Source organism: Balaenoptera ricei, chromosome 5 (assembly GCF_028023285.1).
Source record: "Balaenoptera ricei isolate mBalRic1 chromosome 5, mBalRic1.hap2, whole genome shotgun sequence".
Taxonomy (NCBI): domain Eukaryota; kingdom Metazoa; phylum Chordata; class Mammalia; order Artiodactyla; family Balaenopteridae; genus Balaenoptera; species Balaenoptera ricei.
The window spans coordinates 72,801,239-73,041,881 of record NC_082643.1 but is presented as its reverse complement, the minus strand read 5'-3'; the positions used below and the strand labels follow the sequence as shown (position 1 = coordinate 73,041,881).

General features: G+C 35.5%; 1 protein-coding gene and 1 pseudogene across 1 annotated transcript; both read right to left on the bottom strand.

Moving 5' to 3' along the window:
• Window positions 1–18,459: 18,459 nt before the first annotated feature.
• Window positions 18,460–19,737, bottom strand: LOC132366524 (heterogeneous nuclear ribonucleoprotein A3-like; annotated as a pseudogene).
• Window positions 19,738–103,722: 83,985 nt separating this feature from the next.
• On the bottom strand, window positions 103,723–224,034 carry GABRA2 (gamma-aminobutyric acid type A receptor subunit alpha2). Its single transcript, XM_059924125.1, has 11 exons — window positions 223,850–224,034; window positions 222,767–222,844; window positions 220,132–220,247; window positions 169,907–169,974; window positions 152,395–152,615; window positions 150,503–150,585; window positions 145,857–146,000; window positions 144,668–144,820; window positions 113,713–113,915; window positions 108,006–108,185; window positions 103,723–104,019 (listed from the first exon to the last, which is right to left on the bottom strand). The coding sequence occupies exons 2-11, from the start codon at window positions 222,835–222,837 to the stop codon at window positions 103,723–103,725; spliced, it is 1,536 nt and encodes a 511-aa protein (XP_059780108.1). The 5' UTR covers window positions 222,838–222,844; window positions 223,850–224,034.
• Window positions 224,035–240,643: the final 16,609 nt, after the last annotated feature.

Below are 240,643 nucleotides of genomic sequence, written 5' to 3'. Positions count from 1 at the left end.
GGAAAGACGGCTTCCCTCTTCCCTCTAGCCTTCCCTCCTGCCTGACTCTATTTCGGGGATCTGTTTCCTCTCCCGTGTTTGTATTCTGAATCTGTCTTCCAAGAGGGATCCGTGGGGAGCTTGCCGTGCCTAATTGGTTTTCCCCGGGCTCGCGAAGGTTCTGCTAATTTTTGTTAATTATTGTTAATTTTGTGTGGGGGGGAGAGGGAGCGGTGTCTCATTTCTCTTTGCAGACCCAGCACCTGGCACGGTGCCCAGCACAAATATGTTCTCGGGAGATGCTGAAATATATAACTGAATGAATGAATGAGCGGGCTGGGTGCATTCCTGGTAATCACGTTTCCTACCCACCCCCCTTCTGCTGTCTTATAAGAGAGGATTTGCAGTCTCCTCTCTCTGGGCACCAGAAGATGATACTAATGAACAATACCAGACAAGAATAATCTCCTTTTACAAAAACATAAACAAAAATCCGATTTTAAAAAGGTTATTTTAGTCATAGGAGCTGGAGATCGATTACATGTGTAATCCTTGTTCTCCCCTTTGCGTTTGTTGAGCTCCAGTGTTTGGTACCTAACTTCAGAGGCTATGCTTTGAGTTTGCAGCAGAGCCCAACAGTTGCCATGGCAACTAGAAAGCCTCTGGCTGCTCGAACAAACTGTATAGGCTAAGACAGTGGTGGTGGTGGTGGAAACAGGCTTGCTCTGCCCAGCCATCTTCCGCCTCTATGCCCTCCTAAATCGCTGCTTCCCACCGAAGCCCTGGGGTTGGGGTCTTTGGCTGTCATTAATCATCTCACAACCACCTGGAATTGACCAGATTCAGGGGTGAACTGCAATTTACCACCGAGTTACCTTAGAGTACTTGTCTCCCAGGAAATAGTTCAAGGTAGAAGTAACAGTGTTTGTGCATGAGTAGTTGTTGCTACCCTGCCGTCTGAAATCACTTAAAGGAACTGGATGGAGGTAACAAGGTCACAGGTATTTTCTTGCCCAGAATAACAGATGGTGCAGTGCTGGGCTTTTCTCCCCTCTCTTTGATTCTGCATCTTTTTAGTCTTCTCTGAAAATAGGTATTGACTTCCTTGTTTTTCTTCTACTACCAGTTAATTAGGAAGCATTATTCTCTACCACAAAGTATGTTAGTCAAGGTAGCTCATACCAAATAATTTGTATAACAATAAAGTTTCATTATGATAGATTTTGAAGTGAATAAATTTAAAGTTGATTTCAATATGAATCTGGATAGTTTTTTTTTTTTTCTGGCCAATTAAGAATATGCTTTGCATAGCTATTTAACTGTTTCACTGGGTGCACACACTAAATCACCGTTCTGATTAGCCAGTGAACTAGGAATGAATTCACTAGACGTATGTAGTGAATAACAAATACTCGTCTAGGTACTCTTTGCATTTTGCTAAGATTAGGTAAGTTTTCTGCATCTAATCAGTGGCAATATGATACTGCATATTTTTATACAACAGTAGTTTATAGTTCTCCCATCAAAAATTGTTAACAAGATTTTACTCTTATTGTTCTCATACATAACTGAAAGATGCTGAGAACTGTTAAGAGAAATTAATGAAGAGAAAAGGTGAAGGATATATCCTTAGGCAGTTACACATTGTCTGTTTATTCTTGTAAAACTAAAGGACAGGAGTAATTTCCAAACTGGGAAAGTTTCTGTATTTTCTGAAATATATGTTTTTGCCAATTTGGGGCTGAAATTGTTCAAACTTATTTAAATTCTTTCTTTCAAGAAATTTTATCTGACTTTTTATTTCTGTGTTTCTTCCTTTGATTTATTTTTCCTTCTTATAATATTTGTCTTCTGGGAAACTGATCCTATTCTGCTGTCGTAGTTAACTATAATTCCCTGTAAACTATGTTAAAGGGATCTGAACCCTCTGGAACCTGAAGAAGGAATGATGATTTTGTATATCAGCCATGTATTGACGCTGACAGTCTGTCTCACTTGATTTACTGAATCAGTTGTGTGTGTGTGTGTGTATGGTGGGAGGGGGGATGACACATAGTGTGAGCTCTGAAAAAAAGCCAAGAAGGTACACTGTGCTAATCAAACAAGCCGTAGTGTCTCACAGAGGAACACTTATGGAGAAACAGATCAGGTGTCTTATACTGTATACAAATCTAGATTAGAAGGCCAGAAGTTGCTGTAGGAAAGTGTCTGGAGACAGCTCTCTGTCTTCCACTATGGCAGTGGTTTCCAATTCTAGGCAATTTGACCTCATGAGACATTTTTCAATGTCTGGAGATATTTTCAGTTGTCACAACTTGGAGGATGGACGAGCTACTGGCATCTAGTAAGTAGAGTCCGGAGTTGCTGCTACACATTCTAAAATGCAAAAGAAAGCCATCCCACAACAAAGAATTATCGAGTCCAAACTCTCAATAGTGCCCAAAATGAGAAGCCCTGCAATATGGATGAAAAGGATCAGTAGAATGATTCCATTGCAGCTGATGATTTCTTCATATTGTCATTGAAGTCACCATACCCCTTCTCCTTCCTTTGACAGGCTGAGCCATAACCATTATTTATTAATTTCATACCTAGTTGTAATGATTATCAACTCATATTTCACAGCATTTTTTTCAAAATGTATCCAAGTATCACCTTAGAATAAAATGCTTGGAGTATCTATTAAAAATGCAAAGACATGGGCTTCTCCCCAGACCAAATGAATTAGAATCTTTAGCAAGAACCTCTGGAGGTTCTCATGCATCAAAACATTTGAAAACCATTGTCCCACAAAATGACCAGTGAGACAGTGACCTGATTATGAATGTGCAACCCTGGCCTAGCAAAGCTAGATTTCAATATGATTCACTTGTCCATTATTAATGTATTCATTCAAATATTTATGAATAAATTATGATGTCAGACACTGTACCAGCCACTGAGAATACAATGGTGAACAAGACTTACCACTTTTTGCCTTGCTTTCTTCATCTATAGAAAGGTTATAAGAATTTTTAGTTTACTGAGTTGCTTTAAAGATCAAATGGATGAAGACATGGGGATTGCTTTAAACAGTACATGGATAATAGAGATCACTCAAAAAATGTTATTTGTCATTGTTGTTTACTTGTTGAGAGTAGGTTTCAAATCTAATTCATTCACTCCAGTGCTTGGTTACAGAATCTGGCACAGAGTAGTAATTTCTAGAATGTACAGTCTAACAGGGAGAATGGAGAAGATTAGGAGACACTGATGTTCTCACCCCACCCTCAACATTGTCCTGAAACCCGGCTTCTCCAGAGGACATTTGGAGTCATTTTCTAGTTCTCCACAAACTCTATACTTCAGTCAAAATCTCAATTGTAGGTTCCTAAACTTATCACTCAATATCATACTTTTGTGTGTTTGTTTGTTTTGTCCTGTCATATGCTATTCCTTCAGTTTAGAAGGCCCTTCCCTCTTCTTCATCTGCCTCGTCTCTCTTCATTCTTTCTGATTAAGTTTAGGTGTCATTTTTTCCCCCAAGGAGCCTTTATTGCTTGTTCACTGCATGCTAGTCTGTGGTACAGTCTGTCCTATAATAATAGTTAATATTTATTGAGTTCTGACTATGTGTCACCAGGCATTATTCTTAATGGTTCTACATTATAGGTGCATGTAATACTCTCTCCACTTAAAGCAACCATTTCATATTTGTATCATAGAACATAACACATTTTTTAAAAGTATCTGTATTTCTACCCAAATTATCACTTCTGTGTTTTAAAATTTTATATATTAAAAATTTATAGTACTTAGCAAACCGTGTATTGTTATGTATATATTTAATGTTATTATAGCTTATCTATATTTAATATTACGTGTACATTTGGTCAGTACCTTTCTGTCCCTATAATTTAGCTCTGTGAAGTCAAGGATTTCATTTGTTTTCATCCACTCACCCCTTTTGTCCAAAGCAATGGCTAGCAAGTAATAGGTACTAGATAAATATCTGTAGAATGAATAAGTATTCAGTGTATAATTAAATAAATAAACACATGCATAGCTTTATTCCTTTTATATACTTCTGGAGCCATTAAGGGATCTCTTTCAACAGCATAGATTCCAAGTGCCCATCTCTAATTAGACAAAATCCAGACCTTGTTACTTGACTTATTCCTTCTTATCACACCATGGGAATTAACTATTTTTCCTATTTACATATTGCCATGATAAAAATTAACAAACCCAAGCACTTTAATTTATGCAATAAGATTATTATTTAAATCAAACAAAAGAGAGGTCCAGCTCAAAGAGATTTCACAAAACTGAAGACACACACCCTTTCTTTGTTCAATCTCCTTAATCCTGTACCTGGCCTCTAGAGTACAGCAAAGAGAGGGAGTACTGATCATTGGTGGCAGGCAGCCATGGATCTAAAGCATCTAAGTCCATCCCATTTTTTGGTTTCTGTATAGTACTTTCTGAATCTGACCTTTTGCCACTGGTTATCTCTGTTCTTTCTTGTATCTTTCATGCTTTCTTTTCTAGCTGATTTCCTCTCCAACATACAAATATGTTCATGTATAACATTAAACCTTACACATATACTACATTAACCTTATTACCCCCTCTGTCTTTTATGCCTATTCCTTACTCCCACTAATAGCCATTCTTCTCTATTTCATCACCATCCATTCACTCACCAAACTTAGGGGTCTGGCCTCTGTGCCATGACATTGATGGCTCCAGGTTGCTAAATCCAGTAGATGTTTCCCATAATCACCTTGTATGATCTTTCATCTGTGTTGGAACCAGTTGACCCTCTTTATCAAAACACTCAATATCATGATACCATGCTTTCCTGGTTTTTCTTATGAACCTTTTGCTAACTCTTTTTAGACTTCTTTGCATGCTTGTTCTACCAGACCCTAACATTTTTAAGTTCCTCAAATATGAGTTCAACTTCTTTTCTTTTTGCACCACACTTTCACATTGGGTAATCTTGTCTATTTCCTAAGCTATATATACAATATATATATTGCATATACAGTTTGCAGAGTTGATGTAATAGTATTAGATAGATAAAACAAAAATGCCTAGCACATAATAGCCCTCAATATATGGAAAAGATTTGGAATCAGGTGGGTAAACTCTTGTAAACATCAGGAAGTATAAGATTAAATTATATTTGGAAAAGTAAGGAATGTAGAGTCAGCTAACATAAATTTAAATCCTGTCTACACTAATTATTTTTCTGACCTTTGGCAAACCACATCTCTCTGAACCTCAGATTTCTGTTACAAAATGGAGATGACAACCCCCATCAAAATAGTATGAAAATCAAATACAATAACCTTATTATAACTCTTTGTAAATTATTAAACAACATAGAAATATTAGTTGTTGATATCACTGTTATTACTTTTTGATGATCAGTACAAAATTATAGTAATTAAAGAAGGTATGACAGGGAAATACAAAATATCAAGAACTAACCATTTTATAGTCCTCATAGTTTTCTAAACATTGGATATCTTAATTGATTTGGATATCTTAACTTATTCAAAGCCTAAAACAATTCTGTGAGACAGTTACTATTATAATTCCTTTATTTTATAGATGAGGAAATTGATCTAGTAGATTTAGCAACTTTCCCAGGTCACACAGCAAGTAAGTGGCAGAGCTGGGATTTGAATCCAGGGAGTCAGGGTTCAGAGCCCATGTTTGAGCTGCTACGTGATATTGTCTTTACGATGACAGATGAGTCATGATCTCTGCTTTAAAGAAGATAATTTATATTTCTGCCCAGGACACCTTTTCCCACCTCAGGTTAACCAACACTGTTATTTTAGTGACTACATACCAGGGCATCACTGTCGTGAAAACCTTCCATATTTTACTTTAAAGGGCCATCCCATAAAAATGTCAAAGGTGGGAAAGAGTTTTTGAAGAATGACCCTTTAACAGCCATGATTCAAAGGAATACAGTCCTGTTCAGAATATGAGACACTTACAGGAAAAGGTACAGCACTTGGAGATATATCAGAGCCTGACATTTAATGAAAACCTTAAAGATCTTGATGGAGCTTTATATCAATTACTCATTCACCTTGTATATGGACTAATATATTTTATTTTTAAAAAGTCTCACTAGCAGGACTGGCATTGAAATGCCCCAGCCCCAAGGGCGTCTTTGAATAGGTCCTATCTAGTACCTAACTCCCTACTCATCTAGTTAATAGCCTGCAATATGTCTATTTATATGGTTTTGACTAGCAGCTAAAGAATAATATAGTTTCCCATGGCCATTTAAGCTCCACAGAGAGAGAACGTCCTTCTACTTGCATATTTCCTCCCTAATTTGTCTTACAATAGCTCTTGGTCCAACAAAGTATGCAGTGACAACATGTATGTACCAGAAAAGCATTTATAGTCCTCAAGTCTCCTTTTAGACCACAAGGAGGTGCCATGAACACCAAAAGAATTGTTCTTATTGACAGAAATCTGGGGAGCCTTTATGAAAATAAATTCTAAGTATATTGGATCAGGGTAGAAGGATTATAATGCTGGATGGGTCAAAATGCGTTGAAATGGGTACATTCCACTAAGCGAAGATTCTGGATTCAATATGTTTAATCAAGAGTATTTCTAGCAGTTTGCTTTAATGGCTGACTGATCCTTTACCCAAAAGTAGCAAGTTATGAAGTTAAAACATCCATGATACTGAAAAGTAGGTATCCGAAGTTTTAAGAATAAATAGATGTTAGCATGGATTTGTCCTGCTCACCAACTCCAACCTATGCCCCTAAATTTGTCCAAGCAAATGTCCCTTAATGTATTCATCAGGGAACCTCCAGCAGCCTTGAAGAACTCTTGTGTGGCTATTGTCTGTAGGCCAGAGATGATAGTGGGAAATGCTGCCATCAAACTGGATTCCCAAATCCAATGGAGATAATGGGATCTCAGGGATTCTCTGTATTCAATGGGCATGATAAAATCCTAGAATAATATCAGGGGTCAAGTGGCGGCACTTAATCACCAGAGTAACGGTGGGCATGGGTACAGAAATGTACACCAGAGGCAGCATAGTAATCAGCATAGTCTGAGCTGCAGAGATCTTTGGTGTTTGTTAAATGATAATGGTGTCCTTGGAACTGAAGTAGATGATCAGCCTACAGAAACTTACTGATGTGTATAGTCAGAAAAGCATTAGGTCTGGTGAAGAAAGATGTGATTTGAATTATCACAAAAGAGTTCAAGCCCCTCAAACCAGTTTCTAGTCTTGAGTCTAGAGCCTCTTAATGAAGGGGAGATGGGTTTTGCTTAAGGAAGATTGTAGCTACACAGACAAAAATTTATTCTGTAAATTTATGTCCTATCCTTCCTCCAAGAAGTCCTGCCACTATTTATCAGAGTGACTGTAGAAGCTGAATAACCAGATTCTTTGAGATTATAAGGCCCTGGTTTTAATTTACAGCAATTCCTGGAGATCCAAAATGCCACTGTGGTCCAGTGTAGCCATAGTAGACATCTATAGACATGAGATGATTTATGGTTTGGGGTGATTCTAAGGTAGGCCTACGTGCACCTGAACCCATCATGTGATTTTATCCCAGGTATACAATGCATAGTTGTGAGGGACATACTCAGCAACTTGTAGAATACCAAATTAATTCTTTGACCTGTGGGGAAAAAACCCAAGAAAAGCCCCAGGACTCTCTTTACGTACCAATATAATAAACAAAATGTAATGCTACATCTCTGCCACACCAAGGACATAAAAGATGAAGGAGTGGTACTTCTTACTAAAGATACATTTAGTTTGTCTATTTGGCTTATACACAATGCAGATGGGTATAAGAGAATAAGAGTAGATTATCAAAAATTTAATTAGGTAATGATTCCAATTGCAGCTGTTATCCCAGATGTGTTTTTATTACTGCAGTTCCCAGAGTCTCTTGATACCTGATGTGTAGCAAACATTTCAGTGGTGAAACTCATTAGACATTTACTTTCAGAGGAGAGGATCAGGATACACTGTTGCTGACTTACCTCAGGGCTAAATCAAACATCCAGCCAGTGACATAGTCTAGTCTAAATGGACCTTGACTGTCTTTTTATTTTATAAGACATCATGCTCTTCCATTAAGTTGACGACACCGTTCTGATTGGATCTGGCAGACAGGAAGAAGAAACTACTCTAGACACCTTGGTAAGACACACGCTTACCAAAATGTGGGAAAAGAACTCCACAAAAATTCAGGGCCTTGTTTACACATTGATGAAATTACTAGGGGTTCAGTGACCTGGGCGTGGAGATATTCCTGTGAAGGTGAAGGAAAATTTGATGCATCGGGTCCTTCCTACCATTAAAGAAGGAGCATTATGTCTCTTTGGATTGTAGAAACAACATACCCCTTATTTAGGTTTATTACTCCAATCCATTTACTGAGTAACCTTAAAGTCTGTTTTTTATTAGGGCTTTTATTATTTTTATTAGGACTCAGAAAAAGAAAAAACCTCTGCAATAGGTTTAGACTACTGCATAAGAGCCTCTACCACTTGGGCCAAGAGAGAATACTAATGCAATTATGTTTGAAATGATTGTAGCATATAGGGATGCTGTGTGGCACTTATGAACAGACTCCTGTTAATGAATCACAAAGAAGACTTTTAAAATTTTAGAGCAAAGCTGTGCCATCCTCTTCAGATTATTATTTTCCTTTTAAGAAATAGATACTGGCTTGCTACAGGTCTCTAGTACAGACTGAACACTTCACATGAGCCACCAAGTTACCATACAGCCTGAGTTACCTTTCATGAACTGGTATTGTTGGCATGGGCAGAAGTCCATAGTCAAATGATAGCAGCACATAAGCGATCAGACTTGAGTGAGGCATAGACTGAGACACACAAGCAAATAGCTAAAATGCCTATGGCCCTTACTCCAGCTCCTTTGCCCATGTCTCTCAATCTTCACCTAGAGTCTCATTAGGAATTTCCTATGAGTAGTTAACAAGATGAAAAAAAAAAAATCAGGCCTTATTTACAAATGATTCTGTAGACAAAAGTAGACAACTTCAGCTTACTCCAGGACCTCCAGAATAAAGTGAAGAAAACTCCCATTAGGCAGAACTTTGAGTAGTATAACTGTTTTGTTGAATTCTTTTTTTTTTTTAATGAGAGATTGTCAGAAGTAGAATCTTAATTGATTTATAGTTCGTGTCTAAAGGTCAGAGACTTGGAAGAGACACACTTGGAAAATTGGTGGCAAGAGAATGGGGAAGAGATATTTGAATAGACCTCTCTGAAGAAACACAGAATGTCGACATATTTTTCATTCCATCTATGATTCTCACCAAAGATAGCCTCACCAGAACAAGACCTTTGTATTCAAGTGAACAAGATGATGTGCTGTGTGACTATCAGTTACCCTCTTTCTCCAGCCACCCATGTCCTTATGGACTGTCCTTTTACAACAAGTGATGAATGTTATACATAGAGTCAGTAATATAGATACACCAAGTATGGTCTGACTTGGCAAATTTCCAACCAGTCAATAACAGATACTAACACCTAGCTCCAAATATGATACCATTGCACAAGGGCATTAATTAGCCACCTGGTAGCAGGTGGATTGAATTGGACCCTTCCATGGATGCCATTTTCTTCTGCAAATTACCTGAGTTGTCAAGATTGGAGGTTGTGAGAAACATCCCAGTTTCTAGTTTTTCCTTGCTCTCTATCCTTTCACAGCCAGCTTTCTTCCACAACTGCTACCCCTGCTGACCTATAGCCATTTATCACCAACCACCACCCATGAAATTCTATAGAAGTCTGACTCATTTTGAACAAAAGGGTGGTCTGAGAGAAGTCCAAATTACAAAGTCTCCAAGAATATTAGTGTCTAAATTTGGGAGAATAAATATGGCCTAATGTGTTGATTCACAATGTAAAATGTATTTTTACATTAAATCTTTTTGGACAGATTCTACATATACACAATCATCATCAGATATTGACATCTATTTTTCTGTATTTCTACACTGTATATGTGTTCCATTTATAGCAGTAAGTATTTTATATTATGGTGTTTGTCATAACACCATATGGCACACTCTCTGTAGCTGGGACTCTCTCTTTTGTCTTTGTGTCCCTAATAATACCTAGCTATAGTAGGTACACTGTAATTGTTGGATGAAAAAGAGTGAATTTGTGAATTATCTGTCACTCAGTCTATCTATTTAGATAACCTGCTGTAGAAATAAGACCAGCATTTAAGTCATGAAAACATAATCAAGAATTGAAGACTTGTCACAAATTTGGGTACACAGGATGGGATGTCAGGGTTAATATGGGGAAAGGTTTCTCAGCAGAAATTGAGATGGTGCAAGGATCTGGTGCAAGTTAATTTTTGCTGATCAAAACAAGACTTAAAAAGTTAATCAGGTAAATTATGTCATATCTCATGGGTAAAAGAGAGGAATATATTTGTCCGGATATCCAGGGTAGAACAGGAGTATGGACAATTAATCTCTGAAACAAATTATGAGGCAGAGAAGTGAGGAATATAAAACAACATCAAATTCATATTAAAATATTTTACAAGTGGAATAGATGGAGAGGAGAAAGCATCTACAAATTTACACAACACATATGCGTAATACTGTATTTCCCCAATATTAAGTATTTGATTAGTAGAGCTGATTCTTAAAAGTCTTTACAATATTAATTTCTGTCATATTTTCCCATCAGAAGAATTATGAACATCAGTGTGCTATTCTCTGAAAACTGGATTTTGTTTTAGTATTACAGTATTATTTCTTCAGTCAGTAGTTCACTTCGTAATGGTTCCTTCATTATTGCTAAAAACACCCATAAATTATTCTGCCCAGAACAAATGTTTGAAATGGTTATGAACGCATGGAATTAACTGCTATGGTCTTTAGGAATACATTTATCGTCACTAATTTGTTTTCATTGAGAAGAAGTTTAACTTAAAGAGCATGTTAGATAATTTCATGTCTCTATAAACATTGAAAAGTAGCCCAGGACTTAGTAATTTTTGAACCATATTTCCAAACCAGGCTATTGAACAGAAAGGCCTAGTGGAGCCTTTAAAAATAGAAATTCTACCACCCTGTACAACCTGATTCAGAGTTTCAGTAGGTAAAATCCTGAAATTTGTATTTTTAACAAGCTTCTCAGGAGATGCTTAAACAAATGATATATAGACTTCCATTGAAATCGCTGATACCATATACAATGGCAAAATGCAGTCAATACATATTTGCTCACTGAATATATGTGACCAGCTTTGCAGCTTTGCTAAATGCATCACATTCCAAGGAATGTTAAAATACTTCCAAGAACTTAACAAGTATTTATAAGACAACATAATGGTGATGCTTCTCTTAGGGTTTGATGACCTCTTAATGAAAAGATGATTGGGATTCATAGTCTTTGAACTCCATTTTACATGAATAATATACATGTTTTTTTTTCTGAGAAGAAGCTTCATCTCATTCTCATTGATTCAGCAAATATTTGACTATCTATAAGGGATTCTTTCTTCTCTCCCCCAAAGGTTAAGAACTATTGCTCTAAATTACTCTTATTGCCGTTGATTTGCATGCACGCTGATCTTTCTTCCAGGCTCACAACCAACATCATTTAAATTTTAAGCAAAGTGTAATTATCAAGAATCTATATACACTTAGAATAAAAAGGAAGACGTGTGATCAGAAAAAAAAAGGCAAATAATATCATTTTTCCACATTAATTTACATGTGGAATAGCCTCAGAGGTTTAATTTTTTCATCTTGGAATTCAAGACAGAGATTGTTCCTTTGAGATAACTTCATCAACCCTCTCAGTTGACTACGTTGCAGGAACTTGCTGCCAACAGACATGGTGGAGGGTCATAGCTTTGAAGTCCTTGGGGTCCATGTTGTTTCAATCTGTTTAGTAGCTGTAGTCTGTGTGGATTTAAAGTTGGTTAGTCAACCAAACAAGAACAGAATAGATTTAGTTGATCAATGTCACCTTGAAAGAAAATTAAAAGGCATTTTTTGCAAAACTGAAAAATAGGAAGCTAGAAGAGAAAGCTTACTTATATGCTGGATGACGGAATTTAGCTTTGGGAAATCTTGATGCAGATAAAACCTAACAGAAATGAGTGTAAAGAACATTGCTTATATCTCATGATTATTGAGATATAATTTACAATTGGTAAAATTTACCCTGTTTAGGAATACTATTCCATAGGTTCTGACACTTGTCACTATGAAGATATAGAATATTTCTACTATCCGAAAATTTTCAACATACTCCTTTGTAGTCAATCCATCTCATACTCAGTCCTGGCAATCACTGTCTTGATATCTATCTCTATTCTTTGCCTTTTCCAGAACGTGATATAAACAGAATCATAAAGTATGCAATTTTGTGTTCTTGTGTCTTTCATTTAGCATAATAAATTTAAGATTCTACTCTATTAGATGTTATCAATATTATGTTCCTTTTATTGGGGAACAATATTTAATTGTACGGATGTACCAAGATTGATTGATTGATTGATTGATTGATTTAGACGTATCTTTTTCTTGCTTCCAGTTGCTGCTATAAACCTTTGTATACAGTTTTTTGTGGACATATGTCTTCATTCTCTTGGTTAGATGCCTGGGGTGGGGATTACTGGGTTGCATATTATATTAAAATATACTATATTATATATTATATTATATTCATAGATGCATCTTATATATTATATATGAACTGTTAAACTGTTCTCCAAAGAGGCTGCACCACTTGCTCTCCTGGAGGCAGTGTATGGCAGTTGCTCTGCATTCAGGTCAACACTAGGCATTGCCTATTTTTAGCCATGTTAATATGTGTGTAATGAAATCTCATTTTGGTCTTTATTTGCATTTCCCAAATAAATAAGGATGTTGAACCTCTTGGATGTGCTTGTTTGCCATCCATATCTCTTTCATGGTGAAGAATTTGTTCAAAACTTTTTTTTCCCATTTTTAATGGTTTATTTTTGTTACTATTATTATTATTGAATTGTTTTAAATGGACATATGAGTTGCAAATACTTTCTCCAAGTCTGCAGTTTGTCTTTTAATTTTCTTCAGTGTCTTAAAGACCAAAAGTTTTTAATTTTGATGAAGTACAGGTATCAATTTGGTTTCTTTCATGGTTTGTGCTTGGGATGATCTAAAAGCATTTTTCCTAATCCAAGCTCGGAAAGATTTTCTCTTATGACTTCTTCTAAAGTTTTGTAGTTGTATGTGTTGTGTTTAATTTTATGATCCAATTAGTGTTGATTTCTATGTATTGTGCAAAGTATGCATCAAAGTCTCCTTTCGTTCATGTAGATATCCAAATGGTGCATCACCATTTGTTGAGAAGACTATTCTTTCTCCATTGTATTACCTTGTCAACTTTTGTTGAAAATTAGTTACTGTTATATATGTAAGCCTATGTTTGGACTCTTCTGGTCCAATGATCCTTACACCAATATCACACTATCTGGATTAGTATAGATTTGTTGTAAGTCTTGAAATCAGAAATTGGGAGTTCTCATACTTTATTCTTTGTTTTCAAAATTGTTTTGACTACTTTAGCTTCTTTACATATCCATAAATATTTTCAAATAAACTTATTAATCTATAACAAAACAAAAAGCAAAAAAAACTGCTGGGATTGTGTCTGAAATTGCTTTGGATGCACAAATCAATTTGGAAATAATTGATATTTTAATAATATTGAGTCTTCCAAATAAACTTTTCATTTAGTTAAATTTTCTTTGATTTCTCTCATTGATGTGTTAGTTTTCATCATATTCATTTTATAAAGACTTTGTTAGATTTTTCCCTAAGTGCTTCACATGTTTTGATCCTATTATAAGTAAAATTTTTAAAATTTTGATTTTCAGTTGTTTACTGCAAGTATAATTTTTATTTCCCCATTTATTTAGTTTTTATTTTTTAAATCAAATATATTTTGTTAAAATTATTCCTATAGATGTCATTTTTCATACTGTATTAAATAGTCTCTTAAAATTTAAATTAAAAGACTTTTTATCACTGGTATATATAAAAAATGATTTTAGTAGGCCTTGTATCCTGCAACCCTACTAAATACATTCATTGGCACTGGAGAAAATTTGTAAATTCTTTGGGATTTTTCTATGTAGACAATTATATCAAAGTATGAATAAAATAAATTTTAGTTATTTCTTTCTCATCTCTATACTTTTACTGTTTTGGGGTGTTTTTTTTGCCTTATTTTACTGGTTAAGACTTTTATTATGATATTGAGTAATAATGGTTAGAGAGGACATCACTGCCTTACTCTCCATCTTAGCAAGAATGCATTTGTCAATATTACTGTACACATATGTATAGATATATATATGATATTAGCTGCTTTTTTTTTGGTAAATGCCTTTAACCAGGTTGAGAATGTTCCCTTGTATTCCTCCTTTGCTGACAGTTTTTATCATAAAGGTCAAATTATTTTTGGAAAAGGCAAGGAATGAAGTGTTCCTAAAAGCCTCTGGAGAGGGTGCAGCTTTGCCAACTCATGATTTACACCCACTTATACTGATTTCAGGTTTTTGGTCTCCAGAAATGTGAGAGAATAAATTTCTTTTGTTTTAATCCACCAGATTTGTAGTAATTTGTTATAGCAACCAGAAGAAACTAATACAATGTTCTTGAGGGATATTTAGTAGGATTTTTCTTCCTCCTCATAAAATGAGTTGGAAATTCTCAACTTTCTTCTATTTCCTGGAAGAATTTGTGTATAACTGGTACATTCTTCCTTTAATGTTTGTTAGTATTTGCCAGTGAAGTTATCTGGGCATGGAGTTCTCTTTGTTGGGAGGTTTTTAACTAGAAACTCAATTCCTTTAATAGACATGTAATCAGCCCTGTTATCTATTTCTTCCTGAGTGAACGTTGGAAGTTTCTATATTTTGAGGAAATTGTACATTTTATGTAAATTACTAATTTAGTGACTTAAAATTGTTCATAATTTTGCCTTAATGTCCTTTTAACTGGGGTTTGGCAAACTATAGCCTGAGAGCCAAATCTGGCCCTGTTTTTATACACCCCACGAAGTGAAAATGTTTTTTACATTTTTAAATTGTCGCAAAAAGAGTCAAACAACAAGAATATGCTACAGAGGCTGTATTGTGGCATGGAAATTCTGAAGTATTTATTATTGGTCCATATAAAGAAAAAAAATTACCAATACTTGCTATGATGTCTGTAGGATCTAAAGATGTCACTTCTTTCGTTCCTGATTTTGGTAATTTGTGTTGTTTTTTTTTTAAATCGATTTTGTGATCAATCAGGCTGAGGATTATTAATTGTATTGATCTGCTCAAAGAACCACCTTTTTTGCTTCATTGGTGTTCTTTAGTGTCTTTCTGTTTTTAATTTAAATGATTTCTGTTCTTATCTTTATGTTTTTATTTCTTCTTTCCTTCTTTTTTTACTTTTAATCTATATATACCTTTATAAATAAAGTAGTTTCTTTATAGGTCATACGTAGCTCAGTCTTGTTTTTTATTCAATCTGATAAGCGCATCATTTTATCTGGGGTGTTTAGACCATTTCAGTTTAACTTGATCTGGGATATGATTAGTCTTAATCTATGATACTAATCCTTATTTTCTGTTTGTTCCATCTATTCTTTGTTCTTTTTCATCCTTTTTCATGTCCTTTTGTATTAATTATTTTCATGATTTCATTTATTTTCACTACTACTTATATCTCTTTTTGAAGTTTATTTAGTAAATATTTAGTTTGAAATAATTTCAGACTTACAGAAAATAGTAATAAAAAGAAATATAGGGACACCCTTCTGTGATAGTCCCAACTGTAAAAATTTCCCCACACCTTTGATTATTTTTTCCGTATATACATATTCTTCTTCATAATATTGTTACTAATCATTATCATTATTATTGAACCATTTGAGGGTAAGTTGTAGACATGATATCTCTCAACTCTAAATACTTCTGTGTGTATTTCCTAGGAACAATGATCCAAATTAGGAATTTAAGATTTTTACAATACTACTATATAATTTATAGACATTATTCATACTTTGACATTTGTTCCAATAATGTTGTTTATAGTGAATCTATCTTTGTCTATTTTACCCTTGATATTTTTTAAGAGAGTAGGCAAGTTATTTTGTAGAATGTTCCTCTGTCTGGAGTTTTCTGACATTTCCTTCTGACTAGATTTAGGTTACATGATTTTGGCAAGAACACAAACGAAAACATTTTTTGTCCTTCTCCAAGCATCATACCAGGAGGCACAGGTCATTTTTTTTTCACCCATTTCTCCCACAACGCCATTCCTCACCTCTAGCAACCACCAGTATGTTCTCTGTATCTATGAGCTTGGTTTTGCTTTTTGTTTTCTTTTTTTTTAGATTCCATGTAAAAGAGAGATCATACAGTATTTGTCTTTCTCTGACTTATTTCACTTAGCATAATACTGTCTAGGTCCATCCATGTTGTCACAAATGGTAGGATTTTATTCTTTTTTGTGCCTGAGTAATATACTCACAACTCGTATCACAATTTCTTTATCCATTCATCCATCGATGAACACTTAAATCGTTTTCATATCTTGGCTATTGTAAACAATGCTGCAATGAACATGTAGTTGTATATCTTTTTGAGTTAGTATTTTCATTTCTTTGCATAAGTGGATTTGCTGGACCATATGCTAGTTTCATTTTTAACTTTTTTAGGAACTTCCATACTGTTTTCCAGAGTGACTGCACCAATTCACATTTCCATCAACAATGTACTCGAGTTCCCTTTTCTCACATCCTCACCAACACTTATTTGTTGTTGTTTTTTTGTAACACCCATTCTAACAGGTGTGGGGTGGTATCTCATTGAGGTTTTGATTTGTATTTACTGGAAGATTAATGATGTAGAGCATCTTTTCATGTAAATGTTGGACATCTGTGTGTCTTCTTTGGAAAAATGTCTATTCAGATCTTCTGCCCGTTTTTTAATCTGATTGTTTGTTTTGTTATTGAGTTGTATGTGTTCTTTATATATTTGGGATATTAGCTTCTTATCAAATATATGATTTGCCAATATTTTCTCCCATTCATTGGGTTGCCTTTTCATTTTGTTGATGGTTCCCTTTGCTATTCAGAAGTTTTTAGTTTGATGTAGTTCTACTTGTTTATTTTTGCTTTTGGTGTCAGATTATAAAAATCGTTGCCAAGACCTATGTCAAGATGATTACTGCTTATATTTTATTGTAGGAGTTTTATGATTTTAGGTCTTATGTTCAAGGCTTTAATCCAATTTGCGTGTATGTTACTCATATTTCTTTTTCTTAGTAGTAGCCATAGGGCTTACAATATTCTTCTTTAACTTATCACATTTCACATGCAAATAACATTATACCAATTCACAAAGAATTTAAGAATATTATAACAATATAATTCCAATTATGCATTCCCATCCATTCTACTATTGTTCTCATAATTTTACTTTTATATATGCTGTAAGGTCCACATTATATTTTCACATTTTTGCTTTAGAGAATCAAATATGTTTTAAAGTATTAAAAATAAGAAAGTATGTAATTTCTATTTGCATCTTTTTTGTGTATATTATTTCCCACATTCTTTTTTCTTTGCCTAGATTCAAGTTTCTATCTGGTATCATATTACTTAACATGGTCTGAAAAATTTCTTAACATGGCATGCTGTCAGTGAAAAATGTTCTTTATTTCATCTTAGTTTCTTGTAAGATATATTCTTTGGATGTACAATTCCACTTTGAGTGTTTTTATTTTTTGCCCAGTGCTTTGAAGATGTAAAACTCTTGTATTCTGGCTTGCATAATTTCTGATCAATAAGATTATTTTTATTTTTTCTTGGTGTGTAATGTTTTCTTTTCTTCCCTGATTGCATTCAAAATTTTGAAAATCTTTTTTCCCCCCACACATTTTGACTATGATGTATCTAAGTGGGTAGTTTTTTTATGTTTGTTTCTCTTTGTATATATACTGATTAAGATTCTATGGGCATTTTGATCATTATCTCTTCAAATTTTTCTTCTGCACCCAAATTTTCTCTTCTCCTTCTGGGACCCCAATTATACATATACTTGACTGTTCCATGTTTTTTCTCTGCTCTTGGATTCTCTCTTTTTTCTTCTTTCTCTCTTTTATGTCCATCTACTAATAAATCCATTAAAGGAATTCTTTATATCTGGTAGCATTTTTAGAATTCTAGTATTCTTTTTTTTTTTTAAAGTTAAAAATTCCTTAATTTTTTATTCCTGGTACCACTACCACAATTTACAGGGCAATATACCTCATGTAATGAAAAGAAAAAGAAAAAGAAAAAGCTACAAAAGATAAAAGACCTCAGGAATGTACATCTAATTGACACTGCATTGCATTAATCAATAGCTGCACTTTTTGCAAACTGGCTATGACAGTCCTGAACAAGAAGGGTTTCCTGTTTAAGCTGCAGTAACTTTTCTGACTGTGGATCATCGTTCCTTCTGTGGCAGATTTTTACAGTTCCTCTAATGCATTTGGGACGACTGTCTCAAAGTAACCTGCAGCTTTCCTGACAATTCCTCACTCTCTCTCCTGCTAAGAACTGTAGCCCTTTTATTCTGAGTTTTTAGAACCTTCTGCTACCATATCCACCACTTCCACCACCAGATCCATAACCACCACCATAGGGACTTCCCGAGCTTCTTCCACCAAAACTGCCCCCCTTCATGGGTCCATAATTTGATTGCTGTTGTACACTATAATTTCCAAAATCATTATAGCTCCCACCACCACCATAGTTACCTCCAAAATTTCCTCCTTCATTGTAACCATCATATCCTCCACCACCGCCACCATATCCACCACCTTGGTTTCCATATCCTGGTCCACTACCACCATAGCCTCCTCTACTACTGTAACCAGGACCACCGCCATAGTTACCACCGTCGCCTCCAAATCCATTATATCCACCATCACCTCCTCCATAACTACCTCTGCTGCCACCACCTACACCACCATAGCCTCCTCTTCCACCAAAGTTTCCACCACAGCCAAAGTTTCCTCCACGACCCATAAAATTGCCAGATCCACCTCCACGACCTCTTTGTGATCCAGCAGATTGCATTTCTTGTTTAGAAAGGGCCTTTTTCACTTCACAATTATGCCCATTAATAGTGTGGTATTTCTGAACAACAATTTTATCAACTGTATCATGATCATCAAAAGTTACAAAAGCAAATCCTCTCTTTTTTCCACTCTGCCTGTCTTCCATAACTTCTATGGTTTCAATCTTGCCATACTTTTCAAAGTAGTCTCTCAAGTTATATTCTTCTGTATTTCTTTAATACCACCAACAAAAATTTTCTTCACTGTTAGATGGGCACCAGGCTTTACAGAATCCTCTCTAGAAACAGCTCTCTTTGGTTCCACTACACGCCCATCAACCTTGTGTGGTCGAGCACACATTGCTGCATCCACCTCTTCAACACAAGAGTAACTCACAAAACCAAAGCCCCTGGAACGTTTTGTTTGGGGGTCTCTCATCACCACACAATCTGTAAGTGTGCCCCATTTCTCAAAATGTTCTCTTAAGCTATCATCTGTAGTTCCAAAGCTCAGACCACCAATAAACAGTTTTCTCAACTGTTCTGGTTCCTTTGGATCATGGCCCTCCATTTTGAGACCGGACTCGCCTCTTCCAACTCTAGTTCAATATCTAGAATTCTAGTATTATTATTTTACCTTATTATGTTATCTATCTTTTTACTAAACTTTCCCCACACATGTATGTTGTCTACTTTTTCCAGTAGATCCTCTAACATATTAATTTTAGTTATGTAAATGTCCCTATCTCATAATCCAAGACCAGGGCCATCTCTGAGTCTGATTTTGTTGATTGCTTTATCTCTTGACAATAATTGTAATTTTTTGTCTTACATTTTTCAATGTCTCATAATTTTCTTGAGTATCAGGAATTGTATGTAAAATAATACAGACTGAAGTAAATAGTGTTTATGCTTGTAAATGGTCATGTCTCTTTTGTTATGCCGTTAGTGTAGGGGGATGAGCTAATTTAGTTTGTAGTTGAACTCTATTTGGGTTTTGTTATTGCTATTATTATCTTCAGGGATACTATGATGGTTAATTTTCTGTGTCATCTTGACTAGGCTAAGGGATACCAAGATAGCTGGTAAAAATAGCTTGCTTGTCTGTGAGGGTATTTCCAGAAGAGATTAGCATTTGAATTAGTAGATTTAGTAAAGAAGATTGCCCTCACCAATTCATCATTCAATCTGTTGAGGGCCTGATTAGAAGAAAGAGGCAGAGGAAGGGCAAATCTACTTGCTCTTCTTGAATGGTGATATCCATATTCTCCTGCCCTAGGACAGCAGGGCTTCTGTTTCCTGGGTTTTTGGACTCAGACTGGAACTCATATCTCTGGCCTCCTGGTTCTCAGTCATCTGGGTTTGGACAGGAACTACACCAGCTTTCCTGGGCCTCCAGTTAGAGATGGCTGATCATGGGACTTCTCAGCCTCCCTAATAAGATGAGACAATCCCTTATAATAAATCTTTTTCTACATGTTTGTACGTATATATCCTATTGGTTTTATTTCTCTAAAGAACCTGACTCATACTGATACATATTCTTCAAATTCTTCTAGTAATGGGCTGTTGTTTCCTTGTGTAGAAAGTAGGGAGTAGAGAAACAGACTTTTTTTTAATGGCCCTCCTCCTCTTTCAACTTTAGTCATTTCTGCACACCTGCAACCACAGATAGGCTCTTTCTACGTGACTTCACCCTTCCTAATGCCAGGCTATTGCTGCTTGTTACTGTTGCTTGAACTAAGTGGGATGTGGAGATAGTGGTTTGCTATTGCCCTGGTCCAGCCTCAGTCAGAGACTAACCTGGTGTTATCAGACTTGGGAATAGGACTTTCTCTGCATTTATTCTCTTCCTCCTCATGGCAGCCAAGCTCTTCTTTATGACTTCAGTTGGTCTTGGGTGAAAGCTTCTACAATATTCTAAATAAAAATCAGTTCAAATTAAGTATATTATTCTAAAATATTTTCATATGCAAAGTAAGCTGTTAAAATTGAGAAATACATCAGCATATAAAATTGGTGATAGCTGCCATTAAATGAATAATTACTTTTTATTGGGATCTGTGTTGTGTTTTTGCATATATTTAGTATTTCATTTAATCCCTGGAAGAAATCTTCCACTTTATAGTATTATACTTACTTTATAGATAGAGTAATGAAAACTCAGAGAAGTTAAATAACTTGCCCAGGGTTACACAGCTACTAAATGGCAGAGCTGGTATTTAAATCCCAGATCTTCCTAACTCCAAAACCCTGCTGCTTTCCACTATACTTCAAAAGAATTTAAGTAGCTACTTAAAGCTAAGAGCATAATTGCTTCATTTAACTAACATGATGCTAGCAAAACATCAAAGAAGGAAATTGCAAATTGGATACCAATGGTAAAAAAGCATTGATTTCTTTAATCATAAAAGAAACTTGGGACTTGAATATCCAAAATAACTAAAGTGACTTTTTCCACCTAAATTTAAAGATATCTTCTCAAAGTTTTTCTTTTCATCTTAATTTAGTAGATGCATGGGTTTATTGACGGTGATTTATGATTATAAATTAAACTCAGGGTATCAGAATCTGTTAATGAAATCAGTCTCAGAAGCCTCAGCTCAAGTGTCTTTGTTATAGCCTCTCATTAAAGAGATCATAAGCTTACTCAAAGACAAGATTAAATAATCATGATGTTATAGAAGGAACATAATTTATCAGATATAGAAGTACAAGCAGTAAAGGTGACTACAGAGAAATACTAGAAAGTAAAAATCATTCATATAAGCAATATGACCCATGATCTCTGAAGTTTAAAGTTACTCTCTGGTAATAAAATAGATGTTTGTTAGTATCCCAAATATATTTAAAGTTAGCATTATGTATAACACAAAGCAGAGAAGAGTTCTGTCAACTTATGATATCATTTCTTGGTAAGACATTGTTTACAGTGAAGTCTGCAGCAAAGTCTGATAATTTAAGCTTCATGATTGAGCTTCATCTCATGCATGACCATGTGATATTGACAAGTAAATAAGTAAAGAGTTAGGTCCTGAGCTATTGTTGATGATGATTCACTGTATGTGTCATCAGTGCAAATGGAGGCTCTGTTTTAAGTTGAACAGAGGAAGTCTTGTAGCCAAAGAAATTTAAAATACAACCTGTCTCTAGTTACCAGGCAGAAGACCATTGATACTTTGGGAACACATGGATTCAATGGAGACTCCAGAGACACCATTATTCAGACTGGAGATGGATGTGGGTCGTTGCAGTTGGGGGTGGGGGAGGGGAGATGGAGAAAAAACTTCAGTAACCAGAGGAAAAAAAACTTCAGTTTATATTTCACTAAAGTGAAATATAAACATCTCAGAATTGACCAGAAGATGTGGAAAAGGACAATATGGTGAATCCCAGGAAAAAACACAAATTGGATCACAGCTTCTCTTTTATAAAAAGGTTAAATATTATTACCTGTTACTTAATGAAGAGAAACTAAAAATTAATAATAAAAGCCACTCTCCTTTGGAATTCATTGTGTATAAGTATAGTTTAGGAAATTCTACATAGTATTCATAAATGAGTGTAGATTTACTTATGCTCAATAAGTCCTTTTGTCAACTTCAAAACTTTCTGAGTTAAATGAAAACACTTTAATATTGTTTCATACTGATATATGAAACGTGAATATTTTCTGAATATTAGAATTAAGATTTTGGTACCCAGAATGAACAAAATCAGGAATAAAAGCCCATCCTCAAACAATCCTGCATTAATGAGCCTTAATTTTACTTGGGTATGATACACCTCATAGTAGCATTTACTCCTGTATTCTGAAATCTGTATGTACTGTTTGTCTCCTAAGTAAACTGAGATTTTGGAGGGAAGGAAATCATGAATTATCCATCTTCATGTCTCCAGTGCCTAATATATGCATGGCATACAGGAGGGGCATAATATGTTTATTGAAATAAACTGAATTAAGTAGAATGAATAAAGACTAGGATAAGAGAAGCAATGTGTCATTGCCTAAAGAGGACTGGCACGTGGATTAGGAAGTGGTCTTAAATGGTGACTTTGGCATTAATCAAAGGATGTTTAAAGGATTGAGTTCCTTCATCTAACAATGCAAACTTTGAACTAGATCACTTGTTTTTAAACATTTGGGTTTTGTTTTGTTTTGGTTTTGATTTTATTTATAGTCCTGTTCTCAGATTATAAACTTACCACAAATCCCAATATACAAAAAAACTAAAAAAAGACGTGAACTGGATAAATCAGGGGCACAGGTTATAGAGCCCCGCTTGCTCCTTCCACTGCTGTTTGCTCTCATCTCATACCATACAACAAGAGCAATCCTTAATCAGTCTCCTCAGTAAGAGTTGGAAAGAGTAGAGTTTGAAAACCAGCATTCTACTATGTGATCTTTAAGCAATGAGTAGGTATAAAAAGCACTATATATATAAAATGTGTGTATGTGTAAATAATAAAATATATAAGTATACATAATATATAAATAAAATATATAACAGAATAAAATAGAAGTATAAATAAATAAAATAGAAATATATAAATATAAATAAAATAAAAATATAAAAATAAAATATAATATATAAAAATAATAAAATAGTGTTTTATAGTTACGATAACATGCTATCACCATACCCTGCTCTTGCCATGCCTGCCTTGCTATGATTGAGTCAAGGCTTTCCTATATAAACAATTAAAATGATCATTTGTGCTTGTTCTTACAATTCTGTATGACTCCTTTTAATATATCTTCTTTTTAATATCTAATCTAGCTGTAATTGCTAAAGAAGTATATAAAACAAGAAAGGTGATTCAGTATTAAGGATTCTTCCTCAAGTGTGATTCATTTTGAATTCCATATTTTACTCCTCAGCTGCTTTGTAAAAATAATTTCCTTAATCTAAATTATTGCCATACTCATGAATTTAATGAGTACAAAATTATATAGTAAATATTTTCTATTAATTACATGTTTGAAATATAAATGAAAACTTATTTTAAAATTGCTATAACAGGTTTATCATAATTTAAAATGGTATAGGTTGTGTTTTACTTTGTAAATATCAAAGTAATTTGATAATTACTTTGTAATATTGCCTTGATGTGATCATACATAGTTCGCTTGTCTCCATCAGTGCCCTTTATACTAATAGTATGTCCTGATTAATATATTTTAAAATATTGTCTAACTTTTATGAAAATGCAAGATAAAAATTCTTCCAAAGTTATTCACTGCCAAGGAAATAGAATAAAATCTCTGTTGTATGCTTCAAACCTACAATTTAAACACAACATAGGTTTTATAATTTACACTTGTAGATAAAAACAATTATTTTGACTAGGATTCATATATTCCTTTTGTGCTTATGTATTCTGCAAGAGAACATTTGTGTAGAAGATCAAGCCAAACACAAGCCCTTGCTTTTATGCAGGCTATGTATATAGTAAGCAAAAAAGCAAAAATTCCATTAATACCCTAAGTTTCTTGAGTGTTTAACTTATGTCAGTCTCTGTTCTAATATCTTTAAAGATGTTAAACAGAAAAGAATTTAGGAACAGACTCATGGCTAAGCCCCTTGGAAATGACTCCCTGAACCTGTCACATCAGGAAATTGAAGGATCAGAAAGCTGCCTCTGCAATTTTTAGCTACAAGAGCACATTGGCTTGCAGTTATAATCAGGAACTAGGAATTCCCCCTCCAGAATGTTGGATTCAGAGTCATATCATTAATCCCTCAGCAGAAGGAAATAATAATAATTTGAACACTTCTCACTCCACTTAATTCATTTCCAAATTCAAATCTTATACTAATTTATTAACTCTAAGATCCTAGCTCCTAAGAAATCTGGGAAACAGTTTCAGCATGCTAGAAGGAGATTGGAATAGGGGTTCAAGTGGGCCAATCTACTAAATCCAACAACCACAAATACTACTTTTGTGTGCTAAGATTGTGAATTATTTTACAGATTGAGATTGGTTATTTTTAAAATTGGATCATGACAGAGGATCAAGAAAACCTATTTCTCTCCTCCAAACCTATCCATCATGATTTGGCATAAATGCTATTTTTGTTAAAGGAAAACCATTAATAGCCCTGGAAACCAAAACTGTACCATAAATAGGCTGTGTATTTTGAAAAACTTCTAGGAGATAGACTAGAATTACAATGATGAAGAAAGAAGATTGAAGAAAGCCCATCACAATGTAAAATACATATAAGAGCAAGTCACTGAAAGGTTATTGTAATTCCATGATATTCCAAAATTAGCGTCAAGAAATAAGTAATCAAGAGGGACTCCTTAGTCAATTCTCAGAGTTAATATTTAATTAATAATGCACCTTCCCTTGAAGTTAAATTTATTACAATAGCACAACTGTCTAAATAGGTTTATAATAGTATGTGTGGGGGGATGCTAAACTAGGTACCTATATAAATAAATCTGTATTTTCATTCGGTAATACAATGAATTTTCTATAATTGGGGGGAATAAGTAATAGACCTAAGGAAAAGGACCAAAGTGAGTGACCAAAATAACTGAACCCAAAAGAAACAGAATGAGTCAAAGAAAATTCCGAGACTGTCATACAGAGTGAAGTAAGTCAGGAAGAGAAAAACAAATATTTGTGGAACCTAGAAGATTGGTACAGATGAACTTATTTGCAAAGCAGAAATAGAGACACAGATGTAGAGAACAAACTTACGGATACCAAGGGGTGAAGGGGGAATGGGATGAACTGGGAGATTGGGATTGACATATATACACTACTATGTATAAAATAGATAACTAATGAGAACCTACTGTATAGCACAGGCAACTCTACTCAGTGCTCTGTGGTGACCTAAATTGGAAGGAAATCTAAAAAAGAGGGGATATATGTATACATATAACTGATTCACTTTGCTGTACAGCAGAAATTAACACAACATTGTAAAGCAACTATACTCCAATAAAAATTAATTAAAAAAAGAAAAAGAAAATTCTGAGTACTAGAAATGCTAAGAGCAGTTTTTGGGAAAAATAATCCCAGAGAAAAAGCCTGTTGTGAAAGAGGAGAAAATATTAAACAGTACAACACACTTGTAATTTTTAAATATAAGCTAAGTAAGTTTGAATTTGGCTAAAAATAAAATTCATTGTCTGAAAGGGAGAATCAGAGAAATCTTCCAGTACCAAGAGGATCAGTCTAAAGGAGATATTTAGAAGTCTGTCTAATGTGTTTTCCTTAAGATGAGAACAAAGAAAATGGAATAGGAGAAATGTTTGTTGCTTTTTTTTTTGCTTTTGCTTGTTGTCCTTATTAGGATTTTTAAGAGGATAATTTGTCTAAAACTAGTCCTTAGATTGCATCTATCAAATGCTGAGAAACAGTTCATTCTTTCCTTAACTTTGACCTATTAATAAACTAGTAAAATTATAGAAATCTTAAGATAAAATAAAATTTAAAAGGGGGAGGGAAAGAAAGGAAAGAGGGAAAGAAAATAGTAACTTTAAAGGAATAATAAAATTTGCATTAAATTTCTCCTTTTCAATATTGGACACTAGACACATAATAATTTCTTTAAATTTCTGAATGAAATTTATTTTCAACTCAGAGTTATATTCCCAGTAATAAATAAAATCTGGAAAATGAAACAGATATATTTTTAGTCAAAAATTACTCACCAAATAATAATTGATACTTGGTCAGTTTGTCATTTGGAGAGTTTTGAAAGAATTTTATAAGAATGTAAGGCAGAATTTTTTTACAAATGTATTTAAATAAAAAGATAGATATAGAATACAATAAACATTACCTACAAAATAAAATGGTTAAAGTGATATTTAAAATCTAAATTATTTTTTATGCATAGTGAAAGACATTAAGTTATGGATCACAGTTTGTATCTTTAAAAAGTTGAGAGGAGCTTCAAGATGGCGGAAGAGTAAGACGCGGAGATCACCTTCCTCCCCACAAATACATCAGAAATACATCTACATGTGGAACAACTCCTACAGAACACTTACTGAACGCTGGCAGAAGACCTCAGACCTCCCAAAAAGGCAAGAAACTCCCCACATACCTGGGTAGGGATGGACTTGCACCAGAGGGAGGGAGCTGTGAGGGAGAAAAGGTTTCCACACACTAGGAAGGCCCTTCGCAGGCGGAGACTGCGGGTGGCGGAGGGGGGAAGCTTCGGAGCCGCGGAGGAGAGCGCAGCCACAGGGGTGCGGAGGGCAAAGCGGAGAGACTCCCGCACAGAGGCTCGGCGCCGAGCAGCACTCACCCGCCCGAGAGGCTTGTCTGCTCAGCCGCCGGGGCGGGCGGGGCTGGGAGCTGAGGCTCGGGCTTCGGTCGGATCCCAGGGAGAGGACTGGGGTTGGCGGCGTGAACACAGCCTGAAGGGGTTAGTGCGCCACAGCTAGCCGGGAGGGAGTCCGGGAAAAAGTCTGCAGCTGCCGAAGAGGCAAGAGACTTTCTCTTGCCTCTTTGTTTCCTGGTGCGCGAGGAGAGGGGATTAAGGGCGCTGCTTAAAGGAGCTCCAGAGACGGGCATGAGCCGCGACTATCAGCGCAGACCCCAGAGACGGGCATGGGACGCTAAGGCTGCTGCTGCGCCACCAAGAAGCCTGTGTGCGAGCACAGGTCACTCTCCACACCGCCTCTCCCGGGAGCCGGTGCAGCCCGCCACTGCCGGGGTCCCGTGATCCAGGGACAACTTCCCCGGGAGAACGCACGGCATGCCTCAGGCTGCTGCAACGTCACGCCAGCCTCTGCTGCCACAGGCTCGCCCCGCATCCGTACCCCTCCCTCCCCGTGCCTGAGTGAGCCAGAGCCCCCGAAGCAGCTGCTCCTTTAACCCCGTACTGTCTGAACGAAGAACAGATGCCCTCAGGCGACCTCCACGCAGAGGTGGGTCCAAATCCAAAGCTGAACCCCAGGAGCTGTGCGAACAAAGAAGAGGAAGGGAAATCTCTCCCAGCAGCCTCAGGAGCAGCGGATTAAATCTCCACAATCAACTTGATGTACCTGCATCTATGGAACACCTGAATAGACAATGAATCATCCCAAATTGAGGAGGTGGACTTTGGGAGCAATGATGTATATATATTTTTCCCTTTTTCTCTTTTTCTGAGTGTGTATGTGTATGCTTCTATGTGCAATTTTGCCTGTATAGCTTTGCTTTTACCATTTGTCCTAGGGTTCTGTCTGTCTGTCTTTTTCTTTATTACTTAAAAAAATTTTTTTTCTTACTAGTTATTTTTTATTTTAATAACTTTATATTATTTTATTTTACTATTTTATTTTATTTTATCTTCTTCTTTCTTTCTTTTTTTTTTTTTCTCCCTTTTATTCTGAGCCGTGTGGAAGACAGGCTCTTGGTTCTCCAGCCAGGTGTGAGGGCTGTGCCTCTGAGGCGGGAGAGCCAAGTTCAGGACACTGGTCCACAAGAGACCTCCCAGATACACGTAATATCAAACGGCGCAAATCTCCCAGAGATCTCCATCTCAACGTCAAGACCCAGCTCCGCTCAACGACCAGCAAGCTACAGTGCAGGACACCCTATGCCAAACAACTAGGAAGACAGGAACACAGCCCCATCCATTAGCACAGAGGCTGCCTAAAATCATAGTAAGGCCACAGACACCCCAAAACACACCACCAGACGGGGACCTTCCCACCAGAAAGACAAGATCCAGCCTCATCCACCAGAACACAGGTGCTAGTCCCCTCCACCAGGAAGCCTACACAACCCACTGAACCAACCTTAGCCCCTGGGGGCAGACACCAAAAACAACAGAAACTACGAACTTGCAGCCTGCGAAAAGGAGACCCCAAACACAGTAAGTTAAGCAAAATGAGAAGACAGAGAAAGACAAAGCAGATGAAGGAGCAAGGCAAAAACCCACCAGACCTAACAAATGAAGAGGAAATAGGCAGTCTGCCTGAAAAAGAATTCAGAATAATGAGAGTAAAGATGATCCAAAATCTTGGAAATAGAATGGAGAAAATACAAGAAATGTTTAACAAGGACCTAGAAGAACTAAAGAGCAAACAAACAATGATGAACAACACAATAAATGAAATTAAAAATTCTCTAGAAGGGATCAATAGCAGAATAACTGAGGCAGGAGAACGGATAAGTGACCTGGAAGATAAAATAGTGGAAATAACTACTGCAGACCGGAATAAAGAAAAAAGAATGAAAAGAATTGAGGACAGTCTAAGAGACCTCTGGGACAACATTAAACACACCAACATTCGAATTATAGGGGTGCCAGAAAAAGAAGAGAAAAAGAAAGGGACTGAGAATTTATTTGAAGAGATTATAGTTGAAAACTTCTCTAATATAGGAAAGGAAACAGTTAATCAAGTCCAGGAAGCACAGAGAGTCCCATACAGGATAAATCTAAGGAGAAACACGCCAACACACATATTAATCAAACTATCAAAAATTAAATACAAAGAACAAATATTAAAAGCAGCAAGGGAAAAACAACAAATAACACATAAGGGAATCCCCAAAAGGTGAACAACTGATCTTTCAGCAAAAACTCTGCAAGCCAGAAGGGAGTGGCAGGACGTATTTAAAGTGAGGAAGGAGAAAAACCTAAAACCAAGGTTTCTCTACCCAGCAAGCATTTCATTCAGATTTGAAGGAGAAATTAAAAGCTTTACAGACAAGCAAAAGCTAAGAGAATTCAGCACCACCAAACCAGCTTTACAACAAATGCTAAAGGAACTTCTCTAGGCAGGAAACACAAGAGAAGGAAAAGACCTACTATAATAAACCCAAAACAATTAAGAAAATGGTAATAGGAATATACATATCGATAATTACCTTAAATGTAAATGGATTAAGTACTCCAACCAAAAGACATAGACTGGCTGAATGGATACAAAAACAAGACCCATATATATGCTGTCTACAAGAGACCCACTTCAGACCTAGAGACACATACAGACTGAAAGTGAGGGGATGGAAAAAGATATTCCATGCAAATGGAAATCAAAAGAAAGCTGGAGCAGCAATTCTCATATCAGACAAAATAGACTTTAAAACAAAGACTATTAAAAGAGACAAAGAAGGACACTACATAATGATCAAGGGATCAATCCAAAAAGAAGATATAACAATTGTAAATATTTATACACCCAACATAGGAGCAACTCAATACATAAGGCAAATACTAACAGCCATAAAAGGGGAAATCGACAGTAACACAATCATAGTAGGGGACTTTAACACCCCACTTTCACCAATGGACAGATCATCCAAAATGAAAATAAATAAGGAAACACAAGCTTTAAATGATACATTAAACAAGATGGACTTAATTGATATTTATAGGACATTACATCCAAAAACAACAGAATACACATTCTTCTCAAGTGCTCATGGAACATTCTCCAGGATAGATCATATCTTGGGTCACAAATCAAGCCTTTGTAAATTTAAGAAAACTGAAATCATATCAAATATCTTTTCTGATCACAACCCTATGAGACTAGATATCAATTACAGGAAAAAATCTGTAAGAAATACAAACACATGGAGGCTAAACAAGACACTACTTAATAACCAAGAGATCACTGAAGAAATCAAAGAGGAAATCAAAAAATACCTAGAAACAACTGACAATGAAAACACAATGACCCAAAACCTATGGGATGCAGCAAAAGCAGTTCTAAGAGGGAAGTTTATAGCACTACAATCCTACCTAAGAAAAAAGAAACATCTCTGATTAACAACCTAACATTACACCTAAAACAATTAGAGAAAGAAGAACAAAAAAACCCCAAAGTTAGCGAAGGAAAGAAATCATAAAGATCAGATCAGAAATAAATGAAAAAGAAATGAAGGAAAAGTTAGCAAAGATCAATAAAACTAAAAACTGGTTCTTTGAGAAGATAAACCAAATTGATAAACCATTAGCCAGATGTATCAAGAAAAAAAGGGAGACGACCCAAATCAATAGAATTAGAAATGAAAAAGGAGAAGTAACAACTGACACTGCAGAAATAAAAAGGATCATGAGAGATTACTATAAGCAACTCTATGCCAATAAAATGGACAACCTGGAAGAAATGGACACATTCTTAGAAATGCACAACCTTCCAAGACTGAACCAAGAAGAAATAGAAAATATGAACAGACCAATCACAAGCACTGAAATTGAAACTGTGATTAAAAATCTGACAATAAACAAAAGCCCAGGACCAGATGGCTTCACAGGCGAATTCTATCAAACATTTAGAGAAGAGCTAACACCTATCCTTCTCAAACTCTTCCAAAATATAGCAGAGGGAGGAACACTCCCAAACTCATTCTACGAGGCCACCATCACTCTGATACCAAAACCAGACAAAGATGTCACAAAGAAAACTACAGGCCAATATCCCTGAGGAACACAGACAGAAAAATCCTCAACAAAAGACTAGCAAACAGAATCCAACATCACATTAAAAGGATCATACACCATTATCAAGTGGGGTTTATCCCAGGAATGCAAGGATTCTTCAATATACGCAAATCAATCAACGTGATACACCATATTAACAAATTGAAGGAGAAAACCCATATGATCATATCAATAGATTCAGAGAAAGCTTTTGACAAAATTCAACACCCATTTACGATAAAAACCCTCCAGAAAGTAGGCATAGAGGGAACTTTCCTCAACATAATACAGGCCATATATGACAAACCCACAGCCAGCATCATCCTCAATTGTGAAAAACTGAAACCATTTCCACTAAGATCAGGAAGAAGACAAGGTTGCCCACTCTCACCACTATTATTCAACATAGTTTTGGAAGTTTTAGCCACAGCAATCAGAGAAGACAAAGAAATAAAAGGAATCCAAATTGGAAAAGAAGAAGTAAAGCTGTCACTCTTTGCAGATGACATGATACTATATATAGAGAATTCTAAAGATGCTACCAGAAAACTCCTAGAGCTAACCAATGAATTTGGTAAAGTAGCAGGATACAAAATTAATACACAGAAATCTCTTGCATTCCTATACACTAATGATGAAAAATCTGAAAGTGAAATTAAGAAAACACTCCCATTTACCATTGCAACAAAAAGAATAAAATATCTAGGAATAAACCTACCTCAGGAGACAAAACACCTGTATGCAGAAAATTATAAGACACTGATGAAAGAAATTAAAGGTGATACAAATAGATGGAGAGATATACCCTGTTCTTGGATTGGAAGAATCAACATTGTGAAAATGACTCTACTACCCAAAGCAATCTACGGATTCAATGCAATCCCTATCAGACTACCACTGGCATTTTTCACAGAACTAGAACAAAAAATTTCACAATTTGTATGGAAACACAAAAGACCCCGAATAGCCAAAGCAATCTTGAGAATGAAAAACGGACCTGGAGTAATCAGGCTCCCTGACTTCAGACTATGCTACAAAGCTACAGTAATAAAGACAGTATGGTACTGGCACAAAAACAGAAATATAGATCAATTGAAGAGTATAGAAACCCAGCGATAAACCCATGCACATATGGTCACCTTATCTCTGATAAAGGAGGCAAGAATATACAGTGGAGAGAAGACAGTTTCTTCAATAAGTGGTGCTTGGAAAACTGGACAGCTACATGTAAAGGAATGAAATTAGAACACTCCCTAACACCATACACAAAAATAAACTCAAAATGGGTTAAAGACCTAAATGTAAGGCCAGACACCATCAAACTCTTAGAGGAAAACATAGGTAGAACACTCTATGACATAAATCACAGCAAGATCCTTTTTGACCCAACTCCTATAGAAATAGAAATAAAAACAAAAATAAACAAATGGGACCTAATGAAGCTGAAAAGCTTTTGCACAGCAAAGGAAACCATAAACGAGACCAAAAAAAACCCTCAGAATGGGAGAAAATATTTGTAAATGAAGCAACTGACAAAGGATTAATCTCCAAAACATACAAGCAACTCATGCAGCTCAATATCAAAAAAACCAAACAACCCAATCTAAAAATGGGCAGAAGACCTAAATAGACACTTCTCCAAAGAAGATATACAGATTGCCAACAAACACATGAAAGAATGCTCAACATCATTAATCATTAGAGAAATACAAATCGAAACTACAATGAGATATCATCTCACACTGGTGAGAATGGCCATCATCAAAAAGTCTGCACACAATGAATGCTGGAGAGGGTGTGGAGAAAAGGGAACCCTCTTGCACTGTTGGTGGGAATGTAAATTGATACAACCACTGTGGAGAACAGTATGGAGATTCCTTAAAAAACTAAAAATAGAACTACCATACGACCCAGCAATCCCACTACTGGGCATATACCCAGAGAAAACCATAATTCAGAAAGAGTCATGTACCAAAATGTTCATTGCAGCTCTATTTACAATAGCCAGGACATGGAAGCAACCTAAGTGTCCATGAACAGATGAATAGATAAAGAAGATGTGGCACATATATACAATGGAATATTACTCAGCCATAAAAAGGAACAAAACTGAGTTATTTGTAATGAGGTGGATAGACCTAGAGACTTTCATACAGAGTGAAGTAAGTCAGAAAGAGAAAAACAAATGCCGTACGCTAACACATATATATGGAATCTAAAAAAAAAAGAAAAAGAAAAAAAAGAAAAAAAAATGTTCAGAAGAACCTAGAGGCAAGACGGGAATAAAGATGCAGACCTACTAGAGAATGGACTTGAGGATAAGGGGAGGGGGAAGGGTAAGCGGGGACAAAGTGAGAGAGTGGCATGGACATATATACACTATCAAACGTAAAATAGATAGCTAGTAGGAAGCAGCCGCATAGCACAGGGAGATCAGCTCGGTGGTTTGTGACCACCTAGAGGGGTGGGATAGAGAGTGTGGGAGGGAGGGAGATGCAAGAGGGAAGAGATATGGGGACATATGTATAAGTATAACTGATTCACTTTGTTATAAAGCAGAAACTAGCACACCATTGTAAAGCAATTATATTCCAATAAAGATGTTAAAAAATAAAAAAAATTTAAAAACATCACATGTATTATCTCATCTAATTCTTAAAAAAAAGTTGATAATTATAACATAAGGGCTAGAACTGATTAAAGTGATAATATACTATGACAATTTGATTAATTACATGAACAACTTGCAGGATCAATTACCCTTATTGAATAAGGTGAAAAATCCCACCATAATCTTGATTGATAATGAAAAAGCATTCAAGAAAATTTAACATGCATTTGTGATTACAAAGAAAGAATAACAAATTTATATTATACAATAAATTTTTAGTTAATATATATCTATCAGAAATCTATCAAAAACTTCAAAGTTAATGGTGAAAGATTAGATACATTTTCTATTATGGTCAAGGACTGGACAAGAATGATGTTATTACTCAGTACTGTACTAGTCATTTTTTTATTGACTTTATTTTTTTAGAGTAATTTAAGTTTCACACTAAATTGAGGGGAAACTGGAAGTATTTTGAGAAACACTCACACATTGTATCTTTTAAAAAGGAAGAATTGTAACTGTCATTAAATGCATCATATAAGCTGGATATGTAAACTCCATAAAAGCAAGGACTATTTTGTCCTCAGAGGCTAGAAATTGCATTGCATTTAGTGGGTACTTAATACATAAGTATTAAAGTAGCCAGACAAAATAATGATGTATAAATGTTGATAACCTTCTTATACAACATAGAGAAAATTAAACCAAAAAAAAAAAAAAAGCAACAAACTTATAGAAAATCTAGGAATAATACTTATAAATGTGTCGAATCCATATACAGTTATGCTGACACTTTAATTAAGGATATAAAAGACAACTAGAATAAATTTAGAATATTTCATATTGTGGACTGGAAAATCTTTGTAATATAAAGGTGTCAATACTTGTAAACTTTATGTTAAACTTAAAAAAAATGACAGACTATAAGAAAATAATTGAATATATGGAATGCATTAGTAGCAGAATGTATAAGGAGTTAAAGAATTTTTTTTAAATAAGTCATTGCAAATATGAAAGTTGCTAAGAAGGTAACTCTTCAAAGTTCTCATCACAAGAACAAGTTGTAGTTTTGTATGGTGACAGATGGTAACTAGACTTGTAGTGGGGATAACTTTGCAATGTATACTAATGTCAAATCATTATGTTGTACACCTGAAACTAAGTTGGGCCTTTAGCTGATCATCACCAAGATTCACCAGAGGTGAATCCTCTCCTTGGTTAAAGCCAGCAGAAAGGGAGATGATAGAATTGCCTTATAATCCCTCTCGGAAAGCATTTACTATGTGTTAGATTTAGTTCTAAGCTTTTTTGTTTTTTTTTAAGAGACTAAATTTGTTTGTGTTATCTCTCCAAAAGTCTCAAAATCAGGTCTATCTTCCTGGTACCAAACATTCACAAATATTAATCTGAAATGATTCTTTCTTTCTTCCTTTCTTTTTAAAATTTTCTTGGAGTACAGTTGATTTACAGTGTTGTATTAGTTTCATGTATGCAACAAAGTGATTCAGTTATACATATACATATATTCATTCTTTTTCAGATTCTTTTCTCATATAGGTTATCACAGAATATTGAGTAGAGTTTCCTGTGCTATACAGTAGGTCCTTGCTGGTTATCTACCTTATATGTAGTAGTGTGTGTATGTTCATCCCAAGCTCCTGATTTCTCTCTCCCCACAACATTTCCCCTTTGGTAACCATAAGTTTGTTTTCCATATCCGTAAGTCTGTTTCTGTTTTGTAAATATGTTCATTTGTATCATTTTTTAAATTAGATTCCACATATGAGTGATATCATATGATATTTGTCTTTCTCTGTCTGACTTACTTCACTTAGTATGATAATCTCTAGGTCCATCCAAGTTGCTGCAGATGGCATTATTTTATTCTTTTTTATGGCTAATATTCCATTGTATATATGTACCACATCTTCTTTAACCATTCCTCTGTCGATGGACATTTAGGTTGCTTCCACGTCTTGGCTATTATAAACAGTGCTGCAATGAACATTGGAGTGCATGTATCTTTGGATTATAGTTTTCTCCAAATATATGTCCAGTAGTGGGATTGCTGGATCATATGGTAGTTCTATGTTTAGCTTTTTAAGGAACTTCCATACTGTTCTCCATAGTGGTTGTACCAGTTTACGTTCCCACCAACAGTGTAGGAGGGTTCCATTTTCTTCACAAAAAGTCATCAAAAAGTCTGAAATGATTATTTCTTAAAGGTGATCTGGAAGAAAGAAAGGAGCTATGAGGCCATTTGTAGGATTCACCTTTTAATCTCTAGTACTGAAGCAAGATAATTATCTTTCTTCTTTCCACTGGTCTCCCAGATTCTTAGAGAAGTGAAGAAACTGACTTTCTGCTCATAAAACATTTTGGACTTTATAATTCTTAACTCTGCTGTTTTCTGTTCCCAGCTCTCTATAACCCATTGTGTGATTTTTAACTCCCCACACACTGGCAAAAATTTGGCTTGAAATTCTGTTTATGTTCCTTGAATTTTATGAATTCCCCTTATCTTTTTCAATATTTATTTTTGTGTCTAATTTTACAACTACATCTCTCAATGTTTCATTAACATGAAAGTTCCATTTGCTCACTGACAAATGCAATCTTTCACCACTTTATCTTTTGTTTGCTCTGAGAAAAGCAAACATTCTTCTTTTTTTTTTTTTTTTTTCTTACCACATTTCTCTTCTAAAAGATATTTTTGATATCGTTTTAAATTTTTTTTCCATCTTGGGATGATATTGTCATACTAAAATGGAAGTCACCTTGCTCCGATGATGATTTATAAATGTCAAAAACTGAAGGCTGGGCATTGGAGAGGAAAGACCAATTAATTCTCTTATTTAACTAGTTTTTCCAAAAGGGGATCTTGAAGACTACTAAAAGTTTCTGCATATTAGGAAATATTTGGTTTCTTTTTAAATCTCAGAATTTTTTTTTTAGTAATCTTGTTTCTCATTTTTGAGGTTAATTCTCATATAAATCCTTACTAAGGTGACAATTTTCAATGCTCTTTTTTAAAAAAGTAAATTAAGAATCAAACTGATAAATATCCATTAAATGTCATAGATATTTTGGGAGAAAACAAAACATGAGTATTCTCCACGAATTTAAAATTTAATTACAGAAATAACATGTGGACATAATACAAAGGAATTTACAATACTATGAAATGAATAATAAATACCAAATGAGGTTTATAGGATAAAAGTTATTCAAGGGTTTAGTGTGGGAACAAATTGCTTAAAATGGAACTTAATCTGCATTTGGAGAGACAAGCGCTTGCTGAAATACTGGTCAGCAACTGACTGCTCTAGTGAAATAGGGATGTTTGGCTCATAATACTTGGATATAGAAATATGAAAGAGGTTTAAAGGTACTCTTAAGAGTGCTGACTCCTGGTATTATTATGATTGTTTTGTTTTATTTGTACAGAGTAGAGACAGGAGGTTTACTCTAGTGATTTAATGCAGAATTAATGGAAGGAGGACTAGATGCAATAAGCCAGTTAAAAGTTGTTGTGGTCATTTCTGCGAAATGATAAAGGGCAAAATTAAAACGGTGGCTGGAGGAAATGTGGTAACAATTTGTCAGACTTTGGGTATTTCCTGGGTATAAATGGCCATTTTCACCACAGGAAAATTTATACTATGCAAATGTTAAACCCAATCAGGTTCAGTTGCTTCTTTCTGCCATTTCTATGTGTCAGACCCTATTTTGAACATTAAAGTATACAAAAGTTTTAATGAAACCTCTTACAAATTTAGAAAATCAGAATGTAGAGGGAAAAAAACGGGCATTTCCAGAAGAGTAACAACTCTATCTGATCACAATATGTGGTACTTTATTAGGCACTCAGTGAATACATGTTAAACATCATATGTAGGGCTTCCCTGGTGGCGCAGTGGTTGAGAATCTGCCTGCCAATGCAGGGGACACGGGTTCGAGCCCTGGTCTGGGAAGATCCCACATGCCGCGGAGTAACTGGGCCCGTGAGCCACAACTACTGAGCCTGAGCGTCTGGAGCCTCTGCTCCGCAACAAGAGAGGCCGCGATAGTGAGAGGCCCGCGCACCGCGATGAAGAGTGGCCCCCACTCGCCGCAACTGGAGAAAGCCCTCGCACAGAAACGAAGACCCAACACAGCCAAAAATAAAAATAATAAATAAATAATAAATTTAAAAATTAAAAAAAAAAAACATCATATGTATAAGCATGTAAATATTGGGAAACATGGCCTGTATCACATATCAACACTGTCATACCAACATTTTATGGCACATATACACATATGTTTCAGGATTTATATTAAGTGACTGACCAATACATACAAACCCATTTAGTATGATTATTTTATAGTAGAGAAAGTAGACCACTGATTATTTGGGGCTTTATTTTATTGCTTTGGTTAAAAACTATAACCCTTTGAGAGCAAGGGCTGAATTTTTATTAATGCAGTAATCTGGGAATTCAAAATTTCAAGTTTGCATGACTAATACTGATTTTAGTCAAATTCTAAATTCTTGTTTAAAATAACCTAGTTAATAGCCTTACCAGTTAAAAGCCAAAGAAAAAAGAAAACTATCTATAGAGTGCCTACTATGCCCCTATACTGTACTAGATGTATAATTATTGTCAGGTTGAATTCTCTCAGTGACTGTGAACTAGATTTTAATTAACATAGTCATAATCCACAACGAGTAATTATTTATTCCTAGGTACTATAGCACAATGCAACATATGTGTCTAGCTTTTTTTTAGATAAAACTATTTTATTATTTTAATGTGTGACTTTCTCTATGGTTTCAAATATGCATGCAAACCATTTGTATACGTAAACAATATTATTCCAAATAATAAAGTATCAGTCATAAGAGGCTAAATTATATTGCAGAAACAAACAAAAACAGAATTGGATAACAGGTACATTTATCAGGTGTGTTTCAAGTGCAATAAAGATCAGCAGAGTAGCTCTGCTCATTTTAGTCAGAGACCTGGCCTCACAAAGACTCCACCTAGACTCGTTCTCAAGGTTACTGTAGCAGGAGGAATAAAATATGTGGAACCACACACTGGATTTTAAAGTTTCCTGTCAGAAAAAACACATCCTATTAGCCAAATCAATGCACACAGCCACCTCAAACTTGGAAGGAGATTTACATTTATTTATTCACATTTATTTACATAAAAACTTAAATTTCTATGTTTTCTAGCTAGCAATGTAATAGTAAATTGTTTGTAATCAGGCTGAGAAGCATTCTTTATCTAATGGATTCGTCTCTCTTCTGAAAGATCTGTAATATTTTCATTATTGAAAAACTAAAGATGAATTAGTTTTCACTGTTGGCCCAGTATTTAGCCAAAAAAAAAAGACCTACAATCTCTTTCAGATGAACATGAATCACAATGAAGTATTTGAATTATTTATAAAGAATGAGTTCTGAAAATGATACACTGAGATATTTCCATATGCCTTACTAAGTAATGGACAATGTTAAGATGCCTAAATTTTAGAAGAACATCTTCTATATGACTTGATAAATACTTCCTCCAAGTACCCCTGAATTTCAAGTCATCATTTTTATGGATTTGTTTAACTACCATTTACATACTGACTTCATTTTCTTAACAACCTAAAACCTCTGAACACCCATTCCTTTCCAAAAGTAATTTTATTCAAAGTCTGTGGGGAAAGGTTAACACAATTAAAATGAATATATTACTTTAAATTTTGTATCTCCTTAGCTCTCTGATTCACTGTATCTGTCTTTTAAGCTCTTGGCCTTTTGACATCCCTAGACACAAATTCAAATAATGTGGAAAATATATTACATTGTAATTTGTGTGAAATACAGAGCAATGCCAGGTTTTTCATGGAAATGAATAAAGTTCTGAACAAGTGAGATGGCTATAATTTTTGAGACACAAAAGTCTTTTTCTAAGTCATTGGGAAGAAAGCTAGACAAATCAATTATATAAATGAGAGAAAAACAGAGGGGGAGAGAGAGAGAGAGAATACAGAGAAAGTTGTGCTTTTTAACTCACCTTATGAATTTATAGTATTATACAAAGCTAAATATTAGTTCATTCCCAGATTTTATTTAATCTGCATGTTAAATATAAGACCCTTAATAGGAGGAAAAGGAGATTTACATCTAATGAGCTTCCACTCTCTTCTAGACACGATGAGAGGCATGTGGCCAAGTAGGTAAGAAATAAGACAGATGATAGATATATGTGTATGCACACACGTTTCATGTATATATATATATATATATATATATATATATATATATATATATAATATACACATATATAATTTGAATATATGTATATAAATACATACGTACTTTGGGTGAGATATTTTCTAGCTATGCTTTCATTTTCTCATGTATAAAATGAAGATATTAATACCTACCTTCCTGACTTATTGAGAGGATTAAATAAGGTAATTACTAAAAGCATATAAATACTCTCTTCCTTCAATAAATGTCCCATTTTATGGCCATTATTAATTCATTCATTCCACATTGCATTTTTTTTTTAAGCACATGCCAGTTTCCAGGTACTGTGCAGGCCCTGGGAATTGCTTGTGCAATAACACACATACAAGATAACTGCTCTTGTGGAACTTGTATTCAACTGACTCCATATCACTTAAAAAGAAAGAAAACTTGCTTGGGAAACTTTTGATTTTATGGTTTTCACCCCACACTTTTGATACTAATTTTTGAAGGTAATGTCCAAATAAATAACCCTTCCTCTGTTGTTCAATGAAGTAAGTACCATATTATCTTCAGCCTTTCAGAATTTTATAGATATAACTTCATTTTAATCTTGAATAATCAAGCATCCAATGGAGTTATGGTTAAAAAAATATAGACAAGAAAAGCTTCTGTTTTTGTTTATAGTTTTGTCTTCTTATGGCTCAACACAACCAGTTTTCTGTTGGTCATTATTGCTATCACTGGGACACGGCCTCTGACTTGCTGTGATTCTTTAAATCCTAAAAGCCAGCATTGTGCCTAGAAGTCAAATAGCAAAACACAATTCACTGTGGTCTTTACAAGAAGAATAAGTTTCCAAACATTCAAGAAAAAATAATTCATACTTTCATATTCAAGAAAAAAAATATTGGCTTGGCCAAAAATTTCGTTCGGGTTTTTCCAGAAGATGGCATGGCAAACCCGAACGAACTTTTTGGCCAATCCAATAATTCATATTTTCAATGCACAATTTGAAGTAATGAACCACAGGTCTATAATTTTAGAATAGAAGTCTGAGGCCAGAAGGTACAATAGGATCCAATTTGCAGCCCCTGTATTTGTCACTTCTTTCCTCTACTTTAGCTCAATAGCTCATATTATCAATATTGTGAAAATAGCTATATATAATTTTTAATTTTTGGTTTCATTTTTTTCCTGTTTTATAGAGAAATAATTGACACTGTAAAAGTTTAAGGTCTATAGGATAATGATTTGACTTACATACATCAAGAAATGATTACTACAGTAAGTTTAGTGAACATCCATCACCTCATATATATATATATATATATAAAGAAAAATACTATTACAAAATACTTGTGATAACTATCAGGATTTACTCTTTTAACAACTTTCAAATATAACATCCAGCAGTGTTCATTATATTTATCATGATGATTATATTTATATATATTTATCATGATTTAGTACTTATTTATCTTATAACCGGAAATTTTTACATTTTGACTACCTTTATGCAATATCCCCTCCCACTACTCCCTGCCCATGACAACCACAAATCTCTTTCTATGAGTTTGTTTTTGAAATATAATTGACCTATAATATTATGTTAATTACTGGTACACAACATAGCTATATTTTAAATAGAATAAGGTTGAACAGTATATACAAAGTTTGTAAAAGGCAACAACATAGAGAATTTCTCCAGAGATCTAGATGTGATCATGTTTTCCTCTTTCATATTGCAGTAAAGGTTACTAATCCAGCTGTTCATATTGAAGATTGTCTAGTAAATCCTAATCTTAACCTTTCTCAGGGCAGTATTTTGAATTCTTTTAATACGCTTTCAAAATATTGCTAACAAAATTATTGCAAAGCATGATGTTCTGATCTTCAGTCGTCTTGATAATGACTTAGACATTTATTGTACCCTGGAATTTTTATAGTCACCTATTGAGACAAAAATAATTTTGTACTTCCTCCCTTATCCTTGTAAGAGGCAGAAATTGAGCAGTAGAATTTTCAGATGAGGAAACCAGAGTTTATAGAACCCAATCATCAAATAACTATGGTTAGTTAAATGTTAAATTTAAAGAAAATCTCAGGTTATGGGGCAATCCGTTGGAAGAGTCAGTCAATTAATATGGATGAAAAATTTATTCCTCTCAAGCACAGTTTCCCTTGCTCTTTGGAGTTCTCATTTACAAATGAAAAACTATGATTATTAATTAATCTCCAGGAGATACATCAATTGACTCTGACTCTTATTAATCTCCTCTCCTACCCATGCTTGTCACCAGGTGATCATACTGCTGCTGATTCCTCACACTCATCTAGCAGTTTCCGGCTTTCATGCCTTTGCTCACTAGCTCTGTCTTCTCAGTGCTCTCTCTTTGTAGAGCTAACAGCTTCTCCTCCTTCAACCCTCAGCTCAAATGTCTTTTTTTTTTCCTAGGAAGTGTTGCCAGAATCTCATAGGTGCTTCCTCAAAGCACTGTTAACACCCTGTGGATTTTTCACTATCAGAGCATAAATCTCTTTAAAGTGGATCCATGTCAATATTCTTGTTTTAACCACCGTGCTACAACTGATTCGAAGTCAGACTCTGTGTCTCATTCATTGTTGCATCAATGAATTTATGCAACAAATTTAATGCTCAGCAAGGCATTAAATAAATGTTAATGTGGCTGTTTATTTTGGTGTAGGGATGTTCTATCCAATACATTCATTCAGAGAAGCTGTAATAAATACCTGCTGAATACCTACCAGGTGCCAGGTACTATGTTGAATAAAAGAGCACACGTTTTACAGGCAAATAAAATAGTTCAAAAGTATTATGATGGGGTAAATGTAAGGCACAACTGCAGCACACAAGAGATATTTCTAATCAGTTTTGGAATACAGGGAAGGCTTTGACAAGAGGGTAATATTGAAGCTAAGGCCTAAACTGTAGTACAGTTCATGATCCCTTTTCTGAAATCCTGTAGCCAGATGCATTTCTGACTTCAGAATTTTTCACATTTTAGAAAGATAAGATGGTGCATACTTAATATATTATGTAACATCTCTAGTGAGATTTGGGATAGCACACCAGTATTCAAAACATTTATATTTCAGCAGAGAAATGAAAATATACACTTTAATTTTGTAAACAACATAATAGTATCACTTTAGTTCAGGTCATATCTTGTATCCAGATAAGCACAGGGTTAGGGTTGATTTTCTTGCCAAATAAATTCCAAAACTCTTTGTTTCCAGAGCTTTTTGTATTTTGTAATAAGAAATAAATAATTTTGGACCAAAAATAAGAGCAAACATTTATCGGGTTCTTACTTTTTGCCAGGCACCATTGCTTTATGTGTTTATGATTGAATCATTGTTACAGTCTTATAATGGATGTACCTGTACTACTTTATGAGGCAGAGAGGTTAAGTTCACAGAGAGACTCAAAATCACACTGCCAAATGACTGAATCAGATGTGAAAGAAGGCAGTCTTGTGCCAGAGTCCTCCATACCTTTAACCATACACTGAAATGTTTTCTGTAAGTTATGTAAATGAAGGGAGTTGACAATGGAGAAGCAGGAACGGGAAAATGAATGAGGAGAGAAAGTAGGGCAGAGCACAGTCCGTATCAATATGCCCCAGGTACGGCACAAAATGTTTTCTTTATAAGGCAGGTAACAGAGCTAGTATCTTGTAATTTATTTGGCAATGAATAGGCAAAAGGGCAGAGGAGTGTTAGGAGATAGAGTGTGGAAGAATTAACTCTATTCTGAACATTGTGCATTATTCCAAGGAATGTGTTCCTACACAGTTGGATAAGTGTGTAGCTTGGCAAGGGGTTGTACGGTGGATTTGTAGATATGAGGCTATTAACAAAAGGATAGAGATTAAGCCATGTGGTTGAGTAATACCTAGGGAAAATATACTAAGAGAGAGGCAGAGAGAGAGAGAAAGAATGAAAATAGGAAAAATAATAAATTCATCAGGAAACAATTATGTAAAAGAAGATCAGAGGAGCCTAAGAATAATGCAAAGAAAGGAAAATGATAAACTAGAAGACTGTGATGTTCTGGAAGCCTGAGAAATACAACACAATACAGTAAAAATAGAAGTTAATCTAGTAAATATTAAATAAAATCTAAAGTACATAACATGAAGGTGTTAGATATATCTTCTTTCTTAATTTAAAAAAAGAAAAACTTTGGTCAAAATAAAATCCCTAAAACTGCAGAATAACTAGAAAGTACTAACAATTAAAACATTAAGAAGCAAAATTGTATGATAAGGCTACAGGTACAGTGGAAAATCTGTAAAAAAAAAACTATTTTTTATCAAAAAGTAATATTATATTGGAATTTTGAAATATTCTAAGACTGATTTATGGTGATGAATGCACAATGTGGTAAAATCAATAATTGTTGAATTTTTACGCTTGAAATTGTGAATTTTATATGTAAAGTATATCTTAATAAAATTATAAAACAGTAATACTATGATGAAGTAATAATGTAATTATTATGAATTAATATTATATGAGCTAAACATCTAACTCAAGATATTGGAAAATAAAAAACCCATAAAACCAGGATAATATTAAATATGAGCATAAATTAAGCAATTAGATATATAAAATCAGTAGGCAGAAGTTAATCTCAAGGGATATTTCTTTTAAAAGACTAACACAGATGAACATAAAACTGAGCTTTAATTCATAATATTACAGAAGAAAAGTAAACAAATCCCTAGAGATGGAACATATTTTATTAGAATAATGAGTCTGCTCAACTTTTTCCTCATAGATTTTAAAACCTGGTATGAAAGAAAAAAATTAGAAAAATACAATTTCTAAACTTAACTCTAAAAAAGAAAAGCAAAAAATTTTCACAGACCAATTGTCATCAAAGTAACAGAGAAAATTTAACCTTGAAAAAAACTCTACAACTTGCCAAAGTGTGTTTCCAGGACCAGCTGCATCAGCATTATGTGGGAGCTTGTTAGAGATGTAGAATCATGGGTCCAATCCCACACTTAAGAAATCTGTCTGCATTCTAACAAAATTGTCAGTGATTCTGGGGGAATTCCCTGGTGGTCCAGTGGTTAGGACTCCGCGCTTCCACTTGCAGGGGCAGGGGTTCAATCCCTGGTCCAGGAACTAAGATTCCACATGCAGTGCGGTCAAAAAAAAAATCAGTGATTCATATTCACTATGAGGTTCAATACACATTGTTCTAGAGTTGAGAAAAATTCAGAAGTGAATTTTATTAAATGTTCCAGGAACAATCATTCTAGTGTCATTAAAGTGTTTTAAAGTATAAGGAGATGAGAAAAGCTTCCAGATTATGGAATTCTATGGAAAGTTATTTTAAAAAACAGCATAACTTTTAGATGAAAATATGGAAAAAATGTGACAAAAAATATCCTGATCTCGCCTATATATCCTGATACAAAAATTCAATATATAATTATTAGACTACAGCTGCACTTTAAAAATAATACACCATGAACAAGGGAAGTTTAATAATATTAGAAAATATTCACTATAATAATATGCTAGAATAAACATATAATCAACTTTATAGAATTTTAAAATATAACTGGTAAAGCACAATATCAAATTCTGCTTTAAGAAAGTGCTTCTTAAAATAGGTCAGGTGGTATTTATTTGGTTTCATAATATATAAATTCTAATTTCTAACTCAATGCTTTATTTTTTAAATTTTATTTATTTATTTATTTATTTATTTTTGGCTGTGTTGGGTCTTCATTGCTGCGCTCAGGCTTTCTCTAGCTGTGGTGAGCAGGGGCTACTCTTCATTGCGGTGTGCGTGCTTCTCATTGTGGTGGCTTTTCTTGTTGTGGAGCACGGGCTCTAGGCACGCAGGCTTCAGTAGTTGTGGCACGTGGGCTCAGTAGTTGTGGCTTGCAGACTCTGGAGTGCAGGCTCAGTAGTTGTGGCGCACAGCCTTAGTTGCTCCACGGCATGTGGGATCTTCCTGGACCAGGGCTCGAACCCCTGTCCCCTGCATTGGCAGGAGGATTCTTTTTTTTTTTTTTGGCAGGAGGATTCTTAACCACTGCACCACGAGGGAAGTCCCAATGCTTTATTTTTGACAAATAGCACCCCTAGTAAAATAATCCGTCAAGAATACTCACTATTATTATCATTATTTACTGTTTCTGGTGGCACTTTTCAATGTCATTAGTCAAGAGCAAATAAAGAAGGAATAAAACTGAAAAAGAAGGAGGCAAAAATATCAATATCTCCAATTGGTTTGATTATATACTTGGAAAATTCAAAATAATTAATCAAAACTATTAAAAATAAAATATTTAAATAATGATTTTTCTTTTAGATTTTTAATATTTATTTATTTATTTATTTATTTATTTATTTATTTATTTATTTATTTTTGGCTGCATTGGGTCTTCGTTGCTGTGCACGGGCTTTCTCTAGTTGCGGCGAGTGGGGGCTACTCTTCATTGAGATTCACGGGCTTCTCATTGTGGTCTCTTGTTGCAGAGCACAGGCTCTAAGGCACTCAGTCTTCAGCAGTTGTGGCATGTGGGCTCAGTAGTTGTGGCTTGCCGTCTCTAGAGCTCAGGCTCAGTTGTGGTGCACGGGCTTAGTTGCTCCGCGGCATGTGGGATCTTCTGGCACAGGGTTCGAACCTGTATCCCCTTCATTGGCAGGTGGATTCTTAACTGCTGTGCCACCAGGGAAGTCCCTTAAATAATGATTCTTGACACAAAGTCATTTTGCAGAAGTCAGTGGAAATAAACAGCTAATAAGTATTAGAAAAGAAAATATTTAATTTATAAAATCAAAGATGAAAGTAAAGTTTCAGACACCTGCTGAACCAAATATATAAAGATCTCTAAAATCAAAACTACTAAAGGACATAAAAAAAGAGTTAACTAAAGGAAATACATTATTCATCAGTAAAATATGAAATGTTGTTATGGTGTAAATTATTCCTAAATTAATGTCATAATCCTATTAAAATTACCAATATTATTTTGATTTAGGAAAACTGTTTCTGAAATATATATGAAAAATAAACATTTGGAAATATCCAAGAAAGTTCTGAATAATGTAAAAGAAACAAATGGACAGCATTCCTCCACGGAGTAGATACATGTATAAGAACGCAGAATTAAAAAGTATTTTGTTTTGGTGCAGAAAAAGAAAATTGACCCAATTAAACAGAATTAAGATTTTAGCAAGAGAATGAACTGTTCATAGTTTTTATTATGTGATAAAGGTAGCATTTACAATCAGTGGGTCAAAAATGGATTACTCCATAAATAGCACTAGGAGAACTAGCAAAATCTCTAACAGAACAAAACATAAAAAAACAAGAAAAATTTAGAAGTGTCAAAGAATTAATCCACAAAAGGCAAAAAGAAAAAAAAAATACAGGAAATAAAGCTGTAAAAGCACTTGAAAAAAAAATACACTAACCATATATATTGTTCTCATATTATTAGAATCGGGAAAGCTTTATTAAACAAGGCACAAATCCAAAAGATAGAAAGAAAAAGATTGATGAAATTGAGTTTACCTAAAATATTAGTATATCTTTAGAAAAACCTTCGTGAACAGACTCAAATGCAAACATTACACTGAGGAATCCTGGGTAAACAGAATTCTAAGGTGTCTCCCACGATTCCCTGCTCCTGATAACCACACAGTTGTATAATTCCCACCCCTTAAGTGTGAGTGGAATTTGTGACTTGCTTTTAACCAGTAGAATGTAGCCAAGGTAAATTAATGTTACAGGTGTAATTAAGGTCCTAGATGGCTGACTTTCATTAATCAAAAGGGAAATGAGCCTGTCCAGATTTTAAAGGTGAGCTCTTTTAAAAAAGATACAGACTTTCCCTGAAAAAAAGAGACACACAGCAGCAAAAATTCTCCTTCTCACCTTGAAGAATTAAGGTCTCAGGTTGTGAGAGGACCTGGGAGAGAGCCATGTGGCAGGGACAATGGGCAGCCTCCCGGACCTGAGACTGAAAATTTTACTTTGGGAAATGCGACTGAGACTCTGAGCTATACTTAAAAATTATTTTAAACTGTTTGAAATGTTTATCATTGCATATATTACTTTCACAATGGATTTTAAGAAAACATACTTGAAGAGGAAAGTAACTAGAGTCAGTGCCTATGGACAACAGTGTGAGGAGACTGTGAAAAGAAGATATTAGATAAGACAATAAGGCAATAATAAGATAGAAATGAGAAATTGAGGGTTTTCTTTATGAGATATTTAATGCTGTTAGAAAAGATACAGAAATTTAAAAAGAAGAGTTTGAACATAAAAGAAAGTAGGAAATGATACAATGAGAGCTCCAAGAATGAAGAAAGTAGTGGGTATGAAAATACAGTTGACCCTTGAACAACTTGAGGTTTAAGGATGTTAACCCTTTGCACAGTCAGAAATCCCCTTGTGGGACTTCCCTAGTGGTCCAGTGGTTAAGAAGTCACCTTCCAATGCAGGGGATGTTGGTTCCGTCCCTGGTCAGGGAACTAAGATCCCACATGCCGTGGGGCAACTAAGCCTGTGCGCTCTAGAGCCCGCGTGCCACAGCTAGAGGAAGCCCTTGCACCGCGATGAAGAGCTCATGTGCCACAAAGAAAGATCCTGCATGCCGCGACTAAGATCCGACGCAGCCAAGTAGATAAATAAATATTTTTTAAAAACCTCATCTGGTTTAAAAAAAAAAATCCACTTGTAACTTTTGATTCCCCCAAAACTTAACTCCTAATAGCTTACCATTGACCAGAAGCCTTACCAATAACATAAACAGTGATTAACCCATATTTTGTATGTTATATTTTTATATAATTAACTGTATTCTTACAGTAAAATAAGCTAGAGAAAAAGTATTAAGGAAATAATAAGAAAGAGAAAATACATTTACAGTACTGTACTGTATCAATACAGTAAGTTTATGTCATCTGTTTACAAGATGAATCACCTGTCAATACCTACATCAATATTGTCTTATATGATACAAAACACTGTAGATGTTATGCATATTACTAACACTAGACATTAAAAATTAAAAGACAATGTGAAAAATAAATTAATATTTATTTACAAGTATAACAATTCATGCATTTACAATATAATGAGGCAGCAATATGATTACTTCATGGCTGCCTAGTATAATTGATGTGATTGCTTCACTGTAGCCTAGCCTATACACTAATAAATAGGTCATTATAAAATTTTTATGGCATACAGTAAGTATCACAGTCATATTCATAATAGAGTATTAGAAACATTACATTTAAAAAAAAATACTTATTTTGATGATAGACTGATATACATTTTCTCTAATTACAAGACAGAGGCACATACTGTACAGTAATGTAATTCTTTGAAAGCAAAGTTATAAAACAGTAAGAAAACTTACACTTTATTAATTTTATATTAAATATCACTTACCTTATGCCTATGTAAGGATAGGCTCTCCACTTCAACACAAGTCTTGCACATGATGGTCTACATGGTAAATACTTTGATGATAATGATGATGATGACACCAAAACGTCTCATACAGTTCTTGCTGTACAGTTATTAGATATTCACATGAAAGCACACACGACACAACAGATAAGTTTATTAACTGTATAGCATGATGACAATTTACTCTTCATTTAACTGAAAGTGGATCATCATAAAAGTCTTCCTCCTTGTCGTCATCTTCACATTGAGTAGGCTAAGGAGGAGGGGAAAGAGGAGGGGTTGGTCTTGCTGTGTCAGGGGTGGAAGAGGTGGAGGAGGTGGAAGAGATTGAAGGGTAGGCAGAAGAGGCAGGCACACTCAGTGTAACGTTACTGGAATACATCATAATTTCTGTCTGGATTTTTTCACTTTTTTATTTCTCTAAAAATGTTCCTATATGCTATCAGTCCCTCATCTAGAAGCAGAATTAGAGACATTGTGATTGGGGGCAAGTAGATCAGTTCAGTGTCTACAGGGTTGAACGCATGGGGTTCTGGGTGGCCAGGGGTGTTGTCCAATATCAAAAGAACTTCAAAAGGCAGTCCCTTACTGACAAAGTACTTCCTGACTTCAGGGGCAAAGCATCAATGGAACCAATGCAGAAAAAGGGTTCTGGTTGTCCAAGCCTTCTTGTTGTACAACCAAAAGACAAGTAACTGGTGTTTATCTTTTCCCTTCAAAGCTCGGGGCTTAGCAGCTTTATAGATAAGGGCAGTCCTGATCATGAACCCAACTGCATTTGCACAAAACAGTAGAGTTAGCCTATCCCTTCCTGCCTCACATCCTGATGGTTGCTTCTCTTCCTTTCTAATAAGTGTCCTTTGTGGCATTTTTTTCTAAAGTAGAGAACTTTTGTCTGCATTAAAAAACCTGTTCAGACAGATATCCTCTCTCTTCAATGATTTTCTTAATGGCGTCTGGGAACTTGCCTGCTGTCTCTTGGTCTGGAGAAGCTGCTTTTCCTGTTAGGCTGACATTTTTTAAGCCAAATTTCTTTCTGAAATTATCAGACCATCCTTTGCTGACATTAAATTCTCCAGCTTTAGATCCTTAACCTTCTTTTTGTTTTAAGTTGTCTTATAATGACTTTGCTTTTTCTCAAATAATATTAGAGTCTATAGGTATGCCTTTGTTATAGCAATCGTGCACCCATATAAAAGCTTCATTTTCATTGTGAGATAAAAAGGTATTTGAAAAAATGTGCAAGCTTATTGCACCTGCTGGCATAGCTGCAGTGATGGATTCTTGAATTTCCTTTTCTGTTTTTACAATGGTCCTTACACTGGATTCACTGATCTTGAAACAGCAGATAACCACAGCTACAGACCTGAATTTACGGTACATGTCAAGCAACTCGACTTCTTCTTGTAATGTTGTGACTTTTCTCTGCTTCTTGGGAGCACTTCCAGCATCACCAGTGGCACTTCGTGTGGGTCCCCTGGTGTCATTCAGATTTACAAAGTTGCACTAAACATGGTGAAAAACATGGGAAAACCTCGAGAGATGACTTTTTACCTTGATATGCGATTTACTAGAGAGAAACTGCTCAGGCAGAGATGATTACATGACGTCTTAAGCAGATACACACAGCACTTGTGTTCACCACAATAGCAACAGGAGGTGGCTACAAAACTATCACAGTAATACAGTATGTACTACGGTTAATTTTATGTAATTATGATTTAATACTGCATCTTTATGTTTGTTTACCTTTCTCTCAACTGTGACATGTATGGTCTGTGTTTGTGTGTGTAAGTTTTGATAAATTTAATTTTTTATAATAGATTTGTGTGTATTTTATAGTAATCAATGATAAGATAGACTAGTATCTACATATATTTTATGCATTCATGGCATAACCAACTTTTTCTTAATTTTTCTATATTTCTAGGCTACTTGGTTCATCTGTAAGTTTTTTCAAATTGTTACAAATCTCCAAAAATTTTTCCAATATTTTTATTAAACAAAATCCACATATAAGTGGACCCATGCTGTTGAAACTTGTGTTGTTCAAAGGTCAACTGTAATTCAGTGCTTCATCATTTGGCAATCAATCTTACTACTCAGGGGAAATTCACAAGACTTGGAGAGATTAGACCAATGGCACAGTAAAGCATCAGAAGACAATATCTTTAAACTATTTTCCAGCATTTTCCTGTATGCCTTTTTTCCCCTAACAACAATGTCATTAATTTCTTCCCAGAAATCATAGCACCGACTCGGAAAGTAGCCTAGAGAGTATGTAGTCCTGTGATTTCTATGCTGTGTTGAAGAAGGAGACAAAGAGACACAGTGATTCTCAAGTGAGAAGAAAGGTCAGAGGGCAGAGTAACAGAATATAGTTGTGGGGAAGTGCTCAGCAAGAGAGAAGATATTTCAAAGAGCTTTCACATTTATAATCTAATTTTATCCTTAAACGTCCCTGAGGCAAGTAAGCTAGGGCTTATTATTTTTATATTTCAAAGGAGGATTTGAGGTGCCAGAAGGTTAAGTGACCTTGCTATATGTCGTTTTCTACACATATTTTGGTGATTTCTATCTATAACACCACGTGAAAACGAAGGGGCTTCAATGGTTTTTCTGATGATAAAAACACCTTTTGATTGTTTTTGAGAGCTTAAAGGGTTCTATACTCTCTAAACTTTCTTCTCTCTTACCATTAAGTGCAATTTTGTTTTGTGATCCAAAGATTTCTTGACACTAGTTATCTCAGAAAAGAAGGGATTATAAATGATTTTTTACTTTTCTTGTCTTCATTTTACTACAATAAGCATGTATGAGATTTATAATCCCTGAATTATAATTGTTATACACTTTCAAAATTTATTTTAATGCATTTAAGAGACTTCCTGACTAGACAACCATGTTTAATTTATCCTTAAAAATATATAATGCAACATGAAATAACTTTTTAAAAGAGGGATACATTTCTATTGAGGACTAGAGTAAACATTTAAAACCAGAGAGGAAGTCGCTTAGAGTATGGGTTATAAGCACGGTCTCTGAAACCAGACTCTTTGGGCTCCTATTCAAGCTCTGTGTAACGTAACAAAACTCAGTAAACATTTGCTGCTGATGACAATTAGGTGAAATGGTTAAGGTGCACAAACTTCAGCATCAGTAAAATTTATAGTGAAAAACTGGCCTCATCATTCTTGAATTTATGACCTTCTACAGAGTACTGAAGCTCAGTGTTATTATGTGTAGAAGAGGAAATATAGCACTTTGTTTACAAAGTTCATTGAACCAATAATGATTGCTATTCATTATTAATTAGATTGTCGATAACTATAAATTATTATTATTGCTATCTTTAATAACTGCAAAGCCTAATTATTTTATGTAACATAATGATATTTATATAGAATAATTTTGCACATTATGCTGACTAGGTGATTCTCTGAACCAGCATAATCAAAATTGTTAGAGATGCCAGGGATATAAACATAATTCTACCAGGATCAATTAGATATTAGAAAGAGAGCAGTTTCCTTGGTGAGCCACGTAGGTGCCTTACGTATTTTTTTAGCTTTGATGAGAAGATCCACAGTCTTCCATCCAAAGGGTATTTCAGGGGAAATGTGGAGTTCATTGATCAATTTCAGAACTAGCCTACATACTAAGAAGGACAAATATCAGCTTCTCTCACCCACATATCATTACCCACTGTCTTTTTCATTCAACATATATTGACTGTATACTTACCATATTCCAATCATTGTTGTTGGGTCTGGAAACACATCAGTAAATGAGCAAGACAGACAAGCTCACTTTCCTTGTCAAGCGTAGAAATCAGGGAGGAGAAAAAACAAATATGTAAATAAGATCATTTCAGATAGTTTAAGTACCATGAAGGGAAAAAACCCAAACAAATAAATTAATAAACCATAATTTGATAGAGAGTGACTTGGGCAGGGATGAAAAGCAAAATATTACATAGGATGGTCAGGAAAGACCTCTCTAATGCAATGACATTGGAGATGAGATCTGTATGACAGAAAGGAAAAATGCATGAACAGATCAGGGACAAAGAACCTTGCAAGTAGAAGGAAATACCATAAGCAGTGTAGTGAATGAGACTGAGAATGGTACACAGTGAGATTGTAGCAGTAAACAATGCCCAGATTCTGCACAGCCTAATGGAATTGGTCAGGCCTACAGGTACATTTTCCTTTGTTTCTGAGCAGCTTTGGGAAGAGTTTGCCTGTCAGTGGTGGTAACTAGCAGCTGGGGAATTCCACACTGGCTCTGGTCAGCAGTGCTGTAGGGACAGGACTCAAATCAATTGCAACCACATGCATTTGTTTGAATCGCAGACTTTGCTTTTTAACTGCTGCTATAACTAGTTTAAAGATGTCAGATATTTTGCACTGCTTACACTTTATTCTAAGCAAAGTGTATTATTTTAAAATTCAATAAATAAGTAGCTAATGATCCCTCTTAAACTAATTTTGTAGATTAATGGCTTGAGTCTAAAAGAAGAAATTTTATTGTTTTTCTAAGAATCCCATGGTCAACTATACTCCAATATAAAATAAAAATGAAATTAATTTTAAAAAAAGAACCCCATATTTGTACAATAAATATAATATTAAAAAATAATATATTATACTGTCTCCTCCTATGCTAGGGATTTAAAATGTTTCCTTTAACAAGTACCAAATCTTAAATTTAACTCTTTAAGAAAAATACATTTATCTGGAATGCCCCAGGAAAAAACAGAAGAATATGGGTATAGAATACCATCTCTTATTCTCTATTTTATGATCCATTCAGATGTGTCATTCAACATAAACACTAAGTATCATAGCACTAAGGCAAGGGACTATTCATTGAAATGTTGGGGGAAAAGAAGGCAATAGCAGACTGATTCTTCCCTTCCCCACAGTTTCCCCAATCTCCCAAGGCAAGAGCCTCTTGAGGAAAGAACATCATCCCCTACAATGGTTTTTGCTAACAGTAGATGCTGGGCTCTAACTCATTGGAACCACATTTTTTTTTTTAAACATCTTTATTGAAGTATAATTGCTTCACAATGGTGTGTTAGTTTCTGCTTTATAACAAAGTGAATCAGCTACAGATATACACACGTTCCCATATCTCCTCCCTCCCGCATCTCTCTCCCTCCCACCCTCCCCATCCCACCCCCCCAGGCGGTCACAAAGCACCGTGATCTCCCTGTGCTATGTGGCTGCTTCCCACTAGCTATCTATTTTATATTTGGTAGTGTATATATGTCCATGACACTCTCTCATCCTGTCACATCTCACCCCTCCCCCTCCCCATATCCTCAAGTCCATTCTTTAGTAGGTCTGTGTCTTTATTCCCATCTTGCCACTAGGTTCGTCATGGCCTTTTTTTTTTTTTTTTCCTTAGATTCCATATATATGTGTTAGCATACTGTATTTGTTTTTCTCTTTCTGACTTACTTCACTCTGTATGACAGACTCTAACTCCATCCACCTCATTACAAATACCTCCATTTCATTTCTTTTTATGGCTGAGTAATATTCCATTGTATATATGTGCCACATCTTCTTTATCCATTCATCCGATGATGGACACTTAGGTTGCTTCCATGTCCTGGCTATTGTAAATAGAGCTGCAATGAACATTTTGGTACATGACTCTTTTTGAACTATGGTTTTCTCAGGGTATATGCCCAGTAGTGGGATTGCTGGGTCGTATGGTAGTTCTATTTTTAGTTTTTTAAGGAACCTCCATACTGTTCTCCATAGTGGCTGTATCAATTTACATTCCCACCAACAGTGCAAGAGTGTTCCCTTTTCTCCACACCCTCTCCAGCATTTATTGTTTGTAGATTTTTTGATGATGGCCATTCTGACCGGTGTGAGATGATATCTCATTGTAGTTTTGATTTGCATTTCTCTAATGATTAATGATGTTGAGCATTCTTTCATGTGTCTGTTGGCCATCGGTATATCTTCTTTGGAGAAATGTCTATTTAGGTCTTCTGCCCATTTTTGGATTGGGTTGTTTGTTTTTTTGTTATTGAGCTGCATGAGCTGCTTGTAAATCTTGGAGATTAATCCTTTGTCAGTTGCTTCATTTGCAAATATTTTCTCCCATTCTGAGGGTTGTCTTTTGGTCTTGTTTATGGTTTCCTTTGCTGTGCAAAAGCTTTTAAGTTTCATTAGGTCCCATTTGTTTATTTGTGTTCTTATTTCCATTTCTCTGGGAGCTGGGTCAAAAAGGATCTTGCTGTGATTTATGTCATAGAGTGTTCTGCCTATGTTTTCCTCTAAGAGTTTGATAGTGTCTGGCCTTACACTTAGGTCTTTAATCCATTTTGAGTTTATTTTTGTGTATGGTGTCAGGGAGTGTTTTAATTTCATACTTTTACATGTACCTGTCCAATTTTCCCAGCACCACTTATTAAAGAGGCTGTCTTTTCTCCACTGTATATGCTTGCCTCCTTTATCAAAGATAAGGTGACCATATGTGCATGGGTTTATCTCTGGGCTTTCTATCCTGTTCTGTTGATCTATATTTCTGTTTTTGTGCCAGTACCAAACTGTCTTGATTACTGTAGCTTTGTAATATAGTCTGAAGTCAGGGAGCCTGATTCCTCCAGCTCCGTTTTTCGTTCTCAAGATTGCTTTGGCTATTCGGGGTCTTTTGTATCTCCATACAAATTGTGAAATTTTTTGTTATAGTTCTGTGAAAAATGCCTGTGGTAGTTTGATAGGGATTGCATTGAATCTGTAGATTGCTTTGGGTAGTAGAGTCATTTTCACAATGTTGATTCTTCCAATCCAAGAACATGGTATATCTTTCCATCTATTTGTATCATCTTTAATTTCTTTCATCAGTGTCTTATAATTTTCTGCATACAGGTCTTTTGTCTCCTTAGGTAGGTTTATTCCTAGATATTTTATTCTTTGTGTTGCAATGGTAAACGGGAGTGTTCTCTTAATTTCACTTTCAGATTTTTCATCATTAGTATATAGGAATGCAAGAGATTTCTGTGCATTAATTTTGTATCCTGCTACTTTACCAAATTCATTGATGAGCTCTATTAGTTTTCTGGTGCCAGTTTTAGAATTCTCTATGTATAGTATCATGTCATCTGCAAACAGTGACAGCTTTACTTCTTCTTTTCCAATTTGGATTCCTTTTATTTCTTTTTCTTCTCTGATTGCTGTGGCTAACACTTCCAAAACTATGTTGAATAATAGTGGTGAGAGTGGGCAACCTTGTCTTGTTCCTGATCTTAGTGGAAATGGTTTCAGTTTTTCACCATTGAGGACAATGTTGGCTGTGGGTTTGTCATATATGGCCTTTATTATGTTGAGGAAAGTTCCCTCTATGCCTACTTTCTGTAGGGCTTTTATCATAAATGGGTGTTGAATTTTGTCGAAAGCTTTCTCTGCATCTATTGAGATGATCATATGGTTTTTCTCCTTCAATTTGTTAATATGATGTATCACATTGATTGATTTGTGTATATTGAAGAATCCTTGCATTCCTGGGATAAATCCCACTTGATCATGGTGTATAATCCTTTTAATGTGCTGTTGGATTCTGTTTGCTAGTATTTTGTTGAGGATTTTTGCATCTATGTTCCTCAGTGATATTGGCCTGTAGTTTTCTTTCTTTGTGACATCTTTGTCTGGTTTTGGTATCAGGGTGATGGTGGCCTCGTAGAATGAGTTGGGGAGTGTTCCTCCCTCTGCTATATTTTGGAAGAGTTTGAGAAGGATAGGTGTTAGCTCTTCTCTAAATGTTTGATAGAATTCGCCTGTGAAGCCATCTGGTCCTGGGCTTTTGTTTGTTGGAAGATTTTTAATCACAGTTTCAATTTCAGTGCTTGTGATTGGTCTGTTCATAATTTCTATTTCTTCCTGGTTCAGTCTCGGTAGGTTGTGCATTTCTAAGAATGTGTCCATTTCTTCCATGTTGTCCATTTTATTGGCATAGAGTTGCTTGTAGTAATCTCTCATGATCGTTTGTATTTCTGCAGGGTCAGTGGTTACTTCTCCTTTTTCATTTCTAATTCTATTGATTTGAGTCTTCTCCCTTTTTCTCTTGATGAGTCTGGCTAATGGTTTATCAATTTTGTTTATCTTCTCGAAGAACCAGCTTTTAGTTTCATTGATTTTTGCTATTGTTTCCTTCATTTCTTTTTCATTTATTTCTGATCTGATCTTTATGATTTCTTTCCTTCTGCTAGCTTTGGGGTTTTTTTGCTCTTCTTTCTCTAATTGCTTTAGGTGCAAGGTTAGGTTGTTTATTCGAGATGTTTCCTGTTTCTTGATGTAGGCTTGTATTGCTATAAACTTCCCTCTTAGCACTGCTTTTGCTGCATCCCATAGGTTTTGGGTCGTCGTGTCTCCATTGTCATTTGTTTCTAGGTATTTTTTGATTTCCCCTTTGATTTCTTCAGTGATCACTTCGTTGTTAAGTAGTGTATTGTGTAGCCTCCATGTGTTTGTATTTTTTACAGACCTTTTCCTGTAATTGATATCTAGTCTCATAGTGTTGTGGTCAGAAAAGATACTTGATACGATTTCAATTTTCTTAAATTTACCAAGGCTTGATTTGTGACCCAAGATATGATCTATCCTGGAGAATGTTCCATGAGCACTTGAGAAAAATGTGTATTCTGTTGTTTTTGGGTGGAATGTCTTATAAATATCAATTAAGTCCATCTTGTTTAATGTATCATTTAAAGCTTGTGTTTCCTTATTTATTTTCATTTTGGATGATCTGTCCATTGGTGAAAGTGGGGTGTTAAAGTCCCCTACTATGATTGTGTTACTGTCGATTTCCCCTTTTATGGCTGTTAGTATTTGCCTTATGTACTGAGGTGCTCCTATGTTGGGTGCATAAATATTTACAATTGTTATATCTTCTTCTTGGATCGATCCCTTGATCATTATATAGTGTCCTTCTTTGTCTCTTGTAATAGTCTTTATTTTAAAGTCTATTTTGTCTGATATGAGAATTGCTACTCCAGCTTTCTTTTGATTTCCATTTGCATGGAATATCTTTTTCCATCCCCTCACTTTCAGTCTGTATGTGTCTCTAGGTCTGAAGTGGGTCTCTTGTAGACAGCATATATATGGGTCTTGCTTTTGTATCCATTCAGCCAGTCTATGTCTTTTGGTGGGAGCATTTAATCCATTTACATTTAAGGTAATTATCGATATGTATGTTCCTATTCCCATTTTCTTAAATAGTTTATGTTTGTTATTGTAGGTGTTTTCCTTCTCTTGTGTTTCTTGCCTAGAGAAGTTCCTTTAGCATTTGTTGTAAAGCTGGTTTGGTGGTGCTGAATTCTCTTAGCTTTTGCTTGTCTGTAAAGGTTTTAATTTCTCCATCAAATCTGAATGAGATCCTTGCTGGGTAGAGTAACCTTGGTTGTAGGTTTTTCTCCTTCATGACTTTAAGTATATCCTGCCACTCCCTTCTGGCTTGCAGAGTTTCTGCTGAAAGATCAGCTGTTAACTTTATGGGGATTCCCTTGTGTGTTATTTGTTGTTTTTCCTTTGCTGCTTTTAATATGTTTCCTTTATATTTAATTTTTGATAGTTTGATTAATATGTGTCTTGGCGTGTTTCTCCTTGAACTTATCCTGTATGGGACTCTCTGTGCTTCCAGGACTTGATTAACTATTTCCTTTCCCATGTTAGGGAAGTTTTCAACTATAATCTCTTCAAATATTTTCTCAGTCCCTTTCTTTTTCTCTTCTTCTTCTGGTAGTTATTTCCACTATTTTATTTTCCAGGTCACTTATCCATTCTTCTGCCTCAGTTATTCTGCTATTGATCCCGTCTAGAGTATTTTTAATTTCATTTATTGTGTTTTTCATCGTTGCTTGGTTCCTCTTTAGTTCTTCTACATCCTTGTTAAATGTTTCTTGCATTTTGTCTATTCTATTTCCAAGATTTTGGATCATCTTTACTAGCATTGTTCTGAATTCTCTTTCAGGTAGACTGCCTATTTCCTCTTCATTTGTTAGGTCTGGTGTGTTTTGACCCTGCTCCTTCACCTGCTGTGTGGTTTTTTGTCTTCTCACTTTGCTTATCTTACTGTGTTTGGGGTCTCCTTTACACAGGCTGCAGGTTCATAGTTCCCGTTGTTTTTGGTATCTGTCCCCAGTGGCTAAGGTTGGTTCAGTGGGTTGTGTAGGCTTCCTGGTGGAGGGGACTAGTGCCTGTGTTCTGGTGGATGAGGTTGGATCTTGTCTTTCTGGTGGGCACGTCCACGTCTAGTGGTGTGTTTTGGGGTGTCTATGGCCTTATTATGATTTTAGGCAGCCTCTCTGCTAATGGATGGGGCTGTATTCCTGTCTTGCTAGTTGTTTGGCATAGGGTGTCCACCACTGTAGCTTGCTGGTCATTGAGTGAAGCTGGGTATTGATGTTGAGATGGAGATCTCTGGGAGATTTTCACTGTTTGGTGTTACATGGAGCTGGGAGGTCTCTTGTGGACCAGTGTCCTGAAGTTGGCTCTCCCACCTCAGAGGCACAGCCCTGATGCCTGGCTGGAGCACCAAGAGCCTTTCGTCCACATGGCTCAGAATAAAAGGGAGAAAAAAATAGAAAGAAAGAAAGAAAGAGGATAAAATAAAATAAAATAAAGCTATTATAATAAAAAATAAGAAAAAAAATTATTAAGAATAAATGTATTCAGAAAAAAATTTTTTTAATTTTTAAAAATAGATTTATTAATTTTTTGTAGTAAAAATAAGAAAAAAATTATTAAGAAAAAAATGTTTAATTTTTTAAAATAAAAAATATGAAAAAACTTATTAAAAATTTGTTTTTAATTTCTAAACATAGATAATAAGGAAAAAATTATTAAGAAAACATTTATTAGGAAAAAAAATTTTTTTGAGTAAAAAAAAAAAACAAACACAGATGGACCTAACCCTAGGACTAATGGTGAAAGCAAAGCTATACATACAAAATCTCACCCAGAAGCATACACATATACACTCACAAAAAAAGGAAAAGGGGAAAAATTAATATATTCTGCTCCCAAAGTCCACCTCTTGAATTTGGGATGATTCGTTGTCTATTCAGGTATTCAACAGATGCAGGCACATCAAGTTGTTTGTGGAGCTTTAATCCGCTGCTTCTGAGGCTGCTGGGAGATATTTCCCTTTCTCTTCTTTGTTCGTACAGCTCCCGGGGTTCAGCTTTGGATTTGGACCTGCCTCTGCGTGTAGGTCGCCTGAGGGCGTCTGTTCCCCGCCCAGACAGGATGGGGTTAAAGGAGCAGCTGCTTCGGGGGCTCTGGCTCACTCAGGCCGGGGGGAGGGAGGGGTACGGAGGAGGCGGGGCGAGCCTGCGGCGTCAGAGGCCGGCGTGACGTTGCCCCAGCCTGAGGCACGCCGTGCGTTCTCCTGGGGAAGTTGTCCCTGGATCCTGAGACCCTGGCAGTGGCGGGCTGCACAGGCTCCCAGGAGGGGAGGTGTGGAGAGTGACCTGTGCTCGCACACAGGCTTCTTGGTGGCGGCAGCAGCAGCCTTAGCGTCTCCCGCCCATCTCTGGGGTCCGCGCTGTTAGCCACGGCTCGCGCCCGCCTCTGGGGTCCGCGCTGATCGCCGCGGCTCGCGCCCATCTCTGGAGTTCGTTTAGGCGGCGCTCTGAATCCCCTCTCCTTGCGCGCCACGAAACAAAGAGGCAAGAAAAAGTCTCTTGCCTCTTCGGCAGCTGCAGACTTTTTCCCGGACTCCCTCCCGGCTAGCACCGAAGCCCGAGCCTCAGCTCCCAGCCCCCGCCCGCCCTGGCGGCTGAGCAGACAAGCCTCTCGGGCTGGTGAGTGCCACTCAGCACTGATCCTCCGTGCGGAAATCTCTCCGCTTTGCCCTCCGCACCCCTGTGGCTGCGCTCTCCTCCATGGCTCCAAAGCTTCCCCCCTCTGCCACCCGCAGTCTCCGCCCGCGAAGGGACTTCCTAGTGTGTGGAAATCTTTCCTCCTTCACGGCTCCCTCCCACTGGTGCAGGTCCCGTCCCTATTCTTTTGTCTCTGTTATTTCTTTTTTCTTTTGCCCTACCCAAGTACGTGGGGAGTCTCTTGCCTTTTGGGAGGTCTGACGTCTTCTGCCAGCGTTCAGTGGGTGTTCTGTAGGAGCAGTTCCACGTGTAGATGTATTTCTACTGTATCTGTGGGAAGGAAGGTGATCTCCGCGTCTTTTCCGCCATCTTGCCCCTCTCCCCTGAACCACATTTTGACTGCTGCTAATCTCTCATTAATGAAATGAGGCTTGCTGTATGTGGATAAGTTTTCTTCCTCTAGTTATAGTAGGAAAGCATGGACTAATCCTATTCTAATTCTTTGCCCTTGGCAGTTTACACTATAATTTGAGTTCAAGAATGTGAGAGTGATTGGCAGTCTTTTACTTCTCTTTCCATGCATACTTGTAGACTATCTTTTCTAGTTTACCTTGCAGATAGAGTTGTCAGTTTCACATATTGGTAGTCATGGGATGTAAGCAAAAGTGGTATCTATCACTTTCTGAACTGACCTATAAACGTCTCCTATGTGCAGCTGGCCACACTGTTGCAAATGTCAGATTGATGAAGACAAGCACTGCAAACCTGAAAGCCATGTATTGAAGATGGTGCAGCCACAGGTGAAAAAGCCTCAATCCCAAATCATCTCATGGAGAGCCATTATTGGTCTGGAGCTTCATGTGAGTCAGAAACATGTTTCTCTTGTGTCTGAGCTATTTTTTGATACATTGGTCTTGGCAGTTATTGTTACCTTAGGGAAAAAACAAGTATTTTGATTCAGAAAAAGAAGATATGGAGAAGTTAACTCTCTTCTGCAGCATCAAATGAAGTGGTGTAAACAAAATCAGAAAGTATTTCTAAGAGGATTTGAAACATCTAAGATATCAGACACATAATCTTTCAATGAAAGCCTTCCTTTAGGAATAACAAATCTTCCACACTTGCTGGAAAGCCATCTTATAATTATCAGGCCATTGATTGTTGAGAGATTTAACAAGAACAGATGAAATTGGGTTATCAGAAAAGAAAAAGTAAAATAAAATTATTAATAACGTTTGTTTGACTAAATAAGAGAAATATGTTCACATTAACTAAAAAAATATATATGTTTTTCTTTTAACCTATTTCTAAATTCATGGAAGCATGATTTTACATTTTGGGATAATAAGAGGCGTTTAAGTCACGTTTATCTCTAATTATATTGAATAAAAATATTGCATGTGATATTATAGGCTTTGCAAGGGGTGTTTGTGATATTCAGTGGAGCGCATTATACAAGTGCTTACTTATTTGGCCTCTGAATTGAAATTTAGTCTTAATTTACAGCCACACACACTTCTATCTAAAAGCTGATATCTTATATAAAGGCAATGGAATAACATAAGAAATCAATAAAAAGAATGAGGGTTACCAGGGGATTAGAACCATAGACTCCAAATCAGGCTTTCTGGCAAATATACAGACGTAATATGGTTCTTCTTTTCTGACTAGCATGTCACAATTTCAAAAAATAGAAAAGTAAATTAAACAGTCATTCCACTACATCAACTCTATTCGCACCACAAAGAGCATCATCGATTGACACAAGATTGTATTATTTTGTTTGGGAGAAGGATTGGTGAGGTAACATAGCATAGCATAGTTATTAACAAAGTTTTGAAATTTGAATGGTCTAGATGTATTCTGTCCTTTAACAATTTATTTCACATCTTTGGATTTTACTAACCTCATATGTAATATTGACTAGAAATGATACATATCTCATAATACCTGTGAGATTTAAAAGATAAAATGCCTGCATGATACATCACACAATGTTTGGCACGTTGCAAGCTCTCAATAAATGTTAAACATATTTTCTAAATAATCTTTATTATTCTTTTTTTTTCTAATTACGAAGTAATACAGAAAACTTCATACAAGATGGGGAGTACATAAAAACACAATACAATAATAGCAATGAATCCTTGTTGAACATTTTCAAATTACCAGGTTCCTTTTAAAGAATTTCCCATGTTTAATTCATTTAATCTTTAAAAGGTATTCAATACAAATAGTATTCACTTTTCATCAATGAGAAAACTAAGGCTCAAGAAAGGTGAAGTACATTGACCAAAATCACAAAACTAGTATCCAAATAAATGTAAATAATTCTCAAGTGTAAGCTTTTAACCAACACACCACACAACTGTTCTCCATAATCCCAGTAACCAGAAAACTCACTGTCCACCTCTAAACCCTCTGACTAGAAATAAGCGCTAATATATTTGACATATGTCTTATTAGTATTTGTTTTGGTCAGATCGTTGATGACGATTTTTAACATACCCTTTGTATTAGTTTCCTAGGGCTGCCAGAACAAAGTACCGCAAACTGGATGTCTTAGAGCAATAGAAATGTTTTTCTCTCAAGGTTTTGGAGGGTAGAAATCTGAAATCAAGCTGTTTGGTGGGGCCGTGCTCCCTTGAAGCCTCTTGGGGATGGGGGATCCTTTCTTGCCTCTTCTAGCTCCTGGTAGCCTTAGGCATTCATTGCCTTATAGCAGCATAACTCTAAACTGCCTCAGTCTTTACACGGCTGTCTTCCCTCTGTACCTGCTTCTTCATATGGTGTTCTCTTTGTGTATGTCTTTCTTCTCTTCTTATGAGGACACTAGTCTATTGGATTAAGGGCCCACCTCAGTTCCTTATGACCTTATCTTAACTAATTACATCTGCAAAGACTCTTTCTCCAAATAAGATCACTCTCTGAAAAACTGAGAATTAGGACCTCACCATATCATTTTGAGGAGCACAAGTCAACCCATAACACCTATAATAATAACAGAAAGTAGACTCGTTTCTTAATTTACATACTTTTAAAGTGCTATCAATCATGTATCTGTTAGGAGAGTGAAAAAGAAGATTCTAACATTTAGGAGATTGTTTTAGACCAAAAATATGTTTTGTCCTAAAATATACCAGAGAACTGTAAACTGTATTAGTGTATGGATATTTTGATTTCCTATTTTCATGAGTTATCTGGATATATACTTTGTTTTCTCTTGGACTCTCCAGGCTACAGACTTTTGCTAATAGAATGGACTAGAAATGAAACCAAACCAAGGTTAATTTCTATCCCTTAGGGTATGAAATTAGATATTAATCAGATTAGAAAATAAGAATCCTAGACACCTTTCTTCAGCCAAACCAAAAGTTGCTGAGGAAAGAGAAAATAATTTGAAAGTATTTTTACATTTGTGGAAGTAAGAGAAACAGGTGATAAGGCTGTTCATTAAGTAAGAACTGGTGAGTCAGCATTTTCAGATCAGGCACACTTTCTGCTCTATATTTCCTTTGTAACTTCACTGAGATGCTTCCATATAATTGCTGTAGAACAGGAATATCACAGAAAGCATGGAACCTTGATTTTTATCAGGATATATATCTACAAACGAGGAAGGATCAAGAGTGTCCTTCCATTCACTGTCAATGATTCATTAAAACCTATTAAGCATAGAGCATTATACTAGGTACAGGAGGCGATTCCAAAATGAAGAAACTTTCCTAGATCTTAATAATCTCAGAAACAAACTGAGTAAAATTTCAGTCTTGTAACCATGTAATTTCATAACTCTGTAGATTTGTTTAGTTTTATACCAAAAAAAGGATTTATGGAACTCTTAAAATACATATTGTGTAGTAATATTGTTAAAAAAATAGTCTTTGGAAAAATAGTCTAAAATGATAGAATTTGAATACATTTTAATGATCACAAATATTCACATGTTAAATATTTCACAGATATTTTTGTTACAGGCTCTAGAGCATAGATTATCATATGTCTTTCCACTAAAATATAGCCATGCATATTTTTTTCATTTCTAGAACAAATAATAGACCTGGAAGTGATTATGTTTTGAAAATTAACTAGTGCTTAGTATTAGAATATTTATTAAAATAAAACAGCCTACCAGTGATTTTAGCTTTGGTGAGCATTCATTACTGACTAATGGGAAAGCATATTTCTCAAAACTCATCAATTTTATCATTTTTACCTATCTTTAAAATAAGATCCATACATCCAAGATGTTGAATATGTATATGTATATTTCTTTAATGTAAATTTTTTTCTGAAGAAGAATATACATACAGAAAAGCACAAATCACAAATGTACAACTCAATAAATTTTCACAAGTTAAATACACCTATGTGACCAGTAGCTAAGCCACAGAGAAGACTATCAGATTCTTCATATCCTTTCTAATTTATAATCTCACAAGTGTAAATACTTTTAGCATAATGGGTTAGTTTAATCAGGTTTTAACTAATGAAATCGTATGTATTTATCCACAGTATAGGATGTAATTTTGTTATTCTCAATCTATATATTGCTATGTAGTGTTATTCTCAATCTATATACTGCTATGTATATATTTTGTATATATTTGCTATATGTACAAAACATATACATTATAATACTACAATTATTTTATCCACTCATATTTGAGTATTGAACATATTAGACATAACTCTCACAGCTCTGATTTTTAAAATATTTTTTAAAAGTTAAAGATATATATTTAATGAATACTCTTAAAAACTATGAAAAACTTCATGTATGATTTAAAATATACTCAGTAAACAAATCTATTGCAAATAGTGGAATGAATCTTGACAAATCAGTATTTTGACATGTGGAAATCAGAGTTCTGTTGTACAATCTTCTATTTCAAACTTTTAACAAATAATTGTAAAACTTCTCCAAGGTATTCAGCTTAGAAATTGCTTGACTGTTAAAGGGCTTGTTCTGACATCTTATTCAGAGATGCTGTATTATTCATGATATGTGTAGAATTAATTTTCTTTGCCCTGGGGGATTGTAAAAAATCATGCATCATGATTGAAGAGAAATTGAACAGTTAAATCCTTAAATACATGTGACAAGAAGTAAGACTACTCCTCTACATTATCCAGACTATTTGGCTGGCTGCCAGTGATGTTCAACCAGATGGAGACCTCTGACAAGATGCACTGTCTCTGAATTAGAAGGTCTATATTATAGCTGATGATGAAAACACAAACGTCAGTTGAAATGACCCAAGTCTTCGAAACTGCTGACATTACTTTTCCTTTATAACTCAAATAAAATTAATATCTCTTCATCCACTCAGTTGGACATCCAAGACCCTTCTTTTATCTTCAGGATGCCTGGCTGCCTGCTGCAGACTGAGGGGAGGAACTATTTTTCTTCTCATCACCTGTGGCCCCAGTTGTCCCTCCTTTTAGGCCAAATGGGGTGCATCAAAGTATTTTGCTTAAACACAAGTACATTTAACTTAAAAGGAAAGAACACTTTGCATTTGTCCTGAAAACTGATTACGTCAGTTGTAGTTTTAAATTGCCATTTTTCTTTTTTGCTTCCTTTCTCCATTGCATTGCTTTTTAATAATCCTTTATATTAAACAGAAAATCTATAATATAGTTTAAATTCTGCCATAAATGTATTTATTACTTTGTTTTAAGGTTTGTTTAAGACCTATCTTCCAACCCCAGGATCGATTAACTCCTGTGGGGATTTAGTTCTGTGCAAACTTCAAAGATCCAAGAACTCCTAGAATTGTTTCCAAAATACTGTAGTAAATGTATTATTTTTTTAAAATTTTTATTTGAGTTTAGTTGATTTACAGTGTTGTGTTAGTTTCTGCTGTACAGCAAAATGTATCAGTTATACAAATACATATAGCCACTCGTTTTTAGATTCTTTTCCTATTATAGGTCATTACAGAGCATTGAGAAGAGTTCCCCGTGATATACAGTAGATCTTTATTAGTTATTTATTTTATAGGTAGTAGTGTGTATATGCCAATCCCAATCTCCCAGTTTATCCCTCACCCCCTTCATTCCCCCCTGGTAACCATAAGTTCGTTTTCTACATCTGTGACTCTATTTCTGTTTTGTAAATAAGTTCCTTCGTACGATTTTTTTTAGATTCCACATATAAGCGATATCATATGATATTTGTCTTTGTCTGACTTACTTCACTCCGTATGACCATCTCTAGGTCCATCCATGTTGCTGCAAATGGCATTATTTTGTTGTAGTAAATGTATTATTAAAGAGGTCCATGATCCTGACATAACTTACTTGGACTGAATGTCAGTTTTGCTCTTTATTAGCTGATGACTTTTGACAGATTATTTAAACTTTCTTCCTTACCTAAGAAATGGAAATAATAATAGGATCTATTTGATAGGGCTGTTTTGAGTTGATTTATGTAAGGTACTTAGTGCTTGGCACATAATAAACACCGGTGTGTATTGATTATTATATTAATATTATAATTATTACTAAATGGTCCTGAAATTCCATATAAAAATATTAGCTGTGAAATTCCAGAGTAAAAAAATCAGAGTAATGTGGTCTTGGAACCAGGAAGGTTTTGAATCCTACCTCCTTTACACCTGTGAGACTTTAGGCTATAATATAAGCCTTTTGGGTTTCAATTTCCTAATTTGTAAAATGGGCACATTATTCGCACCTTAAAGTGTTGTTTCAGGGATCCAATGATATAATTAGAGGCATGTTCCAACACATACATACAAAACTCCCAATAAGTATGCTTCCTTTACTCATTCTGTTTGCTTTGATACCCGAGTGGGGCTTGTTTTTTATAGCCTACAGTCACTTGACAAGGGTAAAATAACCAACGTTCAAGGAGTTGGTAGATTACAGGTAGAGAGACAAAATGAATCATCCCACCCTAACATGTCACATTTTATTTCATACTCCTGCTCAACAAAGCAACAGAAAAGCACACAGTATGGGATCTTTAAAAGAATGAAATCTATTGCACAAATAAAACATGACACATTTTATTCCTGACAGTTTCTCTACCGCAGCAAGATTTATTTTTACATTCAACCAAAAAGATAGATGTAACTCAGGTTAAGATTTACAAGCACTGTGAGACTGGATTAAAATAAAATTTAAGCAATGACTTGTAATCACAAGGATTAAACTTATTTCATATTAGAAAAAGATAGTTGAAAATATCATTTGATCTTCCAATTATTTTCTTTACTGATAGTTGCAGTTGTTGTAAAAGATATGATTGGAGAGAGCCAAAGAATGGTAAGAATTCAAAGCATAGTATTTACTTGTTCTACAATAATATTTTTTAAACTAAAAAAAATACATTTCTAGATATTTCAAAATTTTTATATATCTAATCATTTGTTGATTACTTACACTAATGGAAAAGAGGGAGAATTATACCAAATTTCATCTAAAACCTCATTTAAATATTCATTTTTTGCAAAAGAAATAAGAGGATAACCAAATATTCACAAATACACATTTTTGTTATATAACAGACAGATACAACTGAAAATCGGGCTTTGTTGTTTTTAAAAATTCAAATAAGTGAATGAGTAAATGAATGAATAAATATAAGCTAAGAACCACAACACTACTTATCCCTTTAAATTTCTAAAACTATAGCTAGTGTCATTTCTAGATGAGAGAAACAAAAGCAAGAATTAACTTTGGGGCTCTGAAGTTTCTGAAGATTTTGAATAATGAGAAATATTTACATATATGTAACATCTATACAATACATCATTTTTCCTTGAAGTATTTACCACCAAATGTAATTGTCGTTCAGATATCTTGAGATTGAAACTCATCTGAGGTTAAAATACAGAAATTTGACTGTCTTGATTCTAATGTAACATGGCACCAAACCAATTTGTAATTTCAAACTAATGGGACTCTTGTGTTCTAAAATTGTCCTAGATCTGGGTTCTTTGGAGTTGAATCCAACATATAAATTCCATTTTCTGTATGTCTTCCTGAGACTAGCAAAATTAACATGTTTGAGTAGTATAATTCTAGAACCAATCCATCCACCTAGGGGGAAATGTCAACTCAAGAATGTTGGGGAAGTGTAATAACTTTACTATCTTAAGATTTTTCTATCAACAATACATTTGTAAAAGACTTAGTGACCACTCTCAGTCTGGTTTTTGTTGTTGTTGTTATTAGGAGGCATCTATATTTATGTCCCTTTTGTAAATAACAGTGTTCCCCCATGTTAGAACTTGAGAATTCACTTCTGTCTCTGACATATCTTCTCCTGATGTCATCCACCTCTACTGCTTCAGGGAACACCCATTTTATGATTATTTCCAAACCTCTATCTCTAACTAAGATCCTTCAGACCCTCACAGACCTCAAACTCAATAAGACCAAACTCATCATTATCTTTCCCTTCCAACCTATGCCCTACTCCAATGTCCTTCCTTGCCTCTAGGATGCCTTTCCTGAATATTGTTCTCCATCATCCACCCCAAAGTCAGTGGTACGAGAGCAGAGTGGGAGAGTTCAGTACACAATTTGCCTTAGAGGGCTATTACAAAGTGATTAAAATGACTGCCTAAATTTACTGTAAATTGAATATAGCTAAAGAACAGAAAAATCTTTCTGCAACTTGAATTCAGTTTTATCATAAAGTAAGATTTTGATAAAGAGGAGTCACCATTTTTTTCAACATACCAGGTAATAGAACACTTATATGATTATTTAAAGTGAATCAAACATCATTAAGGCTGAATTACTTGAGGAAAAAAAAAAAATATATATATATATATATAAAGGCAGAGATGTTAAGTTCTAGCTATTATTTGCCAGATTGGTTTAAATTCCAGCTTCAGTATTTACTAGTGCTATGAATGTAGGAAGTAACTTTTAATTCATTTGAATTTCAGTGTCCTTGCTTGACAAAAGTAATAAAAAGGTGATAAAAAAGGGATAAAAATTTTAAAATAAACCAGGGGAAAATATTTAGAACACAAGTAGCAGGCAAAAGATCAATTTTTAAATCATAAATGTGTCATTCAAATTAGTAAGAACAATATAGTTATGTAAAGAATGAATAAGTAATGCACCAGAAATATATTTAATATATAAAATAGCCAGCAAAAATTGAAATTTTTGGCATATGCTATGCTGGAGTACTGTGCGTTATGCTTTACACACATTACTTCATTTAATTCTTCCAATAATCCCATGAGGATAGATATCATTATTAACCCTATTTTGTAGCGGAGGGATCTGAGGAACAGAGACGTTAATGAATTTGTTCAACATTAGACCACTTTAGCAGTATGCATAGATTCAAACCAAGAACTGTCTGAACAAAAGATCTAAATTACTATGGTAGATTGACGATTCCAAATTAGGGAAGTTTATAAAGGAAAAAAATACAGTTTTAAAGAATGTCCCTCTTTTCTGTCATTACTTTGACACACTTACTTGGGAATCCACAGCCTAGTTAAATCCAACCCTCCACCTGCTCTACTCCTTAGCTTGTGCAGCTGAACACATTCCTATCAGCGTATAAAATGATGAAACTTCTCCCATCATTTCCTATTAGTTGATGCTTCATTTATTGGTACTTTTTTTGAAACAAAACTCTGAAGATACTCCTTGTATCCAATTTCTTCTTTAATGTTTCTCTCTTAAATTTATTTATCCAGCTCTGACTTTTCCACTTTTCAGAAACTACTCTTATTCAGGTTGACCATGACCTTCACTTGTCTAAATTCAGTGGTAAAGTTCCAGTTGTCACCATATTAGACCAATCTGTAGCATTTAACACAGAAAGGTACTCCTTTTCTAGATGAATTTTCTATACACACTTGGCTTTCAGGGTACATCACACTCTTGATTTTTCTACTGCTTCCAACATTATTTCTTCTAATTCTCTTTTGTTGTTTGTTCTCCTTCTTATCAGTCACTTAATGGTTGAATGTCGCAGGGCTTAGTTTGGGAGCATCACCTTTTCTATCTAAATTCATCCCTTGGATATCGCATCTAGCCTCATCATTTATATGCTGACAACACCCAACTTAATATTTCCAGTCTAGACCTCTCCCCTGGATGCCAGATCATATAAAACTTCATTATCTTTACTGAGACATCTCATGGCTTTTCAAACTCAACATATCTACAACTCAAAAACAGTGATACCCTCCTTAATTTCCATATCAGGTGAGAGGAATTATATTCTTCAGTTGCTCAGATAAAAAAATCTCAGGGTCAGATTAATTCCATTCTTTTAAATTTTTTTTTTTTAATGTGACTTTATTTATTTATTTATTTATTTATGGCTGTGTTGGGTCTTCGTTTCTGTGCTAGGGCTTTCTTTAGTTGCGGCAAGTGGGGGCCACTCTTCATCGCGGTGCGTGGGCCTCTCACTATCGCGGCCTCTCTTGTTGCGGAGCACAGGCTCCAGACGCGCAGGCTCAGCAATTGTGGCTCACGGGCCCAGTTGCTCCGCGGCATGTGGGATCCTTCCAGACCAGGGCTCGAACCTGTGTCCCCTGCATTGGCAGGCAGATTCTCAACCACTGCGCCACCAGGGAAGCCCTCTTTTAAATTTTTTTGGTATTTATTTTATTATGTTAAGAACACAACATAAGATTTACTCTGAGTGTATTTTTTCAGTGTATTTATTGTTGACTGTAGGTACAATGTTGTGCAGCAGATGTCTTGAGCTCATTGTGCTTAACTGAAACTTTATGCCTATTTATTAGTAACTTCCAATTTTCCTCTTCTCTCAGCCCCTAGAAACCTTCATTCTACACTTTGATTCTATAAATTTAACTATTTTTGATACTTCATTTAACTGGAATCATGCAGTATTTATTTTCTGTGACTAGCTTATTTCACTTAACAAAACATCCTCAAAATTCATCCGGATTGTCAGTAATTGCAGAATCTCCTTCTTTTTAAGGATGAATGTATACATTCCATTGTATGTAAATATCACATTTTCTTCATTCAGCTGTCAATGGACATTTAGGTTGTTTCCACATCTTGGATATTGTGAATAGTGCTGCAATGGCCATGGAAAAGTTAATATTTCTTTGAAATCTTGATTTTGATTCTTTTGGATGAAAACCCAGAAAGAAGTGGAATTGCTGGATCATATGGTCCTTAACTCCATTCCTCTCAAATCCCACAACCAACCTATCAGGAAATCCACTTTAGCTGTACCTTCAAAATATATCCTGAGATTTGGGACCTGTGAATTTACAATTTTCATCAAATTTGGAAAGTTTTCAGTCATTATGTCTTCAGGTTTTTTTTTTTGGACCCTCTCTGTTTGAAGTTATCCCACAGCTCACTTCTGCTCTTTTAATTTTTAAATTCTTTTTTCTCTGTATGTTTTATTTTGCATAGTTTCTACTGCTATGTCTTTAATTTTGCTAAGCTTTTCTTCTGCCATGCCTACTTAATCCCTGTTATCCATTAATGCCCTTAATCCCATTCAGTGTATCTTTCATCTCAGTCATTGGAGTTTTTATATCTAGAAGTTTGATTTGGATTTTATTTATACCTTCTGTGTCCCTGTTTAACTATTTGACAGTATTTAGCATAGTTATAATGTCCCTTTCTGCTGATCTAAAATTCATTTCAATTTTTATTGGTTGATTATTCTCCTCATTGTAGGCTGTGTTTTATTGCCTTGAGTAATATTTGATTGAATGCCAGACATTATGAAGTTGTTAATCAAAATTTCAGAATCAAAGACCTGATCAAAGTAAAGAGGCATTTATTTGGGGTTTGTAAGGACTACAGCCTGGGAGACACGGATTCAAGAAACACTTGAATTATGTTCTGCTGGACTACAAAATGGAGAAAGCTTATAAAGGCAAAAACCCTAAGGTCACAGTTAGTTACTTGAGCTGTTTATAAAGAATTGTAATTGAAACTAGCAAGAAGTAAGAGTGCTTGTTAAGCAAGGATTGGTTGGGGCTTAAATGGTTGCATAGTTATAAGAGGCAACAACCTTGAGGCCACAAGGTCGAAGCTCGCGTATGTTCTTTTAAAAATGGTTGGTAGTGTCCTTGAGTTTGGTACAGTTCACAGAAAGTTCGAGTTCTCAGTGGTGCAGGGACATGTCTGAGACCAGATGCTCAACGGCCATCCAACTCCATTTTGTATGCCCGAACTATGATTACTCCATTATGATTTCAATCTGTCTAAATTTTACCTTGTAGAGTGCTGGATTTTTTTATATTCCTATAAATCTTAAGCTTTGTTCTGGGTTGTAGTTAATTTATTTGGAAACAGTTTAATCATTTCAGGTCTCGCTTCTATGATTTGTTAGGTAGGTCCTGAGCAGAGATCAGCCTATGGCTAATTATCCCCAAGTACTGAGGCAAGACCTACCTGAGTTCTCTATTCTTAAGTTCTGTGAATTATGAGTTTCCCTAGTCCAGCTCCTGAGAATAGACATTGAGATCATCCCTTTGTGAAAGCTGGGAAGTGTTCCCTCTGTCTATTTGAATGGTTCTGTCCCTAGACTTGAGTAGATTCCTCATACATTTACTCTGATGCGTAATTCTCAGAATACACCAGACTACCCTCTGCAGATTTCCAGAGTTCTCTCCCTCTGTGCAGCTCTCTCATTTCTGGTAGTCTATCCGATGAACTATAGTTAGCTTGGTTTCTCTGGAATCTCAGCTCTTTCTCCTCAATTCACAGAATCCTCCAGGCTCAGCTTTAGTGGTGCCTCCTGTACCTGGTGCCTGTAAACTCTCTCAAAGCTATAGAGCTCACCTCATTTGCTTCCCGTTTCTCAGGGATTACCGTCCTCCATTGCCTAATGCCTAATGTGTTTTAAAAAATGTTGCTTTATGTATTTTGTCTGATTTTTTTGGACCTTTCAGATATGGGAGCAAATCACATCCCTGTTACTCCAGTTTCAACAGAAGCAGAAGTTACCTTGTGACTTTTGTAAAAAGAGAAAACAAAAAGAGGGATATAATATTTTCAAATATAGCCACATAGCACAAATATGTGTTTCTTAATACAATACTGACTTCTTATACATTTTTAAACTATTTCATATAGCTTCATTTTCAAATTTATTCTTGCAATGTTTATATTATTTAAATTTTGCTGAACTATATCAAAAAAATTTACATTCCTTTGAATAAGTTATAGTAAATTAGAAATAAAAACGATTACATTTTCTTACCTTTATTGGATAGACCAATTACACTTGCTCCTTAAGGATAGAAAGGAAATATGTTATCACTTGCAATCTGAGATATTTAGATAGAAATAGTTTTTGAGATAATTAAAATTGACCTTCATCAAGAAATGATTCTTGTCACCTAATCTAGATATCTAATATTGCATGGCATTTGGGCAATTTACCAAAATCATGCCCAATTTAAATTATTTTGTCAAATCCCAGTTGACACTGATATGGACAAATATGAAAAAGGATGATTAATTTTAAATCAGCAACAATACTCCAATGTCTTGCTTCATTTGCCATGTTATTGACTCAGAAAAAAATTAAAAATGACTTCAGATAATTTCCTCATTCTTATGTAAGACTGTCTGAAAAATTATAAAAGAACTAAACAATACAGGCAATACAAACAATACAAGAAAATGAAAGTTAATTACCTACTTTGATTGGTGTTGTTAAAACAAATTAATATTTTATGAACTAAAAATGAAGTGCTTTCTGGAGATTCAGTGGGAAGTCCACTTAACTTGGAAGAGAAATATAAATTTGGGCACAGCATGTTTTTGAGCTTTGGCAGATTACTTAAATATTCTGAGCAGAAGTATCCTTATCTATAAAATCACATTAACGTTTATACAAATTTGCTGTGAAGATTAAATGAGGTAATACATTTTGCAGAGCTTTACACATGCACATTGATATAATCATTTGTATTATTAAATATTTCAATATTCATATTGTAATATAAAACATTAATTAAACATACTATGAGTCTGAAAGTTTATCTTCTCAGTGAAAGATTCACTTTAAATTCAATTTCCCTAGTTAAAAACAATTCTTTATGATATGAAGATTCAAATGTCGTTCTCACTGTCAATGAGTATTAAAGTACACGTTGTTCCAGTATTAAACTGTCATTCATAATTTAATAAGTAAGCAACCAATGTTCAATATTCTGCACTGTACACAGGAAGTTATTTATGTATATATACGATTTATACCACTATAGACTGTAATATATTTTAAGTTATTGTTGAATGTTTCTAGATGCTAAAACTACAAACTTTGCTCAAATAGAAATAAGGACTTTAAAAAAGAACTCATTCACAAAAGACAACCAATTCAATATAGGACAAAGTTGCCTGGGAATATGATAGGCTAGGAAATCTGAAGGGAATCTTAATATAACTAGATCTTACATAAAATATTTTTTTAATGTGTGCCTGGGCTCCCAAGAAGGAAGAAAATCCCTATGTAACAACATCTTCCCTACTTGAAAAGCAAACACAAACAAACAAAAACCAGTAAGCTAAAAGGTGAGGTAGCCTGGAAGAAATACTTATACAAACTCAGAGATTCAACTTGAATCTGAGTTAAACTGATGACATTGAACCTATGTATCCTCTATTTAGCCTCTTTAATAGGACCAAGGTTATCACAGGAAAGTAGTACACTTGGAGGCCTGCAGGACCAAATACAAATTTTCTCTGGAAAAAAGGATACCCAACATGGGTTCTCTGGATTTCCACAGATTAAAATGAATATTGTTGAACTCATAAACAAGATCACCAAACATATAAGAGAACATGGAACTATCAGGGTCAGAGAAACAAATTGAAGGAATATTCCTAATTAATTTATATCTTCTATAACACTTCAGATAACAGAATATAAAATAGGTAATAAAAGTAATTATATAGAAAACATTTTAAAAATAAAAGATAAAAATCACACAAAAAAGTAGGAAACTAGTAAGTATAAAAAATTCCCAGAGAGATATAAAAATGAAATGAGAATTTGAAAAACATAACCCATAAATATGGATATAAAAATATTAATAGGTGAGTTAAACTGATACAGTTGAAGAAAGATGTAGTGAACTGAAAGATCTGAGGAAATTACCCAGAATGCAATGCAGAGCAGTTAAGAGAGGAAATTATGAAGGGAAAATAAAAGAATCAATATAAAGAATAGAGTGTGGTATTCTAATGTATATCTAATCAGCCTATTAGAAAGGAGATTAGAGAAAGTGGGAGAAATCTGATATTTAAAGAGAAGATAACTGAGTAAACTCTAGTGATGGTGAAGGGTAAGAATCCACAGACATAGCACAAGATATTCTAAACAGGGTGAAAAAAAAAACATAAAAAATCCTGTATAAACTATAGAACATTAAGTACAAAGTGTTGATCCTAGAGAAATAAGTAATACTGAAGTCAGACTTCTTACCAGAAAGAGTGTAAGCCAGAGAACATAGGAAAGATTATAAAGAGTTTGAGAAACTTCTTTTAAGGAAAAAAAATATACTATTAGAGTAAAGGTGATATAAGTATACTTTTGGGAAAGTTACTACCGACAGAAATATATGAAAAGACATTCTACAAAATGGAGAAAAAGAGGAAATGAATTTGGAGGAGAAGAAGGGAGATATATAGATAGAAAGGATAGATATCCACTAAAAGAATAAAAATAGAATGCGTAAGAAAAAAGAAGGTATAACCTCTAAACATAAAACAGAAAAAAAATATGAAAAAAGAAAACTTCAGTTATTGCCAAAAAAAAGAGAAAAGGGCAGAAAAGAAAAAAAAGCACAAAAAGAGAAGGACAAATAGGAATCAAAAGAATTCACGTAGAAATAACTCCAAATATATTTTAAAAACTCTCAATAAACAAAAATGAATTAAGTTTAATATTTAAGAACAAATTGACAAAACAGATTAAAAATATCCAGCTACCTGCTGTTTAAAAGCAACTTATTTAAAACATAAGGATAGTTTAAAGTATAAAGTAAAAAGAAGAAAAAAGTTAAATCAGGAAAAATATTTACACAAAATTATATTAAATTCAGATAACATATTTAAAAATAATCTTTATTAGGGATAAATAGTATCATTACAAAGTTATCTGATGCTTATTTCGCCAAGAAGATACAATAATTCTAAATCCATATGCCTCTAATAAAATAAATAAATAAAATCTCAATTACAGAGAGAAAAATTGATAAAACTAAAGGGAAAAATTATACTCAGTGATAATTTTCTCACTTATTCTTAGATCAGGCAGAGAAAATTTTTATAAATATTTATAAATTTTGAATAATACAAGTAACAGTTTTGTTTGAAAAGGTTGAACTCCCCACCCAGTATTTAAATAACAAACATTCTTCTTACACACTTAGTCATAAAGCAAGTATCAACAAATTAAAAAGAAATCTGTATTAAACATAATATATCTTTCCTCAACTTGTTAGAAACCATTCCCCATTATTTTGTAAATTTTTAAAAAGTTTCCTTCTTAGTAATTATGAGTAAAGAAAGAAATCATCCTAAAGGAAATTTAAAATTAATTATAATGGAATAATAAAATTATTATACAGAAAATTTGTGGACTTCAGTAAAAGCGATATTTTGAAGGTAATATATGACCATCAATGTTTATATTAAAAGAGTGGAAAACCTTAAAATTAAAGAGTCCAATGATTAAATGAAGAAGATAGCAAAAGAACAAAAGAATAAAACCTGAGAATCACTGGAAAAAATAATGAAGATAATACAGAAATTAACAACAACAAAAAAAGAAATATAGTTGACCCTCCAGTTTCGGCAGATGTGGAACCCCAGATATGGAGGGACAACTGTAGGTATATGCATATAAAGAGATATCTTCTCCAAAGCCAGAAGGTATTTGTTCTTATAAAATATTAATAAAATTAGAAAACTCCCAGTTAGATTTCTATCGTATTAGAAACCTCATTACTGGCTCGGGACTTGGTTACCTAGAATAACTGCTACATTTTTCAACGTCTCTGGCAGCTAGTTTTGCCCATGTGATTAAGTTCTGAGCAATTAGACGAAAGTGGAATCTTCCTTATAAGGCACGAGCCACATCCTTTTTCTTTCTCCTTTTTGCCTTCCTTGGGCTGGATGGAAACTTGATGGCTGGGGGTGAAGGAGAATTCTTAGTCCGTGAAGTGCTTTTGGGAGTGGAGACGGAGGAAATAATGAGCTAGAAGGGGATGAATGCCTATAGACTTGGGGAGCAAAGCCCTTATATCTGTAGTGATCTACCTGCCTTCAGACCTAAACAGAAGTAAATTAATATATTTCTATCTCACTTGAGCCACCATTATTTTTAGTCATTGCTAATTTGCTGAAAAAGATAGAATTTTGCAGGAGGAAAAGACTCTCACATGAGATACCTTTTATTTTTTTTTTTTCGATTAAAATAAGATGAATCATTAATTGAGAATTAATTGGGTTGGGGGGATGAAGTTGAAGTTGTGATCAGAGAGGATAAATAATCATTTCAGAAAGTAAGCATATCAGGAAACAAGTTAGTATTGTCACCCTGGTAGTGGTGACAGTGATTTAAAATTGTACCAATTTGCCAAGTAGTATAACTTTTCTCCAAGATGTTTCAAATGTTTGGGTTGAAGCACGGAGAAGGGTGATAGTTGGAAAGAACCAGGTATGGGTTTTACCAGGAGAGTATTAAGGCAAAAAGTTGAGAGTGTTTGACAGATATTTATTATAATAAATAGGGCACAGGACCTAGATCAGTCAAAAGAAAAAATAAGTAAAAAGTGAGGAAGTGATGGATCTTAATGCAGTTTAAGAATTTTGTAGATAACTCAGGAAGAGATATGGAAGTTTGGAAGTTCATTGTCTGAGAGTGAAATTATTTCATTCAAGATGTTCTAACTTCTCTCCAAGTGTTCAGTTCAAAGACGTTTTTTCTCCACTGTAACTGGTAAAAACAAGACTGGATGGAAGTTGGGAAAAATTGCCTTATGCAGTTACAGGTAAAGGCAATGTTGTTTAATGAGAAAATTTTAAACATTTCAAAAAAAAAAAAGAAAGAAAGAAAATGGTCTTCAGAGAACCCCATTTCCAATGGCTATATATAAGATCTTCATGAGGTATAGAACCACTCGTGCCCGAAGAATTATCCTAGAAATTAATATGAACATACAAAATGCTAATAAAAATATAGGCATTCTCATTATCCAAACTCTCGTTAGGTGAACTCACAAACCCAATAGATTTCAATGTACTTTTTCAGATTCTTGTGGAGAAAACCATATCCCTTACTATCTAAATTCTTACTATTTGAACTCTCCTTGATATTTGAAACGGGGAACCAAATATATCCTCGTAGTAAGGGAATCCACTTAGGTATATATATTACATTTGTCTTTCAATCTTCAATCTAAATTTTGTATTCCAAATATTTTGTACTGTATTATTAATAAACTTTATAAAAGATTTTAACATTGTTCTCCACAGTTTTTTGTCACCGCTCCATTTCTTATACCTGATTAATTCAGTGATATTCTGCTGGCTTTTAAATTTTTATTTATTTATTTATTTTTGGCTGTGTTGGATCTTCGTTTCTGTGCGAGGGCCTCCTCCAGTTGCGGTGAGAAGGGGCCACTCCTCATCGCGGTGCGCGGGCCTCTCACTATCGTGGCCTCTCTTGTTGCGGAGCACAGGCTCCAGACGCGTAGGCTCAGTAGTTGAGGCTCACGGGCCTAGTTGCTCCACAGCATGTGGGATCCTCCCAGACCAGGGTTCGAACCTGTGTCCCCTGCATTGGCAGGCAGACTCTCAACCACTGCGCCACCAGGGAAGCCCTCCACTACAGATAGAGGATAAAGTGCTTAAAGGAAAGAGCAAAGAAAAATAGTAAAAAAAAAAAAAAAAAAATAGGGTCTGTAATTTAGGATATGGTCATATTATGAAGGATCTTCTATGCTTTGAAGTTTTCTTTGAAATGGTTAGCTACTAAACAGTACCCTGATGTGATTAGATTTGGATTTTGGAAAGAAACCTCTGCTGAGGAGATGGAGTGTGAATAGGAATGGAGGGAGACAAGGCATGGAATTTGTTCAAGAGCCAAAGGAAGGAGAGGCCTAAGTGAAGGCAGCAGCATTAAGGGTGAAGGAAAGGGGAAGGTCCAAGGGGCACTTCAGCAAAAGAAGCAACAATTTTTTTCAACTGGACCCAGGGTATTTTTTGTTGACAAGAACTGATGAAGGTTTGAACACGAGGGTGGGGAATAAAACAGAAACAGCAGTGACTATAAGCATTCCCTTTTGACCAGTAGTGTGGGCATGGCCTCCCAGACTGTCAGTAGATCAGTACCTCAGATACCTTTCTGAGTGGATGGGTGGTACCACACAGGTATTTGTATGGTGGTGAGTATAAGAATTTTCATGGACGTGAAGGTGTTAATGCATATGTTTCCACAGAGGCTTTCAGATGACATTCTCTTTGAAATGGCTTCTTAACAGATAACAAAATGAAACAAAACAGAACAATAAAACTAATTGGAGAGAAATAGAGTGAATACAAAAATCACTTTATGTTCACTGGCAAACCCTGGCAATCAATCATATGTTGTTCAGGCAAATCTATTTTGTTAAATGGAGACATTGGCTATAAATATAGAGCACTTTAATATATATGATTTTCCCTCTAAACTCCACCACTATTACTTATTAACAAAAATATTTCTAAAGCACTCACCTGGATATAAAATGTTGGGGATTGATCACATAAGTTATACAGACCACATCTTCCAGAGACTACTAAGGTGCATATACTTATGAAAGAACCAACAGCCTTCTGAAAGGTTTATCCTCAGTGAGTTTGGCACTATTCACCTGGCATTTATTAGTGACCATGCTGGATATGGACATTTTTGGGTTGATTTGTAAATAAGGTACCTCATGTAATCCATATCAAAGTTTACTGATCCAAAATCAAGATGTCAGATCAATTATTACCACCATCTTCACAAAACCACAAATCAGCTCATTATTTTATGATCTTCACCCATTATGTGAACTCTGGAAATTACCAAAATGATAGTGCTACAGAGTAATGCAAATATCCCTTGAGAAGGAGATGTCTAATGGGTGAATCATACACCTCAAGGGAACCACAAATACCCTTAGCTTATTAGTCATTGCTTTAGAAGCAAATGTGTCTCTGTAACTTGAAAATGATTTTTATTGTGTACTGGAAATTTTTCTCTCTTTATACTATAAGATGATATTCATGAATATAAAACACAAAATTAGATCATCATATTTGCATTTGTTCCCAGGTTTCCTTAACCTCCATATATGTGTGCGAATAAATCTTGAGAGTCTACTAAAATGCTTTTTCTAAGAGGAAAAGCATTTTAATAACATCACTATATTTTTAAAACAACTTCCAGTGTACAGCTAAATGAGTTAGTCCCATCGAACAGGAGCACTTTGTTAAATACTTATTAAAAAGGAAGACACAACAAAGATTATACATTAATCAGGAACTTAGGCAAATCAGTAAAAATCAGAATATTTTATATATTAAAATTATTCAATAAAGAATTTAGTACAATATGTGGTTGTAAGAATCTAGTATATTAAGTTGTGATTGAGTTTTAACTTGAAGTATTTATCCTGGTGTTTTCCGTACATCCTTCCTCTCAGGCATTTTCCCTTGTACCCTTTATATATTAGTAGAGTTTATATATTCACTTCATATGCAATCACAAAGATTGAAATCCATGTGTACAGAAATCCGTGTACAGAAAATCCAAGATTTTCCACCCTCAGAAAATAATCAGTCAGTGCTGCATGATGGTAGAGCTGGTGCTGAGGTCCCTTTCTTTACCTCTTCCTGGTCGTGTGACACTGGGAAGCTATTTAACTTCATTGTGCCTCAGGCTTCCTACTGGTAAAATGGGCATAATATTAGTACTTGCCTCATATTTTCTATGATAATTAAATGAGTACATTCATGGAAAATTCTTTGTGACTGCCAGAGTGAATCTAGCTCAATAAATGTTAGCTACTGTTGATAAGTATTGAACTATAGAGAAAGGAAGAGAAAATGAGATAGCCTAAAAAGCAAATAATGGAATGGATAACTTCCTGTTAGACCAGGAAGACCTCTCCATCAATACTACCTGAGAGCAGAATAGGAAGTCTACTCAGGGCCAGTTGCTTGAGGAACTCATTACCAAACCAGAGCCTGGAAATCAGATCCTGTGGATAGCCAATCATGTGATGTTGGAAGATACCCCCAAACACTTCTGATCAGTGCATGATCCTGGTAGAGGATCATGGTACATTGGATCAGCTTCATCCTGTGATCGAAGTAGGACTGGAGATGAGCAAATAGAGATTTAACTATGAGCATGAGCTAGGTCAGCAGTAGACGCCTCACTTCTGTTACACATGGTTGTGATTTGCAGGGTCTGACACGGTTCTCCACTCTTCAATTTGGATATCAACACATTTACACACAGTACAAAATAAATAAATAAGTAAATTTTATCACAATAGAAAAGGGTCTAACAATTAACCTACTGCTAGTCTTTAAAAGGCATTTTTGCTAATTGCAAGGATGATAGAACTTTATTTTAAAATAAAACATGGACCATTTACACAAGTCTGCCTGCCACCTGAAAGCAAGACCATTCTTTCCTCTACCACTGATATCTCCTCTGACTTAGAGATAGAAAGTCTATACTAATATTATCTGTCTATAGAGGAACTCCCCAGAAAGTTGGTTGGAAACTGGGAAATGGAAATGACACTTGTACAGTGCACCTTGAAAAACTTAATTCCCAAAACTTAAGTGTTGTGGATGAAGAGAAAAAGACCTGTTGTAACAGTCCCTTCTGGTGATTGGATTTAAAATAGTAACAATAACCATAACAATGCCAGTGAGGTGATTGGATTTAAAATAGTAACAATAACCATAACAATGCCAGTGATTTCTAACATTTCTTGAGCAGTCAATATGTACTGGGCACTGTATGTTACCTAATTCAGGGAGTATATGGTAATGAATATAAACTGCATTAAAGGTACTGAGGAAGTATAAGGAAGAAGTAATGGTATTGTGGTTAATCTCAACCTGGGAGAAAATAAATGTGTGACTGTTCTCTTCCTGATACAGTGATATAGAGGTGGGGGAAGTCCAGTGGGCTTTCTCCAGAAAGGACTCAGGATTTCCACATGCAAACTTCGTAATTTACCTGTATCCAATGTCTGATTCAGAAATAAGACATTTCAGCAAATCATTGGAAGTTCTTCTCTTGGTGACAGACTCATAGTAATCTAAATGTGGAAGTGATTTATAAAATCAGAACAACCATGATGCTAATCTGTAACAATAACAACTATTTATAGAGGCAAGAACATTCCTAGTCCATACACCCAGCACATTGTCTCACTGTAGGCAAACCTAAATGAGAAGCCAAATACTGATGAAGAGTTAGCTCAGTGTGTAAGTGTGATATTGTGATGTATAAGAAAAATAGATGTTTGGTCTTCAGATGACCAAAATATATTTCTCACATATATTTGGTCTTTTCCCATGGTTCTTGACTCACAACCCAAAACCCTTAGAGTTTCCTTAGTGCTGTGACAAATGTGTCTTTTGTCATGTTAATGAGGTGACTTTGGACCCCCACCTAAGGATGGGGGCTGGTTGCCAGGGGAGCCAACCCTGTGATTAGAGGGTTGGAACTTTCAGTCTTATGTCCCTGAGCTCCAGGGGGGGAAAGTGGGCCGGAGAGTGAATTGATTGCCAATGGCCAAAGCTGTAATCAGTAATGCCTATATAATGAAGCCTCCAAAAAAACCCCAAAGGAGACGGTTCAGAGAGCTTCAGGCTTGGTGAACACATGGAGATTTGGGGAGAGTGATGCCCTAGGAGAGAGCATGGAAGGTCCCTGCCCTTTCCTCATAACTTGCCTTGTGCATCTCTTACATCTGGATGTTCCTGAGCTATATTCTTTTATAATAAAACTGATAATCTGGTAAGTAAAATGTTTCTTTGAGCTGTTCTAGCAAATTAATGGACTATGTGGAGGAGGTCATGGGAACCTCTGGTTTATAGTCAGTTGATCAGAAGTACAGATAAAAAATGGACTTGGAACTGGCCTCTGAAGTCCAAGAAGGGGGTCATTGGAAACTCCAATCTATAGCTGGTCTGCCAGAAGTACAGGAGATAATCAGAGCTTGTGATTGGCATCTGAAATATGGGGACTGGGTGAGGGGGTAGTCTTGTAGGACTGAGCACTTAACCTGGGGAATCTGAAACTATCTCCTGATAAATAGTGTCAGAATTGAGTCAAATTATAGGACACTGGCTGGTGTACCAAACATTGCTTGAGGGTGTGTGGTGAAACCACGCCACTGCTAGCACACAATTTGCAACTGGTACCAAAACACCCAATTTAATAAGTAATCAGAACAAAGGAATATGATAAATTGAATATTAACCTAAATTAGGCTTACTTTGCCTGATGCAACCATCTGACAGTAGGGATGATTTTGTCCATACTCAAGGACCAGGGTATTCTGATGTATTTGCTAAGTCTCTCTGTTTTGGGGCAGAACTAGGATGGGCACTGTAGGTGCTTGCTTCTAAGGATCTACTTTTGTTAGGCTTCTGTGGCCAACCAACAACACTCTGATTGACATTTGTTATTTTGAAATGTTAAAACTTGTAATCAAGTTATATTCTTGTCCATATGATCTGGAAGATATTTTGTCTGCTAAATGTGAACTTGAAACTTCCTTTTTGGCTTTAGGGTTTAATTCTCAGGGAGAAAATTTAATTCTTTGATTTCTAGTATTTAAGAAGTTGGCATACATACCTAATTGAGTTTTTAAATTTTTGATGCAAAAAAATCTGGACCTAAAATAGAATATTAAGTCAATCATCTGATTAATAATATGCCTTTCAACTGAGAAGTTTATTGTGCCATATGTGAGTTTACTATGCAGTTCTTAGAATAGCCTAAGAATAATAATTACGATCACATAAAAAGTGAAAACACATGCAGCTGTGATCTGCTTCCTTAGAAGCTTAGCAAGATAAATCCCATTTATCTTGACTTTCAGTCTACAATTGTTATACCATAAATAACTTCTCTTTCTTTGTACATTAGCTTTAAATATGCATACCCATTCATCCCATTATTCTTAACCTGCATGAACAGCTGGATTCATTACATGAACAGAACTTTCCCTTTCTTCCGCCCAGAATGAGATGAGAGAATAATTTTAAACATTTACAGCAATATTTGAATGAAACAGCAAGTAGGCAAGATGTGGATGCCTTTCCGGCTTTCTGTTCCAGTAACTACTTGTTTTCCAGTCAGCAGAGTGCTGTGCTTTTCTTAATGAAACCCAAGTGTTCTGTATTGCTTGCCCTATAATTTTCTGGACTGAGTGAGCTGTTGTCTGTGCCAAGAGAGAACTACACACTTCATTATCTTTTCAACAGACCTGAAAATTATTTGTTTAAAAATATTTCCCACTGCCATTTTTAGAGGTGTTTGCAAGAGTGATTGTTATAGAGGTCCCAATAATTATAATTTAAGAGTTGCTTCATATTTATTCTCTCCTATATTTCAATAAGAAACAACTTGAGATTTAAATATCACCTGTCTTCCATGGCTTTGTTTCTTTTCCCAAGAGTTGTCCGTTCTTTATTCATCAATATTTTGATTCACAAACTACTCCCATCTCATGAATTCATTATTCCCTTTTCATTCTTATGAGAGCACTTCACAGTGCATCTTCTAAGGGACAGATTGTACCATGCCCTTGATTTCTCTCCTCACTACCCACAAAATCATCACATAACAGTGCTGGAAATTTATCTAGTACGTACAGCATTTCATTGCTGATGTCTTTTGAGCTTTTTCCCCCACATTTTCCCAGTGTACTTTTCTAAAGTACTTCATAACTCAGTTCTACAAACATGTCTACAATTTCAAGAGTTTTACAGAAATTCAACCATGGTCTGTGTATAGGCAATTTATATTTTTTTAAAAAACCTCTAGCCCAGAGTTCCCAATCCCCTCTTTATTCTAGATCTACATAACTGCTAATGACAAAGCCAATTTGAAATACTATTGATTCCTGACATTGTCATATTTTAATATCCAGGACATTACTTTTTTTTCACCAAATAGATTCCACTTCCTGCTATTATCCTTTCTTTCCTAGTCTTTCCACACTGTGGCAGATAAAAGTTCTTGTCCCTGCCTTAAAGAATTGGCATACGTCATCTCAAATCACTTTCTTTTTCATACCAGTTTACATTAAAGAGCTCAAAAGGCAGCGCCAAACTCACCCATCTGCATTAGGAGTAGCAGGAAGGCATCAGGAAATGAGTAGAGATGTAAGTGAAATCCTTTTTCTGCAGCTTACCAGCTTTTAATTTTAAAAAAAGACCTATTTGCATGTAATTGTGATTTTTTTAATGTCTTGTTTTATTTGGAGCAGACTTTATACTATATTAAAAATTAATGCTTTATCCAGAATTTGCTGGAATGGTTCTCAACATCTACTCTACTATCTTCTGAGCATCTTCATTTTCAGACTCTCCTGCAGCTAGAGTTCTAGATTTGATTTAGATTCAGACAAACAAACTCACACAAGAATTGAAAAGTGAAAACCAAAAGAATGAAAGGCATCTTCTGGCTCTGCTCTTTATTCCAGTGAAGCACAGTCTAGGAGATACGGAGTTTTCTACAGTAATATTAGCAGTAGTCCCACTCTTCCATCTCCACAGGACTTGAAAGCAGGGCACAGGTATTTTCCTGATAATGATAATGATAGTGATAATTAATGATAATGGCAGTTACTTGGTTATGATGGTTGATTGTGGCAGTGGTGTTAGTTCTGGCACCTGTAACTCTCTGATTATAGAAGAGGTAACAACTCCCTTGATAGCTGTTCTGCAGCACATCTTTGAGAGAATTTCCTAACCTAGAGCTTCTTTCTGCAGTCTTCCAATGAGTCTCTAAACAGTTCATATGCTATAAGATATCCATTCTTGTTTTCTTTGGTCTGCATCTTAATAATGATTGTTAAAATAACGAATGGCAAGATTGTTTGAAACTAACAGATTCTTAAGGGAATGAAAAATTGGAGTTGATTAGGTGACCTGGTTTAGTTTAGTTTTTTTTTTTTTGGTTTAGTTTTAAGTTGGCAATGTTTCTACTAACATGAGATGGGCTATAGGTAGTCTATGACATGCAATGTTAAATGGGTTACTTGAATTATGAGAGATAGTATATGAGATTGGTTGAGGTCATAGACTTTAGAGATTTATGGCTTATGATTGAATTCAGGTTCTACCATACCATTAGCCATGTGGTCTTTGGCAAGTTATTTAATTTATCTGCATCAATTTCCTCATCTGTATGATAGTACTAACTTAAAACTTTGTATGAAGATTATATATATATATATATATATATATATATATATATATATATATATATATATATATATAAAACGTGCCTAGAAAGATGTCTGGAAGAGAGTGCTTTTTTGTTATTTGTAAGTATTATCATTACTATCATTTTTGGTAGTTGTTATTTGTCAAGAACTGTGAAGTCTAAGATTATACCCTACCCTATATTATACCCTATAACTTGTTAGCCAGCCAGGTTTTCTGAATACTGGCAGGAGACATGAGATTCCTGGGTCAGAGACAGTGTTTTTACTCAAAGCAATAGCAATAGCCAGCATATCATGATGTTTGCATATATTTCTTGAGCCCCAATTCCTACAGAACAACAAAAAGAGTTTCAAAAAACACCTGCACGATGGGTTACATTATAAGAGAGGAACTTCAAGCTTAGAGAACCTGATATTTTTATAATGACTTATGCCTCAGTGAAAGACATTATCATTACCATACTGGATTGTAAACAACTAGACTTTTCTACTGTCCTTATCTTCCAAGGCTGTTTGTTATACAAATGTATTTGAAAAGAGTCTGGGACAAAGGCAGCCAGTGCCTTTGCTGATGAGATGTACAGAAATTTGAGCGACTCATGGAGAATTGTTTCAAAAAGATCTACCTCTTATTTCTACACCATCTTGGCTTCTGGTGAATTTTTCCATGAGTATATGCCACTTTATTGATTCTTCTGATAAATCTGACTGATCGAAGCTTGGATTATATCTGTTCAGCTTGTCTCGTACATCATTTAACTAGGGCTATCATCAATTCCTACTCCAAGACGGAGGATGAAACAAACCTGCACTATTGACCATAACCATGGTCTCCGAGGTTCTCACACATATCCAGCTGAACAAATCCCATAAAACACCAAGGCCTAACTTAAGAAGCCAAGAATTTTTCTCTGTAAATCTTTGTACTAACGTTTCCCCTTGTCCTGAGCCATTAATCTATGTAAAACAGAGTGTATTAACAATCACACAGACAATGGCCTAGCCCTCAGGGAGGAAATCTAGGATGGTTCTATCATTCCTAACATCTCTGGCCAGTGAGTTGAAGATTATCTGAATGTCTTCATGGGTCAAGGTAGTGTCACTTACCATTTCAGATAAAGTCAGGAGAAAAATTTCCTACCACCTTTTCTAACTGTATGACTCCCATTATAGGGATAAACTGTCCTCAGGATATCTATAAATAATGAGTCAGTTATCCCTCCAGGAAGTCCCCCTGAATAATCAAGGATAACCTTATTTTGGAAAGAGCTCTATAATCTGAGGGCTAAATGATCTACTGGCAATGGTTCCTTAAATAATTGAAAGTCTCTAAAGTGCAATTCACCATGTTTCAAGCAGGAAAGGAAGTTAGTGTCTGGTTTCCATGCAAGAATTATAGTCCTGAACCACATTTGTTCCCTTTGAAAAGAAAGTGTTATTTGCAATTATCAGGGCCCTCCAGCTGGGACCTATATAAATTGAGGGGCACAGGTTGCAATGTTTCCACTGTGGCTGAGAAGAGAAAAAACATGAAATTGTTAGAGGAGGAGAAAAGATATAATTATGAAACATAGCTTCATCATCAGTTGGAAAACAATGGACAGAAGTATTTACTCATCATTTCTCCCTTGCCCTATTATATACGGACTTTTTTGCTTTTTTTCTCTTCCTTTTGTCCATACTTCACATGCCTATGGTTGTAGGCATAGGCTTTATGTCATCATAGAATGTCAACACAGAATTGTGATTATACTAATGAATATTGAGACTGAACACCTCCCAGAGAAAGATTCTATGACTGCTAGAATTTGTTTTTGTTTTTTTTTCCTTTTGGAGAGTTGCTGAAAATATTTTTATTGTTCAGTGATGGTTTAATTATGTTTAATATTAGCTTATTATTATTTCTGTTGTGGGATTTTTTTTTTTTTTTTTTTTTTTGTAAATTTAAGTATGGAAAGAAGGGTACTTGTGGAAATAGAGTAGTCAAATGGGTAAACTGACAGTAGGGTGACTTCCTATATTTTGGAAGTTTGAAAGATAAATATTATATAATTCAGATTCTGGCTGATTTATGTTTCACCAATCAGATGCTATTCTGTGAGATTTGGAAGACCGATGCAATCTGAAGACTGTGTTTCTGTTGTTTCAGCTGTTTCTGCTGGTAAGAAGAGTGGTAATGGCAGTTGATTTTACTTTGGCAGTGTTAGCAGACATTCCAGTCACTAACCTCATAGATGTTAAGAAGAAGGACACAGCATGAATCTTCCATTAAAGACTGTATGTGACACAATGTGGTTCTGGACCGAGGAACATCATACTAGCTTCCTGATTGGGGGGTCTTCTTTTTTTTTTTTTTAAACACCTTTATTGGAGTATAATTGCTTTAAAATGGTGTGTTAGTTTCTTCTTTATAACAAAGTGAATCAGCTATACATATACATATATCCTCATGTCTCCTCCCTCTTGCCTCTCCCTCCCATCTGCCCTATCCCACCCCTCTAGGTGGTCACAAAGCACCGAGCTGATCTCCCTGTGTTATGCAGCTGCTTCCCACTAGCTATCTGTTTTACATTTGGTAGTGTATATATGTCCATGTGATTGTGGTGTTACAGATCTTGGACCAGTCATTTCTTAATTATAGAAGAGAGAACAGCCTTGCTGGCCTGGTCCACAGTGAAGATATTTTCCTGTAAATTCATCCCATATTCTATTTTATTAAATAGAATAACAATTCTAACAACAATAACAATTTAATAACAATAACAATTCCTAACAATTCTGTAGGCTCTTTTTAAAACTCTGTAATAATTTCCTGCTTAACATGGGTATAGTGGGCTGTTTTCTGCAACTGAAATCTGATTGATATAGTACCGTAGGTTTACTCTATAAAAATAATTATTTTTTTAATGAAGTAGACAGCTTTAATGCCCTATAAATTATGAGCACAACTCATATAAGATAAATTCCTCATGTTCCTATATATTTTCTTCTAAAGTAATCTGTAGTCATTCTAATTCCTTCAGACCTAAAATCAAAATCAATCCATTTACATTTGACTGCTTTGAGTTACTGTATTATTCAGGCACTGGATTTTTTTAATAGTTTCTTATTTCAGAAGTGGGCACAATGTTTACAGAGACACTTGCAGTTTTTCCATGAGTAGTTAATTACAAATAATTTTTTTAATAGCAAATACTAATATGATGGCCACAGCTGCATCTTGATGTATGCAATCTTAAGATGTTTTCTAGGCACTTATCTCTTTAATAAGGTAATTCTGTTTTATTATTCAGTTGAATAATAGAAGATACAATTATCACGGACAATGATGGAAGATTGAATGTTTTCACCACATTATCAAGATGAAGTCATTCCTCTTTGAGCTTTCAAGTAAAATCTGGCTGAAATCAATTGCCAGATTTTCTTTTTAGAAACTCATTCAGTCAGGAAATCTGTTATACATGTATTGAACATTTAGTATATACAGAGAACTGAAGTCTGCAATAGAGCACAGGAAAAGCAATTACCAGAACATTATTTTGAAATGGTGACACTCACTTGCCGATGCTGTTTTATATGACTGAGACTACATGCAGAAAATTAATCAAACAAAACCTCAGGGGTAGGACCTGAAGGCATCTACTTGACTCAGATTCCTGGGGTTCCTTCCCTACTGCTCTGCCACGGAGCATGGAGTTTCATCCTGGAACTTCCCAGTGGATTAACACGTGATTTTTGTAAAGTCTTACTAAATATCTAAGTAATTTATACTCATATTAATTCCTTACAAGGCAAGATAATTATAAAATTTAATGAAAAGACTATGGAATTTGAAATTCAAAATATTATAAATGTGGTTTTAGGAAAGTTATTTAGCCTTAGCCCAAAAGAAATTATCCAGAATGCAGCACAGAGAGTTAAAGGCATGGAAAACATGAAAGGGAGGCTAAAGAACATGGAGGATAAAGTGGGAAAATCTAACATATGTCTAATGGACACTCCAGAACGAGAGGGGAAAGAGAATAGAAGAGAAAGAATGTTATTTAAAGAGAGAATGATTGAAAATTTTTCAGCACTGATAAAAGACACAATCCACAGATTTGACAAATCTCACTGAATTTCAGTCAAAGCTGTGAAAAAGATGGGCATAATCCCCATAAGTGAGAATATTATAGACTAAAGGGGAAAACAAATATTGAGTAATCCTGGGTCAATAGGAGCCCAGTGATGAGCGCAGGGCATGCAATCAGGCACAGGTTTTCCACAACGGTGACTCGGATTTTCATGCAGAGTCTAGGTCAGTGGGAAGGATGTGGAAATAGTACTAGCTTCACTAGATAAAGAGTTGGGTATGAAACAGGACTTCTCTCCTCCAGTGCAATGCCTATTAGTGGGATAGCTGAGAAAGGCAAACAAGAAATGATGTGGAGCCTAATTTTGCTCAATATAGGTTTACAAAGTGTTATCAAAGTTTGTCTATGCTTTGCTCAAATCAAATAATAAATTATAAATTATTATCTAGTGTTTCAGTTCTATTGTTATTACGAAATTAGCTATAACTCCATCAAATTCAAAGTACTGAAGTTCAATATTATAGAAATTATAATAATGTATGTTCAATAACAAGTCATTAATAGTGACATCCTGTATAAATAGAACTTCATTCTTTTGTGCAGAAAGTGAAATTATAAAATCATTTTTTCAGAAATTAGTACTGTACTACCTTGAAATATGCTAATCAGATAAATTAAGCTTATATTAAACATGTAGGATGTGATCACTATTCCTGTATCAAAATTTCTTATATGGTATTAAAAGCACCCTAATTATAATCTTTGAATAAAGAAGCAGTAATATACCAAATACACATTTAGCTGTAAAATTTATATTAAGGGTAAATGGCAAGTCCTAGTTTGTGGAAACAGGGAAGACCAAGTCTTCAAATCTTGATTGCTACTTATCTCTTCTCAAATTCCAACTTTATTTCATTTTTGTCTATTATACCTATTACTACTGTTACCCAGCATGCATTATGAGCATAACGGGTAATGAAGATAGGAAGATATTCTAGTTCCATTCTTGGTCATCAACAGGGACTTGATTTCCATCATTTATAACACATGTTCCAATTCCACATCAGTTCTGCTCATCTCTTCACCCTTTTGTTTTGACCTTGTTCCTACAGTTTTGAATCTGTTGATTGTTTGTAATTGTCCTGGAATATTATTTGCCAGAATAATTTCTGTTTGACATTCATCCTCCTTCCAGTCCTGGATCATTTAAGATAGGAAACAGAGAAAGTAAAACTTCTAACTCCATAGAGCATCCTTTGAAACCTCAGTTCCTCCATTTCTGAATCTGTTAGAGCAAGGTGACATGAAAATTGTCTTATATTTGGAATCTAAAAAAAATAAAATAAAAATTTAAAAGCTGAACTTATGGTAATAGAGAATAGAATGGGGGTTACCAGAGGCTGGGACATGGTGGAAAAGGGGAGGTAAGACAAATAAGAGTGATGGTTGCCAGGGGTGGGGGGGAGGGAGTCATGGGGAGTTCTTGTTTAATGGATCCAGAGTTTCAGTTTTGCAAGATGAAAGGAGTTCTGGAGATGGATGGTGGTGACGACTGCACAACAGTGTGAATATACTTAATACCACTCAACTGTACACTTAAAAGTGGTTAAGATAGTAAATTTTACGTTACGTATATTTTGCGACAAAAAAAGAGGAAAAAACGGACACTTATGGAATATTCCTCTCCTACATCTTGTGATAAATACATACTTTGTTTTCACTTTTCTAATAAGAGGCACTTTTTCTATCAGAATATAAATTCTAATAAATTCCTTTGGTGATTAAAAAAAACCATTTCGTCCTCTAGGAGGACCCAACTTGTCAGTCCTGACGCATTTACCTGAGCCACCAATCAAATTACCTCCATACTTATTGAGACACTGTGCTGATGGGGCAATTGCGAATGTAGTAAAGTCGATGGCCTGTCAGCTCAGTGTAAATTAGACATGAGTAACTTTGATGATAAAGATGTATATAACAAAATATATGAAATACATGTGCTTTTTGTGCTTCTACATGTTAGTTTGTATTTTTATGTTATATACACTATGCAGACCAGACCTATAAATACTAACATTTCAATTATAAATTATATCATCCTTTAGTAGTTGAATTCTATCAATTGGAAAATACAGTCACTTACATGAGTATTGAGTGTGATAGTCTTTTTTCCCCTCTTTTTTTATATATTTTTAAATTTTATTTTCATTTTTGGAGATTTTCTAAGTAAAAAAAAAAAAATCTTGCTTAAATGTAATAGCCAATGTTTTGAGGTATATGCTGAAGCTTTGCCTCACTTCAATGGGCATAGCCTCTCTTCTTGCAGAGAGGTGGGCCCAGCAACTGTGCTTATTATCTTTTTTACTCTAAATCATATAGCTGATTGGATGAAACTGATCCCATCAAATTATTTTACTCAAGAATTTGAATTAAACTACATAGGCAGTGAGTCTTGTTACTCCAGTGCATTGGTAAAATCCAAAAGCCAGTCCTAACTTCTCTGAGTTCAGGGGCTTTACTGCTCACTATGGGACATCTTATATCCTTTCTCTGAGTTCCTTTTGTGCTCAGACTAGTTGGAAGTTGCTCTTGTTCTTAGTCAAAGAAATTGTGGCTAAGATACTGACTTGCCAGTAAGCAAGATACGATTTTCAGTAAAATACTCTCTTAACTTTGAAACTACCTAAACTTACCTAGAAAAAGTTCAATATAATTACTGGATAGGATACCAGAAAATAAAAAAGAGGAATGCAATGATCAGTATGAGGTAAAGTTTTTAAAAATTAGAGAATTATAAACATTTTTCTCCTCTGGTACAGATTCAGTTGTCTGGAATGGATTGGACTTTGAGAGAAGCCTTAGGGTGACCCTATACACACTCATAGTGAAATCTTCCTGTAAGCTGGTTTAGGGGATAGGCATAATGACTTTAAAATATTGATAAACTCTTTAATTTTTCTATTTATCTGGCATTCCATGTATATTTTAGTTAGAAAGTAAAACTAGCTTTCAAACAGTAAGTTCAAGAGCAATTCAAAACTGATATGCTTCAATTATTAGTTTACATTTTTTCATTATTCTACATCTTAAGACATGATTTAGAAATTCTCCATAAGGTTATTTTTATTGATTCATGGAAGAAATGTTGTAACATTTCAAGCCACTTATGGAATAAGCTGTTCCACAGGAGTGAATTTTCCAGGTAAATGAACCCTAAGTAATTAAGCTCCAATTTTTAATTAAATTTTAAAAATATCCATTTCCCTGATTTCTTAAACCAGAACGCTGGATATAATTCAACATTTTCTCAAGAGGCAATTGAGGGATTTAGTGCTATTTTTACTACTTGCATCTGGTTTCCCATTTTTCCAGCTTTCTATCTGTATCTGAGAACTTCCAAGAGTTAATATTGACCCAAGAATATAAAACCTTTTCCATTTGGCAGTGCAACACTCTTCAAGAATTACCATTTTTGAGTCTTACTACTTTCTCAGCAGTTTCCTTGGTTTTACAATTTAAAGATGAGGCAAAACTTCTAATGCCGTAGAAAACCATTTGAAACCTCCGTTCCTCCCTTTCTGAATTTTTCAGAGCAAAGATGACATAAATGCTTCCATTTATAGCATGCTTTCATTTACATGAATTTGACAAAGCCTGGACTATAAATTGATATTGGGGAAACTAGCTGAATGGTGTTGAAGAATGTGGCTTTGTGGCTATAATTTAACTGAGATGTGAATTTGAATATTTGATAAATATTCACCTCATTATTTAAGTGGAATATACTTCCCTCCAGGGAAATAGTTTAAAAAATGTTAGAATAAATAATTTTTTAAGTATTTGATTAAAAAATGTAGGCTGAAAATGACAATTAGAAAGTACCTTTTTAATACATATACTCACATTGTTCATAATTAACTGCAGGTCTATAGGGTAAAAATTAAGAATAAGAGTAATTTTAATTAATTGATTAAATAGTAAAATTTCAAGAATGCATACTTTATTACATAAGTTTGATAGCTTCACTTAAATTCACTATGTTTTGTAAAAAACTATTTGTTACATTCATTTAATTTTATGTTTGTTTCTTTTTTTCTTTACTAAGACTAAACTATAGACTAAACTAAGAGCTATAGGAAAAGCAAGCAGAAGTCTGCAAGAAAGAAACAGATTAGATAGAGTCCATGATAGGTTTATAAAATGGAAACATGTTGACACATGGCTGTAGAGTAGAATTATTTGGGGAGTTTAAAAAATTTCTCATAACCCCTCCTCTCTCAAGATTCTGACTAGGGTAGGACGAATGTTTTTGAAAAGTCCTCAGGTAATTATAAACTGTGTCTAGGGTTGAAAAATACTGTACGAGAACTTACCATGTTGATAAAAAATTGCCTTGTTATTATACCTTTTTGACATCCAAAAGCATTTAATTTCAGTGATATTAGCAATAATAGCAAAGGAACTCACGTCAACTATATTGCGTTAAATTAAGAGAATAGATCCAACAAGAAAACTGCAAGATTTCTGCTTAATAAATAGAATGATGAACTTGAGTCTATCTAAAAAAAAGAAAATCTTATTTATTTTATTTAGAAGTTTCATGTAAATGTGACACCTTTTATGATAGAAGGGAGCTAATTTTCTGGGTGAACTTTTATATTTTCCATAGCACCACTTTCTTAAAGTGTTAAAGAGATCAACATTAACAATTCATGATACCCCCCTAAAATTTCAGGGTAGGTTTGGACTTTTCCTCTCACCCTATAACCTTTTTATTTTAAAAAGAAATTTAAGAAACCAATAAAATTTAAAATCACTATTTTACACTATTACAAAATATTAGTGTTATATCCTAATATAAAAAAGTCACATTTACAATAAATTCTTGTAAGCAAACATGTAACGAATGATTAGAGTATAAAAAACACAATTTTCAGATCAAATATATTTAAATTAATTTTAATAAGTACAAAAAGATGTTTAGCATTAATCTGCATGTGATTAATTAAGAATGTTTAAACAGCAAGCATACTGACATATTCAATAAAGGTCAAGTTATCTTACATACATAAAAAATAATGACTTTTCCCAATTACAGCAAGGTCACAAATTACAAATATAATTAGCTTCAGAATGATTTTTTCAAACAAGAAAACTTACCATACAAGCGTACTGTCACCCTGAAAATTTAAAATTAATGAATTGTTTTGGAGCTTTATCATGCATTCTCTATGCATGTGATTGTATTATTAATGTGTAGCAAGAGGAAAACATTCCTTTCCTTTTTGTTTTTTACTTTTCTAATTTAGCAACAAGTATGAAGCTTTCTTAAGTTTCCATGCATGTGACCTCTAAAGGGAATATTTCATGAAAGGTCACATTGCTCTGTTTGAAGCACCCTAAAACCTGAATTTGTATCTGCTCAAGAGAATCTTGAAAAAAAATGAGATACCAATAAACCTGAAATCAATTATGGAGCAGACACCCAAGATCAACAATCAAGGACTTATCCATGGATGGTAATGTTTAATTCATGAAAACTGTAACTCAAAGTTCAGTTTCATTTAGGCCTTTCCAATCATACATTAAACTTGTTCACATATTATGCTGGGTTTAAAACACAGCCAACTGCTTCAACTACTGTGTTGAATATTTAAAAATAAATAATTGGGAACAAATCTTTAAGCCATTATCCCTAAAGTAATTCTGTGTCTAACACCTTTGTTTTTCTTTCCTAATACCATTTGTTTTCATAAATCAATTTTGTTGGAGTTACACTTATCTATCCAATAATATAGGCTTGCATTTGGCAACTTGTTGTGGTAAAATAAGTCTTCTAAAACAAAGCATGAAAAACAAATTTTTATACCAACTAAGCTAATTTAACACTTACAGTGCCAATACTGGTATTTATATGGTGTCAGATTAGACTTCTTTCTATAAACAGTAATTTGCAACAAACTAATGAAATCAATACATAATCTTTGAAGTTCATGTTTTAAAAGTTATAAAACCAACAATATGGCAAATAAAAACAAAATCTCTCCAACCCCTAACACAAAACTGTCAAAAATTTTTTTAAAAAAAGAAGAAAAATAAAATAAAGAGAGAAGTTCTTATTATTTTGTGTGCTTAATCAACTGTAATCATTTTTTATACATTATTATACCTATGGACCAAAGAAGAAAAATGTAATATATTCCCAGAAACTAAATTGTAAACAATATTAGTGAATAGCTAGTTTTACAAAAAGGGATTCTTGGTTGCTGTACAATTCAAAAAGATATAAAATTAACCAGAGACAAATATAGTAGATGACTTGGTATTTGCAAATGATCAGCAGGATATTAAATTTAATGGAGGCTTTAATAAACCTCAATTGAGAAACTTGGAATTCAAAGATTTTTCTATCTTACCTTACCAGCACAATTGTGATATCATTTTGAACTTAATGGCTCAAAAGAGCCAACCAGAAATACATCAGAAAAATGTTTACACCTTTGTAGGAAGGATATTTTTTAAGAATATATAGGGCTCAAGACTAAATTCCAATGAATAAGTTGGTTGGATCTATTGAAAAAAACTATTCTATTGACTAAATTAATCACTAGTTTAATAAGAGCTATGTTTGGAATTAGATCCATTATAAAATAAATTGTTTAGATTTCATAAATTTGTCTAAATTTCTCAAAATATTATTTTATACCTGGAAAATACACACACATACACACACACACACACACACACACACACACACCTACTTCTAATCAAAGCTAAGACCTTATTAAAGGTTCTTTGAGAGTATTACTTTAAACTGACATACAAACCTGTTCTTCGTTCTTCCCTACTGGCAATATTAACTGATGTTATGTATTAACTTCAACGTAAAATGGTTTGAAGTGGGGTATATAATTACATGTATTAAAAAAAGTTCTTCATAAAAACAGGCAAAAATACAATATTTTACCTAAATAAGGTTGAAAACTGTGGTCTAAATATGTTAGATAATTAAGAATTTTTGAGAAAAACGATATAAAATTCTTATAAGAAATAGATTTTCATTACCTTTCCCAAATGCCTTTCACATGAACTTAATCTATCTTAGTATTTTAATCATGATGCTTACCTTGATAGAATCATGACTGTTAAATATCTCTGTATATACTTATATATGTATAATTTCTCACCTTTCTTAGAAATTAAAAAGGAGAAATGCCTCATTAGGTTTAACTAGCAACAGACATTTTTCAAGTGGGTTTTTCTCTTTGATTTTTTCCCGTTTTTGAGGTCTTGAATTTGTTTTTGAATTTGATGAAAATATGAGTGCATAAATATTAATGGAAAAGATTAGTATCTTTCATATAAATGTTGATAACACAAGATTATGGATATTAAGAATTTTATTAAATGCTGAATTTCATTTCTTAAAGCATGAATTCAATAGAGAAAAATATCATAATTTGTCTTGTCCACACTGTTAGGATTTTGATTCAATGTCTCTGGTTCCTAAGCATGCAAGTGTTAAAAATAATCACACCCCACCCCAGTTTTAATTTTATGCTTCTGGATACTTTGGATTAAGAAAAGGTAAGCCCAAGGTTCCCATAAGACCTCAATTAAAAAGAAAATAAGTGCACTACAGGGTAGTAATCAGTCAACTCATAATTCTCTTGAAATTCTGAATCTTTTTATAGGGAAAAAATCTGAGAATTACTTCAAACATACGCAGATGGATATAGGAAAGCCAGAAGACTAATAACAAGAACACCAGTATAATAAAGCTATTAATATGGTCCCAAATTTCAAAATAAGTCATAAAAATGTTGATGTTTCACAGGCATTGTCTGAGGGTAACAAGTATGAAGCATTTGAAAAAAAATTCTTAATAGATAATGAAGAACCGTGACTTTGCAGAAGGTGGACCTGAGCTACTTCCCTTATCCTTCCATTGGAATGATGACAGGCTGTGTCAAAGTACAATATCCATAGGCTCCATAGAGCTTCTCTGCCCTTTTAGAACCTATGATATTATGGCAGAGTTGAGTTCCTTCAACCAGCAATATGAAAAGAGCCACATCATAAAAACTTTATATATATATACATATATATATATGTATATATACCAAAAACTGTGAGTGAAGTAATAGCTTTTGTGCTCTTTTTAAACAAACTATGAACTATTCAAAAAAATTGGAAATGTGACTCAAGGGGATCATTTATCCAAACCTGAGATAAATTCGAAATAGAGAGATCCCTGAAAAGATTGCTAAACATGAAGATCGGCACTTTAAAAATCGCTGAAGTTTAAAAAAAAATTATTAGATGGTTCTATATTAGTTCCATTTTATATTCAAACAAATAGAAACATAAATAGAAGAAAAGAGCAAAACAGTCACCATCTTAGCACACTCATGATCTCACAGCTCAATAAACAACTCTCAGTGCTAAATTAAGTTATATATTACATTTGGTCTTTTATTTAAAGTCTTTACAAGAATGAGATGCACTTTGATTTTCAACTGAATTCTGTGGATGTGATGTGAGTGGTAGTGACACCATCCAGATGGCATGGCTAATAGTAGGAGGTAAAAAATATTTGTTGAACAAATACGAGCTTAATCAGAGCAGTAACTATACAATAATCAGATTATATCTCTATATATGTACATGTATTTATCTACATTTTGTACATACCATAACTCTTTATGTCAATATACAGCTGCATAAAATAGTCATAATATTATAGGCCAAAGAGACCATTGTTAGTTTATTAAAAATGTTTCCCGAAAAATTAATCTTATTTTAATAAATCCATGTCACTTTTTTGTGTTTTTAAAATGATTTATAGAAGGGAGAATAATTGTAAAGACTCTGCTTCTATAATTTAAAATCCTTTTCTATGGACCATCCTCCCTCTCTCCAGCAAGACTAAAAGCTCCTTTAGATTTATCTAAACTTTAAAAGATTAAGAAGTGTGTAAGAAAAAATTCCACGAAAGTAAGAGAAATAATAGAAAATCCTGATCCACATTATTGGAATATCTCAACCGTCAGGATATCATTAGGCTCAAATTAGATTTTAACAGTTGAAAGTAAAAATAAAAATAACAATAATGATAACTTTTCTGGTCAATCTACCATAAATTTTAATAAAACAGGTACCATCAATGTAGGTGCAGCCTTTTGCCAAAAGTATAGATGAGTCTTTTCTGTTGTCCTACAGAAACTGCTATTCACAAATATTTTTACATATGTACATATTTATAAATTTATAATGTATAGTCACACATTAAGGGGGAAATGTAGAACTTATAAGAACAATATTTAAAGTGTCTAACAATACATACCATACAAATCATTTTTTATTGCTTGTCTTCAGGCATTGTGTACTGTCTTAGACTACCACACCCTTCCCTAAACAGCCCAGAAGAGCTATGATATATTTAAATGTGTAAGAAAATAGGATATCTTCCATTCCAGTGTATGAATAAAGTGCACTTTAAAAAACAATTTAGATGACAAAGAAGATGCTATTGGAAGGGAATTAAAGAAATACATTTATTGGCTCATGTAACAAATTTATTTTATTAAGGATTATGGATTACTTTTCGTGAGGGAATTTTTAATGTCAAGGCTGTCTTCACCGCCAATTCTGTTAATAAGATGCATTTGTGACCTTGGTATTAATACAGTCATGCAAAGCACATAACAGAATCACACTGAAACAAAGAAAATGAAAAAAAATAAAATTTAAACGAGGCAAAGAAATAGCAGTTTTTGTTGTGATTTTGCTTATTTCCATAAGATACTCCTTTTATTGATTTTATGAACATACCTATTTATGCACTATACTGAAATACTGTACAAAACTGCAAGAAATGCCACTATTTGACTACTTACGTTTCTACAAAAACACCGTCATATAGGTGTATCTGTTAGTAAAAGTCAACTAATAACTGCTAATGTATATGTGAGTCAAAAGGATTTTAAGTTTGCCCAAAATGTTGAATCTAGGCATGAGACACAACTATTAATTTCTATTAACATATTTCAGGGACATAAAGAGTATTTTTTAAATACTGAAAGGAAAATGAATTTTACTCATTAATAATTAGTAATTATATAAAATCGAAAATTCTGGTTTCTAATTTAGCTACATGTTTGTGTGTGTATCCTAATTGAGCTAATTGTGTGTGCGTGTGTGTTGTGTGTGTGTGTGTGTGTGTGTGTGTGATGTCTGTGCATGTGAACTAATCCGCAATCTGTTGGTGATGCTTTAAAGTTTCAGTTTAAAAATGTTCAACTCTTACCAAAACCTCTTCAGGTATACAAAGCTGCAAATTTGAGTCAGAGAAATTCAAAGTTGCAATTTACAAAAGCAGATTTACATTAATTCTTATCTGAAAGAGCTGCTTTCAAGACAGAAAAATGTGCCAATTAACTGCCCTTTCCTTTGTAATTAGTGGCTTCTGAGTCCTGATGAAAAGAAGCCTTAAGGCAGAATTTGCAGTAAACAGGAAAGGAGAGAATCGTATAAGTGCTTATAACATATTCTGTGACACCTATGAACTCTCATTGATGGGAGTTTTTGGCACAGTTTTCTAATCCAGTATGAATGTTGCTCCACAGCAGCCAAACTGGATGTTTTTGCCAGTCTCCAGCGCCAAGAAAATTTAGCTGATCGATTTCAGTACAACACATACTGGAAAGAGTAAGACCTATTTATTGTCTTTTTTTTAAATTTAAGGTAGTTTCCAATGATTAAAATAATCTGTAGGATTTCAATTATTACTTTCAAATAAACTCTGATGCTAAAAATGTGATGACCATGACATTCCAATGGTTATTAAATTCTAGGCATAATGAACATCCTGTCGGGGTGACTCATAATTATTTGAATTTGTCATGCTGTAATATGTACATGGCTATAGACACTATACAGAGTAATTAAAAGCTGATTTCAAATCTCTAGCTTTTCTTCTGATGTGTACTAAGCTTCCAATTATGCTAGCAGGGATTCTGAGCACCCGGGAAGGGAACTGATGTTGCAGATATGAGGTTCTGTTATTTAGAGGAATTCATCTTGGAACGACAATGTTACCTTACATTATAGTTAGGCAACAGTAAAAAATACTCCTATGTAAGACCTGTCCATAATATGTGGTGTAGGATCTCCATTTTCATCGCTGTTAGGAAAAGAGAAAATAAATCAGGTCATCTGAAATCCACTTTAAACCAGTTCCTAGGGTAAATCTTTTAAAAAGGCAATGGCTTTTTGGGCATGGGGTGCTTTCTGCCTGCAGTACCACAAGTTAGCAAATGCGTGTCTCTATTAGAGGTCTATAAGCTAGTTGCTATATACATACTGTACATGTTGGTTCACAAATTAGCAGTTATTAGTCAGACTGTACATGGCAAAACAAACCAAGTTTAATGTTGCTATACATCCCAAAGACAACCTGTGTCTAGATTCAAGGACTGACCCCTAATACAGGTTCTCTGTTTAAGTATGTAGCCCAGTAAACTAAATTAAATGTACCAAACAAAACTGGGAAAACTATTCTAGACATTCTGTCAATTTTGCTAACACTGTTGAAGGTTTTCTTGGCTTCGGCTGGCTTGTTTTCCGGCTTCTTGTTGGGTTCTGGCGTGGTTGCACTCTTGGAGATGGTGGAGAGAACTGGGTCTTTTGAAAGATTCGGGGCATAATTGGCAACTGCCACTGCATAAGCATTGTTCTGTATCATGACAGAGGCTTTTTCTTTTTTCTATTGAAAAATACAAGAATTAACAGAATGTGGGTTGAGACTGCTTCTTAACATTTTCCAAACTCCAGTTCAAATTCTGAAGAAAAGTATCTTGATAAGCATCATTATCCATTAGAAAGAAGGAATTTAGGGAAATAAATGTAGTTTATTAAGTCCTAAAACCATTAGGGAGAGGAAACCCCCAGAGTAAATCAATGATATCATTTTCCTGGAGAACCATTTTCTTGTTGTTTACATGGAACACTGACAATCAAAAATACAACTTTAACAAATGACACATTTTTGACTCTTACAAGTCACTCAAATATTTGTTGAATGAATGTGTGAATGAATACATGATATGAAGACATAATTTAACATGAGGAATGATCATCTACAGTGAACTATCTCAAATTTTGAATTAATAATTTAATTTCTTTAACTTGATAACAGGATTTCTCCCCTTCATGTCAAAATCATACAGTAATGTTTTACTCAGATGGTAGGAAATTGTATCCATATACAGATGTTAGTGTAATAAATACTAAGAACATAGAAGGAAGATGAAATACAAACTTTTGGATTTCTGCCTAGCTCATCCACAACATGTTTCTCCTTATACTTCCCAGTTCAGTTCTCACCCACTTTAGTCTGGGTCACAGTTTTCTCCTGCCTGGACCAAGCAGCATTCCTTTGTACTCTTCCACTTGGCTTGACCTCATCCAATCATTAGTCAAACTACAACCCCCATGGGGACTTTTTAAAGACATAAATTGGATGGAGTCACCTGTCTGCTTAAATCTCTTAAATACCATCTCATGGAACTTAGAATAAAATCAACACTTCCTGCCATGGTGTCTTTTTTTGTTCATTATATACCAGTCTCACTGAAATAACTTGCATTTGGAGGACTTCTTTGTTTGATGCCTTTGGCTATGCTACTTCCGATAGGGCCAGAGTAAAGGGACAAAGTAGGTAATTAAATAGTTAATCCCACTAGGGGACTGTAAGTAAAGAAAAAAGTATGGGAAACTCCTGTAAGTTAATGAACACTCTAGAAAGCAGGTTTGCTTAGCCACAAAGCCAAGCAGGCTTCCTTAGCAACAAAACCATGAAACAGAAGCATGAGACATGCCCCAAAACTATAAAACAATGGTGGCATGAGACCCACATCCTGCCCAGTGAGCTCAGTAAGTTACTGTTTCCTAGGACACATTCATATATGCGCACTAAAAACAAAAATATAAGGAAAGGTGACATACTAAAACCTGAGATGATTTCACATTTTTAGCATAAGTTACTGCCTTTTTGCTCATTTCCACTGAGGCATGACAGTCCCACCTTGACCATGTAAGGACAAGAAAACTCCCCTGCCTTACATGGAGGAGGAATTGATGATGGAAGCATGACATCTACACAAGAATGAGGAAGAAGGGGTTTTTTTCCCCTCCCACTGTTCCTTTGATTATAAAACTGTAGCCCACTAAGTTCTCGGGGCACAGCACCCTCTGGCCTGCCTACTTGTAAGCCTCACAAGCATCCTATTCTAATACATCACTTCTTATCCATCTCTTTGTCTCTCACTTAATTCTTTCTGCACTGAGACATAAAGAACCGGAGCTCGGAGTCCCCTGAAATGCCACCTAGTGGTTTCACTTCCTCATCCTGGAATGGCTTCCCTCCATCCCATTTTCCACGTGATCAATACCCTCTCATATTGTGATCTTGGTTGAAGTGTCATTTCCTCAGAAAGTACTTCCTAACCACTCTAATGTCGTCCTGGTTCCCCATCTATACTCTTTTAGAGCACCCAGTTTACTTCCATCATGTCATTTTTCAAAATGAGTAAATTCTTCCTTTAGTTGTGTGATTATTTGACTGACATCTTCCTTTCCTATTAGAATCTAAGTTCAATGAAGGCTGGTGCTATTTCTGTCTTGTTCACCATTATAACCTTAGCATGATTCCTTCCATGAGGTAGGCACATATTATGCAGCCAAATTAATGAAACCTGAAAATATTTACTCAACATTAAATAATAATATTTAATGAAACCTGGAAAACTATTTAACTGCACTTCTGTACTAATACACACTCATTGCTAGTTATCTAAATGCAAACAAATTTGAGCCAGCAATGAATTATCCAAAATAGTGAATAGTGTAAATCAACAGATTTATAGGACCAATTGACCTAGGACAGATTTTCAAGTATCAGTATTTTGAATAAGAATTCTCAAAATGTCCAAGTAAAATAAGATAACAAAGGGCCTCTGAAAGCCCAGGAAGATCTGTAAACAGGCCCACATTTCCTGTCCTTCACTGGCACTGGGTCTCCCCCTCACCTCTTTGCCTTGCTGATAAGGCATTCTTCCAGACCTGGCTGGAGCATAAGAGGAAAAGGGGTGAGGGATTACCATTTGTAGCTTTATGAAAGCTATAAAACAGCTTTTCCCATGTTACACATGGAGGGTAATCCTCAAGCATATAACTGGTAGCAATGATAACTAACACCTTGTGAGCCCTAGGATGTGTCAGGTTGAGTGTTAAGCCTAAGGGTGTCGTTGGTGACAAAATTCACTACTGGATAAGAAGTAAGTTCTATGTTGTAACCCCAAGTTACAAAATCAGAAACAGAAGCTAAAGAGGTTTTGTGACATGACCAGGTCTCCTGTCTAAGTGGCTAAAAAAGCACACAAACTCAAATGTGTGTGGTTTCCAAACCTCTGCTTTAAACAGCATGCCTCATGACTTTACCTCTGAGGAAGCTTGTGAATATCTTTTTCTCAAGATTTTCCAATTGAAGTTTATATTACTAGGTCAACCTTCTAAAAGGACTTTTTAACCCATAAAGTTCTGACATATAGTGTTTATATTATTATTATTTCAATTATACCTAAACATCTCTTAAACTGCAATATCGAATTGCAGAGATTGGGCAATGCAGAATTCCTAGCAAAGTTCCTGGCACAGGGCAGGCTCAAAAAATGTTTGCTTCATGATAAATGAATGACATCTACTAGAATGATTACTGTGATAATATACGTATATAGGTATATATAATGTATATAAGCATATAATGTATTTCATAGAATACAATAACCATTTATTAGATTAATAGAAATAGATTCTAATAGTGTATTCTGCAATTCTGTTATGTAATTATGCCGAAAGTCCTCAATTTCACCATCTATAGATGTAGGAGACTGAGAAATAATAAAATAAGCTCAACTGAAAAACAGTGCTGCGGAATTTCCACGTTTGTGGAAACTGTTTCACTTGTGATTGAGACATATAAGAGGGAAGTGGGAAAATATGGCTATACACTAAAACAGCAAATGATTTATTTTTATACATTATCTGGGGAAAAAAAGTAAATTATGCTGCTTTAGAATCAGTGGATGCTGTTACTTAAGTGGAATGAAAAGCGATATAACCCATACTAATTAAACTTTCTGTTTTTTAAATGACATTTTATAAGAATCAGAATATTCTGAGGTTATTACTTTATTAGAGTGTCCAAATATATAATTAAAATTTTAAGTCTGGAAAATTCCTGATTACAGAAATCAAAACATCTTACACCATTGGGGCAAACCAGTTTTGGCTTTCCTGGAGTATTAGATAAAATGAAGTGCTAGTAAATTGAGCAAATGCTCTAGCTAAAATATAGACACCTAGTAGTGAAGTGACCTAGGATATAAATGAAAATAACAATCACATAGTTTCAGAGTTGGAAAGAATCTCAGAGACTGAATAAGGCAATGGAGCTTAGAATAAGGAAATGGAGCTCTCATAAATACAACACTAAATACAACAGTCTTTGGAGAAAACCCCAGGTTTACAAAGTGGCAAATTTATGCTCTTTCTACGTACCATGTTGCTTTTTTACAGTCATTGTGGCTACTAGAAAGCCCATTACTTGTAAAACAACAACATGCTCCCTTGTCAGATAATGCTATTGTTAACTGTCTGCTAACCATCCTGACTGAGAAAAGTGATACTTACAGAAGATTGTTTGAAGATTATACAGTCCATCCACTTCTCTAAGTACTCTAAAGTCTTTCCTTGGATTAAACTGGGCCATGAGAAAGCTATATACTTGGACCATATTAGCTTAGCTCCTTGAAGAATTGCCTTCACTGAGTTGTATATTAATGTAATGCCTTCAGCTTTTATTGAAGGGGACTACAAGAAACATCAATATGAAATTCATTACTGCTTTTATTGGGAAAATGTTGACATTACTTGCAATAGCACCCAACTTTCCCTAATATAAAACCCATATGATATTGTTTAAAAAAGAGATTTTTAGCATAGGACAATCGTTCTTTCTGAGGAAATTTATACATCCATTTTTTGGTTAAAGAAAGATAAGTTTCCCCCATGGTTTACTCTCATAGCCAAGAAGCTCAAGATTTGAATCTCAGCATACTCTAGCTATGAACTACAGTTAATGTTCTGGCCCAAATGGTGGACATATTTGCAGTCTATTTTCCTTCATCCTGATTTTCTACTTCTATTTATATCTTATAATAATTTAAGTACATGCATTCTTTTGGTAAACTGCCTGAAATGCTTTTGGAACAAGGCATGATGTTTAAAAATGCGTATAAATGAATAAAAACACTTGAAATACGATGTTTTCTATGAATTGCATGGAGTGAATCACAAAACAATGGCACATTTCATGTTAGTTTGGATATTATGGTGCTATGCCTATATTTCAAGTAATTTAATATATAGTGTATTTCCAGAGAATATGCTTTTCTTGGCCAGTGTAGAACCACTGACTCAGATTTAGAAATAAAAACAATCTCAAGAGACAAAAGGTATTTTTAAAAATTTAATTCAAATAAACTATGTGCTAAATGCTATGTCAGGTATTGGCAGAGAAATAATGCATAAGACAAAACTATTATCCTCTTAGATCAGGTAACCTACTGTTAGAAACAGATTTGTTTATAATAAAAGTATAATTTAATGAGGTTACATAAAAGAAATTCATGCCAGGTACTGTAGAAAGATAGTGGGGGGATGGCAATTAGATACAATTGGAAAGATTTGAAGGAATAAGTAGTTCATCAGTTAGAAAAGAAAGGAGAGGGCATTTTAGCAAGAGGGATGAACACATCTAATGCCATGGAGATATGTAGGGGCATGGAATTGGGAGATGTTTTTAATGGCTAGAGGAAGCATATGAGCATGGACTTTAGATTTGTGTTCAATCTTGGATTCACCACTTATTAGATGTGTGATCCTGAGCAAGTAACTTTACTTGACCAATCTTGTATTTCCTCATTTCTAACATGGAGATATTCCCAGGCACATAGTAGTAAGTGCACAATAAATAACACACAAAAAAATTTCTTATTATTCATCATGTAAACAAATATATTAGAAGACTATATATTTGGACCATATTAGCTGAGCTGCTTGAAGAATTGCTTTCAAAAATTCATTAAAGAGCTGAAAATTAAATGAACAGATTTCTGTTTTAGAAAGATAACTCTGGCACTACTGTAGAGGATGGATTAAAGGGAGACATGATTTAGAGATAATGAGGAATAAAGAGTCTCAAAATAATGAGAGATGGCAAGGGCATGGTCTATGACATATAGGTAGGGGAATGGATACCATTCAATGACTGATTAGGTCTTAAGGGTAACTTCCAAGTTGTTGGTTTCTGAGATTAGGTTTTGCCATGAACTGAGGTATATATGAAAAAAAAATAGGCATTTAGGAGATTTTTTGTTTGTTTGTTTTTTCTTTCACTTTTTAAAAGAGATATGTAAAGACTGAAATGTCATATACATGTAGAAATGCCTAGGGAACAGGTTGGATATATGAGCTTGGAAGTTAAAAGAAAGGTATGGAGTATAGCTGTAGACAATAACCGTGGAAGGTAAGATAAAGGTGTTGGCTGTAGTTGTGATTTGGTTATACTTCATTAATTCATACCATATTTATTGAGCAACTAATATATACTAGGCCCTGTACGAAGGGACAAGGATAAATGATTTATTAAAATAAACATGGTCATTGTTAATCATGGTCAGTGAAGGAGGTGGGATATAAGCGTGCAATTACAAACTGTGATAAAGAATTAAATGCAAAAGAGCAGGATACTATACACACTTATAAGGTGATCTAATTATTCAGGGGTGTGGGGAGCAAGTGTTCAGAAAGTTCCTGAGGATTGGTATATGTGCTGAAGATGAGTAGGTTTTACCTATTTGGATATAATAAATAATGAACAGTGTGCTTAGTGTTGCTGACATTCCTACAAGTATGGTCAGTAAAATCCTTAAAGTGAGAATCACTTATGAATAGTAAAAACAAAAACATAAAATAAATTTATATGACTATCTTTGGGGATAAACAACAGCAGATGCTAAGGAGATTGGATCTACTCTGAACTCAGGCAAAGAATCTCAAAGAACAGAATGAATAGTGGTAGCTGTTTTAAAGGCCTAACAGAAGAGAAAAAGTTGTTTTAAAGGCCTAACAGAAGAGAAAAAGTTGCTGACTTGGGCCTGAAATGGAATCTTGGAGTATAACAGTATTCAATGGATTCAGTGGGGATCCCTTAAGAAAAATGGAAAATTATCTAATCTGAAAATGTAGAGGTCGTTGCTGTCCTTCAGTTACAGGACAATGAATGGAAAGAATTACAGTGAGCTGAGAATTAAACTAGAAGTGAGAACATACACATTGTAAGCAATGTTTTCAAAAAGCTTGAATGGAGAAAAAGAGGGTGGAATCTGATAATGGGAGAATGGGTGACATACAATCTGGAGAGAGTTTTGGTTTTGCCTTTATGGTAAATTAAACATATTAAGCATCTTCAGGAATGTAAAGCAAGGAGACACTTGAAAAGGAGAAGATAGCTTTGAAGAAGTAAGAGAAGAAAATAATAACTGATGCTTCAAGATTGAAGAAGGAACAAGAAGAAAAGAATCAAGAGATGGGGTGGAAGAATTAGTCTTGAGGAAGTGGAAGAACACTGGGTGTAAGAGAAGTTTCCAGAAGAACTTGGGAGGTTGCATAAGTAGATATTTTCTTATATGGAAGGGCATAAATATTTGAAGTTGGGTTATTTGATCCACCACTACATTTTTAGAATGATAAAATTTTGTTGACTAATTTCACACCTGAGACTAAAGGTATAGTGTACAAACTTGTGCAAGATCACAGAGCAAGGTAGGCTTTGTCTTCTAATAGAGGGCTCAAATGTGTTTTGAATATGAAGTGAGTGGATTTATTTATTTATTTTCAAAAACTAACTTTAAAGATCAACAGAGCACAATCTACATGAAAACTGTATGTTAAATACATATCTCTTTCTTTCAAACATATAATATTAATATGAATCTCTGAGTGATTATTCTTATGAGACAAATTAATACTTGCCAGTTAACAAACCTTTAATAACTTTTTATATACTCTTTGGATTGACAGATAATTTAAGTGCATTTACTCATGTTTACTAACTTCACAAAAGAGAACTTCCTCCAGTCTGGTTAAACTGAAAGGATGCCAATTTGGCCGATGGATAAAAACTTTGTATTTCAGGAAAATTATTGTTCTCCACTTAATTAAATCTAAGGATAACTAAAGCAGAGGTAAATTGCACTGAAATATTTTTTTTAGGCAGATGTGCTAGTCTGGGGCACTATACTAGATTTCCTTTTAGTTCTAAGGACCTGGTTATTTCCAAAGTAGGTTTAGGAAATACCTCCCCAGATTCATTTCAATCATGAAAATGGATTGAGTACCCATTGATAAATTCACCACTGTAAAGTTTTAAAAGACTTTCCATGAAGGCAAAGAAATCTTCTCATTGGTATTACATTGCCAGATTTAATATCAGAAACTTATTTATTCTTTTATTCAATGAAACTTTCTGAAGTGCCTACTAAGTGACTGGCACTGTGCTTGGCACTCTAGCTGTGGAAAAGTGACTAAGAACAAGCAAGGTGCCTGATATAATGTTCCCTTTAACTTATCCACTGAACTTGAACCACTTATTACTGAAATAATACAAATTTGTTAGTTGTTTTCCTGCAAATTAGGTTGGAACATAAATGATTTCAACCTAGATTTAGCTTCACTATGTGTGATCTGCTATGTGGGTAGAGTTAAATTCAGTATTCATCAGTAGTAGGTTATTGCTTTTAGAATGCATTATCAAGAATGTGTTTTTCACATTTATAGGTACTTCTCTTTTCCAAATTCAGGGGTTAAGAAGGCATATTATTTGATATGCCAAATCACAACATCAATTTGATTGACACCCTCATCGCATTAAAAATAATATATCAGTATATTTCTACACAGGGCATTTACACTACAAACCACTATTTATCTTTTGTGACATATTTACAAAGCATCTTATCTTCAAAAAAAGTTAGTATGAAAGTGCATGTGTAACTAATATAAAAAGAAATAATTGCATAGATAGCATGGAAAAGCAGTATATTTTATGGGGAATGAAAACATCAATCAACAGTAAAATGCAATGGAAATGGTAAAATAACCTAGAAGGTAAGCATGGAAAATCAATCAGATTCCCTTTAATATTTACTCATTGGCTATTAGCATACAAAACATAGCTTATAAAATGAAATAAACCAGCACTCTTATGAGAACTTTTACAGTTTACAAAATTAGGGAAAAAGAGCAAGACTTTTAAACTATAACATCAACTGTTTGTACACTTTAACTGCAATATTGTCGTAGAAATTTGAAAAAAAAATCTGTATTCAAATAACTGGAAAGGAAAATCAGCAAGTATATTATTCCAAATTTAATGGAAGGGTATTCAGGTAGATATTTTATAATAAAGGAGCCCTCCAAGTAGAATTTTTACTATTATTAAGACTACTTTCTATCTCATTGTGATATATACAAAGCCTCCTCATAAGACAGATGAATAATAATCTATAGACTAAGAAAGGAAACGGCTATTTATCAATGCACAAAACTCCCACTTCCTTCAGTACTTGAAACCTAAAAATAGACACCTGAAATAATTACCAAAGAAGTTAATCTTCAAAACAAATACTTTTTCTCTTATAGACTGCAGGAGCAACTTAAAATGTCTAGGCATTCCTACCTAGTTACTTATTCCATACCACATGGGAGAGATTACGATGCTGCCAGTCTTTTGCATCCAAGCAACAGAGATGGGGGTAGGTGAAGAGTAACTCAGCCCACTTGACTGATAGGGCCTGAAATTCTATAACTGGTAAAGTTAATGCCCACTTTTCTTTTCCAAATCTTTTTCCTATAAACCAGCGTGGTTAAGAGCATGAATTTAATGGTCAGGCAGATCTGGGTTTAAGTATGCTTATTAATTTGTGTGAGCTTGAGCAAGTAAATAACTTCACTAAGCCATCCATAGCTTCTTCATCAGAAAAAAAGGAGAATTAAAAAGAAACCCTAGTTATAAAGTTGTAAAGATTACACGAGAGAACATATATAAAAAACTTAGCACAGTGCCTGACACACAGAGCTCAAAAGATGCTAGGAAGTGGTTTTAACAGAAGTAATACTACCAGCACTCCTAAAGGATTTCAGGCAAGAGCGTACTTTGAAAGAAATCTTTTATGTTTGAATGTTCTTAATGTCAGTTTTGAGGAACAGTGTCTGTTGCAAGCTAAATCTGTTGGGGGATTCTCTTAATCACGGTGAGAAGGAAGTTCTCACTTACCTTGTCATTTACTACACTCTTTCCATCCCAAGCCCATCCTCTTTTGGTGAAGTAATTAACAGTTGCAAATTCAATTAGGGCAGAGAACACAAATGCATAACAAACAGCAATAAACCAGTCCATGGCAGTTGCATAAGCCACTTTGGGGAGAGAATTCCGAGCACTGATGCTTAGAGTGGTCATTGTGAGAACAGTTGTTACTCCTGCAGAAAGATAGGAAGCAAAAACATCAACAAATACCAGCAGGACAGCATTGGAAATACTTTTTTTTTTTTTTTTTCCCAAAGGTACTTTCAGTGCCACCTCTAGCCACTAAAAAACCAAAGAAAAATCTTCAGAAAGAAAACAGTGCAAAGTTAATTATCGTAAATGGTTATTATGCTTTTTGAAGTGATGACTCTGAAATGCTTTCATTTTTCATTTTTGTTTGTATGAATCTCCTTTTTCTCTTAAATACCATTGAGGTTAGAAAGACTGGTGAAACTGAAGTTGAATTTCCTATAAGGAAAGAAGGACTTGACATTGACCCATTGTCCATTAACATTAATTTTTAAAAAAATCTTTCACAAAGCCTCACATTAATTTGTTCATCATTTATTTGAATCATTCTAAGCAGACGACCAATCATCCACACTAGTAGTCACAATAGAACTATGATTAAGAAGTTCTTCATTCTAAGTATAGCTACCTAAGTATGAAATTAATTCTGGATTGCCTAGCATTGTGAGGACATAATTTCTTTCCTAATGAAGCTTAGAATCTGCAGAAAATAAAACAAGCATCTAAATCCCAAACCTTATAAAATTTAAATCACTAAAAAGGTATATTTTATACCTTTGTTGGTTTAAAAAATAATTTCGTTCCTTGCATTATAAAGCTTTTCTGCCTATAGTCAGGGAAGTCACAATGGTTAAGTAAAAAGAAAGCAATAACTCAGAAGCCAGTCACAGTATCAGCAGTCAAAATGTCTACAATTACCTGTTTTATCAGAGATTCAAGAGAGGATTAGTTATGTACATAGGGGATACATTAAATTAAAAGACAATTGAAATGTTAAAGAAATGTTCATTCATATACTGAAATTTTTTATATTTTATTTTTTACTTTCCCTTAGGATAAATGAAACAGTCTTTTTTCTCTCTTCCCATAGAGTTAGCAGTTCAAAATAGCAATAATTCTATTTAATCATGAGTGAATGCATCTGGGAATATGATGGTAGTAGTAAGAATAAAAGGTAGAAAAATAAATTTAGCTCACCTGCTGCCGAGTCAATATTAAAAAACACATTTACAGAAATACATTGTGTTTGCATGCATCAAACTGTGAAAGGTTTTAGATGGTGTCTTCTTTCGAGAATTTGGTAGAGGAGAATAATTAAATAGAATACAAGCCAGATACACCCACACATACCCATGAACACAACCATATCCACCTGTACACACACACACACATATATATATATACATGGCAATGCAAATGACGAATCAATATATGAAAATATATTTAACTTCACCAGCAGTTAAGGAAAAAAAAAAGCAATAATGAGATACCTTTTTAAAACAATTTTATCAGCAAAATGTTAGCAAAACTTTAAAAGAGTGATAACTATCCTGGCATTGAAGAGGATGTGGAGCAATTGACATCCTCTTTAATAGGGATTACAGATATCTAAGAGACTATTGCCTAATCTGAGGTCATAAAGATTTAGGCCTATATTTTCTTTTGAGTTTTATAGTTTTAGTTCTTACATTTAGGTCTTTGGTCCTTTTTGAGGTGATTTTTGTGTATGGTAGATGTCCAAATTCATTCTTTCGCATGTGGATAGCCAGTGGGCCCAGCAACATTTGCTGAAAAGACTTTTCTTTCCCCATTAAATGATCTTAGCACTTTTGATGAAATCAATTGATCATAGATATATGGGTTTACTCTGGACTTTCAATTCTATTCCATTAATCTACATGTCTGTCCTTATGCAAATTTCACAGTTTTGATAACTTATAGCTTTAGAGTAAGTGCTGAAATTGGGAAGCAGTTCTCCGAATTTCTTATTCTTTTTTCAGATTGTTTTAGCTTTTCAGGGTCCCTTACACTTTCCTATGATTTTATGGTCAGTTGCTCATTTTTTCAAAAAATGGTCATTGGAGTTTTGATAGGTATTGCATTGAATCCCTTGTTTGGGGAAGTATTACCATCTTAACTACATTAAGTCTTCCAATTCCCAAATATGGGATACATATCTATCCATTTTAATCACATATACATATATCATCTCCATTTATTTAGAACTTTAATTTCTTTCATCAACATTTTATAGTTCTCAGTATACAAGTTTTTCATCGTTAAACTTAAATTTATTTATAGGCATTTTATTCATTTGGCTGTTACATAAATAAAAATAGCTTCTTCTTAATTTCCTTTTCAGATTGTTCATTGCTAGTGTATACAAACAAAACTGATTTTTTTAATGTTGAGCTTGTACCCTGAAACTTTGCTGAATGTATTAGCTCTAATAGTTTTTATGTGGTTTAATAAAAGTTTTCTATGTATAAGAACATGTGATCATGTGATCTGCAAATAGAGTTTTACTTCTTCCTTTCCAAATTGGATGCCTTTTATTTGTTTTTCTTGCCTAACTGCCCTAACTAAAGCCTGAAGTATGATGTTGAATAGAATTAGTGAAAGCAGACATCCTTGTCTTGTTCCTGATGTTAGAGCAAAGACTTTTCATCTTTCACCTCTAAGTGTGATGTTAGCTGTGGGCTTTTCTTTGATCCTCTTTGTTGGGTTAAAAAAGTCCTTTTCTAGTGCCAGTTTGTTGACTGTTTTCATCATGAAACATGTTTCATTTTGTTTTTCAGAATCTACTGAGATGATTTTGTGTTTTTTCATATTTCATAAATATGTTTGGTAGTACATTGATTGCTTTTTGTGTGTTAAACCAACCTTACATTCCTGAGGTAAATTCTACTTGGTCACAATGTGCAATCCTTTTTATATGTGGCTGGTTTCAGTTTGTTAGTTTCTTGTTGAGGACATTAACATCTATATTCATAAGGGATGTTGATCTGCAGGGTTTTTTATTTCCCTTGTGATTTCTTTGTCTGGTTTTGGTATCTTGGCAAAACGGCTCCATAGAATGAGTCAAGAAGTTCCCTCATCTATTTTTTCAAAGAGTTTGAGAAAGAATGGTGTTAATTCTTTCAATATTTGGTAGAATTAACCAGGAAAGCCATCGGCCTTAGGCTTTTATTGATTTTTTTGATTACCCACTTCATGGCTTTACTTGTTATAGATTTATTCAGACTCTTCAGTCAGCTTTGGTAACTTTCTGATTTGAGGAATTCGTCCAGGTTATATAATTTTTTGGCATACAGTTGTTCACAGATTCCCTTATAATTCTTTTTATTTCTACAAGGTCAGTTGTAATGTGCCCTCTTATTTCCTGATTTTAAAATTTTGAGTCTTCTCTCTTTTTTTTCTTGATCAGTCTAACTAAAGACTTGACAATTTTGTTGACATTTTTAAAGACCAACTTATGGTTCTATGTTGATTTTCTCTATTGTTATTTATATTCTCTATTCCATTTATCTCTGTTCTAATTTTTATTAATTCCCCCCTTCTTGCTTTGGGTTGCATATGCACTTTTTTTCTTTTAGTTTTTAAGGTGGAAAATCAAGATATTAGTTTGAGATCTAAAAAAAATAATGTAGATGTTTACAACCATAAAATTCTCTTTGAGAAATGCCTTTGTTGTATCCCACAAGTTATGGTATGTTGTATTTTCATTTCCATTCATTCTAAAGTATTTTATACTATCTCTTGTGATTTCTTCTTTGACCCAATAGTTATTTAGAAGTTTCTTATTTAATTTCTACATATTTGTAAATTTTCAAATTTTTATCTATTATTGATTTCTAATTTCATTCCATTGTGGCCAGAGAACATGCATTGTATGATTTCAATCTTTAAATTTATTGAGAGTTGTTTGTGGGCTAATGCATTGTCTTCCTGAAGAATGTTCCATGTACATTTAAGAAGAATGTACATTCTGCTTTTTTTGGGTGGAGTATTCTATAGATGTCTGCTAGATATGGCTGGCTTATACTGACATTCAAGTCTTCTATCTTCTAGTTCTAGCCACTATTGAAAGTGAGGCATTGAACTCTTCAACTATTATTTTTGGACTGTTAATTTCTCCCTTCAATTTTGTCAATTTATAGTCATGTATTTTTAGGCTTTTTTGTTGGGTGCATATATATTTATAACTGTTATAACTTCTTGATTGACTCTTTTATCATTATTTTATATTCTTATTTGCCTCTGGGAAAGTTTATTGTTTCAAAATCCATTTTGTCTGTTATCAGTATGAACAATCAAGCTCTTTTTTTGGTTATATACTATTTCCATCCTTTTATTTTACCCTTATTTGTATCTTTGAATTTAAAGTTAGTTTCTTGTAGACAGCATATAGTAGGATCATGTTTTATTTTTTGTTTTTTATCCATTCAGCCAATTTCTGCATTTTAACTGATGGATTTAATCTATTCACATATAACATAATTTCTGATAAGAGAAAAGTTACTTCTGCCATTTTCTATTTATTCTCTATAGGTATTTTATATATTTGTTCCTTTGAGAACAAAGGAACAAATATATAAAATCTTTGAGAGTCTTTTTCTTTTGACACTTTGAATATGATATCCTACGGTCTCCCGGCCTCCATGCTTTCTGATGATTTGTTAGCTGTTAATCATATTGAGAGTTCTCTTTACATGAGGCATCCCTTTTCTCTAAATGGTTTCAAGATTCTCTTTTTTTCCAGTTTGATTCTGATGTATGTATTCGTGGGTCTCTTTAAATTTATTCTATTACTGGTTTACTGAGCTTCTTGAATGTGTTGATTTGTGTTTTTCATTAAATTTGAAAGTTTTTGGCCACTATTTCTTCGAATATTTTTAAAACCTTTATCTCTCTCCTTTCCTTCTGTGACTACCATTATACATATACTGACATGCTTGATAATATGCCTCAAGTGTCTTGGGCACTGATTATTTTTCCTCATTTTTTTTCCTTTCTGTTCCTCATACTTAAGAATCTTAATTGACCTATCTCTGAATTCATTGATTCCTTCTTCTGACTGCTTAAATCTAATGTTAAGCTCTTCTAGTAAATTTTTATTTTCAGTTATGGTACTTTTGAATTACAGAATTTCTACTTGTTTACTTTTTATAATTTCTATCTATTGATTTGATATTCTCTGGTGAGACATCATTATTATACTCTTCTTTCATTCTTTAGACATGGTTTCCTTTAGCTCTTCTATTTTAACTAATGTAGCTTATTTAAAGTCTTTGTCTACTTAGCCCAACATCTGGGCTTCCTTAGGTATAGTTTCTAATGAATCTTTTTTTTTTTTGGTAAATGGGCTATACTTTTTTTTTTAATTTGCGGAACTTATATTTTTATTGTAAACTGGACTTTTTGAATACTGCAATGTGGCAATTCTGGAAATCATATTCTTACCCTCTCCAGGGTCTTTTGTCAATTACTGCTTGTTGTATTTATTGTCTTTGTTTGTTTAGTGACTTTTCTTAACTAATTCTGTAAAGTCTGTATTCTTTTCATTTGGGACCATTAAGTCTCTGTTTTCTTAGCTTAGTAGTCATCTAATGATTGCATAGAGTTTTTCTGAAACACTTGAAACCAAAAAAATCTCTCAGTCTTTGTCCAGTGATTCTGTGTGCAGGTTGGGATATGTCTTCATCATTCAACCAGGCAGTTTACAACTCTGCCTTCTCATCCACTTCCTGCTTGTGTAGAGGCTCAAGGTCAACGAGAGGGGAGAGCTTTGGGCTTTCTCAGTCTTTTTTTGTGTATTCACATAGCTCTATGTATGCATGTGGCCTTCTAGATTCCAGGAAATATGTCAGTGCTTTTCAAATCACTTATGTACAATTCATTCACCAGCTTTTCCTCTCAAACCTTTTGGTTAGCCCACTGTTTGCCCCAGATGTTATCCACTGCCTCCGGCAGAAGCAGCTAAAGTATTTGCCTGGAAATGCTTTCAGTATGCATCCTTCAGGTGGTAGCTTTGGCACTGGGGGAATTCTGAGTCAAGTGAAATAAAAACAAGCTTTTTGAGAAGATCTTCCAGGGAGGCATCATACAGATGAAGTAATGATAATTCTTTTTGGATGAGCTCCATTTTTCTCCTTCTGGTACCAGGAATTCAGGCTTTATTTTCAAGACTACCACTTAGGTAGGGAGTGGGTATAGGACTAGTGTAAGTTGCAACACCATAAAGATTACTATTCTCTACCAAGATTCTACCATTTTTCTTGAATACATGTACTCAGGGTTGCAAGCTGTTGGCTAGTTTCCAAAGTTCTGAAAAAGCTGATTTTAACAGTTTTACCAGTTTCTTATTGCTTTTATGAAGATGTGGGATTTTAGTATTTCTTACTCCATAGTTTTTGGTAATGTCACTTCTAACATTTTGAGGGTCTACCCTGAGACCTAGGAGTTATCTTTCTAGATAAACCAGGGCAGTATTAAATACTGGATAACAGTATAGATATTTCCTCAGAAGGCCTTATCATCAGATGGCTTGGGTTTGAATTCTGGCTCCATTACTTGCTGCCTGTGTGATTTTGAGCAAGTTTCTCAACTATTCTCATTATGTTCATCTTCAAAATAGAATTTTAGACTATATCTACTTCAGAAGAATGTTGTGAAGGTTAAGTATGCATTTACCACAAAGCCTGGAACATTGTAGGAATTTATTAAATGTTACTTATTTTACTTCTCTTTTTCATTGTTATTACTATTACGTCTATCAGAAATCTGCTTTACTTAAATGATAGCAGAAAAATATTTAAAGGTAAATGGTACACAAGGCCCTTTACATGAACACTGCTTATAAAAGTAAGAAAGTGGCAAAAGTGGCACAGTCAGTATTTGGGAGATAGTTTAATAAATTGTTGAATACCTACATTAGTAATACCAATACAATATTGAAAAGAATAAAGTTGGGCTATACATTGATGGCAAAAAATCTACAATACATTTTGCTTAAAAATGTTTCACGATTCAAGATTCATGAAAATATACACAAATGAATTTGTGCATCAATATAGATATACTGCATGAACTTAGTTAAAAAAAAATCAGAAAAGACACTCATCTTAAGTTACCACTTTGGTAACTTTAGGGGAGAAGATAGCACATGGTTTGGAATGATGAAACAGAACTGGACTTGGGACTGATTTTTCATTGTTTTACTTTTTTTGGTATTTTATCAGGTAAACATAAAAGGACAAAATCTCTAAGGATACAATCTAAGACAATAATATTAGTTACTTTGGGGAATTAACATTGAAGGAAAGTCATTTTTAAAAATTTTTCCTGGAGTGAACCTGCTTTGCTTCTGTGATAAGAAAAAATACAAAATTTTTGATTTAAACAAGAGATACTTAATGACTTTTAATCTTTTCTAATTCAAGTGTGAATTCTTGGGAACAACGGATAGATACATTAGTGTTGACTAACTTAAGGAAAATCTACAAAAAATGCATGTTCAAGTTATGGCAAACTATAAATTTAACTATGATTCTAAGTCTATACTGCTAGCTTAAAATTAGATGTGAGTCTAGTAATTCAAGCCAATAAAACGTTATAGCAATTTCAATATGAATCTACTAGGAGGCTCTTTTTCACCATATTCAAATCTTCCCTATATCTAAACTTTATTTTCTTTCGTCTGATTGTGGAAACTTGACATTAAAATTGTTAACATGGACAATAAGCTCCTTTCTCCTTCCCTCCCATCCTTCCCTTTCTTCCTTTTACTGGTGGGCTAAGATTCTCATACGTCAGCTCTTCTGCCCGCTCGTTGAGTCTAGCCTGGTCCCATTACACTGTAGATAGAAGAGCTAAGAATTAAAGAGCTGCACTTAGCTAGAAACCTCACAAACCTTCCACAAGCCCATCTCCCAACAATGGGCATTTTTCTATACCTAGTAGGGCCTCCATAAATGAATATTCCCACAACATTACTTTAACAGACTTGTGTCTTCCCTTATCACCACTGTGTGACCACTGAATCCCAATGCTTCTTTGGGAAGCCTAAGTTTCTTTTTCAGTAAGATAAAAGGCAGGTATTTTAAAGTGCTTTCAGCACTAAAATTCTATGCATATACGTGAAAAATATGCGACCATTCCCCATACACAGACAATATCTAATGTATAGCTATTTTATATTCTGATTTTATTCTGTGTAATATTTATTTCAAGGTGTAGGTGCCAAAAACCTCAGCTCATAGTAGATGAGAAAATGGTGTCAAAGTAAAGAAATGCTTAGTATTGAGTGAAAATATACACTGAAAGGAGAAAATCAAATCAGGGGAAATGATTTCAGCACAGAGACTGAGACTGTGGGCTCCATGGCCCGATGCCTGAATTCTAATTTTGTGACCTTAGGGAAATTCCCTAGCCTCTTCGTTCCACAATTTCCTCATTTGTAAAGTGGGGATTAGGGATAGTGTTTTCCCATCCTGTTGTTATAGCAACCAAATGAGTTACTGCATGTAAAGCACTGCCTCTGTTATAAAAAAAGACACCTCAGTGTGTGTGCGAAAAAAAAACATCACTCTGAAAGCAAAGTCAGGACATAATTAAATCAGAAAAATAAAATACTCCTTGAGACCTTTATCCCCATCAAATGCTTGTTTGTGGTTAGGGTGTGGGAAGTTAGGAAGAAGTGTCAGAAACCAAACAGGCACAAAAACTGCAACAGAACAGAAATGTCAAATTGTTTGATACCACCTGCTGGCTACTGCTAGAAATGGCAGAAACAACAGACATCCTGGAAACAACATGGTGGATTCCCCACCCCACCCCTGCCTGCCCCTTCAGCCCCATGGACAAAGCAATAATCACCCCTTCCCCCCAAAAATGATAATAATAACATTTACAAATACAGTATAAGTGCAGTATGAAAGGTTGCTATTTTAGTTTATTTTTAAGGTTGAAATTTTAACGCATAACTGTACTACATCTGAATAACAAAAATGTTGAAACTTCTGTGTGTTAGAGACAGAAATTAGAACTTGGATAGCATATCATTGTCCTAAAACCTAATTATCTCAAATTCCACTAATTTAAAATTTGTGAACTATTGATCATAATCTAGAAGAACATGATCGAAAGGTTAATTATAATGTAGACAACACTGTGAGGGATTACAAAGTTTTCTTTATGCTTACCTGAATACATCATGGATTTAATAAATCCAAAACTCATATCCCTTTCCCCAAATATTGATGTCCCTTTCTCAATGAAAGGCCTCTGCAATCAGAATGAAGTCATTTTCATATTCTGTCAGTTTGGACAACACATGGTTTCCTCTCCCTAGAATCTTTTCCTTGTCACACATCCTTCTTTTTTACCTAGCTAAATCCTATTTCTTCTCTTAAGTTATTGAGTACCTACTTACTGCAGGTACTTTTTGTAGGCACTGGGAACATACCAATGAACAAAATAGCAAAGATTCCTGCACCTAAAGAATGCACATTGGACTAATGCTGCAGTACACACAGCTCAACTTGTTCTTTCTGCAGGATTTCATCCATAAAGGAAAAAAAATAGGCACCTATGACCTGGTCCTATGCATACCTCCATAGGTCGTGTCCTTTTTCAATTTTCTGTTGGTTTACATGACTGTATATCCCTAATAAACTATATGGATTAGAGTTTGTTTGTCTTCTCCCCAAAATGTAAAAGTGTGCATAACAGAGGGTAGGAGATCATTAAATAGTTTTTAAATTAAATAGTTTTTAAATAAATAGGGCATAGCAGAGTGCAGGAGGTCGTTAAATAGTTTTTTAATTGAAACTACTCCCCCAATGATCTGTAATTGATAAGCCTTTATTTATTAGGATAATGGCAAGAAATCTCTTCCTTCTTTTATAAAGCAAGTAGGCATTGAGTTCCTATTCTGTGCCGGGCTCTGTGGAGCTGTGAATGGAATGCGAGCCAAACCAAATCAGTTCTCTACGAGACATTTTTTCAAAAGAGCACAAAGTAACATAACATCACAAGTGGGCAGGGTCTATGATGAACTGTAACGGGGTGACCTACCTAGACGGGAATTTGGGTTAGACTTCCCCAAGGAATGAAGGGGTAAGTTAAATGGTCACCAGACAATGGAAGATAATACTAGACTGAGGAAAGAATATGCACAGGACCCAGCCCAGAGACATGGGGAAACACGGCATTGTGAGGCTTGGAGAGAATCCTGCAAGGTGGGAAGACAGAAGAGAAGGGTTTCGTGAAGAGGAGGCGAGAGGGGGAGACAAGAGCCAGACTATCCAGGGCCTGTTTGATGGTGTTCAGGTGATACAAATTCTTTTCAAGAGCAATGGGAAAGCTTTACAGAGTCCATTTTAAACTGGTTAGTGACATGGTCAGTATTTCTTGTTTAAAAGATTACTCTGGCTATTGTTCCTCTATAGTTAAGGTAGTTGCTTTTTTCTTTATTTTTTTCCAGCATTTTCTGTTTGCCTTTGGTTTACTGTAGTTTGAATACGATATGACTAGGTATGTTTATTGTTTGTTTTGATTTGTTTTGTATTTATCCTTCTTGGTGTTCTCTGAGCTTTTGGACCTATGGTTTGGCCATTAATATTTGGCAAGTTTCAGCCTGTTAATGTCAAATATTTCTTCTGTTCTTACTGTCTTCTTCTTCTGATATTCCAATTATGACTATGTTACACCCGTTAAAATGGTAGCAAAGTTCCTGAATGTTTTGTTGTTTTGTTTTTGTTGTTGTTTATTCAATTTTCTTTTCCTCTTTGAATTTCAGTCTGTGAGGTTTCTAATGATCTACAGACAAGCTCAGTGATTCATTCTTCAGCCTTATTGAGTTGATTGATGAGCCCACAAAAGGCATTTCTGTTATTGTGTTGTTGTTTTTTTAATTTCTATCATTCCTTTTGATTCTTAGAGTTTCCATCTCTCTGTTTATATAACTGATTTCTTCTTGGATGTTGTTTCCTTTTTCCATTAGAGACATTAACATATTAATCATAGTTATTTTAAATTCCTTGCCTAATAATTCCAACATCCCTGGCATGTCTGAGTCTGGCTCTGTTGTTTGCTTTTTCTCTTCCAACTGTGTTTTGGTTTTTATTTTTCCTTTTGGCATGCCTTCTAAATTTTTCCCCAGGTTTTATGAAGATATAATTGGCATGCATCACTGATAAATTTTTGTTGAAAGCTGATCATGTTGATTTGGGTAATAGGAACTGAGATAAATAGACCTTAAGGGTAGGATTTATGTTAACTTGGCTAGAGGTTGGCTGTGTTTAATGTTTGCTGTCATTATAGGTGCCGCAGGATTCAAGGTTTTTTTGTGTTCTTGCTGTGGCTTCACCTTTTGACTTTGGACTTCCCTAGCTACTCCGCCTCCCAGGGAGTCTGTGTCTTCAGCTCTTTCTGCTGTAAGCTGCTGCTATTCTACGGGCGTCACCTTGGCGTGGCGGTAAGGTGTACGGGAGGGAGACTGGTCTACAATCTTCCGATTAGATCTCAGGCTTTTAGGCAGCCCGTGTCTCAGACTGTAGCTTCACAAGTGTTTCTCCACTTGTACAGCTTTCTTCCCCATTCTGCTTACTCCTTGCAGTGGCTGTAGCATGCCCAATCTATTTCCTTGATGCTCTGATCTCTGTTGATAGTATTTCATTTCCTCAAACCTCCTTAGGTGAGAGAGTAAGACTAGAGGGCCTGGCGTGGGAGGTCTGGCCTTCTGTCAGCTGGGATGAGGCTCTGGCCAAGTCCCTTCCCCTGGACACGGGCTTTGGCTCTGGAGAAGGCTCTGGGTATATTTCAGAAAAGCTTCTTCTCCCTTGCCCTTTCCTCTGCCATTGTCAAGAATGGATATTTCTCACATCTTTCCCTTGAGAATCTAGTGGGGTTCCGGGGAGGTAAAGCCCATGAATATGTGGGGATCCCCCATAAGACTGTGGCCTTAGGAGTTTCTTACTTTCACATGAGTACACGCTCAGTTTCTAACAATTCATGACAATGACCATTCAAGTGCCTCTACCAGATGCTTAAGCAGCATCTCTTTCAGGTAAAAAGAAAATCTTAGCTGTGTCTCTCCGTGCGTCTGCCTCTTCACAATTTGGGATGGCAGTTTGCCTGTCACCTTGATTCTTGTACGAATGCAGTAAAAGCCCTTAATTTTCATTTGTTTAGCTTTCTCTTATTGTAAAGATGGGAGTGACAGCTTGCAAGCTCTTCACATGTCAGTGCTGAAACCTGAAGCTCAGCGCCTTGATTTTAATACATGATTTTTTATAACTTCCCATGTTATTAGTCATACGTATATTTTTTCTCTTCTGGGTTTCTGGTTGTGTCTGGGTAGTTGAGTTTGACAGTTAATCAGAAAAGCTAGGTAATATTTAGCAAGGTAATGAATCAATATAATATAGACAACCTTCTGGAAGTAAAGAATGAACTGATAATCAGCAGATGACTGATAGTCAACAAGGCAAATTCATAAATCTCTGCATTTGGCCAGCGCAATTAAATTTGAAACAGATGCTCTAGCAGTTCACTGTGTTCCTGCTAACTGCATCTTAAAAGAAGAACTTTGAAGACATATAAAAATGAATTAAAATGAATTATAATATAATGTCAGAGTATTGTTATATCACTATATCGACATCATTTAAAAATAACTTGTTAAAAACAGGAAAATTCAAGAAATCAACCAAGTTTCTAATCATATGTACCTGATTTATTCAATCAGCTTGCCTGATATTTGTTCCCCCACTAACTGGCTTCATTGTATTTTTGGCAAAAATATTACTTGTAAAATCTGGCCAAATTATTTAATGCTTCACTACAGGCATAAGCAAAATCATATTTTAAGATTGAAAGTAAGAAGAAAATTCATACAATAATGTTACTGACCCTAATTTAACATCTGTGCACACTAGTTGTTAAATTCATAAGATATTAAGAACCTTCATGGATACAGACTGCAATTTATTTGCAATCAGTGTATGTGAAAGTACATATACATACATGCATATGAATATTCAGGAACTCTGGGGCATCAGTGATGGAGCCTCAAGCTATGAGGATGAATTAATATACCAAGTCTGTGTTGAGTGCCCCTTCCAGGTTATCAGAGCGCACCCTGAATATTCCCAGAACATAACATATCATAATATGAACCATTGTTTACCTTCCCTTCTCCTCAAACAGACTGTAACCTCTGTGAGTGTAGGAATAACATCTTTTTTGTTTACCTTGTGTTGTTAAGGTCTAGCAAAGTGTCTGGCACATATTTTCTAACTGAATGGATTAATAAATATAGTTTTGAAGCAAATACACCTATTTGTGTGGATATAGACATATATTATAAATGAGTGGGTATGTTTGTGTATGTTTGGGGTTAAATACATAAATACACAAAAACATTCTGATACTAGCTATTTTTTTCCCAGAATTCAATGACTAGGGAAGTGGATACCTTGGAAGATTTGGGATTAAGAGATGTCCGATCATTTAAACAGTTTTAAGTAAATATTTTATGTGTTCCATAAGTCTAATCAAAATATTATATATGTAACATTATATATATATATATATATATATATATATATATACACACACACAAAATAGTGTGTACATAGTATATGGTGTACTATATACTATGGTGTACTATATACTAATATATAATGTGTATATATATATATAACATATATAGTTATACATGTAATATATACATATATAAAATTACATAAATATACTAATGTTATGGTTAATTCTTAGAAAAGTTATTAAGCTAAGCACCAACTAAAAACTGTTCTCTGGTGTGAGCAAGTAGGAAAGCAGACAAGATAAAATGAAAGTACCACCTCATCCTCTCTCACATTTAACAATTGTGGTGGAAGACATCCAAGGGTATGATTGTTGTGGTGTCAGAGACCTAGGCTTCCTCTTTCTTGTTTCTCTGCCATTTTTAAGGTAGTGCCCATGTCCTTGAGGTTGAAGAGGGCTTGCCAGCACTTGGCCTGCATTCCAGCAAACAAGAGGGGAGGGAGAAGGAGGGGCACATAAAATATTTAGGTTCTTAATATCTTATTAATTTAACAACTAGTGTGCATAGATGTTAAATTAGGGTCAGTAACATTACTGTATGAATTTTTTCTTCTTACTTTCAATCTTCAAATATGATTTTGCTTATACTTGTAGTGAAGCATTAAATAATTTGGCCAGATTTTACAAGTAATATTTTTGCCGAAAATATAATCAAGCCAGTTAGTGGGGGAACAAATATTAGGCAAGCTGATTGAATAAATCAGGTACATATGTCTTTGAGAACTTAGTCATATGGCCACATCTAGCAGTAAGGGAGGCAGGGAAATGAGTGGGTGTGTACATCAAGTCAGTGTAGTCTTCACTTGATATACACAGCTAGAATTGAGACTTCTAATGTTCTGTAAGTTATTAGGGAGTAACTAATCATCTCTGACAGATGGAGGCCTGTGATGCTCTAGGCACAGACTATATAAATTATCTGAAAAATTGGGAAAGGAAGAAAGGACTTTTATATTAACCCTCTAACGTATCAAACTACCTACTAAAGCAAAACTCTACATACCTACATACACTGGCCTCCTGCAAGTCATTCCAGTGGGCTTGCTTTGCAAATACAGCTTTGAGACAGTCCCAAGGCCCACTTCCCAATAGTTTGGTCCTATCGAAATAGAGATTCTAGACCTACTATTTCCATGCACATTCTGTCTTTTGATCACTCTCTTCTTTAGTTCTCTCTGTAGGCTGTTCGTTACCACTCGTAGCTCAATTGTTCAGATTCCACGAGGTAACATAATTGCTCTTCTACTCCTCTTACTTTACTGTTCTCTCTGGGCAATATAATTTACTCTCATTTCCTAACCTGTTCCCCCATGACAAATATCTTTAAGGATGTATCTTATGAACTCCAGTGCCAAATATCTCACTCTGGCCATCTTCTGGATATCTCTAATGGGCTCAATAAAAGTTTATTGAGCTTCCTATATGACATTAATTTTTTATTTTAGAATTTTTAAAATTAATTAATTAATTTATTTTTATTTTTGGCTGCGATGGGTCTTCATTGCTGCGTGTGGGCTTTCTCTAGTTGCGGCAAGCAGGGGCTACTCTTTGTTGCGGTATGCAGGCTTCTCGTTGCGGTGGCTTCTCTTGTTGCAGATCACAGGCTCTAGGCACACGGGCTTCAGTAGTTGTGGCATGCGGGCTCAGTAGTTGTGGCTCATGGGCTCTAGAGCACAGGCTCAGTAGTTGTGGCACATGGGCTTAGTTGCTCCATGGCATGTGGGATCTTCCCGGACCAGGGCTCGAACCTGTGTCCCCTGCATTGGCAGGCGGATTCTTAACCACTGTGCCACCAGGGAAGCCCGACATTAGTTTTTTAATTAAAAATCTATCCAGTCTACTACACGTCTGCACTTTGTTATACATGAGTATACAAAAAATACGAATTATATGCTCAGGGAGAATATAATCTACTGGAAGATGCAGATAATCAATAGGCAAATTTCGCAGATGCTGTAATAAATAACAGAGAAAATATGGGGTGCTCTGAAACTGCCTAAAAGGTACCTGTCCAAGATTTTGGGATCAGAGAAGTCTTCCTACAGGAAGTGATATATAAAAGGAAATTTGAAGAGTCTGAGGAATATGTTCAATGAAGAAAAAACATGTTCCTGGGTCTAATGTAGGTCAGTGTAGCAAAAGGTACCCTCACAACAGGTTAGGTTGGGGAGGCCCACGAAGGCCGCATAAACCTGGTTAAGTGTTTCAGTCAGTGGCTATAACGTACAGTCATGGAAGTTTCATGCAGGAGAGGGTTATGTGACTAGATTTGAGTTTTAGAAAGATCAATCTTGCCACACTGTGTAGAATGGAGTGAAGAATAGTAAGACTAAGGACAGAGAGACCAGAGAAACCTTTTATAATAATCCCACACTGTTAAGTCCCATAGAAATCTCAAATTTTAAGCCTTCACAACTGAATCTATAGTCTAAGCCAAAACCTACCACATCTCCCATAATTCTCTATTGTAGGGAATGATGTTACATTCATCTAGTCACTCAAGTAGAAATCTGGGAGTATTCTGCAATGCCTAATTTCTCTCCCCTTCAGATTCACTATGTCCTGCATATTCTTCCTCCCTAGCTTCTCTCAGATCTATAACTCTTTCTCCACCAGTATTCATTGTCCTATTCAGGCCTTCATTATTTCTCACCCAGATAATATCAATTGCCTCTTAACTAGTATTATTCCCCATGATAGTCTTCCCCTAAACACAAATGTCTTCAGTTTACTCCCTCACTAAAATACCCTTCAAGCAGTTTCCATGGCTTTAGCGCGGAATGTAAGGCTGTACACGAACTGGCCTCTGTCTAACCATCCTTACAAACAAATGAATCCCATGCCTGAGATACACCGAGCAATAATCTGTTTCATATGCTCCATGTTGCTTTTGATAATTGAGCACCCTCTGCTTAGAATATGGCCTTTTCCATTATGCTAATTTGCAAGGCTTGACTCGATTCTTCTTCCCTTGGGGTTTCTCTGACTTCCTCAGATTTAACTGCTTCCTTCTTTTTGTTCTTACCTTATTTTGGAATATTTCTCTCCCAGCACCTATGATCCTCTATATCACTTATTTATTTACACGTCTCTCTCACTCCTCCATACTCTGAGCAGCCTATAGGCACGTGGAAATGCTACCACCTCATTCAGATTCTGGCAAGAGTAAATCCTTATTTTTTGTTGGTTCATCAAATGAAATAATTAATTTAAAAATCTGTGAACTGTAACACTGGGAGACCATATTCACAAATTCTATAAGAAGGAACATACAGGTTAAGAAGCTAATAAGCTTTAGAATGAAACAGAGGGCTTCCCTGGTGGCGCAGTGGTTGAGAATCTGCCTGCCAATGCAGGGCACACGGGTTCGAGCCCTGGTCTGGGACGATCCCACATGCCACGGAGCAACTAGGCCCGCGAGCCACAGCTACTGAGCCTGCGCGTCTGGAGCCTGTGCTCCGCAACAAAAGAGGCCGCAACAGTGAGAGGCCCGCGCACCGCGATGAAGAGTGGCCCCCACCTGCCACAACTAGAGAAAACCCTCGCACAGAAACGAAGACCCAACACAGCCAAAAAAATTAATTAATTAATTAATTAATTTAAAAAAAAAAGAATGAAACAGAGGTTTAATCACAGCATTGTAGTATAAATGGAATATAAAAATAGTGTAAATTGATGCCTTTTCCACTTAAATCGCATATTCTTACATTACTCCAGATAGGATTAAAAAGTATCATTTAGGAGCACCTACTATATGCCACATATTATTATAAGAACTTTTCATGTATTAATTTGTTTAATTCTCATAACAACCCTGTGAGTTTGGTATTATTATCAGCCTCATTTACAGTTGAGGAAACTGAGGCTAAGTGAGGCTGACTACCTTACTGAAGATCACACTGTTAGCAAGGAGTAGAGGTGGAATACAAACCCAGGCAGTCTGCCTCAAAAGTCCACACTCGTCGCTAAATTGTACTGCCTAGTCTATAAATGGTCTCTTCTTTCAAAGCCAATTATATGTCCATATAGTGTATTTTTCAAAATCATGAATCTAACACTTCAGCCCCTAAGCTCTTTATACATTTTAAAGTTATATCGTGTATTAAAGTGTTTCGATTGCTTGAGAAGTGGCTATGCATAGAGACAATGTGCAGTAAAATCAGGCATGGATTTGGATTCTGCTTCTGCCACAGCAGCTATGTGACCTTGCTAAGCTTCATTGCCATCTGTAAAATGAAAATGATTTTTTTTGGTGGGAGGGGGATTGTTGAGAGGATAGAGTATGAGCATGTATGCCTGATACATAGAATTGTCCAACAAATGTTAAATTATCCTCCTTTCTCTCTCCCTCTCCTTGCCACCTTCTCTCTCTCAGCCTCAGTGACTTTATCTCTGAAATGGGAATTATGATATATTATAATATAGTATTTTATATACTTGAACATTAAATGATACATGCAAATGTCCCATTTGGAACCTGTCAAATAAAAAGTGCTATAGCTTCCCTGTTATTTCTGAGTTGTTTAGGCCCCCAATATGTAGATAAAGCAGCTAAGAATCCAAACCAAGGATGCAAGAGTCCCATCTAGTGGTGGTTTAAGAAAAAAATCAAGACACCTAAGGATTATACTGCTTAAATGGTTGCCTAGAAAGCCTTGGGCTATTTTGTTTTATTCATTTCCCACCTTGAGAAATAATCTAATGTGGCTCACAGGGAAAGAGAAAGCAAAGCCTTGAACTGGATTCTTCTCTGTTCTTCCATTGTTCCAAGAATGTCCAAAATCTTTTCAGAGTGGATCCACAGATTTCTGGTCTTGTTAAACTCATTATCTTCATTGCTGAACTACTCTATTCCTAGATTTCCAAAAGGATGTGATTCAGCTCCTCAGTTAGGCATGATTTGATAGCCTAATGCTATCAGATGGATTCAGCAGTGTCGTTATGACTTAAGACAAATCTCTCGCAAGAACACCCATCAGTCAAAATCTATTACATTTGAGAGGTGACTTCCAAGAAGTCTAGCATGGTTTACATCTAATCTCAAATGATATCAGGAATGAGGTGGAAGTTCTGGTTAAGGTAAGGCTAGATCTAAAAGTAGTTGAAAACAGCCTTTCTGGGATCCCTGCACCTCTGCTCTGTTACCCAGGAAAGTGCAATCCAGCGTAACTGCTAAATACCACAGTGATTGTTATGAGCTAACTGCATGTCTGTGTTCCCTCCAGATTCATATGTTGAAATCTAATCCTTGATGTGATGGAGGTGGGGACTTTGATAGGTAATGTGGTCATGAAGTTGGGGCCCTCATTAGTGAGATGAATGCCCTGATAAGAAGAGGCCAGAGAGTTAGCTCACTCTCTGCCATGTGAGGACACAAAGCCAGCAGCCTATAATGAAAGAGAGGCCTCTCACCAGAACCCCACCATGCAGGTATCCTGATATCCAACTTTCAGCCTCCAAAACTGTGAGAAAGAAATTTCTGTTGTCTATTAACCACCAAATCTATGGTACTGTGTTAAAGTAGCTTAAACTAAAACAGTAATATTCTGATTTCATGAGTTTAAAAGAAAATAATATATTCAGTATGATGACAATAAGGCAATACAAGAACAGACCACAGAAAACACCATCTTGTATAAACTCCCCACTGTTATCAAATCTTTTTATTATTTCAATCTTGTAATTGTATTGTCATAAAATGCAAGGTGACTGTTCAAATATTAATTGTTTTGGTGATTTCTTATAGCTCCCTGAGGTGATCTAACTAGGGAGATATTATGTTATTTGTGATAAATAATGCATTATTAAATAATTTTTATCAGAAAAAAGTCACCCAAGTGGAAATCATTTCCTTGAAAGACTAGGAGGTATTTGAAAATAAACAATAGTTTTAATTTTTTTGAGAGTTTAAAAACTAAGAATAAATATGCACTCAAAATTTTGCTATAGTGAAAATAAATATTTAATGATCTAAACCTGTTTAAATAGTAAAATAATCAGAGTAGAAAAATCTATTATTTTCCACTTTGTTATTTCAAGGCGTAAGTGAAGAAAAAAAAAAAAACAAAACTAAAAACAGAAACTAAAAAAAAAAATCAAAAGGAAACGACAGTAACAAAAAACCCTTCTCTTGAAACACCTAAAATCTCCCTTATGTATTCTATAAGGTTATCAAGCTTTCACAGATGAGTTCCAAGACAAAGTACATTATAAGAAATGGTTTTACAGAATGCAGTCAAAAGCAGTCATAGAATTCTCCACCTCAGATTAAAATTAAACAGAAGTTTCTAATGACTAAGGTGAACCTATTATAAGTACCTATACTTTTAAAGACCTGGATTAACTAGGTTAATTTTGCTTAAAAATGCAGAATATGACACCAGGACAGGAGAGAACTTTGGAAAGTCATTTAATGCATTAGTTACTATACCATAATGTGATAGTATCAACTTCTGGCAGGAAATAGGGCAAGGAATCTGAAATACTTCAATAAGCAGCTGCTAATGCCAAAAGTTAACTATTGTTCAAGTCTGAACATTCACCTCTAGTTCTGATCTATGTTTAGTAAGCCTGACTCTCAAACAGAAATTACCTATGTTTGAAGCAATCACCCAGGAGATTTCTGATTTCAAGCTCTAAAAGAAAACAAAACAAAAAAAAAAAAAAGGAAAAAGTAGTTTGATGGCATAAAGGTGCAGTAGAAAAAGTGAAAAGATTAGAGTCAGAGAGTGTAAGGTCAAATTCTTTCTTTGTTACTGACCTGCTGTCTGATAATGGAGTAGTGTCTTAATACTTTCGGGCTTCAAAATTCTTGTCTGAAAAGGGGGGATAATTACTTTCCTAACTGGGGATATATATTTTTTTCAGAATTAAATAATGATTAAATTTGAAGTTTCTAACACAGTATATAACCCATAGAGGTGCTCCGAAACGCGCTTTTAAATTTTTTTCTCATCACTATGACTGCATAGATTTCCGTGTAGGAAATGGGATTGGATAATCTGCCCTCATAACTTGAATGGTCATAACTGTATTGAAGTGATATTTGCATGTCCTGAAAAAGAATCTAAAAAAAAAAAAATTCACTGACAAAATAAGAGCATACACTTTTAATTCTCTTCCTATGCCCTTACTAATAATCCATTCTCCTCAATCAAGCTTAAGCAGGCCACCTATATTCCTGAAACAACTTCTAAACCTGTCCCTAGACTTGGACCAGCAAAGCTTTCTAATCTTCCTTGCCATGGCTTATTAGCGTATTTTGCTGCAGTCACTTTCCTAATTGGCAGTGGCTGACGGGGATGGGTCTAACAGCAGGAGGGAGGGAGGCTGGTGGGCTGGCAGCTTGCTGATTAGCATGTGCTGCCTTGTGCCAAAGTCAATTCTGGGATGCCAGGTGTGCAGCCTGTTAGCACTCTGCAGCCCATGCCTTGTGGAAGACAGGGATTTGGAACGAGGTTTGCAGAGACTGTCTTTGCCCTGCACAGGCTTTCTGTTCATTGGTTTCATATCCTGCTACCACCCAGACATTCCACTCCTGCTGGCACTTTCTCCATACTTTCCAATTAAAACCATCCATGTCTCCTTCTAAGACTGCCCCCATTCTTTGGCCTAGATAGGCTGAAGCTGTATCCAGGTGATTTTCTGATTTTCTCTCTCTTTTTAAAGTTCTTTTCAGCTTGATTGAGGTATAACTGGCAAATAAAATTGTAACATATTTAAAGTGTACAGTGTGATGAATTGATATACATTATGAAAGGATCCCCACCATAGAGTTACTTAACCTCATCTCACGTATTTACCTTTTTTCTTTCTTTTTGGTGAAGACACAAGCTCTATTCCCTTAGCAAATTTCAATTAGACAGTACAGCATTATCAACTATAGTTACCATGTTATACATTAGATCCTCAGACCTTATCCATCTTATAACTGAAAATTTGAACCCTTTTATCAGCCTCTCCCTAATCCCTCACACCCAGCCCCTGGCAACCGAGATTCTATTCTCTGTTTCTATGAGTTCAACTTTCTCTTTGCTTGGATTTTTTGCTCAATTCTTATGCAATGCTCTTTCCTATCTCTGCATGCCTTCATCCATAGACCACTTGGATTCACAGCACATTCTGCAGTATCCTTGGTTCTCAGAAAATACTCAGACTTGCTATTTGTTGAATATATAAAACAATAGAAGTATATGTTTACTTTAAGATTTAATAAAACCTGTACACATATTGTTTCAGTGATCCTCTTAGCATCCCAATGAGGTGGACAGCATAAGTTTCACATCTATTCACAGTGGAGAAAATCTAGACTTTACAGAGGTTACATGCTTGCTTAATCTAGAAGTGGAATCAGAACCTGACAGAAGCTCTCTTCATTCTTGGTGCAATATTCTTTCAAACGTGTAGTTAAGCGCTCAACATTATTTGCTGTTTTATTTAATAATTTTATTTATTGTTATTAGTTGTTTTATTATTATTATATTTATTACTTCAGATCTTGACTATCTCTTTATTAAACTACAATAACCTCATTACTAAGGGACTTTCTGCCCAGTAGGTGACTGGTTTCTCAAAAGTTGAAGTGGAATGTTCTTCTTATCTGCCATTTTTATGATCACCTATAGTATGTGTTTCATGTAACGGGTACACAGAGCCCACTTTCTATAGAGCTTTCCTGAACTAAATGAAGAAGCATGTTTTTCAATCACCAATTCCACTGTAAAAAAGATATTTCTAATATTAAATAACTTGTCAGACATGCTGGTGGAGGGGAGAAATGCTCCAGAGTAGGACTAATGTTGAGACCTATAGGGAATTAGACAATGATGAGGGCAACAGGATAAAGGGAAGGTAAGCATGAGGGAAGGGAGGAAGAAGACTAGTGACAATATTGAGAAAGGTATGAAGAAAGCAGATATATTGGTAACTCAAGATGATAGTCTAATAATTCAATATTTAATATTTGGTTTTATAATGTATACAGTTTACATAATATAGAATTTTAACCACACCCAAAGAGAGGTCAGGCCTTTGCTCTCAGCTTCTGGGATGCGATTTCTAGGCCTGGAGCGTCACACTTGATAAGAGTGGCTTTGCCTGGGGGCTTTGGTGCAGCCCAATAGTGACAGTTGAATTTAGGGTGGGAGTTTGGGAACGTGCCATATCAGCTCTACCTCCTGAGGAGCTGGAAACTGAGATCAGCCACAAGACCAATCAACCATGCCCATGTGACAGAGCCCCAGTAAAGCCTCTGGACACCAAGGTGCGGGTGAGTTTCCTGCTTGGCAATATGTGCTGTCACATTATCAATGCCAGGAAAGTACTGCTGTCCCTGACTCCATGGGGAGAGGCCAATGAAAGCTCTGCATTTGGTACTTTGCCTGGACTCTACTCTATGTGCTCCTTCCTGTGGCTGACTTTAATCTGTATCTTTTCCCTGTAATAAACCATACCTGTGAGTGTAACAGCTTTCAATGTGTTCTGTGAGTTCTTCTAGTGAATTATCAACTCTGAAAGTGGTTTTGTGAACTCCCTGAACTTACAGTTAGTGTCAGAGTGATTACAGCCCTCTGCCCTGTGTTCCTTCTAAACTTCACAGTTGGCTAACCTATTGCAATGAATACGTTTTATTTGCTTATTTTTTTTCCCCTGTATCCATGCAACCTTCTTTTGGAAACAGCACTCTGATTCCCTAATTTTAAAAATTAGGAAAGTACCCCACTTGACACTTTCAGTCTCTATAATTTTGCTAACCTAACTCTCGTTGAACTCACAAATGTGTTTATCTATATTATCTATCTAACTATCTATCATCTATCTAAAATCATTTTCCATTTACTTATTGCCTCAGTTTAACCTACTTAATTGGCCATCAGCTTAAAAAGAGGTAAAAATAACTGCCCTCTTGAAATTTAAATTCTTGTCGGGGAGGCAAATTAAACAAAAATATATATTTTTTCTATAAAATATTGTTAGATGATATGTGCAATGGAAAAAAAAAAACATAGAATAGGACCAGCGAGAGCAGAAGATTCAGGATTGGGAAGCAGTTCACACTTTTAAGTTAGATTGTCAGGTAGGTCTCTTCAAGAAGATGACATTTTAGAAAAGCCTGAAGGAAATAAAGGAATTAGCCACACAGATATCTGGGAAAAGAGAAACCCAAGCAGAGGGAAAAGACAAACCTTAGAGGTGAATGGCTAGTATATTCATGAAATAAGAAAGAGGCCTGAGTGGATGCTAGGGGAAGGGAGGTCATAGGAAGGGTGTGAACCTGTCCATGATGATTGTATCAGGGATAAGAATGTGACCCATGTCTAACCAGTAAGACTCAATTATGGGACTTTGAGATGGGATGCACATCTAAGATGTTGTTTCTTATGGCTATCTGTACAAGCTCATGATTAATTAAGAATAAAGTTAACAAAGAGGCTTAAGTCCGCTGGACTTGAGCTTCATTTGACATAATAAAGGAGACTTGATTAAAAACTGAATACACACTGGCATATTTCACTTAAATACGGGAATATCAAAAATTCTGAAATTCCCTTCAAACAATTGAACACTGATGATATGAATATCAAAGAAGCTGGATAACTGCCCAGGTACCTCTTACCTAGAGGTTTATAGAGTTCGTAACTCCCAAAATATGCCATCTTGGGATATCCAACCTAAACTAAAACAAGATCTGACCACTCTTTACCTATTTATTTATAAGAAGGAGAGAATTAAGTATTAGATAATAAATAGTAATAATAATAGCAAACGATTACATAGAATTTACTATGTGCCAGAATTGTTCTAAGTGTTCCATGTGTCTATGAATGTATGTGTGTGTGTTGATTCCCTAAAATACCTCATGGGGTAGATATTATAATCCCAGTTTTACAGAGGGATGAAACTAAGGTACAAAGAGGTTAAAAAGACTTTCCATAGCTTACCTAATTTGATCATAGAAGAGCCAGATTTTGAACCAAGATACAAACATACCTTGGAGATATTACAGGTTTGGTTCCAGACCACCACAATAAAGTGAATATCACAATAAAGCAAGTCACGTGGAATTTTTGGTTTCCCAGTGCATATAAAAGTTATGTTTACACTATACTATAGTGTATTAAGTGAGAAATAGTATTGTCTTAATTAAAAAATACTTTATTACTTAAAAAATGCTAAGCATCATCTGAGCCCTCAGTAAATTGTAATCTTTTTACAGTAGTAGCATCAAAGGTCACTAGTCACAGATCACCAAAACAAATATAATAATAATAAAAAAGTTTGAAATATGGTGAGAATTACCAAAATATGACACAGAGACATGAAATGAGCAAATGCTGTTGGAAAAATGTCACCAATAGACTTGCTTGATGCAAGGTTGCCACAAACCTTCAATTTGTAAAAAATGCAACATCTGCAAAGTGCAATAAAGTACAGTAAAACAAGGTATGCCTGTGCTCTGATTCCAGAATATGTGCTCCTAATCATTTCATGACCTTCATAGCAAACTGCTATTTTTTCTTTTTTTTCTTCTTATTGTAGTAGAAACCACTAGCTGCCAATCCAATATTTAGTCAATCATAATATTGGAACACTGAATTTATTCAGGGTGGCAATTTCTCAGACTCTCTGGTTATGAGACCAAGTTAGGCTAATAATATATAAATAGAGATTGCTTGAAGGGACTTCTGGGAAAGCTCATTAATGGCAAACACAGAGCTGGAAGAGGTCTTTTGCCCTTTTTGCTTACTCCTTCCTGTTCCTGGATATGAATGTGATGCCTGGAGCACCAACAGCCTTTTTGGACAATGAAGCAAAAAAACTCCATGCTAGGGATATAAAAGAAGAAAGATGAAAAGAGACAGACTGCCTGATGCCCATGATATTATCATATTAGTCTTGGAGGACCTACTTGAGGATTTTTTTCACATGAAAAAAAAGAAACACCTCATATAATCAAGCCACTATCTTTTATATTCCCTAACATAAGCAGTCAAACTGAATCATGGAAATCTGTGATCTAAGTAGAAAAATGAGCAATCCAAACATATCCCTTCTGGAGTTCTAATTACTCCAAAAATATAAGACAAGCAGGTAAGTCACTTGCAAATGCAATGAACTTTGTATGTACAAACTTTGCAGTATAAGGCATCTGAACTCCCTGTACTCTTTTACCAGACAAACATACACCCTAACAGATGTTTGTTATTTGGTTTTAGTTCTTAATAGAAAAAACTCTCTATTCCATACTGAATATAATATTAAGACAGAAATACCAGTACATATTTCTTATATATAAACTTATTCATATACTCATATGTTCATATATTATTGTGTAGTAATATATTCATAGATAAACTTATCAATTTGAAAAATGATTTGGCTTCAAATATACAGACAATAATTAGCAAACTCATTATCATTATTCTTATTTATAGGAAGTTCTGAAGGATGTTAAGCAACTAAAAAAACCATAAGCCACAATTTCACAAAATAAGCTATATGTTTATACAAACACAAAATGAGGTTTGTACATTGCAAATACATCGTTTAGTCACAGGAGGCTTGAAAGCACAAAACCTGAGGTTTAAGGTTAGAAGTTTCCCAAGTGCTTTCTTGTACCGTTGGCAACAGAGAACAACTACCTCATCATAAGGGTGTTTGGTTTTGTTCAAGGACATACCCCAAGCATCTAGAACCATGTGATAAGTAGGTGCTCAGTAAGTATTCGTCGGTGTTGAATGAACTGGACGTAAGCACTCAGAGAAAGTCAAAGGAGGTTTTCCTCATCTATCATTGCAAGATATGTACGCAATCCCTTTGAAGAAATATCTTTGAAAAATATCAAGCTGCCCCTACAACCACAAAATAAATGCAATATAAAAAAAAAACTGAATAGATAAAACCCAATACAATGGAACAAAGTTTCTAATATCAAAGGAGTGCACATTCTAATTTCAACTCCTCTGCCTGCTGTCTTATTTGCTCTGTTTTCTTATTCTATTGACAGCATGAAATCAGACCTCAAAAGCTGAGAAATTTGGCATCTGTGTCCCAGAGCATATTAATTTCTTAACTGTAATAGTTGTTGTTGTTGTTGTTTTAACTTGGGGGGTTACCCACCACAGAAAACCTCTGAGGCAGGAGGAGTGCAGATGATTTAATGATATCTTGTAGACCTGATTTAATGGTAATCAGCTTGTAGACCTGACTGTGGATTCAGGGAGAGAAGTTTGGAGAGGGTAGACACTTTGCTTAGGTAACTGCTGTGCATCGGTCAGAGAATGATGTTAAGGAGGCAGAAAACAGTGAAAGATAGAATGGGGGTGGAGAATAAAGAGGCTGGGCACGTTTCAAATCTCATTCCACACGGGATGTAGGATTTTTAGCTTTTACTTTCACACACATATACACATACATTCACATGGAATTATATTTATTACAAACTTTACACAGAATAACTTGTAGAGATAATACTAAGAATGCCTTTACCACCTAACAGTTTATATTTACATGACAATATGACTTTTGGGTCCTTAAACCTGTACTGTAAATCATTCATACACAAATGAATTTACACATTCAAGTATAGCCTGGATTTTTAACTTTGTATGTGTTATTTTTATAATCAGTCTTAGAAACTTTTGTACATTTGTTATAGTTGAACCTAGCAGCCTAGATACTAACACATTCTGTTGATTCACTGTTAAATATTTATCCATCTATTTATCTCTCCTTATACTTAGGTAGTCTTCTATTGGTTTCTTTTTTAAACATATGCCTCTATATGATTTATGCTATAAAATCTCTGTCTTTTTTTACCTCAATGCAATATTTTGTTTTCCTTACAACTTTTATTAAGCAAATACTTCATCATTTAATTTTATCTGATATGCTGTATATTTATATATAAATTTATATCTTTCTGGAATATCAACTCTGTCCTAATCATTTCCTTTCTGTTATTAATTATTATGTAATTTTCCCTAAAACTTTATTTTCTGTATTATTTGTGCTCTGAAAATCATGTAACCTTATTTTTCAAGTCATTTGAATGGAAGTTTTCTCATATTTTTAGCCATATCAGTTTTTTTTGTCTTTGATTCAATAATTTGCAAATTTTGAAATAGATATCTAAGAAGATTCCTAAATCCTGGGAAATCCTTGGTGTGCTCATCAATTTTTTTTTTTTTAACTCGTGACTTAGAAATTATTTTATGGAGATGAAATTCACATAATATGCAATGAATTATTTTAAAGTGTACAATTCAGTGGCATTTATGCATTCACAGTGTTCTGCAACCATCATCTCTCTCTAGTTTCAAAACTTTTTTATCACCCTAAAACACCCTGTTCTTACTACAAAATCACTTCCCATTTTCCCCTGCATCCATCCACTGGCAACCACTAAACTGCTGCCTGTCTCTATGGATTTGCCTATTCTGGATAATTCATATGAAAGGAATCATACAATATGTGACCCTTTTCATCTGCCTTCTTTTACTTAGAATGACATTTTCGAGATTCATACATGTTGTAGCATGTTATCAGTATTTAATCCCTTTCTATAGATGAATAATATTCTACTGTAAGTATATACTACATTTTGGTTATCCATTCATCCACAGAAGGATATTTGGGTTGTTTCCATCTTTTGACTATTAGACATGATGCTGCCATAAATACCTGTGTACAAGTTTCCATGTAAACATATGTTTTCATTAATCTTAGGTAATACCTAGAGGTGGAATTGTTGGATGATATGGTAATTCTATGTTTAATCTTTTGAGGAACTGCTGAACTGTTGTCCACAGAAGCTGTACCATTTTATATTCCCCCAGCAATATGAATGTTTCTATTTCTCTGCATTCTCTCCAATATTTATGTCCTTTTGTTTTGTTAATTATTATGGCCATCCTAGTATGCATAAAATGTACTTTATTGTGGTTTTGATTTGTGTTGCCTTAATGTATAATGATATACATCATTTCTTGTGCTTGTTTGCTATTTGTATATTTTCTTTAGAAAAAAGTCCGTTCAAGTTCTTTGCCCATTTTTTAAAATCAGGTTTTTGGTCTTTTTGTCTTTGAGTTGTAAGAGTTCTTTATTTATTCAGGATATTAAACCCTTATCAGGTATATAATTTGCAAATATATTCTCCCATACATAAGTTGTCTTTTGACATTATTGATAATGTTATTTGAGATACAAAAGTTTTCAATTTTAGTGAAATCCAATTTATCTATTTTTTCTTTGTTACTCATGCTTTTGATGTCAAACCTAAGAATCCATGGCTAGATCCAAAGTCATAAAGATTTATCCTATATTTTCTTCTAATAGTTTTATACTTCTAGATTTTACATTAATGCTTTGTATCCATTTGAGTTAATTGTTGTATCTGGAGTGAGGTAGGGGTCCAGCTTCATTCCTTTGCACATGGTGGTCATCCAGCTGTCCCAGCACCATTTGGTGAAGAGACTACTATTTCCCCACAGAATGGTCTTAGCACCCTTGTTGAAAATCCATTGGCCATAGTTGTTTGTTTGTTTGTGGACTCTCAATTTTATTCCATTGGTCTATATGTCCATTCTTATGCCACTACCACACTGTTTTGAATAATGTAGCTTTGTACTAGGTTTTGAAGCTGGGAAGTATGAGTCCAGCAAATTTTTTTTTTCTTTTTCAGTATTGTTTTGGCTGTTTGGAGCCCCTTGCAATTTCATATGAATTTGAGGATTGGAATTTCTGCAAAAAAAAAAAAAAAAGCCACTGGATTTTTTACAGGTATTGAATTCAATCTATAGATTGCTTTGGGGATAATTCCTATCTTAACAGTATTGTCTTCCTCTCAAAAAACATGAGATGTCTTTCCATTTAATTAGGTCTTCTTTAATTTCTTTCAACAAAGTTTTATAGATTTTAGTGGACAAGTCTTTTACCTATGTGGTCAAATTTGTTTCTAGGTATTTTATTATCTTGGATACCATTATAAATGAAATAATTTTTAAAATTTCCTTTTGAATTATTCTTTGCTAGTATTGAGAATAAAATTGATTTTTCTCCATTGATAATAAGAATAGCCAACAGTTATATAGCACATATTAAATGCCAGGCATTGTTCTAAGAGCTTACACATGTCTATAGTCTCAAAACACTATAGTCTATAAGATAAAGGTACACTATCTTAGCATGGCCTACAAGGACTTCCCATTAGGCCTCAAGCTATACTTGTATCTGTATGTATATCAACTGACACTGAAACAGCTCACTATCACTGAATACACTATGTTCTTTCATCCTTCAATGTCACTGCACACTTTATCCTTTTTTGGCTAAGATTCTTGTCCCATATCATCTGTCTGGGAAACTCCTACTTATCCTTCAAGAATTAGCTCGAATGTTGACTCAGCTAATTAATCAGTCCATTTAGGGAGGATCCATGCTGCTGTCTTTTTTAATGGCTTGTATGTGCCTCTTTTATAATGATTTCATCTTGTGTTGCCATTATCTTTCCTGCTTATTCTGGTGCCCTCCACTGTACAGAGATAGTTGAATGCAGTGCCCTCCACTGTACAGAGATAGTTGAATTTTATATGTTTTTGAACCTTTAGGGCCTGATGCCATATCCAACGTAGTAGATTCTCAATAAAGCTTTCCTAGATGAATGAGTGGACCAAATACACAAAGGTGATCTACTTTGTCACAAAATGTACTCATCCTAGTTCATATATCCAAAAAGCAGTAACCAAATTCCCCTGCATGGTTTAAATCAAGAAAATTAACTTTGTTATTAAACACACTACTGGTAGAGAATGAGGGAGTCTTTTTCTCCCTCTCTTTCCCTTCCTCCCTTATTCTCTCTCACTTAAAGTACTAAGGTCATTTTTGTTCATCTAAAAACCAAACAAAAAAAATGAAATGAAATAAAATAAAATAAAATAAACATAGCTTAGAAATATGGTACTGTTACACTTTACATTAAAACCTCTAAGAATAATCTCCTTATACTAACATGGAAAGGAACATTGATAAGCAAAATGATTTAACAGAAAGAAGACAATGTAATTCAGAAGATTTGAGAACTTCTTATATTCCTTTTTAAGAGTGTGACACTGACTCTGTATTGTACCTCTCTGAGCCTCAGTTTCCTTATCTATAAGGCAAAATGAATACTCCCTGCTCTGCACACCACAAACTACTGGGGTGAAGATCAAGAGAGATAATGCTTTTGAAAGAAAGCCATGAAACAAAATGTGCTGTACAGCAAAGTATGTAGTTATTCACTCACCAAACACAGTTCTTGCCGGCACAGATTCTCTGTTAAGCCAGAATGACACTTGGGAGAGAATAACAGTCATGATGCAAGGCAGATATGTCTGAATCACAAAATACCCAATTTTTCTTTTCAAGTGGAAATGAGCTGTCATTACGGTATATTCACCTAGAAGAAAAATTTAAGAAGCTTAAGAAACTGTAATAGTCAATAGTTTGAACATTTTGGAAATGGAAGGGATTAGGCAAAGAACAGTCCCTGATTTAAAAAAGGAAAGAATTTGCCCCATATATGACATGGAAAGTATATAACATTAAAATGCCCACTTAGCATAGCAAGAGTATTTAAAAGAAAATTTTCATATGACCAAAAAATTTGAATGGCATGTGTATCGTGTGGAATTTGTTTTTCTCTCTAGGTCATGCTTACTGACCAAGGGATAGAGGATTCATAAATGCTCTCTGACCATGGATTATCTTACTTGCTCAGGTTCTCATCCTCTTTGGTCCCAACCTCAAGCCTCTGTTTTGACTGTTTCCAGTCCAGTCCTCTCCGGCTCTTTAAAGTATTGATCTCTGACCACATCTCCAAGACTGATCTCCTGGCCCAGATTTTCTACTTTTAATCTTGTCACCAATTCTGAATTTATGTGTTAATGCCTGCTCTAATATAGTGGGGTCAGTTCTATCTGATACTCATAGCTACCTTCCTTTCTGCTCTCTGGGTTTACATCTGCCAGTTGTGAGATCATTCGTTCATACAGCTGCTTTTTCTTAGAAAGGGCTTTAGCTTTCCCACACAGACCAATAGTAATTATCCATAATCAAGAGTTGTATAGTCATAGCTTATCCAGAATAGGGGGAAAAGAATTAGAAAGTGAGGGAAATTGTAACACTGTGTGAAGGTAAAATTGGCTTGTCTCAAAAGACACACATGTTTTGAATTGGGAGCATAAGTTAGACTAGTGTTTTTTAAACTTTAATGCACATCTTGGTATCTCCTTGAAATCTTGTTAAAGTGCAGATTCTGACTTAGTAAGGAGTCAGGCCTGAGATTCTGAATTTCTAAAAAGCTCCCAAGCACAGTCTGCTGCCTCTTCTTAGACCTCAGGCGCAAAAGGTTTTAAGCAAACTGACACATTTCCAAGACGTTAACCCATTAATCTTCTTAGGAACTAACTTTTCTTTAGATTCATTTTACTAACCTGTACTGGATTTAATTGTCTCCTTCCCAATTGATTGGCCCAGCAGATCATACTGATTTAACCTAGAGCCATCAGGAGCAACTTGTACAGAATCAGATGCATTGTATGTCCAAATGTAAGTGACCTCCGAGGTTGTATACGCATCTGTAGGAAATCAGGAAAAAAACTTTTTAAGCATTTTAGTAAGAACTATCAATAACATCCAGCATCAAAGGTTGCATATTTCATAGAATTATTGTTTACTATAAAAATTGATATTTTTTAGGGCAAAAAAGTGTCTTTGAAATTTACAACTTCAATATGAAGGGTGTGAAGCAGACCAAGAGAGACAACCATGACCACAAGAGTATTTTCACTGTAACCACTTTGAGAGATGAAGAGCAAATTTCTCTTTAGATCCTGCAAAAATCACTGGGCCCTGAGATGGTTAACACATCCTCCATATTCCCAAGGTAGTAGACGACGGCATTGCAGTAAACAGGTTATGAATGCCCAAGGCCCATTTAACCAGTTTATTTAGAAATAATAATCACTCATGAAATACTTATGTCCATGTGAGAATAATGATGACAAATATTGTGTTTATTTTAGGTATTATTTTTGTAGTTAGTTTTGTAGGTTTTTCTTCAAAACGTTCACCTAGTTAAGAATTAAATGACTTAACTATCATAATACAATGCATTTCATTAGAAGGATGAGAATTTTGCAGAATATGCAAAATAATTCAGAATGCTATAGTTTCGTAAGTTGAAAACACTTTTTTAAACCTGTTCATTTTAAAATTAATTAATGCACACAGATCTCACTGAACTATACTTGCATAGCATCCTAATTAAGCTATGGATTGGCAGGAGGAGACAAATCACATACAGACCAAGTATAATTTTCTGATTTATTTGGCCAAGGATACAGAACTAAGCAGAAGTGAGATGACTCTAACGCTGGAGGGCAGGCAGCCTATCTTGTCTCAGTACTTCTCTGGCCCTGGCATTTCCCTTGCGCCTATAGGGGGAACAGCTGACCTCTCCATGCGGGCAGAGTCTCTCCACAGTTGAATAACCAGACAATTCCAGCTGTACTACTGACCTTTCAAAGAACTTCTATGCACTTTTGCTCAAGGGAGTGTTTAGAAATATTAGTTACTCCTGGTCCTTGAGCAAAACTCAGCATCACAGTCACATTTTCAACTGAGGGAGAGAAAGAACCAGCCATCTCCAGCAATATCTCTGCCTCTATCTCTCCAGGACACTGGAAAAGCTCATTTACCTGCCATCTAATAGGTTTTCTAGGTTAATACCATTGTTCTGGGGTGGTTCTGGTACTTACCTTGATCTAAAGTCTGTGATCACAAATCCATTCCCACTTATGCTTTAGTTACAATAAAGTGAATGTTGTGTCTTATTCACTGTGTGGTCTTTTAATGACATACCACAGTGTTGTCTGGTTTTCAGAATGTTACTAGTAAATGTTAATATCAGTGAAATACATGTATACACCTACATCCACAAATAATTATATTATGTGAAACAATTTTTGAAACAGCATTCTGAAAAAGTATGTATGTATGTATATAATTATACATACTTCATATCATTATATGTATATATATGTACTTGTTTTAATAGCAGATCTATTCCTACAGCTTGCATATGAATGAATTCAGTTACCCTAAGGTCTAAATTTTTATTAATTAATTTCAATTAGTTAATCATTGATGATTCTACTGTTATGTATAAATAAGTAACATTAGTAATGTGTATAACTAGCAATGCATTTGCAGATCATCAAGTGGCCTTCTCTTCAATACAATTTCAAATGGCACAGAATTTAATAAACCAAAAAGACATCACATGCTCCAGCTCATATCAGAAGGCCTCAGAGTACTCAGTAGTTGTGGATCTTAATAAATTATGAGGTTTTATTTTAAGCAATTATAATAATTCCACTTTTGAATTTTGACGTTTACCTTTAAACATAAATAAGAGAAGATGAAACTCTACAAACATAGGTGACATTTTAAAGAAACTAGTAAGAGACTAATGGGAGGGACTCTATCTTACTCATATCTATACTTGCACCTGGCACAATGCCTGTCACGAGGAAAATGTTCTCACTTCATTCTTGCTAGATTAATCAATAAACTCATAATATTTTAATTCTGTTATTTACTGTTATGAAAGATGGAAATCTGGATAGAAGCCTAAGAATATGTGAAAGAAAATGACTGATCCTGTCCATGTCTTTTATAAAAAAGCAATTATTTAATTTCATTTTTTAGGCAGGAATGTTTTTAGATTGGGGGTCTGGTGAGAGAAGAGAGAGCAGAAAGTTATGCAATGCAGATTAGAGGCATTTCCTGGCCTACCAACACACATATAAACTTGGAGACCATTGTGATTTTTCAGTGAAGTATAAAAGGAGAGAAAGACAAATTTCTTTATAAATTCCATATCTAGATTAGGTTTCCATTAAATAATTTTATTTAATTTTATGCAATAATCCATTTTGTCCTAATCTGCATTAAACATCAAATGCATACTGACCGATTCTTAATATTTGATAACCAAAACAATCCCCAAATCATTTTTATCCAAAAAGAAAATTTATAATTTCTTTTGGGATAATGCCCAGAATACTCTTAGATTTCCATTCAGGAAGTTTTAAATCAAATTAAACAGCAAGGAATTATATAAAGATGTGAGGCAACGGGAATAACGCAAAATGAAAATGAATTCAAAATTTTAAATTAGTAGAAAAGATGCTTCTTTTATTTGAGAACAATGATAAAAAGTTCCAGAAATTCTATCATTTGTGGGGACACAAGGGAGTTTTTTAAATAAGTGAGGAGTAAATGACTAGAAGAAAAAGTCATGGCTGCTTCTGCTAAAATTTGTTATGCCAGCATTTTAAGTTTTGGGTTGGCTTGTTAGTCTATACACCATGCTCGTGTCCATACTGTTAACACTATGTCTCAAGTACCTACTATTGGCAAGGATAAATAAAAGAATATACAACTTTTTTACTCAATGTGTCAGAAAATAAATATAGAGAAAACTAAACAAAAACAATTGCTTCAATAAAAAATGCCTAACAGTAAGCTCTGTGTGTTACCTGCATCACTTCTAGATACAGAAAACCATATTCTCAAATGTACAATATTACACTACTCTGAAAATGCACTCTAAGGGATTTTAAAATTTCATTTAAAATATTTTCAGGTGTATTTATTTCAAATTCAGAATTGAGACATCATACGTCATTATATTTGGTTTCTTAATGGCACTAACTTGTCCACTGAAAAATGCCTTTCCTTCTTAGACCATTACTGCATCTTGAATAAATCCTTTCCTTGGTATGAAGGCTTTTCAGTTTTCTATTTAATGCCATTTATGCAATGCAAATGAGTTTTTCTCTGCTGCATCTGCTGTAGTTTTTCCAGCATCATGTTTACTTTTATAACATGATTGACTATCTTAAATAATCTTCGAAGAAGTGCCAGTACTGAAGTGATAGTTTCCGTGGAAAGAAAAAAGGCTTTATAGCTAAACAAAGAGGAGATTCTCAAAGAAAATAGAGAGCTGACACCTTTCGTAAGATTGAACAGAACAAACAAGATTGAACTTCTCATTCCACAAAACTATGGCCATCAATAAAATTAGAGGGTTTTGCATTCATATTAGCCACCATTCTTCTCTTTTCTTTCACTTGATACAGTCTGTGGGGAGAAGGCACATTATTCAGTCATACATATTTGTATCAGGTGAGAGTACTGCATTTCTATGAAAGAGAATGAAAAGTCAAAACTGCCCAGAATGGACAAAGATGGAGGTGCCGGCAAGAGCAAAGGTTTCTGAAAAGGTCAGGCTATGGAACACACAAAAGAGAGAAGCTGCTTAGCTGTGTCCATGAATGTATCCTGAACCTGCCCTGAATGCCCTGTGGGCCTAGGAGATGATTTGACCTTCCCTCTTTTCAGTTATTCTGGGAGAGCTAATGCTTCTGCTTGACATATAAGATACAACCTCAGTGACCTAAAGAACAGCCAAACGCACAGAGCCTTTTCTGAAATATTTTATGTACACAGAAAGCGCCCACATGTAGCAATCGACTTACATCATCTCCTTCAAATTTATTTTAGAAAGAAGCTTTCCTTCCATTATTAGAAAGTAGAAAGGTAATTAGAGATCCAGCTTTTTTTTTTCACCTATTCTCTGTTGCCATTTGCAACAGGCTGATCACTACTTTAACAAACAATTGAATCTATCCTTAACATTTCATTCTTAGTTGAAAAAAAGCCATTTATTTTGCATTTTTAATGGGTTAGCACTTGAAAAAGAAGGTAAATGACATATTCCTGACCTTCAAGGAGCTCCCAGTCTACTTTTTCACATTGATAAAAACACAGGGTGTTCTTTATTAGCAGTAAAGCAAATGACAAACACAATGATTAAGATATGATATTTGAGAGTACAATAGGGCTAGCCAATTGATTACTCGAGGGAAATCAGTATGTTTTTTATTTCTGCATCTTATTGGGCAAGTACTAAGCATCCCATCATATGAGAAGAAAGTATACAATTAAGTTGTGCTGCTGACTATCCCTGATTTTATTGACCCAAACCATGTACCTTCATCCCCATACTTACAGCTGCCAAATTTCAGAGGACATGAGTGGGCATCCATTGGGAAATCCTCCAAGTGCATTGGACATTCAGCTTGAACTGTAAGCCTAAAAGTCAAAATTCCACTCTTTGTTTACATAAATTGGCAAGTCAAGATAAATCACTACTTATTGTGGTCAACAGAATTAATGATGAGGTAGGACCCTCATTAGGGCATCTGATGAGGCTAATTCACATTTAAATACGCTTTTGTTCCTTCACATTTAGGCGATCCTTCAGAAGACATTTGCACCTACAAAATCTGAGCTCAAGTAACAATATTTATTTAAAAATATACTTTAAGCATTTTGTACTATATGGTTAGTTAAGAAGTTATGTACACATTTTTGAAAGTTATTTTCCCATTAACTTCAGTATTAACATTTGAAATCTTAAAGAAAAAAATGAAAAAAAACCTCTGTCATAAAAACAATGCTATTTTCTCCCAACATTCCATCAATAACCATATAGCAAAATTGATATAGGAATTCAATATTGCCTCAGAGAAGCACCCTTCAAAATTATGTAAGTTGTAAATGAATATCATATACTGTATATAGATACATATATAGAAATATAAATATAGACATAGTTACATATACAGATATATCTCCTAGAAATATCTTGTTGAGACTAGACTATTCAAATTATGGGCACAGGTTATGAATGTTAAAGAAATATTTTTTTTGTATATACGTGATCACATTAAAGAGTAATCATAGCAAATTTGTTTTAAAGAAAATTATCAACTATTCCATTTCAGACAAAGGTAAATTAGATAAAATAGGGACTAAACTGAACTTATGGAAGAATCTCTGACAATGAGTAAAACAAATGTAACCAACAATTTAATTATAGCTTATATACTTCCAAGAGAGTATTTAAGTAGAACCCTACACAATATTTTTCCAAACCCCAAATTTCCAATCATTGTCTTCACAGGACTAATTAACGTGTAAAATCAAGGGGGATATGGCATCTATATTGCAAGATTCAGAGAGAGAAGCAGAAAGAATAGCTAACTTGCATTTTAGGCAATGGTCATTTAGCAATGAGAACTTAAGAGTTTTTTCTTTAAAGATCAGGACTGTATTATTGCCCCTTCTTAAATAACTTTCACAATTGAAATCCAACACTTAACATTTCATATGAAATAATACATCAAATGCTTGGAATACACATCTGTCTGTATACGATGCTGATGAAAGTTATCTATGTTTTAAAGTCTTTATCAAACATTTACCTTTTAGATTATACACCATTTTATTAGATTTGTGATTGCTTTCTTTGTTACGTAATATAAGTAACTTATTTTAAAAAGATTAATTCATGAGAGGAGTTCAAATGGAACAGTGATTAGAGTCAACAACTGTATATCTCTTTCGATAATTTTTTAAGATTGAATCATCTGAACTTGATGTCACATGACATCTCTGAGGTTATAAAAGTATTTTTCTCCCTTCATAAGAAGGATTAAAATATTAAATTAAGTGAAACTTGCTTAAAAATCACTTAAAAATTTGATGGGATATTTCATGAGATATTAAAAATAAAATTATGTGCTTGTATAAAGAAAAATTTAAATCATACTATTAAAGTTGTACTTAACTAAAATGTAGTATGAAAAGTAAACTGCCAAAAAAAAATCAGTTCTTAACAGCTAAGGCAATTTTTAAGCTTTAACACACTAAGATGAGTGTCAAACTCATAACCTTTATTTTTTAAATATCAAAGCATTTATAAAGCATATTCTGGTTACCTCAATAATCTGTTATGAAAATGTTCAACTTGCTAATACTTGACAGCTAGGTTGGCTGGTTGGTTAATACACAGATTCCTCAGTATTTAAAGGCAACATATCAAACCTGAACACATACCTCATTGTGTATAGCAGAGTCCCATCATCCTGGATTCGAAGAAGCTTGTTTGGCATTGTCATATTATGTGCTACTGATTTTTTCCCGTTGTGGAAGAAGGTATCTGGCGTCCAGATTTTGCTGGCCATTAAATTGTTAAGTCGGAGGATGTTCATAGGACCTTTAAATTTTAACCGTTCATCTTTCCATTTTTGTCGAAAGAAAACATCTATTGTATATTCCTGAAATATAAAATAGAATTCTTTTGAAAATAATAAATGTTTTAGATACAAAGACACTATAAAATTTCAACAAAAACAATAATATAAATAGTTTAAGGAGAGAGAAAGCTATTTTGAGAAGTGAATTTTGAAAGATCATTCCTTTATCTTATCAATAAATGTTGCCATTTACAATGGGATAAAGCATGTGTATTTGTACAATCAGCTACATATTATTATGAAAAGAAAACAAGAAATTTACTTTCTCTGGTGTCTTTCAGTTGAACAAGGTCTTAGGCAAACTTCTTTACTACATTGTATAGTTTAGAACCACTCGGAAAGGGGACATGCTTGGGCAGGGTCTGGGTGGATTGTCCCAAATCATTTATCTCAAGAATGAATAAGGAGGCAAGCAGGCAGCCTGATTCTCAGTAGAAAAAAAAAAAAGAAAGGAAAAGAAACAACTATTAAACACACACACTGTGGGATCTATATGACATCTCCTGTTGCCAAAGAAACTATAAAAAAAAAATCTTATTGCTTTCTTAATCCTAAAAAAATGGTGAGATGTCATACTGTTAACAAGAATGTATTAGGGGAAGATGATTTCAATAAAGTTTAGTTAATGAAATTGTAATAAAATACTTTGACAAGGTATTAGAATACTTAAAATATGAATATTTTGCAAACAAACACCCTCAGGTTAAAATGTACTTTTAAATATTCATACAGACCAGCTAGTGATCAATTCCCCTGTTATCATCCTCCAATAAGTTAAAAGTTGGTTTATGCAATCTCTCTCTCTCTCTCTCTCACCCCCTCTCTCTTTTCTTGTTCCCCACCTCCCCTCTTTTTTCATTCTCTCTCTGTCTTTCTTAGGATAAGAGAATGTATACATTTTAGATGAGATGTACAATTCACAATTATGATCGATACTGACAATTTTTGGATATTAAAAATCTTGGTCAGTGTATGTTTGTGCAGACACCTCCATGATAGATAACTAAAATGTTCATTTATGCACCTGAGATTGGAAATTCAGAAACTGTCCTTTGTGCATAAAGCCATAGCCATCACATGTTTGTTTGAAAATAAACACCTTAGCAACTGGCAATTTCACTCAACTAAAATTATGTGTTTAAAAAAGGACATTAAAAAGGCCACATACTTAGGACAATAACAAGTCATTTATACAAACCTTACTCAAGTAAATGAAAGTAAATGATTCCCAGCGATCCCTCAAAAGTTGAATGGATGAAGATAACAAGAAATGGCCACAGGTAATGACATATGAACAGGAAGTAAAGAGTGGCTCTGGGCTCCTAATCCTTAGAAGAAAATAGCATCATCTAATCCACCCTCACTCTCTGTGGTTTACTCTTTTTTTTTAAGTTCAATTCTATATAAGAGCAACTAAATTTTTTTTAAAAAGCTGGATTAAGAGATGAGTTTTTGCTATCTGACAAATTTTTATGCAAATGTTTCTTCCAACTGTGGTTCTCCCAAATCCAAGCCTGATGTGAACACATTGGACATTTACTTGTTCAGGCAAACTGAATATATTTTACAACTTTCTGTAAAACTTCAAATTCAATTTTTCCATTTCTATAAAATTATGGGATGTTTTATCTGTCATCATGTGACTCCAATGAAAGTTACATGGGCCTAATATCGGGGGGCAGGTTGGTTATAAGTTAGTAGGTATAACTGTAATCAACTGTATTGTACCTCAATTAAGTGAGGGCCCGTGAGCAGAAGCAAGATTAGAGCAGTAGCTAACAAAGTGGGGTATGTACATCCATTTGGGTGTAGGAAGAAAATATTAGAATCTTTATGTTTATATAGAATTCTTAGCTAAATATAAGAAGTAAATTAAGCTTTGCTAATAATATATGGAATGATATTGGCACTCTCACTATGTCCATAAGTAGTAGATCATGGTCATGCATGAAAGGCATGCTATGGGACGAGAAGAAGCCACAACAGGGAATGGTCAAGTGATGCTGAATTCATTTGCATTCAGTGTACTGTGATTTGTACTCAAGTGAATTTTCAAGTTATAATAACTAGTTTTGATTAAACTAACTCTAGTGAAAATAGGCAATTGACTTTAAAATTATTGCTAAATGATACCATGGATTGAAGAAAACACTAATAATTACACAAGCACAAGTGAAAAATAAGAAAAGGGATATCACTTCTATGCCTAATATGAGTTCTTCATTAGCCACATAAACAATGATGAACTAATCAACTCTACAAAGAAATATGCAAAAGCAAATTCATAATTTTCAATAAGGCTACTTAAAATATGGGTTTATACCCGCTCCATTTAATGATGAGCTTCATCTGAAGCACATGTTGTACCATGAAATACTGGTTAATGATAGCATAAGGACATTGCAAATAGTAAGTTGTTTTGAAAACCAAATATCCAGAACATGAAGATGAACATCTAAACTTGGTGGATGGGTTTTTAAAAAATTGGCATGATGGTTCAGTAATCAGTAGCCAATGATGCACTTCTTAAATTTGAATTTGCATATCTTTTTCATCTATGGCAATCATTAAGACAAGTATTAAAATAATATAAATTTAGAATCATACTTTTGATTGCTATATTATAAAATATTAAAGAAAGATATTTAGAAATAATAAAGCACAATTTAAACATATTAACTGCTAAAATATTCTCAGGAATAGAAATCTTAAGTATGAGTAAAAATAAATCTATTTTAATAATGACACAATAATTATTCCTGAAAATAATATGTATTTTAACTTTATCTCATTCCAGTTTCTGCTTTTTTGCTTCTCAGAATACCTCAATATATTAGTACAAAAGCATATAGATACAGACATATAGATACATAAACAAATAAATACAGTTGATTCACTAGTTTTTGTGGTTTTGCTTTCAAGATTAAAATAGCAGGGAAAGGAGACATTTCAATCAAATAATATTCATTTCATATCCACTAAGTTACTACAGGATTTCCAGACAGATTATTTGCATGTGATTCTTTTAAATGCATATATAACACACATTCTCAGTACTTGAAAAGAATATTTTTGAAAGGTTTCTTAAAATAACACTCAAGTTTGTCATGAGTGTATACTAATATAGTAATTACTTGATTTGTGTGTTACAAGAAAATTGCCAGAAAGTACAAAACAATGCAACTTCTTCATACAAGTAAGACTTAGTCCCTTGAACTGAGGTTCTAAAAGAAATAAATAATACCAAGATCAACTACAAAATCACTCAGAGAATACACAAACAACTAAGGAGCACATATAGAAAGAAACAAAAAAAATTCATAAGGACATATCAGCATGCAGCTATCCTCTGGCCTGTGTATAGGACACATGAGGCTGTTAACTCAGACTGAAAAGTTGAAGAATCCATACACTTCAAGATTTGAAAAACTCTATATGGGAAATTTAATCCAACTTCTCCTTTTTATAGATGGGATCATAGATAAATGTAATGACTGCCCTGTTTCCAAGCTTGTAAGGGGCAGAACCCAGACAAGGATGTGATTTCCAGCCTAATGTCTTTACTACCACTAAGTGTTATTTCCATAAAATGTATTGCTAACAAGGAAATCACTCTCTATTGCACAGTTTATTGAATAAGCATGATTTCAAGGACACATTAATTTAGTGAAGACAGCATATTTTTTAGTGCCTGGCTGCATTAATTATAAGTCAGTGCTTGTAGCCAATTTCTGAAGAATTATATCTACTCACTAAAACATAACCAAATTGCAGGACTGCTCTTGGAGTGATTTCTCATTTACTTTGATTTACTGAGTGTATTTTTCTTAATTTTTAATTTAATTTAATTTTATTTTGGCTGTGCCGTGCGGCCTGTGGGATCTTAGTTCCCCGACCAGGGATTGAACCCGAGCCCTCAGCAGTGAAAGCGCAGAGCCCTCACCACTGGACCGCCAGGGAATTCCCTACTGAGTGTATTTTAAAGTGCCAGAATTTATTTCATTATACCCTTTTGCTTTTAAAGGTTAGTCTCCTCTGAGTAAGTTCCTATCAGTGTGTTTCTTCAATAATGAAGAAAAATGTGGTTTATGAAGCATGTATGTAGCAACTGAAGAAATAACACCCTGAGACTATACAAGAATGGGTAAGATCTAACACTTTCAGTTGGTACTCAAAGGGGTGTGAACCAGGAATTTAGCCCAGTATTAGCATTGCAAAAATTGCAAAACGTGAAAAGCTTAAGAACAGATCAGCAGTGTCAGTAAACCCAATTAGTGCAGTTCATAAAATCTTATTATGCAAAGACGCTCACACAAACAGACTGCAGAGCACCACAGCTACTGCATGTTCGGACTGTTGTGTAGGCACGATGCCTGGGCTTTCTCTTTGGAACTAGATGCCTGGCAGGTTTACAAACAAATTAGAAACTGATACTAAAGGTTCAGATTCTAACAGAAAATTATTAAAATATATCTAATCAAAATACTTAAAATGATTCATAGAATATGTTAATTGCAATTCACTTTGATACAATTTATTATTTAAAATTCATAATAACCTTATTAAATATAGAGAACTCTTCCCATTTCACATATTCATTAAAAACAAAAAGAGAGAAAGCCAAAATTTGAACTCAAACCTTATGTTTCCCAACATCATGTTCTTTCATTGTACCATATGTAAAAACAATCTTTGGAGGTGGGACATTAAAGGGAAATTTCCTTCTTTATAGACTAAAAAATAGACACTAGTCATGTATTATGGAAAGTTGCAGGCTGAGACTGAAGTTTTGGAATCTCTGTCAAAGTCTTCTTTCCACATTTAAAACTGACTCAAACACAAGATTGAAGGATAACAGCAATAATAATAAGTTGAGTAATGTGAAATAGATGTTAAGTGCATGCAATCGTAAGTCAGATAGAATAGGGTACTGGACCTTTAGCAGGTCACTTAATCTCTCTTTATTTCAGCTGACGTATCTGTAAAATGGTGATAATTATACAACTTACTTCCTTTAAGGATGAAGTGGTATAATACATGTAAAGTTCTTAGATACAATTTGGACATCAAAGAAGGTAGCCTGGTATGAATCACCTTCAAAGCGTCCTTCTCCCCCCATTTTCCATACTCAAGAAAAAGGTGGCCTGGCAAGAGAGGGACACCCAGAAGCAAAAGGGCACAAAGTAAAGTGCCAGGGGCAGGAGCTAAGTAGGATGCCACAAGAGGTCCATGAAAGAATAAGCCAGCTGTGCTTTTGGTGTTTTGGATAATAAAGAGGTCATTGAGAAGAAATCACAAGTGTGCCCCATGAGAGGTCCTGTATTTATCTACCGGCCATTCAAATGTCATTGATTGCCAAGAGAGAACCACCAACAGAATAAGCAAAGTAAAAAGGAATATCCCCCCCCCCTTTTTATAATCTCCCTTTTTCTTGCCTCAACTCTGGAAGACCCAGAAAGAGAAGAGGAAGAGTAGATCATGGCCTCTCACCCACTGTGCACCTCTTACCTGTGACCACGGCTAAGAAAAGGAGAGAAGCTCTAAATGGCATACGAGATTGAAGTTAAAACTGGACTGGACTGGGCCCTTTGATATTTGAAAGTGAACAGAAAGCTACAAGATGCACCCCAGATATTGTCATGATATGGCAAAAGAAGATCCAAAGAGTGAAATGCTGCTAAGTTTGATCAGTTGAATTTCTAAAGCCCTTGGGATGAAGCCCAAATGCTTTCTCACAGCCTCCAAAGCCCTGCAATGACCCCTCCCTCCCTTACCTCTCTAGTCTCATGCTTAGCAATTCTCCATATATGCTGCCTATAGCAATAGTGATACTGCAGGGCCTCTGACGTGTCATGCTTCACCTTACTACCCAAACTCATTGATCTCCCTTGCAGTCTCTCTTCCCTGTCAACCCCTACATTTGGCAACTTTTACTCCACATTGAGAACAAGTACAAAGACCACCTTCTTCAATGTATCAACAGTATCTAGCTGCCCAGAACATAGGCAAAAAGCAATAATTAGTCCATGAATAAATGAATGAGAGGAGCCACTGGAAATTAAATATGGTAACAAGGATTCTGGGCCATAACAGCTCAAATGGTGCACAAGAAGAAAGGCATCAGCAGAGGTAGATGGTAGAAAAGCTCTCAGATATATTATCTCAGTCCCCTGCATGCAATACCCTAATCCTTAAATTCACAAGTGTGAAGTGTATATGTTTATGTGTGTGTGTGTCTGTGTAACTATATTAAACTAATCACAGTAGGCTTTTCTTTTATATAATCTTTATTTTTTTAAATATATTGACACACATAAAAAAGTCAGGCTATAATAAGATCTATGGTAACAGAAATCTACTATGTTTTAAGTTTTATTTGGAGATGCTTTTATGGTGTTTTGGGGCATTTGGCTATAAGGCCCTTCATGATCTGATTCTAAGTTATTTTCTAGCTTCATCTCCCCCAAAACCTGTAAGAGTATTCTAGGCTGCAGTCACATTGAACTTTTACATTTTACTAAATTCAACAAGCTCTTTCACTTTGTGCTAAAACACTTTTCCCATTACATAGCTAGCCAGTCCTTGTTTGTCCTCCACTATCTTCTTTTCCTAGAAACCTTCTCAGATGATATAGATATTCTCTACCCACATCTCCTCTGCCACCATATTAATCCATAAATACTTCAATAAAAACATGACCACACTGTTTTAAAGTTGATGTTTTTTTTTTTTTTTCTTAGCTGTTCCCCCACGACACTGTGAACAACATGAGGGCAGCTCCCGACACTGTGACAGACACAGAGTATGCACTTAGCAAATCTGGTTGAAAAGAACAAACACAACGCATGCCTTCTAGTAGCTGACGGCGGTAAAGAAGAAAAACGTGTTCCGATTTTTATAATCTAGCGTGCAAAGTCATACAAACGTGTGAAAGCCATGTGGTGGAGCACGGAGACAAGAAGGACTGACTCTACTTGGAGTAGCCTAGAAAAACATCAGGGAAGATGAAATGGAGCTTGGCTTTGAGTAAATGAAAGCTCTCCAGTTGGCCAAGAAGGAGGGTAGGTATAACAAGAACAGGGGAAAACATTTGCAAGGCCAGAGAGTTGTTAAAGATAATGGCAGGTTCCAAGAACAGTGAGAAGTTCAACGCAATCTTTAAAAATAAAAGCCTGTCTGATAGTTATAATGCCTTGCAGCTACTGCCCCCCGCCTTGCCTTCTCTCCTCGACCACGCTGCTTAAAAATGTTGCCGCCACTCTTTCTCCATTTCCTCACCTCCCACATGCCTCAGCCCACTGCAATCTGGTTGCTTTTACCACGACCAACAAATATCTCCTTGTTCTTAATCTAATGACACATTTAAATCCTTTTCTTGGCTTTACCATAATATATGACACCGTTGTTTTCTCCCTACTTTTGTAATGCTCTCCTGCGTTGGCACTAAAACCACATTCTCCTGGTGTTGTAGTTAACTCTCGGGAAAATGCTCATCATGGGACCTGAGACCTCCTGTGTCTGACAATAATCTACACGTAATGGTGTCTCCTGGAGAATGTATGGGAGTAACACCGGTGGATGGTTTCTATTATTCCTCCTCAAGGCATACAAGCTCTGCATAGTTTTCCCCAAAAGACAGGTCCCATCCTTGTAACCTGGGGAAAGAACTTGCAACTCTTGCAATTTTTATTTTAAAAATCACTTCATGTTCAGAAATCCTAGCTGTGTGTTATTTAGTTTTTACAAAAGAATGGGCGAGTGGTAAGGAATGCCTTCCCCTGAGGCAGCCAAGTGAGCTATGACTAGATATATGTGATTCCTACAAGCCGCCATCCTGCAGAAAGGTAATGGATTGAGTCAAACTAGTTAAACTACCTTTATCTGCACTCTTTTCTGGAACTATTACCCCACTCCGTAGGTGAGATTTCACTGTGGGCAAAACCTGTGGGTTCATCCCATTACTAAATGAATCATACTTCCTTCAGGATACAGAATCCTACCTGGACAGAGGGCCATAAATTATACAGATACCTGACTACTGAACATTGTTGCATCTGATAAGGAGGGAAAGGCAGTGGTCTCTGATGTTTGTTCTTAAGGATCAGAGCACAGCCTAGTCACAGAAGGGAATGCACCTCCATTTGGACAGACATCCATGGTTGCTCCTTCTCAGATTCCTCTGCAATCTTTTTTATCCTCTTCTAGTCTAGAGGTTCTGTCAGGGTATGATTACCATCTCACCCTAATCTCTTTCCTTGCACAAGTTCATGTATGCCTTCAACTACCATCAGATGGCTCCCAAGCCATCTGCATTCTAAATTCTCTTGAGCTCCAAGTCTATTCCTGCTACCTAGACATCTCCAATTAAATCTCTCACGAAGACCCCAACTCAATACGTCCAAAACATAAATACTCATCCCCTAGACACCAAAACAAAAGCAAACAAGACTTTTCTTCCTGTGTTCCATATCCCAGTGAATGGTACCACCATCCACCCAATGCCCCCAAGCCTTCATACTATACATCTCCTTCAACCTCTACTTCCAACAGATCACAAAGGCTTATCATTTCTATCATATCTTTCAAATCGTTTCAGTTCTTTCTTTCAGGGTAGTAGTACCTCTACCCTGACCCAGTCTACAATCATTTCTTGGCTGGCATATATCAGCTTTCAAACAGTTTTTTCCTTTCCTTGTCCTCTAATATAAATTATTGGATTGCAGAAAATCTGACTCTTCACATTCCTTCTGTATTACCCCAATCGTCCACCCTGTGATGGTTTTTGGCTGCCCTCAGCATAAAGTCAAATACCTCAACCCTGTTAAAAGGCAGACTGTCATGCCCCACAACAAGCAATTATGATTCCACAGATCCCAGAAGGAACCTAGGAGATCACTTTTTAAATAAACACTGCAACTGATCCCAACACAGGGGTCTATGATTCTCATTTTGAGGAACATTATTAAAAATTCTAGGAGGGTGCTGAAAAATATGGGCTGAATATTAGCTAAGTCTAATTCCTATCCTTCCAAAATATCAATAACTGTCCAGTTATCAACTTCTACATTCTGACTTGAAAGTGAGGAAACATTATTAATCTTTGATATATAGTATTTGCTGTGTTTGCAGCAGGTTTCTTTATCTAGATACATTTACAAATGGCAACTTCTGATAAGGGTTGACAGCTTAAACCCAGTGTTAATTTTCGGCCAAATATCAAGATCTAATAATTCTCTAAAGCTCCCTATGATGTTAACTACTGAACTATATAATATCCCAATAGCTTCTGGGGTTTCTAAGAGTTAATGCACTCTGTGTTTTCATAAGATAGACAAGTATTAACTAAGGGGATTGATATGATCAATAAACCAAGGTCACCACTTACCTGGCTGCCTGCTTCTTAATAGCCTAATGGTAAACTCTAGATCAGAAATCTTGAGATGACTTCAAAGTGTTCATCGTTCAAGATCTAACCCTAACACTTAGCAGTGCAAGAGATAACCATTTGGGCTGAGGTTCTTAGTCTAGGTTTCAGTGCAATAGTTGGTGGCTATACCACTTATGTCTGAAGAATATGCTCACCCAGTGAAAATGCTTGCTAGAATGGGAAAAGACCCCCTACATAGACCAAATTAAAAAGTAAAAAATACACACAGAAGAGCTATAAATTGCTTAAATGTGCAGTTAGCTACTACCAACTTTGTCAATTAGCTGTTAGTACATCCCCAAGTTTACCTTCCTACTCATGAATTTTTTTAAATGTTGATATTTTAAAGAAAAAACTGTACTTAATTGCAAGCGCTGTAATTAGAATCTTTAATTATAATTTAGATCTGCAACTTTCTTTGGACAATTACACTAGTTAATGATTCTGAGACAGCAGTGTGTGTGTGTGTGTGTTTGCTCTTTTGCTTCTTAATTCTTTTTGCTAGGCTGCTTTTTCCTCTCAGGCTAATGTCATAACAAATCTACATCACTGACCAGCAGAGGAGGACTTAGGAGTTTAAGTCTTGCTACTGAGTATGCACACTGCATAGAAATAAGGGTATTAGCTAAGCTACCAAAAGTGAAATCAAATTTATTCCTTACTGTTTTCCCATTAACAAATTGCTTCTGTAAGACATGAATTAGATATCTTCATATCCACTTTTATGTATGGGTAATAATAATGTGGGTGTCTTGTACCTCTGCATCATACTAAATTTCTTTCTCTTTAGAGTCGCACATACAAGTTTCATTTCTTGACCTGGCCATCCATACTAACATATATTCAAACTTTTCCTCATTATTTGTTTTGCTTTCCAACAAAAGTAATATCAAGATTGGAAATCACTCCATGTGAGCACCATGAGGTCCAAGTCATTTCTCTTCACAAAATGTATACGTTTTTAAATTGAGCTCTGTCTTCCCTAATATATTTATAATATGAGTAAGTGTGTGTGTTCGTGTGTGTCTGTGTTACATGTGTATATAAATTACTCAGCTTTCATTTTCTTCTCTAGATTTGGACACATATCAAACAGCAGCTGTTGCATGGTCAAACTACCCCTTGACTCTCCCTCAAAAGCCTCCTCATATCACACATTATTATGTACACCTATTATTAGTGAATTGCCTCTCAGCTCCAAGTCCACCCTCCTTTCCCCTTCTTTGTGACACAGGAGAAGGGCTCTGTAAACAGTGCTCGTTCACCAGCTCCTACAATGTCAGGCTTTGCCATTAGAAGGTGCTGGAGGGATACTGCTATGTCACAGCAAGGGAAGAGGGCTTTTCTTTCTGGTTCTCCTCCTGGTTCAGGTGCACTGTCATTCTCTGACACAGCTTCAGAGGACTGCTGGGCTGTGAGTTGTCAGCCAGCAGGCAGGATATTCCTCTGACCAGCTTCAGCAGGTACCCTCATATGTTTCTTCACCAGCAGGAGGTGCATACTCCTCTAACCATAAAGTCCTCTCCAGTGAGCTCTAAGTCTTTGCCTTAGGGGAAGGACTCCTTTACAAGTCCTGAGTTCCTTCCTTGTTCATGATGCTCCACCCCACAAGCAGATGCTGCCCTCTGCGTCTGCTAAATCTATATTGCTTAGAGTCTTCTTTTACATTTTTATTTAGCCATCTTGTACTAATCTATAATTCATTCTATGAGGTTTTCCCTGTTCTAATTACCGTTATGGATCCTTTCCTCTAACTGGACTCTGATGATAGAGTAAGTAACCCAGTTAGTGGTCTTGCAATTAACTAGACTCCCCCCAACCCAACTATTGGTAAGACTGAGTAAACAAGGTGCATAAAGATGGAAATAAAGTAGAAAATTTGACATGACCAAAGAGAATTCTATAGGACTATGTTAGGCTAGGTGATTCAAAGAAAATGTGTATTAGGAAAAAACGTCTAGGGCCTTCAAGCATCTCAAGAGCCTAAGAGATGTTAAATATGTATTTCATTTTAGAGAATTTCTCAATATACAAGTGCGTGTGCTCACACACATACACACACATAATCCAAAATACATAAAGAAAACTAAAAAAATAAAAATAAGTGATTTTTTAATATTTAAATGTTGCCAAACACAATTCTACTCAACTTAATTCAACCTATATGGTTTGGAATATGAGTGCATTTTCATATTTAATATAATGTGTGGTAGTGTCCCCCAAAATAAGAAAGCCTATCTTGAGCCTGTTAAACTTTCTTTAAATTCTTGGGCTAAAGTCACTGAAGACACCAACATTCTGAATTCAGTTCACAGATGAGTTTAAATTTGCTCTATTGCCAACGACTATACACCTAACATGAGCTCCCACCTTTTTATTTTTATATATTTATTTTTGCATATGGCTTATTAATATTTATTTCAAATTTATTTCAAAATGACAGCAGCAGACAGGACACACAACTGCTAGACGCATTATTGCCTAATCGTGACTGCTTCACTCAGACACGGTCCTGTCCCAGTTCTGGGACTTGTCCTTAACCTTGAGTTTTCAGCTTCACACAGCATTCCCTGCTCTGGGCTGCAACTTGACATCTGTGGATTCCTTATGCTAAGCTTTAATTCTTGCAGAATTATAATGCTTTTTCCCATTTTCTTATTTGACTTTTCCCAGAATTTAGGATTTGTAAATATATATAAATTTCCCATCAAATGCCTAGATGAAATTCCTACATGGAAGCACTAACTAAACGATCACAGTTTCTTTTTATTTTCCTTTAAAAAAAAAATTCAGCTTTATTGAAGTATAATTGATGAAAAAAATTTTAAGGTATTTGAAGCAATCATAGTGGTGATTTGATATACATAGTGAAAGGATTCCCTCTGTCTAGTTAATTAACATATCCATCGCCTCATATCTATTTATTTATTATTTGTTTGTTTTTGGCAAGAACATTTAAGTTCTACTCTCTTAGTGAATTTGAATTATACAATACAGTGTTATCAACTATAGTCACCATGCCTTACATTAGATCCTCAGACCTTATTCATCTTGTAGCTGAAAGTTTATACCTTTCACCGACCTTTCCCTATTTTCCCCACCCTTCAGCAGCTGGCAACCACTTATCTACCCTCTCTCTTTATGACTTTTTTATTCCACATGTCAGTGATACAATGCAATATTTGTCTGGTTTATTCACTTAACATAATACCCTTGAGGTCCATCCATGTTGTCAAAAATGCCGGGATTTCACTCTTTCTCATGTGATATATATGTCACATCATATTTCCATATCTTGGCATTGTGGAAAATGGTGAATAAAAAAAGGAGTGCAGGGAATTCCCTGGCGGTCCAGTGGTTAGGACTCGGTGCTTTCACTTTTGGGGGGGTCCAGGTTCAATCCCTTGTGTCGGGGAACTAAAGATCCCACAAGCTATGCAGCACGGCCAAAAAAAAAAAAAAAAAAACCAGTAGTGTAGATTTCTCTTGGGGATCCTATTTTCATTTTGAATATATATACCAGAAGTGGATTACTGAATAATATGATAGTTCTATTTTTAATTTTTTGAGAAACCTCCATACTGTTTTCTATACTGATGACACCAATTTACATGGCTGCTAACTGCACAAAGGTCCCCTTTTCTCCACATCATTGACAACATTTATCTCTTGCCTTTTTTTAAAACTATTTTTATTGAGGTGTAGTTGATGTACAATATTATATGTTTCAGGTATACAACATAGTGATTCACAGTTTTAAAGGTATACTCCATTTATAGTTATTATAAAATATTGGCTATAATCCTGTGATGTGCTCTATAATATATCCTTGTAGCTTATTTATTTTACACATAGTAGTTTGTACTTCTTAATTTTGTGCCCCTATCTTGCCCCTCCTCCCTTCCCTCTCCCCACCAGTAACCACTAGTTCGTTCGCTCTGTCTCTGAGTCTGTTTCTTTTTTGTTATATTCACTAGTTTATTTTATTTTCTAGATTTCACATATAAGTGGATAAGTGATATCATACAGAATATCTTGTCTTTTTGTTGATAGCCATTCTAACAGGTGTGAGGAGAGATCTCATTGTGGTTTTGATTTACTTTTCCATGATGATTATTGATGTTGAGTATATTTTCATGTACCTCTTGGTCATTTGTATGTTTTCTTTGAAGAAATGTCTATTCAGCTTTTATTCCTTATTTAAATTGGATTGTGGTTTTTGTTTTTGTTTTGTTTTTTTACTATTGAGTTGTACCAGTTCTTTATATATTTTGGATGCTACCCCCTTATCAGATACATAATTTGCAAATATTTTTTCCCATTCTGTAGATTGCCTTTTCATCTTATTGATGGTTTTTTTGCTGTGCAGAAGCTTTCAGTTTGATATAGTCAGTCCTACTGGTTTATTTTTGCTATTGCTGTCAAATTTTAAAAAATCATCGCCAAGACCAATGTCAAAGAGCTTATTCCCTATATTTTCTTCTATGAGTTTTATGGTTTCAGGTGTTACATTCAAGTCTTTAATCCATTTTGAGCTGAAGCTACCAGCTTTCTAAATTTTTCAGTGATCCCAAAGAATGGTCAGAACAAAGAAGAGGAGGATTAGTTTAATTCATTATCACCACTGGAAAAAAGTCTCTTCATATATTTTGCCAAAAATATGACTGTTTGTCTAAAACGCTCAAATAACAAACATTTGCATGTCTAGAAAAAGCATATATGAAGATATGTTTACTTTTGATTTTTTCAGGTAAAAGAATTCACTCTGCAAAATGAACAAACAAAAATACTTTAGCATTGTAGCTGTTAGTATTAATATTCACTACACAAAGTCTAAAACATTGAAAACTTTGATATTTTGGGGTCCTATATCATTTGCCTTTCTGTTTTGGCTTGTAATAAAACACCATAGCTAACCATATAAGAACCATAATTTATATAATATTCTGCTAATTTTTCAATGTAGTGCTTGACAGAATTCTGACTCTCTGCACTTGACTCCACATAGAGGTTAGGTGCTCATTCTCACTGTGTCTCTAAGATAGGGAGCATTTATTAAGACAAGCTTCACAGGAATATTATCTTTACTGCCAACCAATAATGTTTGGGATATACACTCTTACTAAAAATATGTCTCTATGATCTTTTCAAGTTTGTGTACACTGAAATTAACCTATGGAAAGAGGAGGATTAATATTTCAGGTCATGATATAGGATACTGCAAGGGAGGAGGAGAGTTATGTTGAAAAGTGGGAGTTTTCCTGTTGTTGCAGAATTGTAGCTAATGCCTGAAGTTGGGGGGAAAAAGCACTTAAATCTTCACATTCTAATTTGAAAGAACTTCAAAGATCAGCAGTGTTTGGTATCAACCACCTCCCCAAAATTGGGGGTCATCACCCCTCTACCACTTTACATCTTCAGCCATCCAAGTTAATATAAAAAAGAACTATGAGGTCAGAGAAATGGCTCTGGGTGGAAGAAAAACTGATTTTTTAGTGATAAAACCAGCATATCTGCTCCCTAAAGGAAAGGTAGGGAGGTCCCAAAAAAATGGATAATTATGGGAATGTAAATTAGTAGAGCCACTAATGAAAACAGCATGGAGGTTCTTCAAAAAACTAAAAATAGAGTTGCCATATGATACAGCCATCCCACTCCTGGGTGTATAACTGGAAAAAAACAAAAACTCTAATTTTAAAAGACACATGCGGGCTTCCCTGGTGGCACAGTGGCTGAGAATCTGCCTGCCAATGCAGGGGACACGGGTTCGAGCCCTGGTCTGGGAAGATCCCACATGCCGCAGAGCAACTGGGCCTGTGAGCCACAACTACTGAGCCTGCGCATCTGGAGCCTGTGCTCCGCAACAAGAGAGGCCACAACTGTGAGAGGCCCGTGCACCGCAATGAAGAGTGGCCCCCACTCGCCACAACTAGAGAAAGCCCTAGCACAGAAACGAAGACTCAACACAGCCAAAAATAAATAAATAAATAAATAAATAAATAAATAAATAAATAAATAAATAAATTTATATTAAAAAAAAAAAAAAAGACACATGCACTTCAGTGTTCATAGCAGCATTATTTAGAATAGCCAAGACATGGAAACAACCCAAGTGCCTGTCAATAGAAAATTGGCTTAAGAAGATGTGGTATATAAGTATACAATGGAATATTACTCAGCCATAAAAAAGAATGAAATATTGCCATTTACAGCAACATGGATGGACCTAGAGAATTTTATACTTAATGAAGTAACTGAGACAGAGAAAAACAAATAATGTATGATATTGCTTACATATGGAATCTAAAAAATAACACAAATGAATCTGTATACAAAACAGATATAGACTCACAGACATAGAAAACAAACCTAAGGTCACCAAAGGTGGGGGGGGGGGCGGGGGAGGAGGGGTAAATTAGGAATATGGGATTAACAGATACAAACTACTATACATAAAATAGATAAGCTATAAAGATTTACTGTCTAGCACAGGGAACTGTATTCAGTATCTTGTAATAACGTCTAATGGAAAATAATCTGAAAACAAAATAACTGAATCACTATGCTGTACACCTGAAACTAACACAATATTGTAAATCAACTATATTTTGATTTAAAAAGATGGCTAATATTGTTAATGAGCATCTGCAAAAAAGGCAAACCTTTAGTTTTTGTGTGTTTATCCAGGTGGAAAACCTGCACACTTATCCTTCCCCTTGGGGTATCAGATAAAGGGAAGAAATTGGGAAGAGATGACATGATGGAGAAAGACCAGGCAAAGCAGGGACAAGGGCATCTCCTCTCATTCTCATTCCCTGACCATAAGGAAGGTGGATGAAAAATAATTTCTACACAAAAACTTCTATAATAGAGCACTGTAGCTAGTAGTAAAAGTGGAAGACTGATTACTAAAATTCTTATGCTTAACCAAGGATTTATGGACGATGTATCTAGTCCACTGATTTCTAAACCAACAGACTAATTTCCCCTTCTACTGATCTCATTTTAAAGAAAAATATGGACCAGTTCCATAGAATTCAAGAATGTTAAGATTCTAGTTTTCTTTAGATTAATTTATATGTATGAGTGTATGTATTGTATTTATGTAGCTAGGATGACAAGAAATCCACCTTACTCAGTGTTAGTAGAAGTTTTCCATTTGTAACACCGACCATAACCACAACCTGTAAGAAGCAGTTATCGATGAAACTGCCCCAGACGTACGGAAGTCAAGCAGGGGCCTTAATCTTTTTTTTTTTTTTAAAGGTTTGCTTTTATTTATTTATTTATTTATTTATTTATTTATTTTTGGCTGTGTTGGGTCTTCGTTTCTGTGTGAGGGCTTTCTCTAGTTGTGGCAAGCGGGGGCCACTCTTCATCGCGGTGCGCGGGCCTCTCACTACCGCGGCCTCTCTTGTTGCGGAGCACAGGCTCCAGACGCGCAGGCTCAGTAATTATGGCTCACGGGCCCAGTTGCTCCGCGGCATGTGGGATCTTCCCAGACCAGGGCTCGAACCCGTGTCCCCTGCATTGGCAGGCAGACTCTCAACCACTGCGCCACCAGGGAAGCCCAGGGGCCTTAATCTTAAAAAATGGTTCTCAGTAATATAATTATTTTTATTTAAACAATTGTTTGCCACACTGCAGCTGGGTAGAAAATTTTGAAAATAATATAAAATATAAAGGGTTAATCTGAACACTCAAGTTAGAATGGTGCACACAGCTATAAGCAGATTAACAGCCTTAACTTTCCATGTATTGGGGCGGAGTAAATAGGCATGAGACAAATCCAGAATCTATAACACTAAAAATACGTGTTTATTCTAAATTACCCCCCAGAATTCCCATTATATGGAGTAAAAATACTGTTTAATGAAAAACTCACCATATCTGTATCTGAGACGGGGCCAAAACTGGTCACATAGATGTTAGTGAAGACTTCAGTAATACTGTCTGGTGTAAGAAAAAGAGATTGAATATAGATATTATATAATGAGAACCACAGGAGAGAGAAGGGGTCAAGTACATGGCATGGTTAGAAAGTTCTGTGATATTTGGGAATATTTCTTTTTTGCTTTCTTTTCAACGTTCACAACCAACAAAAATAGCTGTATTGCTTAATTACTTCATAGGGTCTTACAATCCTAAATGCTAAATGCTTAGAAGGATTATGACATTCTTATTTGGAAACTATACCTGACTAGAGCATATTGTTTTCGGCACACTGCTCAGAATGAATAGTTTCTCAGAAACTATCTTAAATGTACCACCAGTACGGAAAATAAAGTACAGTTAGTATGGTTACTGTTTGATACAGTCCTGTAATTGACCATTAAACCAAATATTTCAAATGGTATTTCATGATGGTAGAGATTTAGTTTGTAGATTGTAAATTAGTGTATCTTCTCAATAAAGCACAAACACATTGTTAATCATTATAAATAAACATAATTCATATTTTATAAAAAGCTTTTTCATTCAGTAACATCAAAATAAAAGCAAATAACATTCATTAATCACAAGGATTACTTCCAAACAAGCTTGCCTTTACATGTATTTAAGAATGTCTAAACCGTGAAGATTAAATTGAATTAGACTTGAAAGTTATGTAACTTACAAAGTGTAGCACAATTAACTGGATTGCTTTATTAACCAGGTGATTTAGATCTTTGATTTTAAATAAGCCAAATGGCAATGGGGGGAAAGCTCAAAGGAAAAATTTAAAACTAAAACCCTTTCAGTGTTCTTATAAGAAAAAATTACATCATTAATTTCTACCATCATGAACTTAATGCCTTAACTGCTAAGTGTCAAATGTGTAATTCTACACAAACAATATCATGAAATATTTTAATATTATACTGAACATTAATTCACAACCATGAAAGAGCAGTAAACTGAATCTGGAATATTGTATCCACTAAAGCAAAAATAAAAAGTAAAAGGATTTTGAAATAACAGAGTAGACTGAATGCTTACTCTTAAAAGGACTTGAAATGTAATAATCTACATGAGAAATCTATGAGATAGATTCTCTGTTATCATCCCAATATATGTGTACACTGATGTACGGAAAGTTAAGGAAATGTGCCCCATGACCCACACTCCGTTGAGTAGATAGAGCCAGGTTTTAGGACCCAAGCACTCTGGCTCCTGAGCCCTCAGGGTAAACAAAGCATTGTACCACAGTCAAGAATAAATTTAAAACTAAAAGTGTTTTCTTATCAGCTACATATTTCTATTCACCACGATACTCTGTGCCAAAAGCACGCTTATGGTGTTCCAAATAAATATATTCATTCAACTTTGTTATTTTATATACTATTTTATTCCAAAAAACGGTATTCGTGAAATTTTGTTATAAAACTCATTTGAAACTCATTTATAAAGTTAATTCTCAGCTGCCACCTGCCCCCAAACACCCGCACAGGGTCTACTTCATAGCTATACAATTCGTGCAGTCACATAGGTCCCTGTGCTCAGAAAAGTCCCATGCCTGGTCTAATGTTCTGTTTTTGCTTCCTTGAAATTCTTCATTATGTTTTGCATAAAGGGCCGTGCATTTTCATCCTGGACTGGGTCTCACAAATTATGTAGCTGGTCCTGGATCTGAATTATATATGTTTTTTTCCTCTTACTCATACAAAACCAATCATGCTCTCACATTTATTCAATAAACAACTGAATAAAACTTTAGTCACTACAGATATTGATTTAAAATGTTCCAAGAGAGAGAAATTAAAATATTATGGTAGTCTTCACCCAAATAGAGGCAAATGGAATTTATTCTCCTTAATCTGGAGTTGTAAAGTTAGAAAAGAGAGATGATAAAAATACGTGAATATATTCATGCTAAGGACATGAAGAATATCCACTTACACACCAAATGGCAAGTAAAGAGTAAAGGAGAATATGATCATCCTAGTGGCTGCAATGAGGTGCCAACTAAGAATCTAAAGAGAGAAAAATAAAATTACACTCAGAGCTCTAAACAGTAAGAGAAACACCTCAAGACAGAACAGAGATATGCAAAGTTACCTTAAAGAAAATAATTTCAAAGTTTATTGACTTCATAAACACAGTTAAAGAATGTATGCATTTCAAGGAATATTCTCCTGCTATGCATGTTCAGAAAAAGTAGAGGAAAATAAAGTGTCCCTAAAACTAGAGATTATAGTGTTACAAAGGCAGTTTACACCCCTGTGAAGAAATGAGTTGCATACAGTCACTGGTGCTGAGAGATACAGTAATCTGAAGTCTGGAATATTTACTGAATTTAGAGACCTGGGAGCCATTAGTAAAATAATGTGTGCAGAGTCCAGCTTGACGTGAGGGAAGTGGGAGAAGAGGAAGAGCCTAGAGTGATTTTAAACAAACTTTGAGAAGTTCGACTGTGAAGGGAAAGAGGACTCCAGCAACAAGGGAAGGTGGGGGAAAAGAGACAGTTTTTGTTTGCTTGTTTAAGGTGGAAGATAGTTAAGGATCTGGCAATGCAGATGGAAGGGACTAAGGGAGCCGCTGAATATTCAGGAGACAAGATCAGTGAAAGAGGAATATTCCTGAGTAAGCAGGTAGTACATTCATTAAAATTGATTGACAATATATACATGGAGGGAAGAAGGAGGAGGGAATATCCTTAATTATGTCGGGGTGAGAAGACAGAATGTTGAAATAAATGGAAGTAGGTTTTTAGGTCTAGTGGCAGGAAAGTTCCTGGAGAGGAGAGAAATTCTGAGTTACGTGCAAAATATCTGTGCATTATTTTTATTATAATAGATGATGATTCCAAGTCAAAAATTTGATAGTATAATTATATTAAGAACAATTACAATAGTATACATCCATAGAAGACCAATGTAGCATCTGCTGCCAGTTCTTTGTCCATAGCCCCTTGACAATCATGATTCCTCTACATCAGGGGTCCCCAACCCCCGGGCCGTGGACCGGTACCTGTCTGCAGCCTGTTAGGAACTGGGCCGCACAGCAGGAGTTGAACGGCGGGTGAGCGAGCGAAGCTTCATGCTGGCAATACCACCTGCACCACCCCCTCACCAGTCCATGGAAAAACTGTCTTCCATGAAACCGGTCCCTGGTGCCAAAAAGGTTGGGGACAGCTGCTCTACATGCTGGCATGTTCTGCTGCAAGCTCCTGTGATTCTCTGCCTGAGGGCTTTTCCTGGCTGTGCAGGGCAGAGTGTAATTGCAGAAAAGTCTGTGTTCCTGGGAACATCCATCAACCAACGATGGATGAGAGTTGGAGGAGCTATAACTCAGCTTTCTCTCCCTCTCAGTGGAGACAACTCGAAGGCATGCTCTACACCATTTCCCAGATGACTTCAGTGGGAGGAAACTGCAACTGTCCTCAGCAGTAACCTGCTCACCGTGGTACCCTGCTTTGGCTGTCCTCCCTTCCCTGTATCACTTTGACCTCCCTCAGCTAGTGCCGCCTGATATCCCTTCCCAAATGATTGTGTATCTTAGAGTCTGCTTCTGTGAGAAACCAAAGCCAACTACAAACATCATTCACATACTCTAAGAAGAAAAAAATGATAATAATTAAGGAGTCAGGAAAGATATTAATTGTATTAAAAGATATTAATTAATTGCAGCTAACCATCCAAGCAATAAGCTATATCGTCTTCACCCCTGTAATTTAGATATAACACTAATACTAATAAGGGCACACACTCATAAGATGGAGAGTAAAATCAAACTGTAAATGACATCCCTTCAAGAAGATGAGGATGCTAATAATTTTTCTCACCACGTATCATAAATAGGATGTCATGCACATATTTTAAGACAAGTTAGCCATTGCTGTTTTGCTTTACTCTCTCATCAGCAACAAAGACATTTTGCTTCCTGGGATGATTTCTGTTAACACCTACATGTGCCATTTGTCATCAGTCAAGTTCAGTAAAGTCAACAAATTCTTAACCGACTTTTGTGTCTATGGCACTTAGTGTTCCCTATTAAAAGTTGAAAACTTGGAATCTGAGAATATAATTTGTCACCATTCTACCACAAAAGAATTGCTGCTCCTTATCCAATATCTTCCTCCCAGTAGACACTTAACACGTGTTTGATAAATATAGTGCCCATAAAATCAGGAAGAGTTAAGACCAATAATAAAACCAATATGAATTGTGTTTTCTTACAATCATTTTTCATGATAGTTCTAAGTTTTGGTCTTTGATTCTTTGCGATGATTTGGAAACATGAAATATAAACATATATTGAATACATGAAATTTCCTCTCAGTGTAAGACGCCTGGTGCTTTTAAATTTTTGAATCTTTATATGTTCTGTTTGTTCTTGTAGTTTTGTTTATTTACTTTGATTTTTTTCCTACTAATGAAAATGCATTGATTTAAAAAGTATAGCACATTTGGGGATCCGAAAAAAGAATCAAGATGGCTGTATGTTTATGGACAGGACACAAAGTCCTCAAAGGATAAACTAAACATACCCCATCATGACAGTCACTGATTATGGGTTACAAATGAATCTGACTTTGAAATCACTGGAGGGTCTATCTATCCCCCAATAAGGTTTGGGACTGTTCTGGCCCTTAGAACCATCACCAGGTAGAAGATTTGTAGTGCCTTCTCTTTCTTTGAAATGTCTTTCTTCAGTACCTGATGATTCAGTTGCTCTGGTGAGGAAGCTGAAGACACACCTCTCTCCCCAAAACACTAGTAAAGGAAATCAACTAGGAAAGGGAAGAGGAGACTGAATGCACATTGATTCCCATGGATTTAGTGGGACCGTTTGGTTCAATTAACAAATAGCTACTAAGAGTTTACTAAGTATTGTCCAGAGACATCCCCTGCCTGACAGACAAGGGAGAGAATGTTTTCAAAGGGAAGCTGTTAGTGGCGCCAGAAGCAATTTATGTTCCTCAAGGTAATGTTTCATGAAGCCTTTGCTACGTGCTCAGGGTGGGACTCTGACAGGGGAAAGAATGAAGATGTTCTCAAAGATCTCACTTTTACTATCACAGGTTAGACTCTCTTTTGAGGAGATTCTAGTGACCCCATCCCATTTCAAGTTGCTAAAGATGGCATCCAGAGCACACAGGATACCCTAGAACACTAAGAGTTCAAAGTTTAGTCTGAGCACAGGCTATTACACATCTAGTATCCCCGGGTTAGTTAGAAACTTGGAGCTTATTAATCACCAACCTGAAATCCTATGCTGTTCTCTAAGTACTGATAGAAACCAGCTTAACAACTAAGTTATGAGAATTTAAAAATAAAAACTATGCTGATATAAATTTACATTTTGCTCCCCAAATACATATTAATAAAAAATGATTCTCATGTCCAATATATATAATAAGGATAAGCTTTTACCTTTTTAAGATAATGAATTATTTTATAAATCAACATAAATTGAGCATTCTTAATGCACTAAGAACTACAATTCACATATATATGTGTGTGTGTGTATATATATTACTAATACAAAGGATTGAAAAAATTCCACTATATTAATTTTCTTTCTCATAAAAAAGGTGCATAAGTTAAAGCTTGCTAATTGACTTTTTCTTTTATGACCTTTTCACCATCCTCACAAAATACTGCTGTGGACAGCGATATTTCTGTTTACTTTGCAAAATAATTTTTCAGTTCTTTCTTTTCTATTTTGTAGAAGGAAAGCATTTAAATGTAATAGAAGTATAGACATTGAAAACACTAAATTTCAAAAGCTTATATAGACCATGGCTTCAAATATTCAAAATTCTGCCTCCTCTGTTTCTAGTCTTGGTAAAAGCCACCATCATTTTGTCAGTTGTCAAACTTTTAGTCTCAGGCTGAACTTCTTACTCATATCCAGCATTTTAATTGTTGACTGGGTTCTGTTGATTATATTTCCTACATCGTTCTTGACTTTCCCTTCTCTCTCAATCCTCACTGGCAATGACCTCTGGAATGGCCTCTTTTAGTTTTCCTGCTTCTAGTCTCACCAACTCCTATATACCCTCCATGACACTGCTAATAATAAATCATGTGATGTCTCTTCTCTGATCAAATTTTTCTCAATGACTCTCCTTTGCCTAAAGATCAAGTTCGAAGATCACAGCATAACACATCAGACCCTTCATGATCTTTGTCTCCTTTCCTTCCTGATCCAGCGCTGTCCCACACTGTATACCTTAGCCATACTCAACTCCATGTTATTCTCCTTCATTCTTTTTCGGGCAGGGGGGGCGGTGCTTTCTCTTTCCTCTATGTAAAATGCCCTCTCATTGAATCCTTGTTCTTAAAAAATAAGTTCAAATAACACTTCCTCTTTGAAGTTGTCCTTGCCATCCCTGGGTATTTAATTAGTCTTTCTGTTGGTTCCAGAAATGTTTACTTCTTCAAATGAAATAATCAAATCATATTGTAACTTCTAATGCATGAGGAGTTGTGAAATGGTTGTGTGTTTCCCCACTCTACTCACTACTCAACAGCGCCCAGGACTTTGTTCTATGTGCATAATATGGCGCAACATAGATTATCACAGAATGATAATCACAGAAGATTATGGTCAAGGATAAGGCCATACCAATCCTGTCACACTCAAATATGAGATAAAGTATTATCTTTACACCTACGGATAACCTGCAATAAATTACATGTAGGAAAAGTATTATAATGGTAAGGTGCTGAATTACATTAAACATATATGGAAAAAAATTTAAGGCAAGGTTTTAGATTCAGATGCTAAAAGCATAAGATCATTTGCCTTTATTTCTAATAGAGTTCAGTTCTCATATTCAACAATCCAACATTTTTCATCTACAACATCCTAAAGGTAAATGCATGAAGAGCCTTGTTGGCAATATTACAAACCTTTGCTATCTTTCCCTGAATCTCTTGGATCAGCTTCAAAAAGAAATTCTGTACTTATAAAATGGAGCTAACTGATATTCTAATTTGATGATAGTATCAATTTCTTCTTAAAAATAAATTTGGCCCAAATTAGTGTAAAAGGAAAAAAGAAATCTCCTTAAGTAACTAACTTTATCACCCATCACTGGATGCTGTTTCCTGACAGTCTGTACATTGGAGAATGTTATGATTACTTTACACCTAACATGTAATTAGGAATTTTTAGAAACTTTATGTAGCAACCCTTAAATACTTGTCTTCTCTGTTGAATTCCCATTGTGTGATAATAAAAGGAACTTATTACCTATTAAGCATTTACTATATGCATGGACTGGGTTAAATTTTTATATATAATTTCATGATCACCCTGTGAACTGTGCATAATTATATTCATTTTATCTCATCCAAATTCAACAGCTACTTAGACAGAGAGCTGTACTGAAACATTTTTTGTGACTTAAAAATCCCATGCTAATAACTATTTCAATAATAAAATGTCATTCAAAAACACAACCATTGGAAAAATTTTTCATTTAGTTTAAGATTATTTGGTATCTTTAGTGCCAGTATAATCACATCATATATATATTTATTACACACTTGCCATGCACCAGTCTCAAGTTACATATATGAGGAGACAAAATAATATAGAAATAATAATAAAGAAAACTACAGTTCAGTTAAATAGTCGGTGCTGGTTTTATAAAACACGATGTCATTTCAACTTTTCATTCCATCATATACATGATGTAATATGTATATGTTACATATTAGTATGTATTATATACACCTAAATATATATATATGTATGTGTGTATATGGTTTGTTTATACATGTATTATATATTGTTGTGTGTATACATATATATAATAATATTTGATTTATATGTATATATTTGTGTGTATATGTATACACATACCAATATATAAATTTTGGTGTTGAACTGTCCCATATTTAAATCAAAAGCCTTATATCACTCTATCTTAAATCTGGAACTTCTGAAGAGGGCTACATGTAGAAAGATAAATGGATGAATAAATTTTCTTTCTTTCCTCCTTTCTTTCCTCTTGTTTTTCTTCCTTCAAAAAAACGATAATTGATGGACTGATTGTTACACTACATAATACACTTAGATAAAAGACAAATAAAGAACATAGTATGTAGCCATCATGGTCTTTGAGGGGAAAGAAACAAGTAAATAGATGACTGTCTACAAAGCATGTGTAAATGGTAAAAATAATCAGTCATGCTAAGCGGTGATGTCAGGAGGTAGGAGGTGGCTGATGGTAAGAGGAGTGACTGAATCAAAACTGGGGCGTCGGAGAAGGCTTCTCAAGCCATCCTTTTATTTATAATGCATGCTTCTTTTTAAATTTTTAAAAATTTTAAAAGTTGTTTTAGTTTGCTCTCAGAACCTTTCCCTTCTATCATTTCAACTCATTTGATTACATGGTCTCATAGTTGAAAGAAAGAAGGAAAGAAAGAAAGAGAGAGAGAGAAAGAGAGAGAGGGAGGGAGGGAGGAAGGGAGAAAGAGCTAGCTAGCCATTAACTGTAATGATTATTAATTCTTATGATAGGCCCCTTTGATGCAATTTTAGGAGACCTAGACTTCTAATTAGGGAGAAATCTTGAGAAAGTAGATTACAGCATAGGGTTTGGACCTCAAAGTGAGGGCAGAAACACAGCAGAAGGAACTTAACAGAAAAGATTCACTAGATGCAGGAGATAAATGAAAGGTTGAAAAAAAAAAAGAAAAGATAACTGTGAAATTAAAGTGATAATAGAATTCTTTGGTGGTCTTTTACAATTGTTTTGGACGCCACACCTAGATCTGGTCAGAAAATACTCAGTTTAATGCAAATTCCCAAACTCAGTCTTCTTTGTGATTCATAACATTATTTTACTTTGTTTTAGATCTGTCCGTGAATCCTAATTATGTCTATATATTTATCAGAACATTAAAATATTTTTATTTTAGACATTTACTACTATATAAGAAGTAGAGATATGAGAAAAAATTTTTACAGTCAAAATTTTTAGTCAGAATATTTGGAAAGATATATATATATATATGGGTATTAACATTCAAGACTCATGCATGAAAAACTGTCCTTTCAAGGATAGTGATTACAGACCGTATTTGAAATAAAAAATTAAATTTACTCTTTTTTTTAACACCTTTATTAGAGCATAATTGCTTTACAATGGTGTTAAATTTACTCTTTATTAATCTATAGTATACTTTTAATTTCTCAGCTCTGATCATATCTCTTCCATAAAATATTTAAATGCAAATAATCACGTTGCTTCATTCCTTTTTTGATTTGCATTTAAATTTTATCCTTTTTCCTTCTCTGCGCTAATATACTGTTATGAGCACTTGATTTTTCCCCACTGCCCTAAATTCAGTTTCCAGCACCACGTCCTATAACAGTATTCGTTATATAAACTTGTAGGTTGATACATTTGGGGTTTTACCAGAAAATGTTTCCCACTTTGTCCACCCTTACTTATTCCTGCCATTCCTGGTAGTCTTTTAAACTGCTGTTTCAGCTCTCCAGGCAGTTTTAAAAGGCAGCTGTTGGGCTTCCCTGGTGGCGCAGTGGTTGAGAGTCTGCCTGCCGATGCAGGGGACACGGGTTCGAGCCCTGGTCTGGGAAGATCCCACGTGCCGCGGAGCAACTAGGCCCGTGAGCCACAACTGCTGAGCCTGCGCGTCTGGAGCCTGTGCTCCGCAACAGGAGAGGCCGCGATAGTGAGAGGCACGTGCACCGCGATGAAGAGTGGCCCCCGCTTGCTGCAACTAGAGAAAGCCCTCGCACAGAAACGAAGACCCAACACAGCCATAAATAAATAAATAAACAAATACTTAAAAAAAAAAAAAAGGCAGCTGTTGTACAACCCCAGCTAATAGATCAAAGAGATTCACCCCATGTTTGCCTTCACTGAGCTCAGAACGTGGAACTCTCAGCCTTTTGCTATAAGGGCAGAGAAACGTTGATAAATGAGCCTTTATACCTCATGCAAGAAAAACACATCCAGTTTATAGTCACAGGGACAGTTATAGCTAAATCAAGGTATTTCACTTGTGCCCAATACGCCTCACCCCCAGCTCTCCTGTTTGTAAGGAGCTGACACTATGTGTCTGAACTGTTGGGTCTCGGTAGTTTGCTTTTATTTGTGACTCACCGATTATGATGAAAAAACAGAAATAGTAAGTAAGCTACATAATTGATTTTTCCTTTGGTCCTCCCAGAAATAATAATGTTTGCTTCTTTTCTCAGTGTGAAAGTTTTTATGAATCCCATCTGTAAATGTTCACAAGAATATAAATCTAATACAGAAATGAAATACATCATTTCCAGAAAATATTGTGGCAGTTCTCTTTAGTTCCTAAGAATATATCACCACAGAAAGAGAAGAACTGAGACTGCCTTTTGCCCATGTAAGAAAAATTTTAGACAGACTTTTTAGACTTATTTAGTCAGGAAATTTCATCCATTGTCCATTTCCATTGACTGCACAGTACTTGTCTCTGTGTGGCCAGAGAACAATGAAGCCAGATCACTACTAAGGCTTCCTAACAAGGGAGACAATTTTCTGCAATCAAGAAGGCTGTGGGCATCCATATTGATTTTGGAGAATGGCTGGAGCAGGGTGCCTGGATCAGACAATTTAATGGGGAATGCATGGGCAGAGCCAGACCTAGATCAAGCTGTAAAGTAAAAGAAGATTTCCTCTGAAAAGTCATATTATCTTTTCCTGCCTTACTATTTTCTTTGACCAGTAGAGTTGTCTCCATAGCCCTCAAAGGTTCAACAATCACTTATTCAGCACCAGCTGGGTGCATATCGTTTTCACAGTGCTGTGGAGGTTCCAAAGAAGTATAAGGGAGTTCACTGTTCTTTTTCAAGTGCATAAAACAAAAAGCCACAAATTGTAAAATAATAATACTCATTACATTTATTACAATGCTTGCTGATGCTTAGGCTAAAACCTTGTAATTATCTTTGTCTTTTCTCTTTCACACCCACATCCAATCCCTCAGGAAAACTGTTGGTTCTACAATGTATTCAAAATCCTGCTACCTGTCAAGATCTTTACTGCTACCACCTTGGTCTAAGCCGCCACCATCTCTCACCTGGATCACAGTGGTCTCCCAGCTTCCACCTCTGCCCTCATACAGTCTATTTTCATTATATCACTGAGAGTGGGTCTTATAAAACATGAGAAAATGGAATCATGCCATACCACCACTTGGAATTCTGAAAAAACTCCCCATTTCACTCAGAGTAAAACCAAAGCTCCTCTAATGGCCAACAAAGCCTTAAGTGATGTAAGCCATCCTCTCTATTATATATCTAACTTCATCTCTCTCTATCAACTTGGCCTCCTTGTTCTAGACGTACTCCCACCTTAAAGCCATTGAACTGACTGCACCCCTCCCCATCCTAGAATGCTATTTTCCCAGCCATCCATATATGTGACTCCTTCTTTAAATCCTCATAGAAATGTCAACATCTCATCTTGCCTTCAGTTTTCCCAATACTCACTTCCCTGCTCTACTTTTATTTATTTATTTTTATTTTCTCCATAGCATTCATCACTTACTGTCATACTATGTAATATACTTCACTATATGTATTTATTTCTGCTCTGTTCACAAAGATGTAAACTTAGGGGCAAGAATCTGTTTTGTACACTTATAATATTCCAACGGATTAGAACTACTGTTGACACATACTTGGCATTCAATGAATGCTTATTAAAAAGTAAGTACATTTATGAAAGAATGAATACAAACAGCTTTTACCACGTGTATACTACATGCCAGGAGTTTGCTACATGTTTTGCATATATTATCTTATCTTCTCTCATAAAACACTGAGCTAGGTATTATTCCAAATGCAGAAGCTGACATTTGGAAAAAAATGTGTTACTTGTCCAAGGTTACAAAGCAGATAAGTGACAGAGCCCGGATAGAAACTCACGTCCAACTAAAACTTGGAATATTAACCACCATGACATGTTTCAAGTAAACTCTTGTTTCACTACACAGTTCTGCATAATCCTAAATTCTGTTACGTGTAGGAAAGGATTTAAGCTTCCTAGATTGGGAAGCAGAAAGTAATTGTCAAGAGCTATGTTATTCCAGAGTTTAATCCTAATTTAGAAAAATTTTCAAAGATACTGGTTCATAATTTCTATAGAAAAAGGAAAGAAAAACCGAGGGAACATGTGTGAATTTTAATGTGTTCTTTTATTTCATTTCATCATATCCTGATTCTCAATTCTTCCTGGGAATTACTCCTAAGTTTCTCTAATGCTTGAACTCTCTTCTGGACCTTCGATTAACACAATATCCAAACCATTTGGTAAATTCAGCATTTTCAAATAAACTAGGTGACTTTTTAAAAATCATTCAAACTGCTTGCTTAGAATAATGCAAAGCAACCAACCAGTGGAACCGCAGCTGCTCTCAGTGGTTCCTCTTGAATTCAGCTATGGTTTCAAGAATGAAGACACTTGGTCCCATCTTGGTGAAGCACGGTAATCCTTTAACTTCCCTCACTCATGGCACCAGTGTATACTCTTGTGCACATTATCTTATTTCAGATATGAATCTGTCATCTAGTCTTGCCCCATGTATATCAGACTTGGCACCACCTGTACCTCAGATTCCAAAATTCTTTGGGATGAGGCCTGGATATAATTATACACACTAACTCATTTTATACACACCGTGCAGGCAGCCATGAACTGACTAGACTCCTAATATGCACATTCTGATAAAAATATCCTAGTCTACTCCCTTCCGAGGCACCCTCCACCCACACCAACACTTCACTTTCTCATTTGCCTGGTGAGTCATATCAGTGCTGGCAATTTATATTAAATGCTTCAATCCCAGTTTCTTATTTTGTTTTTTGTCAGTATTCTCTTAACCTGAATAGTCCTTATAAATGCAATTGTTCGTTTCTTACAGTATAAACATGGAGGAATGTGTAGTAATCAATAGAGTCCTAGCATTTCGATGTGCTGAGCAATATTTTTTAGAATTAAACATCCATCATGCTTTAAAAATACTCCAACAGATTGTCTTTCTAAACGGTGCCTTAAACAGCGGTTGTCCCTGTCTTTGCAAGCTCAGTGAAGAGATAATATATCCTTTGGGGTCAGGCGATGCTCCATTTTCCCCCCAGTAGACCTTTTAACTGCAAATAACTTTTCTTAAATGGATTCTCAAATTTCTTATTATTAAATCAAAGAAAACAAGAGAAGAATTTTTATGTGCACAAAGCATTCACTTTAGCACTTCCTGCAGGAGAGCTCATTTAAATGTGTAGGATTCCTGATACTCTCATTGCCAAAGATCCCCCCAGGGTACAAGGACCTTCAAATAATCAGGACTATGTTAGGCACAGCACTACCAGAGCATGATTGGAAGAAAATACATTACAGTCTAATATGCTACACGTTTTCTGTCTTGTTTTTATTTATTTATATTTTTCTGCATTACTTTCAAATAGGACTACGTCAGTTAGAATGGAAGTTCAGTTGTAAGACTCTTTTAGGCTCTTTCTAAATATACACTTCATCAGCTTATTAGACCACTGGAGCTAAATGTGGTTACAATAGTTTTGTTTACATTCCTCATCCGTTATTCTCATAATGGTGATGTATTATTACCTGTTCCAAGAGTCAAGAGCCCTCATCTCTGTCTTCATTGAACCTGCTGAAATGTGACATCTCTTGCTTCACATCAGGGGCCAAGATCATATCCCTGTTAATTGTTAGTTGGATCACGGCACTCAGTGCTCCCGCCCACATCACACCTCGTGAAAGAACACCATTTCCCTCAAATTCATCCTTTAAACTCCGAAAATCGCTTTCTTCAACCACTGCTCTACTGTGTGCCTCAGAAAACCTTAATAATTCTGGAGTTCTCAGAAAATCAAAATCAGCTTTCTACTGCTCTGCTTGTAATCTCTTCTCCCAAGACTTCTAATTTTATTCTCCTGTCCAGTCCCTCTCTATGGATTTGCCAAAGTCAATCTACTTGTTGATTTTTTGACTTTCTGGAAATCTCCCGTTCAAGAACCCACGTGCTTCCACCTCTTCACACTCTGGCCCAGGCACGAATCAGCGTGGCGATTACTTGGGAGGTGAGGTAAACTCACTGAGCAGAAAGTGGCCACTGCTTTCCAGCTTCCCAAATCTATGGCACCTAACAGCGCCTCTCCTTGAAGTTTATCAGGCAGTTACAGGATTCATGGCTGCCACAAGTAAGTAAGTCTTTGAGGAATCTAGAGTCTGCATATCAAAATCACTTCTGAGACTCACATAAGCCCTGGGTCTGCAGAGATAGTCACAGGACAATCAGGAACAAATTTAATGGTTTCAGAGTTAGCGTATTCTATTTTCCTAGGGAGGCAAAAGGAACTGCCGCCCTGTGGAGGTTTGATCTAGTGTTAGGGGGAACCCTTATTCCCCAGTCCTCACATTTTCCTGGGAACAGTATTGAAATAACACTTCCAGCCCCATTCCCCACTCATTCATGCCTCCCCTGAAAGAGAACTGTGGCAAGTGAGATTGGGAGAAGGAACTGAACACTTTGTTGGGTTAAGATCTACCTGCCCCAGGAGAGCTGTGTCCTGTGTTCTTGCTTCCTGTGATAAGCATGCAATATCAAGCATAAGCTTTTCGTCCAGAGACAGGGCTGAAAGTGTCCCTTTCTGGCTACACTACTGGGGTTCCATACATATGAAACAGTGACTAGGAGTATGTGTGTCTATCTGCAGGCCCCAATATTCCTGGGGTGAAGTATTAGGAAGCCTGACCATGATCACACATGTAAGCCACATTCTCCAATCCAGCTTGGTCAGAAATAAAACTGATATTCTAATCTCTGTATGTCTGCTTCCTATGTCTACATTTTCTGTGAGTTTAGGAGGGGAATAAAGGAGTCTTATTACTGGCCTCATAGACCTTCAACAGGTAAGGAGAAGGAATTACACATGTCTTTCACCCAAAATGTTGAGTTTCAGTTGATTAGCACTGTGTGAAGTTTAAAGCCTTCAATTTGAATCTCAATTCTGTCATTTACTATCTTTATAATATAAGGCAAGTTATTTAATCTCTCAGTGCCTCAGTTTCCTCGGTTGTGGATTCAACTAAGATTTAATGAGCACATGGTCTGTGCCAGATACTGTTCTAGGATCTGAGGACACACAATGTGCTCACACACAAACAGAATAAAATGCATTCATGGAGATTTCATTCTGTGAAATTGAAAGAGTTCTACAACATAAGGTCAGTATAAGAATTAAATGAGTTGGTATATAAGATGTACTTACAGTGGTACCCAGAGCATAGTAAGCACTCATCAATTAGTAAGCACTCAATAAGTGATGGTGATGATGATGATGGTGATGATCTTTGCTGCATTTAGGGAAGCAAAGCCAACTCTAAATCTTGCTATTAATGCAGTTCTTTCTCTGTGATTGTCTCTGAGCTTCATTCAAGATGCCCCATGATGCATTGATGATTCTCACAAAAAAAAAAGTCATAAATTCTGATCTCTAAACTCCACTCTCAAACCCTACACTTAGCTCCTTAGAGGATACTGTTATTTATTATGCTATGCTATGTCAGGAGGAATTGAATTTTTCTGACTTTGAAAGTACAGGGGTTTCATTTTTGTCTGTGTTTTGTTTTGCAACATTCAAGTAAAACATACTTTGCATATCGTACTTTCAACTTGATTGTGGTAGACAATATTGAAAACATTTTCTCATGGTCTTCAATGTGGCAGTAGGACACTGCTAAATAAATACATCTATGAAGTCGACGAGAATACAGAACTGCCATTTCTTTAAGAATATTCTAACCATTTCTCAGTTTCACACACTGGCTAATTAGGAATTCCAGGTGTGCATGTTTGCTGGGTTGGTTCTAGTATAGAAGTGGCTACGCTAGCACACTCCTGCCCCTACGTCCATGCGTAACCACCTTCTGCAACACAACTGATCTAGATTCAACTCAGAGGGAACTCTCTACACACTCTTCTAATAGAATCCTTTCATCTGCATGCCATGCCAGTTATGAGGATCTTATGTACTAGCTTGGTTACTTGTGAATTGTCCATTTTAATTCCTACCTAAAAATACGTGACAGATCCATTTATCTTAGCCACATTAATGTTCTCTACGTAAGGACTGATGATGAATTGTTTTCACAGGTAATGGATAACTCTCAAACACAGCTCCTTGTCTTAATACATTCATTCAACTATCAAAAAACTTGTCTATTATTTACAAATGCTGTGATCTGCAATTCTGTCTTCATTTTGAAACAGGAAATGAAAGCCTGGAGAACTTAAATATTATAGTGTACATGGGGTCATTAAGATAATAATGAGTAAAGGCATTAACTAAAATATTTTCCTCCTGACAAAGTCTATCAAACTATAGACACTGGTTTGCAAAAGTTGACCAAAATTTGCCCATTTATGTTGTAAAGTCTAATAAAAGTCACTCACTGCAAATTTAAGGAGATATTCTGAAACGAAATCCTTATGGGATTTGACATTCTCAGGCATATTCTCTCTACTACTGTTGTAAAATCTAATGCAAATCACTCACTCCAAATTTAAAGAGATAATCTCAAAATAAATCTTAATTGGACTTAACATTCTCTGACAATTTAGGGCTCACCTTCAATTGTGGACACTCATGATATCCATGACAATCACTGTAGAAATGGCACTGTCAGCCCAGTCAATTATCAGATGATTGAAAGGTGTCATACCTTTCTTTACTCAGTAATGTGTTGCTAAAACAACACATCTACAATTGCCGGTTTCTAATATATTTTTAATGTACCAAGTAATATTTTTAAAAACTTTTGGTAAGTTCTCTAATTGTTTAGGACTCTATTTTTTTAAAAAAATAATTACTTTCAACAAGGAAGGACCCCTCATATAGTGATTTTTATTTTTATATTACAATTCAATGATAAATGAGAGCATGAAAGATCTATAAGAGCAGTGGGAGCTTCACTCACATCCCTGAAAAGAGAGGGGCAGAAAGAAGAACATCAACTGATGAAAAGAAGATTCCCTTCTCCTGTCCTACTAGCTCTGGGAGCAGTGAAACCAGGTAAAATGCCTTATGGTTCCTTGGGAATCTGATTTGTTCAGGAACTCCAAAAATAATAAAGACAACACTCCTTAAAGCTTGAAAAACGAAACTTCATTTAAAACAACACTGCTTTGCATGGTACAGTGTGCTGTACCCAATTCAATATTACTGAATGGGTACAATTCAATAATATTATTGAATAATATAATAATATATTGAATATTGAATAATATATTCAATATTATTGAATGGGTACAATTTGCTGTGCCCAATTCAATATTATTGCCACCGTAGTGATGGACACCAGTCTTGGCCAACATGGCATAATACTCTATTTCAGATTTCCTCAAGGCTGGGCAGTTGTTGGCGAGGATGACCAGTTTTGCTTTGCCATGTCGGATCATTTTCAGAGTCTGCTTGTACCCCAGCACGTACTTTAACTTACATTCCATCCAACAAGAAAAGCACAGTTTGGAAACAGAACTAGATTTTAAAATATGTAGGTGAAATCATTATAATAAACCATAAAAAGCTACTAAGTAAAAGATTTAGAATTGTCTCTAAAATTTTAATGATTGGTTGTAAGCGTCTGCCATATAGTTGCTGGTCATTATTAAGAGGAGAGAATTTAAGCCTTAGCAGACTTACATGCAGTAAAACAATGGTTTGCAAAAGGACAAAAGATGATAAAGTTAAATTGGTTTATTCAATTATTAAACATTTACTGAGTGATACTCTATGTAGGATGCTGTGTTAAGTGCTGTGCAGATTAAACAATCAAGATGACTTAGTTCCTATATTCAAGAAATTCATAATCTACTCAGGAAGCTAAGGCATGCACAGAAGTCACGGTAATTCAGATCATCCCTATTTAAGTAAAATTAAGCAGTTTGTACCCATTTGCCTAAGTCAAAAACCTTTGAGATATCCCTGATTTTCGTCTTCTCTCACCTCATCTGGTCTAACAAGTTTTATTTCCACTACCTGCAAGACATATCCAAAAACAGATGTTTTTGAAAAATGAATAAAGCTGCAATAGATAAGGCAGATGTTAAGGGATGGATAATAAATGTAGGGAATGAAGAGTAAAGTATTTCAACAAAACAGAGAGGAGATAAGTGGCAGGGGGAGTATTAAGAATTAGTGGATACACACTATTATATATAAAATAGATAAACAACAAGGACCTACTCTGTATAGCACAGGGAACTATACTCAATACCTTACAATAACCTATAATGGAAAAGAATCTGAAAAAGAATATATATATATATATATATGTACTTATGTATAACTGAATCACTTTGCTGTACACTCGAAACTAATACAACATTGTAAATTAACTATACTTCACTTAAAAAAAAAGAATTAGTGGAGACAACTAATCAGTAAGCATTAATGGACAGAGCTAGGAGATGTTTACACCTGCAGAGGTAGAGCGAGCATGAGGTCTCTAAGAAAAGACTTTAGAAAAATACACACAAGGGCAGCTGAACTCCTGGGGAAAGATGAGACCGCCATCAGGAATGAAAATGTAAGCAAGAAATATTTCCATGTATTAAAGGAGAAAGAAAAGAGGTCATCAGAGAGAAAAGAGGCAGAAACACACTAATACTTTACTAAAAAATATGACAAGATAATGGCCTATTTGAGAATATATAATGACATAAAACTAATTTAAAGAACAATTTAGCAATGGAAGGCTTAAAGAAAAAATTAACTTTATTATATAGAATTTCTAATGTGTAATAGTTTAGCCTTTCAGCTATAAAGTTAGTATTCTGAGAATACTTCAGAAGACATTTAATAAAGATATCAAGAACATTAACAACCCTAAAATGGTTTTAAAAGACATCTATTCAATATAGGCAAGGGTGATAAAAATAAAATTAAACGTTATGAAAGTATTAATAATGCACTTTAAAAGTCAGTCATTTTAGAATGTATAACTTTATTTATATTAATGACAATTTTGAGCCATAACTGACATCTAAAATGCATTATTGGATATAATTCAACTTTTCCAGGACAACTGTAAGGGAAAAAAAATGCGTTCACATACAATGGTTTAAAACTACAATACCCATAGCTGGTAATCTTGTCACATAAAAACTAAAATGAAATTTCTTTATCTCTTGCTAAGGGTTCATAAATAAGATATTCTGTAGATCAAGCGTCACATCAATGTCATATCATCCTGTAGAAGGCATGTCATCACCTCCGTGAAATGTTCATTCCTACCCAATTAAGGGGCATGTAAGATGCCAAAACTTGGAATTAGAGAAATCTAAATTCAAATTTGAGTTATATGCCAATAATCTTGTGGCCCTGTGCACACGTCTTAAATTGTGCTGCAGCTTTCTTACAGATGGGGCTCAGAATGCTCATCTGACGATGTTCCTGTAAAATTAAATGAAATGATGTCTGTAAAGTGCACTGTGCTTGGCACAGGCTAAATAGTAAAAAAAAAAAAAAAAAAAAAAAGGGTATATTTTAAGTTGGTAATAGAAATTATATTAGTTTTATATTGTTTAACAAATTATTACAAACTTAACAGCTTGAAACAGCATCCATTTAGGAAGTCCAGTTTGGCATACGTGGGTTCTCTGCTCAGGGTCTGAGGCAGAAATCACGGTGTCAGCTGTGCTGTGTTCCCTTCTGCAGACTCTGGGGAAGGATCAGCTTCCAAGCGCATTCAAATTGTTGACCTTGCAGCTGTAAAACTAAGGTCCCCATTTCCTGCTGGCTGCCCTGTCTCATCTCCTTGAGGCTGTCAACATTCCTTGCTACATGGCCCTCTCCGGCAGTGGAGAATCTCCAGGCCAAATCCCTTTCCTGTTTCAAATCTCCCTGAATTCTCTATTTCTGACCATCTCCGACCTCCAGAACCAGATTTAAAGGGCTCATATAATTACGTCAGTCCCTCCTGGATAACTTCCTTTCCTTAAGGCAAAGTGCCATATAACAAAACCTAATCGTGGGATTGATGCATTCACAGTCCCAGGGATTACAAAGGACTTATAAAACATGCAGCAGGAATCATGGGAGATATCTTAGAATTCTATCTACCACAGCATTGTGGCAACAGTCTTAATAATTGTCTACTGTATAACACTTTCAATCATTTTAAAAACTTATCTTTTTTAAAGTTTGAAGAGATCATAAGTAATTATGATTACAAACCTCATAAAATCCCTTGTTATACCATTAATGTTTAACTATATTTACACACAGGAGATACAACATATTTATGGGAGTTTGAATTGCTAAAGAAAATCTAGAAGAAAGTAGATTATCATTTACTTGCCTACTCATGCTTTCTCAGAAACACCTTATTCCCCTGTTTTGCTCTGTACTTCAATAAACGTAACCTTGAAAGCCAGAAATTCCCTTTCATTTAATTCCAATGTGTGACAAAAAACACCATGCAATTCACAGATTGACAAACTTCTGAAGTTTGATTCTGCCACAAGCTTCTACTGGAAAGGCACCCACAAAAGGAAAAGTTTAATCATAGTTAACCCTAGGGTAAGTAGTTAAAAATCATCCAATTCCATGAATTCTCTTAGAAAAAATAACTTCTTATGTCCTGTTTTTAAAGGAACTCTCATTTAAACTCATTATTTCCTAAACTGTGAACAAATCTCCACATTATGACATATTAGCAAGAATCAAAGGGCAATCGGGAAGCTGGCTACTAATAAACACCTACCATATGCCAGGTACTTTTATGGTAACGTTACACACATAATTTCATTTAATCTCTTTAACATTCTTAAGAATGTTGGTTATTTTATACCTATTTTACCTATGAAGAAACTGAGGCTCAGGGAAGGTAACTAATATGTGCAAAAACCATATAACTAGAACGTGTTAACGCCAGAATACAAACCTAGGTTTAACAGACTCCAAAGCCTGATCTCTTTCCTGGGTACACTATACTGCCTGGTAAGATTAACATGGGTCAAATGGGCACAAAGGAAAATGCATCTAGGAGACAGGGTTCTTGCATTTAATATTCCTTCATTTCTTTTGTTTTTATCGACTTATCCTTCTTTCATGTGCCATGTTCTTCAAATGTGATTTACAACAAGCCAATCAAAGCTGAAATTTATAAGACTGATTGCATCATTGCATTATTAATTCCACAAATAATCTAAGTACTAATAAAGCAATGCTGAAATGATCTGCCTAAACGACATGGTCTTCTTGTGTCCTTCTCATTAGCTATTCTTGAGCATAATAACGGCAAAAGCTGTGAATCACATCAAGTAAGGGGTAAAACCAGCAGAGTGAGAGGCAAAGATTCTGGCTTTAATGCACCAATACCCTAAGAGATTGTACTACTAATCAATGTCCTTTCTGTCCCTTCATATCTGAACCCAGATCCAAGTCCAGGGTATATGTCAAAGTCAAGGCTGACCAGGAAATGTGATAAGGAGACCCTCTAATCAAATAAATGAATGGGATTGCAAACCATCCTTCACCTTCCAGAGGTACTTACCCAGAGGCCCCCAGAGCAGAGATATTCTCATTGTGATTCACTATCTCTGTTGCATTTGGGGGTTCTTAATTCCTGATTTAACAGATAAAAGCTCTGGAGAAACATGCATGGGTCAGAATGCGCATCCTATCACAACGTAATTATGTGATAAAGGGCAAATAAGTGGTCTCTTGCTCTCATTTTCTTAAAGAGAGAAAAATGTGGAGATCATCAAATTACTACCTTGTGGGACTAATAATGAGTATTAAATCATAGGTGAACTGCTTAGCATATTACCTGGCACTCAAAACATGTTGGATATTATTATTATTAATTTATTATGATCAGCATCATTTTATAATGTAGCCTCTGCAAGACAACTGCAAGGCCTCTGCAGACTTATAAGAGAGCCTCCGCAAGACAACTGAAAAATTTCAATCATCCATATGAAACTAATAATTGTTCTGCATAATTTCAACACAGAAAAACATTTAGACTTATGCTACTCGGGCTTTTGAAATATATTTTTGTAGTTTTGTTTTTGTTTCTATCACATGCAACTAGTGGCTCTTCCAGTGCTTTTGTTTCAGAGTTAGAATGCGGTGCTGAATGTCCTACAGACAACAGAATCCGTGGGGCCTTTGGTTCACAATCATCACTCATATGGTTCCCCCAATGCAGCAACAGTGAAGGCCACTGAATTTGTTCTTTTACTATATTAAATCCAAGCTCATCCTAATGGTTCTAATTCTATGTGCCATTGAATGTAAGGTCCAGCACAGCAACTGAACCTATATGTCAATCAACAGTGTTTCTAAGAAGAGTGACACATTGGAAGAAATGCTGGAAGTCAAAATCACTAATATTTAAAGATAAAACTCTAGATAGCCTCATCCACCAGAGGGCAGACAGCAAAAGAAAGAAGAAATACAATCCTGCAGCCTGTGGAACAAAAACCACATTCACAGAAAGATAGACAAGATGAAAAGGCAGAGGGCTATGTACCAGATGAAGGAACAAGATAAAACCCCAGAAAAAAAACTAAATGAAGTGGAGATAGGCAACCTTCCAGAAAAAGAATTCAGAATAATGATAGTGAAGATGATCCAGGACCTGGGAAAAAGAATGGAGGCAAAGATCGAGAAGATGCAATAAATGTTTAACAAAGACCTAGAAGAATTAAAGAACAAACAAACAGAGATGAACAATACAATAACTGAAATGAAAACTACACTAGAAGGAATCAATAGCAGAATAACTGAGGCAGAAGAACGGATAAGTGACCTGGAAAACAGAATGGTGGAATTCACTGCTGCAGAACAGAATAAAGAAAAAAGAATGCAAAGAAATGAAGACAGCCTAAGAGACCTCTGGGACAACATTAAATGCAACAACATTTGCATTATAAGGGTCCCAGAAGAAGAGAGAGAGAAAGGACCAGAGAAAATATTTGAAGAGATTATAGTTGAAAACTTCCCTAACATGGGAAAGGAAATAGCCACCCAAGTCCAGGAAGCGCAGTGAGTCCCATCCAGGATAAACCCAAGGAGAAACATGCCGAGACACATAGTAATCAAACTGGCAAAAATTAAAGACAAAGAAAAATTATTGAGAGCAGCAAGGGAAAAACAACAAATAACATACAAGGGAACTCCCATAAGATTAACAGCTGATTTCTCAGCAGAAACTCTACAAGCGAGAAGGGAGTGGCATGATATACTTAAAGTGATGAAAGGGAAGAACCTACAACCAAGACTACTCTACCCAGCAAGGATCTCATTCTGATTCGATGGAGAAATCAAAAGGTTTACAGACAAGCAAAAGCTAAGAGAATTCAGCACCACCAAACCAGCTCTACAACAAACGCTAAAGGAAATTCTCTAAGTAGGAAACAAAAAAGAAGAAAGGGAACTACAAAAACAAACCCAAAACAATTAAGAAAACGGTCACAGGAACATACATATCGATCATTACCTTAAACATGAATGGATTAAATGCTCCAACCAAAAGACACAGCCTTGGTGAATGGATACAAAAACAAGACCCATATATATGCTGTCTACAAGAGACCCACTTCAGACCTAGGGACACATACAGACTGAAAGTGAGGGGATGGAAAAACATATTCCATGCAAATGGAAATCAAAAGAAAGCTGGAGTAGCAATACTCATATCAGATAAAATAGACTTTAAAATAATGTTACAAGAGACAAGGAAGGACACTACATAATAATCAAGGGATCAATCCAAGAAGATATAACAATTATCAATATATATGCACCCAACAAAGGAGCGCCTCAATACATAAGGCAACTGCTAACAGTTATAAAAGAGGAAATTGACAGTAACACAATAATAGTGGGGGACTTTAACACCTCATTTACACCAATGGACAGATCATCCAAAATGAAAATAAATAAGGAAACAGAAGCTTTAAATGACACAATAGACCAGATAGATTTAATTGATATTTATAGGACATTCCATCCGAAAACAGCAGATTACACTTTCTTCTCAAGTGCACACGGAACATTCTCCAGGATAGATCATATCTTGGGTCACAAATCAAGCCTCAGTAAATTTAAGAAAATTGAAATCATATCAAACATCTTTTCAGACCACAACGCTATGAGATTAGAAATCAATTACAGGGAAAAAAACGTAAAAAACACAAACACATGGAGGCTAAACCATACGTTACTAAATAATCAAGAGATCACTGAAGAAATCAAAGAGGATACCAAAAAATACCTAGAGACAAATGACAATGAAAATACGACAATCCAAAACCTATGGGATACAGCAAAATCTGTTCTAAGAGGGAAGTTTATAGCTATACAAACCTACCTCAAGAAACAAGAAAAATCTCAAATAAACAATCTAGCCTTACACCTAAAGGAACTAGAGAAAGAAGAACAAACAAAACCCAAAGTTAGCAGAAAGAAAGAAATCATAAAGATCAGAGCAGAAATAAATGAAATAGAAACAAAGAAAACAATAGCAAAGATCAATAAAACTAAAAGCTGGTTCTTTGAGAAGATAAACAAAATTGATAAACCATTAGCCAGACTCATCAAGAAAAAGAGGGAGAGGACTCAAATCAATAAAATTAGAAATGAAAAAGGAGAAGTTACAACAGACACCGCAGAAATACAAAGCATCCTAAGGGACTACTACAAGCAACTGTATGCCAATAAAATGGACAACCTGGAAGAAATGGACTAATTCTTAGCAAGGTATAACCTTCCAAGACTGAACCAGGAAGAAATAGAAAATATGAACAGACCAATCACGAGTAATGAAATTGAAACTGTGATTAAAAATCTTCCAACAAACAGAAGTCCAGGACCAGATGGCTTCACTGGTGAATTCTATCAAACATTTAAAGAAGAGCTAACAGCCATCCTTCTCAAACTCTTCCAAAAAATTGCAGACGAAGGAACACTCCCAAACTCATTCTATGAGGCCACCATCACCCTGATACCAAATCAGACAAAGATACTACAAAAAAAGAAAATTACAGGCCAATATCACTGATGAATATAGATGCAAAAATCCTCAACAAAATACTAGCAAACAGAATCCAACAACACTTTAAAAGGATCATACACCATGATCAAGTGGGATTTATCCCAGGGATGCAAGGATTCTTCAGTATACGCAAATCAATCAATGTGATACACCATATTAACAAACTGAAGAATAAAAACCATATGATCATCTCAATAGATGCAGAAAAAGCTTTTGACAAAATTCAACACCCATTTATGATAAAAACTCTCCAGAAAGTGGGCATAGAGGGAACCTAACTCAACATAATAAAGGCCATATATGACAAACCCACAGCAAACATCATTCTCAATAGTGAAAAACATCATTCTCAATGGTGAAAAGCCTTTCCTCTAAGACCAGGAACAAGACAAGGATGTCCACTCTCACCACTATTATTCAACATAGTTTTGGAAGTCCTAGCCATGGCAATCAGAGAAGAAAAAGAAATAAAAGGAATACAAATTGGAAAAGAAGAAGTAAAACTGTCACTGTTTGCAGATGACATGATACTATACATAGAGAAGCCTAAAGATGCCACCAGAAAACTACTAGAGCTAATCAATGAATTTGGTAAAGTTGCAGGATACAAAATTAATGCACGGAAATCTCTTGCATTCCTATACACTAATGATGAAAAATCTGAAAGAGAAATTAAGGAAGCACTCCTATTTACCATTGCAAGAAAAAGAATAAAATACCTAGGAATAAACCTACCTAGGGAGACAAAAGACCTGTATGCAGAAAACCATAAGACACTGATGAAAGAAATTAAAGATGATACCAACAGATGGAGAGATATACCATGTCCTTGGATTAGAAGAATCAACATTGTGAAAATGACTATACTACCCAAAGCAATCTACAGATTCAATGCAATCCCTATCAAATTACGAATGGCATTTTTTACAGAACTAGAACAAAAAATCTTAAAATTTTTATGGAGACACAAAAGACCCCGAATAGCCAAAGCAGTCTTGAGGGAAAAAAATGGAGCTAGAGGAATCAGACTCCCTGACTTCAGACTATACTACAAAGCTACAGTAATCAAGACAATATGGTACTGGCACAAAAACAGAAATATAGATCAATGGAACAAGTTAGAAAGCCCAGAGGTAAACCCACACACCTATGGTCAACTAATCTATGACAAAGGAGGCAAGGATATACAATGGAGAAAAGACAGTCTCTTCAATAAGTGGTGCTGTGAAAACTGGACAGCTACATGTAAAAGAATGAAATTAGAATACTCCCTAACACCATACACAAAAATAAACTCAAAATGGATTAGAGACATAAATGTAAGATCAGACACTATAAAACTCTTAGAGGAAAACATAGGAAGAACACTCTTTGACATAAATCACAGCAAGATCTTTTTTGATCCACCTCCTAGAGTCATGGAAATAAAAACAAAAATAAACAAATGGGACCTAATGAAACTTAAAAGCTTTTGCACAGCAAAGGAAACCATAAACAAGACGAAAAGACAACCCTCAGAATGGGAGAAAATATTTGCAAACGAATCAATGGACAAAGGATTAATCTCCAAAATATATAAACAGCTCATGTAGCTCAATATTAAAACAACAAACAACCCAATCCAAAAATCAGCAGAAGACCTAAATAGACATTTCTCCAAAGAAGACATGCAGATGGCCAAGAAGCACATGAAAAGCTGCTCAACATCACTAATTATTAGAGAAATGCACATCAAAACTACAATGAGGTATCACCTCACACCAGTTAGAATGGGCATCATCAGGAAATCTACAAACAACAAATGCTGGAGAGGGTGTGGAGAAAAGGGAACCCTCTTGCACTGTTGGTGGGAATGTAAACTGGTACAGCCACTATGGAGAACAGCATGGAGGTTCCTTAAAAAACTAAAAATAGAATTACCATATGATCCAGCAATCCCACTACTGGGCATATACCCAGAGAAAACCATAATTCAGAAAGACACATGCACCCCAATGTTCATTGAAGCACTATTTACAATAGCCAGGTCACGGAAGCAACCTAAATTCCCATGGACAGATGAATGGATAAAGAAGATGTGGTACATATATACAATGGAATATTACTCAGCCATAAAAAGGAACGAAATTGGGTCATTTGTTGAGACATGGATGGATCTAGAGACTTTCATACAGAGTGAAGTAAGTCAGAAAGAGATAAACAAATATCGTATATTAATGCATGTATGTGGAACCTAGAATAATGGTACAGATGAACCAGTTTGCAGGGCAGAAATCGAGACACAGATGTAGAGAACAAATGTACGGACACCAAGGAGGGAAAGTGGCGGGGTGGTGGTGGTGGTGGTGTGATGAATTGGGAGATTGGGATTGACAATGTATACACTGATGTGTATAAAATTGATGACTAATAAGAACCTGTTGTATAAAAAAATAAATAAAATTAAATTAAAAAATTTAAAAAAATCTACCTCCAATCCCAATATTTAATATTAAGGCTAATTATCCATTATTTGAAATCTTTAAATTATTGATTAAAAAATAAAGGTAAAACTCATTGTTAAATGCCTAAAATGTATATGAGAACCCCAAATAAGGAGCTACCCAAAGTACCAACAAGTCTATGTATTTTTATGTGTATGAGCATTGGATTCACATACATAGTCAATTGACAGAGAGTGAATTCTAGGTATTCTGCCAGGCACTAAGGACACAGTAGCAAACCAGAAAGACATGGCCTCTGCTCCCCATCCATTTAATTCCACTGTCCCTGGCAATTACTGTCACAGAGGTTTGAGATTGCAGGCTAACACTTCAGACTATCTCCTCTTAAATCCCTACAATTTGAGCTCTGGCTTCCCAGCCCAAACGGCAAAGCTCTTTATGCCTGGGAGTTGGGGAAGAAGGTTTTGAAGGTGTATCATATCAATTTGTCAAAAAAGCATAACAATTAACTCGTAAACACACTAAGCATGTTACCCACACAACATAGTTCCTGAATTATAATCTTGAAATAAGATATGACTGTATCACCAAGCAGTGCATATTATTTGTCACTACTGAAGATGAGTTACACCCTGAGAAATGGGTACTTCTTGCTAAGAATGGTAGTCATTAAGCTGCCAAATATCTCCAATTCTTCTACTCCTGAGTTAATGGTAGAGTTGTACTTCTCTGCCCCCTTGAAGTTAAGCATGTCTATATGCCTTCCTTTGAGCAAAGAATCTGAGCAGTGACATTGTGTCACATGTGGGCAGAACTTTAAGGGACAATTGCTCCTGATCACATGTCTTTTCCCTGACACGGTGACCAGCGATATTTTAGATGGTAGAGGTCCATCAGCCTGAGACCCTAAGGGGTGATGATGTGTAGGCGAGCCCAACCCTTACACACCCGTCGCACCTCAGGGGACAGTGTTGTGTCATGAACAAGATAAATAAGGGAGAAATAAAACATATTTTAAGCTGAGAGTTGTTACTGCGGCATAAGCCAGTTAATTCAGACTAATACCTTAGTAAAGAAAAGTAGGTCTCTGACCCTATAAAATTGACAGCCATCTAAGAACAGTGGTGCACAAAAGCTCCTCTTTGAAGTTATTGAGGAAAATGCTAGCCAGACTCATCTGGTGACAGACTGATCTTACTCTACATATTTATTTTTCCTTTTTAATTAAAAGGTTACAAATAAAGTCCTATGAGAGAAAAGAGGAAAACACCATCATTTTTAACCAAAAACTTAAAGATAGATAATTCAGTCCAGCACTGGGACCGCCTGTATCAGAATCAAGAACATTTGATGAAATGCAGATTTCTGGGCTCAAACCAAAACTGACTGAATTTTTGAGAATGTGTTAAATTTGCATTTAACAAATTCTCCAACTGATTCCGTCACACCCTTCCTGAGAAATCTTGGTTTCCGACTCGGGCCTGCAAACTAATAATACTCAGGTGTGTGTTGTTTGCGTTACACAAGATTTTGTTTTGATTAGCATTAGAATTGGTTGGTCTTTAAAATTAAGAAACTTCCCATGAAAACTGATATTTCCAACAACTTGTGAAAAATAATTGGGGTATCTAGCAACTCTAATCTCAAACACTTATACAGCAATAATCAGATAAAACTTAACCCTCTTTAAACAAGGAATGTACCTGCTCCAGTTCTTCAGTTGTCATAATGTCAACGCATTTTTTACCTGACCTGCCCAAGAAAAGCATTAGGGTTTGGGTCCCCTTATTCTGGTTTCTGGAAGCTATGTTATACAGACTGGAGGTTATGCTCTGGAAAGTGGGAAAAAAAGAAAGCCATTGGAGAGTATTGAGCAAAAGAATTACACAACCAAATCTAGCTAAAAAGTAAAAATCTGGCAATATAGAGAACAGGGTAGGGCTAGATTTATATACACAAGTGTTTCGGGGGACAGCACGTTATTTACTTGCAAGGCAGGTAACTTAACTGAGTGACATGAGCTGAATGAGATCTCTGGCTAAATGTGGAGGACACACCTCCTGTAATAGGGAAAGCCATTACTTAGTTTCAATTGCTGTCATCAACTCAATTTCAATGTCAATTTCTGGCATCAGGAATTTTGGCCTAGGATCACCAAATCTGCCATTTTTTGAAAGAGAAAGAAATCCATGCTTTTATTGGAAATGTCCTGATTTTTAAATGTTTTAAGCTAATTATTTATTTAAAAACAAAAATAAGCTAAACTATCAGGTTAATATCTGTATATTTGAGGATTGCAGAATTGGAGTCAGGAGACTGGAAAAGAGTAAAGAGAATTTGAAACTCATTCTCAGATGGATTTTTAGCTCTTCTGGCTTGACAAATGTACATTACCATTAACCATGCAAGAGAACCACAGGAAGAAAAGCAGTTTCAGGTAGCAAAATTATGAATTCAGTTTCTAGGAGTTTGAGAAATGTATATATGAAAGGACATAGCTCATCAGTAGTCTATTCATCTATTCAACAAATATTATGATTACTATCTACCTTCTAGAAGCATTAGACATAGAACAGGGGCTAGAACAACAGACAAGGAGTCATAAATCTCTGACTTTAGGAGACCTTAGATGCCAATAGGTAAAATGGGAGTTACAAGAAAGTATGTTAATTTTATTCCAAGTATAGTAATGGGTGATTTGTTCAACAGAGATGTGTGTGTGAGGGGATTATAGTCATGTAAGATTACTAGAAAGTATGACGTCTAAGCTGGAACCTAAAGAAAGGCAAATGTGTTCCCAGTAGACTCAACAGCCTGTGTAAAGGCCCACAGGCTAGAGAAAGCCAAATGCATTAAAAAATAAAAACTGAAACAAGGTCAGTGAAACTAAGCCACTTCATGCAAGATAGCGATAAATAGTGAGCAATGAGGCCAGAAAAGTGAACAGAGGCCAGAGACTGTAAAGTCCGCTAGGTTAAATGCTCTGGACTTGATCCTGAAAGCAGTGGGTGGTCATAAAGAGAGTTCACCTGGGCAATAACGAGCAGATTTACATCAGAAAACAGCAGCAGGATGAGAGAGAATCTACATATAGGTTAATATTTGAGGCTATGGAATTGAATGAATTTCTTCTGGGAAAATCATGAAAGTGAAAAGCAATAAGAGTTAAAAGGACAGAATCTTGGAGAGCACCCATATTCAAGAAGAGAGAAAATAAAGAGGGACCAAGGGCTGAAACAGATGAAGAAGGGTGGAGAGACCAAGAATCAGGAAGGAGGTGGTAGATCTATGTTATCAAACAGAGCAGAGAAGCCAAAGAGGGTGAGCTTCGAAGACATGTAGCCATTTACATCACAGAGAGAGAGAGTGTCCAGCAATGTCTAGAACACAGGCAATTATAATTTGGCATATTTATCACTACCTCACTTGTACCAACCACTTCCTAATCAACCTTGCTCGGCTTTAAGAGAAGCTCTTAATTGGCATTTTTGTGCACTAGGAGTACCTACTTCTGTACAAACTCCTAATTGCTAGGAGTTGGAAGACCAAACAGCCTTTATTCTCTTAGTTGACCATACTTTATAGAGGCCTAGTAGCCTTATTCTGCTAGCTTGTATTCAGGCCCATACTCTGTCTATTTTTCTACAATGAAGAAAAAATTGGCTTCAGATTTCTGTTCCAAGAACCTTATTTTCTACTCTATTTGCCTTGAAACAAGTCACAAAAGGATGGGAGAAATTTTAGATGGGAAGGGCATTGCAAGTCATTGCTACAGTCTCCTTACCTTCATGTTTTGGAAACTGAGGCACAGAGATAATAATTGGCCTTTTATAAAAAGAAAGGGGTTTTTCATAGATAAACTAGTGTTTTTTTTATGCTCTTGTGCACTGCTTTGCCCTCACAGCCTCTTCTGATCAGAGCAAAGGCCCTTGCCCCTCTTCGTGTCTTTAAAATAAAAATTTAATCAGTTCTTTAAGAACCTGGATCCTCCGGGTTTATAATCTGGTCTCTGTCAGGCACTCTCATACAAACCATGTATAATATTTTTAAAGAGAAATTACAATTTTCATCTGTCCAAAAAGAAAATTTTGGAGCAACTTAAATAGAACATAAAATAATTTAAAGAGAGAGCTCTATTATTTTTCTGCCCTCAAGATTACACATGTGGTAAAATTTTATTTACCACAACACAATATTCAGAATTAAATTAGTTTTATAATCAATTATTTTATAACTTTAAAATCAATTAATCAAATTTTATAATCAATTAATTATACTGGATTAATTCACAAGCTTCATGTCAATATTTTCTTTCCCACAACTAGCTAACTGTAATATCCAACAAATCTTTTGAAGCAGAGTTCAAATATCATCATGGCTTTATCACAACTTAGTTTTAATTTTTTAAATATAAATAGAGATAGGGATATGTTCTTATTTACAAAGAATGTGACAGAATTAGAGTGTACTGATAGCTGGATAGAGAAATTGTGTTTAACATACATCATAGACTTTAACAGTCAATCTAGTATTTACTGGCAATTTTGTAAAATGTATCAGAAGGAATAAATTTATCTATGATTATACTCTGATAAAAATAAGATTTATCACTGCAACCTTTAGAAACATAAATTATGAATTCCTAATTATCAGAGTAAACCAGTGGCAGTAAAGATAATAATAATAATAATAAGTGAACACTTAGCCTCTTCTTGTCATTGCATTATACTCTGTATGAATGCTCCCTGAGGTTGTACAGCATGGCAGCCCTAGCTGAGTACTTTCTTGCTACTAAAAATGTGACCCAAAGACCAGCAGCATTGGCATCACTTGAGGGTCTGTTAGAAACGCAGCATCTTGAGATCCACAGAGATATATTGAATCAAAATCTTCATTTTAACAATCACCCTCCAGGTTATTCGTATGCAAATTAAAGTTTTAAGTACTTTAGATATATTGACCCATCATTGGAATTAATATTTTCTATTTTACAGAATAGAAAATTGAGGCACAAAACGATTAAGTAACTTTTATTAGCATTAGTAAATGTGGCAGGCATTGCCAGTAGCCTACTGAATATCCAACACATCTTCCTTCTTTCTAATAAATCCCCAGTTTTATAAGGGCAGAAATGTGCCCAACACCAGGTAGGGCACTCATTTTCCCAGATGCTCTCCTAGCTTGAAATAACTATGAGATAAATATGGAAATAGGCTGCAAGTGCTGGAAAGGTTTATTTTTCTGATGAAGGGAACTAATGGAACTGGCACCATCCCTTCATTTCATTCCAGCCTTAACCATAGATGTGATAGCTGGAGCTGCAGCAGCCATCTTGGGATCAGAAGGTAACAGCATAAAGGACTGAAGTCACACTAAGGAAGAGGAAGTGGAAAAATAAAAAAAGTCTCGGTTCTTGATGTTCTTGATGCCATCACTTAAGAACTCAGTACTAGGAGCCACCTACCTCTAGACTTCTTGTGAGAAAAACTGATTCCCCACTGAAGTCACTGCAGATAGATTTTTCTGTTGCTTTCAGACAAGCGCATCCTTACCTGATAAAAGCTACCATGATATTCTTCTTTCACCTATGTTTTATTATTTTATTCCAATATTATGGAGCAAGGTTTCCTTTGTTCCAATTGGCATTAAATTTGCACTATAAAAAGCCACTTGGGATTATGATATCCTCTGCTAATGTCTTCTTCAGACAGAAGTATGTAAAGTGTCACATCACCCTCTCTGAGCCGGTGGGGGAAATTACAGAAATGACAGCCTGCAAAACAGTTCCCGAAAGGGGAAGGATTTGATGAACAGTCACTTTCCGCCCCACTAACCTTCATATCCACTTACTTAAACATGAACCTGAGCACTTTTCCTTATCTGCTGATAGATTTTGCTTAACCTCCCAGCTGTTCCAAAGAGGCGGCAACAGCGGCAAAGATTGCAGCTGCCCCTACAAATGGTAGCAGTCAGATGCCTGAAAGTGAAATGCTTGTATTAGAAGCTGTCACCAGAAATGACAAAGACTAAATTGGGTGTGGCAGCAGCTAAAGGAGAGTGACAACGGCAGGCAACATCCGTGTAACAAGCAGACCTCCATCTACACATAAATATCTCCATCCTGAGTCAGCAACTGGCTCCCACGGGACTTCTCATCACCCCCGTATTTCACAGACAATAATGGAAATGCTCAACGACCCTCCCTGCTAATGCTATGAGTCAGACCATCAGTTTGGTGGCAGCCAAAAACACCTCCAGGAGTTCTGCAGATTATCTGGGGAGCTTGAAAGAATGAGAGTGGAAAGGAATTCTTCTGCTACAGAGATATTCTCCTCACTACTTCATCTGCCTGGTGTTCTCCTTTAAGAATTCAGACACTATTATTCAGATTTATATGTTTTAACAAGTCAATTTTTGATATTTAATCTATTTTAAATGGCAACATACTGTAATATAAGCACTACTGATCATACAGCTCAGTGTATAGCTTTCCTGTTAGTTCTCTTTGATCCTGTAATTTTGTAATCATTACTAAAGCAAAAGCTATTTAAAATGATAAATGGATACTCAGTTTTAATTTTTAGTTATCAAGGGACTTTGTTCTCTTAGTAATGCTCTAATGGCAACTCCCTTTAAAATGGCTCTACACTCACCCCCACTTCATTATAACATTTTCACCACCTAAACCCACCCATTCACTCTCTTAAGACTCTAGAGTTTCTCTTCCTCTAATAGCTGTTGGATGATTCCTTTGCTATTCTCCAAAGCACAGTCATCAGCTTCACATTTTTTGCTTCGACGATTATCCTCTCACATGCCCCAGATAACTAATTAAATCTACCCTCCCATATTCCCCTCTACCCGACCTGAACACCAGCCTTGCAATTCCATTTTCTTTTAATTAAGACTTCCTCTCTCTTGGTATCCATAACTTTAATCTTCCTTGTGAACCTGGCTAACATTTTAGCTCACTATTTCCTTTCTTGAGAAATTGCAGAGTTTATGCAATCATGCAGCAAAAATGAATTTGTTCCATTTACCCTAATTCTCTGCCTATGGCTGATTTGCTTATTTCTCTTGTAAAGGCTTCAAAAAATTCATATAATTGAAAAACTGTGGACCCTCCAACCTATATCTATGAGTAGTAACTCATCATTTTTGCTTCAAAATCTAAAATCTTCTCACGAGTAAATAGGAGTAAAACGGAAGCCTCTCATCTTTTTCTAAAACATTCCATGACGTTTGTCTTCCTCCTCCAAACCACTCCTCCAGTTTAAGTCTGGAGCTCTCTTCTGTCCAGGGAAGTTTTTAACACACACACACACACACACACACACACACCCCATTCTAAAACCAGCTGATCCTTTTACGTTCTTAATGGAAGTCAAATGCCTTCCCAGTACTTACTAAAATACTTATGTACCACTACAAAACATAACCTAAACAATGGGTTTGGGAATGCTCTTAGGAGGCATTTATAATTTTTATTCTCTCTTCAACCTTCCTTAACTTTGTGGCATAACTCTATTCCTCTACTCAATAGACAAGATCCAATTGTACTACTCAATATATGATATTTCTCAAATATTCACAGAATTTATGAATTACTAACCATCTCCACAAAATAGCTGAAGATAGCAGTATCTTCTTTTTGACATATTTTTCCTCTGGATACTATATCGGAAGAAGAAAACCTTACCTTTTCTTTTATTATGTTTTAAATCAACTTAGTAATATTCCGACTGAACATGTCCTCTAAGAATCCTGCAATACTTTAATACAGACAGAATAATGCCACACATACTACTGGGACAATCTTTGTGCTACATTTTGCATTTATTCCCCTAAAAAGGAGCTACCGTCCTGAATCTTAACAAAGATACTTATTAAAAGAATGCTCTTATAACAGAGTACTGTATTTTTGAATTTTATGCAAAACCATTTTTTATGTTCTTAACGTGCATGTTTTAAATATTAAAACAAACAAAAACTAAAAAAAATAAAAATTGACATAACTTAATTCATATTAAATTAAGATGGAGATGGAGTCAAACTTTTCCATACGCTAGTTTTTTCATTTGTTAAAAGGTATAATAATAACATACAGAGACATCAAATCTACCCTAATTTAAGTTACTTAAAATGCAAAAACCCAATGGAGAATTTGAAGGGATCTATATGTATCTTATAAGTTGATATCCTTAATTTGATGAGTTTCTATATGAAATCCCTTTAGATTTAAACATTAATTTTATTCTTATGATAACTTACTCCTAAATGAGAAGATCTAAACCTTGAGGAATGAGGGTATTTCAAGTTAGAAACAAGTTTTCAGAATTTTGTGTTGGGTCAGAAACATTAAAACTCAAAGGAAATAAACTAAATCCTCATGATATTACAACTCATATCATTTATTTTTTTATTTCACAGTTCATGTCTAGTTATTATTTAACTCATCTGTAGCTCAAAACAGATTAAGATAAGGTAGAAAATAAGTTTTCCTTAGAAAGAGAACTGAGGAGTATCCAGAAGTTTCGACTGGAATAAACACTTACCTTTCTACCTCTAGGAATGCCACTCTTACCATAAATACTCTCAACACCCCTGCTACAGACACAGAGAGACATGCCCTCTGGATGTTATACTCTTCTGTAGATATCACAATTCTCAGCCTGACAGTAAATATATCAGAAATCCCTCTTTTTTTTTATGAGAAAAGACTTACACTTCAATAAAGAAAAACATACAATAATTATACAATATTCTTAATTAAGGAGAGAAAGAAGAAACCACTGTTAAGATAGTTGAAAGGCAGAAAGAGCCAAAATATGATATGATATGAATTTCTGCAAAGACTCAGTCCTGTTCAGCATAGTATTTGCAGCATTTACAGCAGGACCCAGCAAATCCTTGGCCCTTAGAAAGAAACAATGGAATGAATGGACTAGGCTTATAGAGACAGAAATTGGCTAACTCCAGTTGTATGATGCAAGTAAAAGTGATTTCTTTTCTTTATTCCAATAGCATGTTCTTATAATGGAACATGTGTTGTACTGTTTCAAGTCATTTTGAGAATCACACTGTACCTACCTTATCTGCCCTCCAAGGGACTTCATCCCCTGGAGACCAACACTACACCTTGTACATCTTTATATCCTGCAGAGTGTCTGGCACATCATAAGCCTTCAATACACATGTGTTAGGGAACAAGCTACTAGAATAACTTCATTTGACTCTTTTCATGTTAACACCTCAAAAAGTAATGAATTGCTGGCTGGTCAAGCTGTTCACTCGGCCATCTCCACTACCAATATAGATTTCTACAAATGATTGGAGCTGTAGCAATCAAAAAATAACACTAACACAAATGGATCAGTCATGCCTATGGTCCAATTTATCGACTGTGTATTAAGGAGTGAAAAAAAAAGAAAAATGTTGATTGCACCTGAGCTTAAAAGCTGGCAAGAAAACAACAGAGTGAGTAGGGAGTGCTTGTGCCCGAAAAGAGCAAAAATAACAATCCCTCAAAATTATGACTAAGGGCAATGCCTCTCTAGCAGCAACGGTTGAGAGAAGCTGCTATTAACCAAAACTGTTTTAAGGTGAAAAAAAAAGCCTTAGCGTTAGTTCATTGAAACATGGATAGTATTCTCTGGGTCACTCACTTCGGTGATGCTCCCTTGAATTTTGCAGGATATGCTGTTTGGGAAGAAAGTGCCACCATCCAATCTAACGCAACCCATTGCTGCCGTTTACGCACTCAGTCTGCCTTTCCTATAAAATAATCACAAGCTATATGTATAGTTAAAACATCAAACGGAGAAAGAGTTCTGCAAAACCTCACTCTAACCATTTCTGAAGAAGCCTGTCTTAGCACCATTCCCTGAGAGGGTAGGCAAGCAACACACAGCTTTAGAGTGAGGGTGTACAGAAACGCTAAGATGTTTCTTAGTCGGCTTGTAATACTAAAAAGAATCCAAAAGTCTGCACATAACATTACTGTGTTTCTAGTTTTAGCTAGCATGCACTGTGAGGAAGGCCGTCCTATGAAGGAAGCCCATGTCCAGGGTTTCCAGCCACCCAAACAGCATCCCACTTCAGGCACCTAGTACCTTTCTGCATTCTGTTTCATGCCTCCCACAAAATAATTTTCAATAAAGAGGAAATGAAAAAAACTTGATATCCATTATTTACATATTTACCCAAAGCTATTTACACACTTCTGTGAAGTCATCCCAATTTATTTTTATTTTCTCGCTCATGAAATAATCAAACTCGGTGTTTCCTGTGACCTTTTCGCAAACGCAAGTGGGTGGAGAAGATCTGGTGGCAGAGAGTGAAAAAGGCTCTGAAATCTTCTTATGCCTAAGAAGGTTATCCCACTCCGGGCACACTGGGGGACCTCAGAAGACCTAGTCAGGAGGGAAGGGAGACTAGATTCTCTGCTGCCTCCTGCCTTTTCAGGAGCATCAGCCCCAATCACAGCTGCTGAATGAGGAGAATGCCGAACATCAGAGCTGTTAAGCGGAGGACCAGTACCTGAAGTTTACCCAGCCTCCACCTGAGACAAGAACTTCTTAAGGGCTCAGTCGTTTCCTTTCTGCTCAGCATGCAACCCACTTGTCCCCTGCCCCTTTCAATTCCGTATAGAGATTTCAGATCATTCTCGGCGTGTTATCTCCTTCCTGATGCCTCTACCACCCCTCACCTCATAAGATGTTGTCAGGCATCAGGCACGCACCCGGTAGCTGCAAGACCCAGAGCTCGTGCCATTCAAGTTCCTGGCACATCCCAGGCTAGGATGGTGGACACGCTTTCAGTTTCATGTCCCTAAAATCATCATCTGCATCACATAGTTAGGTTTTCATTCTGTAAATATGATTTTGTTCTTATAGGCAAATTCAGTATCATGAACTGATGATGCCCAATTGTTATATGTTACAATAATCTGACATATTTCTTTTGTGATTGGTTTTGTTCCCAGAGATTCTGTACATATACAAAAGTGTGCTACAAAATGAAGCTAATAGCATGAGAAACATACAAATATATCTTTTCTCTAAAACTGGGTTATATGTGCCACACGTTTATCCTTTTTTAGAAGCCACAGCTTTTACAAATTAAAGAAAACATTGAGTGATGGACTCTATTGCATTCATAGTAGAAGTAGTAGTAGAATCAACAATAACAGCAATAATATCTACAAGTATTGAGTTCCTACTCTGTTTGCCAGACGCTCCAAAAATTTTTAAATTAAGTACTTAACAAACCAATAAGTCACATACTTTTAGCCCTCCATTTTACAAATAATGAAACCAAAGCAAGGAGAGGTTGAGTGAAAAGTTTTGTAGTTCATATAGTATGGCAACAGAATTCAAATTCAAAGATGCTGGTATTCAGAGGCACTGATCTTAACCTCTTCTTTATAAAATAATACAATGCTATTTTGACGTCAGACTCCCTCTTAGATTCTGGGAGAGACCAGATTTTTTGTACTAATTTTTGCCCACCGAATATCCTATATTTTATTTTTATAAAATTGAGGGTAGTAAAATTCATAGAAACATGTTATCATCCATCTCTCTACAGCCTGAGGAAAAATATCCAAGAGTGAAGTTGGAAACTGACCCTCAGGCCCTAAGTCTATAATCTGACATCATGTTTTTCATGGCTTTAAGCATAAAGCTGCTTCAAGTTTTTAGAAGACAAAACAAGAGCACTATGTACCAATTCTATCTAGACAAGCTCCTTGAAACAGCTTTTCAAAATGCAGTTAAGCACGGTACTCTATCTAGATTTTCCAGACTGAATCTATAATTTAGATACCAAGCCTTGTCATTTCTAATAGTTGTCACTGTTGAGCACTGTGAATGCTAGCTGTTATAAATATATGAGGCCTGTCTACACTTTCCTTTTTTTCAGTGACCCTCTAAACACAGTCCGAAATACAAATGTTGCTCCTTTTATTCAGTTAACAATTTGAAAGCCTCTTATGGAACATCAAAATCCATAGGGGGTACCTGAGTTGTTAGCTCCAATGACCAAAAGGAAGACTAAAGGAAAAATTGATTCAGTTATAAGTTCTAGCTAAGCTGAACATATGGTCTTCGTAGATACATTTCCAGACTTACAAGGGACTAAGCCAACCAAATGCACAAGACCTACCAGTATTTTCTTGGCATGTTTTCAAGGATACTACGTCTAAGATGATGTTCTCCTTGAAGAACTCTCCTCTGCTATTCCTAACGATCCTAATACCTATCAATGCATGCCACATTATGCTTTCTTATTTACTTGAACCATACCATATCATTGTGAGACAGACAGGGTAAATAGAACCTCCCCTCCAATTTCACAGGTAAGTAAATGACGTCACAGATAGGATAAATGAATCGCCCCAAATCCCCCAAATCACACGGTTAGTTCAAGGCAGAATCACAGCTAACATAAGCCAGGAGTTGGAATAATTGTAGTGATTGTTTCCATTCACCAAGAAGTCAGCCTAATACGCTGGTGCTAACAGTGAAAGGCCAGTACAGTAATTAAATGATAATTGCTCTGATGATTTTAAGGATAAGGTAAGTTGTATAGTCGATTCTTTTCATGGGAGCATACTAAATAACATAAAATAAAATAAATGAATAAAATCAAATTCATTCAAGAAATATTTAATTCCATGCTTACTGTGTGCCAGGCACTGTTCTAGGTGCTTGAGAACCAGACAACAAAACAGACAAAAATCCCTAACCTCAATTAGCCTGCATTCTAGCAAAAGAGACAAAAGTAAGCAATTGACCTAATGATTTAAAAATTATCTTGTATATTAAAAAATAGTAAGTGCTAAGTAAAAACAGAAAAAAAAGGGGTAAGAAGGATCAATATTGCTAAAGGATGAACACATAGTATTTATCGGATTGGTCAGGGTAGGCCTCATTGAGAAGGTGAGCTCAATGGGTATCCAGGGAAGAGGGAACAGTCGGGGAAAAGCTCCAAGGAGTATCCTGGTGTCTTCATGGAACAGAAAAGAAACCAATGTGACTGCAGCAGTCTTAGCAAGAAGGAGAGTTGTGTGAGGTGAGGCCAAAGAAGAATAGGAAGACAGATTATGCAGGACTTTGGAGGCCATCGAAAGAAATCTGTGTTTTATTCTGACTGAAGTAGAAACCATTGCAGGATTTTGAGCAGTTGAGTAGTGTGATCAGGCCCTCAGTTGAAAGAGGACCCATAGTTCTGTACACCTTCAATGTTTACAGTGCTATATGTCAATTATACCTTAATAAAACTGGCAGAAAAAAAAGAAAACCCAGAATTAATTATTAAATACCTTAAAATTTTATCATTCGACCTATTGTACAATCCTTATCACATATAGAAGTCCCAATTTATCCTCCTCCTCTCAGAATAAAATGCTAATATTCCCATTTTCCCTAAGAAGATATCAAGGCTCAGAATGTCTAAGTAACTCGTCTGGGATAAGATCTAGTAAGTTGAAAAGCCAGGTGAAAAGAATAATTTTTCTAACTCTTAATACAAAATTGATTGCTCTTTCCTATGTACTCATTTATACTAATGTTACAAAGGAAAAATAACAATAATTGAGATTAATTATTCAGATTATCCATCAATAGAGATGTTCAGTTTGATATATTAAATTGAATCAAACCCATTTTTCCCCTTATTATTAATTTCTGGGACATAATGATACAAATAATTTCCCTGAACTTTCTATTTGAAATGACATATGAACATTCAGGCTGAGAATTTTGGACAGAGAAGAAACCGTAATAATAACTGAAATTTACAACAGTGTATTTACAAAGGTTTTCAAAGTCTTCTAGTTATTGTTATGTATTAACTCTCTACGATATGCCAGTCACTGTGCTAACTCCTTTGCATATATCATTGTATTTAATATTCATCAAAAACCCTAAGAATAGTAATAGTAATCCCATTTTACAGATGACAGATGTAGCTCCAGAGAGGTAAAGGACTGAAAAGTCACAAGACTGCTCAGTACCCCATCTAGAATTTTACCTAAATCTCCACAGTCTAAAGTTAGGTTCTCTTCACTCAGCCACACCACCTTCCTGCAGCAGGATGCACAAAGTATCACCTCAACATTCCCAACTAAAAGGTCAGCCAGATGTGAGTAGCTCCATTTTCCAGATGATTAACTGGTCATAGAAAAGTTAATCAAGTAATCAGTATTTTTTTTTATGGTCACCATATGCAAATCAATATTTAGTTAGTGAGCAACAGTCAGCTCTACCCACCACCAGAGCCTCCCATCAAGCCTCTTAGATAGCCTCAACCACCAGAGGGCAGACAACAGAAGCAAGAAAAACTATAATCCTGCAGCCTGTGGACCAAAAACCACAGTTACAGAAAGATAGAGAAGATGAAAAGGCAGAGGGCTATGTACCAGATGAAGGAACAAGAAAAAACCCCAGAAAAACAACTAAATGAAGTGGAGATAGGCAACCTTCCAGAAAAAGAATTCAGAATAATGATAGTGAAGATGATCCAGGACCTCGGAATAAGAATGGAGGCAAAGATTGAGAAGATGCAAGAAATGATTAACAAAGACCTAGAAGAATTAAAGAACAAACAAACAGAGATGACCAATACAATAACTGAAATGAAAACTACACTAGAAGGAATCAATAGCAGAATAACTGAGGCAGAAGAACGGATAAGTGACCTGGAAGACAGAATGATGGAATTCACTGCTGCGGAACAGACTAAAGAAAAAAGAATGAAAAGAAATGAAGACAGCCTAAGAGACCTCTGGGATAACATTAAACGCAACAACATTCGCATTATAGGGGTCCCAGAAGGAGAAGAGAGAGAGAAAGGACCAGAGAAAATATTTGAAGAGATTATAGTCGAAAACTTCCCTAACATGGGAAAGGAAATAGCCACCCAAGTCCAGGAAGCGCAGAGAGTCCCATACAGGATAAACCCAAGGAGAAACACGCCGAGACACATAGTAATCAAAGTGGCAAAAATTAAAGACAAAGAAAAATTATTGAAAGCAGCAAGGGAAAAATGACAAATAACATACAAGGGAACTCCCATAAGGTTAACAGCTGATTTCTCAGCAGAAACTCTGCAAGCCAGAAGGGAGTGGCATGATATACTTAAAGTGATGAAAGGGAAGAACCTACAACCAAGATTACTCTACCCGGCAAGGATCTCATTTAGATTTGATGGAGAAATCAAAAGCTTTACAGACAAGCAAAAGCTAAGAGAATTCAGCACCACCAAACCAGCTCTACAACAAATGCTAAAGGAACTTCTCTAAGTGGGAAACATAAGAGAAGAAAAGGACCTACAAAAACAAACACAAAACAATTAAGAAAATGGTCATAGGAACATACATATCGATAATTACCTTAAACGTGAATGGATTAAATGCCCCAACCAAAAGACATAGACTGGCTGAATGGATACAAAAACAAGACCCATATATATGCTGTCTACAAGAGACCCACTTTAGACCTAGGGACACATACAGACTGAAAGTGATGGGATGGAAAAAGATAGTCCATGCAAATGGAAATCAAAAGAAAGCTGGAGTAGCTATACTCATATCAGATAAAATAGACTTTAAATTAAAGAATGTTACAAGAGACAAGGAAGGACACTACATAATGATCCAGGGATCAATCCAAGAAGAAGATATAACAATTATAAATATATATGCACCCAACATAGGAGCACCTCAATACATAAGGCAACTGCTAACAGCTATAAAAGAGGAAATCGACAGTAACACAATAATAGTGGGGGACTTTAACACCTCACTTACACCAATGGACAGATCATCCAAAATGAAAATAAATAAGGAAACAGAAGCTTTAAATGACACAATAGACCAGATAGATTTAATTGATATATATCGGACATTCCATCCAAAAACAGCAGATTACACGTTCTTCTCAAGTGCGCACGGAACATTCTCCAAGATAGATCACATCTTGGGTCACAAATCAAGCCTCAGTAAATTTAAGAAAATTGAAATCATATCAAGCATCTTTTCTGACCACAACGCTATGAGATTAGAAATGAATTACAGGGAAAAAAACGTAAAAAGGACAAACACATGGAGGCTAAACAATACGTTACTAAATAACCAAGAGATCACTGAAGAAATCAAAGAGGAAATCAAAAAATACCTAGAGACAAATGACAATGAAAACACGACGACCCAAAACCTATGGGATGCAGCAAAAGCAGTTCTAAGAGGGAAGTTTATAGCTATACAAGCCTACCTAAAGAAACAAGAAAAAGCTCAAGTAAACAATCTAACCTTACACTTAAAGAAACTAGAGAAAGAAGAACAAACAAAACCCAAAGTTAGCAGAAGGAAAGAAATCATAAAGATCAGAGCAGAAATAAATGAAATAGAAACAAAGAAAACAATAGCAAAGATCAATAAAACTAAAAGTTGGTTCTTTGAGAAGATAAACAAAATTGATAAACCATTAGCCAGACTCATCAAGAAAAAGAGGGAGAGGACTCAAATCAATAAAATCAGAAATGAAAAAGGAGAAGTTACAACAGACACTGCAGAAATACAAAGCATCCTAAGAGACTACTACAAGCAACTTTATGCCAATAAAATGGACAACCTGGAAGAAATGGACAAATTCTTAGAAAGGTATAACCTTCCAAGACTGAACCAGGAAGAAATAGAAAATATGAACAGACCAATCACAAGTAATGAAATTGAAACTGTGATTAAAAATCTTCCAACAAACAAAAGTCCAGGACCAGATGGCTTCACAGGTGAATTCTATCAAACATTTAGAGAAGAGCTAACACCCATCCTTCTCAAACTCTTCCAAAAAATTGCAGAGGAAGGAACACTCCCAAACTCATTCTATGAGGCCACCATCACCCTGATACCAAAACCAGACAAAGACACTACAAAAAAAGAAAATTACAGACCAATATCACTGATGAATATAGATGCAAAAATCCTCAACAAAATACTAGCAAACAGAATCCAACAACACATTAAAAGGATCATACACCACGATCAAGTGGGATTTATCCCAGGGATGCAAGGATTCTTCAATATACGCAAATCAATCAATGTGATACACCATATTAACAAATTGAAGAATAAAAACCATGTGATCATCTCAATAGATGCAGAAAAAGCTTTTGACAAAATTCAACACCCATTTCTGATAAAAACTCTCCAGAAAGTGGGCATAGAGGGAACCTACCTCAACATAATAAAGGCCATATATGACAAACCCACAGCAAACATCATTCTCAATGGTGAAAAACTGAAAGCATTTCCTCTAAGATCAGGAACGAGACAAGGATGTCCACTCTCACCACTATTATTCAACATAGTTTTGGAAGTCCTAGCCACGGCAATCAGAGAAGAAAAAGAAATAAAAGGAATACAAATTGGAAAAGAAGAAGTAAAACTGTCACTGTTTGCGGATGACATGATACTATACATAGAGAATCCTAAAACTGCCACCAGAAAACTGCTAGAGCTAATTAATGAATATGGTAAAGTTGCAGGATACAAAATTAATGCACAGAAATCTCTTGCATTCCTATACACTAATGATGAAAAATCTGAAAGAGAAATTATGGAAACACTCCCATTTACCATTGCAACAAAAAGAATAAAATACCTAGGAATAAACCTACCTAGGGAGACAAAAGACCTGTATGCAGAAAACTATAAGACACTGATGAAAGAAATTAAAGATGATACCAACAGATGGAGAGATATACCATGTTCTTGGATTGGAAGAATCAACATTGTGAAAATGACTATACTACCCAAAGCAATCTACAGATTCAATGCAATCCCTATCAAATTACCAATGGCATTTTTTACGGAGCTAGAACAAATCATCTTAAAATTTGTATGGAGACACAAAAGACCCCGAATAGGCAAAGCAGTCTTGAGGCAAAAAAATGGAGCTGGAGGAATCAGACTCCCTGACTTCAGACTATACTACAAAGCTACAGTAATCAAGACAATATGGTACTGGCACAAAAACAGAAACATAGATCAATGGAACAAGATAGAAAGCCCAGAGATTAACCCACGCACCTATGGTCAACTAATCTATGACAAAGGAGGCAAAGATATACAATGGAGAAAAGACAGTCTCTTCAATAAGTGGTGCTGGGAAAACTGGACAGCTACATGTAAAAGAATGAAATTAGAATACTCCCTAACACCATACACAAAAATAAACTCAAAATGGATTAGAGACCTAAATATAAGACTGGACACTATAAAACTCTTAGAGGAAAACATAGGAAGAACACTCTTTGACATAAATCACAGCAAGATCTTTTTTGATCCACCTCCTAGAGTAATGGAAATAAAAACAAAAATAAACAAGTGGGACCTAATGAAACTTCAAAGCTTTTGCACAGCAAAGGAAACCATAAACAAGACGAAAAGACAACCCTCAGAATGGGAGAAAATATTTGCAAATGAATCAACGGACAAAGGATTAATCTCCAAAATATATAAACAGCTCATTCAGCTCAATATCAAAGAAACAAACACCCCAATCCAAAAATGGGCAGAAGACCTAAATAGACATTTCTCCAAAGAAGACATACAGACGGCCACGAAGCACATGAAAAGATGCTCAACATCACTAATTATTAGAGAAATGCAAATCAAAACTACAATGAGGTATCACCTCACTCCTGTTAGAATGGGCATCATCAGAAAATCTACAAACAACAAATGCTGGAGAGGGTGTGGTGAAAAGGGAACCCTCTTGCACTGTTGGTGGGAATGTAAATTGATACAGCCACTATGGAGAACAATATGGAGGTTCCTTAAAAAACTAAAAATAGAATTACCATATGACCCAGCAATCCCACTACTGGGCATATACCCAGAGAAAACCGTAATTCAAAAAGACACATGCACCCGAATGTTCATTGCAGCACTATTTACAATAGCCAGGTCATGGAAGCAACCTAAATGCCCATCAACAGACAAATGGATAAAGAAGATGTGGTACATATATACAATGGAATATTACTCAGCCATAAAAAGGAACGAAATTGAGTCATTTGTTGAGACGTGGATGGATCTAGAGACTGTCATACAGAGTGAAGTAAGTCAGAAAGAGAAAAACAAATATCGTATATTAATGCATGTATGCGGAACCTAGAAAAATGGTACAGATGAGCCAGTTTGCAGGGCAGAAGTTGAGACACAGATGTAGAGAATGGACATATGGACACCAAGGGGGGAAAACTGCGGTGGGGTAAAAAAAAAAAAAAGAAAAAAAAAAAAAAAATTTAGTTAGTGAGAGTACAGAGGATTTATGATACAATACCTTGCCTCAATAAGTTTACGATCTTGTTAAGGTAACAAGAGACACATAAAAAGGTAATAAATAATCCAAGACAGCACATAATAAGTGCCAAATGAGATACAAAGCCAACAACAGCTAAAGAAATTCAACAGAGGGAAAATTGAATCTGGGTGCTTCAATTCAGTTAAGAAAGGTTATTACTGAAAAGGACCCACATTGATGTGGTCTTCACAGGAAAAGTTTAGATCAGCAGAGAGAATGAGGAAGAATAATTCCAGTGAGAGGGGAATATTTTCCCCTCAAAGGCTAAGGGAGCAGGTGTGAATGGATTATCAAGAGAAAATGAATAGATGTGTTTGAAGTATAGGATAGATGGGTGGCAAAGTAAAAATTAAGCCAGAGAAGTAAATTGTAAAAACCTTGATTGTCATGTTCGGAACCTATGGGAGGAGGGAAGGAACTGATTGTGTTTGACTGCTAGTATGTTGTGTGTACACTGTAGTTTATGTAATCCTCTCAACAACACTATAAAGTAGAAATGCATCATGGCCATTTTATTTATTTATTTTTTTAATTTTGGGGGGATATAGTTGATTTACAATGTTGTGTTAGTTTCAGGTGTACAGCAAAATGAATCTGTTATACATATACGTATATCCACTCTTTTTTAGATTCTTTTCCCATATAGACCATTCGAGAGTACTGAGTAGAGTTCCCTGTGCTATACAGTAGGTCCTTGTTAGTTATCTATTTTATATATGGTAGTGTGTATATGTCAATCCCAATCTTCCAATTTATCCCCCTTTTACCCCCTGGTAACCATAAGTTTATTTTCTACATCTGTAACTCTATTTCTGTTTTGTAGATAAGTTCATTTGTACCCTTTTACATGGGAAAGGAAATAGTCACCCAAGTCCAGGAAGCACAAGAGTCCCATACAGGATAAACCCAAGGAGAAACATGCTGAGACACATATTAAATGAACTAACAAAAATTAAATACAAAGAAAAAACATTAAAAGCAGCAAGGGAAAAGCAACAAATAACATACAAGGGAATCTCCATCATGACCCTTTTAAATGAAAGGAAACAGAGATTACCTGGCCAAGGCACAGTTTGGGGTGTGTAGATGGAGCAGAAATTCTAATCTAGATCCATCTGCATGCAAGGCCTATATTCCTTCCACTACCCCCTCATCACCATCTACAGAAAGCAATGGCAAGCTATCAAAGGTATTTGATCAAGACAAGAGAGTAATATGTGAAAAGTATTGACTAAAAGAAGACTCATCTGACTGTGAAATATTAGCACATGTCCACTATCAGAGAAGGATTGGGGAAGGAAGACACTAGGCAAGAAGAGCCACTTTGTCTATTGCATTAACCTACAGAATGAGTGACAAGGATCTATATTCGAATGCTGATGACCGAAGTAAAAGGAATGGAAGGATATTTAAAAAAAAATATGAAGAGATAAATGGCAATATCCATGTCCTTTAACAGGTAGTTTGTACTTCCCAACTATACACCCACAGTGTAAACATTTCTCCTAAAATCTCATAGACAAAATCCAAGATCTAGCTTAAATATCTTAAGTTTTTTTGACAGCACATGATTTATTTAAAAATAATAAAATCTAGGCCTTGGGAAAATATCTGCCTTAGTGCAATCTACCTCTCAAATCACCATCATGAATTATGACAGCCTCATGCTAGGCATACTTCTGTTGTATGAGTTTGACATTAGCTCCTTGCTATATATATGCTAACATGGATGGTAATGCCTTCTATTCATGGTCATTAGAAATGTTAATTACTAAGAAAGTATTCTTTTCCTTTCGTTTTTCCTTATTTTAACTTTTCTTTTAACTTTTTATTTTATATTGGAGTAAAGAACTTATTTACAAAATGGAAACAGACTCATAAACTTGAGAGCTTTTTCTTTTAGTAGACTGTGTATTAAACAATTGAATTATCTCTGAGAGATACAATGTATCATACTTCCGAACATTATTCTTCCCCATCACTTCTCTCTTGAAATGCAAGGTACCACTCAGGATTCAAGTCCAAAACCACTATCAATTAAATGGCATATTATTTAAAAACAAGTTAGGTCTTTTCCAACCTTTTCTGACTCCTGGGCAATGCAAACCATACAATTGCCAAATATGCATAGAATTAACAACCACCTACGTTTTTCAAAGACAGTATTGACATAAACATCCAGGCGTTTAGTCACTACACATCTTTTCAAGCAATTGAATATTGCAAAGTTGCCAACCTGGTAATCATCAGGCTAACTATATAAACCTCCAGTCAGTACCAAGCATTCAACTAATTCGTCTTAACTTCGAATTAGTTATTAAACTGAACATCCTAATAAGTATAACATACATTTGATAAATGTGTGCATGCAGATATATATATATATATATATATATATATATATATATATATATATATATATATATACATCTCATGTTAGAATTAATGAGTAACAATATTTTGACTCAGAATCCTTTTAGGAATTACACACCTACCCTACTTATACCTAATCTCCTTAGTATCACCCAACTATGCTAAAGGATAATTAAAATTTAACACATTAGCCAAGCCTAGTTTCCTTTACCTTTATGGATAAAAATAGATTTGTTTTTCTGAGTTGAGAATTAATGTTTAAATTTGAAATCAAACTGTGCCACAGGCCAATAAATTAGGCCTACAGCTAAAGTATATCCAAAATGTCTTTGAAAGTTTCAAGAATGCCAAACCGGTGCTGTATTTTAGAAATGTCACATGCATGTGTAAAGAAATATCATCACAGAATCCTGTGATGATTGCTAAAATTTATCTGGTTGCTAAAATTCAACCCAGGTACTCTTTTATATTTTTATGTTTCTCGTTTCTACATATCTGTACTAGTGTGAAAATAGGCATCTGCAAAATTCAATGAAGGAAACAAAAGATACTATACAAGCATATCTGCCCAATAATGTCACGTTTTCACATAGTCTAAGTTTGAAAAACTTAGCCATTATAAATAAACTAATTTAAAAACTATTCATGCACAAAGTCTGGGCTCTATATGACTTCAGGTAGTCTATAAAAGGTATGTTAAATACATTATGTCTGTGTAAAAGGAATCAGAGATAATGTTTATTTCATATACCTTATTTTCTATTACTTATGTTTTTTAATATGTGACAATGCATTCATGTATAAAATGTATTAAAATATAAATATTACCCTTAACTTTTAAAGGCATTATTTTGTGAGCATTTAAGAAAAGGAAAACTATTTTTACCTCCCAGTCCTGGTCTAAGCCGATTATCGTAACCATCCAGAAGTCTGTCTAGAATTCTTGTAAAGATGGTAATGTTATTTTTAGCCTCATCTTCTTGGATGTTAGCCAGCACCAACCTAAACAGATAATTTTACAAGCTGATATATATACATACGTGTGTTTTGCAAGTGCCAACATGCTCTTCCTCCTTGATTTGAATTTTAAGGCTCCCTAAGCTATTAGTGTCACCCGTTTTCCTCTTTTTTTTTTTTTCCACTTCTTTAAATGCCAGTATGTCTATGGGGAAGGTAAACATGCTGTTGGAAATCAATAATAAATACTAGCTTATCAGAAAGTTTGATGCCAAAATTATTTCAGATTTCTACCACTTCGCATTTTTTGTTACCTATTCAATTTTTCTAAAATCCACTCCCTAGAATATATTATGATGGTAGAGGATCACATGCAGATACTATTAGTAATGTTGTTCTGCATTTGGAAAGGTACAAAAACCAAAGGGACTACTGAAAGAATTCTTCAGTGATTTGAATATTAATTGGAAAATAAATTACCTCCTTGGAGGCACAGAATTTTTCCATCTTTCTCAGAAATGTCTTTTCTTTTTATGTCTTTTTCTCTTTTAAGCCAAGATGATTTTCTAACTTTGGGTATACCTCCACCCAATGGCCAAGTGCAATATAGACCTCAGGGAAACTCCGCTGGCTGTGTTCCAGACTCCACTGAAGTCCGGAGGTGGAGGTGGGCTCTGAAAGCATCAGCAGCGCACACACATTTGCAGAGAGCCTTGGAGGAGTACCCCTCCTGACAGGTCTCTGAGAAGAGCAATAGAGGTCATCCAAAGATTAAAATGCCCAGCTACTTTGTGTGTGTGTGTGTGTGAGATAAATTTGCGGAAAGAATAAGTGGTCTTAAAATATCACCAGAAGAGGGTTAGAAACAGTGATTTTCTCCATTATTTCTCCATCAGAAAGCCAGACACCTGGTTTTGTGACATCCAGCAATTTGGTGCAGAAGCAACTGGATGTATAAAACAGAATGTCCCTTTTCACTGCCATTTTTTTCCTCAGAATGATTCAGAGATTTAAATTACTGGTCCAGAAAAAGAATCATTTATATAATAGAATAAAATACTGGCATGAGCATTACTGGTCAAATATAGAACAGAAAACTAGTAGAAGAAAATATGGTTAAGTACTGAGGATTTTCAATGATTATTAATGGACCACAGTTTGTTCACTCCTCTAAAATCAAAGATTATATGTAATTGCATTCTGATCAAGGTGTATTGTGTGAAATATCATTGACAGAATTCATTTGCATTTAAATGATTACACAGCTAGTAGCTAAAAATAGTCATAATACATCGACAAATTGGTAACCAACTTCAAGCAAATATCCTCTTGGGAGAAGAGAAAATATTAAAATATTGATATAAAGATAAACATTTTAAAAATTATGTAAGCAAATTAGTTCATACCTCAAGCCTCAAAAGTTTTTATATTGCCTTAAGCTAACTTTAAAACCAATCACTAAGATGGTCATGAAGTTCCACTTAGAGATTTTCACTGGAAAGCGATTTTTAATCACATGTCACATTTCTTTCTAAACTCAATATTAAGATATTAAATGAGGAGCTATTTTCCAATTAAAAATAAGACTTCATAAAGAGATTTCTTCTCAATTCTAGAAAGTATTTTCAAACTTTGACAATTACTGAGATAGGAAAATGAAAATTTTAAAGGGAAATAAAGGTATCATAAAATCATAAACACTAATTTTTTTAAAGGAATAGTTACATGGACATTATTATGAATCATATTTTAAGTTCTCTGGCATTTTGAAAACCATACCCTAAATTTAGGCAATTAATAAAAGCTGCCCATTGATGATTAAAAAATCAGAAAAGACTCCAATTAAGATGATGCTATTGAAAACAACAGAAATTAAATTTGATATTCGTAGAATACAGGCAAAACAGAATTTGTTACATTTTCAAAGTAAGTACTTTTTATGACAGTACCATTTTAGAAGTAAACATTTCTAAATCAATAATATGAAAAGTTGATTAATAAATCAAGCTTTTGTTTTATTTGTTTGTGATTGTGAAGTTGTATAGTACCTCCACCTAGAGGTTTCAGATCCACACATCATTTAGGTTTTCTATGTTGACTGAAAGAGCCAAGATCATTTAAGAAAAAAAGGAAAGAGAGACAGAAAGAAAAAGAAAGAAAAAAAATTAATACTCAAATCATTTTAGCTTATGCTTTTCTGTTTGGCGTAAAGGAAAACTGATGTTTTCTTTACTGAACTTTGATGTTATTATAATCGCATATACCAACCACTTCAATTCCTTGCAAAAATATGCCATCCAAAGGGCATTCTTTTCTCCCATGATTTATTTTTTTAGAAAATGTTTGTATTCACTTTTGTATTTTATCGCTAAAAACAAGAAGCAGTGAACTTTTAATAGTCTCTGTCACTTAATAGTTCTGTTTCTTGGTACAATATCTTTTCATTAGAAATGACCCTTCAAAATACTTCAGCTTCTCCCAAGCCACCTCTGCATTGATGACATTCAAGAAACACACCTTTACCCTGAATTTAAAATGGCAAATACAGTAAATAATTGTCTCACCTGGCTGGGTCCCACACCAAGAAAACAAGAAGCAGCAACTGCATGTTGCAGATGTTCAGTTTCATCTTCATCACCACTCTTTGTAAAGTCATGGAAGAAAAACAAAATACACTTAAAATTACATTCAGTCCCACCATCCAAATAGCCCAAAAGAATGTCATTTCAACTGGGAATTGGAGTTAAAGATATAGAGATTATTCCAGTGGAGTGTGTGTAGGGTGTGATGACTGGAGGAGGATTTTTTCTTTTCTTTTCTTTTCTTCTTTTTTTTTTTTTTCTTTCTTTCTTTTTTTTCTCTTAACAGAATGATGACCAAATAATCAGACTTTGCTCTGCCAGGAACTTCCCTCAGCCACATCGTCAGCAAACACTGTTTTGTGGACACACACACGCATTAAGAACACACGGGACCCTGCACTGACATTTGAGCTAGAGAAAAGAATGGGTTGGAGGGGAGAGTGAAAAAGGGGAGGAGAAACGGGTATTTCATGCCACGTCCCCTCGACCAAGACCACCTCCGCAACCACAGAGGGAAAAGCAAGGGCCAGCCAGCCCACTTTTTTTCGATTATTCTTCTTTCATTACAATCAGCTGCAGTCCTCACGTCTTCACTACTTCACTCCTTTTAAAATAAAATCAAATCACCTCCCTCCCTGCCCATCCACAGTTGCCCAAGACCACGTCTTGGAGGCGGCCGGGTTCGGATTAACTGCTGCGAAACAACGCGTTTGACAGCTGTTCCGGAGCCGAGGACCGCAATCCTGGCAGGAGCGTGAGGCTCCGGGATCCAGCGGAGGCAGGCAGGCAGCGGCGATCGCAGTGTGCAAAGTTAAAAGACTATAAAGGAGCCAGGCTAACGCGCTACCGGGCGGGCGTCTCGGATCTTATTGTAGTTGCCAATAGGCTTCCGGTGAGGAGTATCGAAATTATTTGTTAAACGTGCTGGGGAGGAGGGGGCGACCTGAGCCGCTTCGGTTTCCAGGGAGCATCGGAGAGTGAATGGGGGGAGATGAGCCATGCACGGGAGGCAAAGGTAAATGGGGAAGCAAGGGTCCCTGTTGGGACCAACGTGTGCGACCTTACCTGAAACGGCAAGCAGAATTGGGTGTTTTCCTCCCTTTGCCCTGATCTTGACGAGATAGGAAACTTGAGAGAGACAGACAGACAGACAGACAGACAGACAGACAGACTGCAGCAGCCCGGCGAGCGGGGAGCGATGGGCTGGTTGCAGCCGAAGGAGAGCGCGAGGAGTGGCGGCGGCGCGAGGAGTAGAAGGAGGCGAAGGCGTCCGTAGTGGCGGTGATGGGCGGAGGAGGAGGAAGAGGAGGCGGGGGAAGCGTTGGCAGGAGCCGGCTGGGTGGGGGGAGACGCGAGCAGAGGCGCGGTGCGCGCAGGCAGCGGCGGGCACGAGCCCCACGCCTGGAGGAGGAGGAGCCAGGCCCGAAAGGAGGGCTAACGAGGTTCTCGGCAACGCAGGGACGCCCCCCTACCCCCGCCCAGATACCGGGTAACCGCTCACCGCCCGCCGGGCACCGGCCAGGGCACAGCCCCAAGCGGCGGCGAGCGCCCGGGGGAGCCCCGAGCACCTCCCCCCGCGCCCACGCCGCGCCGGAGGAGCGGAGCCCACTCGCCGCCCGGGACTGCGCCCCGCGGCCGCCCTCAGGGACTCCCTGGAGGCCCCGAGGTTCCAGGGGGCTGCTGGTGGGTGCTGGTGCGGCGTCGGGGACGCAGTGTGTCTGTGCGGCCCTAGATCCCCGGGACCTCGCCCCGCCGCCCGCCCCGCAACGTGCCCTGGCTCTGGAGCGACGTAGCTGCCGAGGAGAGGTACAGCTCCCGCCGGAAGGCGAGGGGACTCATCACGCCTGTACTTGGTCATCACGCGTCCACGCAGGACCAAGTTCGAGGCATGTTGCGTGGAATCAGACAGCAGGAAGTTTCTCTGATTTCCCGAGCCCTTCTGATGTACCACTCATTCCTTCACACTCCTGCAATCAGGACCAATTTCCCTTCAAAGCTCTGAGGGCTGGAGACTTCCCTGGAGCTGGTCAGTCAAGTCATCTGCAGATTATTGGGAAACCCGCTCACTCTCAGCAATTCTTTCCCCCAATATCTTTTCACAAACGTCCTCCCTACCTGGTGATCAAACTCAATCAACCGCTCTAAAAAAGTTTACGTACTCCCCACCCTACCCACCTCCACCCCCAGCAAAAAGGGACCTGCTGTGCTTCTACTACCTCTGCAAATTCTTTCCGCAGCGGGGCGGGGTGGGAGGGGGGGTATGTAACATGTTTTGAGGTTTTCCCCCTTTAGGGGTTTTTCCTGGTGGAGAGACCTGTTGTAATTTCAGTCCCATCGTACACTTTCAGCCTTGTGTTTAATTTGTCTCATTTCTCTTCTACTTTATCTGAGGCGATAAAATCCAAACGTGCAACTTGAACAACAACAAAAAAAGAGACATTTTCCTCTTGGTACTGCAGGTAAGACAGAACGTTATGCACATCCTTCTAAAGCAAAGCAGAACGGGTGTTTGTCTCTTCAAGAAGTTGTTATAAATGGTAGACATTTTAAACGAAATAAAAAGATAAGTATGCTGATATGCTTCTGTCCTTTTGCATTCAGAGTCAATATATGCCAAACACTTCAATTTTGTTAGATATGAACCCAAAATTCAGATGTTTTTCCTAGATGGTACAGTTTTCATAACAACAGGCACTTCTAATCGCCGGTAAATTTTAGCTTTGCTTTGAAGATTATGTGAGGAGAATAAAACCTTTACATTGCAAATTTTTCAAGCTGTTCTTTTTAACCTATTAATCACCACTTTCTGAATGAGCATTTAATAAGCTACAACCTAAACAAACATTTGCTCTACTTAGCTGCCTCTGTGAAGAATGGAACACCACCCAGCTTTCTCCTCCATCATTAATATTCCCTTCCTGACTTGCCCACTGCAGAGTCTAATTGAAATTCACAAAGATAAAGGCATGCCATTTAAAACCTTGCAACTAGGGAATCTAAACATCTTCTACTTAGTGTGAACACTTCACTTCCTACTGTATTTTCCTATTTTCCATTTCTATGAGTCCATCTTTATTAAGATCTCTATCACTTTGCCATTTATATTACTATTAAATTGTTTATATTTTGATAATGAAAGTTGAACACCCCCTGGTTTCTTCCCAACCTTAACTGCTGTGCTACAAAATTTCTCTTTCATGGATGTACAATTTTTGTAAATATCTTCATAGATTATTTTCTTAATTACCACTATAGTCTTTTCCTTGGGTGCTAATGATGAATTACGGATTGTAGCTTTAATTGTTTTATCTCAAAATTTATATTTATTGGAATTTGTTCTAAAAAAAATAACCTCTACCATTAGCACCCTTAATAAATTTGTAATCTCACTGCCGTATGACCCATTTATGTGGAAGTTCACAAAGTTCAAGCTGTTTTGGATGATTTTCACCATTTGCTTTTTAAAAAACTGTGTGTTAGAACAATCTATAGATTTCGATATACACTTGAGAGAGGCTCAGTAAAAGCTAGATTCAAAAAATTCATTATAAAACCATGATTTTTAGTTCTTCTCCACAAAATGCTTTGCAATTTTATTGAAGCCGGATAGCTGTGATTTAAACTTCAAAGTACATTAAAAGAAATGGAAATCAGAAAAGCCGATTGCAAGCAGCGGACCTCTACTTTTATTGCTATATCTTCACTGATATTTCGCTGTGTTACTAGTCCAGTCAAATTTCTTCTAGGATTGTCCAGCTTCCACAAATATCTGAAAAATCCAGCCTGATATCCTTCTTTCCTCTCTGTGATGGAGTGCAGCGAACTGCCTGTGATTTGAGAGCCAGCCTGTGTAGGTCATGACTAAGCTCTTCCTACCCACTCCTTGCGGAGCAGGTCCTAAGGCAACCAATCCTGTAGAAGAACTGACAACTAGTCGGTGGCCAGTAAATCCATTCCCGCCCAGGCTAAAGCAATGCAAAACCTTCTGTTTGAACATGTTTGAATTACTCTCCCACAATTTGGATTTAGCGGGGGGTCAATTCTTATATAGTTCCCATCCCTAACAACCAAGTCCCTAAGGAGATTTCCACATGAGGACCAAGAAAAAGAAGAATTGGGAGATCATGATTTTGTCTGATTTTGTTTCCTGATATCTCACAATATTGTATCGTTTTAAAATTCATTTAAAATTAAAAATTCACAAAACTGTTCATGTTTTTTAGCAGATATTTTGTAGAGCTTCCTTTTTTAGGGCTCAGCTATATTGAGACTTGGCACTACTGCTCCAGGGAACTACTGCCCCATAATCTATATATAGGGGACCTCATGAATCTTTAGGTTCTATAAGATGTGTATATAGGTATATATAATATATGTACATATATATTATATACATACATACATGCATACAGATATACAGATATTTATCTGTAGAAAGATAGATACCTGAAACTAATAAAATAGGCATAAGGATTTTAATGAGAATAGCATTTATATAATACATTTCTACAAAATTATTTCAGTCTCACTGCCATATAATTTGGTCTTAGTGATGTTTACATACCTTGAAAAGAAGTACCAGAATTACTTCAACAAGAATAGCATCTCACCATATTTACAAATTTTTAAATATCAGTGTATATTTCATATAATAAATTTATATACACTTTACATTCTTATGAGTCATTCATTCAAATGAGAATATATATTTGTGAAAAAATAGAAACTAAAGCATAGATTATCCTGTTTTCACAGAATTAAATATTATTCTGTACTTTTCCCCAGAATACTTTACTAATTTCAAAGTATGCTTGGAGTGCAAGTCTGTTCTCACATATTCACCACATTATCATTCAAAAAAAAAAAAAAAAACTGGAGCAAATACCCATTTGGTAATTCTCAAGTGAAAACCATGGCTTGGTGAAGCTCCATTTTTCCCTGTAAGTTGAATTTAGATAGATAGTTCTAATATGTCCACTAGACTCCAAGATTTTGCAAGAAGAGACAGCTGGAAAGTGGGAGTAACTAGCCTTATAAACAAATAATTCCAAAACTACTCTGTTACATTAATGTATCTAGGTCACATTTCATTACAGCTAAATATATCACATACACTAACTTGGATACACTAATGCACATTACCTTCTTCAAACAGAATAACTCTCTGTTTATAAAATACTTTTACAAACCCTTATCCAACTTGCAAATCAAATATATCATGCATCCTAGTGCATTTCTAAGATATTAAAAGCTTAAAAATGAAAATCCTAGTGATTTCTAAGATTTTAAAAACTACTTACATCAAACACATATACAAAGTAATTTGAAAGGAAACCCTTTTGCTATCCCTTTGTGAAATTATAGACAGAATATTTTCACATTATTCAGTTGCTTCCTAAAACAAAGAGAACATTTCAGTAATGCAAACCAAAACCTCTCTCTTTGGAAAATACACTGTGCATTTCATTGAAGGATAAGCTGCTGCATGATTGGCAGCTTTTGCCTGTGAGGCATGTTCCCTAAATAATAATCATTGTAATGAAAATAATAAATGTAAACCTATAATGTCTTCATTAGTATAAAAGCTTAGACCCCATTCTAAATACTTTGCACGTATTTATTTAATTAATCTTCACAAGCAAGAGGTTATTATTATTCCCATTTCGCTGATGCAAAACTTGAGGCACAGAAAGGTTAAGCTAGCTCAGGTATTCCAGTTGGGGAGCCAGGAGTAGAGCCCAAGCAATATGGTTCCAGAGTCTCTACGTTTAATTATTATTCTGTATTACCTCTACATTATTCCTTGACAGCCAAAATTCTAGCTTCTCATGTGTAGTCTCACCATTGAAACTTTGGACAAAACATTTAACTGTTGATGTCTTGGTGTCGTCTGAGTAGTGTAAGTCTGTTAGTAACAGCCATATATTCATTTAAAAAGTCTTATTTAGTGTCTGCTGTGTATGTACAAGACCCCATTAGATACCACTACTCAGGATATAATTATGATTAAGGCATGGTCCCTACCCTCATGGGAGCTTACATCAAATTGAAAAGGCATGAAATAATGTATGTTGGTAATTGTAAACAAATTAACGACTGACGCCTATACATATACTCTAAAAACTTTGTTTCTAAAACAATACCACTTTTACTAAGGAGTAACATACAGCATAAGAAAAAGAATGCAACATAGGGAGTGTTTCCTTTAATAATTTACAAACCTAGATGTTACCATGTAACAATTAATAAATGGATTCTTATTATTAAGAACATGATTAAGTACCTTCTATGAAACAAAAAAAAAACACTTAAGAAGCCCCTAGGACCAGGAAAATTTTATATCCAGAATAAAAAATAATCTATTTTATGTGGATATTTTCTGAATAATAACACCTCATCAGGAAAAATCATGCAGAAGAAACCGCTAACAATAACAACAACAAAATCAGAGGACAGAGGAAGTCCAGGACCTAATTTGAGCCTATTTACATACATCTCAGGTAGGATAATATTGGTCTCAACGAAGGATTATTCCAATATCATTATTTTTAGCATCAAAGCTCTTCCATCGTGAGAGGAAGAGAGAATATACATATTGTGAAGAAATAAGTGAAATACAATCACGCTATGAGTATTTCATGGTCAGTCAGAGAGACATGAAAGAGAAAATAGAAACCAATTATTTCTAAGAAAAAATGAATAATACCATGGCAAATTAAATATGGATACCAAATAATTTTAAATAATAATATGTAGACCATTTCTACTTTCTAGAGACCTCTTTTATTTGCCAGAGTAACCTGCTCATAGATGCCCAGTAAATAATTGCTGATTTCTTTGTAGAGTTAAGCACTTTGGAACACAAAGTGGGAGCCTTGGTTCCAGAGTTTAAAATGTCATGACCTTTGGCAGTCACAGCTATGATAAATGGTAACTCTTGAAGCTCTCACCATCTCTCACCGCTCCCTATACCCCACTGGAAGTCACCTTCTTTCCTCAAAAGGTCTATTCTCCGGTGTCCTCTATCTTACCACCATCCTCCCACCAAAATTCTGAAAACTGGATTCCCCAAACACACACGCATTTACTGTTGCTGAGAAAATACCTCCTATCTATCCCCATCATCTGACCCATTCTACCCATTACCAGTCCCATCGCCTGAGCTCTGTCCTCACCTGGACTACTGCAATGCCAATACATAGTAGCCAACTGGTTTCTCTACCTCCAATCTCAGTTTTTTTCAGTTTGTTTTCTACAGGACCAAGAAAAGAGTCTTCCAAAACCAATTCGATACTGTCTGTCAATCATTTAAAATCTTTTGTTGATAAAAGTATAAGGTGCAAACTCCTTAACGCATCACATATGATCCCTGTTTATATCTCCAGCCTCAACTGTGATCTTTCCACAGACACATTGTCACACACATGCACATGCCGGCACACACACACACACACACACACACACACACATATATCCATAATTAGCATTCATTTCTCAACATCATCCCGTTCTCTACACTCCCTACAAAGGAAAGCGTTTACATTTCTGTTTCTCTCAACAGCCAGTAGTTTCATGTCTCTATGCTTTTGGATTTCATTGCCCCTTCAACTGGAATGCCATCTTCACATTGTCTACCTGGTGAGCACGTCACGCCTCAGCCCTATAAACTATTTCTTACCCGTCCAGATACAATTGTTCATATTGTCCTTTTGTGCTCCTGCTGAACGTAGCACAGGCGTTTAACATGAAACCTGGAATATCCCATTTAACTTATTTATTAACTTTTCTATCTCACACCTGTGAGCCTCATCTTAATCATCTTTACCTCCCTGGTGCCCAGCATAAAACCAGGTGTATATAATCTTTCAGGAAATTCTTGAGGAATTAATGAAAGAATGAATCAGTGAATGAATGAGCAACCTGATGGATAAATGAGAGAACACATGAGCATCTGTGCCTTCATATGTATATGAGAGACAATACTTTCTTCAGAGGAAATGAGATGCAAGAGAGTAGTGGTTAAGTGCTCAGACTGTGGTGCTAAGCCTTTAGGTTCAAATCCTAGTTCTACTGCTTAATCGCTATGCAGCCATGAATAAATTCCTTAGCCTCACTGTGCTTTAGCTTTCTTACCTACAGAATAAGGGTAATTGTAAAACCAACTTCACAGGTCTTGTGTGAGTGCTCTGAGTTGACACACCTGCACAGAATTACAACTGGATCACAGACAACACTGTAGTGTTTTCTGGTATCACTGACGTGTTTGAAAGCCCTTAGTTCACTGCCTCGGCATTTAGTAGGTGAGATGAAGCTACACTCCTCACCCTTGAATTTATTGATTTTTTTAGTCTTATTTTTTCACTGTATGTTCCCATCCACTTTTTCTCACTAACATTCAGGTTCCCACCTTCACAGAATAATCAGTCAGAGCCCTCCTCATATACCTACATTCTCTTATGTTGCCTTATTTTTGTTCTCATGAATACATGGTTTCCCTCATTCTCTCTCTTTTTTTTCTGCTCTTTTTTTTTTCCTGTCCTCCTTTTAGTATACCATGGCCTCCTTTTTATTCCAGCTTGGCCTGCATTTCCATCTTTTGTTAGTTTCCTAATGTCCCCTTTTCCTCCCTCTTTCTTGAAATTTATATATAGCATAAGTCTGCTTTTGTGCACACACTTGTCTAGCATATGGATGAAGGTGTGTTTATAAGAGTGCATACAGGCAGGGAAGTGTCTATTTCGTCCAGTGGGAATGTGAGTGTCTCTGCTACAAATGTATGGGCAACCCTGTCTGTGTTTCTGTCTGTCAGGCTCTCTATAAACCATGCTATTACATCTATTCAAGTGTATTGTGTGATTCATTATAGGAACTGAATAGAAAAGTCAAGTGACTTTCTCTTTTGAACTGGCTACTGGTTTTCCTGCAATAAAGAAATTGCCACATGTTGGATCATTTGTTTAAAAGAGGCCCATATCTGTAACATCCAGAGAGCCAAAGACACTAATCAATGTAGAAGTTTTCAGCCACCCTGCCAGTCATACCCTAGATTAAAATATGATTACAAGTTGCTATTCCTTTTCTGTGACTTCCAGGTCTCTAATATTCTCATGCTACTCAGTTGGAAGAGAAAAAAGTAAGAGACATTTTTGTATTAGGAGATAGGCGTTAACAAATTATCTTTAAAGGATATTTTTTGAGGGGAGCAATTTTAAAAGTGGCTTATGACAGACATTAATGCTGTCTGGCAAATAGGGCCAGTTTCCAGCCTAGATGTATGAATAGACAGAATTTCATTACTTTCCTTGAAATTAGAGGCGACAATGGAACTTCCTCTGCCCAATGAAAGTTGAGCAAAAGGGACACAGGCCATTTCCAGATGGAGGCTGGGTGAGCCTGTGTTCATTCACCCTGCTGTCTCCTCCATCATCTGGTCGTAGCCAGGGATGCTCCAAGTGGTACCTCAGTGGCTCCTTGAGGAGGGTGACAAAGAGCAGAGCTCCTAGCTGACCTGCGATGGACATACAGAATGAAATACAAATAAATATTTGTTGTTTTAAGCCTCTAAAATTTAGGATGGTGTTTAACTTGGCCTCTCCTGACCACTGAAGGATGAAGAGAAAAGGAAATTTTGTTGTGTTTTCGTTTTCTTTTCATTTTTATTGGAGTATAGTTGATTTACAATGTTGTGTTAGTTTCAGGTGTACAGCAAAGTGAATCAGTTATACATATACATACATCCACTCTTTTTTTTAGATCCTTTTCCCATATAGGCCATTACAGAGTATTGAGTAGAGTTACTTGTGCCATACAGCAGGTTCTTATTAGTTATCTATTTTATATACAGTACTGTGTATATGTCAATTCCAATCTCCCAATCTATCCCTCCCCCACCTTATCCCCTGGTAACCATAAGTTTGTTTTTTACATCTGTGACTACTTCCGTTTTGTAAATAAGTTCATTTGTACCTTTTTTTTTTTTTAATTCCAAGTATAAGCGATATCATGTGATATTTGTCTTTCTGTGTCTGACTTCCTTCACTCAGTATGACAATCTCTAGGTCCATCCATGTTGCTACAAATGGCATTATTTTGTTCTTTTTTATGGCTGAGTAATATTCCATTGTATATATGTACCACATCTTCTTTATCCATTCCTCTGTTGATAGACATTTAGGTTGCTTCCATGTCCTGGCTATTGTAAATAGTGCTGCAATGAACATTGGGGTACATGTATCTTTTCAAATCATGGTTTTCTCCAGATGTATGCCCAGAAGTGGGATTGCTGGGTCATATGGTAGTTCTGTTCTTAGTTTTTTAAGGAACCTCCATACTGTTCTCCATAGTGGCTGTACTGATTTACATTCCTATCAACAGTGTGAGGGTTTGTTGTGTTTTCTTTTTAATATGAAACATTGAATGATGGAGTGGCATACAAAATATTTTCTGGCAGGGAGACTTTCTTAAACATCCTGAAATCACAGCATATAAATAGTTGCTTACCGAAGTCTGAACCAATGGATTTCTTTGATTTTGGGTAACACTTGTTCTTTATTTCCATCTCCTAACGGTTCTTCGCTTTCTTTCTCCACCTAAACACCCAGAGGGGTTGAGACAAAGTCTGAGGTGGTTCTTGACAAACAGTTCCTCTGAACCTCTGCTTCGTCCTGCCCCACAGCAGCACAGACACTGGATGTGGTGCTGATGAGGACAGAGCATGGTATTCAGTGAGTTCCAGCAGGAGCTCTGATAACCGAAACGTCTGTCAGGTTCCAGAAATGGGATGGAAAAATGACAAAAAGAGAAGGGATAAGAAAAAGAGGCTGACTGGGGCAACAGCTGTTCGATGTTAAAGTGAATGAGAGATGGATAGGAAAACTGGTTTCTGATGAGGAATTCACGTTAGGAATATGTCTCTGTGTCTCTACTGCATAAAGAAAAAACAAAAGAAATCGATTCTGACCTAAATATAGTGAGACAATTTTAAAGCCATTTGCAGAGATTTCCAACAAGGTAGAAAAGGCAAGTTAGTCAGGAACTTTAATTCTATTGTTGTCATTATACAATTCACAGGAGCAAACATTTCTAGATTCAAATTTCTTTTAGCTAGTCAATCAACTTCATTCAAGTACAAACCATTGCAACAATGTAACACGAGAAGAAAAATATACTTGTCTTGAATAAGCTCTTGAAAGACCCAGAAACTATGATTTATCTCTCTTTTTATCACTCACTGTGCTTCTCATATTGTAGATGCTCTGTAAGTGTCAATAGAAGAATGTAAGGCTGTGTCAAGGAGTTCATACATGTTGTTCACTGTAGCTCATCTGTTCTCCCCTGATCCACTTTGACCCTCACCAGCCTGGTCTCCATGCAGTAGTCTGAGTTGTCTGTCCAAAATACAGATCTGTTCATGTCACTGCCTAACTTAAAATCCTTCACATATTTCCTGTTTCTCACAAGGTCAAGACCAAAATCCTTATCATGGCCAAAGTCAGTCCCAGATGCCTTGACGCCTGCCTGGCCTTGAACCATTGTTTCCTTTGCTTCATCAAACACAGCCTTCTTCAGTTCTTGGAATGTACCAGGCTTCCTACTGCTATTTCTCCCCCTGTCATAGGTCACTGTAGTACCTATCTCCTCTGCTGGAAAGTTCTTACCCCTTCCACTCACCTGATTTGCACCAATTCATATTCATATAAAAAAAAAATAGGAAGCTCTTCCTCAAGAAGCCTTCTCTGACATAGCCTCCCCACTTGTCTCTGTTAGGGTCCTTTGTTATATGTGCTTTCTCTTAGAGAACTTGTCTCAGTTGTTTTATTGATATATGATTGTGTGTCACTATTTGGTTAAAATCTATTAACCAATCATGCTGTATATTCCATGAGCTCAGGAGCCATGCTTAGTTTTACTTAACATTGTACCCCCTGCAATTAGTACACTGCCTGACAGAGATAGCTGTTGAAACAAATAAAGGGATAAACAAATGTGTAACAAACACAGGATTAGATGTATAAATGTTACTTTCAAAGCTAGCGTCTCATATCCTTATACATAAATCTGCAGTTCAGTAACTTGGATTGTTGCCACATTCATAAAGAGTCTCCACAAGTGGAATGTGAACTCCTTGAGGATAGGAGCTAATGATGCATTTCTGTACCCCATTCTGGGTAGCACAGTAATGAGTTCTCAATAAAAATTTGTTGAAAGAAATGATAAAATGAAATATGGATAGATGGCTAGGTTAAATAAACATTGTTATTCTGCATGATTATACCAGTGATTGGTCATAAGATACTGAAGCAGGTTGAGCTGGAGAGGTGAAATCATGTTTTGTGGAGATAAACACCTTCTTACTGATGATTCTATGAACACTCATGTTGATGTTACCTGTTCTTTTTACTTAGCAGAGGAATTTCCCAGTGTATCAGCATAGTTTATGTCACAGGATTGTCCTAAACATTTCTACTATTTAACTCACAAAATGTACTGAACTAAACAACCACAGATAACAACCACAATTTACATCCATTGAAGTTTTATCAAAGTACCTGAAAGCAAAGATAAAATGAAACTGAATTTAATTAAGAAGAGATTGGATTCTTTATTCAGGTATCATTGCCTGCCAATGATCAAGCAATTGTCTACAAAATCAAATTCTAATGTATTGGTCTCTCTACAGATGATTGTGAACTCTTGGGCATTGACTTTTGTACTATTACTTGAAGAAATTATGGGTATCCGAACAAAACATGGAGGTGGCTCTGGGAAGAGAGAGAGATCTCATTTAAGTGTACAGTAGGAACATTGATTTACTGCGTGAAAATATCAGTGCAATGACTTAACTATTCTTAATACTAGTTAAGAATTAACAAAACTTTGGAGGAAAATAAAGCAAGACGCTGCCATTTTGTTCCTGTAATATTTTTCGTTGGTTATAACTGCTCCCAAGGATGGATCCCACCCTAAGCTCTGAAAATAGCTACAACAAAATAATATAGAGTCTCCTGGAACCAGTTTAATTACAAGACCTCAAGTCAGTCTTGTTGGGGTTCCATTCTGTCTGTCTTTATAGTTGTAGTAACAGAGTCCTTTGGTTGAGATTAAGTTCCAACCAATTCTTGGTTTTGGTAAGTGGCATGGCACTTAATTCTTCCACACCTGACTCCTGCTCTGATTCCATCTTTAATATCCCCTCTCTTTAAATAATCAGTTACTGTTTCGTTTCTCCTAGTCTTCCTGGGACCTCAATCACAGTTGTGAACTCTGTGTCCCTCTAGCTCTGTTCTCATTTCCTTGTTTATTCTCTTCCTTTACATTTTCTTAGGGTTTTATCTAACAGTGAAAAAGGACCTGGCCCCTTAAACAGCACGATCCTGGAGAAGGCTGACAAAGTTTAATGGATGAAGAAGTGTTCTGACTTTAGAGAATCATAGACTCAAGTGTTCACAAGGGACCTTAAATGCCCTCTAAACCTATCCTCCCATCCCCTTCTAGCTAGGACCATGACTGATCTATAAAGCTGAATATCTTCAAGATCCCATTGATTTTATTTATTAAGTCATCTAGGAAATCAGGGAAGAATCCTCTCATTACCACCACCGCAGAAGCTGGTTTGTTCATTATATTTTCTGGTTGTAATTAACTTTAAATGTTTCAGTATCAGTGGTATGACATATGTGTATGGACAAGTTAAATTTAACTAATATTCTAGAAGAAGTTAATTAGCCTAAGAAATGTCTCAATATGAATCAACCCCTTCGGGTTATTGATTTGCATAAGCCTTGTGAAAAATAACTTTTGTTGGTGATAGCAATGGGATTTGAGATATGTGAAAAGTTAAGAGGAGTTTAAGAGGATCCAATGTCCTTGCATGAACAAGATACAAGAAGCTCAACAGCAACCAGTGCCCCTGGTGCAGCAGGCCATGTCTAAATCCTTTGACCTGGAGACACCTCGCCACTGGATCCACTTACAAATACTGCAGATCCTGCCATCAGAGCTTCTTGTGTCCCCTTCAGAGCGAGTGTTTATCATGGATGATGCTGGTCTGTGAACCTGTGGACAAAAGAATAAACCTCTCTGAATTGAACTAAAAGGAGTTCTATGACTATGCCTGCTTATTAATAAATACCTTTTATTTTGGGCAGATTTTAGCTTAAGAATTACTTTCATTGTAACTTAACGTCTGATAGAGAGGTTGCAGGGTAGGGGCTGCCTCTAACCAGTGGTGGTTACGGATGTTTGCCAAAAGAACCTGACCTACTAAAGGACCAAATTGGTTTTGGCACACTTGGGTGATTTGAAACTGTTCACAGGAACTGTAGAGTTTGAAAATGATAAAACAAGGAGTGAGCAGCTGATATTAAAAAAAAATAAAGCCAGGGCTTTATACTTGGCGTAGGGTTAAAGGTAGCAATGGTGACACAGTTTGGCTGGAATGGGTGCAGAAAGCTTACTCACATCTGAGCCTAGGCTCTTGAACTTGGACAAGGCCTCCCTGGGAAAAGAAACTTATACTATAAGTAGGAGAGCTTGGGGCAGAAAAAAATGCCTTATTTCTAGAACACTTATGGATAGTATGGAAAGCAACTCTTGAACATGGTTGTTCGTATATAAATCAGAGCCAGAGATATTTTAAGTCTTAGCTTCCTTCCCCAAAGAAAGCACACCATGGCACATGCTAGCATGGGTACGACTGGAATTGAAAGATTACCCATTTATAGCCATGGATCAGAGCTCAAGAGAAAGACGAAAGTTTAACACGTCTAAAACTAGCCAAAAAAAGTCATTAGATTCTATTAGATTCTCTACTAGGGGGAGGGCATGAGTAATGAGTTAATAACCAGTGTTGGGAAGGCTAGAACATTGCAAGAACTGGAAACCAAGCACAACCTTATACCATCTGGCTTTGGGAAGGTCTATACTGTCCCCACTCACAGATTGACATTTATATCAGAGTCTATTTGGAGAAAATTAATGTCCAGTCCCCTCTCTCCCGTCATTCCCCATCTTCTCTTTCTCAAAAAGTAGCAGATTAAAAAAAGAAATGCTTCTGCTTCTTTCTTTTTGGCTGAAACCCTGCCTGCAACCACTGGGTGCCAGGGAAGGGGAGCTACCATGACAGACTTTATTTTCTTTAGTCAATTACTTTTCATAAGAGTTCTATCACATTTAATATGGTAGAAGTAAAGAGCTTATAAACAGTCTTTTTTCAAGTTAAAATAAGTAGTCTATAGTCACATTTAAAGAATTTGGGGAAAAAATGTAATTTTTCACTCATTTATAAATCATCCAAATTAAAAAAAAAATGTAAATGGACATCTAGTTCTTGTAGTACATGGGCTCCGCATAAGCCAAGGAACCTGGCTGTAGAGCCCAAGATATTTCCATTTAATGGCTAAATAATTAAAATAAGCAGTTAATTTATTACATTATCAACTATCTTTACAAAGACCTTTTCTTACTGAATTTGACAAACCTCTCAATCAGCTTCATGCAGTAGCGATGTAGCGAGCATTGTTAAAAGAAAGTGAAAGAAAACGAGAGAGAGAGATCCTTAGTTCATTTTGGCTGCAGTAATGGTAGCAAGTTCTCCATTTTTAGTAAAACTTAATAATAACTCACATTTATCAAACTTCTACACTGTGCATGACACTACTCAGAGAACTTCAGATACAGCATCTCACCAGTCTTTCATAACAGCCCTTTCAGATATTAGCTCCGCTTCAAAGATTAGGAGAAATCAGGTTCAACCTGGCTAAGTTATTCATTCAAGGTGACAGGGCCACTCAGAGCTGCGTCATGACTTTCAGAAGCACTAGACATTTTTGCCTTTGTGGGCCCCTTCCTCTGTAAAAAAAAAAAAAAAAAAAAAAAAAAAAAAAAAAAAAAAAAAATTCAAATAATAATAATAAATTAAAATAAAAGAATATTTTGTTAATTGATTAAGTATAAAGACAATTATTACCCAGGCTGGATTCACTGTTACATGTTCATTATTCTTATATTAAGTTGTTTCTTTCTGATTTTAAGAGAATTTAAAATTAAAATAGACACCATGCCTACTGTGCCTAAAAAGTAAGTTGGCCCTGCAGACACAGGATTCAAACTCAGATCTATGGAGTAAGTTAAAAAACTACATCCTAAATCACCAACGTCACCTTCTTTTCCACTTCTCCCAAACTTAAAAAAAAAAAAATGTATATTAATGTAATAGGCTTAGGCTAAATTCTATGAGTTTGTAGAATTCCAGTTTCTTTTCTTCCAAGATAGAACACTCCAGAATTAGTTCGGGAATGTACAAAGAAAATCGTCACCGCATTTGTAATGCTGCAAAGTGAAAGGAAATGTTTTGTTCATAATCATTTGAACTCTTCAAGCCATAAAGAACAAAGATGCTTAACCTATCTTTAACATTCATTTCTGTGTTATTGAACCAAAACTGCCTGCAGGTGCATGTGGCTATTTAAAGGGAATTGTAAATCGCTTTCATATCTTCCTAATGTAGTGAGGATGTATAAATAGTTGCACATGGCAGATAATTAGTTTATGCCAACACATTATTGTGCTTATGAGCATCTGGATATCAACTACTTGGCAAAGCATCCAAAGGAAGTTACTGCTAACAAAATACTACGAAGTCATTTGCAAAATGCTGAGTGGTGAATATTCAAGCGACAAAATGAATATGTTAAACTTGTGCAAATGTATATTAAGATTTAATTTAAATAAGGAAATTCAGAGAAAAAGTATGCTTCACAATCAGGAAATGGTGTACTTAATATTTCTTGGGACCTGTTTTCCTTTTATAACTTTCTTGTTAAATAAGAAGAGAACAAATGCACACATAAAAATACACATATTATATAAATTGCACTTTTTCTACTTTACAGAAAATGCTTAGAAAAACATTGGAAATCTTTATTCCTAGAAATATATATATATATACACACATATATGTGTTTATGTTTATTATGCCATACTCTTTAAAAATTCTAAAAGAAATTCTAGGATACATTGTCATTCTTTCTCTTGTCAGGCAGTCTGAAATCTGTCCACCCACAGAAAAGGCTAAATTGCCTAAAGCCCTTGTAAACTGTGGGCATTGTTTTCTCTTATATCCCATGTACCACTCAGCTTGGAGGTGGATAGGACTATTTGGTACTCATTGCAACATCCAGACCATTCTCTTCCCTACTATCAAAAAAACCCAGCTTCCTTGAAGCCACTGTCTTCAGTATGTAGCCTCTTACCCACTTTTGCTGCTAATATTTCCTACCTTTCACCCCCTTTTAGTAGTACCTCAATTCCCATCATTCTGTAGGTAGGTAAGACCTATTGACACCGGAACCATTTCACCGACCACACTCTTGACTTTTCTTACCTGACTCAGATTCCGTGATGGATCGTCATATTCATTGCCCTACCTAGACCCCTTCACTTACCCCTCTCTTACTTTGTTGAACTAATTTGGGAAAACCCCAGTCCTCTTTGAATCCAACTCTTGATAGACTTACTTGGTGCTGGCAACTGAGTAGCTGCATGTGCCTAGAGAGAAACACAAAATACCATGATCAAAACCCTCAAGTGGACCTGTAGTGCACCAGGGTAATCCTATTGTGTTTCTTTAGACAGCTTTCTCTCACTCTGCTGCATGATTATTTCATACCTTTTTAAAAAAATTTTTATTGGAGTATAGTTGTTTTACAATGTTATGTTAGTTTCTACTGTGCAGCAAAGTTAATCAGCTATATGTATACATATATCCCCTCTTTTCTGGATTTCCTTCCCATTTAGTTCACCACAGAGCACTGAGTAGAGCTCCCTGTGCTATACAGTAGGTTCTCATTAGTTACCTAT

Bases quoted from the DNA above. Each gene is read 5' to 3' on its own strand.
- GABRA2 (XM_059924125.1), bottom strand. From the start codon at position 222,837: ATGAAGATGAAACTGAACATCTGCAACATGCAGTTGCTGCTTCTTGTT. The intron at 169,975-220,131 runs GTAAAAATAGTT...TTCTTACACCAG, and splicing joins GCTTAGACCAGGACTGGGAG to ACAGTATTACTGAAGTCTTC. The intron at 152,616-169,906 runs GTGAGTTTTTCA...TTTATATTTCAG, and splicing joins CCGTCTCAGATACAGATATG to GAATATACAATAGATGTTTT.